The sequence below is a fragment of the Xenopus tropicalis genome, chromosome 3 (genome assembly GCF_000004195.4).
Source record: "Xenopus tropicalis strain Nigerian chromosome 3, UCB_Xtro_10.0, whole genome shotgun sequence".
NCBI classification, from domain to species: Eukaryota; Metazoa; Chordata; class Amphibia; order Anura; family Pipidae; genus Xenopus; species Xenopus tropicalis.
The window spans coordinates 18,077,535-18,365,892 of record NC_030679.2 but is presented as its reverse complement, the minus strand read 5'-3'; the positions used below and the strand labels follow the sequence as shown (position 1 = coordinate 18,365,892).

At 40.2% G+C, this 288,358-nt stretch overlaps 2 protein-coding genes across 7 annotated transcripts; both read left to right on the top strand.

Moving 5' to 3' along the window:
- Window positions 1–95,837: 95,837 nt before the first annotated feature.
- On the top strand, window positions 95,838–221,671 carry cald1 (caldesmon 1). Of its 3 annotated transcripts, XM_004912793.4 has the most exons (16): window positions 95,838–96,099; window positions 128,577–128,671; window positions 155,685–155,786; window positions 189,841–189,972; window positions 191,574–192,885; window positions 194,052–194,135; window positions 198,808–198,953; window positions 201,293–201,548; window positions 203,888–204,028; window positions 210,901–210,944; window positions 212,547–212,625; window positions 213,497–213,634; window positions 213,943–214,038; window positions 215,335–215,415; window positions 216,548–216,581; window positions 218,941–221,671. In XM_004912793.4, the coding sequence occupies exons 3-16, from the start codon at window positions 155,716–155,718 to the stop codon at window positions 218,967–218,969; spliced, it is 2,643 nt and encodes an 880-aa protein (XP_004912850.1). In that variant the 5' UTR covers window positions 95,838–96,099; window positions 128,577–128,671; window positions 155,685–155,715; the 3' UTR covers window positions 218,970–221,671. The 3 variants fall into 3 exon arrangements, with proteins under 3 accessions (XP_004912850.1, XP_004912851.1, XP_004912854.1); XM_004912794.3 differs by lacking the exons at window positions 95,838–96,099; window positions 128,577–128,671 and adding an exon at window positions 152,010–152,215; XM_004912797.4 differs by lacking the exons at window positions 95,838–96,099; window positions 128,577–128,671; window positions 155,685–155,786 and adding an exon at window positions 174,274–174,467.
- A 27,576-nt stretch (window positions 221,672–249,247) lies between these two features.
- Window positions 249,248–279,322, top strand: havcr1 (hepatitis A virus cellular receptor 1). 4 transcript variants are annotated; one of them, XR_004221921.1, is made up of 11 exons: window positions 249,248–249,353; window positions 263,541–263,885; window positions 266,044–266,190; window positions 266,840–266,980; window positions 269,780–269,953; window positions 271,365–271,517; window positions 274,701–274,744; window positions 275,012–275,105; window positions 277,356–277,421; window positions 277,993–278,032; window positions 278,115–278,154. XR_004221921.1 is itself a non-coding variant. In XM_012959731.3 (10 exons), exons 1-10 carry the CDS (start codon window positions 249,296–249,298, stop codon window positions 278,239–278,241), a joined length of 1,323 nt encoding a protein of 440 aa, XP_012815185.1. In that variant the 5' UTR covers window positions 249,248–249,295; the 3' UTR covers window positions 278,242–279,322. The 4 variants fall into 4 exon arrangements, 3 of the variants coding, with proteins under 3 accessions (XP_012815185.1, XP_004912849.1, XP_002932340.2); XM_012959731.3 differs by lacking the exon at window positions 277,356–277,421 and having other exon boundaries at window positions 278,115–279,322; XM_004912792.4 differs by lacking the exons at window positions 266,840–266,980; window positions 277,356–277,421 and having other exon boundaries at window positions 278,115–279,322.
- Window positions 279,323–288,358: the final 9,036 nt, after the last annotated feature.

Here is a 288,358-nt window from a genome sequence, read left to right as displayed (position 1 = left end):
CTAATTAATGCATTTACTACAAACCAGACCTGATATTAACTTGGTGCCTAAGGCAGGACAACTTGTAGGACAAGTTCCTGTCATCTGTTTGCATTGCCATATTTGTATATATTTCCAAAATATGAATGAAAACATGGAAAATTGTCTTTTTATATTACATTCGCTGCTATTTTTACCCTGCAATGGCAGAACCCTTTTTCACGCAATTTAAATTTGAGGTGGAGGAGACGGACTGGGGAGCAAAAGGAAAACAAAAACACATAAATCAGTCTGGCAGTAATTGTATTCATACAGGGTGCCAACATTCCATATAGATCAAGTCTGTGACACTTTTATTTATTTTGTATTAAACAATGGAGCTGAGCTTTTTAAAAAATAGTTGTGGAGAGGCTTTTATTTAATGTGAGCACTAGAGGGCACCATTGTGCTTTTGTTATAGCATTGGAAATATTCTGCAGAAATATACAGTTTGTTGTTCAGCAAACTGAACCAAAACTAGGAAGGGGAATTAGTATTAAAATATTCTTTATCCAGATCACTTCTCAAAAGCATTATTAATATAAAATCTATACCAGTAGTTTTCAGTTTTGGGGGTAAACTAATAAAAGGGGCACGGGTCTGATAAACTTGGGCAACTAGGTAGATGTCTACTTTTTAAGAACCACTTTGTAAACTTTATCTAGTGATTAGTTGTTATGGGTTAACTACAAAAGTACAGGCTGGAAAAGCACATGACTTTTGTAAGGTGAACTGCGACCAACTATTGGCTACAGAATTTCACAGTTCAGTTTACCTTGTTGCTTTTATTTCTGTCTCATGATGTTGGCCTTGCTAAGTAAAGGCAAAGTTCACCTTTAAAATATCAAACCTTTCCTGCTGCTGGTTGAGTAAATGTAAGTGGCATATTCTTAAGACCCAACTAAGAAGTAAACTGAATGTGAGGTGCACAATTTCTGTTTTGTTATTGTGTGTCTGTCTGTTCATACCATCTCCGGTTCATCCTCATACAGTAAATGCTTGGTTGCAATGGTCAGGAAGCTTAGCAACCACACAGCATAAACCATATAAGTTGCCTGCCTTAAGGTGGGCATACAGGCACCGATATTATCGTACGAAACCTTGTTTCGTACGATAATCGGTGCGTGTATGGTATGTCGGCGAGTCGACCGATATCGCAGGAAGCTGCTGATATCGGCCGACTCGCCTATCGGACCTGTTGGAAAATTTTGATCGGGCGCCATAGAAGGCGCCTGACCAAAATTCTCCCTTCAGATCTGAATCGGCAGAAGGAGGTAGAAATCCTATTGTTTCTACCTCCTTACCTGCCGATTCAGCCCTGAATGGTGTGTGGTGGATCTTACGATGTTTCGTGCCACCGATGGTCGTACGAAACATCGTCAGATCGCCACGTGTATGGCCACCTTTAGACTGTATAGTCTATGCATTGTCTATTGTGTGCTGCAGTAAAAGGGGCAAAGCCTACTACAGGTCTAGTAATGCATAGCAATCAGCAGATAGCATTTACTAGATTGCTGTTAAAAAGCAAACATCTGTTTGGTTGCTTTGAATTTCAGACCTTTTAGTGCACTTTTTATTACCGTATGTACTCGAGTATAAGCCGATCCGAATATAAGCCGAGGTACCTAATTTTACCTAAGAAAACTGGAAAAACTTATTGACTCGAGTATAAGCCTAGGGTGGGAAATGCAGCCGCTACTGCTAAGTTTCAATAATCAAATAACAGATAAATAAATAATAGATAACTTTAGAGAAAGAAATATGCTACAGCAGCAGACAAAAGCAAGTTTGGGAAGGCTAAGGAAGCTGCCATACTAATTATCAAGTACACAATGTGTGCCCATGTGCTATTGTCAGTGAATGCTTGATGCACTTCCCACTGGTTTGGAACTTAGCAGCATTAAAAGAGCGCATAGGTCCTATAATGGTACATGCAGAGCTGCCCAAAGCTGCCCCCCTTCCCCTCCCCTACCCTACACAGGAGCGCAACATGGCAGCACCATCAGGCACACAGGATCCCTGCTCAGGATACACAGAGCTGCCCAAGGAGCAGCGCAGGCACTCACGCCTGGGAGACACTGCGGATCTTCCTACCGTACAGCGGAGATAAGGGGCCATCACACACTCCCCGGGCATCTCCGGTTGCTAGGCAATGCGTGCCTAGAGACTCGCGCCGAAAAGAATGGCGCGATGACGTCACCGAGGCGCCTCTGCACCGCGGACACAGGTATTACAGGAGCGCTCGTACCCAGCAGCGCGTCTACACAGGAGCGCTTGTACCCAGCAGCGAGTCTACACAGAAAGGGCATTAGTTCTCTCCTCCCGGGCACGTCTCCACCAACGTAAGGTCCTCCAGGGGGGTATGCGCGCAACAGGTGCATTGCAGCTGCGAGAATCCATATCCGTATATACTCGAGTATAAGCCGAGGGTTACTTTTTCAGCACATTATTTGTGCTGAAAAACTCGGCTTATACTCGAGTATATACGGTACATTACCCACAAGTAGCATTGTGTCAATACTCAACGAAACAGTGTTGACCTGGGTCTCTTGAGGCCCACTTGGCATCAAGAGCCCGTACTTGTAATAATTAAATGATCAGTAGAAATAAAAAGGGGATAAAAGATATGGTCTTCTACTTCCTGGTATCCCAACCCTGTCTTAGCGTACAATACTCAACAGAGATCGCACCAATAACATGGTCTGATCATGCTCCAATACAACTTACACTTAACAAACTGCCCAAAACGAACACCACACTGGAGGTTAAACGAGACCCTCTTACATGAACAAGACTCTTATAAAACAATAGAGCAAGCTATAAGGGAGTACTTTACATTAAACGAAGGCACAGTATCATCCCTCCCCACCTTATGGGAAGCCCATAAGGCTACCATAAGGGGCTCTCTTATCGCCATAACCTCAGCAAAGAAAAAAGCACAGAAACAACAACTTTATACTCTATTAAACCAATTAAGGGCACTTGAAGCCCAATATAACCAAAACAATTCAGATACTTTGCTCAAAGAGGTATTATCTCACCGAGCGAAATTGAAAACCCTGCAACTAAAAGAGGTTGAGAAAGCACTTGTCTGGACTAGACAAAAATTTTATGAGAATGGCGATAAACACCACACGATACTCGCTAGAAAACTAAAAGACCAAAAACTAACATCTACAATAAAAACGATTAAAAACAACCTAGGTCAGTCAATCTACAACCCAAATCAGATTGCAGAACAATTCTATAACTACTACACAGAACTATACAACATCAGAAAAGATAATACCCAATCCCCAACCGATCTAGAGAACTTCTTCCAAAAAGCTAATCTACCTGTATTTCAAGATAGGGATTTAGAACTACTAAATCAAGAAATAACACTAGAAGAAATCACAGCCACCATCAAACATTTACCAAATGGCAAAACACCAGGCCCAGATGGATTCCCATACCAATATTATAAATTATATCAGCACATCCTCTCTCCACACCTGGTCAAACTTTATAACCAATACTTACAAGGGGAACCTATACCCTCCTCAAACCTTACATCATACTTATCCCTTATCCCAAAGAAGGGCAAAGATCACACACTCAAATTACAGGCCGAAAGCTCTTTTAAATTCAGACCTAACATTTTTTTCTAAAATATTAGCAAATCGACTTGCCCCACTACTCCCAAAACTGATCAATTCTGATCAAGTAGGCTTTATACAAGGATGCCAGGCAGGAGACAATACAAGACGCGTCTTAAACACTGTAGAAATAATACAACGCCAAGGGCACCCAGCTATCATATTAAGTTTAGATGCAGAAAAGGCTTTCGATCTCCTTGATTGGCCCTATATGTTCATGTTGTTAGGACACTTAAAACTACAAGGCCCATATTTGACAGCACTTAAAGCTCTCTACTCTACACCTAGCACTTACTTGAAACTACCTGGGAAAACTAATAACTCTATAAAAATATCCAACGGGACCAGGCAGGGGTGCCATCTCTCCCCGCTTCTATATGCGCTAAGTATAGAACCATTATCTGCTAACATAAGAAATGACCCCCAAATCAAAGGTGTCATGGTGGGAACAGAAGAATTTAAGATCGCACTGTACGCAGACGATGTAATTCTGACCATTACCTCTCCACATACCACCTTGCCGGCACTCCATAATTTGCTAGAACAATACGGCCTATTGTCAGGCTATAAGGTAAATATTACCAAGACAGAAGCATTGACTATACATATACCGGACCCAACGGTCCAAATCCTCAGAGCTAATTATAAATACAAATGGAGAACAGACTACATCTCATATCTGGGAACCAAAATCACCCCCAAATATGAAGATTTATTTACCCAAAACTTTACTCCATTAGCCAAAATGACTAAAGCGAATCTTCGCAAATGGGACACATTAAGTATATCCTGGTTTGGCAAAATAGCCTCAATTAAAATCAATATACTCCCCAAATTTTTATACTTTTTTGAAACTTTGCCTATAGAAATCCCATTAAGATTCTTTAAAGAAATGCAAACCGCTTTTAACGATTTTGTATGGGGTCACAAATACCATAGGATCAATAAAAAGGTACTTAATACCTCTAACACCCAAGGAGGCTTAGGGCTTCCAGCCCTCCAAAGGTATTATGAGGCAGAACATATCCGACAAATCTTAGCCTGGTCATCATGGTTTTCTGAAATGGCATGGGTAAAAATGGAAAATATACAATTTAACCCATACCATCCTAATATATGGTTCTGGTCACACCAAAATCATACATTACCTAATGTTAATATGCTAAAAGCAACCGCATTTACGCTCAAAATATGGAGAAAGGTTAAATCAAAGTATAAGCTCAGCTCCTTATACTCTCCTCTGACCGCAGTCTTGGCCAACCCGATGTTTCAACCCTTGGCCACAGCCCTACCTACCCAACCCAGAGAGAGAACCTCTTTATTTATGGTTAAAGACTTGCTTAACCTTAATTTAACATTCATTTTACCCCTTGAAACTCTACAGCAAAAGATTCCAAATTATGACTCCAATGGTATATATATTTCCAATTAAGACACTTCCTAGAACCGTTCATAAAGCATTTTAAAGGTAATCCGCTTACCCTATTTGAATCTTTGGCATACAGAGGTCTCCCCCAAAAGAGCTTGATATCTAGAATATATGCCTTGATTAATGACCCATTTCTTGAACAAGGATACAAACATTCATACATGCTGAAATGGAAAAGGTGATAGGAACAGAAATCACAATGGAGGACTGGAACCTCATTTGGGAGAATGCAAAAATAAGTGTAACATGCACCAAACAAAAAGAGAACTTGTATAAAATACTAATGTTCTGGTAGCTCACCCCAATGAGGTTGAACAAAATATACTCCGAATGCTCACGGACATGCTGGAGGTGCGGGGGGGCCATAGAAGATTTACCGTATATATTTTGGTGTTGCCCACCTCTGCAAACTCTATGGGATAAAGCCCGAGATCTTCTGACATCCCTTATGCATCAATCGATTCAAAAAAGCATAACTACTTTCCTACTAGGCAGACCTATAACTGGTCTCACCAGATCACAGCAAAAACTCGCCAACCACATTCTAACTGCAATCCGCATATCCATAGCATCCAAATGGAAAACAACAACTCTCCCAACCTGGGAAAGTATTGAAAAGTATTGAAAGCAACAGAAACTTTGAGTCCAGGATCACTCATCTCCCCAACAAGACCCCGACATATCTAAAAGTCTGGTCCACATGGGAGCCCCGATCATTCACACAAGGAGAATGAAGATACGCAGAGATAACAATAAGGAGAAAAACTGCCATCACCCCTGGACAACCACAGCAAGCAGAACTTAGCTTCATTATCATTAGTATACTTACCATGCCTTTCTCAGTCTTTTCTGTTTTTTTCCTTTTTTTTCTTTTTTTTACTACTTTGCAAAAAAATCAATAAAAATATAAGTAACAAAAAAAAAAAGATATGGTCTTTTATTGTATGGTATATTAGCATAGCAGGGAGCTTGTTTGGGGTAAATCAGATTTAGAGAGAATAATTCATAAAGTCATTATTTGTCTCTTCAGATTGGGTGAAATTTCTGTGTAATGATTATATTTTTTTTCAGTGTTGCCCCTTCTTCCTTTGTCACGCATTAACATTAGTGGCAGGATATATAACAAGAATTCCACAAAAATTATTTATAGCATTCCCAAAGGAGAGCGCCACATACAAGGGATCTGCTCTGTTTTGCATTAGAATGCAGGCCAAAATATTTCATACTAATTCAATTAGAGCCGTGAATCATGTTCTGTTCTACATATCATATTTATCCATGTGCAGTCCTTTGTTACTTGAGAGACTGGGGGAAACAGAATACAGAAGAAAACAAAAATGATGGCGGGTATAGTATTTGCATTATTATCAAAATCAGATTCATATACAGGTATTGGGCCACTTATCCGGAAACCCATTATCCAGAAAGTTCTGAATTACGGGAAGGCCATCTCCCATAGACTCCATTTTTATCAAATAATTCAAATTTTAAAAAACGATTTCCTTGTACTTGATCCCAAGTAAGACATAAATAATCCTTATTGGAGCCAAAACAATAATATTGAGTTCAATTACTGTTTAATTTTTTTAGTAGACTTAAGGTAGGAGATCCAAATTATGGAAAGACTCCTTATACGGAAAACCCCAGGCCCCGAGCACTCTGGATAATGGGTCCCATATCTGTACAGGTATAGGACCTGTTATCCAGAATTCTCTCGACCTGGGGTTTTCTGGATAAGGGATCTTTAATCTTATTTTGATCTCCGTACCTTAAGTATTCTAAAAAAATAAGAATCCTATAAGGATTAATCTACAGTATCTTAGTTGGGATCGAGTACTGTTTTATTATTACAGAGAGAAAGGAAATCATTTTTAAAAATGAGAATTATCTGCTTATGGGGAGTGGCAATTGCGTAATTGATGGGTCTGTGAAAGATGGCCTTCCTGTAATTGAAAGGGTTCCCAGATAACAGATACCATAACTGTATATATGGAGTGCCCTTTTATTTTTGTGCTTTATTTGTATTAAGATGCCATGGTAAAACACCTGCTAAGGCGGGCAATGTACTTGCTGGTAAATTTGTAAAGACCCAATCTGCCCTATTATTACCCCTCTCTCCACAGAGAATAGGCCCAGGCCCATCAATTACGCAATTGCCACTCCCCATTATGTAATGACACCATTTATGGCTTCACCTTTATGTCACCACCCACCCACCTATCACAGCCTGACTGGTTAAAAAAATATTTGAAAAGGCGGCAACTATTATCACAAATAAAGACTTGAGCCCAAAACCTCTTCACCTCTGGCCAGTATTTCACTAGCCTAGCCATAAAATACCAGCCAAGGCTAGAGGCTAGTATAAAAAATGTATTTTCAATGTACTTGGCAATTATGCTTCATCATTCTGCCCCTGGCCTGCCTCATTCCCTTATCTCTGCTTTTCTTCTATCCCCCTGGCACCCGTCACAACTGTCTGCCCCATTTGTGCCACACCCCGGCCTCTCATAGTCCAATTACATCATCATCACACAACATTTCCCTACCAGGTTCTATTGCCTTGGACAAAAGGTGGCACCCCATTTCCATAAATTTACCCACAATGTAGTGTTTTGCCCTTGAATCCAATGAAACTTGCAGGCAATGTGCCAATGATATTCCATGCAACATGGCGCATCATACATTTTCAGAGTGCAGATGGTAGCACTTGTGGCATGCCAATGCATGAAGTGTTAATAACAGCATTAGGATCAGTAGCTGCTATTGATGCAACCTGCTAGTGGAACCATGGAACTACTGGTAAGTGTAAACTGGTGGTACTTCCAGAGTTCCACTTGCATCAATGTGTGCAATTTGTATGTGTGCATAGATTGTAAGAGCAGGCTGGGTAGCTGCACCGGTGCTGGCCGCAGGTTGCTAGGAGCATGTATGGTGCAAGTAGATTTGCAAATTGTGCCAATGCAGGCTATTGTAAAGGAGGCTTCTGGTTTAGTTAAACTTTAAAGGAGAACTAAAGGATAAAATACTAAGGGGCTGGGCACCCCCAGAGAGGCAAACAGCTAACCTTGTAGCCCGGGGGACAGGGTGACACAGGGGATGGTTGGGAAAAGAATGCAATATGGCAGTGGCCTAGCTGAAAGTAATTATATCCCCCCCCCCCCCAGTGTTTTAGTGTTCTTTATACTTGCATAATTGGTAATCTGTAGCCCAAACCCCCCCAAAAGTTTCCTTTATCTAAATGGAAGGAATTGTGATGGATTTGTGCAGCTAAGAAAAAAAACACTTTGGGGATTAATTTTTGCAAATATGGAAGCCTTGGTTTCAAAATATTGATATGGGCATAGCACCATTGCCATAAATATTATTCTTTCTTAACTTGTTAAACAGTCAAATAGTTAAAATATAAGTAACCCCTTGGAAATGTAAGGTTTGTTATCTGGCACTTCTGGATAAGCTTAGCCTCCGTAAATGTGTTTTGTGATGGGAGACCGACGTAGCCTTCAGAATAATTGCACTTGTATAATATTTTACTATCTGACTGATTGATGATGGCCAAGTTTTATATACATGAAATGGATTAAGCTGAAAATATAATCTTTAAGGATAAAGAAGCAAAAAATGTGGGTTTTTCAGTTTTCTGCTCTTGCAGTCTTTAGAGATGTAGCGAACTGTTCGCCGGCGAACTAATTTTGTGCGAACATCGGGTGTTCGCAAACTTTTCACGCATGTTCGCAATTTGGGTTCGCGTGGCATTTTTCCGCTGCGTTTTTTGTCGGCCTAAAAACGCCGCACAAGCCACACATGGCGTTTTTCAGCAAATCCCGTTTCCATGGTGCTAATAGTGCGAAATAGCAAAAAACGCTGCGTATTTCCGCTAGGTCTGCCAGCTGCCTTTGCGTACAGTGGAGGAAATAATTATTTGACCCCTCACTGATTTTGTAAGTTTGTCCAATGACAAAGAAATGAAAAGACTCAGAACAGTATCATTTCAATGGTAGGTTTATTTTAACAGTGGCAGATAGCACATCAAAAGGAAAATCAAAAAAATAACTTTAAATAAAAGATAGCAACTGATTTGCATTTCATTGAGTGAAATAAGTTTTTGAACCCCTACCAACCATTAAGAGTTCTGGCTCCCACAGAGTGGTTAGACACTTCTACTCAATTAGTCAACCTCATTAAGGACACCTGTCTTAACTAGTCACCTGTATAAAAGACACCTGTCCACAGAATCAATCAATCAAGCAGACTCCAAACTCTCCAACATGGGAAAGACCAAAGAGCTGTCCAAGGATGTCAGAGACAAAATTGTAGACCTGCACAAGGCTGGAATGGGCTACAAAACCATTAGCAAGAAGCTGGGAGAGAAGGTGACAACTGTTGTTGCGATTGTTCGAAAATGGAAGGAGCACAAAATGACCATCAATTGACCTCGCTCTGGGGCTCCACGCAAGATCTCACCTCGTGGGGTGTCAATGATTCTGAGAAAGGTGAAAAAGCATCCTAGAACTACACGGGAGGAGTTAGTTAATGACCTCAAATTAGCAGGGACCACAGTCACCAAGAAAACCATTGGAAACACATTACACCGCAATGGATTAAAATCCTGCAGGGCTCGCAAGGTCCCCCTGCTCAAGAAGGCACATGTGCAGGCCCGTCTGAAGTTTGCCAATGAACACCTGAATGATTCTGTGAGTGACTGGGAGAAGGTGCTGTGGTCTGATGAGACCAAAATAGAGCTCTTTGGCATTAACTCAACTCGCTGTGTTTGGAGGAAGAAAAATGCTGCCTATGACCCCCAAAACACCGTCCCCACCGTCAATCATGGGGGTAGAAACATTTTGCTTTGGGGGTGTTTTTCTGCTAAGGGCACAGGACAACTTATTCGCATTAACGGGAAAATGGACGGAGCCATGTATCGTGAAATCCTGAACGACAACCTCCTTCCCTCTGCCAGGAAACTGAAAATGGGTCGTGGATGGGTGTTCCAGCACGACAATGACCCAAAACATACAGCAAAGGCAACAAAGGAGTGGCTCAAGAAGAAGCACATTAAGGTCATGGAGTGGCCTAGTCAGTCTCCGGACCTTAATCCAATAGAAAACCTATGGAGGGAGCTCAAGCTCAGAGTTGCACAGAGACAGCCTCGAAACCTTAGGGATTTAGAGATGATCTGCAAAGAGCAGTGGACCAACATTCCTCCTAAAATGTGCGCAAACTTGGTCATCAATTACAAGAAACGTTTGACCTCTGTGCTTGCAAACAAGGGTTTTTCCACTAAGTATTAAGTCTTTTTTTGTTAGAGGGTTCAAAAACTTATTTCACTCAATGAAATGCAAATCAGTTGCTATCTTTTATTTAAAGTTATTTTTTCGATTTTCCTTTTGATGTGCTATTTTTTTTTTTTTTTATGCAACGCTGTGTCAACAACGTATTTTTCAGAGAAATTTTTGCCCTTGATCCCCCTCCTGCATGCCACTGTCCAGGTCGTGGCACCCTTTAAACAACTTTAAAATCAGTTTTCTGGACAGAAATGGCTTTTCTAGGTTTTAAAGTTCGCCTTCCCATTGAAGTCTATGGGGTTCGCAAAGTTCGCAAACTTTCGCACTTTTTGGCGTAAGTTCGCGAACGCGTTCGCAAACTTTTTTTTTGAGGTTTGCTACATCCCTAGCAGACTTTGGCTATCTAGGTTGTGGGACCACATCTTCTTCTGTTCCAGTACACTTTTCAGGCTTGCGTTTGGCACATGAACCAGTCTTTATGCACATGCACATTGCTTCCCCTGTGTCATTGATGGCGGCTTGATTGATCAGCAAGAGACAAAACATTAATTGGTAGATTTATAAAGCCTTGATTACTTATCTTTATTACTTCAGAATTTTCTGTTCATCCAAAACTGAGTGACTGTTCTTTCTAAAAAATAGTATTAAGTAGGGGTAGCAATGGCTTTAGTTCTGTCTTTATTTATTAATGCTACCTGCTTAGCAAGCTTCCTGATGGATTACCAACCTTTACCTCTCTCTAGTTAGGGTTGAACAGAATTCTTCACTTTAATTCACAATCAAATCTTATTGGCTGTAGTCCATATGGGTAAAATTTAATGAGAACAAGTGTTTTATTCTACTAAATCCAGATCTTGGAACATGTTTGCATTCGGCAAAATTATAAGACAAATTCTGAATTTGGTGTATTTCATCCTGACATAGCTCACTTCTTGTTGTACCAACATGGATTTGGTTATCTCTAGTGTTCCTTTTATATTTTAGCCAGCCAGGACTTGAGTGTCAGCAGAGCTCCTTCCATGTTGAGCCCCCTTGGTTGTCTCAAATGCCCCCTTCATGTTATGCCCATCAGTGCTGGGGTGTCTCTAGAGCTACTATGTTGCCCAGACATAAAAAGCTGTATGGCACTGCAAAATGGCACCGGCCTGCTTGCTGTGATTGTGTAATTCCAAGACTAAAGGACCAAGATTTTTATTATTTATAAGTGAAGTTTATTTTGCTTGACAAACACAAAAGTAATACATTTGGAATTATTTCTTAGGGTGACAGGTCCCCTTCAAGCCCACAAGGGCTTCAGTTTCTTCAGAGCTCCTTTCATGTTGAGCTTACCAGGGTAAAGCTTGGATGTCCCCCGAGCTTGCCCCCTAAGGAATCCTGAAACACACAATAGAGCAACAGTAAGAACCAAATATGGACTAACTAATTAGTTCACATTTGGGAGAGTAATCCAACAAAGCTGCATATAGTCTCCTTATATATTCAACCAATGATTAGTCTGTGACTAAGAGAGTGAAGCCTAGGCACCTGGCTATCAGAGAGTGCTCCCTATCAGCATAATTTAATGAATTAGTTTGTCACACTGTGAACATGGAGATTCCCAATAAGCTAAAGTAATAAAGATGTGTATGACTAGTGATGTTACACAGAAGTCAGTTTTCCTATAAACAAAACAATGTGGCTTTTATTTTATCCTTGATAGGTGGTAAGTTCTTCTATTATTGGTGATTCTACTTATAGGGCCGGTCTGGGCCACCGGGGCCCACTAGGGTCGGTGCCCACCAGGATTTTTCGGTGTCCCGCCAGCCCAGTCCGACCCTGTAAACGCCTCAGGGGAGGAACGGTCGGGCAGGGGGAGTGCCGGCATGGGTTGGGTCTGGGCCACCGGGGCCCACCGGGATTTTTCTCAGTGTCCCTGCAGCCCAGTCTGATCCTGTCTGGACAGTTCTTCAATATTTGGTCTGTGACTTTGGAATGGGTGTTTGTACTAATTGGCTCTAATCAAAACTTATAGAACATGCTATGTAGCAGAACCAAGAAAATAGTTTTATTATACTTTTCTAGCTGCTACTTTTAACATTCTGTTTTGAAAGCAATTTATTTGAAAGCATTTACAAATCACTTTAAAACAACTGAAGTGAGTGATGAATGTATTCCAGGAAGCTGCTTCTAAAGTCTGCAACCAAATATGTCCTTACTTGTGTTATGATACATACGTTTATGCAAATAAAAACAAAGCTTCCACTATTTGACCTTGTAACACGGGGTATAAAAACCCACATTCATCTCAACACACCAGCGCTTTGGTATGTGATTCATATACTTTATGTTCAAACATCTCTTCTGTAACAGAAAATAAATGTCAATACATTGTTGAACCCTGTCCAGAAATCTGCCATGTTTCAACACAGCAAGAATGCTACATACTGCTGTAAGACACCCCGCAACCTCCAGGATTGTGCAATCGAATCCTCATGGAAGGTCGGCGCAGTTCTGTGGGCTCTGTTATCTATGTTCTGAGACGGAGGGCACCAGCGTGGGAAAATGGCAGAACAGACAGAGAATGCATTATGTTAACATATGTGATCCCCAACAGACATAAGGTCAGACAGACTCCCAAAGAACTCAGAAAGTGTCTCTCTGAGAATAGAATCTTCCACAGAAAATGCATGGGATAGACTTCTCTTTCTGTTATTTTCTTTATTATATAGAAATGGAAGTGTTTATTGCTTAAAACTATCTTTATTGATTTTTCAGGTAATGTAGCCATCAAACATCAAGGGGCCTGTTGATATCAAAGCCCCTACCCCAAAGGGTGAATCAGACTCCTTGGGTGTTGGTCCATGCTAAGTACTGTAAGTAGAATGGGAAACTGTGTTTAAAAATCATGACAAAGGTAATCTTAATACAGTAAATTACATATGTCCATGCTCCCTGTCTATCCTTTCTAAGCCAAGTCCAGTTTGGACCAAACATTCTGGCTGCCTAAACTCAGTCTCTCCTGCTCAATGCCCTGCCCCTTTTACAAACCTCGATAAGGGTCCCTCATCTTTTTACAACAAGCCCCCTGACTAGACTCTCACCTTACCCAATGATAGTGACCCTGATGCAGTTTAAAGGAAAAATGAAGCTAAAATCACTGGGGATTGCCAATTAAATAGAAATCCCCTTCCCAGTGTTGTAACTAGAGGCTTACATGAGCCCTGGGACAACATTTGCACCCCCCTCTTACCAGGCCTAGCGTGGCAATGTGGTTCCACAAAGAGGCCCGGGCCTAGAGGCACAGAGAAGCCACAAAGGCCCGGGCCTAGAGTGGCACAAATTTGGGGGTGGCATGCAGCCCCGACAAAATTTTGCTCCCAAACCTCTCCCCACTGCTTGTGGTATGCGAGTTTAAACTTCCACACATGCGATGGGTGCAATGAATGGAGGCGGCCTAGGGGCGCGCAGAAATCCGGCGCTGACCCCAGCAGTTAGTTATTTTATTATGGTTAATGTTCATATTTTTGTTTATATGCCTGTTGTTAGGTTGCCACCTAGTGACCAAAGTCATATTGCAAGTTGTTTTTTTCCAGTAAACCCTCCTAATGTAAGTATGGAAGGAACTTACATTACACGTAATGAAGGGGAATACCCCTTCATTACGTGTAATGTAAGTTCCTTTCATACTCCTTTTCCTGTTCCTGCTTTCCATGTGTGAGGAGATTCTCCAGGGGTTAGGAAAGGAACCTGCTGCGACATGCTATCAGCTTGCAGCCTTGAGCTTCCTCGGCACCTTGTACCAGACTTCCACTTTACCAATAAATGCAAACCGCAGCCACACACAGGATGCAAGTGCTTTATAAATGAGCATTAAGGGGTGCACTTTTGCACTTGTTCAGTGGCATAAATTACCCCTAGTGTATATATGTTGAATTTGTGTAAATGAAAACTCCACCTAATGCAGTAAGGGTTGCGACCTGTCCGGTTTTGACCTGTTTTTCTAAAGGGCTGTCAGAACCTCCTGCTCGGTTTTTCAAATAAGGAAAACTGGGCAGGACTCACTGAGATTGATGCGGCGATTGGGCAAGCGCCGATCGCCACGTCATAGCTCCGCCTGGTGATGTCATTTACCCTGCCTCTTCCCCACCCCACAACATCATGGCTCCGCACCCTTGGTGTCACTGCCCGCCCCATGCCAGGCGACAAATGCTGGCAGAGGTGGCAACCCTAAATACAGTGCTGACTAATGCACTCCAAAGCAGAGCAGCAATGGTTCATTTATAAAAATGCAGCTCTCCATGCAGAGAGCAGTGTCTGAAAATGCAGCTCAGTCCTTACTGCTTGCCTGAGGGTAGGCGGTAAGGACAGGGCCCCAATGCGAGCTGCGCCACCTTCCGCTGCTACCTTGTGCCTCAGAATAATATCCAAGGTAGGGGCGGGTAGCAGGGGGGACAGGAGGATGCGGCCTACAGACCTTTCCCACCTCTGACTAATACAGAACTAGGGCAGTCAGCGCAAAAGGAAGCTACAATGGAGCAACAAAAATTCATTCATAAAAATCCATTATTTTCTAATCCAAAACAGAGCCAGAGGCGTGTAAATATTTACAAACAGGCGCAGCATCAGTCGGACTGGGATGCCAGGGGCCCACCAGAAAACCTTAGACCATGGGCCCATTCTCCAAACTATTTTTCATCCACTTCTTACTCAATCTCTATATGATCCTAGTTGTTTTTATCGTTACATACTATAATCTATTCTATATATTTAGTTGCTTTGTTTCCATAGAAAAATAAGTAATGACCATGAATTAGCCCAAATGTCTTGAAACAGGAGGGCCCACTGACACCTGGGCCCACCGGGAATTTTCCTGGTAACCCTGTGGGCCAGTCCGACACTGCGCAGCATGCAAAGTGCAAAAAAAGCCCAACTATGGCCTTTTTTTTTGCACTTTGAACGTTGCACCTGGTTCACATATGAGCCTTTGCTTTTAATCTAATGACTGGATGCAAACAAGACAGTATTTGTGCCAAAATATAGCTCTTGTAACAGATATCGGTCTGACTTTGAACAACCAAAGAGAGTGGATCAATCGATTAGGAAACCTTGGTTCTGAATTAATGTACAAAAGGCAGCAGTATATAATAAAGCTGCTGAGTTGTCGGTATGCTGAAAGAATGCCATGGTATATCGGCAAAACAATTGTGGGCGACTTTGTACCAAAATAGCAATGCACATCTGGTTTCAAGAAGACGGCTTTTGGCAAGAGCCGGCTTTACATATCATTATGCGCTCGCATAAAAGGCTCTTCCAGGGGCAGCTCAGTGCAGCCCCGGCATGTTGTGAAACTCGCCACTTTCAGTCAGATATTTCCAAATAGGTTTTAATGATGTTATGAAACATGCCAAGGACAGTCGGGTTTTAAAGTCAGCACATCAGGTCAACATCAGGGGAAGAAGCAAGGAAAAATATTTTTTAAAGAATTAAATACGTTTTCTGGACGTGTGATACTTCAATGCTGAGGTTGTCAGGCTTATTTTGTTCAAACTCCCACCCTTTCCAAATGAATGGAAAGGTTGGATGTATTAGCACCAGTCATTAATGGGACTTTCATTTCTATAATTACATTAAACACCATTGCAAACTTTTGCCCCTTCTGCTTAAATCTTGAACAAGGGTGTCTATTAACTTCGGCAAACCCTGGGTCTGCCACCACATCAGGGGTTCCCATCAGTCCCTGTTTCAGCAGGGCTGTATTTAGGGCCAGTGCTGTCCTAGGCACCGGACCTCAGCCTGTCCCCTTCTACCAAAAAAGCAGATACCACCCCCTCTGCTCTGTCAGGATTTAGCTGCAAGTATATAGCAGAAGGCTAGGGAATTTTTTTTTTTTGCAATTTTTTTTTTACCATACAGGTAAAATAGGATAAATTTACCATACAGGTATCCATGCCCCCACCAAATATGCTACCCCTAGACACAGGCATATGGTAGATACAGCCCTGCATTTTAGGGCCTTGATTCCCTAAGCCAAGTGTCCTGTACAGTCCCTGCCTGCAGTACGGTAGGTCCCTTTGAAACAGTTGCAGTGACAGCAGTCAAAAAGTATAACATTCTAACATTTTTATTTCATGTTTTTTATTAAATAGAATTTTGTGGGCGCAACCTTGATTGGGTGTGGTATCAGGAGTGTAGGGGCAGGTGGTCTTTCTTTTTAACTCTAGGGTTCTTACAGTGGGTTGTGTCAATAGGCAGATTCAAAAGTATCCTACACTAATGCAGTTTTACTACCATTATTTAAAGCTCTTCACCACTGCAGGGCACACAATTCTTTATTTATATAGTCAATTTATTCTGCAGGTTATACATCATTCCCATGAGTCCGTGCCTCAGTGGAGCTTACAATTGATGGTCCCTATCACATTCACATACACTAGGGTCAGTTTTGTTAGGAGCTAATTAACCTGCCTGTATGTTTTTGGAGTTATCAGTTAATCTTTTCTAAACATATATATAAGTTATGTTTTTTATTTACTGCCAGTATAAATTCCTTACCAATATACAATTAGTGAAATCATTAGCAAAACATTTATGGTACCAAACCTATTCTACTGATTAGCAACTATAATTAGGGATCCCACCTATAAAAGCCTTTTTTTTTTAAATAATTTTTCACCAAATATTCAATTCTTAAAGAGAATAAAGAAAAAATATGCAAAAACCCAAAATACACCACCATCTAGTGGTTTAATGTGTACAATGCATTCACAAATCTGTGCATAACCTCTTAGTTGAACGAAATGCCCAAACAGAACACTCCTTAAGTTAAAAAAATACAATATATCTGATATATATTAGGGATGCACTGAATCTAGGATTCGGTTCGGTATTCGGCCTGTTTTCGCACGGTTCGGTTTCGGCCGAATCCACAGTCCTGGCCGGACCAAATCCGAATTAGCATAAATTAGCATATGCTAATTAGCATTCGGAAGGGTTAAATGTTAAGGAGGAAAAAAAACTTTGCTGCTTGCACAAATTTTTGACCCTTCCGGACCCTAATAAGCATATGCTAATTTTGGTTCGGTGCGGTAATCGGCCGAATCCATCAGGATGGATTCTGGGGTTTGGCCGAACCCAAAAAACTGGGTTTGTGCATCCCTAATATATATACAGTATATAAATATGAGATCATTCCCATTAGGCCCTTCTTGCACTTCTGCAGGGTGGTGCATTCAGCTACAGTCAGCTAAAAATGAATTTCCTTAGACAGGAACTTGTTATGTTGCTCTACTTAGAACTGAACCGAGAAACATCAGACTCTTCTCTGCTCACTAACATCACAAGACATTTCTTTTCTCTTGAAATTTATTTTCAGACAATTGTAGCCAAAATGAGCAGCAGGTGGTGCCAGGGTCGGACTGGGGGGTGCAGGGCCCATCGGGGCTACTGCCTCAGGGGCCCCTGCACCCCCCAATGGGCCCCCCCACGGCCTTCACACCCCTGCAAAAATTGCAAAACGCAATTAGAAAAGGGTTTAAAGGCCATTAAAGGAGACATCCATTTAAATTGTATCTCCCTACATATAAATGAATGGCAATACTTAGGATGCAGATCTGGTTTGATGGTGGAAAAATAATGGCTTTATTGTATCCCTAGAGTAACCACTGCACTAAGATCAGAAACCTTATATTTTCTTACTGTAACCAAAACAAGTATTGTAGACTGAGTTGCACTATACAGGTATGGGACCTTTTATCCAGAATGTTCGGGATCTGGGGCTTTCCAAATAAGGGATCTCTCCATCATTTGGATCTTAAGTCTACTAAAATAAATTAAAACATTAATTAAACTCAATAGGATCAGTTTGCCTCTAGTAAGGATTCATTATATCGTAGTTGGGATTGAGTACAAGGAACTGTTTTATTATTACAGAGAAAAAGGAAATCAATTTTGAAAATCACAATTATTTTCTTATAATGGAGTCTATGGGAGATAGCTTTCCTGTAATTCAGGGCTTTCTGCATAATGGGTTTCTGGATAATGACTCCTATACCTGTATTTGTGTAAAGATTTGAAATGCAGACTAATGTAGCTCCCCCATCCACCCTTTGTATTCCATTAGCCTGATGTAAAACAGAGCTTTGTTGTATTATCAGGCAAGTGTTTGTAAAACAGGCTTCACTTCCTTTTATCTCATTTTAGTCACCAATAGAGACATAAACTATTCCCGGCTTCACTTCTTCCATGCAGCTTATTATGGCCAAAAGCTGGCATAGTAAACACTGTAAGGGCCGTGACAGATGGGGAAATTAGTCATCACACGACAAATGTCCCTTGTCGCGGGCGACTAATCTCCCCAAAATGCCATACCACCGGCGAGAATGTAAATCGCCGGTGGGATGGCATACACGGCACCGTGTATTTTGGGGAGATTAGTCACCCGCAACAAGGAAGATTTGTCGTGCAGCGACTAATCTCCCTGTCTGTCACGGCTCTAAGGAACACCTAAAAAAGGGTTCCGTATAGATAAAAGGTTTTTTAGGCACATGGCTATTTTTGGTCCTGATTTCTGTGAAACTCAAGACCAACCTATTTCAGCGTTTAAAACATTATAGGACAAAGAGTGCCACCTAGAACACTATATTTATTCTGCAGAAAGCGGTACCGTACCTGGGTAAACCGCCCTAGAATTTCCTCTGTTTGTTTAAGATAGCAGCTGCAATTAAGCTTGGTCTCAGTAGCTTCCTGCTACAGCTCTATAGGCTGGTAGCTCAGATCACTCATTCTGACGGGAGGGGGAGTGAATTCTTATGGGAGGGGGAGAAGAAGAAGGGAGAGAGGAAGTCTGATACCAAAGTACATGTGTACAGAAAAGAAGACAAGAAATCCTGTGTTTCTTTTGCTTGAGTGCAGCATTTCTGTGAGTGCTTATGGCTGTATTTGGCTGACCTTTCTGATAAAGCTTACTTAGTTTTTACCTTTCCTTCTCCTTTAAAGGGGACATAAACCTTTCATATTGGTGTGCTCTATCCAAATGTTGCTGGAATGAAACACACAATATGCAGTTTTAATCACGCTAAAACATTGTAGGTTTGGCATTTAAACAGCACTACCCATTTTTCTGATGGCCTATTGCATGATAACATCAGCAAGTTTTCCACTGCAGAATCAGTTAATAAATTTAGACCTCCTTCTTTGGGGGGCTGAAGTGTACAACTGATCCAGGAGTGTTATGACCAATTCCTGTCCCTGGTTTATAGAAGCAGAGGGATAACATGGATCATCCTCTTTGGTCTCCATGCAGGTGAGAGTTTGGAGCATAAAGCCTCAGTATTAAGCTTTGTGCCCTAAGATGACCAGCCACTGGGGTGAAGGGATCCCATGAACAAGGTTAAGGTAATAGAAAATCACACTACTCTCTTAGGAGATTGTGAGATAGACAGGCCAGCTTAGAAGAAGCAGCTTCCTCTCCACCAAGGAGAAATAATGCGATGATAGAACTTCCTAGGTGCCACAATGTACTGACCATAATCTATTATCTTCCCTTAGAGGCTTCCACTGGAGGGGATCAGGGGCTGTAAGGATAGAATACTTATTTTCCAAGCATTGGTTAAAATATAGTAAATTCAATCTTTTTCACCTGTCTGTAAATATGAATCTAGGGAATAAGCAGGCATTTTTATCAAGTACACTCAATGTGGGAACTGCATGAGCTCCTATTTTTCCCCTTTAATCAATGTCTTCGGCAGTTCTCCCACTTAAGTTGTAAGTCATCCTTTAAAGATAACAAAGATAACTAGGATTATAAAAATAATTAATTATGGATTTACTTGAAGGAACATTATTATTTTAATAAATGATATAGTATCGAGAAAACCCGGACACCAGGATAGCAAAAGAGAAACAAGTGATTTTCCAAGTCTGCTATGTGGTTGGGTGATTAAACTTCTAGGCTAGCTCAGCTTTAAGAAAGGAACTTGGAGTTTTGATAAGGTAGGATTACAGAGGAGTCATCCAGAGGTCTACCCCGACTACAGAATTCAGGCACATACAGCACATAACTTAGACTATAAATTAAACTGGGCAGGGCTGGGATCAATGTGTATATATATATATATATATATGTGCGTGTGTATATTTCAGTTAGGTGAGTTGGTGGAGTGTTATCTGCTAGTTTCTTGTTGTTTCAGCTGTGTTTGTTTCAGAGAGTTGGGCTACAAACTGTATTTACATTTGGATTCCAGCTCCATGTTATACTGCTGGGTTCCTGTACATAATTAGCTCTATAAATTGTTAGTTTGCTGTGGTTTCTGAGTGCAGGACAGACAGATTGGTTGAAGTAACTATAATTTCTAATTGCTCACTGCAGCTGTGGCCAAGATTCTGAGGATTCTGGGAGTTGTACAGAAGCAAGGAGTTGCATGTTTGAGGTCCATAGGTAGAAGCTTGCATCAACAATATGTATATCAGTGCATTACTACATTATAGGGTATTACCTATAGGCCTATAGCAAGCTTTTCATAGGGAAAGCCTGTTTTAAAAGCCCAGGGGAAAGAACAGTCTTTTCTTATACAACTATAGATATTGCCCGTCATTTACAACCCCTACGAGGCTCTTTATATTCTTGGACCTACTGGAATCCATGGGATCTTATGTTTGTATTGTTTCAGCCCCCACATGTAACTGTGCTCTGGTTTTAGAAAATGTTTTATTATGTATTCTTGCACAATTCCTGTAGCCCCCAAATTGTCACAGGCAAGTGCATGCCCCACCTGATTCATGTATATTCATGTACTCACGTAGGGTTTGTTTTATTTACTCAATTTTCTGTGAATCTTGTCTAAGCTGCCATTGTCTCTCAGCCACCCACCACAAACTTCCTAGTTTGTACATTACAACAAACCAGAAGAGGGCATAAGCTTGCTGTACTGGGGAATGGAAGGATGTTATTTGGTCATAGGTAGCCCAGCCCAGCCTACCACCTGGGGAGCCATCACAAATCATGGGGCTCCATACTATTAATTATTATTATTATTATTAACATTTATTTATAAAGCGCCAAAATATTCCGCAGCGCTGTACAATAAGTGGGAGTAACATATTAAGCAATCAATAACTGATACAAGAGGTGAAGAGAGCCCTGCCCAAAAGAGCTTACAATCTACAAGGAGAAAGGGTGTGGGAATGGGCATGACCAGAGTTGTGAGAGGTGTGGCCCAGGCAGCCCTTGCAAAGTCTTGAATGCAAGAGTGTTAGGAGGGAATGAGAAAGGAGTTGAGGACTGGATAAGTTTTTGAACAATCAGAATATCCAAGGCTATTGTGATACTAATATCTACAGTTAGTATTAGTGGTTGTATATATAGTTTATGTATGCAAGTGTATAGATTGGTAAGTATAGGTTGTGTGTGCTGGGTTTACTTGGATGGGTTGAACTTGATGGACTTCAACCCTATGTAACTATGTAACTATGAGGAGCAGGTCAGTAGAGGAGCGTAAGTGGGTTGTATGGTATCTAGAGATAAGTTCAGAGATGTAGGGTGGGGCAGAGTTATGAACAGAATGTGAGAGTCATTAGTTTGAATTTTACCCTGGATGGTAGGGGAAGCCAGTGCAGGGATTGGCAGAGTGTCATGGCAGAGGAGGAGCGGTTGGAGAGGTGTATGAGCCTGGCAGCAGTATTCATTATGGACTGGGGACAGTCTTTGGAGGGGAAGGCCAATTAATAGGGAGTTACAGTAGTCCAGGTGAGATATTATAGAATTTTGGCAGCATCTTGAGTGATAAATGATCGTATTTTGGAAATATTTCTTAGGTGAAAGTGACATGATTTGATAAGTGACTGGATATAAGGAGTGAAGGACAGGGCAGAATCAAGGATAACCCCAAGGCCCCGGGCCTGGGAAGATGGGGTGATGGTAGAATTGTTAACCTTTATAGATACCTCAGGAACAATGTGGGCGTTGGATGGGGGAAAGAGAACCAATTCAGTCTTAGAGAGGTTTAATTTAAGGTAACGTTTGGACATCCAAGTGGAGATAGTGGACAGGCAGGAAGAGACATGAGTTAGAAGCTCTGGGTTGAGATTAGGAGAGGAAAGATAGATCTGAGTATTATAAGCATAGAGGTGGTACTGAAAGCCAAAGGAATTGATTAATTTGCCAAGTGAGGAGGTATAGAGAGAAAATAGTAAGGGGCCCAGGACAGAGCCTTGAGGAACCCTGACAGAAAGAGGCAAGGGAGAAGACAACGCACCATTGTAAGAGACACTGAAGGATCGATAGTACAGAGCACACAAAGATACGTAATGAAGCTTATAGCGCCATCTTTAGCCACACTTCACAGCAAGCAAACATGATTACTTATAAGCTGGTCAGTTCTCTCATCCTTGAAGGGCATTGTCACATCTGCTCTCCCTTGCAGCAAATTTCTTTTCTAGGCACAGTGTCCCTTTAAGGCTTAAGCTACTTAACTAACATTCCAGAATTTTCTACGAAAATATACTTACTCTTTTGCTAAAATTATCCTTCTGTGTAACTGATCACATCTCACGAAGGCCAAGAGAGCGGAGAGACCAAGAGAGCGGAGGAGAAGAGGGTGATCCACAGAGTCAAAAGGAGCAGGGAGATCGAGAAGTATTAGTAGCGAGTAGTGTTTTTTGGCTTTAGCCGATAGGAGGTCATTTGTTAGTCAGGTTGGAGCAGTTTCAGTAGAGTGATGATGTCTAAAACCAGATTGTAGGGGATCCAGGAGGTTATTGTCAGAGAGGAATAGCGTCAGTCGGTTGTAAACTAGGCGCTCGAGTAATTTGGAGATGAATGGGAGCAGAGAGATAGGTCGGAGGTTACTAGGATTGGAGGGATCAAGGGAGGGTTTTTTTAGAATAGGGGTTACAAATGCATGTTTCAGTTGGGAGTGAAAGATTCCAGTAGAGAGCAAGAGATTGAATAGATGAGTTAAGGCTTTGATAAGACAGGGGTTGGCATTGCGTAGAAGTTTGGTAGGAATGGGATCAAGCGGCCAGGTAGTAAGGTGAGAGGAAGCCAAAAGTTGTGAGACTTCCTCTTCAGTCACTGGGGAGAAGGAGCCAAGAAGAGACTGGGTATCATACTGGGAGGCAGGGGAATGGTTATGGGGATTAAGTTAGCTAGCTACCCACTGCCTGCCTGCATCCCTCAGCTGTGGGCCCGCCAAATTAGTGCAATGGGGCTCCATTTTAAAAAATGCTCATCAAAATAGAACTCCCTTGACCACACTTCTTATGGCCTAAAACACCCACTATTCTTCCAAACCCAACCACAAACCACTACACTTACACTTGTCCCTTCCAATGATATCCCTGTATACCACCATATATTGTTACTAATGATGTGCAGGTTGACCTGCAACTCACAGAACACGAAGGTTTACTCAGTACAGGCGAGTTCTGGTTGAAATTTGGGTGACCATTGCGGGTTTGGCTTGGGTATGGATCAGAATAGGGAAGTGCTTCCTTCTATTGCAACTAAAAAAAATACATTTGTTGGTTCAAGAATAAAATTTTAAATGGTAGAGTGAATTATTTACTATGTAAACAGTGTAATTTAGAAATAAAAAGTACACCAAAAAATCATGAGCTCAACTTGAACAGACTTTCTTTTAGCATATTATAGTACATCTGTCAGGCCTAAAGATGTGACTCTGTACTGTGCTTCTACAAGGTATTAGCAGTTCCAGGTCTATTCACTATAGACATAAGCATTATAACTGGATAAGGGCTAGTGCGGATATCCAAAGCAGGAAGAAGTTAAGCCATGGATGGTTGCTTTTAGGCACAGATTAGTTATTGTTATATAGTTCCATACCTACCACTGATACTGTGCATCACTGATATCTGTCCATGGCAAATAGTACAGAGCACACAGAGATACGTAATGAAACTCATAGCGCCATCTTTAGCCACACTTCACAGCAAGCAAACATGATTACGTATAAGCTGGTCAGTTCCCTCATCCTTGAAGGGCATTTTTAGGATCATAAATGCGGCTGCACATCAACCCCTTTTGGAAAATTTGTCACATCTGCTCTCCCTTTTCTAGGCACAGTGTCCCTTTAAAGGCTTAAGCTACTTAACTAACATTCCAGAATTTTCTACGGAAATATACTTACTCTGTTGCTAAAATTATCCTTCTGTGTAGCTGATCATTTCTCTTGATTTCTCTGAACAGGAACCTTGGGTCGCTAATACCAAAAGGAAATGGAAAATAGGAAAATATGAGACAGGAGCTTTGCTGAGAATTTCAATATCTGAAATCATTTTTGTAACAGAATAAATCTGATGGATCCCTCTACAGATAAGACTGTACTGATTAAGATGCTATACTATCTAGGTAGGCTTAACTCTATGCAAGTTAATATATTTTCTTATCATTTTTCAGTATTGCTTTTCCTGTTTTATTAATTCCATCATTTTGTTTAATCTGACAAAATAATCCCTATCGGGCCAGGATACCTATTTTCCCCTTTAGTATAGTCTGATAAATATATTAGGTGCTTCATCCCCCACCAGTGCCAGCCAAATGCCAAAGAAGGCACCAGGCCTAGACTTCCCCCTTGAAGTAATGAGTGGGATGCTACTACCCCCCCTCCTGCCACGCCTGCTTGTGACCATCGAGCGCAACAACTCCCCCTGCTCCCTTAGATGGCTGCTTCAGCTGGAATCACAGATAGGCAGGCAGCAGGAGAGGTATGTGCCTAGCTCCCCCTCCCACCAGGCCCTAGCTTTTTATGCCTACACCTAATTATGGACCTGAAATCCCCTCCAGCCTTTTAGAAATTGCCTAGCATAGTGATAGAAAGACAGTAACTCATCAGATGTTTGAAACTATGTTGCTATATTGGTTTACTAAACCCCTCGGTATTTGGTCAGGACCCCTTATAACAAGTGTTCTACCCTAGGCTGAACCTAACTCCTCTTCAAACTTGGCTTCCAGTACAATTGGAGCCGTGACACACGGGGTGATTAGTCACGCCGCAATGCCATCGCACCGGCTAGAATATAAATCGCCGGTGGGATGACATATGCTTCCTCTCAAGGCGACTTCGGCAATTTACGTTGCCGCGTATGCCATCCCACCGGCGATTTACAATCTAGCCAGGGGGATGGCATTGAGGGGAGATTAGTCGCCTGCGACAATGAAGATTTGTCACGCTGCGACTAATCTCCCCGTGTGTCACTGCCCTTAAGTTGAAAAAAAGGCATCATATTTTGGGAACCACATCATTTCAGGCTAACAGGAGTAAAGTACCTGACAGCAAAACAGGGAAATGGAAAATGTGAAATGTTCTAGTTGGTTATCACTGAAGATCTATACAGGGCCTAAGCAATACCACCTACAGGCTTGCTAAACCCTTTGCTCTAATCCTTTATTCTGGCTGATTGGTTCTTCTGCACAACTGTAGTTTCCTTGTGCTGTGTGCTGCCTTATGATATATAGTTTTGCTACTAAATTTTAAACCATTAGGGGGGTTGCAATGAGGTGGTGACCACAAAATACATGTAGACAACAACAAGAGATTCTCTGCACTCATCCATTATCAATATACTGTATATAGGACATTAAGACATTCTATGCAATAAGCTACCAAGAAATGGCCTCTCTTTTAAGCAAAACAGGGATTGTTTGTCTCTATATTGCAATATACTTCAAGATGCTTCAGGGTGCTCATCCTTTATCCTACCACCACCCCAGCTTTTCTTTTCCAAACACTAAACTTACTGTAGCTGTTTTCCCCACAATCAAGATGAACATTGCAAGCCAGTGTGAATAGCCTGCCACCTTGTGGTCACTTTTTTTGAGGAAGCCGCCCAGCCAGAAACCAGAAACCTGTACCTGAAGTAGTATATATCAGAGATAGAAGTAGTCTGAGGTTATGTGTGTATTTATTAGGCAACTAACTAGTGCTTATTGCTGGTTACAAATGATAAATCTTGTGCATATGCCCAGTATTTACAAGTAGGATTCTTTTATATCACTTAAATGCACAGTAAAGCATGGAATGGGCGATATTTTGATAATTCAGGATGTTTTGATTTTGCCATCTCCATCTCCATCTTGACAGTACTTTACATTTTATTATTTATCACAAAGTGCTAAGGTGTAGCCAAATAACACTAAAGAGGCAAGCAACATTAGCAGCTCCTGCTCTTACTGTATGTGTAAAGACAAATATGAAACAATGGAGACATCAGACCACGCCTCACCTTAGAATCCATCACCTAGCACATGAGATAAAATGTGGTATATTTCCCATTAAGTACACTAGAAGTCTGGCCACAATACATTATCCTATCAAGTTTATTCTTGAAAATGCATTGGGATAGCTAGACTTAATGCCGTGATAGCTCCATTCACTGTAAGTGTTGAAAGATAAATCCCTCCTCAGTGTCTGTTGTGTTTGCTGAATAAATGATTTGTTTCTCTAAGACATTTATATTAATCCAAACACAAGAGAAAGCAAAATTATTCAGCAGACAAGACCAAATGCAGCATGCGTTTAGTTATTAAAGAGATATCCTATCTTTATGTTTCCTAGCAGAGTTCCCTACAGGCTAATAGCTATGCTACTATTGATTCATTGTTTTTCTTGTTAAAGATTAGGAGAAAACCTAGAGGGTGTCCCTGCTATGAAGAGTGCTACACCCTATGATATCCTATGCCCCCCGGGTTGCTAAGCCACACCCCCTCTTTTCTGGCTTTTCATAATATCATTCAACATACAGTACCAAATAATGTGTTAGATTAAAGTGGGTGTTCATTCTTACCATTTTTAACTTACTATTTCTCCATTGATTCCAGTTCCCAGCTGCATTATTGGTCACATTCCATACAAGAATTTCCTGACCTTGCTCACTCTAACCTGTCCCAACCCAAGAGTAAGAAGCGGGTTTCGGAATGGGATCTAAAATAGACCTGGCATAGGGTTCCCAGAATTTCAATTACACAAAGGTCCAAACAGCCCCCACCAGCCTAAAAAATAGAGGCTGTCTGTGGCATCTTACAGCAGCCACTTTGGCATTTGCCAGAATCCACAGGTCTGGGCCTGATAAGAAGGGACTTAAGGCACTAAACATGTCCCCTCAGATCATCAGAGTTAATTTTAAAGAGGGATGGAATCCAGGCAACAATATCCCACCAAGGAATGCAGGGGGAGCCCAGCTGCAACACACATATGACAAGTACTGTGTAGTTCAGTGGTTGATGCTTACACGCGCACCCACACCTGATCTGTGGATGTCAGGTCTTCTGCCTGAATGCGTTTCAAGCCAGCCCACACATCACTAGGATCCTCTTGTGTTATTAATTATTTTTACCCTTCAAGAGAGCTAATTCTAGAGCCTTTCCCCTACAGGCCCACCTCACAGAAATTATATCTTTATGGCACATATTTTAAATAATGTTACTATTAACACCAATGTTGAGAGGTTTTGATCTCTGTACCTCTTGAAAGGGCAATGGGGAACTAAAATGCCCTCTGCCATTACACAAGAAAGGAACAACTAAGGGGTGCACATTTTTTCTTCTTAGAGCCCATGCTCTTATCATTCCTGTCCCTGGAGAGCAAGTTGAGGAAGTTCCTCATGCAGAGACCCATGGCCAGCTCAATGTAGTTGGTAAGTAGTGCTCTTTTACTCCTAGCATTCTCTTTTGCTCCTTCCTTGAGTTCCCTGACCTCAAGTAGTCTGTGTGACAGGGGGTGCCAAGATTCTACCTATCTCTTGCCCATTTCTACAGCAATAGAAATTATTGTTCAACTGCAACCAGAAATAGGCTTTTTGTTGTTTACGGAAAGTGGTGCCTATAAATGGAACCAGGGAATACTGTAGCAGCATAAACAAGGTGAAAGGTCTTTTTTTTTTAACACTGATGACTATCACTAAATACCTGTACATTATATTCAAGCCCTGCAATGGGATGCAGATGAGGGTCTCAGATAGAATAACACAGCTGTTTACAAGCTCTTCTGTCAATATTGAAGAATGCAAGAGATTCCTAATGAACTTTCCCACAGGAGTCTATGGGAGTTTATATTTAGAGGACAGAGCTACGGCTGATGCCAAGCGAGCTGCAAAGGATGAGAAAAGGATAGAAAGGGCTGGGATAAGAAAAAAAACAGTGAGAGAAATGGAATTTGACTTTGTGCTTTCAATGTATCCGTTGCAGGCCATTTTCTGCTCCTGGTAGGAGGCCAGCGAAACATTCCATGGCTAAATGATCGGCCGGCTCCTTCAGCGCAGTTAAAAGGCCGGCACGTTCCCTTGCAGTAATCACCCGGAATTTCTGTTGAAGTTCTGCAGCAAGGAAAATGTATGCAGGATTTTGGCTACAGTTCTGTTAAAGATATCCAGGATGGCAGCATGGAGTCGGCGCATCAGACTCTCCCCCATTACTTTTTTAAAGAGCTGATTCTGACTAAATAGATAGGGTTCATTTAACATTTTCTTTCAAAACAAATAAAATTTTGTCCTAAAACAAGTAAAGCTTGCATTTTTGCTCGACAACAATTTAAAATATTTAGTAAAATAGAGTTGTTTTGGGTTCTGGGCTCCTACAACAAAATCATTTAGGGCCCCCTTGGCCCCTTGGAAATCCAGAAATATGAAACAAGGAACTACTTATATATAAATGTAGACAATCAGAGAAGAAATGTCACACACAAAAGACCAAATAGGATCACCACCTTCCCAGTATTTTAGTCAACATTGAATAAACCCAATAGGATTGTTCACCTCCAGTAAGTTTACTAAATGAGGGAGACTAACTGGTAAATAATGATAAATACTGCTCATACTGTAGGTACAGCATATACAGGCACCCATTAATAGATCTTGCAGATCTGTATCCTTATTACAGCTATGATTTATCCAAAAACCAGAATAGACTTAATTTTCATCAATTATTCTAATTTTTGAAAATGATTTTATTTTTCTTTGTAAGTGTAATAACCTGTTATGATTTGCTTGTATGATTTGGAGTGTGGGAGGAAACCAAAGTACCATTGTGGACATGGGGAAGACATGCAAACTCTTTGCAGATATTTACCGCTGGTATTTAACCTAGGGCCCCAGGATGGCAAGGTAGCATTGCTATTCTCAGTGCCTTCATGCTGTGCCCTGTGTGTGTAGATGCAAATATGTTATTTTTGGCGCATAGTTTACAAATTATATGAAGCAATAAAACAAAATTTGCCATGCTAACTTGCCAGCAAAATAACTATATAGGGCCGATGAATTGTGGGAGCCGAGGAACTCTCCAGAGCTGAAGATAATGCAATGTAAACAGAAGCATATTCCTTCATCTCATTTCTAAGTGTTTATGTTCATGATAAAGGAAAGTAGGTGTCAAAGTGAGAGAGTTTCCCATAAAGGGTTTTATGAAGTAGGGAGTAAAGCTGTTTTCTCCCTAGCAAAATGAAAGGACGCTTTTTTGGCGGACTTATCCAACTCCACTGAATTATCAGCAGTTTTCCTTTCATGCAGAACAAGCTTTCAAGAAACATTATGAGATGAAAGGCAGTTTGGCCTAAAAATTATTGGCAGTTCTGGCTTTCTGGTAAGATGCATGAGCTGAATAAGCCGTAAAGAGATATTGCTTCTGTGATCATACATTCTTGGCACCAGGACTATATAGTTCAGTTTGGCTGATACTATTACTAATTAATTAGAAAGTGAATCTTTTGAATAGTATCAATTCAAATATCAAACACACACGCAAAAAAAAACAAAAAACAATATATATATACTGTATGTGCTGTATATGCACATTTAAATCCCAGTGTTGCTGGTCTTTTTGCAGGATATATGATATATATATACCACCAAAAGGTCCTCACTCCCTTAAGCAGTTCACTTTCACAAAATGCGCGGGTGCTGCATATGGTTGTGCCTCATATATACAGTATTTCCAGTAATCATGAGCACTCCAGCGTCGTTCAATAAACTTTATTGATAATTTACTTCATAGTTAAAACATCAACGTTTCGGTCCGGGTCTAGGACCTTGTTCACAATGTCAAACCCCAATAACAAATCACCTCAGTTTACCACCTCCAGAAATTTGTAACCACCCATCAGCCCCACCACCTCTGGCTAACACCAACTGTAACATATGATCAGTCTTTACACCTACGCATGGATGGCATAGGCGTAGGATTAACATAAGATCAGTCTTTACGCCTACGCATGGATGCACACAGATCAGCAATAAATACAGCTTACCGAGATAATAAAACTACTAAGCCGGTGGCTAAGCATTTTTTGGAGTGTGGCCATAGATTACCCACTTTTAGATATTGCTATTGACCATGTGCCCATGCCTAGACCCGGAGGAGATAGGTCTAGATTACTCCTCCAGTGTGAATCCTTTTGGATCAAGAAACTGGATACATTGTCTCCTAGGGGCCTTAATGAGTATTGCTCCTTCAACTGTTTTTGACCATCAGATAAATCAATTTATATAATGAATTTTAATAATGCCTTTTAACCTTGTATAGTTATGTATATACTATTATTTGAGTATGCAATGGTCCCATGTCCCTTGAGCAATACACAGTTGGTGTTGGCCAGGGGTGGTGGGGCTGATGGGTGGTTACGAATTTCTGGAGGTGGGGTTAAGTTTTTGTATATAGTGGTGAACTGAGGTGATTTGTTATTGGGGTTTGACATCGTGAACAAGGTCCTAGACCCGGACCGAAACGTTGATGTTTTACCTATGAAGTAAATTATCAATAAAGTTTATTGAACGACGCTGGAGTGCTCATGATTACTGGAAATATATATATATATATTGTGGAGGAGGAATAGTGGTTTGGGGAGTGTTTTGTGCTAAGGGCTCCTGTTTCCACTGAAAGGAAAACCTTGAGGCTACAGTATACATTGACATTATTGAGAATTCCATGGTTCCTATTAACATTTGGGCTCTCTGCTGACCAATCACAGATTTGTTTCATCATTTCACCTGCACTAGAGTGAGCAAAGCTACATGCTGATTGACAGTTATGAGTCACTACACTGGGGCACACTTGGCTAGTATTAGTCAACAAGCCCACCTAATTTGCACTTTTTTGTTGTTTGCTGCTTTCTTACTTTAATCTTTGGTACACCTCTCATTCCCTCCATGCCTACCTGTGCCCCTTCATCCTCTAGTGATGCCTGCTCTGAAAAATAGTAAAGGATGCCTACTGGTTGTCATAAGTTATTATAACTGCTGCTCTAATATCCCCCCTGCAGAATTACTGCTAAAATAGATTTATATTTAGTATTGCTCAATCTTCTGCAACCTGCATGAAAAGACATGAGTGTACTGAATTATTTAGAAACCATCTGTCAGCCTCTGGGGTTATGATGCCAGCAGTTCTGATGCTGTGTGCCAGGATGTGGCTTCTCTAGGAATGCAAGGATTATTCAGTGGAGCATTTCTCCCTTGCTGTTATGTCCTCACTTGAGCAATGGAACTAATAGAGAAGCGACAGAAGGCACATCCTGAACAGTGGAGTAACTATAGAGGAAGCAGACTTCCTCTGTAGCTGTAAGTTGTCCCTCCTCCCCAGCTGCTCTTTTTACCCAAAGTGGTAGCATTTTGTCCCAGAATTCCAGCATCACTGTAGGAAGTTGAATCCTGTGCTAGAGTCCTACTTAGTGTTGGGTACCTATGGAATACCTGACATACAGAAGGGTTGCAGTCAAAATTGGCCCCATTACCATTTTGTAGACCATTAATATTTAGTTTTCTCTGCTCTGTGCTGCACCCAGAGTGCACATAATGTATTGTAAGTCTAGCAGGGGATGTTGCAGGTATTGGGGCCAGTAGTTGAGTCCAGAATACGGAGGTTGGGTACAGGAAGCAGGTTCAGGAAGCAGGTTCATATAGGTCCACGTCGGGTAAGGGTATCAGAAAATGGACCCATGTGGAACTGATGCAGCAAAAGGAATGCAATAGCATGTGTGCATTTTTGCAAATCTGGTGGGCAGAGTGGGGATTGTGTAATTTCTGGTGTAGTCTTAAAACAGCATTAGTTAGGGTCCGGTCTGTGCAGTTTACTGACGCATCTCGTTGTCTAAACTGTGAAATTACTGGCTGTAGCTTCCCCAGTGTCAATAGGCACACTTTAAACTATTCTGGATGGGTGTAGTGCTACTAAGTGTAACATTTGGTTCCAAATGAGGCTTCAAGGGTTTACTACTGACATGATGTCATATATCATTCACGATGGAAGCCTTTATTAAGCAAAATATGACAGTTGTTGTAAGAAATGTTCTATTTGCAGCCCCTCGACAGTGATTATCTAAAATATATTTACATTTTGGCATCACTTGCCCTTTAAGTAATGTTGCTGCAGCTGATTATCTGACAGAATTGTTAATGAAAGCCACATTGCAATCCCAGTGGCCGTCTCTGTCACTTCCTAAACATATGTCTCTTCTAGCCTTGCCACTCCTTAATAAACTGTATTTCCCAGAAATGAGTTCCTGCTCATGTTGGAGCAAGGATTCTGAAGTTCATTGGAGAGGTGTCAGTAATAGGAGTATGTTTTATCTGAGCCTTTAAAGCTAATTTTTATGTTGCTTTACATATAGAGCTCCATATGTGTGTCTGCAGTCTGAGGTCCTAATCAGAGAAACAAGTTCCACAGTGTTTGGGTTCAGAGTGAGACACTTGAATAGAAATTTCTCAGCTATAAAAATGTGGGATTTTAAAAGTGGAAAATGAGTAATTGAAACATTTTATGCACCTTGGAATTGAACTGACTCATCTTGCTGTAAACCTGAGGTCATTCTGTTTCATTTTACTGGTAGCGGGGAAAGCTTACACAGTGATTATACTCTATACATATGGCACGATGGGGGTAATACAAGCATTTTAAATACAACCCATACATTAGATGAGATACAAGTTGGTTAGGAATTATTTGGACTGGCCTGCTAGGATACCAGGGAATATCCCAGAGGACCCTACTGTATGTAAAATTCAATACTGAGCTGGTAATAGTGTTACTATTTAGTATATTTAATATTAAAATGGACACTCAACGTTGGGTTCTCTGGTGAGCCCTAGCAGGTCCATTCCAGCCCCAGTTAATCTCATGATCTAGAAAGAATGCAGACTCCACCTGGGGTGCAAAAAACAAAATGCAAATAACATGGCACATTTCAGGTTCACTCTCTGAACTTATATAAATAGGGCCCTTGAAAGGTGGCACCCCAGCACTTGTGCCCCTGGTCTAAAAGGAGCAGCTTTACCCCCTTCAGCACTCCAGCACCTGTGCCCCTGCCTATAGTTAGAGCCAGTATAATACATTTTACCAGAAATGTATTTGCCCATCTTTTCCTTCCCTTCCGAAAGCATTGCACTGCTAAACCCACCATGCTCTGACTGCTCATATTTTCCCAATATGGCCATTTCCCCACCCCTGACATTATAGATCTACCCATTCTCGGCCCTCGTGACATCAACGCCCCACACCATTCCGCACCTCCGTGATGTCACCAAGCAGCACCTTCCCCTGCAGACCATCAAAAGTAAATTAAAAAGGTGGTGACCCTAAGCTAGGGTAACATAGTAATATAGTAAGTTGGGTTGAAAAAAGACATACGTCCATCACATTCAACCATAATGACTATATATAACCTGCCTAACTTCTAGTTGATCCAGAGGAAGGCAAAAAACCCCATCTGAAGTCTCTCTAATTTGCCGCAGAGGAAAAAAAATTCCTTCCTGACTCCAAGAGGGCAATCGGACCAGTCCCTGGATCAACTTGTGCTAAGAGCTATCTCCTATAACCCTGTATTCCCTCACTTGCTTTAAATCCATCCAGCCCCTTCTTAAAGTTATATAATGTATCAGCCAGCACGACTGATTCGGGGAGGGAATTCAACAACTTCACAACTCTCACAGTAAAAAAACCTTTTGGAATATCTAAATGGAATCTCCCTTCTTCTAAACGGAGTGGGTGCCCTTGTGTCCATTGGAAGGACATACTAAAACATTAGTAATAAACATTAGAAAGGTTATTATATGATCCCCTTATATATTTATACATAGTTATCATGTCACCTCTTAAACGCCTCTTCTTCAGTGTAAACAAACCCAACTTGGCCAGTCTTTCTTCATAACTGAGACTTACCATACCCTTTACCAGCTTAGTTGCCCTTTTCTGGACCCTCTTTAACTCAATAATGTCCCGTTTGAGCACTGGAGATCAAAACTGAACAGCATATTCTAGATGGGGCCTTACCAGCGCTCTGTAAAGGGGAAGAATAACCCCCTCCTCCCGTGAATCTATACCCCTTTTAATACAGCTTAAAACCTTGTTTGCCCTTGCAGCTGCTGCCTGGCATTGCTTGCTACAGCCAAGTTTATTACCTACAAGGACTCCAAGGTCCTTCTCCATTATGGATTTGCCTAGTGCAGTCCTATTAAGGGTATACGGGGCTTGCATATTTTTACATCCCAGGTGCATGACCTTACATTTATCCACATTAAATCTCATCTGCCACTTAGCCGCCCAGATTGTCAGTTGGTCAAGATCCTGCTGCAAGGATGCCACATCCTGGATAGAATTGACTGGTCTGCAGAGTTTTGTGTCATCTGCAAACACTGATACATTGCTTATAATACCCTCCCCTAAGTCATTTATGAAGTTAAACAAAAGTGGACCCAGTACAGAACCCTGAGGGACCCCACTGAGAACCTTATTCCAAGTAACTGCAAAAGTACTGTTACCCACATCAAACAATATGGTTGCTTTTCATTTTCCAACTTTTAGTAGACTTAATTCTCATTGGTTGCTTCTAGCAACTTTATTGTTGCAGTTTAGCTCCTATGTTAGTAAATGAGTTGTTACAACTAGTGGGGGTACTCACAACATTCCAGGATCTCCAGACAAAATCTGATATTGCCAATAACTTATTCTCTCAATATATTCAGGTCTGTCACTTCATCCAGCAATCAGAAAGAACCAAACTGCCACTGGAACACTCTCCATTTGATACTATTGTTGCCACCCGAACTTCCAGGCCTTATTTCTAGCATGCATAGCTTGCTCAGTACTTCCCCAGAGGAGCGCTGGATATATGCTTAAAGGAGAAGGAAAGGCAAAGTCACTTGGGGGTGCCAAAATGTTAGGCACCCCCAAGTGACTTAAATTGCCTACCTTGTACTGGTTCAAAGAGAACAGCACCAGCCCGGGGTAGCTGCAGCACTTCCTGCTTCGCTCGCACGCATGCGCAGTAGAGTGAAAAGCCGAACTTTAACAGAAAAGTTGGCTCTTCACTCTACTGCGCATGTGCCGACCGCTGGCATTTGCTGGAAAACGAAGCAGGAAGGAGGAGGCGCTCCGCTACAGGTACCCCGGGCTGGTGCTGTTTTCTCCTAACAGGGGCACCAACCCGGGGTACAAGGTAGGCGATTAAAGTCACTTGGGGATGCCTAACATTTTGCCACCCCCAAGTGACTTTGCCTTTCCTTCTCCTTTAAATGGGAACAAATTATAGAAAGAGAGTTACCACTCTCCACATGGACAATCTCAGAAAAGCTTCAGTTTGTGTCATACATAAGAAAACAAATGATAAAATCCTAATGCACTGGTACATGGCTCCCACAAGGCTCTATACCATATACGCATTCATACCATTTCATGTCTAGAAACTGGCTAACTTAATATTAACTGTGGCTTAAAGGCTATTTGCCCGAAACTGAAAGAAGATAACCCCACCAACAAAAACAGAACTAGAAATTTTCAGTTTCAGCTAACACCTAACTGAACAAGTTCAATGGAACCATTGTGATTGGATGTCTGTGACTCTACTACCATCAAGAGTTTAAATACCGGGGAATTCCCTACCAGTCATTTGAACTGAAGAAGCCACTCGGATGAGTGGTGAAACGTTTTCAAGAAAAACTCAGAAAAGTCCAGTTGTTTTAGACTTAATTCTACTAGATACTGTATATCATGACCTGGATGAATGAGAATCTTCATAGACAGAACTAGAAATTGCAATCAAGGATATCCACCATATTTGGTAGCCCTTCACCAATCTCAAATAACTAACTTCAGCAAAGTTTGGTTATCATGGGACTTGTTGGAGAAACACCCAACCAATCTCAAAACATATAGGATAGCCCTGAACTAAAGAATTGAGGGTCCCAAATTGCAAATAACAGCCAAAATTTCTGTTTCTTGGCTGCTTCTGCCATGTTTAACAATTATAAAATCATTAATAACATACAACATGAAAATATTTATTCCCACTTCTTGACCTTTCCACTCTCCTTATGAAATGCCAATGTCCAAAAATACATCTGTGACAAATTTAGAAAAGAAAATGTAAAGGATAAAATCTTCATTCCAGTATAAACGAGGGGGTTTGTTTTTGCAGCAATGGCCGTCTCCTGTTCATGGTTAAGGAACATTTTATTTGTTTAGGTCTGTGAGAAGGCTATGGTATGGAAAGTCCCAGGGATTTGCATTTTGCTTCATCTCTCCCACTGGTAGCGCTCAGCCGGTAAAGTTCAGCCCGACACAGCAGTATGAAACGTCTCGCTCTGGATGTGGTGCATGGAACCCAGCCAACTCCCCATCATTATTTCTGTTTGAATTTAAGTCAGATGGAACAGCATTTAAGACTTTGAATGTGCCAGACTGAGGTTCCTTTTATAACCCCTTTTAGAGAAAGGTCAGGCCAGTGGTGTCAAACATGCAGACCTCCAGCTCTGGTGAACTGCAAACCCCAGCAGCCTGGGCCAGCCAAATGTTTATATATAGAATATAAGTATAGGGATTTGATAATTTTTTTCATTACGTTTAAACCCACAAAAAATATCCAAATTTAATGGAGAACTGAAGCTCTGAAAAAAATTAGGATCTTATTAGGAGTGTCAGTGATACTAACTGATAAACAATTATTATTATATAATTAATAATACATACACAATATGTTTCTTTTTTATTCTACTTATTTTTCCAAAGACTCAGCTTGCAACTTTAGGCCTTAGAACACATGGTTTGGATTTCTATCATTTTGTCCTTGGTATTTTTTCAATTTTCATGTTTTTAATTTTTTTTAATTGTCATGTTTTTAAAATCGCCCTTGCTAACTCCCATAGGGTTAAATGACATTTGCCTGAAAGCACTAACACAAGAGCACTAGAGCATTTCCTGGAGACGGTTGGCTGACAACCATCGGTGCTAGTCCTCTCAGATCACTGTCATTTAACTCTATGGGAGGCACAGGGGAAATTTTCAGGCATTGTTCCACGTGCTGAGAAGTAAAATGGACATGTAAATGAAATATAGGTCTTGGCTGGTCAACCAAGGATCCTACAGCTGCTGGTAAATATTGTAATAGGCTTGGCTCCTGCACTTTGAAAATCATTGATTGTATTTTTAATCAACCTATCTAATTAATCAGTGAATGTTAAAACAATTTTGCATATTGATTATCTGTACTTAATGGATATGATATAACTTTACTTGCTCTCCAGTGTTATTTACATGGAGTTACCTTCGCTTGTATAATTCTATAGGAGTCTGTTTTATGTATTTTTGTGCGACATGTTCTCCTTTAATTTTAGATTGGTGGGGGTGTGGTTTTGTTTCCTCGTCACTTTTTGTTTCACTATTTAAACTTTGTTACGATCTTTTTTGTTTGCCTATGATTAAGTGCGCACGCGCACGAAACGCTTCGGGCACCTTGATTTTAATGGAAGAATAAAGTTCGCTTTTTAACAGACTCCTGTGTCCGGCTGTGCTTGGAGTTCCACTACAACGATTTGGTTTCATTCACTGGACATACAAAGTAACATATAAAGCAATCAATAACCTATACAAGAGGAGAAGAGAGCCCTGCCCAAAAGAGCTTTCAATCAACAAAAGATGTTTGTTGGATAGGCATAGTATTAGTAACACCCAGAGGTAGTGCTCACTTATAGGTGATCTAGTCCCCAGCGCTAGTGAAAAACTGACACCCCTGGCCAACTATAGATCTACCAGGGAAACAGCTCTCCCTCCCAACTGTGAAACAGGCCCAGCCAGTGGCTGGATAACTCTATGGCAACTGCCTGAAGTAAAAGTGAGCAAACCCTTTACCCTCCTACATACTGTATATCATTTATCTGTTGCTTCATGTAAAAGTATTGTGTGGAATTTGTCTTTCTAGCCTGTCAGAAATAAGAATTTAAGGTTGGTTACTAATTAACCAGTGATACATCCGGAAATCAGCTTCTCGGCTGCCAGATACCCATACCCATGAAGCAGATGAATTCTGAGGTCTATTACTAAGTAAACATAGACACACAAATGGTTCATCCAGCTATTTGCATGCCCAGCACGTTGTATTTTCACTGCATGTGTGGAATAATGTAATTGTTTTTATCTGATTTTGAGACCTCTTGTGTTTCTTTCCCAGCGTTATAAAGAGCACTTTATGGTGAATAGTTGTGGAATTTCCTAATTTATCTATTGTGATTCGTATCAAAGCGATTTCACTTACCTAACAATTCCCTATGATTAAAGACGAGTCCCAGGTGTAGTCATGAGGCAATGTTTGAAACAAAAGGACTAAAAACATATAGCTGTATCCATAGATACAATAAACACTATTGCTTAATCTTTGGTTATGAAAATAATGGCACACTTTCAATGTCCAGCTTACTACAATATAAAAAGAGTAAAAGGGACACTAAACCCTACTGTAACACACTGCTCAACCACACATTATTGCTGGAATACAAATCCAAGGATTCTTTAACATCAACATGCAGATTATACTAAATTCTGCAAATCTATAAGTTCCATGCAGGATGCTGCCACTTTGCAGAGGGATTTGACAAAATTGGAAATCTGGGCAGCGAAATGAAAAATGAGGTTCAATGTTGACAAGTTATGCACTTAGAAATAATAAATGTGTTACACACCTTAATTTAGAAGGATCTGGGGGTTTTGTAGATAACAAGTTGTCTAATTCCAGGCAGTGTCATTCAGTGGCTACTAAAGCAAATAGAGTGCTGTCTTGTATAAAAAACGGCATTGACTCAAGGGATGAAAACATAATTTTGCCTCTTTATAGGTCCCTGGTAAGGCCTCACCTTAAAACTGCACACTCAAAGTGAGGCCTTACTTAGGGACCTATAATGAGGCAAAATGATGTTTTCATACCTTGAATGAATTCCCTTTTTAATGCAAAACAGCACTTTATTTCTTTTGACTGACTTGGCCTAGAGTTACACAGTTATTATCCACAAAAATTCAGAATAAAAATACAGCCATTGCTTTTTCCCAAAATAAAGTTCTTATATAATATGTTCCCTTTATTTCTGAATGAGTTGGCATCTCTCCCCTCTCCATCTCTCCCTCTTTTAATAACCTTGGCAGCAAGTATCATTTTTACTGGATGTGTCGTAAAATATCATGGTTGCAACCTGAACTAAGAAAATTTGCCCTATTTGAAATAGATAAAGGGTTTGCACACAAGAAACACAAGCACAGTGGTGGTATTAAAAAATTTAATCCTTTATATAGTATGCAAAAAGGTTTAACAGCAATCAGTTTTAATTATAAGATTACAAAAAATAATACACAGATTTGTAAGATAATACATACCCCAGAATGTGCATAGGCAAAAGAAGACACACAGGTTAGCGGATACACTTGCCAAACATGTATAATGATAAAATATAATGAATAAAAACATTTTTGCATACTATATAAAGGATTATATTTTTTAATACTACCACCGTGCTTGTGTTTCTTGTGTGCAAACCCTTTTTCTATTTAAAATTACTGTTTTTGATGCCCTGTACGGGGGTACTGTTTTTGGGTTTTTTTGCACCAAACATTTATATTGCTGTTTTTTGTATGCAAAGTGGTGCCCTCCAATTATGTATATTTACTAAAAATTTGCCCTGTTTGCCTTAAAAAATTACCTGCAACAGAACATGTCATCACATGTCATTGGTAGTGAACATGTCATTATTAGTGTCAAGGACCTGGCTGCCACCCTCTGTAGATTCCTAATGTACTCATGATAAACTTTTTTGAAAAGAATTTATGTTTTCAGCACTAGGATAACCAATATTAAAGAAAATAAATTGGTAAATCATGAAGCATATACAAAATATCTACAAAGCAAGACTGTGTCTTGAATAGGAACTCAATAATGTTTTGAATTAAGCCCTTCATCTAAACATCCCATCGTCTATTTAATCTGCTGTTGAATTGTATTAAATTACATCTTTTTTTGTTGTTTGTTTATACTGTTGTTTCATTTCATTTGGGCGGCCGTCTAGACAAAAAAACTGATGGAATATCTTTTGTTCTTCCAATAATTAATTTGTTTCTTCTGGAGAAACCACAGAACATAGTGATCAAAGAACATTAGTGCCAACCTTGCTTATTTTCTTGGAGGTAGTACCTTCTAGGTTCAATCTACTAAAGGCTGGAAAAAGATCACCTGAGGAATTATTAAGGGAGGTCTATGATCTACTAATGTGTAAATATTGTTTTACCATATCAATGTTTGTATCTAACTAAATGCACTTAAATTAAAATACATTCTCAAGTTAGTATCTGTGTATATTTTTATTAATTCATGTTTTTTTTTACATTTGGGTGCCTGCATGACACCAGGAAATACCTAAACATTCCCAGAGATAAGCAGGTACTCTACCTTCAGCAGCACTTTTTCCACACTAGTTTTTTTATGCTTTTCTTAATTCATATATGTTTTTACTTCCAAAAACTTACAAACATTTATATATGTATTAATGATATTGTGTATTATGCTCCTAAAAATGCATAAATTAGATCAAGAGAAAATGGAGGCATTGGAACACAAGGCAGGCAGGATTGTCTAAGAGAAAAATATTGCTTTAAGGGTTTACCCAGCTCTCAGCATGAAGAAACCTTGATAATATTGGAGAATGCAGTACATTTGAGTTACCAGTGGAGGAGGGTAAATGTTTGTTTTGGAAGGCTGCTGATTGAAGTCTTTCTGAACTTATATGTAAGCAATAGTCCAGATTCCACCCTGATCTTTATGGTGACTGTTTGCTGGACTTTATTCTTGAGCCACTGGTGTTTTTTCAATCTTCTCTGTACAGACACTTTTGTTCCTACGTCCTTGTTAAGAACAGTTTTAGGTAGTTGCTTATATGTTTATATGCATCATGCCACTGTCAGCTGTTTGGCCATTAATTCTCCAGCTTTGATCCAGACTGCTGTCTTTGATACCATTGCCTTAGTCATGATACCCTGCCTTGGTTCCTGATACCATGCCTTTGTTTGTGAGTCATTGTCTCGTCCTTCAGAATCGGCCTGGTTCTTGAGTCCCTGCCTAATTCCTTGTTTCTGTTGAAGATTTCTTGGATCTGACACAGCCCTCTGAGTGTCACCTTCCCCAACCTCTGACCTGTATACTGGACTCCTCCTTTTGCTTTCTGAGACCTCCTTCTTTCTCCTCAAAGTGGTGCCTAATGGGCATGCTCATTCCCTCTTCTCCAATTAGGAGAAGGCACCTCTTTCAGGTCTTCATAGTAGTAGATAGAAGGAATGTTTAGAAAGCAAAAGGGGAAGGAGCTTCATGCTAGACAAGGAAGTTAGAGCTGTAGGTGTAATAGAGAAACAAAATAAATCTGGGTGCAGGTAAAAAAGGTATTTTATTTTGAGGGCTGTGCAGAGTAAATTTAGAGATTTAAAAAAAAAAAAAGGTTTACTTATTCTTTAACCTTTCTATAAACCGCCTATAGTCCCTGACATTATAATTCTGTGTAGCAGTTGGTCTCTTTTTGGCAGGGCTATTCCTCCTTAAATATTTATTATTTTCCATAACTGAACAAAAAAAATATGATAGTTAACTTGCTTCTTTTGCTTTGTTATTTTTGCTGCAGTAATTCCTTATTCCAAATAAATGGCAATGTTCTAAAGATAAGATAGACTAACAAAATATTGGAAATTCTCTAAATGAACTAAAAGCTGAGATTATGTTTTGTCTTGTTTCTAGGCACTGTTCTGTTAAACATCTCTCTATGCAGCTTACAGAAAGCCAAAAATATAACCCATAATTACTTAAGCCTATATTTATCAAAAAGCTAGGAAAATGCTTTAATGGTACCCTCTAAATCTCTCCAAGGGCCAAATTCTATAAAATGTATATTCATAATGTGGATAAAAGTTCCCCAATGCATTTAAACCGTATGTGGGATGGTATGTTGTCAACATATCCCAAGAAGGAGGCAAGAGAGCAAATTGTTTTAGAGTAACTTATCTACAAGGCTGTAACAAAGCTATGGGACCATCAAGTCAAACCTAAAAACTGATACTCTTCTGTCATGTTTAAATGGAATTGGCTAAAGGAACATTTAGTTTTGTAGCCATATTCAAATGGAAAAAGTGTAAGGGAGCAACACAAGCAAGTAAAAAGGTTCCTGGAAGTGCATATAAGAGTTATAATTGGCTATTTGGTAGCCCCTATGTGGACTGGTAGCCTATAGAAGGCTCTGTTTGGCTTTACACTGGGTTTTATGCAACCAACACTCGCCACCAAGCAAGAAAGTACTGTGAGGCCACTGGAAGCTACATCCAAGGGGTTGGCAAACCACATGTTGTTCACAAACCACTGGTTGGAGATCACTGGTTTAGACTGATGGTAGTGACACTCTCCTTGTCATTTGGACTTTACAAAGGCCCTATAAATATTACATCTAAAATGTATTGGGTCTCCTTTTTGCATGTATAATTTTTTCATAGATGACATGTAGCTGATACAGACTTCCCCTCTGCCTCCTTCCAAAATGAACTGCCTCACTTTCTGCAATGCATAGTCACCAGAAGTGAAGAAATGAGCCACAACATTAGGTTCTCCATAAAAATGTGCAACTTTATTGGATCATGTCAAAGTGGGCACTCTCGTGCCTTGAGGCCAGAGGATTGATATGGACTACAAATTAGAGCAGTTGCCACTGGCAACTGATTAGTCTTATACATCTGGCGTGTTTTTTGTGGGCAGATCATCATAGGATACACCATTTTTTTAGTCTTGCTTTGTTTTCCCAATCATCTTTCAAGATCAGGCCTGTATTTGTGGCATGCCACCCTGCCGCACCGAAATAATTTGCCTGCATACGGAGCAATGGGGAGAGGAAGCGCATAAACTTTAGCGCATCCTCTCCCCAATGATCTGCATGAGCTGTGACAGCTGTGACAGCTGTCATCTGGTATGGCCACGCACCGCCCCTACCTGTGCATGTGCGGTCAAGGTGGGTGGGCGGACGGCCATAGGGGGCAGCCTCGGCGAGTCAGCTTTTAGCATTAATTTGACTATTTTCCAATCATTTCTGGCCACAACCTTCCTTATCTTTCCTATCTAACCTTCAACACCGCTCCAGTAGAGTGAAAATCTCCTTAAGAGAAGAGGAGAACTGTATATTGCCACAGCAAATTAATTAAGGACAGCTACCTAGGATTCATAATTGACTGTACAGATAGATACCAGAGGACAGCTGTGAATGAGACTTTGTCCTTAAAGGAACAGTAACACCAAAACAGTAATTAAAATGTAATGTTTTCTTGCCCTGCCTGCACTGGTAAAACTGATGTGTTTGCTTCAGAAACTCTACTATAGTTTAGATAAACAAGATGTTATGTTGCAATGGAAGCAACTGATATAGTGCTTAATGACACAGGTTAAATAGCGGATGATGGATAAACTCAATCCCATTATTTTCTACATAGCTTATCTGCTGTCTGCTATGTAACCTGCGTGTTTTTTCCTTTGTCTGCCCCCATGGATACACAGCAGCTTATTTGTATAAACTATAGAAGTCTTTCTGAAGCAAACATACCAGTTTTGCTTTAAACACTTTCATTTTCTTAGTGTTACAGTTCCTTTAAAAAGAAATGCTTCCTTAATTTCATGTAGAAATGTTTTAAATAGATGTTAGCGGATGTGGAAATAGCATTATTATGACTTATGCCTGAAGTGATAGGAATGTGTATGCTTAAAAATGGAAAAATATCTCTACTCCCTGGTGCAAAGCAGCTTTTTTGAAGGAAAGAAAAAAGAACAGTTTAGAAGGTTCATTGCTAAAATGAATGAAGTTTTTGCAGGATTGTATTCCTAATAATGGGACTTGGCAGGCTAATGTATTATTTGCCTCTTAATATTCAGAAAGATGGCAAGCCAAGACAATGGAGCAATGTAAAGTCACCATGTTTAAGAGGCCAATAACAGTCAAGCAAAGGTTTGCCTGTAGAGAGGTGACTTCTACTAGATTACCTTCAATGCCCCTTCACCACCCTGTACCAGATGCTGACTACCATTATCAAGTGGCCAATTTGGGTTTTGAGCCTATAACTAGATAATTTGAGGTATAGGGAGATTTTGTCAAATTATATTGTCAAGTGATTTGTGGTGGAGACGGCCCTGCACTTACTGCAGGCTGTAGTTCCCCAAAACAGAACCTTAGCTGCAGCCTGGTCTGCTTATCCCTTACAGCATGGTGGTGTACCACTGTCCTCAAGTGTGGCTATCTCAGCAGAATAGATTAGGTGTTATGTAATAAAAGGCACAAAGTTTGCCCAAAAGGATTAACCCATAGCAACCAATCCGCAGGCATAATTTACAAATATCTTATTGGTTGTTATGGGTTACTGCCCCTGGGCAAACTTAGTGTATTTTATTACATAGGGGGGTTAGATTTTTCCCCACTGCTACTATAGGCACCATCCCTGCCTACTATTCCTGCTATCCCACAGCCACAGTCCCTTCCCAGAGGCTATTATCCCCCAATGCTACTATAAGCACCATCTCCCCCTACTATACCTGCTATCCCACAGCCACAGTTTCCTCCCAGAGGCTATTATCCCACTGCTACTATAGGCACCATCTCTCCCTACTATACCTGCTATCCCACAGCCACAGTTTCCTCCCAGAGGCTATTATCCCCCCACTGCTACCATAGGCACCATTTCTCCCTACTATACCTGCTATCCCACAGCCACAGTCCCTTCCCAGAGGATATTATTCCACTGCTACTATATGCACCATCTCTCCCTACTATACCTGCTATCCCACAGCCACAGTTCCTTCGCTGAGGCTATTAGCCCACTGCTACTATAGGCACCATCTCTCCCTTCTATACCTGCTATCCCACAGCCACAGTCCCTTCCCAGAGGCTATTATCCCACTGCTACTATAGGCACCATCTCTCCCTACTATACCTGCTATCCCACAGCCACAGTCCCTTCCCAGAGGCTATTATCCTCACTGCTACTATAGGCACCATCTCTCCCTACTATACCTGCTATCCCACAGCCACAGTCCCTTCCCAGAGGCTATTATCCCCCCACTGCTACTATAGGCATCATCTCCCCCTACTGTACCTGCTATCCCACAGCCACAGTCCCTTCCCAGAGTCTATTATCCCACTGCTACTATAGGCACCATCTCTCCCTGTTATACCACAGCCACAGTCCCTTCCCAGAGGCTATTATCCCCCCACTGCTACTATAGGTACCATATCTCCCTACTATACCTGCTATCCCATTTGTACTGCTAATTTGGTTCTATATCTACCTGTTATACCTTAACAAGAGCTGTGGATAGACACATAGTAAAATCCTGAAGATAAATTGGAGATGATAGTAAATCCTTGTAGGCGTGTGTGTGTTGACATTAATCATAAAATTACATTTGTTGCATCCATTTTAGAAATCATAAAATAAAGGTGTTAGACCTCTTTGAACAAGATCATGGTTATTTTAGGATTTGCTTTTCATGCATTTAACAGTCTTTTTAGTCAAAGCTATTCCATTTATAAAAAGCAGAGCTAAATGCCATTTCAATTCTAATGTATCTCATTTCTAACCAAAGTCCAGTGTGGTTTGTCAATCCCAAACCTCTAATATTTTCCAGATCTGCTCTGCCAGGCTTGTGGTATAGGCTTAATTTGGATGAAGAAAGACATGAATTCAGTATATTTTGAATATTCTTAGTGCTTGCAGTTTTACATGTTTTATCTATGGCAGGAATGCTTTGGACGTCTCATATAACACAATTGCCACATCAGCATTAATGTGACCATTTGGCACTGGAACACTTATCTGACATTTGGTCATGTTATTACCATATGCTACATTAGGCCAAGTAGAAGGTCCATCTTTGGCAAAAAATGTGGTTGCAGAAAATGAATATTAAATGTCTAATTATTATAATGATGTACAGTTAAAAGTATCTACTTCTAACAAAAGTCTCTCAGAACTGGTGGGTGGGTTTGACTGCTGAAGACAAGTAACTTTATCCATTTAGTTTTCTCTTTTTATCCCTACATTTTTCATATTCTCCTAATGCTCTAGTAAGAAAAAAAAAAAAGGAAAATTTGGTTCTAGCAAGTAGAAACATTTGACAAAAAAAGCCCCATGCCCAAAGAAAAAAACAAAAAAAGAATATTGCTTTGTTTGCAAAAGCTGAATTTAATAAATAGGATCGAGCGAGCCAAGAACAGGTCTGGTTAATAATCTCAGGAAAACAGATACAGTAGTTCCTTGGTGTACTCCTTTAAGCGTACAAACCCCATTTTTGGCCAGACATCACTAGTTTTACTTATTTTTCACATCTGTTTCGAAATTCGTCTTCTGACCAACAACGTTCTTTGATATCAAACCCCAGATTATGCTTCAGAATGTCTGATATTCTGCACTCTGGGGAAATGGTGCAGCTCTGTTAGATGTGGGATTTTGGTACATACCAGCTATTAGACATACTACCTTAGGTAACCAATATATAGACTAAAGGATAAGCCTGCTTTGTCTTCTTTCTCCTTGCATTTGACAGTAAAGGTTTGGGATTTTTAATTTATGCTGTTAAAAAGTAGGAAACAGCAATCTATAACATTCCTGAAGGGATTCCAACTCCTGGCCTCAATTTAAGTGATTTTTATCTCAAGTTGCATTATTTTATGAATAACTCATGGTAGGGAAACGTGTATATGTTCAGCAAGAGAAAATATTTCACAAGAGAAAATGAAAATATACAATTTGTTTAAAAAAAATCAGTTACCCTTAGCATTAGTGAATTGGTTTATGATGAAGCATTTTCAGGGAGAACAGTTTTATATTACCTTATTTATTGGGAGAAGTGACTAGGTGCCATTAGGAACACTTAGCAATGCTAAAATTTAGGAACTGTATGTATTTTGATTAGTCATTATAGGTGAACATATAGATAATCACTAGTGATGGGTGAAATAATTAGTCAGGCATAGATTTGCAGCGAATTTCTGCGTTTAGCCATTGGTTTTAAAACATTACAAAAAAAATTGTTGTCCGCTGCAAAAAAATGCCGCTCATCAAAAAGAAAGTCACACACATCTTATCTTGCTGCACGGGTCAAAAAAATGACGTGCATGCCAATTTTTTTTTACCTCCGGCATTTTTGCCATTTCGTGAATTTTTCGCCATTTCGGGACAGATTCGCTCATCACTAATAAGCACTATTAAAGGTCAACATCAATAAACTACATGCCCAAAGTATGTGGACACCCCTTCTCATTACTGGAATTGCATATTTGATCCATACCTTTGATTGCCAAAACAGGGGCCCCTACATCATACAGTTGCATTCTATAAAACTTCTACTGTACAGCAACAGCTTGAAGGAGGTCCTTTCCTGTTTAGCACTATAGTGATCCCATGTACAAGCTAGTGTTCATAAAGAATTGATTTGTAGAGATGCAAGTGGAAGAACTTGACTAGCCTGTCCTTAACCCAACAGAAAACTTTTGGGATGAACTGGAACACTGAGCCAGGCCTGATCCCCATAGCATAACTAGCCAACCTTTTATTTATGAATGAAAGCAAAGCCCACCAAAATGTTCCAGCATCCAATTCATATTGATTATATCCTTGGTTTTGAAATGAAAAACATGGTACCCACATCATTTTCAAATATACTGAGAGAATTTCACTTTCACAGAATGATTTTTTTAATTAGTTGCATAATGGTTAAGTTGAACTGCCATCTTCGATTTTAGGATGAACCCTCTCTTTTATGCTAATAAACATAACTTTGCCTAAACTTGGTATGTGTGGCCACTACACTGCCCAATCAACTGATGTAGTGAACAAGCTGACCTTAGTGATTTATGTACTGTATCTACTGTCTCTCTTCTAATGTTCCAGGCCGGCAAGGCTGGACCTTATGGCTACTTCATTAAGCACACATTGTTTTCTTTATTTCCTGTTTTCAATGCCCCCTGCTTGAAGTTAGTCCTATTGCACCTTGATTGGGGGAGCTGTGGGGAGCCCAGCAATGAGATCTTTACCCTGGATCCCCTGGTATGTTAAAGTTCCCTACATCCCAAAGGATTTAGAAGGCCTTTGATGCAGGAAGCCTGGTGCAGGCACGTTTGTTTTTGAAATCAGCTAAGACATCTATAGGTTCTTATTGAAAAGGAATATTTTTAAAACATTTTCTTACATGTATCATTAACTGGAGAAAAACTCTGTCGATAGTAATGTCAAAATGAGTAATGACTTAACAAAGAAATGACGAAATGAATGCAGGGAACAGAATTTGACTGAGGTCCGAAGTACTTGGGGGGGTCTGTAAAGCTACAATTCCATGCAGTAAAATTGCACCTTAATTATCTATAACAAAAAATGTCTACGTAGGAACAAGGGCATGATTGTTAAGGATAATTAAATCTGAGTGTGTTAGCTGTGCTTATCCTTTCCAGGCAGTAATTTTTTCATTCTGCAAGCCAGGTAATGTCATCAACACCTGTTACGGCTCCAGGTTATGGCATGTCACAATGATGTCATCACCAGGCGCAGTAAACAAGTAGGTGATGCTTCCTGTATGATGCAGTCAGTCTAGTCACAAGATTTAGAATGTGCAAAATGGGTAAATAAATGCTTTTGGAGCAGATTTCTATAATAAATTGTAGTTACTTAAATAATTAAGGAGCGTGATAAACAAAGCCTATAGTTCTATTATAAGCCATTTTTGGACCTCATTTGAGAGTTGCCATTAACTCGCCATCAGGGTGAGATAAATGGAGTTTCATTAAAACAGATATAAACATTCCATACCAGTGCAGCTCAACCATGCTGTGCAATAGCCCTGGCAAAATGTTGCCTTTGTAAGACCCACACCCAACCCGTATCTGTGTCTTTGGGTAAAGGAAGTAATGGGATATTCTTCTCCAATGGTTCTAAAACTTTTTTTTTTTACCAAGGCCTCACTTGTCATAGTCAAGACACCTAGCCTATCTGAAAGGTCCCTTTCAAAATGGCAGTCTTACATTGCCTTCACAAAAAAGGGCCAATCCATTAAGTCTACTAGAATGAAATGTGTTATTTTCTAAATACAAAAGAAAATGTATGAAGGTTACGAGCCATTTTTGTGCAGAAAAAAGACTGACATCCCAGATATACTTAGTAGTTGTACATATACATGACAACACAGGTAGATAGGCACCAAACACTTCAACATTGCTAAAGATGTGTGAGATGGCACCAAACAATTCAGCATTGTGCAGAAGATGTGTAAGATGGCACCAAACAATTCAGGATTGCAGAAGATGGGTGATATGGCACCAAACACTTCAACATTGCTAAAGATGGGTGATATGGCACCAAACAATTCAACATTGCAGAATATGTGTGAGATGGCATCAAACAATTCAGCATCACAGAAGATAGGTGTGAGATGATAGAAAGAGGACAGGTGTTAGTATGGGCGGATACTGCCAATTTAAGCAAAAATGTCATAGGATTTGGTTGCCCTTTAATCTTCTTTTGTCTCTTACAACATAGAAAGGTCTAACAAAGGTCTACAGAGCAGGAGTTGCTGTGTGTGCACAGGTTAAGTCAAAACCTTTTTGTCACATGCGCCACTGACCTCCCTATGAGTACACACATTGCATGTCCCCCAGACTCAAAGTCTGCACTGAAGGTTCTGATGCCCCAATTTGCTTATGATGCTGCAGGAGATTCTCAGCTCTGTGGTAGCTGTACATCTACTTGAAGCTATATTAGAATTGTTTGAGCCAAAAGCTGAACTTGCTAGACATGAGTTTCTCTCTCAATATCAACTTCTATGGATCTATACAAAAATATAATTATGTTCTCCCAACTAAATAAAACTTTCAATAGCCACATCTAATTCTGCCTCCATGTCTGATCAGTCCATAATGTAAAGCATTTTTATTCTCCTTCTCCGTGCGCATGGATAACTTACACCAGCATATACCCGACAATGTATCTCAACTCCAGCTCAATAAAATCTGACTGTTAAATCTTCCAGATCCCCTTTAAATATAAATAATGGCAGATGCTGGGTTTTGTCTGCTCACCATTTACCATGGCAGTTCACTGACATAAAATAAGTCTCATATAATGATAATTTCTACTTCTGCTACTTGGAGAAAAATTAATTAAACGCAAGTTTGCACTGCAGATAAATTAGCAAAGGAGACTGTCATTTATTATTGAGGACTTAAATTGGTTGTTATTTAGTGATAATTCTTTGGTGATAATAAAATGCTGCTTTGCAAATCACATAATGAGCTGAAAGGAATTACCATATGGCATTAGCATGAAACACAGGTGTTTAACCACATCCGTGGTACTACCCCTACACAGGGTCAGTTTGATGGTAAGAGGGAGCATCATCATGGGTAAAAATGAGATTTTAATACATAAGGAAGCTTATCTTCAAAGGTTCTATTGCTCCAATTTCATGGTTCTGTTGTCTGCCCTAATAGTCAGAGTTTACTTCCCCTAGTTTACTGATATCCATAATACAAAGATTTTGGTTGGAATTGGTGGGCAGCCATACACATTAATGAAACTTTGTTTTGTATTATTATCTTCTGCATTTATGGCCAGTTTAACAGTGGTCAGTCAGCAATAAATTGGACACTAGTCAACCTTGATACTGTGACAGAAAGAGCATAATGGTGGATATAAAAATTGGAATTGCCTTTTCCCACAGTGTCCTGTTTATTAAAATCTTAATTTTGTACTGATATGCTTTTTTCTGCAGTGAAAAGGTAGTAGGGTTCATTTACTAAACAAAGGTGCGAAAAAGATATTTGCCCATCACCATTTAATAACCAAAAATTTGCCTATCACCATTCAATAACCACAAATACAAAGATTTCCAAAAGTTACTTAACTGTGCACAAATGGGGCAAACTTTTTTAAGGAAAATTACAGAATGAAGATTAGCCATAGTGATGCCTTTACATTCCATTGAATTGTGTATAAAATCAAACATCTAGTGTATAGTAATAACAAGTAAAAAGGACCCTATACTTGTCCTGTTTAGACCTGTTTTGGCCTCATGAACAAAAGTAGGTGCAACTGACAAATTTATGCACAGCGCTAATCTGAGCACAAATATGTGAAAACTCAAGTTTTGATGAGTGCAGTTTGGTTTCCAGTCCATATACTCCTGTTTAGTGATCCTAGCCAGGGCCAGGAGATGCCTGTAGGCAGAGTAGGCCATACTGTACAGGGGCTTTATGATTACATGCATGAATCATGTCTCCTTTAAAGTCAAAACAATCCCCCTGTTTTTTAATTACAGCATTGTGCTCCTTCTATAAAAAAATCCCCTTATCCAAAACCCCAAAAGCCCCCAGCATTGTGGTTAATAGATCCCATACCTGTACAATCTACTTTCAGCAAAAGCTGGTGCTGTTCTAGCTTCCACTTATAGATATCCCTTGGCAAATATGCAGAAAAGGAGATTTCTGTGCACGCAGTAAGCCATGCCCTGGTACGTTTCATGTTGATGTAGGCTATGCATAAAAGGTAGATAAACATTGCTTAAGTAGAGGATATTTTCTCATCAAATAGGACTAGTAGCCCAATGAATGAACAAAACAAGTAATTGTGACATCCAATGTTCACCCAGAATTTCTTATTTCTCATGTGCATTAATTACCAGCCCCCTTATTAAATAAACACTACGCTGAGCCACGGGAGGAATTCTCAGAACCAGAGCTCGTATTAAAGTAGAGCATGATGAACGTCTCCAGTGGCAAAGCCTTAACTCTTACCAGCTGTGCTTCCTCTTTCATTGCTTTAGCAACACCGAGTAAATATTAAAAAATAGGCCGTGATCATGAAAAAGCCACAGTGGGGAATCGCTATCCCATGGCCGCCAACCACTGCAGGGAAGGACATGTATGACTAGGCCTCTGCTTTAGAAACACATACTCATGAAATGGGCAGCCTTGTTCTTTCTTCCTATTAGAAGAGAATTCTATTAGAATGTGGCTTGGAACCCTGGCAAATTAGGGAATTAAATGTAAATTTAGCTTTAGCTATGTCTCTCTGCAGGGTGGATCCTGCCTCTTTTCTTTATGTGGTTTGGATTTTGATTTCTGACATATAATAGCATTTTCTGTTTTTAAGTATGGACATTTTTCAATGTGTTTCTGAGGCATTTGGCCTGATGGTTAATGTTTCTGGAATTCCAGAGGAATTAGGTTGGGTTATAGATTTACATGATGTTAAAAGGTGTCCATTTTTTATTTGTGCCAAATTGTGTGGTTATTCTGACATGGAAAAAATAATTACAGATTGCAATGATACTATATATCATATTGAAGGTGCAATCATTAATGCTTACTTACACATGGGGTAAGCTGCATTCTACTCTTTCTGCCAGATTGAAACAATGTCACCTTCCAGTCCCAAAATGTCATCAAGACTTTGACCTCTGATTTTACCAACCTGATGTCATTGCCCCATCAATTTGTCTGGATTTTGATGCCGGCAAAGGTGGCAACCCTAAGCAGTGCAAAGCATCAGGATGCACAGCCTAGCCCCTAGGGCAAAAATGCAAGTTAGGGGATGCCTCAGCAATAGACTTTAATAGGTGCGACAACACTAATTTCAGAAGATGAAGGCAGCAGCACAGAAGTACAAGGAGCTGAGGTTGACACAAGCATATTTAATGAATGGGGTTTTTGCCCAACTAACCAACTGTGCTTGCATTTGTAAATTGCCTCTGAAGTCCAAACTGGTCCTATAAGCCAATGCACCCTCCCATTTTGTCAATATTAATTTCAGGTTTCCTACGGTGGGTTGCATGAATAAGTGCAATAGACGCGGTAAAATAATTACATGTTTTTTTTAAAGCTGCATGACAGTGATTCAGGTTATATACCTAATCTATTATGTGTGTATTGTGCTTCCCAAAATTATTCAGACCCTTGACTGTTTCCTAAGACCTTTTGCAGCACCAAGAGCTATTTTGAGGTAAGTATGTGATAGCTTTGTATACTATTTGGATGTGGATTATTTCAATTTACTTGATTTTTTTTTTCCTAGTTTGGCCTTTTTTGATAATGACCAATTGAAAATTAACTTGTAGAAGAATCATGTGACCAATCCCATAGTGAATAACTATGATGGTCACCAGGGCAGTCACTCAAGGCCCATAGTTTTTAGGTGCCCAGTGCAGTGGACAGGAGTGGAGCTGGGATGAGGCACACTATATGGCCAATGCCACAATTAACCCCCACTCTGGGACCAACCTGAACAACATGGAGTAAATCTGCCATGGAGTATGGGTTTAATTCAGGGTTGTGTGCAGGCCAAACAAGTTCATCCTCTCCCATCTCTGCCATCCATCCTTTGCAGGAAATTCCCCAAACTGTTGCTACAAAATAGAAAACATGTCTTGGTAATCCCAACAATTAGAAGGAGTGTTCATATACTTTTGGTAATGAAATCTTAACATTATAAAAATGGGTGACCATAAAATGACCCAACCTAACAACAACAATGTCTGTTATTTTTGTCAGATTATCTTATTTCCCTCTTATCTGACTGGCTTGGCTTCATCACATATTTTGTCTATTATTCCCTCATGTGAAGTCATATATATGCTTAACCACCCATTTGTTTTTTTCCAAATGTGGTCTTGAAAATGCATTGAAATTAATTGTATTAATTCTTATGAATAACATGCCTTCATCTATTGTGCTCTGTCCTCAAATGACACCAGCCGGCACAGTTGTAGAGTTGGTGAATCCATCTCTGACTCAGACTTTTGACCACTACAGCCCCTTCCAATTTGGAGGGAATCCTTAAGTGTTAAGAGTGTATTTTGGTTACATAGCAGGGTCAGTTATTCAAGTTCACTTACAAGTATCCTGAGGAAGAATTAAGTTATTTTGTAAAATTCTTTGCACATAGAAACCAGAGCGTTGCTGGAGTTGTCAAACATTTGCTACTAGAGATTTTGGCATGAGATGTTGGATAGGCAGGTGTCCCCATACTTTTGTGTATTAATGTATATTACCATAGGCTTGCACATGAGAGCTGGCATATTGATGATGCCATTGTGAGGCAATTGTATGGTGGTGTAATAGATGTGACACAGTTTCCAATACAAGCAGGGTATAACTGCTGGGAGAGATTAGCAACCAGGAGTAAGAGTGTCCATAGGCTATTAGGCATTAGACTGAGATCTATCCCCATGCTGGTAGCCTTTTTAAGGGCAGAAACATTCCTTGACAGGTTCCTTCACCCAAATGTCCCCTTAGAAAGAAAAATGGTAGAATAATATAGTTATTGCCTTGATTTATCTGTATAATTTCCCTTTAATTGACAGTGAATGTGGCTTTAAGCTCTGACTGTGCCAAAATAGCAACATTGATAACAGATACACCCTTAGCTCACTTTCTATAAATGGTGTATTAATATGAGTGCTGATGTATTTAACCACAATAAAGAATAAGAAATGTTGCAAGGGAAAAACTCCATCACAAAAAGCATATACACATACACACATAGACATTTACAAGCCAAGAACGGATCAGTCCAGTGACCTTATCTCAACTGGCTGTAAGCTCAAGCAAACTACAAAATATCTCAGCACAAAACTGTATATATGCTTGTATTATAAATCTGTGTTGTTCTTATGGTCCCTATCAGTTTATACTGTCAGCAAAAAGAAATATGTAAATGTATTTAAAGAACACCAAACAATGCTATACTGCACTTTACTCAGTTGTTGCTGGCTATACTATACTTTGTTGCTGTAGTCCAGCAACATCGGTATTCCTAAAGCATTGAAGACATATGCAGCGATAAGTATCCGCAACTTTTTAAAAAGTCGCAGCGACTAATGCGCGCAGTACAAATGGCGCATGATTAGTGCCAGTGACTTCTATAGAAACCTATGGTGGGTAAGTCGCCACCATTAGTCACAGTGACTGACTTTTTTAAAAGTCGTGTCAATTAATCGCCCCCTGTGTCTTCGCGCTTAGTGCTTAATAAAACTTTTCCCAGAGGCTGCATTAATATGCAAAATAATCTTCCAATGAGAATCCCAGCTGTGCAATACTCGCGCTGTGTTTTTTGTTCCTACATGTGAGGTTGGAAACATTAAGCACAGTTTTCTAGCACTGAGCAAGTCAGTCCTTCCTCCTCATGTTTGGTTCCAGTGTAATATTCTCTGTATGTAAGATGAGGACAAAATATCAGACAAGGTGCTGGGAATTATTATTCTCATTGTTCAATTCTCATGCACCTATAATTACATTTTAAGTAGAATTCTCATTTGTTTTCCACCTTCTCAATTGTTTTCCACTTTCTTCCTTGTGACTTGCAGCATTCACATTTGAATGCTGTCCAAACTAGGGGTATTCCAGGGGATGCCCATGTGGCACCTGTCCTCTTTAGGCTCCATTGTGTGTCAACAGCTGCACCTCAAGGTGCAACCAGCAGAGCAGCAGGCAAAGAACTTTGCACCCATTTTGCACTTTGCTCCATTTCAAGTAAATGAGGCCTGTAGTGTTTATTTCAGAGCCACTGTTACTGAATTAGAACTTCAGCAGCTGAATGTTCTATGCTTTTGTTTCCCTATTACTTCCTCTCTCTGTGCATAAAGGAAAAGCCACACAACAGAAATAATTAGGGGTCTCTTGTGAAAAAATTATGCAAGTTCAAGGCAATTTATGAAAACCACTGTGTAATCTAATCCATCCTTTCTACTGTCAGTTGGTAATAAATATGTATGTATACGTAAATATGTACTGTTTGCATGATCACAGCAAAATATGTATATCCCCCCAATTACAGTTTTGGGGTAGGGTTCAGCATCAGAGATTTAATGGTTGTTTGCACCTTTGTGAACTCTGTTATCCAGATATTTAAGACCCTTTGTGCAAATTTTCAAACACAAATGTCTTCACTACTCGCTGTACAGCAACTATTGGAGGTTGTTCTTTTGGTTAAAGGAACAGTAACACCAAAAAATGAAAGTGTTTTAAAGTAATTAAAATGTAATGTACAATTGCCCTGTGCTGGAAAACTGGTAAGTTTGCAACAGAAACGCTAATATAGTTTATATAAATGAGCTGCTATGTCAACACGGGGGCAGCCATTGAAGTTGGGAAAAAGGAGAAAAGGCACAAGCACATAGCAGATAACAGATAAGCTTTGTAGAATATAATGGGGTTTTATCTGTTATCTGCTAAGTAACCTGTGCCTTTTCTCCTGTAAATGGCTGCCCCCATGGCTACACAGAAGCTTTATTTATATAAACTATAGTAGTCTTTCTAAGGGCTCTGGCACACAGGGGAGATTAGTAGCCCGCGACAAATCTCCTCTGTCTCGGGCGACTAATCTCCCCCAAATGCCATCCCACTGGCGAAAATGTAAATCGCCGGTGGGATGGCATATGCGGCGGCGCGATTTCAGTCAAATCGCGCAAGTTTCCTCTCGAGGCAACTTGCGCAATTTCAGTGAAACTGCGCCGCCGCGTATGCCATCCCACCGGCTATTTACATTTTCGCCGGTGGGATGGCAATCTGGGGAGATTAGTCGCCTGTGAACAGGGAGTTTTGTCGGGGGCGACTAATCTCCCCGTGTGCCAGAGCCCTAAGGAAAACACACCAGTTGTAGCAATGCAGGGCAACAGTACATTATATTGTAATTACTTTTATACACTTTCATTTTTTGGTGTTACTGTCCCTTTAAGAGTGATCTCAGTTGACAGCCCCTTCATGATCTCATTTCCCTCTCTTGGTCATTAGGCCGCACCTCCTGATGTCTTCCTGTAACACAACAGTAAGGCTATGGTTGGTAATAAGTAAGGTTGCAACCATCCAGCCTGAGTCAGTGGCAACTTAAGGCAAGTCTAAAACTACCAGCCGAGCCAGTAACACCTTCACAGGAAAATTATTAAGCAATCCATTAGACAACTACAAATGGAAAATAAAAATTTAAGATATAGTGGCCCTTTTAAAACATGTAACATGTTAACTAAGCTTCACTAAGCTTTATTGTTTGTATATACAAAGAAACCAAGGTTGTTGATGGATGGCGCCACTCGCTACATACAGTATATGTATATATATATATATATTGAGATATATGGTGGGTGGTTATTTACAGAAGTCTTGGGTTCTTGATTTACACTGGTAGAACGGAAGCAGGGAAAGATGACAATGAACAGCCCCACAACATCACTAAGAATTCCTACCGCATCATCCATAATAATGTGACATTTTACATAAAGCATGAATATTATCTGAGGCAGTGTGTACATTATGGTGTAAGGCTTCCAACATAACAACAAGAAGAGACTTTTATTTAAACAGTAGGTATTTTTAAACCAAGTTGTTTATCCAAGGATCCATCTTCTGGTGTACACTGAGCCACCTTCACATTTGTCTGACCTTTATTGGTAAAGGAAAACCAAGAGTTATCATTTTCCCCTGTTATTCCATGGCCATTTACAGTCAAAGGTAATCATTCATACTAGTCCTTATACAAGTGACTCTTACAATCAACACTTCCTAACAATCATGATTAGAAGTTAAGGAGATTTAAGGCAATGCCCTTGATCACTCTGTAATGACAAGTGATTAATATAAATGTAGTCTACCTAGTCATCAAACCGTTTCTTTCTTTCCTTGCTTTCTTTGCTCCTTCTCTCTTTCCCTTCCTACATTATACTTTCCAACATTGTGTCATGTATCTGCCATCCTCCTTAAACAAAAGCTTGCACTGTAATATATTGGTTGGTTTGGGCACAGGTACAGTGCTGCCCCCAGAAGTTATGCCAATGAAAACACTGTTATTAATTCTGAATCTATGACTTGGATTCACAGAGACGTGTGTTTCACTATCTCTCTCTTCCAGTGGTGGATTAAGACTGACTATGGCCCCTAGCAGTAGTCAAGATATGGCTCCACCTCAACAACTTATCAGGAGTCCCCAACCTTTTTTTTACCTGTGAGCCACATTCAAATCTAAAAAGAGTTGACATGGCAAAATATTTGAAATTTCAGTGGTCCTTAGACTACATTGATGGAAATGCACATGAAATAACATTGGACAGGGTGGGGATGCCATAGACAGTCCCTTCAGCACTGCCAAAGGAAACACCTTTACAGCCAGTACTGTATGCACATTCTATTTTGTTTAATTTTATTTAACAATCAGAATGATCAGAACAGCAGAAAGTGAAGAGGAAGTGAAGCTCCTTTTCACTCCCTATTCTGCGGATGCACCATACACTGGCTAACATGGTGTATTTTTAAAAATGCCAAATTGCTGAACCATCCAATGTGCATAGTACATGAATATTGGTCAGGACTGACAGGCTACCACAAGGATATCAATTATGGTTAAGATGACTATATAGGGCATTTTTTTCTAATAAATTCATGCTTAATTAGGACTTTTGTCCAATATTTTGCTGTTAGTTTCAGTACATATATGCTCTATATGTTTATCGGACATTTCATGATTAATTGCTTAGTCTCTTTCGTTGCCTTTTATGTAAACAGGCTTCTTTATCGTATAACCAAAGATATATAGAAAGTAATTCATATTTTGTCCACTAATCCAGCGTTTTTCAACCGCTGTTCCGAGATGTTGCCTGGTGTGCCGTAGGTGAAGACAAGACTCCCCCGGTCCCCTCTGGGACACCTTCCACTTCCTGGCTCCCTGATGCCCGGAAATCGTCACTGCCTGTGACGTCATCCGGCATCGGATCCAGGAGGGTGGAGCAACCAGAGAGGAGAGGCAGCACTATCCTGCCCTGGCACAACCCGACCGGGGGGAGCAACTGCCCAGGCCCTGCCCCGACAGACCAGATCCACCAGGGGCCAGGCCCATGCACAGCCGCCCTACTCCCCACCGGAGGACAATCCCGGGACACCCCTGGATGCCGCAGCCTGACATGTAAGAAAACAATTAATAATAATATATATATAATATAAAATTTTTGTGTGTATAAAAAAAAAAAAAAAAATCAGTGGGGGGGTGGGTTTGTGGAGAAAATGTCCCGGAAAATACTTTCTTTGTGTTTATTTGATTCCTAATTCCTATTCAAGAGAATTACTTTATGTATAGTCAATATAGGCACAGAGTTAAATTTTTTAACATTTTCTAATGGTGGTGTGCCTTTGCCCAAAAAAGGTTGAAAAACACTGCACTAATCCATGCCATTTATTACGCACACTAAAATTGTTCTCAAAACTGCACCATAATTTTATTTCAGCAAATGTTTCCTCTAAGCTGTTCACTGGTTGTGCAGGCCGGTTAAAATGATATATACATGTGCATTATACAATACAAGACCTATCCCACCTATCTGAGATGGTGCTGGTTGATGGAATATTTTTACTATGGTAGCACCTTCTGATTCTGACCTACAAACATAGTTGCTAAATTGTACCAGTACAGTTAAGCTTGCAATACAGATTGCAGTTTGCCCAATTTGGCCACCCACAGAGTAGGCCAAATCGCTCATCTGATTGTTTGACCCCATAGTTACATAGTTTCATAGTTACATAGGGTTGAAAAAAGACCAGAGTCCATCAAGTTCAACCCATCCAAGTAAACCCAGCACACACAACCCACACCCACCAATCCATACACCCACATACACAAACCACACATACAACCACCAACACTAAGGGGCTGATTTACTTACCCACGAACGGGTCGAAATGAGTCCGATTGCGTTTTTTTCGTAATGATCGGTATTTTGCGATTTTTTCGGATTCTTTACGAATTTTTCGTTACCAATACGATTTTTGCGTAAAAACGCGAGTTTTTCGTATCCATTACGAAAGTTGCGTAAAAAGTTGCGCATTTTTCGTAGCGTTAAAACTTACGCGAAAAGTTGCGCATTTTTCGTAGCGTTAAAACTTAAAAGGTGCAAAGTTTCGCGTAAGTTTTAACGCTACGAAAAATGCGCAACTTTTCGCGTAAGTTTTAACGCTACGAAAAATGCGCAACTTTTTACGCAACTTTCGTAATGGATACGAAAAACTCGCGTTTTTACGCAAAAATCGTATTGGTAACGAAAAATTCGTAAAGAATCCGAAAAAATCGCAAAACATACGAAAAAGTCGCAAAATGTTCGTTTTCAAGTCGGAACTTTTCCAATTCGGGTCGGATTCGTGGGTTAGTAAATCAGCCCCAACCTGTAGATATTAGTATCACAATAGCCTTGGATATTCTGATTGTTCAAGAACTCATCCAGGCTCATCTTAAAGGCATTAACATGTCAACAATGGCATCATAAGTGATTGGTCTTGAGAGGATCATATCTGCTTAGATGTGGTCCTCGTCCAGGTGGATTTTCAAAACTGCCCAATCAATATTTGGCTGATTTTCAGCAAGTTTGGGCAGGTCAGTTGACAGGCACCATATATAGGGCCCCAGAAGCTTTCAACTTGGTCTACATGGGTTGTGTTGGCAGCCTTCATTTTCTAACTTGCTGTAGACTGTTTAAAGATAATTGCCAAATGGTTCATATTGGCATCTGCACTTGTGCAATTTACAACCTGTTTTAGTAAATGAGCTCTGCTAATTAAACTAACACCTTGCTGTTTCTAGTGCCAAGTCCCCACACCAGTAAGCTGGTGACAGAAGCAAGGGTGTCAATTAACCCCCTGTAATTATGAGATAATTATAATAATTAAGGAGTCATGGATTTTTTTCAAAACCTAATTCCTCTTCACAAGTAATAGTAACATTAAACAAGGTCTCAAAATACCCCAAGAGGATTATTATCCCCCTAATGAGTTGGAGTTAGTGGACATCTCTGCAGAAGGTTCCTTTCTAAACTTATTAACATATGTCCCAATCCTTTTTTGAGGCCTGATACAATATTTTGCATCCAGTAAAATTCAGTATTGTGCATACATCTACACTGTTACACAAGGGACCAAAATAAAACTGTGACCAATGGCTGGGTAGCAGCGTAGGATAAGGACAACAGGGCTAAACAGCTGTTCATTAAGCTCTTAAAAAGTCATGCAACTCAAAGGCTCAGGGGGGAATGTGCACCTGGATGGAATCTTATGTAACTATCCTCACATAATTCATTTAAGGATCACGGCCGGCCCGCACCTGTCTTCATAAATTCAAAAGCACGTGCTCTGGTTACATTAATTATACAAGAAAGTAATGTCATAACAGTCACTCAAGGGGCTGAAGGGTATCTCTGCTCTGTCATGGAAGGCTTCCTTTGCTTTGATTTTCCTTTGCCCTGGTAACATACATATTGGCTAAAAAAAGTTACAAAAAGTCAACAATCAGTCATAGCTGCATAGTAGTTGAGGTTGAAAAAGCATGTCTTGTAAAATGATTCCAGTCTCTAGTTTTGTCCCTGAATGGATAAGGATTCCTTTGTAACTCTGAAACAGCACTGTACTAACATTATAAGAAACAAATATATATCCCATGGAAGGATTGTTAATTCAACATTCTTGAATGTTGGCTTTGTTACTCATAGTTTCTAACCACTTTTTGCCTGCAAATCTGTTCTAGTTGCTGCAACAGAATAATGTGGAAGGAAATGCCAACAACTGATGAGGTCTATATTCTTGCACTTGGTCCCAGCTAATATATAGTAACATAGTAACATAGTAAGTTGGGTTGAAAAAAGACATACGTCCATCAAGTTCAACCATAATGCCTATATATAACCTGCCTAACTACTAGTTGATCCAGAGGAAGGCAAAAAACCCCATCTGAAGCCTCTATAATTTGCCGCAGAGGGGAAAAAATTCCTTCCTGACTCCAAGATGGCAATCGGACCAGTCCCTGGATCAACTAGTACTAAGAGCTATCTCCCATAACCCTGTATTCCCTCACTTGCTAAGAATCCATCCAGCCCCTTCTTAAAGTTATATAATGTATCAGCCAGCACGACTGATTCGGGGAGGGAATTCCAGAACCTCACAGCTCTCACTGTAAAAAATCCTTTCCGAATGTTTAAATGGAACCTCCCTTCTTCTAAACGGAGTGGGTGCCCTCGTGTCCGTTGGAAGGACCTACTGGTAAATAAAACATTAGAAAGGTTATTATATGATCCCTTTATATATTTATACATAGTTATCATGTCACCTCTTAAGCGCCCCTTCTCCAGTGTAAACAGACCCAACTTGGCCAGTCTTTCTTCATAACTGAAACTTTCCATACCCTTTACCAGCTTAGTTGCCCTTCTCTGGACTCAGTAATGTCCCGTTTGAGCACTGGAGACCAAAACTGAACAGCATATTCTAGATGGGGCCTTACCAGTGCTCTGTAAAGGGGAAGAATAACCCCCTCCTCCCGTGAATCTATACCCCTTTTAATACAGCTCAAAACCTTGTTTGCCCTTGCAGCTGCTGCCTGGCATTGCTTGCTACAGCCAAGTTTATTATCTACAAGGACTCCAAGGTCCTTCTCCATTATGGATTTGCCTAGTGCAGTCCCATTAAGGGTATACGGGGCTTGCATATTTTTACATCCCAGGTGCATGACCTTACATTTATCCACATTAAATCTCATCTGCCACTTAGCCGCCCAGATTGCCAGTTGGTCAAGATCCTGCTGCAGGGATGTCACATCCTGGATAGAATTGACTGGTCTGCAGAGTTTTGTGTCATCTGCAAACACTGATACATTACTCATAATACCCTCCCCTAAGTCATATATGAACAAATTAAACAAAAGTGGACCCAGTACAGAACCCTGAGGGACCCCACTGAGAACCTTATTCCAAATAGAGAATGTACCATTAACAACCACCCTCTGTACCCGATCCTGTAGCCAGTTTTCTATCCATGTGCAAACGACTTCACTAAGACCAATATGCCTAAGCTTAGAAAGCTAAGTCGTTTGTGGGGAACGGTATCAAATGCTTTGGCAAAATCCAAACAGATTATATCTACTGCATCCCCACTGTCCAGCTTCTTACTTACCTCATCATAAAAAGCAATTAAATTGGTCTGACATGACCTGTCCTTCATAAAGCCATGCTGATTACTGCTCATAATGGCATTCTTCACTACATGATTTTGAATGTGATCCCTTAACAAGCCTTCAAATAACTTGCCCACCACGGATGTCAGACTTACAGGCCTATAATTGCCAGGCTGAGATCTTACTCCCTTTTTAAATATGGGAATGACATTAGCCTTCTTCCAATCCCTAGGTACCATACCTGATGAAAGAGAGTCTGAGAATATCAGAAACAAGGGCCACTGCAATTCTGCCCCTAGCTCTCTCAGTACCCGAGGGTGTATTCCATCTGGCCCAGGTGCCTTGTTTACATTTATCGTGTGTAACCCTTTAAGCACCATATCCTGTGCCAACCACTGTGTAGTTGGAGCTGAGGCAACAGTGCAGCTATTGGGTGGGACTTGGCCCACTGGCTCCTCTACTGTATACAGAGAAGAAAAGAACTGGTTAAGCACATCTGCCTTTTCTGTATCCGCTGTAACCATATTGTTATTATAACTCAATGGGGCCACACCCTCAACCTGCATCTTTTTACTATTAATATACTTAAAAAACTTTTTTAATTAATCCTTATTGGAGGCAAAACAATTAAATAATTTTAGTAGACAAAGTATGGAGATCCATATTACGGAAACAGCCTTTATCTGGAAGACCCCAGGTCCCAAACATTCTGGATAATAGGTCCCATACCTGTAATGTATTGTTCTTCTGAGGGTGACATAATTGATAATCTGTAGACTAAAAATGCAAACATTTATAGCCATGTTTCAACCAACTGGGTCTGTGAGCTTTGTGCCTGTATAGGCATATATGCTAACTGCATTGCAAATGGGTCTGTGAGCTTTGTGCCTGTGTAGGCATATAGGCTAACTGCATTGCAAGTGGGTCTGTGAGCTCTGTGCCTGTGTAGGCATATAGGCTAACTGCATTGCAAGTGGGTCTGTGAGCTCTGTGCCTGTGTAGGCATATAGGCTAACTGCATTGCAAGTGGGTCTGTGAGCTCTGTGCCTGTGTAGGCATATAGGCTAACTGCATTGCAAGTGGGTCTGTGAGCTTTGTGCCTGTGTAGGCATATAGGCTAACTGCATTGCAAGTGGGTCTGTGAGCTTTGTGCCTGTGTAGGCATATAGGCTAACTGCATTGCAAGTGGGTCTGTGAGCTCTGTGCCTGTGTAGGCATATAGGCTAACTGCATTGCAAGTGGGTCTGTGAGCTTTGTGCCTGTGTAGGCATATAGGCTAACTGCATTGCAAGTGGGTCTGTGAGCTTTGTGCCCGTGTAGGCATATAGGCTAACTGCATTGCAAGTGGGTCTGTGAGCTTTGTGCCTGTGTAGGCATATAGGCTAACTGCATTGCAAGTGGGTCTGTGAGCTTTGTGCCTGTGTAGGCAAATAGGCTAACTGCATTGCAAGTGGGTCTGTGAGCTTTGTGCCTGTGTAGGCATATAGGCTAACTGCATTGCAAGTGGGTCTGTGAGCTTTGTGCCTGTGTAGGCATATAGGCTAACTGCATTGCAAGTGGGTCTGTGAGCTCTGTGCCTGTGTAGGCATATAAGCTAACTGCATTGCAAGGGGAAGGCGTCTACATAATTCTGCATCATGTCGATCTTAACTACAGTGTACAGTTATGTTAGGCAAGCACATACTTCTAACTTCGTATGAATAAACATTCCTGCAGCTAAGGGTCGGGCAGGTGTCAGTAAGAAGGTGGGCCCAAGGGCTACTGCACTTGTGATATTTATGGTAATGTGATGTTTGGGATACAGTAAATAATTTACGTTTTTTTAGGGAACCAGAATCAATGGTATAAAATAAGGGAAAATTTTAAATCTGGGCATTATACATTATATATTGGTGGGACCACAAAAAAAATTAAAATAAAGGGTAACTTAAAACCAGGTAGGGATCGAGCGAATCCAGGATTTGGTTCGGGATTCAGCTAAGATTTGGCCTTTTTGGTTGGATTCGGATTCAGCCGAATCCATGCTCCAGGCCGAACCGAATCTAACTCCTTAAAACCATGTGACTTTTTAAAAAAGTAAGGCTGATGCCACACGTGGCTTTTTTACGTTGCGTATTTTCTAATTCTCTCAGCAGCTGAAAAACGCCTGATATCATCCATAGAAATAACTTGAAAAGACTCAAAGCAAACCACACAATGCGGAAATACGCTAGAAAACGCCTTAGCACAGATTTTTCAAGCGTTGGCTGAAATACGCCAGTATTTGCACAGCAAGCTATTCCTATGTATACACAAGGGCAGCTGCCAGACCTAGCTGAAATACGTGGCGTTTTTTGCTATTTCGCACTATTAGCACCATGGAAACGGGATTTGCTAAGTCACCAGTACTAGGCTGAAAAACGCCATAGTCAGGGGCTGTGTGACTTGTGCGGTGTTTTTAGGCTGAGAAAAAACGCAGCGTAAAAACGCCACATGTGGCATCAGCCTAACCTTTCTGTAAACTAATTAGCATATGCTAATGAAGATTTAACCCCTCCGTAACCTAATCAGCATATTTCCTAATATCCTAGATTCAGATTCAGATTCGGTTCAGTATTTGTCCAAATCCTTTATGACGGATTCGGCGGTTCGGCCAAATCCAAAAAATTGGATTTGGTGCATCCCTAAAATCAGGGTATGTCAAATGTAGGTTTCACTGATGATATAAATTTGAATCCAGTATATATATAACCAGATCACAATATTCCTTTTAGTCCTTGCTTATGATAAAATGTCTTAGGGGGGCACTGCTGCTGGGACTGATGTATTTGGGGGGCACTGCTGCTAAGACCAATGTATTTGGTGGGCACTGCTGCTGGGCACCAATGTGTTAGGGGCACTGCTGCTGGGCACCAATGTATTAGGGGGGCACTGCTGCTGGGCACCAATGTTTTGGGAGGCACTGCTGCTGGGCACCAATGTATTTGGTGGGTACTGCTACTGGGCACCAATGTATTTGGTGGGTACTGCTACTGGGCACCAATGCTGGGCACCAATGTATTAGGGGGGCACTGATGATGGGCACCAATGTTTTGGGGGCACTACTGCTGGGCACCAATGTGTTAGGGGGCACTGCTGCTGGGCACCATTAGGTTGTTATGAACCGCAGGGGCCCTAGCCACCAATGTATTAGGTTGTTATAAACTGTAGGGGCTCTGGCCACCAATGTTTTATTATTTATGAACTGTAGGGGCCCTGGCCACCAATGTTTTATTATTTATGAACTGTAGGGGCCCTGGCCACCAATGTTTTATTATTTATGAGCTGTAGGGGCCTTGGCCACCAGTGTTTTATTAGTTATAAGCTGTAGGGGCCCTGGTCACCAGTCCCAACTTTTTGGCACAAATATATATATAAAAAAAAGGGAAAGTTGTGCTCAACCACTAAATTTTAAACCATTAGGCGGGGGTGCAATGAGGTTGTGACCACGAAATACATAGAAACAACAACAAGAGATCCTCTGCGCTCACCCATTATCAATATATAGAACATTAAGACATTCGGTGCATTTAAGCTACTAAGAAATGCCCTTCCCTTTAAGCAAAACAGGGATTGTTTGTCCATATATTGCAATATACTTCAAGCTGGCCAACTGCGTCAAAGTCATCCCTTTTGACCAGTTCCTACACTGACTTATGCGATTCATTAAGAATTCTACTGCTTCAATATACATTTAGCCAAGGGACTAAGTTTTACCTGCAACTTACTTGCTTTCAAGGTTAAAACCCCCATATGGTTGCCCTTTTATTGGCTCCACTGGGATCACCTGACTGCAGCTGGGAGGGGTGGGAGCTACAACAAGGAGCTGGCCACTGCTCCTGTATAAGCTATAGCAAAAAAAAGGGAAAGTTGTGCTCAACCACTAAATTTTAAACCATTAGGCGGGGGTGCAATGAGGTTGTGACCACGAAATACATAGAAACAACAACAAGAGATCCTCTGCACTCACCCATTATCAATATATAGAACATAAGGGACTTAGTCCCTTGGCTAAATGTATATTGAAGCAGTAGAATTCTTAATGAATCGCATAAGTCAGTGTAGGAACTGGTCAAAAGGGATGACTTTGACGCAGTTGGCCAGCTTGAAGTATATTGCAATATATGGACAAACAATCCCTGTTTTGCTTAAAGGGAAGGGCATTTCTTAGTAGCTTAAATGCACCGAATGTCTTAATGTTCTATATATTGATAATGGGTGAGTGCAGAGGATCTCTTGTTGTTGTTTCTATGTATTTCGTGGTCACAACCTCATTGCACCCCCGCCTAATTGTTTAAAATTTAGTGGTTGAGCACAACTTTCCCTTTTTTTTTGCTATAGCTTATACAGGAGCAGTGGCCAGCTCCTTGTTGTAGCTCCCACCCCTCCCAGCTGCAGTCAGGTGATCCCAGTGGAGCCAATAAAAGGGCAACCATATGGGGGTTTTAACCTTGAAAGCAAGTAAGTTGCAGGTAAAACTTAGTCCCTTGGCTAAATGTATATTGAAGCAGTAGAATTCTTAATGAATCGCATAAGTCAGTGTAGGAACTGGTCAAAAGGGATGACTTTGATGCAGTTGGCCAGCTTGAAGTATATTGCAATATATGGACAAACAATCACTGTTTTGCTTAAAGGGAAGGGCATTTCTTAGTAGCTTAAATGCACCGAATGTCTTAATGTTCTATATATTGATAATGGGTGAGTGCAGAGGATCTCTTGTTGTTGTTTCTATATATATATATATATATATATATATTTATTTATTTTTTCTAACAAATGTGCAATAAACTTCCAAAATATGTTTATCACGAGGCACTTGACACTGACTTTACACCCTTCCAGAACTTTCTTGTTGGTGGGGTTCCTGGATTCTTAAGTCACAAACCCCTAGGACATTTTGTTTCTATTTTGTTTCTATTTATACTAATAAAAAGCTTTTTTTTTTATACCAAAGTTCTTATCAAATTTTGTTTATTTATACTTAAAAAAAATAAAGTTGAATATATATGTTGTTGTGTTATTTATTATTATATAAGCAGGAGACAGGTTTCCATGTTCCATCACCCTTATTAGGACTGGTTATTTTTTGACCAAGGGGTTAAACCAAATGGCTATTATTTGTATATTAGAAATGCAGAAAAATTCTAACACTAAGTGCAACTTGGGTTAGAATAGGTATCTGCTTAAAGAATATACCTTGGTGTAGTGGCAGGCTTAAAGTGGACCTGTCATCCAGGCATAAAAAGCAGTATAATAAAAGTCCTTTTCAAATTAAACATGAAACCCAAACTCATTTTTTTATTAAGACATCCATACCCATTATAAAAGCATTTAAAAATTCCAGCTGTCAATCATATATTGCCTGCCCCGCCTCTATGTAGGCATAGAGGCGGGGCAGACACTTACTTTCACTTTGAATTCAGAACTTCTTAAATGTTGCTGCTCTCCTCACATTCCCCCTCCCTCCTCACCATCTAATTTTTTAACCAGTGCATAGGCATGAGTATCAGGTTCCCCCATACTGGCACAGAAACAAGATTTTGGCAAGATACAAAGCTTGCCTTAATAACAGTGTCCACAAAATGGCGACTGTCTTCTTGCTACAATTGTGAATTCCAAGGCTAAAGAAAATGAGATTAATATAATTAATATAATTTTTATAGTGTATGTAAAGTTTATTTTACTTGACTAACACAACAGAAAACAATTTGGAATTATTTCTTAGGGTGACAAGTCCTCTTTGGCCAAAAGTATTTCATTTAATGTTTTAGTGCTCATGTCTGTGTGTCATTTGTACTGATGGGAGGGGCCATTGGGGGAGTGACTCCAGGGGAGGGGGCATTGGAGGGGGGCCCAGAAAATTTTGCTGTGAGGGGCTCCGTGATTTCTGATGGCGGACCTGCTTAGCACAGAGCCAAAGCTTACTGACAGAGATTACCTCCTAATGCAGTCACATTCAGTTTTATTTTACTTAACACAGAGCACAGCCTTCTAACACACACACAGCCATAGAGATAGGCCTACTAAATCAATCAGTCACACCCCCCCCCATCCCGCTAGCATTTGGGGAGTTTTTTGTAATAAACCACACAGTTCCGAATCATAGTCACCCATCCTACAGTTACACTAGAGCCATGTTTACCATACGTTTACCAGAGCCATGCCTCTAACAAAACCCAATGATATGAAAGACCCATCTACTGACTGGAGAACCATTCCCTCACCCTGGATCTCCTGCCCTTTGTATTTGTACCTTGCCTACCCAGCACTCATGCCCAAAAGCTTTCTATTTTCTGCTCTTTTTTTTTATTGTCCCTTCTAGCACTTTCTACTTCTCCAGGTGTATATATAGTTTTAACAAATGGTGTTGAATTTATATGGTTTTATATACTGACTATATTATAAATTTAGATGTGAAGCATTTGTTCTAGTTGTTCTTGTTTTTACGCTAGAGACAATCATGACTGGTATGGGCATCATTGTGTTGTGTTATATATTTATATAGCACCACATATATGAACAGTGCTTTACACACAGTACACACAAACTGGGGTTTAGGTATTATACAAAAATTTCGGAACTTTTGGATCATAAGTACGAAATTTTTGGATTCAAACTTAAAGAATTTGTGACATTTGCGGTCATCAGAAATGATCGTTTTTCATGATTCTGATTCGTACCTTAGTGAATCGGGCCCTATGTGTGCAAAAACCTCAAAATCCTCATTTTTGCAAGAATTGTAATATAAAATCATGAAAACATCTCGAACCACAAATTCAATAAAGATTGTTACAATTTACCACTGACAGCTTTTACAAGTAATTTTGTATTAATGCTTTGATAAATTACAGTAATGTTGTGTAATTAGTAAAATACTCTATTTTTAGGGCTAAAAAGGTGCGATCCTTGAAAACGAACAAAATATAAACATTAGCAAATAGGCCCCTTAAAGTAAAAAAAAAAAAAAGGGAAGCTAATAGTAATAATGTATGGTACCAACTCCTTTCCTGCTTACTAGGCAGATATCAGTGGTCTCTGGAAGAGCCTGGGTAAGGGATACAAAAAGTGATTAATTCTATAAAACTTTTTTTTTCTATAAAGGCCTATCATCTGTCAAGATCTATATATGACAAGAAATTGCTAAAGATATGTTTAGTACTGGGAAAAAGTGCTTTTGAGAAGATATAAATTATTGCAGAGTCAGTACATTAATTTATTCTGATATCAATTCAAAGGTGAAGGGGCTATCTCTTGCCAGGGAAGAAACATATTTAAAAGGGTTTCAACAAAAAAAATATATATTATATATATTCATATGTTATAGAATGTGCCATATATGGTTTGTGGTAATGTAATGCGGTCCTTTGACAAAGTCACATATAAATCTATAGGTAAGTAAATAATAAGGTTTCAGTAACACAAAATAGTCAGGAAAATTGTGTTTTTTTAAATTCGCCCAAATTGATGCTTACCACAATGATGTTGTCAGTACATTCATCTTGGTGTTTCTAGATAGAATAAAAACGCAACATTTCATGTGTGCGTCATTTGTTAGACACGCCGCAAATTTTTGTGCCGTTTTGCGAAAAAATACACCATTGGCAAAATGCGGAAATTCGCCACGGATCCATGCCTGCCAAAAAATTTTGCTCATCACTAACAATAATGTGTTCCATGCCTATTCTGTGTATGTAAGAACACTTCTCCATAGGGGAAAGAATGTGCTGTGCTCCGGCTTTGTGTCATAGGGTGCAGTCCAACCCTGTCCTCAGTACCTGCCGTATTGCAGATGGTATAGAAAGGGCTCTGTTGTAGCCTCCAGTTTCTGCTTGTAAAGTTGGCACCTGAGCCTTTCATGTGGTCAACTGGATGCCAAAATCCACAACCAACATACTGCTGTGGACCACAGCAGGCTTTATATTGTAGATTCTCCCCAGGCAGTACAAGGGCTGGCCAGAACCAATCGATACAATTGCTCCTAAAGTGAGATCTTAACATTCAGCTCCCCTGTCTACCAATCATGACAAGGCCCTGCTTCCCCCTAGTCTGGCACAGTATATCTGCACTCACTGTAGATGGTAATAGGTCAAAGAGGAAGTGCTGTGCTGTACAACTCCTTAAATAGGCTCCTGAAGGGGCTCCCTCTACAGGCCAACCCGACAGGACAACCTGTAATGGTTGGTGCCATCTATTGGACAAACCCAATAAAGCTTTAACTATATACTTCATAAAATGATTAGTGATGGGAGAAAAGTTTCGCCAGGCATGGATTTGCGGCGAATTTCCGCGTTTCGCCATTGGCGGATTGTTTCGCGAAACGGATGAAAAATTTCGCTGCGGAAAAATTCGCCGCACGTCCAAAAATTGTCACCGGCGTCAAAAAAGAATAGTCGCGGGCGACAAAATAATAGCCGCGGGCGACGAAACAATAGTGCGCGACAAAATAATAGCCGCGGGCGACGAAACAAGAGCCGCGCGACGAAACAAGGGCCGCGAAATATTCGTTTCGGATCTTTTCAAAGATTCGCGAATTTTTCGGCGAAGCGAAACGGAACAGATTCGCTCATCACTAAAAATGATGTCTTATTTCACCATCTTACATGACAACTCTCTTCCACATCTAAATGGTATGCAAATTAAAGGGTGGACAAGGGGCATGGGGGGGCTCCTACATGCTTTACCTCTCTTGAATACAGAGCTACTAAATGCAGGAGTACACAAATCTGTAGCAAATCAGAACCCCATGAAGGCATTGTGCAAAGTGCAAAATAATGGATGATTGCACCAGTTTTTTGCACTTTACACACTGCCTTTCATATTGTAAATAAATCCTCATTACTGACATAACTATAGAGCAAGGAGAACCCTATCGTGGGTGGGCCCAAGGGACAGGGGGCTTGAACTATGGGGTCCGCTTCCTCCAAAGCTTCAGTGTGAAAAGGTGGGAATTTGATAGGGGGTGGCACCCAGGGGGCTGTGAATACCAGACCCTAAAAGATTTTTCTGAAAGGGGGCCCAGAGCCTTATAGCTACGCTACTGACTAGAATATTATTTGCTCTGATAAATCCTCCTTCTGAAGACTAAATCACATGTGGTCATATTTATGTAAGGGTGAAAATGAAAATCACCATGGAGAAAATTTGGAGCTCTCTATTCATTTGCATAATATTTTTGGGGCAGATTATTGCTCACCCTTCGATAAATATGCCCCTAGATATGGCTAGATATTCTTGGAACTGTTCTTTAATGTTTTCCTGTAGCTTAATGAGCTAAAGTATTGGACTTCAAAGAGGTGCTTGCACTGAACACAACTACGAAAACCTCAGTATTAAGGAGAACTGGAAAGGACAATGGGAGAGTTTTATGAATGGTTTACGTGCCCTTTTGATACCCAGTGACCAACATAAGAGCAAATAAATCACCCTCTCATTGTAACAAAAGCAAGAAAGGTCTCATCGCTTGACGTCTCTGTGTAAGCCAAGTATCGACCAGTCGCTCTTGTTCTGAGGGAACATTTGGCCTTTAGTGAAATGTCAGTAAATAAGCCCTGGCTGTGTCAATTCAGCTCCCAGGCCTATCGTAATATTCCAGCACAAGAACCTTTCAGAACAGAGTCAGAACAGAATGCTTGTAACTAGGGAATATCTGAACTTTTCATAAACAATTCAGCTGTGTGGGAAAATATAAACAGTTTATAATAAGCCTGAAAGATGCATATTGCGTAAAAATATTAGAAAACAGATTAGGCTTATTTTACTCAGTGGCTTTGGGGGTTCACAACATCATGTAACCCAGAATTTAGAAGGTTCAGTCCTGTGGATATTTTTATTGTTCCGTAAATGAATGTACATCAGAAAGTCACTTTCTTTTATTATGCAAAAAACTGTTTTTTTTGGTTGGTGGAGGGCCTCTTTTATAATAAATGTGACCGGATTATAGGCATGCTGATAATCTACAGAGATACAAGGTATAGGAGTAAGCACTACAAGGCTAATTATAGTTGTAGTATAGTGCTACTGATCTGGGAAATTACTACAAACATACAAAAAAGGGGACCAATCGATGCACATTCTCTGATCCCTTGTTTTATTAGTGCATATATGATCCACTGGGACACTAGGACTGGTCCTAGAGCTTGGCAGGTTAGAGGTGGCTGTGATGAGGAAAAGTGGAGCCTGGGGTGGGGGTTGGTGGTAGAAGGGTACTAGAGGTCAAGTTCTTCAGTGGGCCATTGGGTCTCCAGTCCAACACTGACTGTATACTTTCAAAAACAGGGGGTGGGTTTACTGTATATACTCGAGTATAAGCCTATTTTTTCAGCACCCAAAATGTGGCTTATACTCGAGTCGGGTGCCATAGGTCCCTCTAGACTAGCACCCTCTCTCCTTTGTGTGCAAATTAGGCCACCCGCAACCAGACCCTCCAGTGCCTGTTGTTTTTGTTGACCCTCTCCTCCACTTACAGAGCTAGTTTACTGTTTTCTTTGAAATAAATATTTATAAACCTATACCCCACTGATGCCTTAATTAATGTAATTTCATTGGTATTTTTTTGATTATTGAAACTTAGCAGTAGCGGCTGCATTTCCCACCCTAGGTTTATACTCGAATTAATAAGTTTTTCCAGTTTTCTTTGGTAAAATTAGGTACCTCGGCTTATATTCGGATCGGCTTATACTCGAGTATATACGGTAATTCACAAATGTATGATTATTTTTAAGTCACCAAACCCACCATCAAGGTAAGGTATGTTTATAGGTAGGCACGCCCCTAACTGGATGAATTGTCTTGGACCTCTTGTCCTAACCAAACATCCCAAACTGGCCCTTTGGTCTTATGATCAGAAAGTTAACTTTAGTATGTTATAGAATGTCCTATTCCTAGAAACTGGTCTCCATTGCTTACTTGTTTGAATGATTTGCCTTCCTCTGCTAAATCTTTCCAGCTTTCATATGGGGGCCAAAAACCCCACAGCCAAAAAAGGTATTGCTCTGTGATCCTACAATTTTGTTATTGTTACTTTATATTGCTTATGGATTATACTCAGTCCCCTTCCTATTCATATTCTAGCCCCCCATTCAACCTACTGTCTGGTTGGTAAGGTAAAGACCCTAGCAACCAGATAGCTGCTAAAATTCCAAACAGTAGAGCTGCTGAACTAAAAGCTAAATAATTGAAAAAGCACAAAAAATAAAAAATGAATTACAAATGGTCTCAGAATATGAATGATACTCAAAGTTAATACAAAGGTAAACAACAAGACTATTGTGTTTAGATATTTTTCCCATTGTGAAGGGGGGAAAAATCAGCTTGTAGGTAACCACTTTTCCCAATATATTATCATCCTTACCTTACATATACCACAGTGCTTAACATCAGCATCATATATTGTATATATAACTCCCTATCACACACACTATGGTAAATGTTATCAGGAGCTGTATGGTTTGGAATACTGGAGGTACCTGCCATACTCAGAAGAAACCCATGTATGCATTGGGACAACATACAAACTCCTTGCAGGTAATGGGTGGAATTATATTTAGGACCCCAGCGATTCAAAGCTGCTGACCACTGCACAAGCCGGCTATAGCAACAGGCATGGTGGTGGCAGCATATGATGAATAACATAGTAACATAATAAGTTAGGTTAAAAAAAAAAAAAAGACATGTCCATCAAGTTCACCGTTTTATGTCTATTGTAAGTGAGATCAGACATACAGACAGTCCTTCAGGTGAATACAGTCTATTTTATTATGTACAGTGACTGACTCTGGTATCCAGCAGGAGCATAAGCAAAACAAAAGTAAACAAAACCCTTGCCACACTTGGGCTCTAACTAATACATGGGGTGCTTCCTTCTCTATTACCGCTCCCCTACTGGGATTACCAGCTAAACCAAAAACACAACTCAATCCCAGCAGCACTTCAAGCTGTTCCACACAGGCACATACCCTCTCACACTGATTTCAGATCACAGTCTCAGCCCCACACTCTCTGACTGCAGGCATATCTAGCCTGCTAATTATTGCCCTTGGGGAATTAACCCACTCAGAACCGCTATACATGAGGGAGTAGGAGATGAACCTAGGGAAAATATATCTCCCTTCAACCTGTTTTCCTGTTACTGGTTCACACTATATATATCCTGCCTAACTGCTAGTTGATCCAAAGGAAGGCAAAACAACCCAACTGAAGCCTCTCTAATTTGCCGCAGAGGGGGAAACATATTTCCTGACTCCAAGATGGCAACTGGACCAGTCCCTGGATCAACTATATACTATAATGACCGAGGTAATTAGAGCTGTCATTGGGATAGACATTTATGTGGGTATGTTTTTTTTAAATCATATGGAAATAAATGCATTTACAGAGAATTAATTACTAATAAACTCAGGGACCAGTGAATATGCATAGATCAAGCCCTTCCTTTATACTGATAAAAAACCCCAGGGCAGGGATTTGTAGCAAAACTTAGCATAGCAATTCCTAACCCAGGAAAGCACCCAAACCATTCAGATTATTGACATTCAGGCATTGGCTGCCCTGGAGCCTGAGTTAATTGTTTCTTTTCCTTCTAGAGAAGGTGAATTTACAGTCAACTCTGACCTTTTGCAATGCACATTTGTTGCTGAGGCTTTATAATTAAAGGGTTTACTACAAGGTTTTGGAGGCCTCAGTTAAAAGAGGGAAAAAAAACTCTCACAGACATGTTCCTATAAAAGTTTTATAATATTTTCATGTCAAATAGTTAAATTACAGAATAGTAGTTAAATAGGATCAATTTGTTCTTTAAAGGGACTCTCCGCCCAGGTACTATTACTTGCATAGCGAAAGAAAGTAATTGTTATTAAAAGACTTTTCTGGTTCTTTATATTATTTACACTGCTGTGTCTGACTCCTGAAACAATGTAGCAAAAGCCAGCTGATTACTAGTTATATTGTTTCAAGAGTCAGAACAGAGAACAGAAAGGGATAAACAAAAACTGCTTTCAGTAACAAGTACTTTAAATGCAATGTAAGCAGGGCCGGATTTGTTTGCCGGGCGCCCCGAGGCCGCCCCCTCTCTGTCGCGCCCCCAACGTCGAACCTCCCCCCCCGCGCAGGCGTGAACTCGCGATTGCGCATGCACGGGCCTTTTCAATCACATACGGAGCAGTGGGGGAGAGGTCCCCATTGCTCCGTATGCGCAAAAAACTTTAATATATTGGTGCGGCAGGGCGGCATGCCGCCCCACAATTTTTGCCACCCTAGGCCCGGGCCTTTGTGGCCTTTCCACAAATCCGGGCCTGAATGTAAGTGTGTAATGAATTTATATAAGGAAAAGGGCTTAGAATTACATTTTTAATTACATTAGGCAAAAAAGCTGTTTTGGGGCAGAGAACCTTTTAATATTTTTAATTCACAACATTTTTGGGGAAAGGAATTCTTACAACCCTAACACACAATCAATGCAACACTGAAATACAAACATGGATACATAATAATACTGTGGGGCAAAGTAAGTAGTAGAGCTGTGCGATCTTAAAATTAAATTTAAGATGTATAGATTTCTTGGGTAGTGAACTGCAGGGCTGGTATAAATGTATTAAAGAAGTATGTACCCCTGTGTAGTATCTAAAAGGGTATACTATAGGGCAGGGATCCCCAACCTTTTATACCCGTGAGCCACATTCAAATGGAAAAAGTGTTGGGGAGCAACACAAGCATGGAAAAAGTTCCTAAGGGGGTGAAAATTAGAGCTATAAATGGCTATTTGGTAGCCACTATGTGGACTGGCAGCCTATAGATGGCTCTGTTTGGGTTTACACTGGGTTTTATGCAATCCCCACTTGCCTCCCAGCCAGAAATTTAAAAATAAGCACCTACTTTTGATGCTACCGGGAGCTTCCAAGGGGTTGGTGAGCAACATGTTGCTTACAAACCACTGGTTGGGGATCACTGCTATAGGGTAACTGGAGCACTGTGCTGTAAACTGCCTGGGAATGGACTATACCTGGGTCCTGTGTATTATAATGCATGCATCCTGTAGTTGTGCTGTGTAACTAAAGTAACAGGTTTGCAGATCATTTGCCATCATTTATTTAATAATGGCTACAGTTGGCTGAAAATAAATATCTTGAGAAAAGGAAAGTCTTGTGATGTTGCTTTGCTTAGAACTGGCTAGAGAAATGTCAGATGACTCTTCTTTGCTTACTTTCTAATTTTCTAAGCACAGCATCATCACAAAACTGCCAATATCTACAAAAGATGGTCCAATGGTTTTTTAATATGTTGGTAAGCCACGAAAAAGCACTTTTAAAATCCATTTTAAATATTTTGCACAGTTGTGGGTAAGAGACGCTCAAGCCCAATTTTTAAACTGAGGTCATTGGGTCTGTCTTTCCTACAGCAGTGCAAAGATGCTGGGAGTTGCAGTACAATATCTCCGGGACTATAAAATGGAGATCCCAACATCTTAATCACAATCCAACGTGGTATTCAAGCCAGCAGCCATCACTAAATCCTAAAGTGTGTTTTGACTAAAAGCTATAAAGAATCTATCATCAGTCAAAAGTTGGAGTTTGCAGACAAAACAAATGGTATCTGCGGGGAACCAGTTTAGCATCTGCCAATTAATTAATAAGCCAGATTGTACTTATCTGACCTCAGGCAAATTCTTCCCTGCGCTGAAGTTTCCCCCTGACAAAATCCTGTTTCATACAAGTTGTTACAAACTTTCCAACCCTGCGAAGCAAATGTTTTTGCCGTCCAATGAATTCCTTACATACAGACCCGGTGTATTCAACCGTGCTAAAATGACATGTCTGTTTCTCAAAAAATTCCTAAGATGGAGCTTCAAGAAAGCAGGAAAACTATTTTTTGGAAGTTTGGGCAAATCAGAAATACTCTCAGTAATAAATGATTGTGTTCTTACCAGTAACTTGGTTTGTACATATTGTTGGATGTAGTGGTGAGTTTAAATGAACATCACTGCCCAATGGGACAACAGCAATTTATCAATACTCTTTCACCCCCCCCCCCAACCCAATACCCATTTGATAGGCAAAGAAGTGTTTGTTTCTATCTCCCAAGCTTGTAAGGTTTCCCCACATCTTGCAGCCAGGAGTCAGACACTTGATTATCACACATTGTCAATAAATGTAAGTTGCAAAGAAATGACAGGACCCACAAAATCTTTTTATGTGACCAAGAGTCTAAGGTGGTCTCCATAATGGGAGTTGTTTTTAGATTTTAGGAGGCCACAAAATGGGGTATACTCTATCTTTTATGCTTTCTTTTGCCTTTAGCTCCGTTGTTCCCTTCAAAAACAGCAGTTTTTCCTTAGTCAGAATACCAGTTTACATAGAACACGCAGGCATGGGCATATAAGTGTTTTTAGAATAGGGGTGCTGTAATGTTCATGCTTATGGAAATAAATGGCTTTTGCCAGACTAGTGCTTTGGGTCCCACGGGAGAAAAGCACTTTACAAATGTTTTGTTGTTGTTGTTGTAGCGAGATATGGTAATTAGGGATGAGCGAAAAAATTCACCAGCGTCAGTTTCGCCGCCAGCGGCAAAAATTCGCCGTGCGGCTCGTTTCGCCGCGCGGCAGAATTTTGACGCACGTCCAAAATTTTTTGTCGCGCGGTTATTTTTGGCGCGCGCGAGCAATTTTTGCCGCGAGCGGACAATTTTAGACGTGCGCGGGCAATTTTTGACGTGTGCGCCGATTTTTCCGCCGTGCGACAAAAAAAAAACGCGCGACAAACGGAAACGTCATTTTAGCCTTGCCCATTTCTTCCACATCAGCCAATTAGATTGGAGCCCTCCCACTGTCCATATAAGGAGGTGCAGAGGCGGCCATTACTCAGTGCGTTTTTGGTAGTGGATAGAGTAGGAGCTGAGGTGTGAGAGGTGTTGTCTGTTAGGTAGGATTTGTTAGAGCTTTCTGTGAGTCAGTGCAAGTGGAAGTTGTGGATTTCAGTTCACTGCTTTCCCTCTTCTGCTTGCCTGCTCCCCTGTGAGACCCAAGAGCCCTTGTTAGGGCTACGTTTGTCTGTCTTTGTTTGTGTGTGTGTATCCCTTGTGGGTGCACACTTCTGGGGTTTAGTCTTTTATTTATTTATCCCTACCTTCCCCCAAATATCCAACCCCCCCCCCTATTTTTTTTTCTTTTTTAGTTGGTCCAGGATGACGGGCCGTGGGAGAGGGAGGAAGGGTGGGATGGGAGGCAAGGGTGGTGAGGGTGGGAGGAAGGGTGGTGTGGGAGGAAGGGAGGTGTGGGTGGTGAGGGTGGGGTGGGAGGCAAGGGTGGTTTAGGTGGGAGAAGCCATGGTGCTGGCCAGGGCTGCCATCAGAAATCACGGGGCCCCGTACAACAAAATTATCAGGGCCCCCCAGAGGCCTAATGGTTAAAAACCAGAACACATATTGGTGACCATGGGTACCGTGTAACCAACAAGAGGGAGACGTGACAACAGCAGTGCTAATAATTATGGCACGAGGGGAGACTGGGGGAACTGTTGGCTACGTGGGCGACAACACAAAAAACTCAAACTGCAGATAATAAAAAATGTACACTTATACTGCTGCGCCACTGCTGCCTTGCTATGTACCCCTATACTGCTGCGCCACTGCTGCCTTGCTATGTACCCCTATACTGCTGTGCCACTGCTGCCTTGCTATGTACCCCTATACTGCTGCGCCACTGCTGCCTTGCTATGTACACAAGCAACATAAGGCTTGGATATATAGAAAATGTGCAAGTGCAAAATTCTGCTTACTTTCTCTTTTTGATTTTGCTGTTCTCTGATTTATGCTTTGTTTTTCTCTCCTGTTTTCTTACATTTTCCTATGTTTTTTCTTCTTTCAGCATTTCAGCTCTTATACTACTTTTCATCTCTTTTAACTTTTTGTCCATATTTCACACTGTCATCTCTGCTAGTGGATCACCCACCTTTCTTAACTTCTTTGTTTTTCTCTACATACTCTCCCTTTCTGTTTCTCCCAATCTCTTCACTCTCCCATTCACCATATTTTTCTGCCAAACACTTTTTCTTACCCATTCCTTGTTTTTCCCATACTTTTCTCTATGGGGGAGGGCTGGCCCAATCCAGGCTGCAGAGTTCTGGGCAATCCAGGCTGGGGGTGAACTGGGCCAATCCGGGCTGCTGCTGGCTGGGCCAATCGGGTTGGGGGCGGACTGGGCCAATCGGGTTGGGGGGGGGGCTGGGCCAATCCGGGCTGGGGCTGTCTGGGCCAATCGGGTTGGGGGGGGGGCTGGGCCAATCCGGGCTGGGGCTGTCTGGGCCAATCGGGTTGGGGGCGAACTGGGCCAATCGGGTTGGGGGGGCTGGGCCAATCCGGGCTGGGGCTGTCTGGGCCAATTTGGGCTGCTGCTGGCTGGGCCAATCGGGTTGGGGGCGGGCCGGGCCAATCCGGGCTGGGGCGGGCCGGGCCAATCCGGGCTGGGGCGGGCCGGGCAAGCAGTTCTGGGGGCAGGCAGTGCAACGATCTTGGGTAAAGGAAGATCCTAGGTTTAGCTGCTGACAGCAGGGGGGCCCAGCTAATAAAGGTGAGTGCAGTAGAGCCGGGCCCCCCTTAAGAGCCAAAACTCACGGGGCCCGGGACGATTGTCCCCCCTGTACCCCCCTGATGGCGGCCCTGGTGCTGGCTGTGGGCAAGAGCCCAGCACACGTGCTATGCCCAGTCTGGGCAATATAGGGCAGCAGCCACAGCAGCAGTCACAGCAGCAGCTGCAACAGCAGCAGGTGGCAGGTCGCAGTGGGGCAACTGGCAGTCGCAAGACTTTGCCAGATTTCTTTGCCACCACTTCGCGACCTATTCAGTCGCAGCAGGCAGAGGCAGTTATGGACTGGCTCACCCAGGCTACCTCGTCTGCTGCAGACTCTAGTGAGCAGCAGGAGGTGGCATCACCTGCTAGCTCAGTGATAAGGGGCATGCTATCCCCCTTATTATTTGATCCTGAGGTGGACTTCAGTCCAGACACCCAGGACCTTTTTGATGATCAGACAGGTATGGGGGGTGGCATTCCTGTCTGATGAGGAGGAGGTGTATGTGGCACAGCACACCACATCAGCTGTAGGGGATGTTGGGCAGGGTCCCCTAATGGCAGGGCAGCAGGCTGATGAGCCAGATGTGGATGTGGATGCAGGGTCTGATCTGGGGGAGGATGTTGAGGATGATGGGGACAGATCCTGGGTGCCGGTTCAGGAGGATAACAGCAGCAGTTCAGAGGGGGAGCTGTGTGTTGTTGTTAGTGATGCTGATGAAGAGCCAGCCCCAAAGAAGCAGAAGACCCCACCAACCACTGCTGGGGGGGTAGGCAACAGGGCAGCACTGCACCTGGGTCCACAGGCTCTGGGCGTATGGGCAGGGACCTTCAGCCTTCAGGTCCCCAGCCCTCCACAGCAGGCAAGGTGGTGGCCCGCACTTCAGCAGTGTGGGCATTTTTTACGTGCCAGAGTCAGGACCCGTCAGTAGCAGTCTGTCACCTTTGCCGACAGAAAGTACGTAGGGGGCAGAGAGGGTCACATATGGGAACATCAGCATTAAGTTCCCATATGAAACATCATCACAGGATGACGTGGGAGCAGCACCAAAGTGGCAGGGCACCGGGTGGCAGCGGTGCTTCCTGTCCACCTCCTCCCATTCCCCAGGGAACAGGTGCTAGCTCCCCAATCCCTGTAGCAAGGGAAGAGGATTCTGAGGCTCACAGTAGGAGGCGGCCACTGTGCAGCTCTGCCTCTTCTGCAGCCCCCTCTGTCTCCTCCTCCTCCTTATTGCCATCTGCACAGCCCCTGTCCCGGCAGGTCTCCCTCCCCCAGTTCCTTGGCCGCAAGGCACCTCTTTCCTCCAGCCACCCCCAAGTGCAGAGGCTCAATGCCTGGCTGGCAAAACTTCTGGCAGTGCAGCTGCTGCCCTATCAGCTGGTTGATGCAGCCCCCTTCCGTCAGCTGATGGCTTGCACTGCCCCTAACTGGCGGATCCCCAGCCGCCATTATTTTGCCAGGAAGGCCGTCCCTGCCCTCCACCAGCAGGTGGTGGATAATGTGTCCCTGTCCCTCAACTATGCTGTTGGGGGCAGGGTGCACTGCACCACAGACACCTGGACCAGCAGGCATGGGCAGGGGCGATACATTTCCTATACGGCCCACTGGGTCACCCTCATGAGTGCTGGGGAGGGTGCAGGCAGCAGGACTCCCCTCAGGCTAGAGGTGCCTCCCCGTGGGGTAAAGGGCAAACCCCACATGACCACTTCCTCCTCCACTATGGATGAGCCACCCCTGAAGCGTCCCCGCAGTTACGCTTCAGTGCAGTACAAGCGCTGCCAGGCTGTGCTGCAACTCCTCTGCCTTGGAGAGAGGAGTCATACTGCACTTGAGCTCCATGCCGCCTTCCAGACTCAGGTGCAGCGGTGGTTCACTCCCCGCCAGCTCCAAGCAGGGAATGTTGTGTGCGACAATGGTCGCAACCTGCTGGCCGCCCTCCACCTAGGCCGTCTGACCCACGTGCCTTGCTTCGCACATGTTCTCAACCTTGTGGTTCAGCACTTCCTGAAGAGCTACACAGGGTTGGGAGTTGTGCTGGAGAAGGCACGTAGGGTATGCGGCCACTTCCGCAGGTCCCCCACCGCCAGCGCGTCTTTGTCACGGATGCAGCGGCAACATAGTTTGCCACCCCACCGGCTGATCTGTGACCTGCCGACGCGCTGGAATTCTACCCTGCACATGGTGGAGTGCCTTGTAGAGCAGCGCTGGGCGGTCAGCAACTACCTGCTGGAGCACAGTGCCAGGGGTACTCAGGGGGCAAATTTGGGCTATTTCAGTACAGAGCAGTGGCAGCAGATGAGGCAGCTCTGCCGAGTACTTGCCCCCTTTGAGCAAGCCACACGCTTTGTTAGCAGGGACAATGCGTGTGTGAGCGACATTATACCCCTGGTTTTCCTCCTCAACCGCACGTTGGATGGCCTGCTAGAGGAGGGTGACGTCCCTGAGGAGGAGGAGGAGGAGGAGTGCAGGCCCGTAGGCAGGTGGAAGGGGCTGCGAGGCATGATGAGGAGGACATGCCTAATGAGGAGGATGAAGGAGAGGAGGACTGGGTGCCTGCTGAGCAGGGGGAGCAGGGCCCACGCCACCCTACCACCCCAGCTGTTGTCCGCGGCTGGGAAGACACAGAGCAGGGGGAGGAGGCAGGAGATGACCTGCTGCATCTCCAGGGCAGTCAAGAAGAGGTTGGTCGGGGACACCTCTTCTACATGGCTGCCCATATGCAGACATGCCTCCGGAGTGATTCCCGGATCTGTGCCATTAAGGACCGGGAGGATTACTGGGTGGCTACAATGATTGACCCACGGTACAAGGAAAAGATGGCGCAGTTCCTTGTACCCAGCCAGAGAGAGAGGAGGGTGGGTCAATTGAAAAGGGCTCTGTGCGCCAAGCTGATGGAGGCCTTCCCCCAGCCTGACACTCAGGCCTCCACTACTCCACACATCCAGCAGAGACAGGAGTCTAGCAGCAGCAGCGCAGCTAGAGGTGGTGGGAATCTAATGGATGTGTGGAGAAGCTTCTTCGAGCCTCGCCAGGCAGCAGCAGGCCTGGTTAGCACCCAAAGTCACCACCAACAAAGGCTGGATAATATGGTGGCTGACTACATGGGGTCTATGAGTGTGCAGGACGCCATGCACACTGATGATGACCCCATGAATTTTTGGGTGTCGAGGCTCGACCAGTGGCCAGAACTGGCACAATACGCTCTGGAGGTGCTGGCTTGCCCCCCTGCCAGTGTCCTGTCAGAGCATGTCTTCAGTGCCGCAGGTGGGGTAGTCACGGAGAAGCGGACACGCCTATCCACTGGCAGCGTGGATAGGCTATCATTTATTAAAATGAATGAGGCATGGATAAGCGGGGATATCCATGTGCCCATTGCTGATATCAGGGACTAGCCTCCTCTCCTTCCTCCTCTCCTCCCAGATGTACCCTCCTCTCTCAATTGCTGCCTTATACTCCCCTAATAATCTAGCTGCTGCTGCTGCTGCCGCCACTATATCATCTCATATAATATTCTAATTTGTGGCCTATCAAGGGTCCTTACAATGTTGCTACTCTTTCTTAAATTCTAATTTCTTCTAATTTGGGGTCTGAAATGGCTCCTAATTATATTGTGGCTACTCCTGCAAAATATCATCTTCTTTGGGGCTGGAAATGGCTCCTAATTATATTGTGGCTACTCCTACAAAATATCATCTACTATGGGGCTGGAAATGGCTCCTAATTATATTGTTGCTACTTCTGATAAAATATGGACCAATGTCTTCTAATTTGTGGTCTGTTGTTTTCTAATAACCTGCTGCTGCTGCTGCTGCCACAGTATCATCTAATTTCTTCTAATTATGGCCTATCAAGGCTACTTGCAATGTTGCTATGCCTGCAAGTATCATCTACTATGGTGCTGGAAATGGCTCCTAATTATACCGTTGCGACTTCTGCTAAAATATGGACCAATGTCTTCTAATTTGTGGTCTGTTGTTTTCTAATAACCTGCTGCTGCCACCACAGTATCATCTAATTTCTTCTAATTATGGCCTATACTGGCTACTTGCAATGTTGCTACTTCGGCAAAATATCATCTACTATGGGGCTGGAAATGGCTCCTAATTATATTGTTGCTACTTCTGCTAAAATATGGACCAATGTCTTCTAATTTTTGGTCTGTTGTTTTCAAATAACCTGCTGATGCCACAGTATCGTCTAATTTCTTCTAATTATGGCCTATACTGGCTACTTGCAATGTTGCTACTTCGGCAAAATATCATCTACTATGGGGCTGGAAATGGCTCCTAATTATATTGTTGCTACTTCTGCTAAAATATGGACCAATGTCTTCTAATTTGTGGTCTGTTGTTTTCTAATAACCTGCTGCTGCTGCTGCTGCCACAGTATCATCTAATTTCTTCTAATTATGGCCTATCAAGGCTACTTGCAATGTTGCTACTTCGGCAAAATATCATCTACTATGGGGCTGGAAATGGCTCCTAATTATATTGTTGCTACTTCTGCTAAAATATGGACCAATGTCTTCTTATTTGTGGTCTGTTGTTTTCTAATAACCTGCTGCTGCTGCTGCTGCCACAGTATCATCTAATTTCTTCTAATTATGGCCTATCAAGGCTACTTGCAATGTTACTATCCCTGCAAGTATCATCTACTATGGGGCTGGAAATGGCTCCTAATTATACCGTTGCGACTTCTGCTAAAATATGGACCAATGTCTTCTAATTTGTGGTCTGTTGTTTTCAAATAACCTGCTGCTGCTGATGCCACAGTATCGTCTAATTTCTTCTAATTATGGCCTATACTGGCTACTTGCAATGTTGCTACTTCGGCAAAATATCATCTACTATGGGGCTGGAAATGGCTCCTAATTATATTGTTGCTACTTCTGCTAAAATATGGACCAATGTCTTCTAATTTGTGGTCTGTTGTTTTCTATTAACCTGCTGCTGCTGCTGCCACAGTATCGTCTAATTTCTTCTAATTATGGCCTATACTGGCTACTAGCAATGTTGCTACTTCGGCAAAATATCATCTACTATGGGGCTGGAAATGGCTCCTAATTATACCGTTGCTACTTCTGCTAAAATATGGACCAATGTCTTCTAATTTGTGGTCTGTTGTTTTCTAATAACCTGCTGCTGCTGCTGCCACAGTATCGTCTAATTTCTTCTAATTATGGCCTATCAAGGCTACTTGCAATGTTGCTATGCCTGCAAGTATCATCTGCTATGGGGCTCGAAATGGCTCCTAATTATACCGTTGCGACTTCTGCTAAAATATAGACCAATGTCTTCTAATTTGTGGTCTGTTGTTTTCTAATAACCTGCTGCTGCTGCTTGGTTGGTTTGAACCAAGATCAGCTGCTGGCGATAATTGCCATTTGAATTCTAAACTTGTGCTGAGGTAAACATCGTTGGTCTGTAGGCACAAGAATTTTCCGTGCTGCAATTTGCGCCGTCTGATCCCAAAAGCCTGTGCTGAGGTAAAACAGTGATGGTATATAGGCACAAGGTTTGAACCAAGATCAGCTGCTGGCGATAATTGCCATTTGAATTCTAAACTTGTGCTGAGGTAAACATCGTTGGTCTGTAGGCACAAGAATTTTCCGTGCTGCAATTTGCGCCGTCTGATCCCAAAAGCCTGTGCTGAGGTAAAACAGTGATGGTATATAGGCACAAGGTTTGAACCAAGATCAGCTGCTGGCGATAATTGCCATTTGATTTGAAAAGTGAGAGATCTATGCTGTTGTAATGGGAAGATCTTTTATTAGAGAAGCGCCGTGGAATTGAAAAACTTATGCCGAGGTAAAAATCAGTGGTATGTAGGCAAAAAGCTTCAATTCCTAATATTTAATTTTATGTAAGCTCTAATTGGTAATTTAGTTTGGTCATTGGATGCTTTTGATTTTTACGGAGGAGGTGGGGGAGTTTGATGCATTGGTAAACTCCCTTCCCCCTCCTCCCCTTTTCGAATGTAGAAGCATTGTATTGCCAACTGCCTGTGCTGAGGTAAAAACGTTGGTATGAAAGCACAAGGCATAAAGTGATGATATTGTCTCTGCCTTCTAGGTGTTTAGTGATAACTGCTGTCGATCATTTTATAGGTGCTCAGTAACAGGCTGAGATTGACCATTGCGGCAGGAGTAACTGTACATTAAAAGTTATTTAGTCCCTATGTAGTGGACAATTATATGTGGAACATTTTGAAGCTAAGTAATTGCAATATTGATTGATGATGGCAAATAAATAAATAAACAATTAAAAAAAGAAATCAAATAAATAAATAATGAAAATAATTTACTTCACACAAGTTTATTATAAATAAAGATATATTTGGTGACATCTATAGAAATACATTTATAATACAATAATAATACAATAATTTACAATCCTTATGTTTTCATTCAGGGTGACCCCATTACTTCTAGTTTGGGGGGTGTAAGATTGGCAGCAGTTTCAGTTTCCCCATAAAAGTCAATGGTGAAATGTGGCTGTTGTTGACTTTAAGTCATTTAACAAATGTTGCTGTGTAATTCGGGGTGACCCCATGATTATGTTATTCAAGTTTGGGGGGTGTAGCTTCAAAGCTGTAAGAGTGGCAGCAGTTTGAAAATCTTCCCTGTCAAAGTCAATGGGAAAATTGGGGGGTTCAGAGGGGCGCCACAAAAAAACGGGGGCGGGATCGCTTAGAAAAGCACAAGCAACCTGGTCCGCTATAGGGTGAGGAAGTGTGTGGAGTTTGGGTGTTGTATCCCTAAAACTGTAGGAGGAGTAGCGTTTAGAAAATGGGGGGCGCTAAGAATAAGAAGAAAAAGCGAAAGAATCAGCTGATGTCGAAGAACAACCCAACATAATAATAAAGTTCCTGCTGCTGCTGCCGCAATATCATCAAATTTCGTCTGGTTTGGGGTCTGTTAAGGCTCCTAATAATGTACTTGTATTGAAGGCTTGCATTTCATTATAATTAATTGAATTATTTAATGGAGGTGCAAGCCAAAAAAGCATAATGGTTCTGAGGCTCATTCAATACAATAGCAGAATAGTCAAAATTGTCACTTACGTGTCAAACTAGAGGCCTGTGCGTAAAAATTCACACGTGCACGTCAAAATATATGCTTGCGCGACCAAATGTACATTTTCGCGACAAAATATAACCTTGTGCGACCAAATGTACAATTTCGCGACCAAATATACGCTTGCGCGACCAAATGTACACCTACACGACTAAATATACGCTTGCGCGAACAAATGTACGTTTCGCGACGAAATATTCGTGCGCGCGACAAGCCCGGAGCGCGACGAATTCGTCGCTCGCACGGTAATTTGCGCGCATGCGCGTTACACGGCGCGCGCATACGCGTTACGCGGCGCGCGCGTCAATAGGGTGTGTCCCTAGTATAAATACCTGGTGCCCTGCCCTGTGACCAGTAGGACTGGAAAACTTTGCAAGGCGTGGACATGGCTGGACCTGGGAACATGAATGAGGCGCAGCTGCGGTACTTTATATCCTTCCTGCACCGGGAGGGATATGACAATATCCCAGCAGGGACTCCCGGGATCCAATCCCTCAGGAGACTGCGGCGGCGCCTCAGACGGGATCACCAGGTCAATCTTAGTGTCCGCGTCTTGCAGCGTTTGTGGAGTGACGTCAAAAGACGTCACACAGAGCTTGTGGAAGAGCTGAGGGGAGAAGTGGAAGGTAGATTTTATTAAAAATTAATATAAAGATTTTTCTTCTAAATTACCACTCACTTGTTTCCTATTTAATTTGCTATTTTTGAGCAAAAATGTGTTTGTGAAAATACTTTAACATTAGGATTGGAACAATAGCCATAATTGCAGATTATTTAAATAGAGATTATCTCTTAATGGTGTTTCCCATCCCATAACTGCCATACTTATAGAGGCCCTGCCCCATACCTGCCATGCTTATAGATACCCTGCCCCATACCTTCTGTAAGGTTTGGACCCACACATACACAGAGGCTTTTGCTATAGGCTTTATTTTACAAACTGTTAGGCTGCCAGCTCTGCTCACATGGCTATGACACCATAATGGCTCACATGACTGTCATACCATAGTGACTATGATACTATCTGGTTTGCTGGAAAGGGCGCCCTCTAATGTCAGCAGTGTTGCATAGCACTAAACATTAACAAAACATAACAAACATCTTATAACAGGGTTGCTGTTGAACACTACACCTGCCATGCTTATAGATGTCCTGCCCCATACCTGCCATGCTTATAGATGCCCTGCCCCATACCTGCCATGCTTATAGATGCCCTGCCCCATACCTGCCATGCTTATAGATGCCCTGCCCCATACCTGCCATGCTTATAGATGCCCTGCCCCATACCTGCCATGCTTATAGATGCCCTGCCCCATACCTGCCATGCTTATAGATGCCCTGCCCCATACCTGCCATGCTTATAGATGCCCTGCCCCATACCTGCCATGCTTATAGATGCCCTGCCCCATACCTGCCATGCTTATAGATGTCCCCGCCCCATACCTGCCATGCTTATAGATAATGGTTTTCCTGTAGTTACATGACACATCTCAGCCTGTATCATTTGTTCGGTACAAAAGCAAGTGCTGTATTTCTCAAACTGAAATTCTTTCATTGCCAGACGAATGGCTACAGGTGGATCAGGGTGCAAATGGGGCAGAGGCAGAGGCAGAGGCACCACCGGCTCCTGCACAGGATCCCCAGCTTGCCGATGATGAGGCAGAGGCAGCACCCCCAGCAGCACCACCAGCAGCGCCAGAAGCACCCCCAGGAGCACGTGAAGCTGCCTCCCAAACAGGGGGGACAAATTTATTTTTGGACCTCCTACAAGAGGTCCGCCAGGAGGTGGCCCTTATGAGGGAGGACATGGGCCTTATGAGGCAAGACATGGCTCTTATAGGGCAGGATGTGGCCCTTATGCGGCAGGACTTAAGGGACATTCAGGAGGCTATCCTGTCTGGTTCTCCTCCTTCTCCTCCTTCTCCTCCTTCTCCTCCTCCTCCTCCTGCTTTTGTGTAAGTGTTTATGTGCAGTGCACCGTTGTGCACTTTTGTTCCATTAAAATATTCATGGTTTTCAATCTTCAACATTTGAATTTTATTTCATTTAACTACTGATCAGATGATACTTGAAGTTGTGTAACATTACATAGTATTTTAGTAGATTCATTACATTTACACAAAAATATACAGTATATTCATGTTAATGTGGGATACAAAGCACCCAGATGGTATCTGTTCATATTTATTATTAGTTGTGGCTGTGTTTGTAAGCTAGTAGAAACATATAAAATATAGATTGTAATTTTAGGTACTTTTTTAGTGCAGTAGTAGATACCATTAACTGTCAACCAGAAGTAATGTAAAAAATCACAGACATGTTTTTAAGAAACTGGCAAAATGGGAGCCTTTTTTTCACTTGGGAGAAAACACTTGTAGCATAGCGGATAGGAGGTTCTCTAACAATGTAGGGCATGTGTGTAGCAGGCAGTATACTCAGCCAAACTGCATGGGAATTGGTCTTCCCATTGACTGCAATGCAATTCAGCGAATTTTGCAACCTGTTTGAGAATTTTGCCACAAAGCAAAACATGGCAGATTAACTTAAAGGGTGGTTCACATTTAAGTTAATTATTAGCATGTAGTAGAATGGCCAATTATAAGCATAGTAACATAGTAAGATAGGTTGAAAAAAGACATACGTCCATCACGTTCAACCTTAATACCTATATATAACCTGCCTAACTGGTTAATTAAGAGTAAGGCAAAAAACCCCATCTGAAGCCTCTCTAATTTGCCGCAGAGGGGAAACAATTCCTTCCTGACTCCAAGATGGCAATCGGACCAGTCCCTGGATCAACTTGTACTGAGAGCTATCTCCCATAACCCTGTATTCCCTCACTTGTACTGAGAGCTATCTCCCCTACCCCTGTATTCCCTCACTTGTACTGAGAGCTATCTCCCATAACCCTGTATTCCCTCACTTGTACTGAGAGCTATCTCCCCTACCCCTGTATTCCCTCACTTGTACTGAGAGCTATCTCCCATAACCCTGTAGTGATACTAAGCAACTTTACAATTGGTCTTCATTATTTATTTGTTCACAGTTTTTGAATTGTTTGCCATCTTCTTTTAACTGCCATTCCAACTCTATGTTAGCAAGCCCATGGTTGCTAAGGTAATTTGGAAACTAGCAACCAGATAACAGGAACCGCATGCGTTAATTTGCACATAGAAATAATACTAACGCATGATTCACACTTAGACGCGCTAAATATCGCATTAGGCTATGCGAAAATTAACCCCTACTTGGGGCAGGCGGTAATTATAGAAAAGTGCATTAAATGAGCTTTTGGCAACACAATATGGCCTTTGCAGTGAGATTTATTCAAGTCTGTGTTGGCCCCAGAGTGATGCAGCCGCCAGTTTGCAGGGAAATGGGCATTTTCAGAACAGTAGTTTTCCGAAAGTAATGCCGTGTATGGCTAATATGGCGTGCGTTTTTTTGCACACTGCGACTATTTGTGCGCGATGCGTTGATGTGATGCGTCCAATATAGCACGAAAATATTCTTTGCGACTTAAATAACACACACAGCATCGCAATAAAATTTTTAACGCATGCTAGAAATAGCGCTCGTTTTAACGCACTTAAGTGAATCGGCCCTCATAAATAAAAAAAATGAAGACCAATTGCAAATTGTCTCAGAATATCTCTCTCTACATCAGCTCGGGGGCAACATGCTGCTCACCAACCCCTTGGATGTTGCTCTCAGTGAAAAAGGTGCAACCCACAAACAAAACCACCTGTAGAATTTGTGCGCTCGCTGCGCGGCGAAGTAGCTATGTCACACGGTGAAATTTTCGCCGCGCGCTTACAGTTATTTTCGCGCGATGGAAAATTCCGCCGCGCGACGATAATGGTGGCGCCAAATTTATTTCGCCGCGCGCGACAAAAATTACGCCGCACAAAAATTACGCTGCGCGACACATTAGTTTCGCTAATTTTTCGCCGTTTCGCTAATTTTTTCGCCGTTTCGCGAATAATTCGGCGAAACGGGACAAATTCGCTCATCACTGATGGTAATGCAAAAAAAAAAGCCTCTGTAGACCTGAAGAAGTGAGGCTATAAAAGACCATAATGTCATGAAAATGCCCCGGCGGATGCACATGAGTGGTGCCCCTTACAGATAGACACCCCTTTGCAGGGCTTGTATTTTAAGGAGAAGGCAGCATTCAGGCAGTTCCTGATAACTAAAGAGCCATGTGTACCAAATTATCCCTTAGGCTGATGGCACCACAAGCTGAAAAGCACCCAAAACCATCCCATTTTCCCTTCAAGTCAACAGTCAGCTGAGAAGCACCCTGATTGGTGGTTACTGGTCAAAGGGCTATGGCCTATTGACCACCGAGCCAATAATTATAGTAAAGCTTTGAACATTAGAAAGGGCCCTTGGATGTGGAGTCAAAATTTATATTTAAATGTATATAAAAATGTATATTTAGCACTATTTATAAAAAAGAAATATTTTCCCTTGGGAAAATTGGTATTTTTTGCCAGCTGAATAAACGACGATTCAAAATGGAAGAGAAAGCAAACAAGGAATGAGCATTTATATTCTGAGCTAATCTAAACATTTTTAGATCTCTTGCCAATAATGGTAATTGTCTAAATCAGCACTTAATACTAATTTTACACTGTAAATCATAAAATATTATCCTACCACCCAACTGGGCAGTCACGATTTTCATAACACAGTCCTGGAGATCTCTTTTAATGAACCAAATTGTCATTTAAATGTCTCACTTTTTGGCTCCTTCTGACCCTGTTTCACAAGACGGGGAAGTCATAACTATAGAGGATATAAGCACAGTGACTCGCCAATCAGCCGCCTGGGGATTGGTTGAGCAATGTACATGCACACAGTGAGTGAGCCAGCACATTATCACGAAATGCTGGTGCCTCCAATGCAAGAATGCGAGGGGCAAAGGGGGAGGCAGCATCCCTTCAGGGTCAGACTGGGCCAACGGGGCCTCCACCAAATGCGGGAGCTGGCACATCTCTCCCCCATTGCAGCCACAAGGAGAAAGTATGATATGTGGTGGGGAAGAGGGGGGTTGACACTGCAACTTGGGTGGGGGCCCCAGGCAGTAGCTTTGGTCACCCCAGTCCAACCCTGCCTAGGCCACTTCAGGGTGGCACTATGAGCCAAAATGCTCCCGGGGCTCTTACTGTGTCTGCCATAAAATGCTGTTACCACAATGTGTAATGGAATTCTGGGCACTGATGCTGCCATTCCAACCATGTAAAAAAGGGGTGTGTTTCTGTTAAATGAGCATGGTAAGTGGGGGGTGCGAGGCTACAAAGTAGGCGTGACCAAAAAAATCTCACCACATTATGCTTGGAAGTGTGTGTGTCCTTCTTTCTGTTTTTCAAATGTTTGGAAGTATGTATTACTCTCCTTCAATAAAATGTTTTCCCAATCATTGCTCAAAATAGCCATTTCTTTAAATTTCACCAGCTGGGCAAACAGTAGATAAATAAATAGAAATGTGATTTTGCACATATAGGATTTTAATAAAGACAAGATTTACTGCATCATCCCCTTCTCTTGAGAAACCCAGAGCATGATGGGGAAAATACTGTGTATGGGTGTATAGTCAGGCAATGGTTATCTGCTACCTACTGTACATTCAGTAGCTCATGACTCAGGCCTTTTCCTTGAATCTGACCAACTTTTGTTCATAATTCGGCCTTATCTTTTGTGCTCATAGTTCCTCTCTGAGGCCTTTTGCAGAAATGATTATTTTTGTACGTCCTGTCTTCCTGTAGGATGGATATAATATAGGGCGCAGGCCAAATGACTTTATACAGATCATGGAACACAAAGGTGACATCTAAGGGTGTACATAATTACAACAGGGGGTACATAATTATTTTATATTAAACAAGTGAGTCATGTTACCCAAATGAAATCACTTAGTGCCCAAGTTTGGGCTTACTGTCTAGGAGAGCTCTGGTGTGTGCTGTGTGTGAGTTTTATGGAAAGCTCCTTTAAAAATGTACATCAGAGGAAGTGACCTCTCTTTTAAAGGGGAAGTAAAAGTTTGCTTTATCGGACTGTGTGTGCCCCACAGCTCTGAGGCAACTCAAGCTTCGCTACAGAGGCAAGGGGATTCTCCAGTCAGAATATATATCTCAGTAATCTTGTGGTTATCTAACAAACTGAGATTACTGTGCAATTCTTGCTGGAAAGTGAATATATAAAACCAAGTAGATGAAGTCCAGTGTAAATAGAACGCTCTCATTGGAGGATCCGCTTACATTAATTATGCCACTGGCCCTTGTATTTATCTGAGATGCTCAATATATGAATGTTTGCAATTCAAACTCCCTCTTGCTTCTCTGATGTGCCATCACTCCTGCCCATCTGAGTTAGAGAAGGGTCAGAACTAGGGGTAAGCAGGCAGGTACCATATCCCCTCTACTGTTGCACGCTGGGCAGGAGCCTGTCTGCCTACCCCTTGTTCCAGCCCTGCACGTTGTCTCAGATAGAGCACTCTCTATTTATTTAACTACTAGGTGCAAGGCAAGCAACATGGCAGCACCTTATGAAAAGTATTAATGCAAATGTGCAGACCAGTAGGAATCATCAGGAGTGCTAAGGGGTGTGCCTTAGTGCTTATTTACTTTGGTGCACAGCCTTGCACCATTTACCCATGCTCCCTAACTTTCGCAAATTAATGGTGTTCAAGTTAAGAGACAGGTAAGGGGTCCCAAATATCAATTTAAAGGCAAACTTCAGTCTTTTAATTAGTAGGCTTTATATTCACTTGACAAATTCTAAGTAATCAGTGCTAGACACTGACGAAGGAGCCTGGGATTTGTAGTCCCCAACAGCTATGGGATCACGCCCTTGATTTAAAAGGATCTTAAACTGGAAATGCAACTACTTTGCTTGCAGTAAACCAGGAAAACTCTATAGAAAACACAAGTAATGGGACTCAGTCCAAAGAAAGTTATTCAAACTGACACTACATCCCCCAGCATGCCCCAACAGCCCAAGGCTCGGAATTCTGTACCTACTGCAGGGCTGTGCGTTTGTGTAGTAGGGGGTATGAGCTGGCTGCAGTGAGCGACTACCCATTCTCACATGTTTTGTGCTTCAGTGGAACTGTTCATTATTCCTTCCAGCAGCGTAGTGGAGTATGTGGATCCCTTTACAGGGAACATTTGGTTTTGATTTAAAACAAATTAACAAGACCTTATCCCCCCCCCCCCCAAGAATATTTCTTCCTCTTTATTTTTGTGAATTCCACACTTGATATGTTTACGGGTTTCCTATTGTTTTATCTTCCTTATTTATATATTAAAAAGAAAATAGCAAAAAGTAAAATGTTCCCTTAAGTCTCTACCAAGACTCCTTTTTTTTCTCACTCCCCCCCCCCCCTTTCCTTAAGATTAACAATTCTTATGATCATTCCTGACAGAGGATTTGCTTACAGGGGCCCTGCAGAGGATAACCTAAAAAGGACATACAGCTAGATTTGGAAAGCAGCATGAATTTGGGGTTTTTTGATGAGAAGCCTTCTGAGCATGCCTGAGGAATGACAGGCATTTCTGCAGCCTGGATAAACCCACCACCTTGCTCGGAGCCCACTCATTGGCTGCCTAGGAAAATAACCAGGGGACAATGGTTGCCAATTGTAAACATAGGGGATAAGTATTCATTTAGCCTAGGCGGCTGGGGAGTGGCTAAGTACAGACTGGAGCTGGATTCAGTAGTGCTGGGCTTGTTACACAGTGCTTGTGTCTTCTCTTTGGTGTTGATCCTACTCAAGTGCCTAGTCCTTATTCATTGCACTTCCTCCATTCTGCAGAATCTTTCAGCTCAGAGGTAAGCGTTGCCATATAGGCAAGATATTTATGAAGATGCCATAGTCATTGCAGACTGTTTCAGCTCAGAATGGCAGCAATGCTCTTGGAATCATATGTGTCACTTCATACAACTTTTTGTTTTATATAAAATTAATAAGTTGTATCTTAACACTAAGATGCATTATTTATATATAAATAATCTGCTACAGAAACAGACTGCATATGTGTGTGTGTGTGTGTGTGTGTGTATATATATATATATATATATATATATATATATATATATATATATATATTTTTTTTTTTTTTTATGTTTGTTTTTTAATTCCTATATTGCTACTTGTATATACTGTTCATTTACATTTGTGCATATATATAATTACATTATAGAGTCACTTTTGGGCTAATCCTGCAATGACCTGTACCATTTCCAGGGATTTTCTATACCCCATTTAGACTGTAAACTTAAGGGTCAGAGTCCCTGTCACTCATTTACTGCACACTACTGTATGACAATGGGGGCCAGAAAGTTCATTATATTGTCATATGCCGGGCACTGATCTGATCTGAGGTCCTGTATCTGTACCTATTACATTGTATACTGCAAGTAGAGAAGTTCATTCTGAAAGCCTCCAATTCAAACAGTCCCGGTTATTATTTTTATTGCAGTCGCTCTTGTTATGTCGTTGTGGCTTTGTGTGATGTTTTGTTTGCATGGCTGTCTGAACTCCATTCAGGGCTGCAACAAAGCACGATAAAGAAAATAACTGGTTTGCATACTCTGGCATTCTTTTTTGCCAGAAAGCGGAATATTCGGGTGGGTCCGAGCTTGTGAAAATGACTATCCTTACAGTATGTCATGCAGACAAATATGCCTGAGACAGGAAGCGAGTTCGCAAGCCGTAGGGACATGCTAGGGCAGCCCATGCTGAGATGGTTGGGAGAGATAATATTTTTGGTTTGGAATTCCTAGGGGGGAAAAACACTTGGAATCTTGTTCAGAACAGATTTTAAGATCTCAAGCTGGTTTTTCTAACATGTACTTAAAGTTAAAAACATATTAAAGGGGAAGTTCACATGATGAGTTCACGTATGCCAACCTACATACGGATTACTTATGTCTAGGAGGTGCTGATGATAGTTTTTTTTTACAAATTTACCCTTTAACTTCTATTATCTAATAACCAACCCTAGCATCTTTATACTGACTGTGAGCAGTTTGCCTTAGTAAATGCCCAAGATTTATTTGCACCCAAAATTACACAGTTGTGATATTTTACATTGTAATTGACATCATTCATTGGGGCTGCAAATAAAGTATTTCAGTCCAGATATTTGTTTATTTTGCATGGGCCTCTGATTTAAAGGCAACATAAAACTTGCTTCTGGGCAGAATATATTCTCCTCTTTTCAATCAGCGAAGTATAAGGGTTTTGCTTATTGTGTGCAGACACTATTTCTTTCCTGCATACTTATATAAACAAAGAGAAGCTGCCATATTGCTAAGACTGGCCAAGAAATACTTCTCATCTTGCAATAGAAGAGCACCGCCTAGTGGTCATAAAACCATGGCAGCATTGCTGTGAATGATGAATTTCTAAGCCAAGGCAAGTTTCTAAACTTCAGTTTAGTTATTCAAATTTGATAAGGCAATGTCCTGGGCACACATCAATTCAAACACTATTTAAATGGTAAGTTAAGACCCAGATTTGTAACATTTTTTAAATCGTCAAGGCCTATGGCACTTAAATCACACACTGTGGCAACCCAACTTACCTTCTGTGTGTTTCTGGAGTTGCCATCCTCTACTAGCTTAGTTCAAAATTACAACTGGATGTAGTTGTTTAGGACCATTCTAGCATGGGTGAACGGTGTCTTTTGGAGAGGTTATCTTAGCACATGAGAGCTGGGACATTGCATGGATTACTTCTTACAATCCAGAGTCCAGCTTTAGTACAGCCATAGAAAGAGGATAATGAAATGCTTGGGGAGGTGTTGTTGTTGATAGCATTCAGGATAAGTAAAGCATCCTCCTCAGATATTTAAGGAATGGCTCCAGCCCAAGGCCATTCCAGATGCTTCAGCTGTCCAAGATAGGATGGAACATAAGACTCTAAAACCCACTATTAGCAACTTATTGTAAGAGGTCACATTCCTCTTGACAAGCACCCTCTTCAGTGATGCTTAAAAAAAGTTATGCTGCATAAGGGGATTTACGATGTGCAACACCCTTTGAGCTACAAGTCCCCCAAAGGTACCAATATTGATCTAGAGCTCCAAAGAACATGACCTGCAAAGTGAAGTGCAGATTGTCACCTTAAGGGCTCATACTCTCAAGTGTTTTTTCCTGCACTCGTGAATACAAGCCCTAAAGCTGCATAGACATGGCTTTATAGTAAAATGTAATCTATTTGCAGAGGTGTCAACCGTCTGTCCTGTATTTTGACTGCATTTTAGCTATTCCCCAACCACGCCCTGTTACGCCCTTGACCAAGCTCCTGATTACACACCCAGTTCTGCCTATGTTTAGACGTGGTTTAGGCCTTTTTTATTGGCAGAGGTTAAAGGGGTTGTTCACCTTTAAATTAACATTTACTATGATGTAGAGCAGTGATCCCCAACCAGTGGCTCGTGAGCAACATGTTGCTCCCCAACCCCTTGCTAAATAGAAAGATAAGGAATAAAAAGTAACAATAACCATAAGATTTTAGCCTCACAGAGAAATAGTTTTTTGGCTGCCAGGGTCAGTGACCCTCATTAGAAAGCAGGAAAGAGTCAGAAGATGAAGGCAAATAATTAAAAACTATAATAAATAAAAAATATAGACCAATTTAAAAGTTAAGAATTGGCCATTCTATAATATACTAAAAGTTAACCTGAAGGTGAACCACCCCTTTAACATTGAGATGGAAATTACAGGGGGGTTAAATACTGTAGGATGACTCCTGATAAAGTGTAGGAGTACCTTGTTCTTTATATGGAGGAGAGGGGTCAGGCACATGATAAACATTTAGTTTAGGAAGGTGTTGAGGATAGAGTAGAAGGCTGTGAATACAGGTATGGGATCCCTTATCCGGAAACCCGTTATCCAAAAAGTTCCAATTTATGGAAAGGCCATCTGCCACAGACTCCATTATAAGCAGATAATTCAAATTTTTTAAAATTATTTCCTTTTTCTCTGTAATAATAAAACAGTACCTTCTTCTTGATCCCAACTAAGGTATAATTAATCCTTATTGGAGGCAAAAAAAAGCCTATTGGGTTTATTTAATATTTAAGTGATTTTTTAGCAGACTGAAGTTATGGAGATCTAAATTACAGAAAGATCTCTTATCCAGAAAACCCCAGGTCCTGAGCATTATGGATAACAGGTCCCATACCTGTGCTATGAATGGCTTTAAATACTACAATCTCTTATAAGTGGTTATGTCACCTTAGTAGGATAGTTACCCTCATATATGTTCTATAGGGCTGATAGCAACACTGAGGAAATGATATACCTTCTAGCAAAACAGGTGAGCTGTGGTACTGCAAGTACCAGTGGTATTCTCCAGTTGTTGTAACTTCCAGATGTACCATCTGCAGGAATGACATGCCTGTTGTATAAAGGTAACCTGTAGCCCATAATGAACCTGAGCTTGGCACAAACACAAAGAATTGACATGTAAGTATTGCCAAGTTAATGACTGCACTGCTGAATCACCTGCTGAATCTTTCTTGTGGATTAACATGGTTCATTCAAACACATGAATTCTTACTGGCTACAGGTCAGCAGAGTTTAAAGGGGATCTAAACCCAAAAACAAATTCTTGCAAACCTGCTTGAGTATTTCTCTGAGTACTTTTGCAATTTACATTCATTCTGTATTTTTAGCAGTTTCTACCATATTTCCAGTTTAGACTTCTAATACCAGGCTTTTGGCATAAGTGAGAGACAGCATCCCTAAGTTTGAAAGCAGACTACTTCCTGCAGATGCTGGATGGTGCTTTTGTGGCTTTTAACATGCACACATTACATAAACTAAAACAAACTATTGCATTTGGCTTTGGCCTAGTCTTGTCATGTAGCAAGGAATTTTTTGAGCGTTGTTGGAATGTGTCCACACTGTTAACTGCACTTCTGTATCAATAGGGTTGCCATATGTCTGGTTTTGAAACTGATAGTCCAGTTCTTATAAGGGCTTTTCAGTTTAAAATTGCTGTTCAATATGAAACTGGCCAAAATGCTGCCTGCTTGAATTAAAATTCTGCCAAACTCTGTCTGCCATGTCATAGGCCACCCCCAAACATCATTGCTCCACCCCTGACATTATCAACTCCATCTTTGACATCATCAGTTCCGACCCTGATGTCATGTGGCCCGCCCACTAACCAGACCTTTTGCAACCCTAGAATCAAGTAGTGCTTATATGACTAATGATCTATAAAGATCTGCACATTTTGTTTTGGGCTTCTGCAACAGTCAAAGTGGTCCTGCCATTGACAACTTTAAACACACCAGATTATTACTGTTATACAGATGCTGAACCCCTGGGCTGATACAGTTAGATTATTATATAAAATACAACATTTCTAGCCGTACAGCATTCCTTATTGGGCAAATGCATAGGCAGAAATCAAAATGCTGTATGAAACAGCATTTCGCAATGTTTTCAGAAATTTCCATGCTTTCACAGAACATTAGGTATTTTAGGCAACGTGTCTTGCAGTTTTACATTGATCTGCTGAGAACGTCCTGTCCAGGGAGTTTAGTCCCAACTCCCTGAGCTGGCCTTCCCATTGGATTGGTCTTAAAAATACCCAGCAGGACATTATTCTAGAGAGTTTATGAAAAAAATTGTGCATAGGAGCTTGAGAGAGACATTACTAATGAAAATAAAAAGATTTTTTCATCAATTATAAATGGCAAGCTGCCTCTCCAGGGCCAGTGGCTCAATGAATGGAAGAGGATCCTCCAATACGATTTCTGCTTGCTGCAGGTAACTTTTCTTTGTTTGTCTAGTACACTAGGGGCACACATCAAAGTACGAATTTCGGACATTAAAAAGCACGATACAAAAAATTTGTATTAAATACAATATTTTCTGATGTGCACTTAAAGTACGAAAATTTCGTATCGTGCAAAAAACTTTCTGACTTTGAACCTTCTGTGCATGTTTTTTGGAAGCCTCCCATAGGACTCAATGGCACTCTGCAGCTCCAACCCGGCCCAAGGAAAGTCACGATACCGAAGCTTAAATGAATTCTGAAACTTTTGTACTGGTTGCGACAAATGCGATGTATGAAAAAGTTGCGCAAATTAACAAACAAAATTGCAGAAAATACGCACAGTATTTTTAGTATTAGGACTCAGTCGTACATTGATGAATGTGCCCCTAGACATGTACTAACACATAATAAGAACTCAACACCTCAACAACATTATGTCACCCCTTTTATGTTTAGTTACAGTGAAATGCTAAAGCTGTATAGTAATCTCCCTATGAAAGATACCACAATGGCTGATATGGTGCTGGTAGGCAGGATTCTCTACTTGGAGAACTCTGATATGAAAAAGGAATGCACTGGAAGACACCTTCAGCAGATTAAGGGGGGGATTGGGTAATGTTGTATTAAATTTTATATTTTTAGTGGTTTCCAAGATATTAGCAGTTATAGACTGCTAATACCAAGCTTTTGGCTGGCTCAAGAGCTCTCTCTCTCTCTCTCTCTTTGAAAACCAGAGAATCAATTTTAAGGTTAAGTGTCTATAAGGAAGTGTATGGAAAGTACATAGTTAGTAAAGGTTCTGACCTTGAGGCAAACACCTGGCATTAAAACTGCTAGTAACGCAAAAAAACACTAAAAACATAAAATAAATGTAAATGGCAAAAGTGATCTGAGGATCACTGTAAATATATTTTACAGTTGGGGCTTAGATCCCCTTTAAGAACGACTTCACAAGAAGGAAATACAGTCACGTGACCGCTAGGAATTCACACTCAAATTTTCTCTACTTTACACAGCATTTCTTTTTGTTTTCAGCCATTTTTTCCTTGCAATTCTCAAGTTGATGACAGTGCCCCCAAACATTATTCTAACCATTTCAACAGCTCTACAATTCCAGTTTCCAAATGCCCTTAGCTAAGTCCTGAAATAACTGTTGCCTCCCCCCCCCCCATCTGAGCTCATCGAGACAGCTGTGTATATGAGATCTGTCCAATCTAAAACAATAGCTGCGCTAAAAATTTACCGTAGAAAACCTTTCTGATTTCTTAACTTAAAACAAACTCCATATGTTTTTGGTTTTGCCGTGCAGCCAGATTACATCCTTAAATACACTGGTGATATTGTCTGCGCTTTATGGAAACTTACTTTAGGTATTTGTTTTCCTAAAGGGGAGTGAAGGCTTTTACAGTGCTGAAAAAAAGATGATAAAAAGGCATTGAAAGAATGTTCTGCTCCTGTTATTATGCCAGATTTCTCTCTAGTATTCCATCAATAAATCATTTAATGGATGAGAATAATTTACAGGGAATCAAAGGGAAGCAAAGAGTTCACAGAATCTGGCCACCTGAGAACAGACTTAATGCTTGGTTATAAAGCATATTAAGGATTTTACCATTTTTCCCTGTCACGGTGGAGCTTACAATCTATCACATTTACACACAGGGCTCTATCACATTTACACACAAGGGGGTCAGTTTTTTTACAGGAACCAATTAACCTTCCTGTATGATTTTGGAGTGTAAGAGGAGACTAGAGTATCTGTAGGAAACCCATACAAATACAGGAAGAACATGACATCTTACAAAGATAGCCCTTTGTGTAATCGAACCTTGGCCCCAAGCACTGCAAGAGAGCATTGGTAACCCATATCCTCATTCATATTAATAGACATGTAACACACAAAAGCTACAAATAAGTTATAATATAAATATCCTTATGAATGGAGCTCATTGGTTGCAACGGATGGTTACAGTGGATATGCATGCATTTTCTATCCTTATATTTTACAACATATGGAACATGTAGTGGAATAGGCTCCGCTACTGAATGTGAATGCCTTGTATTGGTGACCCATGGAGAATATAGGAGAAGAAGACTTTCGCGGCCCAAGTGACGTCTAAGCTTGAGTACATGGATTAGTTGTTATCAATCTTTATGATAAAGTGTATAAAGTTATAACCAGGGGCTTGAGACCCAAGTCATAACTAAGCCAGGGTGAGTGAATAAGTTGTTATCCACAGGAGAGATAATGGGGTTAGTATTCTGGTGATAACCACCAGCCTAGAGATCTAAAGCCAAAGACTTAAACAGCCTATACATAAGATAACATTGACCTTCAATTCAGCCATTGGCAGCTCATCGATCCATGTATGGGGAAAAAATGGGCACCTTCTTAACCAATATCAGTTAGCGAGGATGGAAAATTCCACTGGAGAAGGACTGCATGGGGATCCCACATCTTCTGAAAGTTCTGCACAAGGACCCTATGACATCTGATGTATCAGCATGATTTGGCCCACCAACTAAGTTTCCAAAGGAACTGACTGTAGCCTGTGTGGCCAGTTTTAAAGGAAATGCCTACATTGGTAGTACTTTTTTAAAAGTGGACATACCCTTCAAGGTAGAGGTGAGTCCCTGGTAGTCCACTTGAAGTGTGTATTTTAATGCTGACCATACATGGGGAAACGATTGATTGATGTCAATATGGCAGTGTATCCATTTATATTTTATCCTAGTGAAGCTATATATATAATATATATATATATATAATATATATACTGTATATTGAGTTGTAGCTCACAACTGAGGCTGCCACGGGCCTCCAGTCTGACATCCCTGACCCAGAGTTCTAGTCATTACCAACGTGATCTGAGGGAAGCTGTTCAGTAGGCTCCTTTATAAAGTAACCTATTCAGCATAACATACTGTTTCCTAACAAGACACTGGCTTAACATGTTTTGTGCTCAAGGCACTCATTATCTCCCATAACTTGTTTGAGGATTTGAGTTGGCCATCAGCCCGTGCTCGGTATCATCTGAATAGATACAGCCACAACATTCACATTCATAAATGAACTTTGTGTATATTAAGGTGTGTCAGCTGGTCCTGCATAAGCATTTATACTACTTGCTCTGTATTGTCTGCATTATTTTCTGTAGACACAGGGTAATGAAGATTATGCGTGATGGTACTCTTTCACACTTAAGGATCATCTTACCTTACTAGATAGGGCTTTCCTTCGTTGGGGCAGTTTAGTAACTTCAGTGAAACCATTAACATACAGTACCTTATGTTTAGGGGCAGACTTAATTAATTTAATTACACATGGCTAGGCTTCACCGTGTAAAAAGTGGCATACTTTTTAACGCATTTTTCTTAAAACTACTTCCTCTGGAACCTACTTGCACAAGGTATACAGAGGTAGGAAACAATGGTATCAAATCTAGCATTCCACTGCATAAAATAAAACACACCTTTGCTGTTTATTTTACACAGATTTTAACACAGTTTTTTTCAGTGAATTTTGTTTTCACAGCATAATATATAGGTCCCTTAGGGTTGCCACCTCGCTGGTATTTCACTGACCTAAACAAAAGTACCTCAAAAATGAGAAAACAAGGCTGGCACTGTAAGAAACATAAACAGCCTGGTGCATTTCGTGCCAAAAATGGGAACTTAATCACAGGCCTATTATTGAGTGCCCATTTTTGGCAAGAAATGCGTCAGGCTGTTTATGTTTGAGATGCTTTTTCTTTAAATAAAATGCAAATATATTTTAATTGCACCACTTTTTGATTAATTGGTCCAGTTTCTTATAGTGTCAGCCTTTATTTCTCGTTTTTATGGTATTTTGTTTTCCTGTGAGCTAAGGGTTTTTTGGGGGTTTGGGCACCTGGACCCCTTGTACTCAAGGGCGATTATACTCTTAAACTAGTCCATTTTGAAGTATTTTTTCTTTATTAATTTATTTCACTGACCTAGCCAGTGAAATACCAGCCAAGGCTGGGTCTGGAATTACAAATTTACCAGCAATGTAAATTTGTAATAACTAGTCAGAATGCCCCCAGACCTCCCCAGACCTGGGGCCCAAACCAGGAAGCAAGCTTCAAAGTAAAAAAATATGGTGGTTCCTGTCCTTTATAAATAAGATTTATGCTCTTTTTTTCTTATTTGTTCCATATAAATGAAACACAAACATTTCTTCCTAATATGGTATATGTTCAGCAGGATAACCGAAATGGAACCATGTAATAAATTTTAATCAGCGTATTTCACTGTCGAGGGTATAACGGACTACAGCACGTTTATTCTATGCTCGTTATGCTACAAACCATTTAAGCATCGGTAGCCCAAAAGCAAATGGAACTACTAATCCTGCTATGATTTAAAAATTATTTTACTGAACAATTACCCTTAAGAAAATGTGTCATGCAAAACTGGTTGTTGTATTTTTTTAAAGATAAAATATTATCCCCCACCTTTTTTAGGCTGCAGGATTTTTAATGATACATTTTTGCTAAATCTTCTTTAAATTCCGTCACACTGGGGCAGCCATTTCTAGGCAGCCTTAGGTGAATAATTGATTTCACCTCCAGACAGAATAGAACCCAAAGGGAGTTTATTGGAGACGGCTACGTTCTGCACACTAAATTGGTCTATCCTGTTACCCATGAAGAAGTATTTATAACGAACATAAAGGAATTTCTCCAGAGAAGCAGAAAGAACAGATTTATGAACCAGATGTTCCCTTGCATTTATACAGGTGTGGCTGACTCCACAAGAAGGAACGTTTTGTGTGAAGATGGAGTTCCTTATTTATGCAATTTTAAGTTACCTTACTTGGCTCTTTCTTTACATGTGTGGTGTAAAACATGTACAATTTGGATACTTTCTTATAGCGCTTATAAAAAGAAACAGTTTTTTTTAAAGTTGTGTAAAAGATGTGAATATAATGAGTCTATTCAGCCCTCATATAGACTTACAGCAGCTCTGCCACTTTGCTACAAATGAAGCTTCCTTTAAAGGGGAACTAAAGCCTAGTAATGTGGCTAGAAATGCTGTATTTTATATATTGAACTATAAAATAGTTAATCCTATCCAGGCCTTCAAAGGTGTCAACAGGAGCACTCTTGGATCTTGTTGGCACTGCTTGATACAGATATGCAGTTTACAGTAACCAAACCAAGCCAAATGCAGTATGTTGTTGGCTGCCATTTTTATGTACTTTGCACTATGCCTTCCACTTCCTATTCAAGAGGGGAGGACAGAGGGCAAGTAGGCATCCTCCCTTCCACCGCATAACTAGTGCATCATACAGATGACGAAGTTACGGAGAGGCAGCAGATGGAGGCTACAGTGTGACCCTGTATTTTTCTAGCTGCCCTATGGCTACCAATGCTGTGTTCTGCAACTCACACCAGTTTTTTGGTTTTTTTTATCTCATGTGAGGTGTAGAGCAGAGCCAGAACCTGGATATACAGTAAGTGGTACGCCTTTGGGGTCATTAGTGCTCTTGTACTTTTGTCCTGGGTTGTTGTTAACCACATGACATGTGGCATTACTGGTCTACTTCTGTGTTAAGCATTAGTTTGCCAGGTTTGATGGACAGTATGTTGTGCTGAATGATGGGTTACATGATACATATACTTTTTTTGGCTACTACCAACTAAATCATTATCAGCAGTCGGCACTCTTGCAAAAGAAAGAGTCAATAGGGAAACTAGAGCAACCTACTGGTGGCTGTACTGTCTTCCAGACATATTCCCCTCACAAGAGCTTTATGAATGCAAGTGCCCATGCATGGATGTCAAAAAGGGAGACAAAAGTTTGTGGGAGACATAAGGTGGTCCATGTGCACAACTGTACTCAGTTCAGTGGATATAGATGCAAGTAACTTGTGTATAGCATGAATGCAATTTTGCATCATTTTAGCACTTCTATTTGTAAATAGGCCCTTTTTGTTTCTATGGAACTTTTTTTCTGGCTGGGATGCAGGCCCTGCTCTGATTAAATCCAATAACCTAATTCACTCTCTTTTATTCAAGTGTGTGGCAGACAGAGGTAGAGCTTTTGTCAGCTAGGGAATTCTATGCCTGTCTGTCGGTCTGTTAAAGGAAACTGTAATCCTTGTAAAAAAAACTGCTAAATCTGCTCTACTGGAACAGACAGAAAGCGAAAGGTGGAAGATTCTTGTAAACCGATGTGACAGTGTAATGTGAGCAAGCTTCTGGTCCTGTAAAAATCCACTTTGTCCTGTGGGACTCATTTAGTTTTTCTATTTAAAGGGGATAAGCCATGTATTAATTGTGTCTATGTATTTTTAAAATTTTTGCACACTATATAATAATAATTGCATGTTTTTTACATGTGGAATCATGACATCTTTTATTTGGACTATTTGAAGGTGGCCATACAGGGGTCAATAAAAGCTTCCAACACTGCTCCTCCCGACTGAGTTAGGCTTGGGCTTCCTCAACCAATATCTAGATGAATTCTTACAGATATCAATCTGGCAGGTTAGAAAATCAAACTGGACAAGCTGTACATCAATTTGGTGATGCCAGTGGGCCATCCCAGGCCCAAGGTATGATCCAGTCATTGCTCTTGGGGTCAAATAGTGGGATGAGCCCAATTTAGGCCAAATAAACTTAGGGGCCCATTTACTTACTCACGAACGGGCCGAATGCGTCCGATTGCGTTTTTTTCGTAATGATCGGTATTTTGCGATTTTTTCGGAAAATTATCGCGACTTTTTAGTTACCAATACGATTTTTGCGGAAAAACGCGAGTTTTTCGTAGCCATTCCGAAAGTTGCGATTTTTTCGTAGCGTTAAAACTTGCGCAAAAAGTTGCGATTTTTTCGTAGGGTTAAAACTTGCGCAAAACGTTGCGCCTTTTAAGTTTTAACGCTACGAAAAAATCGCAACTTTCGGAATGGCTACGAAAAACTCGCGTTTTTTCGCGCAAATCGTATTGGTAACGAAAAAGTCGCGATAATTTCCGAAAAGTCGTAAAGGCGCCGAAAAAATCGCAAAAAAACCGAAAAAGTCGCAAAATGTTCGTTTTCCAATCGGAATTTTTCCAATTCGGTCGGAATTCGTGTCTTAGTAAATCAGCCCCTTAGTATCATGTAGACATCGATATATAAGGTTACTTTCCAATGGTTTCATTATTTTTATTTTGTATGTTCTTTTTGGTTATTTAGTATTTTGTTCAGCATCTCTCCAGTTTGGTATTTCAGCAGCAATCTGGTTGCTATTTACCCTAGAAAACAGGCAGTGGTTTGAATGAGAGATGGGAATATAAATATAGGAATAGAGGGCCTGAATAGAAAGATTGCTGCCACTTAACGGAGTTAAACTAACTGTACATCTGAAGGTCGACTGCTGTGAGTTGGTTCTGACTGCAAGCTTCTGGAGCTGTTCAGATGCACTGTGCTGTGCCCATATTGCACGGGAACAGCCATATTTAATAATCAGAACAGACACATTTAAAATGTATCACATGTAAGTAGAGTAAGGAAAATAGATACCTCTGGAGAATGTCTGCATTCGGGATGTAGGCCTCAGATGGCGGTAAGAAGGAAGTCGAGCCAGTATACGATTATGTTGCATATGTAAACTATATTACCATGAACCATGGCAGGCCCTTAGGAACGTTGCTGTAATGTAAAGCAGGGACCCGTCGTGAGTAAAAACATTAACTTTCCATTAACAAAGACGTTTTGGCCTCGCCACGCGTTTTTTAGGAATCTCTGACTGCCTAGGGACAGCTTAGTGGGGTATCCACTAGTGGCAATAATTAGGCATTTTAATAACTTGCAGGGCAGACATTTTCCAATCAGGCAGCAGAGCTGAAGTCACATTTAATTTATATTTATTTTGTCACTTTGTCCATTTCCTTCACGTCTGGCTATGCAGAATGCTTCTGGCACACAGTATATATAGTAGCGCTATTGTTGTTTTGGGGTCTGGCTGAATACTTTATTTTGGATCACTTTTTTTTTTTTTACTGCAATGCACAGTTATAAAAAAATTGTATACATTGTGACAGAACTAGAAGCTTGATTTGAAAGGGTACTGAGAGGCTGTTAATATGCATCTAGCTGCCAAATTCAAGAAAACACACTGACATTAGAGCCCTAACTCCCTGAAACTCAACCATCTTATACTAGGGATACCCTGTAAAAAAGGATACCACCTGCTCACATATTGGAGCTGTTTTTTTCCAGACCTTTGAGCTTAAGACCCCCTTTGGGATCCAACGATTGTTCAGGGACCCTAATACCTCATTGCAAGGTAACTGATATGTGAAAGCATCTATTTTTTAGTCACTGTGCCATAAGCTCAATAGTATCAGCCAATAAGTGCTCAACTCAAACTACAGCCTAATTGCTTTGGGAATCTCTGGTGAACCTAATATCTTTGGTTTTCTGGCTTCCTAAAGCCTTCAGTCCAGTAAGAATTCTCACATTTCCTTAATCCTGCAAGTGATCCCCAATGTGCATGCTTTCAGTCATCAATGTCCAAAGGGTAAAGTGATAACACATGCACAAGGGTGCAGGAAAAATTGGCCCTCCAAAAAATGAAAGGCATCAAACTCCCAGGAAATGTCTAGAAGTGGTTAGAGATATTTGGATTCTTCTTGGCCATGAGTCTAGGAAGGATCCCTACAGGGCAGAAGTTTTTCCCAGGACTCCAGGTGTGGGGGGATGGGGTGGAAGAGGAGCCTAATGGCCACACATTCCCCAGGATCTTCAGAGTATAAAAGTGGCCATACACGTTGCAATTCTGATCTTTCCAGCGAATACTGGTCGCAGGAAAGATAGTTTGTTTCCCCCACTGACGTTCAGGGCTGAATCGTCAGATGTGGAGGTAGAAACAATAGGAATTCTACCTCCACCTGCCGATTCAACCCTGAATGCAGATTTTGTTCAGGCACCTTCAATGCCACCCGATCAAAATCGATGAGATGACCGATATCCGCAGCCTTTGCAAATATTGGTAGTCTTGTCAAGCCGCCATACACGCACCGAATATCAGACGAAACAAAGTTTTGGACAAGATCATCGGTGCGTGTATGGCCAGCTTAACTCTAAAGGCCAGACTGGCAGTCTGTAGATTCTGGCAAAGGAGGGGCTGCTGTGCAATCTCACTCTCTGTACTAGCAATGCAGTGAGGGGGGCAGCATTGGGAAGGACTAGTGCCATACCTGTCATTCATCCCTAGAATACAACACTGACTGTAATAGTCGGCAGTGTATTGGTAATGGGTACGAGGGTACCCATTACCAATACACTGCCGACTATTACAGTCAGTGTTGTATTCTAGGGATGAATGACAGGTCTCTGCACTCTAAAACAAGGAGTAAAGGCCTGTGGCAATTTAATAATGCAGAATTCAGTGAGCAAAGAAATGGCCGATTGCTGCCTTTTGTTGCATCTTGCACACAATGCAGTGGCTGTTTGGGCCTCTCTATACCTGAAACATTAGGGCCTATTTTTAATCTCAACCGGGACTTGGCCAAATGGGTCAATCACACGCAAAAATAACAAGTATTCAAAACAAATAAAGAATATGAAAGCGACATACAAAAGTGTATAGTGAGTACTGGGATGCTGGCCCAAGAAGTTGATGCTACAGGAATAAAACATATGTCTTAGCAAAGAGCACCTAAATAGCACTATGGCTTCGCTTTTCATGTATTCTGTTTTACTTAGGTTGCTTGGATCACTTACCCTATTCTAGCAACTAGAAAAAAGCTTGAATGCAAGGATTTTACTAAAATATTTTTATTTATACACTCTTTTTTTATTTTAGTTGTTTGATCTTGCTCCAATATACATATCGGCGGCATAGAGAGAGACCAGGAACCATGTAATATAGATGTGTTGGCATGATGGTAGTTTTATGCCCCACTATGGGAATGCAAAGGATTAAACTACTATCAAACTGTTCAATTATGTACTGTATAATTAGAAATAAGAAATATACTGGGTTAATAAAGAGACATTCCATTTGCAGATGAAATTAACAGAGCTAACTCTTACATAAATTCCTCCTTAAAATATATAAATGTTTGGGAACACCTAATTACTTATAATATGGGGGGGGGGGGGGTATAACGCAGAGAGAGAAAAATACCTTCATTGCTCCACCTGCTCACTTCATTTGGTATGGCCAGTCAGTATGATTGACATCCAAGGCTTAGCACTACATTACAATGGGATTTATTTGGTGTGAGCAGCCTGTGGCACGGCAGAGAGCATTAATAAACTCCTAACTGGAGAGCAGCAGATTCTGCTTTGCACTGTAATGTTATACTGCTGTGATTAGATGGACTGCTTTTGTCTTCTCATTCCTCAATGCTGACTGTTATGGCAGATGGAATAGTGTCTTAATATTAAGAATTCATTCAAAGGAGAGTGAAAGTTAACATAACTGGGGAGCTGATAATAAAAGAGGGCACTTGCCCATGACCTGAGATGTTTTCTAAGGTTAGAATGAACTAATTTAAACTAATATTTAATACAAACATCTGTATAACATATTTACCTTATCTATTATGCTTCAGACAGGGGTAACACAGGGGCAGCTGTTTATACAGAGCTCATTGTTTCGTGTTACATAAAATCTGCTGATTTTAGGAGAGGTGCAAAAGCATAACCATCATCCCATAGTCTTCCAATTATATAATAATTTTATTTACAATAAGCTGGCAGTGGGCGTAGGGGCTTCACAGTCTCAAGTTTATGCTTAATTCTGCAGATAAAAAATGACACATGAAAGGGATGGAAACCTTTCCAGCACTTTAAAGTAGATTTTCCAAACTTAAGTTCAGTTACCGGTGTGCTTTTAATCCCCTAAAATAGTATTATGGCTCTGAATTGATACATAAACTGCTCCCCCAATTGCCCCCCCCCTAGAATTAAACTATTGTAATAGTACTGTACATTTCCTGCTAACTATGCGATTGGATGTACTGCTTTCGGGTCAGAAACCAACAGCCCCATGATAGCTTATGAATGAGATTCTAAATGTCTTTATAATAAAGCAGCACCGATTATATCAGGAAGTCTGTGATCAGTTCCTAAACAGAATTCATTCCTTTGCCAGGCAACTTATCTCCAAGTGCAGGGAAACAATGCAGGGAAACTGAATCCGATCTTGCGATCAGCCATTTAGTGCCATGTATTAGAATGGAGCCGCCACCAGGAGTAATATTTGCATTCTATTTTGCCCACATTAAGGAGAAGCTCTGATGTACCAGGGCAGCTTTATTATTCAGAATAAATGAAAACTTGTGATGTTAACAGCATAAGTTATTTTTGCTTGTACTTCCTTTTATTTAAATATGCCCAAAGGCAAACCTGGAAGGATTCAGTAGCCTTTCTATTAACTACAAGTGTGTAACCTTGATGCTTTGTTTGGGATATGTTGGCCACACTGACACATTTTACTTGGTTGCTTAACAAAGTCAGACCCACATCTACTCCAACTACAATGTACTCCAAGATATTATCAGAGATTTAAGCATGCTGGGAACTAAAGTCTGCAACTGAAGGTGCCTTAAAAAAGGTCCCAAGAGGGACTGAAAAGTTGGTTGTACATGCAATACACTTAAATTTGTTTGAACCACAAGAGTCTTGGTGCTGGAATTGTTTTATTATATATATATATATATATATATATATATGTAGCTTTACACTATGCTAATGGACAAGGCTTATTATTTTGGTGGGATGACTGGGAAAATGGCTGTTAACATGTCTAATCATTGCAACTAAGGCACTTGCGAAATGCATTATACGTGAGTGAAAAGTGACCAGTATTTTTCCAGACAGAGGATTAGAATGGAGAGAATCTCCCTCACATTATCACTTGGATCTTTATTGATATGGAAATTAAGGGATGCTGTCATCACATCATTGTGGTTTGTAATGATCTAATTTACATTTGTATTAGGGTGTACAAATGTTATTTCTTGTTTCATTAGAGGATTTGGGTTTGAGAGGGTACTGAGACACTTGCTCTGATCCTGGGTGTGCATAAAGAATAACTGCTAGCTTTCTCGCTCAAGCACAAGATACTATTTATCAACTATATATAATACATTAACTTTTTCAAGACAACTGAAACAGCTCAGAACATTTGATAGCTTTACTCATTGCTTTCAGCTGTATGTTAACTACTTTTCCAGGTATTTTGATAGGTACAACCCTTTCCCTGCCAACCACGTAAAATCTACATTGTTTGTATGAAAGTCTAAATATTGACTGAAATGCTATACTGTGGGCAGAGTTATCATTGGTCCAATTGTTTTTACCATTAAAATATTTTTATACCCTTTGCACTAGAAACTCCTTTTATACCAAAATATCTAGGTGAAAACCATTCTATCTAGTGGGCAAAACACATGCACATTTACTTTAAACTCTATGGGTCTCTTTTACAAAGACCCTGGAAATAAGCGCAAGAACAGTAAGGGGCACATAAGTGGGCCCTTGTCATATGCAGCTCCCTAACTTGAGCATCTGAAATTAGGGACAGGAATTGGGCAGGCCCCTTTGCTTCCAACCAAAGAGCAAAAACCTTCAGCAATTTAAAAAGAGAAGAAGGCAGTGTGTAAGGTCCAAAAAAGCACCCTGCCTTCCTTTAGGTATTTGACCCCTTATAATTCTACAGACCTCATTTACTATATGTGAGTCAGGGTACGAAGTGCAAAAAAGGGTGCTTGCAATCAAGGACCCAGGAAAGAACTGGGCCCTCCTGCTAGTATAGCAGTGCTAGCATTTGGCAGTGCTGTATTTATGTGTCCACATGGAGGCCCCTTATCTTGCACGACATCAGATGTTGGGCACATGGCCCAAGGAAATGTATTGCCTACCTATGGTAAGCATCAAACACAGGTCTCTCATGTCTGACAGTGCTGTTCTCTGCACATTGTGCTGTATTTTTAGTCCATTACAAGGTCCAGAAATCCCACTGGTGTAAGTGCTCCATGGATTGGACCTAACTTTGCACTTGGTTTTCAAGTTGCAGGAGAGTGAATCACAATGCAAGTCTATTCTAGGTCTTTATGAATGATGAATAAGGGAAAATTGAATTTTATTGCTGAAAAGAATCACATTTTTCCTCAGCCATTAATAAATCTGCCCCCATGTCAGAACTTTCACCAGCAGACACTCAAAGCTCCTATACCTAAAAATGCTCTAGAATATGTCATAATCCATATTGTTTTAGCCTGCCCAGGGGCATTATTGCATAACTGTAGACTCTTTTTTTCTAAACTGAGGAGGGGATCATTATGGTGAGTGAATGTTGCACGTGGGCTATTGAAGATCAAACAGTTTAACATGATGCTGGGTTTGCTACTTGTTAAAAAGATACAACTTCCTTTTCTTCAAACGAGCAGGTTGTGACAGCCGCTCATTGCAACATTCTCTGACAGCAGGGAAGGAAATAAATCAGCTCAGATAAGTCTATAATCCCTGAGTGACACAAAACAGCACTGTTCCCCTCTAGAGGCCAAACATCAGTCCTTACTTGTTACCGCGTAGGAACATTGATGTATATGGCAACTCTGTTGAGGAACTAGGAGAAGTTGATTCCTACTTGTCCTTTGGACATAAGTTACTGTCCTGGTGGAAACAGTAGAAAAGATTGGGAACTATGAGTAAACAATTAGTGTGCTGACATATTCTGCGGCACCCTAAAGAGATTATACATCATGCGCATCAGTCCCTGGCTCGATGGAACTTGCAATCTAAGGTCCCTATCCTATTCACACACCATGTGCAATTTTATCAGGAGTCAATTAACCTGCCTGTATGTTTGGCAAGTGTGGACAGAAAGCAGAGTACCCATGGCGAAAAAATACTCCTTGCATCTAGTGCCCTGGCTGAAATCTGACATAGGACCTTAATATTTTTGCTTAATTATAGTTATTAGTTTAAAATGTAGATAAAGCTGAGATGTTTAACGTGTGCCTATTTGAAAAAGTGCATAAACCTTAGTTTACCCTTCTGATTAACAGTGGCAGATGGCAGCACAATGCTGACTAAAAAAAAAACCTGGCGGACCCCAGCCCTTGTGGACCCACTGACCCAGACACACTCCTTGGCTCCCCCCCTAACCTCCCCCTGATTGTGACCTTAACAAAGTAATATAAGGTGCATGGGGGTGGTGGTGGCGGGTTGCGGCATCATCTCACAATTGAGGTGGAACCTTATCTGGATAGAATGTTTATTAGAATTTAATTTATTTTGGTACAAGTCCAAGGCTAAACAGTGGGCTCCAATGCAAAACAATAACCTGAACATACCCAATAGACAGCTGTATCAACAGTGCCCTTAGTGACCATAAATCACCACTGCACTTGCAGAATTCCACTGCCAAGGAAAGCAATAGGGAACTTCCTCTTTTATGTATAATACATGGAGAATATATATTGGGTGTTCACTGTAAACCTGGTTGCCTTCCAGTTATGTAATATCAAACTGTGCCAAAAGCATAGATTTATGCAGCTTAGTTCGCTTCAAGTCTTAATATTACAGAAAAAAATGGAAATCAAGCGTAAAAAACAATTGTTATGGAGAATATATATATGCTTGTTGCACAACCTCTGTTGCAAGGAAGGAGACTAATTGCAATTATCCAGAAGCAGACTCACATAATGTTCTAAACCATCGCAGGTGTCCAAGAATGCGTTACAAACCACCATGGAATGCTTACGCCACATCTAAGCTGTGTCTAAGAGCCACGGAATTGGATTCATTCACTCTCGATAAGGATTATTTTCAGCCTGTTACATTGGCAAAGAGTTGATACTTTGTCCTTGCCCTTTAATCTATGATTACTGCAGGAATGGAAGGAATGTTTGGATCAGTCTGATGTCAGGGCCAGACAGACAGGTTGACTTGGTCTCCAGTCTAAGGGGCAGATTTATCAAAATGTGAGAATTTACCACAGAAAAACGTGCCCACTTTCTATTCCTATGTGATTTTTAGAAGTGTATTTATACCATGGTAAACTCTAATTTTCATCCATTGATAAACATGCTTCTAAAATCCTATAGGAATGAGCAGAAAGTGGGTAAATCTATCTGTGTTGAGCTCTGATCTCATATTTTCATAAATCTGCCCATAGTGCACTTGAAAGCAGGTTGGATTCTCATTGCTGGATACCTATGCAGTCCTTGAGCATTTGGCCCTGGAAAGCTGGGGAGCAGTGTTAGTTAAGAGAACTCAGCAGCATTGTCCCCAGGGAGAAGTCACAGTTGGCTGCGTTCCACCAAAAACCACATGCATGTCACAACAATACACTATAATGGGAAGTGCCTTCCAAAATCTTCAGGTGATGCATCAGATGCAACCTGTGCAAGTGTTTGGTATTCTTTTTTGGGGACAAAATAGGTGGGCACATGACACAAAGGCGCCTTTTTTTGTTTCATTTTTACACCCCATACCAAGTGCTGACACCTCCATAACCATTGACTTCTGCTAAATCACCTAAACAGAAAGGTTTGGGAGCTTAAGCAATAATTATCCTGTATCAGATGGCTTTGGTGTATAGCATCTGGCTTCATTTGGTATCAACATGCCTTAATATCGAATGGAATTAATAAATAAATATCCAGAAAGCTCTGAATTACTGAAGGTTATCTCCCATAGACTCCATTTTAGTCAAATAATTGAAAATTTTAAAACATATTCCCTTTTTCTCTGTAATTAAATAACAGTACCTTGCATTTGATCCAAACTAAGATACAATTAATCCTTATTAGAAGTAAAAACAATTTTATTAAGTTTATTTCATGTTTAAATAATTTCTTAGTAGATTTAAAGTATGGAAATCCAAATTATAGAAAGACCTTATCCGGAAAACTCCAGGTCCTGAGCATTCATAATACAGGCCCAATACCTGTAATATGACCTAAGATATAGAAGAAAACAAATATATATAAATATATAGTAATATATATCCATAGGGTAGCACTCTGCTTCAAACAATCTCTACCCAGGTGCACGGTAAAAAACATAGAATCCACAAAAAGACCAGCAACACTGGGATTTTTTAGTGAAAAACCAAACGTGTATGTTTGTTCCTATTCAATACACATTACATCCCGGTGTTGCTGGTCTTTTTGTGGATTATATATACTGTACATATATATAAAAATAGAATCCAGGATTCGGTTCGGTATTTGGCAAGGATTCGGCCTTTTTTGGCAGGGTTCGGTTTTGGCCGAATTCATGTTCCTGGCTGAACCGAATCCGAATTAGCATAAATAAGCATATGCTAATTAGGATCCAGAAGGGTTAAATGTTAGGGGGGAAAATTTCGCTGGTTTTTAACCCTTCCCAATCCTAATTAGCATATGCTAATTAGGGTTCGGTTCGGTATTCGGGCAAATCTGTCGGGGAGGGTTCGGGGGTTTGGTGCATCTCTAATATAAAACCTTCTATGCTGAACAGCATAGGGTTCCGAAATCCCCAAAACCTTTAAGATGATGATCTGTTTTGCAAACAGTACGATGTGACCAGTAAATGCTACAGACTGATTGGAGTAATGAAATGAAGTGCAACTGCATTTGTGATTGTAAATGAGTCTTTCAGAGTGGTAATGCTATGAGCTGGGTAAATGCTAAATACCATTACTTGTTCCTGAGATGCCTCCCCACGCAGTATTAAAAGGAAATATTTTTAAAAGCTGGATATGAGGCTTAATATACAATGGGGGAAAGCTGTATTCATTTGTTCAAGTCCAGTATGAGCTTAATCTGATAGTTGCACACTTCCTGCGGAGAGCTAGCTTCCTCTGCTCCACAGTAAAAGGGAACCATTCACATTGAATACTCCTCAGCTCTCGAAAAAAGGCTGGCCAAATTCAACTGAGAGGATATTTGCCCACATAGACCTTCCTGCTGTGCATTACAGAATGGACACCAATTGACAGCAGCCCCCCAAGAGCGCTCCCACAGTCATGTCTCCATTTCTGTTGTAATTGCCTCAGCCATTGGTTATTCTAGACAAACATGCATGGGGGGTGTGGGTAGTCCTTCTACTAAACATGCGTGTTTGTATCTGTTTTCAATGCCAGTTAGGTCTTAGCATAGAGAAAAGTGTTAGCATTATGCTTTATAATATATGTAAGGTTCTCTGTAGAGTTTATCTGTTATCAAAGGGTTATTGTATGTCCTGTAACAGCAGAAGAAATGCTATGAAATTAGAAATTAGAACACATGACATTAGTTTATCTGTAACCTTAAATAATACCTTGTAGTGTAGAAGTAACAAGATGCTTTTAGAGATAATTAAGGTTTATGCAGTTACAGACAGCTGACATTGGTTTAGAAGCAGTGCGAGCCCCTTTCGTTTAGTTGAACATGTTGTAACGTTTTTTAAAGTTAATGCAAACTCTTAAATATTGGATAATGTGTTTTATTTGCACAAACAACTTCATCTTTTAAATATTTAAATATTCGGAAAGGATTTTTTACAGTGAGAGCTGTGAAGTTCTGGAATTCCCTCCCCGAATCAGTCGTGCTGGCTGATACATTATATAACTTTAAGAAGGGGCTGGATGGATTCTTAGCAAGTGAGGGAATACAGGGTTATGGGAGATAGCTCTTAGTACTAGTTGATCCAGGGACTGGTCCGATTGCCATCTTGGAGTCAGGAAGGAATTTTTTCCCCTCTGCGGCAAATTAGAGAGGCTTCAGATGGGGTTTTTTGCCTTCCTCTGGATCAACTAGTAGTTAGGCAGGTTATATATAGGCATTATGGTTGAACTTGATGGACGTATGTCTTTTTTCAACCCAACTTACTATGTTACTATGTTACTATCTACTAATCCTGTGGGTATAAATGCTGTAGCCCTTAAGGATGCAATTTGGCACCCCTTGGGACTCTAAGTACAGGGATTTTCTGCATCCCTGTTCCTAATAACACTTTAAAATGTTTGTGTCTAAATAACATTTAGGGTCCAAAATGCAATTACCCTGTGACCTGCTCTTGATGCAGGCAGGACAGGTTTTATGTGTTGAACATTAAGAGCATTTACCTAGGGACCCAGGTCATTTCTAAGCAGTTGAAGAGCCTGAGGCAAGCTATTGCGTGCAGAACCCCACACTAATGGAGGAGTCAAGATGCAGATGATGCTTCCTGGCAAGTATATATCATCATGGCTAATGCCAGAAGGGCTGCTGTGAGATGCCAGGCACGGTCACTATTTGTTGGGCCTATAGGAGGGCTATTAATGCCTCTGTGTACTTGAAATGCCAGGGTCTGTATTGAATCTTAATTTGGACTGGGCCAAGTACCATGGAAATGCACCACTTATAATAATATTTAGATACTGTTCCTACCTGCACAGAGAAGAAAGAAAATGTTGCCGTAGACTTGGCCCCCTTATTCTCAAGCACAAGGCTTCTGGCAGTCCTATTTGTCACTTTTTAAGGAGGACTCTGCAATGTTTCTGGAAGGTTTATTTATATATATATATATATATATATATAATACATATAATTTTTATGTATAAATTGCATTATTATTTCATCTTCACAACCTTCCCTTTGCTGTGGTATATGGTATAGAAAAATCTAATCCATGGGTTGGGGGTGTCAGGGGAATATTGCTTTATCTATACTTTATATATTATACAGTATGACTTTATCTACAACTCCTTTTGTTTCAATTGTGCATGCTTCTTCATTCAATTTAGCACCATTGGATCCCTACTTTAGCTCAGTAGCAGAGTTTATCTTTCTAATCCCAAATCTTTTTCAGCTACCGACTGGAATTTCATCCTGGCCCGTAACTTACTGTTACATTAAACCGTTGGAATTTTAAATATGCATTTAATTGGGTGTTTTAATGCAGCGGCACCATTCAACTCTATTTCCACTCTTTAAAGGTTCAGAAGAAAGGAGTCCTCCTTGTGTGAGTGACTGCTCTCAGGCTGATAATGCCGTGAAATGGGTTTTAGGCATTTTTCTCTATTGACCCCTGAGGAGCCAGAGAGGCATCTTTCAGAAAGGCAATTTTGGCCCCCTCTCATGCCCAAATAAACTGAACCTAAATCATGCTTTTGTTTGACTGGGTGAGGAATCTTGCGTGCCTTGACAGCATTTAAGATGTCTGAAATGCATGGATGTTTATCGTTGGCTGAGTGGGAGCAATTTTTCTTTTCACTGCTTGCTTGATGAGCTCCCACAATAATGTTTTGTTTTGTTTTACTGGAGCCTTGAAATAAGTGTTAAAGGGTGTATATAAGGGATAGTTAGTCTTTCTAAATATTTGTTTCATTTTTTTGATACAGCTGTAATTGCTGGCCAGTTTTTTGTATTGTTCAACTGCCACATAGTAGTTTTCCTTTTCTCGACTGAGCTTTCTTCCCAATTACTATAGTAAGTAATCCTGTTCCTGTTATAAAGGACTGTACCGTGACTTATGCTGGGGTTCAGCTAAAATAAATCCACACACACACTTCCATTCTTCATCTTCAACTATGCCTCTATGCAGCAGTCTTTCTCACTCTCAGTGCCTAACAGTCTATCAGTCCCACAACAATCACTTAGTTCCCAGCATTCCCTGCTTCCCTAATTCCCAGCACCTATCCCTCTGATAGTGTCTGGTCACTTGACATTACTCCAACCTCAGTCTGACACAGTTTTTACATGAGTCACCCTGGTACTACCCAGCTTTGAGAGAGAGCAAAACAGGGTCCACTGTACTCCCAAAACAGAACCTCCACTACTACAACCAAGCCCCCATGGGAACAAGGGTTGTCACCCTTTTAGAATAAATGTACCAGCAAGCAGGGAGAGAGGCAACAAAAGGGGTGGTCCATGATGTAGTGGGGGCGTGGTGATGATACTGTATAAGGGGTGGAACTACACCACCACGGAACATTAGGAGATGCTTGGGGAAGGGGAAAAAGAAAGAGAAAAGGGTAAGTTTCAGCTGGGTTCTGGTTTGATTGGGTGCCTAGTGTTGTGGATCAGGGGCTTTAGGGGCAGGCCAAGGGCTGAACTTCAGTGTATTAAAAATTAACAGCAACTACATTGCCAGTAATTTCATAATACAGACTCACCTTGGCAGGTGTTTTATCGACTAGGCCAGTAAAATATCGACCTGGTGGCAACCCTAGGCCCCTCTCCAGGTACACATTAAGATTTGATATAGGCCCTGACATTTCAAATACACAGAAGCTCAAACACCCCCACCACTCACCTAATAAAGCCTTAGTTGAGTAACAGTGGTTTTCAGCAGTGGTTTTACTATAGGGAGAGAAGACCCTGAAACAATAATGAAGCCTGAGGGAGAGTGGGGCAGGCACAAACTGGCAAGCGGTAGACTTTAGCAAAGTCACAGCTTAGCAGTCTGGGCCTACCCCACTTTTTCAGGCTTCCCATATCGTTGCAGGGTCTCCTCCCCCTATAGTAAAACTACTTCTGAGAAACACTGTTACTCAACCATGGCTTCCCCAAGTTTTGGTAAAGTATGACTCTCAACATAATCCAAGTTATTATCAAGAAATATAGCATGCTGGGAGCTGGTATTCAGGGCCATTGGACTAGTAAATGATATAGGATGCTCTAACGAGGATGCTGACTGCTCTATGCACAACCATACCATCTTTAATAATGACAAGTAGATAGTACTATAGTCTGTGCATGATGTCTCAAAAAATATGGCCTGCCCTAGTTCATATTAAAGAGGCTGTAAACCCTTCTGCACTATGCTGCTCAACCGAACTTTATTTGTTTGTGGCTGGACTACAAATCCCAGAGTAATGTAATATACAGTGATGATTGAGGCATGCTGGGAGCTGTAGTCCAGCAACATCAGGGTTGTATTCTTAAAGAACATTCTTACTGCACAATAAAACATATTGAAAACTTTTCCCCAAATCTCTACAGATCAGGACTATATTCTTAAAACTATATTGCATAATAACACTTCCCCCCACTCTCCAGGGCCCACAGCTGCATTAAAATGCAAATCATCCTCCAATGAAAATCCCAGCTGATCTGTGTAAATCTGGCTCCATGTTCCTTCTTCCTGCATTTGGAGTTGGAAGCATTAGGCACAGTTTTTTTTACACTAAACAAATCTGTCTTTTATTCTCATGTTTGATTCCAGTGGAATATATTAAAGAAAAAAATTATATATTTATCTCTATGTGTAAGATAAGAGCAAGATGACTGACATACTGACATAATGCTGGGAATCGGCATTCTCAATGGTGAATTCTTTTGCAATTATAATAAGGTTTTTGGTCAGTAGACTTCTCATTGGTGAATTTTATTGCCTCTGTAATACCTTCTTTTGGCCACTTCTGTAAATAACTAGGAGGGTGCAGTGGGACAGCGCTGCGGTTGGGTTAACAACCCCTTTAAAATGCAAGTAAAAGTCTAAAAACTTAGCTTAACAACTGGAAAAAATATAATTAATGTAAGAGAGGGTTTATGTTGCCTTTAATGGGTCCTCTCTAGGTACAAACAGTAACTATGCAGAATTTTGGCGTATAATGTGTCACCCAACACCAGAATTCAACACCAGCGATTTCAGACTATTGATGCTGCGCCAAATAGAATTAACAGGACCCTATATTAATACTGTTAAGACATAACGTTCAACTGAGTTACAAATAAAGACCTGAATAAAAACATACATTAATTATGTATATTAATATTAAACAAAATACTCTCTTCTCTGTGGCTAAACTTAAATTAACTTTCTTGCATTGCCAGCCATTGGCTTCCAGGTGTGTTTCCCCCTCTGTTTTGGGAACATTATTCACTGTGACACCATTAATTCAGAAGCACAACATGTTTCAACACCTGGTAGACTCTCCATCGAAAGAACTGTCTAATGTGCATTTAATGGGGGTCTCTCTGCAGATAAATAAACATGTTTAACCTCCTTGCTGTCAAAAGTACAAGCTCTAAAAATCATTACAGGCCCTTGGGGGACAAGTGAGAAAACGCTCTCTATTTGAGTATCATTTGTCTTAATCAAGCAGCTCTGTATATAAGAAATGTGTTAAGAGCCTGACAGAGACACAATGGATGTACTGTCAGTGGCCCCTTGCACTGCTGAACACTTTTGCTTAAGAGACACAAAGAAGGAATAATACTTTTCTTACCATTATTTTGCAATTACAGTCAATTTCAACGCTAAAGAAAAGTGTAGAACAACTTAGCAAGTCTTTAAAACAGCATTTACTATACAGTTTACCTTATGTGCAGTTTGCACCTTTTAATGTAATAATTGCTTGTGTGTTTACACAGAAAGGCTTGTTGATATTACACTGTAATCAGACATCAGAAGGGCAGACAGAGTGCTGTTTAGGTGTTCAGAGATACAAAAAAAGGAACTGATATAGCCCTTCAAGGCTGTATTTTCACTGGAAAAACATCTTTAAGCTATAATTAAAGGGACACTAAACCCCGCTGAACTGCACTGCTTAACTACACCTTACTCTATATTTGTTGGATTAGACTGTGGAAACTTATTCCCTCCCTTACTACCTTGACCCATTCGATACACTCGACTAACCAAGAACCACACGGACACTGTTAAGTGGGGTGGAGTTCGGCAACAGCTTTATTTTATGATACCTCATCGATAGTCCTTGCCATGTATTTCACCTTTACCAAACATTTAACAAAACTACATAGCGGTTTTATAACCCCAATGCCAGCCACTGCGAATGCAGTGGGCATGTGGAAGACATCAAATAACACCACTGATTAAATGGCCAAGGACTATCACCCGCCATTGGCTGTGACAAATAATTCCATTTTTTTTTTATGCAATAAGAAAAAACAGTACTTTATTTAACTTCAGATACGTACTTCACCTAACTTAAATGTTGTAAGACAAGAGTGCCTGAAACAGGGAGGGAGGGAGATGCAGCTCCAGATACGCCAGGCAAATGGAGGGTGATCGCAGAGCTGGGAATGTTGGGAAGAGGAGGGGTGAACGAGGCTGCTTTTCGCGGGAAAATGAGCCGGTTAAGTTAACCCTATAGTGTCCGGAAGGAATTAGGCATTTTATTGGCTCCACAGTCCCTCCGCACTTTAATTAAACATTTCAGGGCTTCTATAAATCCCAGTATAACAGTTTAAATATTTATTATAAAGTTTAAGGAATTCTGGGAGCTGTAGTCCAGCAGCATCAGGGTTGTATTCTCAAAGCGATATTGCTCAATAACACTTACCCCTGCTCTCCAGGGCCAGCAGTTACATTATAATGCAAAGTAATCCAACAATGAGATTCCCAGCTGATCTGTGTCAATCTGGCTCCATGTTCTTTGTTCCTACATTTGGAGTTGGAAGCATTAAGCACAGTTTCTTAGTGCTGGACAGGTCTGTCCTCCCTCCATTATAATATAACAACTCTGAAATGGAACAATAATCTCTGTATGTAAGACAAAAACAAGATGGTAATCAGTTTGGTCTCAATGGTGAATTCCCTTGCATCTGTAATTAATTTTTTGATCAGTAGAGTTTGCATTGTTTTTTTTGATGTGTCGTTAAGTTTTTTGTAAAAAAAAATATAGTGAGTCAAATTAAAGGAGAAGGAAAGTTAAAAACTAAGTAAGCTTTATCAGAAAGGTCTTTGTAAACACAGCCATAAGCACTTACAGTAATGCTGCACTGAGTCCTCTATCAAAAGAAACACAGGATTTCTTGTCTTTTTTTTTTGTAAACATGATGTTCCAGTGTCTGACTTCCTCTCTCGGAAAAATCCTTAATTTCTTTGGCCAGAGTCTGCGCAGTTCTCTCCTCTCTCATATCCTGCCCCCCCTTCCTACGAGAATGCTAAGAACTCCCACCTCCCTTAGGAATTTGTGATATGAGCTATAATGGCTAGACTGCAGACAGGAAGCTACTTAAAATGGCAGCTGCTATGTTAAACGGAGAAAGCTTCAAAAGCTGTTTGGCATCTTCTGATGTCACTCTGCTTTAGAGCAAAGAAGAGTCATCTGACTTTTCCCCAATCAGGAAACAAATTATGTAAAGACCATCTCTCATAGTTTATTTTCTGCAAATATTTCTGCTTTTTAAAAAGTATTCCCTTTTTCTCTCTAATAATAAATCCGTTCCCTCTACTCAGTGGTGTTATGTTCTGACACTCAAGGGAGAAAACAGTCAGATGGGAGTCTGTGTACCGGTATCTCAGGGCATACCTTTAAATGGCAGAGTTGAGCCATGAAGTCATGATAATATGAATGTAAGGTTTTAATGAAGACAAGGTTATAATGAAGACAAAATTACAGAGCAGCAACTGGTGCAAGGTGAAAATATGAACAAATATACAGGTCGACAGGAGTAACTGGCAAGCAGAAACTGAGTTCAGGAATTGGGCCAGTAGCCAGGACAGGCAGCTGGCAAGCAAGATGAAGAACAGGCCAAGGTCGAAACTGGGAGATCCAAAAGAACAGAGCTAGGAGGGGCACAGGAGTAGAGGAACAAGGCAGGGAACAAGGAACCAGGCAAGGACTCAGGAACTAGGAACCAGATGGGGTTCTCAGGAACAGGAAAACACAAATCGCAAGAGGGCAAGATCTAGGCTAGAAAGCTAATGACCAAGCAAAGAGCAATGGCCAAGAGCAGGTTTATAAAGGGTCTTAATTAAATGATGAGTTACACATGGGGCTAATGAAGTGGGTGATGGAAAGGGGCATGCTCTTATCAATGTTCCTGACTCAGATGGGCATTCTCTTATCAATGCCCCTGGATCAGATGGGCACACTCTTATCAATGTCCCTGGGTCAGATGGGCACACTCTTATCAATGTCCCTGGATCAGATGGTCATATGGGAGGCATACAGATTGTGTCTAAACAACAGCCCTAGAATTGGTGAGCAGGGTCGGACTGGGCCGCCAGAACACAGGGAAAATACCCGGTGGGCCCCAGCGGCCCAGACCCGACCCTGTTGGCAATTCTCTTGCCGCTGATGTCCTCCCCTGAGTTCACAAACGCGCATTCAGGGGAGGATGTTTGGGGGGGTAGTTAGGGGTGCGCGGCAGGGGCCCCTGCAGGGGACATGTACCTTTGGGGGTGCGGGACCCCGATGGTCCCCACACCCCCCAGTCCGGCCCTGTTGGTGAGACATGGGCACTCCCCTCTGGAGCAGAGTATCCTCACAAAAGTGTACTGCACCTACATTTCATGTACATGTTGTGTATGTGTCCATGTCCATGGTTACTAGGCTTACTAGACCCAGTGCACCTTTTATTAGATTAGCTTTTTAGGGTAATGCAAAATAAGACACCGCAGAGGCAGCAAATTACATATACAAGTGACTAAAATAAGAAAGTCAAATTTACGGTGGGGCTGTATTCTGTTAAGAGAAGAAAGGTTCCGTTATGTGCTGCTTAATGTAAGCTAGCTGACATTAAATTTATTCTAAACAGGATCCCATGGCACAGATCTCAATGAATGGATACACTGGACATCAATATACTTCACCATATTAGGCTACAGGGATAAGAGCCAAAACTCCAAGGATAGAGCTACTGGGCTAGCGGTGTTGCTTTCTAAGGAAACACTGCTCCCTTTTAGTTGCTAATGATACATTACTAAATAAGCAGAAGGCACATGTGCAGGTGGATCTTGTGTTCTCATGAAATGCTTGTCATGTTTGAATTTTTCCACCATAAATAAACATATTTTATATCTATAGATGGACGTCCAGTTAGTAAGTATGCCTGAAACTGTAATATTAGACACTGGGAATTGGATGTATGTAAGAGTGCAAGTAGATTTGTGCACTCAAACTCATAGCCCCACCCTGTGATGGCACAACCCCACCTTCTCTCCGCCCTGTGATGTCACTAGCCAACCCATGAAATATCACCTGTCCCAGCCTTGACGTCACCTGCCTCACCTGTGATGTCATCTGCCCACCCCTGATGTCACCCCCAAACAAAAAGGTGGCAACCCTATGCCCAGATTAAACATTTCAAACAATTCATTCGAGCAAGGAAAACAACTTGCTAAATCCAAGACTCTTGTTATCTGTTTTAAGCGCCGTAGGCATCTGTGATTCTTGTAAAAGGATAATAGGTACGAATAAATTGAACTCTAGCAACTTGGAGAATTAAGAATGCGTGAGCTGATACTTTTTTTTATAGAGACATGCTGCAAATGGCTGGAGGGCAACTTCTTTCATCATAGAAAAAAAACTCAAATTTCATATTTGTGTTTTGGTAAGATTTATGTACGCAAAAAATGAACTACTACTCGCTATATCATAGCACTGACAATTGATTTACTGTTACTGGCCTACTGCCTGCACTTGCACCAACTGTATGCTAAGGGATTGGGCTGCGGCCCCCTTTGTACTCTCTGCACTATGTGGCCCCTCCTTGGCATTGGAAAGCCCACCTCAGGGTAGCGTGGCAGGCTAAATTGCTCTAGTATAGATTAAATGGGGAAAGTAATGGGATGAGATGTATGTATATATGGATATTTGTAGTATCTTTACATGTATATACAGTAAACCCTATAGTACCTTGGCTTAAGCGCAATAGAGAAACTGTTGTCATGGTAAGCTGTTGGTCATGGGGAAGCAGAAATATAGGGATAGTAGGGATAGTACCATCATATTTCAGTTGGTTTAGTTGGTTTGCCAAGCCCAATAACTTCTGTCTGGTCCCCCCCAGAGAAAGGTTCTTTGTCTGTATGTCATTCCTTTAGCATTTCCAGGAATAATATTTATACACACACATTCAATATAGACATGTTTTTACGTCAGTCAAAGAAACACATGTTTTGAAATTGTTATAATTAAAAATGAAACATCTTGAGACGTCTAAAGAACGTCTTCTAGAGTCTCCAGTGGAAGGTTTACTTTCCCTTTTACACAGCCCTTTAAATAGTCTTAATCAGAGCAATTTCATGGCATTCCTAATATTACTTGCTGCATTTTAATGGCTTTATATACATCAAGGTCCCAAATATGTGCCTAATTTGTTGTCTTTGGCCCCAGTATACAATGTGATAATAGCTTCTCAGAAACAAAACAAGCGCTGGCACGCAGACAAGCCAAATACTCCATGTTTAGTCTTTTGATGTATGGCCTTGTTTATCTTTTTTTTTCCACCCTTTTTGAAGCCCGTGAAGGGCATGATACAACGCGTCTTATTCAAGAGCAAAAGTTCTAACTTTTTATACTACCAAAATAATTCCCTTTATTACTTAGAATCAATGGTTAATGTGCATTAGCATTGTGTCTCTAGCCTTGGAATCTGTAAGAATGTGTTTATCTTCACAACTTGGTGTCTCCTGGAAGATGCTGCTTGGTTTCACTGCCAAGCAGAAAGTCCAGTGTTGGCAGTATAAAACTGCTAATATCTATAAAATAACTAAAAATAGATAATTTAATTTGCATTCTGAACAGATTTACCCTAATTTTAACTATAGATCCCTTTTAATAAGACAATTACATTTTAATGGGAAATGGACCTAATTCTGACTTTGTTCTTACAGCATTCATATATTTGACTGGATCTTCATCTCTGATTCTTCACCAACTTGCTGAACAGCTGCTGACAAACTCAGGCCCTGTGTCTGATTGCTTATTGGTAAGTTGAACTGCTTTGTATGAATGTTTTGCCATTGAGGTCTTGCTCTTGAGATGGATTAATTTACTGTAAAACAAAGGAGGTGTAAAGTCCCCTATGGCTTATTACTTTTAGCCATTTTAAAGATATTAGAAGTTTTGTAATCCATATATCTGTCAGCTCAATAGCTCTGTGTTGGAATTGCAGGGTTCAATAAATATATATTTGGTGTCAACAGTGAGGTACATATACCTCTTTTTTTTTCTTCTGCTGGTAGTAGCATAGCCTGCTGCCCAGGTTTTATACTGGTTCCTATGGCAAAAGGGCAAACTATGACTTACTGCATCAATAGTGTTGCCCCATATCCAGGATTTGGCTGACTCACAGCACCTTTTGAAGGATTCAGCTATAGATAACTGAACATGACAATTTTGTGTTCACATGATGCATTCTTTAATTTTAATCAAATTTGAATGTGCAAATAAGGGGTTATTTTTGGTTTTGGATTTGGCCACATTTTTTTGGAGGATTAGGTATTTGGCCAAATGCATCCATTTTGGATTAAGTGCATCCCTAATTCTAGAGGAGAGCAAAGTGCATAAAATTGGCGCAACATGTTTTTACCTATATGTGCCATTTCTTCCAAGAATTCCAGCATATTTACAACCACCATTGTTAGTTTCTGGAAGGCTACTGGCTAGTAGGTTGCTGCAGGACATGGATGTATACAATTCTTTTGGTGCAACTGAGATAGCCCATAGGCACAATATGCAAAGGTAGCCATGGACATACTGGCCAGTCAAGCAAGGTGTTAAGTACAGAACACCCTTCCGCCAATATAGACTACATTTGGAGGCACAGCAGGCAAACTTCCAAGCGGCACTATTGTTTGGCAATCGTAAATTGATAGATTTGATTGGAGTTGTTTGGTCCCTAAGCTACAAAGAGAGCAGACTATCTTTTGCCATTTGGCTAGAGTTGCCACTAGGCGGGTATTTCACTGGTCTAGCTGTTAAAATACCAGCAGAGGCCAGTGCCAGCATTATACATTTAGGGGCAATGTATTTGCAGGTAAATTAGTAAATTATGCAAATCTGCCCCAGGCCACCCCCAATCCAGCTTCTATTTACTCCTTCTGTCCCCCTGCCCAACTCACTAAAATCTTTACTCAATTAACCCAGATCCGCCTTTATCACAGCACTGACACTTCTGTTTTATTTATCACCCCCTTTTACATCATCCCACTGCCCCTCACAGTCTCACCCCCCTTCCAGTATGTATATATATATATATATATATATGGCTTGAAGTTTTCATCAAAAGAGGTGGCAACCCTACATTTGGCTGACATGCAGCACACCATTAAAGTGTAAACTAGAAATCAAGCTCCATCCATGGCTACTTTTGTCGTTTATTTTCTATTCTCAGTCCTTTCCTCTTTGTACTGCTGTTTTGTGTTTGGGGACATTACAGATAGACTATAGCTATCAAACATCAAAACTTTATTAAAGAAAATAACCCATTCGGTTAGAATATCCGGTGTTGTTCTGCATAACCTGCTTGCCATCTGTATTTTATTTGCTAAAACTATGGAAAAGAAAGGAGATACTTCCCTTATTGTATATGTGTAACCAGTGAAATTTGCATTCATTGGGAAATGGCTTGGCATGTTTAGGCTCCTTTGATTAATATGCCTGGCAGAGATCTTTACATTTCAGAGAGGCTTTGGGAAGCTAATATATATCCTTAGCGTGGATCAGGCAGGATATATCTGCTATGGAAAATTAGAACTCCGGATGACATTTTGCCAAAGATCTCCAACAAATTACCAGCCACTTCATGATTCTTCCTTTTGTACAGAAAGGCTACAAAGGGCACATAGCTTGCATAGCTCATATTGCTAGGTTTCAGAAATATGAAGTATTGTAGTACAACATGTAGGCTGCTTATATTATATCTAATAATTGTATACTTAAAGGCAATGTATGGTCTACATTTATTTTTATTTTTATTTAAATGTTCAGCAAAACATACGGGTGTAGGTTTTTCTTACCAAGGAGCTATGCTTTCTCCCTTATTGTCATGTGGGAAATGCCATACTCATCTCATCCAAGCAATCATTTAAAGGAGACATACACCTTTCTTAAAGGAGAATGAAAGCCTGAAAATAAATATTGCTAGAAATGCTGGATTTTGTATATTGTACTTACTGTACCAGCTCAGAGCTTCAGCTACCCTAAACCAGTAATAATTTGTGCATTCAAATTTGTCCATAGAAGCTCTCCATCTTGGATTGTGTTAGGTCAGTGGCACTGCACATGCTCAGTGTGGTCTGAGCTGATATGGAAAAGCTTAAAAAGGTCATGGGAAATCACCTTAATCTGTCATAAAACATGATGGTACAGATAACTATTTTTGCTTAGCGAAATTCCATACAAACATTAGAAAGGGAGATATAAAGCTGTTTAGGTAGAAGAAATATGTGTAATGTCTTCAGTGAGGATCACATGAACAAAGAATAGGGGGCTGGCTGCTCACTGAAGGATCCTACTACTAAGGTAAATAGCAGAATGTTGCTTTAAAAAGTTAGCGCTGATGCCACTGGGTTGCAGATCACAAGGTTTTTTTAATTCCTGATAACATGTTGGCGTATGCTAGGAGTTGTAGTCCAGCAACATTTAAGAGAAGCCATACTACAGTAAAATGTTTATTTATCCTCCACATCTCATGAATGGCCTCCAGGTATATAGTGACCTCTTGTGGCCATATAATCATAGAATTTGCAGAATGCCCATATAGAATGATCCTATATAGGGGTAGCATTATTTTAGGGAAAGTGATCAGGAGTATTTGACTGGTTTATTGCTCACTGTCTAATGCTGCCTTGGGCTCAGATTTTTGGGTGGTGTAACCTACAGGGCTATAGGCACTGGTTATATTACACTGGAACCAAAAATGGGGGGGAAGGACAGACTTGTTCAGTGCGGGGAAACTGTGAATATTGCTTCCAACTCCAAATGCAGGAACAAAGAACACATATCAGCTGGGATTCTCATTGGAGGATTAGTTTGCATTTTTATGTAGCCACAGACCCTGTAGTCAGGCCTGGATTTGTGGCCAGGATATGTGGCCCAGAATTGTAGGTGTTCGCGCATGCGCACAAGGGGGGGGCGACCAATGGGGGCGGCCTAGGGGCGCCCGTAAGACAAATCCGACGCAACTTCCAGCATGTCTTAACCATGTTAATATGTTACAGTTTTTGTAGTTTGTTACAGAGATTTGTAGTCTAGCAACACCAAGTGTGGTTAAGCAGTGCAGTACAGCAGGGTTTAATGTTACTTTAAGGCATCACGGGAGCTGCAGTCCAATAAGATTCTCAAAAGATTCCAGTAAAATGGCCATAAACTTGTTGTTCTGCTGCTGCAGTCAATAGAAAACACCTCAGTTGAGGAAAGCATGATGGTACCACTACCTCCCCAATGCAAAAATGCATTTATACTGCTTTGTCTTCTGTGAAGCATTGCTTCACATTCAGTATAGCATATAAACAGCTCTGATATTCTCCTTAGCGTTGTTACACAGTCTGCGGCTCATTTACTGTGGACAGTGACTTGTAATTTATTCAACCTTTTTATAGAGCATTACATTTAATACTGGTTAAAAGACACATTTGCTTCATCGAAAGATACACATGGTCCCATTTACACTCTGTACTCTTACAGAGCAGAATGAAAGACCTGGCCATGACTGTACTTGCCCCCAGACTGCTTAGATATAACACATAAGGCAAACAGTACCCTGAAAAGATGGGCGATTTTATAGGTACATTTCGGCATGCGATTTAGCAAACTTTTTTTAGCATTACCTCCCCTTCAATCAAACAGTAACATCCACAATCTTTTACATCCATAAAACAGGAAATGCTCAGCTTGCGTCAGCCACAAATATGCAAAGCATGTTATGTCTGTGAGCCGCTCACATCTGATTGTGATTTCCTGAGCAAGCAATTATATGTACCCCCCCACAGCTCTACTCTCTGTATCTTTACCCCCAAGTGTTAAAATCACTGTTTCCTTAATCTCTGATAATGTCAAACAAATCTTAGTAAATCATTTGGGTGCAAAACTTTCTGAGGTTGTGGGACAATACAAACTGGGTGACCGTTCCTAAAGTACCAAAACCAATTGTAATGTGACTGCATAAAAACTGAGATCCTTGGACCAACAGCCTTGGTTTCACTTTACTTGGGTTAATGCACAAATGGTTCCCTCACTTCTGTTTCAGAGTGAAAGTTTTAAAATGCCACACCCCTACCCAGAGTTGGAACTAAGGCCCCATGGACCTGGGTGCAAAATTTGCAACTGGGCCCCCCCTCTGCAAAACACCACCCATCAATACACACCGTCTCTCATCCCCTTACTGATATCACGTGCCACCGACTATGCCCTGAGCTTCAAATGTACCTACCTGCCTAGAAAAAGAGGGGGCAAGGTGGCTTTTAGTTACAGAACAGTTAATAAAGGCAGATGTACCCTGCCCGGACAGAGGGCAAGGTGGCTAGTGTATGCAGGAGTAACTACAGGCAAAACTTGGTTGTGTTTACAGAAGAAGCAGTGGCATAACTACCATCCAGCAGACCCCCAAGGACCCAGGGGAGAAGGGAGTCTGAAATGTTGTGGGGTTTGCTGTATGGTGCCACTGCTTCTTGTGGTCCTTTCCATCTGCCCCTCTACAGCAATAAAAGGCAGGGGAAAAAAGTCTAAAGATTTTAACTATTGCCCCCCCCCCCTCCCACGGTGAGGGCCCATAATTTTTTTTGCAGGGGGGGGGGGTCACAGTTAATACAGATGTACCCTTTACAGAAGGCAAGGTGAATAGTGTGTATAGAAGGAGTAATTACAGATGTACCCTGCTTAGACAGAGCACAAGGTGGGTGGTACATTCAGACTACAGAACCCCAGATGTACTTGCACACACAGAAGGAAAGATGGCTGAGATATAAATAATTAGTTACAGGTTACAGAACAAGTAGACATAGTTTTGTATGTTGCCCAGACAGAGGGCACGGCAGGTGGCACATACAGCAAGTGTGACAACTGATACTTTTGGTTTCCTTATTTAGCAGTATTTGACGCCTTCCTTTGATAACCCCTTCCTTTAATAACCTCTACTTTATTTTACAATTAAGACAATTACTAGTAAAAGGTTCAATGGAATACCTGATTAATAAAGAATCCCATGCCTGGGTGGGGATTAGATCCATTCTACAGTACTGGCCCAGTATTTGCAGGGCTGGCAGCCGACAACTATGTAATATTTATGCCCTGACTGTTATCAAACATCTGCTCTTGTGTCACATAACAACATTTTGGAAATGACAATAGAACATCTTGTTATTGTATTTTACCAATCCCTACAGGGTGTGCAAAAGCCATAAAAAAAGCTATTTTTAATCACATGTGCTTTTCTTGGAAAACCGCACGCAGCACAATCGTCATTCATTGCCGTTGTGCTAATATAGCACATGTACCTAGTCTCAAAATGTTAGTCATCTGGATAGCGTTCATGTTATATTAACTCAACAAATGTAACACCATTCATCCTTCCAAGAAATCTAACAGGGTCAAACTGAGTTTCTGGTCTGTTTTTTTATTTCGGATAAAATTAAAATTTCCTTTTTTTGCTAAGGAACCAAACCTGAAAACAAGGTTAAAATTTGCCAAAAATAGACACATTTACTTGCCCTTTTTGTTATAGGATAATAAAATTTTTACAGTGACTACAAAAAGGGTAAGATGTGGCCTCCTAGAACCCAAAAGAGAATATTTCATCCAGAGCCCGCTCTGACATAAATAAGATTAAGTCTGTGCTAACTGTTTTAGTTGTTATATTCACCTATGGTAGAAAATAAAGTACACTGGGGCAAACGTCTACATTGGAGCTTATAAGTATAAATAGCATAAATTAAACACATTTCCACGTAAGAACAGCATATACATACTTGAGGTATTTCTATAACTGTAAGAATTAAGCAGTGGAAAAAATCTTGAAGCCTTTTACACCTTATTAAAAAGCTTTATGCAATAATATATACACTTAAAATAAAGTAGCATTTCTGTGTCACAATAATTTAAATAACATTAAAAGAACTCTGGTGTGACTCCACCCAACCAATGTTAGCTAAAGAGAGCACTTGATCTTGGACAGGTGAGATCAAAGCAGATCAAAGTGCATTTTAATATTTGGTCCAGTGCCTAGGGGAATATGATTAGTTAGAGTTATAAATGATAGGTACTTGTTAGCTGTTTGGAAGGCTTTCAGTTTCCAGGGCAATGATCAAAGTGGAGATGCAGGTCAGAAGGAAGACTGTGTAATGCGGAGGCCATGTGTTTACAAGAGCTTCTGGCCATAAAGAGCTGAATGAACAGGAATACTGCCATGATTCTCTACATATTGTGTTTACATTGCCATGTGTCATTGTGGTGTGCCACAAATGTTTAATTATCTAAGCATTTGCATTTCAAGTCTTTTGGGTCATTTTTGTGTATTGATAGGTCATTTTAACTTTGCATTCAGATTTTGAGCTCAACTCAACTGAACACCCATGGGAACATCAACTGCAAGCTAGACATGATCCCCATCATGAGTGCTCTGCCTCTTACAAATGACTGGAAATAAATCTTATCCAACCATATTATAACAATGCAATTCAGAACATTGTGGAACATAGTGGAAATCCTCTGTAGAAGAGTAGAGAACAAGGCATATTTAGATACAAAGAGAGGACACCCACCATATTAATACCCTTGGCTTTGAAATGAGATGTTGGACTGGAAGATGCCCATATACTTTTGACCATAAGGTATATATTGGGGGTGTGACAGGGAAAGATACAGACTGACCTGGCCCTGATACCTTGTGCTTTTATATAGTCAAGAAATGCAAATATACATCCCAGTAGTCCCCCTTTCTGTGGAACAGGTCTAGTAAACTGAACTGAAAAGTTGTGTGGCTTATGTTAATCTACTCAGAATCTCACACACAAAGCAGCCTATTGGTGCACAAGATATTGAGTGGATTCAGGATCATTTAGGTGTAATTGAATTTGACTGTTTATCAAGGGCATGATTTAAAATGTACTTTTAATTCTGGAAAGTTGAGTGGTATTGCTCCACTGGGCCTGCTTATATCTTTAAGAATATTATGTCCATTATCATTTGTGCATGGTACTTCTGAGCTGCATAATTCAGCCTTGTAACTTATAATATTATCATAATATGCACTAGAGAATACTTTATGCCTTATAATAAATGAATAATACTGAGAGTTCCCTGTTTAACTCAACCTGCAACCTTTCGCCTTTATATGGTCACAGAACTCCTCAGTCACTTCTAATATACTTATAATTTATAGCTGGGGATACATTATCCCTTATAATATACCAGTGATACACAGGGTTCCTGGTCTGTATTGTTTAGCCTATTGGTTTGTGCATTTGTATGGTCCCAAAATGTTTCAGTGACTTTTACTATCCATATAGTCTGCAGTAGAGAGTACATTAGCACTTATATTGTATATAATTCTCTAAATTGTATAATTCTGTTAGAAGCCTTGTGCTATGCTATAATCATGTAACTCCTTGAGGGCTTAAAATAACCTTGATTTTTACGATATGGGGTGCATTATAAAATGAACAGATACATTTATATTAAAGGGTCTTCCTGATAGGAAACCACTGATCAATTTTGATGGACTAATTACTATTGGCATTAGGATGTAGATATGTTATTACCAGTGATACCAATGATACATGAAAACAGGGTCTGCACCTTGTAGAAAGAAACCACTGGGACTTTTTCATAGTATCTAATGCCACGTCCAAAAACTGGGAAGAGCAATTAAACAGAGAAAATTCACTTCAGCCTTGAGTGATGAATGCCTTTCTATTGCTACAGAGAAGATACAGAATAAAAATAGACAACACAAGTCCATGGTTCAAGCATTGTGTACCATTTTGGTCAGTCAAAATTAGGGAATTATTAAGAAAAATACCTTATCCCATTACACAAGTTCTAAAACAGGTACGTGCAATATTCATTCTTCCAGCTGTCCTTGTATCCGGGAGTTGTAGATTTGCAACATTGGCCTGTCTCAGCTTTTAAGCCCATGTCTATGAATCTTACAACATTCTCTTAACCAGCAGCTTGACATTAATGGTTACTGCTCCCCGGCTGTTTGGACCATCATCTGTGGAATCTTCTGCCACCTGTCAGGTTTTCTCCCCAAACAACTGGGCCTCTGGGATATGGTTGGGATTTCTGATCTTGGTGGAGTTTTCGGATTCTCTGATTCTTGGAAAACCAGAAGCAGCCCAGATGCAGCATTTCCTGAATCTTGGGCCCGGCAATGCCCAAGTTATCAGTGCATTTAATTAGAGTTTTAAAGTTATTTGCCGATTTATCTTAGAGTCATGCATATTTTTCCTATACTGTGCCACTGTGATCTTGTTGTGCATTTTAGTTTGTTCCACCATGTTCATCGCACAGGATGGCATCTATTTATTGTGGGCCTGTACCCATGTAAAGATCAATATCAATTTTTTCTGATGATGATTACTCCAGGCTATGTCCTGAAGGTCCACCTTCTCTGACATCCATACCTTTCCTCCTCCTGTGAACCCTAGCTGGAAAGGGGCTGGATTTGTGCATATGTCTTAGTAATTGAACCAATAAATGTATTTTATCTTAATGCTCAAGGTTCATCATGGAGACAACAAAACTTTTCTAAAATTTACCAACAGATTCTATGCAGACCCTTCATATATCAGAATCAGACATTTAAATATTCCACTCGTGGAAACCTTTTGGTCCCGTGTCATGAAAATATGCAGAAATGCCCCATTGACCTAGCTCCTGGTGTACCAGTGTTGGTTTCTACTATGATATTTTTGGGTCTTAACCCAAGGCTTGTGAATAGAGGTAGATCCATGATTTTACAAATAAGAAGTTACAAATTCTTTAAAGGGGATATAAACCCTGCATGGATTTCTCTATATTATGCTCCTCTGCTTCTTAGTGGAACTAAGGACTGCCACATACATGCATGTAATATGTGTTCTTTTAATCATTTTTGCAATTTAATTTTTGTAGATGAGCTGATTTAAGAAAAAGAGACTTTATTAAATGCAAGAAAAACACATTTTACAGTTAAGAACACAGTATGGACATGGGGTGTCATAGAACTGCTCTGGTCTGCTTTTTCCTTCCACCATAAGCCCAGTGCAGTGTCATCAATAGGTATTAAACCAGATTCTGGTTCTCTGGACAGTGGTGTAACTTCAGGGAATGGGACCCCCAAATCATTGTTTTTTTGGTCCCAATCCCCCCAGGCAAAATCATGGGTCACCCACAGTGCAAAAAAAATTCCCTCACCCAAACCACAGGTGGCCTGAGATTTCAAGTGCATTGTGGGTCACCCATAGGGCCCCCTACAGAGGGAGCGCTGTTAGGTCTACTTCTCTGGTAGGAGAAGGATAGCTTGAGAATAAAGTTTTATTGAGTAGCCTTAAGAGTGAATCCTTGTTATGGTGCTGAACTTCAGCTTCCATTATGCTATAACTCTTGATAATATTGGGAATTGAAATCTGATAAAATTTGGGTAACCACTGGTATTTATGGTTAATGCCTCCATTCATAAGTTAAATGAAGGCAAAATAAGCAAGGTCACAGTTCTTTCACTTATGAAACATATAACTGCATGATACAACTGGATTAAAAGTGGAACATTGTTATAAAATAAAAAGACAATTGTGATACATTGTCCCTTTAAACAGTGAATAAAACTGTAAGCACAGGAAATAATTAGATGAGGGAAAGTTAATGCTCTCTGAAGTTGCGGATCCGGTTACAGTCCATGGTATTGGAGCAGCGACCTCCAGCCTGGGCATTTCCTGTTTGTTGTCTCCTTTTCTGTATTGGCTGCAGCTTTACTTTCAGATCTTTAGCTTTTCCAGATGCTCTGAAGTTCAATCATTTTCTTCTTCATCTTCTTTTCCCTTTCTCTGTTCACTACACAACACTCAGTGCAAAGCTAGAGGCAGATTTTATAGGTCACTTTGTGCTCTTAAATGCTTAATCCTTAAAGGAACAGTAACACTAAAAAATAAAAATGTTTTAAAATAATTAAAATATAATGTACTGTTGCCCTGCACTGGTAAAAGTTGTGTGTTTGCTTCAGAAAGACTACTGTAGTTAATAGAAATAGCTGCTGTGTAGCGACGGGGGCAGCCATTTAAATTGAAAAAAGGAGAAAAGGCACAAGTTACATAAGAAGATAACAGATAACTGTGTCGAATACAATGGGAATCTATGCTACTTATCTGTTATCTGCTTAGTAACCTGTGCCTTTTCTCCTTTTTTCAATTTAAATGGCTGCCCCCATGGCTACACAGCAGGGTATTTATATAAACTGTAGTAGTGTTTATGAAGCAAACACACAACTTTTACCAGTGCAGGGCAATAGTATATAATATATTAATTATTTTTATACACTTTCATTTTTTGGTGTTACTGTTCCTTTAATTTCAGATATATTATTAAAGTGCAAAAAAGCTTGCATATGTTCCCCTATTTTGTTTGACTTGGGAGAGAGAAACGAGAAAACATAGAGTCCTTTCTTTCTTGCAGTTTGGTCAATAAAGGGGTATGAAGCTGTGAAGTGTTGGCCCAAATCCCGTAGGACCTACAGGTTTGCCCAAAGGTTTGCCCAAAATACCCCCAGTTCGGTCAAATTTCTAGCTGGGCCCCACCCTGCTGTCACAGCCAGCACTGTTGATGTAGCTCCTCTACCCTGTTCACTTCTGATTGGGGTTGCTACCTTTTCTGGAAAAAAAAAACAACCTTCCTATATTTTTGAATTTTTTTGTATTAATAACATTGGCATCATCATCTTCACCAGCCAGATGAAAACCCTACCTCTTATGTCATTTATTTAAACAGACACCTTAAGTTCCCCATGTTTGTTGGGAATAAGTGATAAGTGAATCTGTCCAGTTTCGCTTTGCAGAAAAATTTGTGAATCTTGGAAAATTTGCTGCGAATCCATGCCTGCCGTATTATTTCGCCCATCACTATTGGGAATCTCCCTGATTGTAGTCCCTTTTCCTCAGTAACCACAGTGAGAGGACCGTCTCCTACTGTCAGTTATTTGCACCTGAAACCTTACTTACCCATTGCATTGAAATGTATATATAGTTACATAACTATGTAACTCTGGTCTTATGTAACTACATAAGGTTGAAAAAAGACCAGAGTCCGTCAAGTTCAAAACTTCCAAGTAAACCCAGCACACTATACTGACCTACTGTATATATACACTTACATACCTAAACTACAGGTACATCAATACTAACTGTAGATATTAGTATCACAATAGCCTTGGATACTATGCTTGTTGAAGAACTCATCCAGGCCCCTCTTAAAGGCATTAACAGAATCTGCTATTACAACATTACTATTCCCCAACCTCACTGCCTTCACCTTGAAAAACCACCTACGCTGCTTCAAATGCAAGCTCCGTTCCTCTAATATACAGGGGTGACCTTTGGTGCGCTGTTCGTGTTTATGGGAAAAAAGAACATCCCCTATCTGCCTATAATCCTCTCTAATGTACTTGTACAGAGTAATAATGTCCCCTCGCAAGTGCCTTTTTCCAGAAAAAACAACCCCAACCTTGACAGTCTAACAGTCTAACTCAAGGTGAGGCCTTGCCAGAGACCTATAAAGGGGCAAATGTTTTCATCCCTTGAGTGAATGCCCTTTTTTATACAGACATCATCAATACAAGAATCACCAGTCTTCTGATATCATTAAAAGCAGTGGAGCAGGGGGTGTGGCAGAGGTGGAAAAGAAACCCTGGATCACTTCAATTTGGAGCCTCTGAGCAGGTGTGACGTGTCCAGACATGGCAGCCACTAACCCTCTGTAGTGGTTGGGGAGGTTGGGCCCTAGTTTTATCTTACCAGATCCCAAAAATTCCTGATAATATATATCATGGCATGTACTTGTTGCCCTTTTATCACATGACTGCTTGCCTACAGGTTTTTAATGGGGATTAACCCAAAGCATGGCGGCACAAAGGTTAGAGTTGAGGCCTTGCCGCATTGTCGTTCTTAGATTCTATTACAGCCAGGGAACAAGGCTTTTCTTTTAGAAATTGACTCAAGTGTGTCTAAATGGGACAGGGACTTAGCGCTCTGGGGCAGGGACTGATGTGAATTGTGAATATTCTCTGTAAAGGGCTATCTAAATAAAGAATAATAATATAAGCTTATCTTTAGATAGTTAGTAGGTACAGGACAACAGGGAATAGGCACCTAGGAAGCAGAATCTGTATATAATAACTAAATTGATGATTTATCTGCATATATATATATATATATATATATATATATATATATATAATATACCATTATTACAGCTGGTATGTATCTGTCACAATTACATTTAAAGACATATGTGAATGTTAGTGTCATTGTCATAAAAATATGGAGTTCAGCAGAAAAATAATAAAAGCCTAGTGTATCAGGCATTTCCCAACCACCAGCAAAGAGCTAATATAAAGCATGATTTTATGTTCACATGACCTAATATGTTTATTTTATCCCAAGTCTCTTATTCTCCAGTGAGCCATTCTGCAGAACAGAGGAACAGAGCTGTTTGATAACATAAAATATCGGCTGTGTACAAGGGTGTTTTTTACACTGAAACACGGATACTTTGCCAAGTTCGCTAAAACAACGACAGATGTGGTTACATGAAAACAATCAGTAAAAAGCAATGCTTACAGTAAAGGGTAGATCTAATGATGAGAAAGGGATCCCCAGTCTCCATAAATCATACACTTAGGAACAGCATATTTATTTTTCATGCATGATACTGCCAAAATATACAAATCTACAGGTATGAAGCCTAGTCCTTACACTAGCTTGAGGCAACATTGAGTCTCAAGCAAATATTGCAACATATTAAAAAGCATCTAAAAGCATGCTGAACATTGTAGGCCATTCCATTTTTACCATATTCCCTTTAGCCATAATGACCCATACGTGCCAGTAAGATTACTGCAGAAAAAGTATTTTGAGCATTGCATAAACCCCAAACATGCCAGTAAGTCCACTGCATAAAATAAATTAAAATATAAATAAATAAAATAAGGGTATTGCATGGACCCTAGACACATAATAAGCCCCCCCCCCCCAAAAAAAAATGCACTTACACCTTAGCTCCTTTATGTCCCAAACATGCCTGTAAGATCACAGCAGAAAATGTATTCAAAGCACTGCATTAATCCCAGACATGCCAGTAAATTCACAGCAAAAAATGGATTTAGGCCACTGCATAGTAGAAAAGGCTGATTTTTCCATATAAAGGGTTTATTAGTCAAAATATTAGACTTAGTTGTTTGAAAGCCTTTTTTGTATAAGAAATCTGACTGTAATCAAACAATGAAATTATATAATATAACAAGCGGCGCATGAAGCTTTTTCCGATGCACAGTCTGTCTTTTCTAGTTATGGGTGTTAATTGTGCATAGTAATGATTTACGGGTGGGCCCAAAACCAGCTCCAGGTCGAGCGGGTTCAGATTGCTTGGGTGGTGCATACAAAGAAAAATATCTTACCTGATGCAAATCCTGACCATTCTGAGTTATGCTGCCCGCCCTTCATCAAAGGAGTTAAATTTGGGCCTTGTATGTTACGACGTAACTTTTGGAGCTTAATTATTCGGTAAAGTGTTCAAAACAGTCAAAATGATTCATTTGATCAAAGTGGAGATACTTGACAAGTTCTTAAACATCCTCTTGACTACGAAAAGTGATAATAGTTGTGATAAAAACTCAAACTATTGGGATTTCACAAGGGTTCATATTTAAATAAACCAACACCATATTTTCGAAAAGGGTCTCCTTCTATCCTAAATTTAATTGTCCTTCATTATTCTGGTGCATAATTATACATTTTTTTGGGAAATCATAAATACTGGGTTTTTTTTCAGATGTTCCTGGATTTTGTACAGGAAACAACTTTTGTAACACTTTGTAATAAATTATTTCCTACCCGTGAGGGGTGAGCCCATCTGCTATCCTGTGTGTGTGATTTGATTGTTGGAATAAGATGATACTGTGGCTTCAGAAGGGCAATGCCTTCCTATGGATCCACTAGCTGTTAGACTGGTTTATATAGATGTAGGGACCCATAGGGTTAAGCTCCCTATGGTGTTATCCCTTATTCTTATCTTATCTGTATTGTTATAGGGCAGAGCCCTCTGATCTCAGGTTACTGTTATTAGGCTGCCCTCTATAGGTTTAGCCCAGGTTGACCACTCCCCTTGGCAGACTATATAGTGTCTTGCACAAGGAAGTGGCTTCCTCTTTTGGCTGCATGCTGTGTTCTGGACAGATCCCAACTGAGCCTGGACCAGAACATAGGCCCAGAAGCCATTTGTACCCTAGGGGACCACCTACCCTAGTGCTAAGTCGGGGACAGGGCCCCGTGAACGAGGTAAAGCCAGCACAGACAGTTTTATTATAGCACCCTCTAGGAGAGGTGATTGTAGTCAGATTATCTAGTAAGGGCAGTCATAGCCCCAACCAGGAGTTGTAACTAAAGGGTTTAGTCTACCCAGGCTTTGTGTGCCATTTCTGCAGGACCGCGGTTAAGACATAGTATTCAGGCAGTTTCTCACCCTGATCAATAGTCGGCCGGAGGGATCCATTCCAGATAAAGGGCATCCATTCCTGAATTCAGCTAATCCTCTGTGCAATCTCCAAAGGGGTTATTCTGTGCCTAAAGTGTCACATCTGTTGTACTATCTGTGACATCATACACTGCTGTGTCTGTGAGTATACCCTGCTGCACTATTACGCTGTGCCTTTGTCCAATAAATTGTACTATAGTTCATGAGCAAGAACCTTTCTGGCGTCCATTATTCCATCTGCACCACACTAGCTCTACCTAGTTGTAGTTCAACTACACCCTCAGCTCCATCAATACCTCCCATATAGCGGAGGCCCACTCCTGTGCATTAAGGTCGCATGTAACACATGCTCTATACCTATCACTAGCCTGGGTTTTGCCATATCACAGCCAAACAAGTGTTACATTTTGGCGCCCAACGTGCTTTTATATTGATATATTCAATTTATTTAACTCGGAGCCATAGCCTTGAGGGACTGAGCTGCTGTGTGTGTGTCTTTAAAATTTTGCTGACAGGCACTGCTGATCGCTACAGACAAAGGCGCCTGCAGTCCTGATCGTAAACCCTGATATGTAATTGGCCGTGGGTTCGGGCTTGAAAGGTTCCCCGAGTATTCCCATTGGCCAGCGCCCTTGTCAATCATCTAATTGCTAGTTTTGGCGCTCTTTTGTACTGAAATCCCGCGTGAGTCAAGTTGTTGACGAGATTTCACCGGGGAGGGGGCAGGAGCTGACGTCACGGCGGCCATCTTGTGACTCGCACTTGACTGAGTGAGACGCATGCCTCAGAGCTCCTGTACCTATTGCTGTGAAACGGTTAGCGGCTGCTACCGATTATACTTTCTGCTTATATAAAACATATTGTCTCATCGCTTACCCTACCTGGGGACCCAGAGGGAACGACCGAGCGACTGAGAGTGAGGCTCTGCGCATAACCATCCACGCGGCTGCGGGACGGACCAGCCAGAACCCTCACACTACTACCACTGCCCTACCTTGCCTTCCGTGCGGCTGCAGGAAGGTCGAGCGGCAGACCGAAACAACTTCCCCGAGTGCAGTTAGGACCAGCGGCTGCGGCCTAATCAACACCGGAGGACTGTGAGTATAAACCGCGGCTGCGGACTACTCCATTCAGTGACCGCTTGCTATATAGCATAAGCGGATAAATATTTGCGGGACTTTAACTTACCAATTCCTCAGAGTCAGCGCATATTAGAGTAAAATGGCTGACGCCAGTACTACCCCCCGCCAGCTTACCCCGGAAGCCCCGGAGAGTAATCCTGAGCCACAGCCCCCACACCGCTATGCGTGGTTGGGCACATTTGGGGAGAGGTATGAGGAAGATGGGTCGAAGTGGATAGAGGCTTTCTGTGGCTGTTGCTACACTGAAATTTCCCAGGCCTGGAGAGACCTGGAGCCTAGATGCCCATTTTGCAAGACTAGATGCTGGGCTGAGCCACTAATCTGTCCACAGGGAGTGGCTGGGGAGCAGACAGGCAGCGCAACATCAAGCCAGTCTAGGCCCGCCACCCCCATGCCAGAGAAGGCAGAGCAGGAGCCTATCCAACAGGGCCCTGCGGAATCATCTAGAGATCTATTGCTGTCTCCTACAAAATCCTCCAGCAGTGAGGACCTGTGCGCAGCTGTTGTAGCTATGACCATCCAACCGGTAGTGGCAGGAAAGACTTCTGATGTGCCGTCTACTGATGATGAGAATGTAGAGTTGCTGTTAAAAATGGCAAGAGGCAGAGGAAGGATCAAATCAGAGAGTCAAGGAGAGAAAAGCTCCACTTCTTCCACAGGGAGTGGGATGCTATTAAAATCCGTTGCCCGGCGCAGGTACCCAAAACCTAACTGGGGCCTGATGGACATGGGCCCTCTACCAAAATGCACGCTGCCTGAAGGGGAGCACCGATTTGAGCCGGTGGTATCTGTCACTCCACCTACAGACCCCACTTTCTGTTTCCCGCCAGAGTGGCCCAGTACTCCACCGCCACCACACGCGGTGAACAAGGACACTTTTTGCTGGGTGGCACCGGGAAGAGCTGACCCAGAGCGGTACCGTGCTGTATCCAGAGTTCAAAGGCTCATTAACACCCGAGTGTTTGAGAAATGGGGATTCTATATGCCCTATGCCCCTGAGTGGGTATTTGACGAGATTGCCAAACATGTGGATGAGTGGATCTACGGTGAGCTTATCCGCAGGGAAAAGATCGGTTTGGGAGGAATCTTTAAGAAAGACCGGGAGAAGCGCCACAGAGATGTCGATTACTTGTATGACATTGCCCAAGAGTGGTGGTTCGGGAGGACCATCCTCAAGCACGGCGTGAAATCTTGTGGTAAGCACCAAGAGGAGCGGAATTTTTCCCTCAGTTCAGACCTCCCCAGTGGAGGCCGGATCGACAAGCCGCACCCTGCATACTACGTCTCTTACGAGGTAACAAAGGCCAAGTATGAGAGAAATATGCATTGAGAAAACCCCACGCCGGTTCCAGGTTAATTTCCCTTCACCAGATGGGATTTTCCCCCGGGTGGGAGGTGGGTAAGTTATTTCCCTAGAGTTAAGGGCAAAATACCCACCGTTCTCATTGGGCACACTCCTAAGGACTGCCGGTAATGCTGCATATAGGGTGTGACCCCATCTTCAGTTTATCCACAGTGGTGGATTTGTTATTTTAAGTTTGGAACTCTCCACATTCCTTCAGGAGAGACTGTAAAGTTTGTTAATAGTTGGGTGAACAAACAAAGACTGCTGCGCCCCATCCCACTACAACTTCTACTTCATTGCCTGATCCACACCACGAAGTGCATGTCGAGACATCCATGAACACTGGGTTTGGGTGGAAGGCCTGGACTTAATAAAGTTGATGGGTGGGGATGTATTACAGTTTAAATTGTGCCCAATAACAATTTCTTTACAGCCAAGCATGTGCCTGGGGACCCCTGAGTGAAGGCAGGATCGTCCTCATGTGTAAGTGTATCTATTATATCCCTGTTGCAGGTTACAGGTGGTATATCAAGGATACCTAAGTGTGTACCTGAGCACCACTGTTTAGGGGCAGGAAGGTGACTCAAGATTTATAAGTATTGTGCCTGTTATACCTCTGTTGCAGAGCCAGAAGGTATTTCATGGATCTTTATAAGTAAGTGCCTGAGTGATCTATTATGACACTCATGAATGTATATGGTTTACAGAAACGAAACTAGTAACGAAACAGTTAAAATTTTCTGTGCCTTAAATTTTTCATTTTCAGCTATCCAATGTACCGGATACTCCTCAGGAGAGGGTATCAGAAACGGATGTATGGGTACTGTATTTTTGCACTAAATCAATGCACTACTGTTATTGCTTGAAATGTGTAATTAATATTATTTGCCATTGCCGGGTCGGAATGGAATTTTCCCCCGGGTGAATGTAGGGACCCATAGGGTTAAGCTCCCTATGGTGTTATCCCTTATTCTTATCTTATCTGTATTGTTATAGGGCAGAGCCCTCTGATCTCAGGTTACTGTTATTAGGCTGCCCTCTATAGGTTTAGCCCAGGTTGACCACTCCCCTTGGCAGACTATATAGTGTCTTGCACAAGGAAGTGGCTTCCTCTTTTGGCTGCATGCTGTGTTCTGGACAGATCCCAACTGAGCCTGGACCAGAACATAGGCCCAGAAGCCATTTGTACCCTAGGGGACCACCTACCCTAGTGCTAAGTCGGGGACAGGGCCCCGTGAACGAGGTAAAGCCAGCACAGACAGTTTTATTATAGCACCCTCTAGGAGAGGTGATTGTAGTCAGATTATCTAGTAAGGGCAGTCATAGCCCCAACCAGGAGTTGTAACTAAAGGGTTTAGTCTACCCAGGCTTTGTGTGCCATTTCTGCAGGACCGCGGTTAAGACATAGTATTCAGGCAGTTTCTCACCCTGATCAATAGTCGGCCGGAGGGATCCATTCCAGATAAAGGGCATCCATTCCTGAATTCAGCTAATCCTCTGTGCAATCTCCAAAGGGGTTATTCTGTGCCTAAAGTGTCACATCTGTTGTACTATCTGTGACATCATACACTGCTGTGTCTGTGAGTATACCCTGCTGCACTATTACGCTGTGCCTTTGTCCAATAAATTGTACTATAGTTCATGAGCAAGAACCTTTCTGGCATCCATTATTCCATCTGCACCACACTAGCTCTACCTAGTTGTAGTTCAACTACACCCTCAGCTCCATCAATACCTCCCATATAGCGGAGGCCCACTCCTGTGCATTAAGGTCGCATGTAACACATGCTCTATACCTATCACTAGCCTGGGTTTTGCCATATCACAGCCAAACAAGTGTTACATAGACATAAAAGGTTGAACTCAATGGGCGTGTCTTTTTTTAACCAAAGTTACTATGTTACTCTGTAAATATATCACCCCACCACCCAAAAAAATGTAATAGGTCTGCTTTATTATTGCTTTTAGACATATGTGCACAAGAACTAAGGGGCTCAGATTTGCAACCCGTCACACTTGGGCACTTTGTGCCAGAATAAAAGGTGCATGATGCTGCATGAACTTAACTTTAGCCATGCACTTAACACCTATCTAGGTATTATGTAGTAATACAGGCTCTCCTATGCCTTGTACCTTTTAAAGATTTCCAAAGCCTTAAACACCCCACGGAGCACTGTTCAAGCGATCATTCAGAAATGGAAGGAGTATGGCACAACGGTAAACCTACCAAAACAAGGCCGTCCACCTAAACTCACAGGCCAAAGAAGGAGAGCGCTGATCAGAAATGCAGCCAAGATGCCCATGGTGACTCTGGACGAGCTGCAGAGATCTACAGCTCAGGTGGGGGAATCTGTCCATAGGACAACTATTAGTCGTGCACTGCACAAAGTTGGCCTTTATGGAAGAGTGGCAAGAAGAAAGCCATTGTTAACGAAAACCATAAGAAGTCCCGTTTGCAGTTTGCCACAAGCCATGTGGGGGACACAGCAAACATGTGGAAGAAGGTGCTCTGGTCAGATGAGACCAAAATGGAACTTTTTGGCCAAAATGCAAAACGCTATGTGTGGCGGAAAACTAACAATGCACATCACTCTGGACACACCATCCCCACTGTCAAATTTGGTGGTGGCAGCATCATGCTCTGGGGGTGCTTCTCTTCAGCAGGGACAGGGAAGCTGGTCAGAGTTGATGGGAAGATGGAAGGAGCCAAATACAGGGCAATCTTGGAAGAAAACCTCTTGGAGTCTGCAAAAGACTTGAGACTGGGGCGGAGGTTCACCTTCCAGCAGGACAACAACCCTAAATATAAAGCCAGGGCAACAATGGAATGCTTTAAATCAAAACATATCCATGTGTTAGAAAGTCCAGATCTAAATCCAATCGAGAATCTGTGGCAAAATCTGAAAACTGCTGTTCACAAACGCTATCCATCTAATCTGACTGAGCTGGAGCTGTTTTGCAAAGAAGAATGGGCAAGGATTTCAGTCTCTAGATGTGCAAAGCTGGTAGAGACATACCCTAAAAGACTGGCAGCTGTAATTGCAGCAAAAGGTGGTTCTACAAAGTATTGACTCAGGGGGCTGAATAATTACGCACACCCCACTTTGCAGTTATTTATTTGTAAAAAATGTTGGAATCATGTATGATTTTCGTTCCACTTCTCACGTGTACACCACTTTGTATTGGTCTTTCACGTGGAATTCCAATAAAATTGATTCATGTTTGTGGCTGTAATGTGACAAAATGTGGAAAAGGTCAAGGGGGCCGAATACTTTTGCAAGCCACTGTAGAATTATGCATGTGCGCGCAAAGTGTTCTGTGTATAAGCAAGTTTGTGTGTTGGTACCATAACTTGTGTGTGCATGCATGAGTGCGTAGCCTGGGGGCAACAGTGGTGACTCCACCTTACAATTTATATGCAGAGCTTCTACTGTTATAAAGATTACTACAACAAAATTATGTTTGTGTATAACTAGGTGCTTTACTTACCTATGTTGTGTCACAGGCTTTTCTGGTTCCAGGTTTGGAACAGTACAAAGCAAAGAACATCCATAATATGTTGGTAGTTTGGGCAACATAGTGAATTCTTATAAATGCAGAATCTTGCTACTATTGGCTAGATAAGATACCTCAAAACATTCCCATGTCCATATACACCTGGTACAATTTAAACCCTTCCTACTTGGAGGTAATTTGTGCTTACTGCTGGGTCTGCTTATAAGTAAGGAGAACTGGAAAAAAAACAGTGCCTAGATGTAAAAACAAGCACTCTGTAATACATAGCTTGATAAAACTTTAGTTCACAAACTGTAACTGAAAACATTCTTTCCCAGGAAGACCTGAGGATGTCACCTCTACTGTAAAAAGTAATTTATCCCTTTTTAAAGGAAATCTATACCCCCCAACCAACGTAAGTGTCTATAAAAATATATTGCATTAACAAGCTACTAGTAGTAGGCAGGTTATATATAGGCATTATGGGTGAACGTGATGGACGTATGTCTTTTTTCAACCCAACTTACTATGTTACTATGTTACTATGTAAGCTCATATGTAAATCCCTGTTTCATCTAAATAATCCATTTTCATAAAAATATTATTTTTTTAGTAGTATGTGCTATTGGGTAATCCTAAATAGAAAATTGCCATTTTAAGAATTAAGGGCCACTTCCTGGGATCATAGGATTCACAGTGCTCACAAACAAGCCAAGGCACACATACATGCTAGGCCCTATTAGCCAATTAAGTCTGCCTTTTGCTTCCACACTACTTCCTGTTATAGGTAGAGCTGCATTATTTCTTGTCATGTGATCTCTGAGGGAGCACACTGCCCATCCCTAAATGGTGGATCAAGGAATTTAAACTGCTGCCATTCTTTAAATATTAATACTAAGGTCTCCAAACTTTGCAGAGCTAGTCACCTGGTAACTGCAGTTCAGAATTAGAAAAAGTGGGTGGAGGCAACAACAGCCAATCAGATTTTACCTATTGATTTTCAATGGGAAATTCAACCTGCTGCCATTCTCACAGTATTAACACCAGGGTCACTAGGGAACTGCATTTTTAGGTTTTAAAAAGTGGGTGGAGCCACCAACAGCCAATCAGACTTCACCTATTGAATTTTTTTGGTTTATATTTAAAATGTTGCTTTGCTCACACTATTTATGTCAGGGTTCCCAAACAAGTGGGAGGAGCCACCAACAGCCAATCCATTTCCACCTATTAGATTTCATTGGTTTATATTTAAACTGATGCCATTATTTAAATATTAATTCCAGGGTTGTTAAAGTTTCCAGAGTTAGTCACTGGGTATTTGCCATTCAAAGTTAGAAAAAAGTGGGCGGAGCCACCAACAGCCAATAACATTTCACCTATTTACTTTCAATGGTGAAGTGTAAAATGCTGTCAGCCTCACAATGAATGCCTGAGTAACCAAAATTTTCAAAGTTGGTCACTGGGGGACTGCAGTTCAAAAATAGGGAAAGTAGGTTGGGCCACTAACAGCCAATCAAATTTCATCCATTGAATTTTATTGGTTTAAATTTAAAATGCTGTCATTCTCAAACTATTTATGCCAGGGTGCCCACTATTTGTCACTGGGTGACTTTGACTCAAGGTTAGAAAAAGTGGGCGGAACCACCAATCACAATTCACCTATTGACTTTTATTGGTTTAAATTTTAATTGCTGCCGTTCTTTAACTATTAATCCTAGGGTCCCTAAACTTAGCAGAGTTAGTCACTGGGTAACTGCAGTTCCAGGTTAGAAAAAGGGGGTGGAGCCACCAACCAGCCAATCAGATGTGGGGAAATTTAAGTTGCTGCCATGCAGACACTATTAAAACCAGGGTCCCCAAACTTTGCGCAGTGGTTTTTACTGTATAACTGTGGTCCAAGGTTAGAGAAAGTGTGCAGAGCCCATTCAGTGACTTCATGTTTTTCAACCCAACATGAAGTTTGTTCTCAAACTTCCCTTTCTAGTTCTTATTGCTCTTACTTGTGTCATTTGATTTGTGTATTACATGAAAGTATAATATACCCCTGAGCATGTTAGAAGTCTCCTAATGTATATTTGTTTATTACTATATTTAGCGCCATAATTATCCTATAAGTGATATTCTAATGAACTGTGCTTAGTGATGTAATCAATGCTTATGATATAGTAGGGAAACTACTGTATTATGACAAATAATGTCCTTCAGTGCCTTTGTATGGTCATGGAGCTGCTCAGTGGTTTCTAATATCCTTAGTTTTTACATTAGAAGAAATTTATTTTCTTCAATCTAAAATAATAAATGCTACATTTTCTTTTATTCCTATGGACGTGTGGTTTTTTTGTAACATTTTTCCATGTGTCTGTATGTGTTTCAGCAAAGTAATAATGGTACTTGATTATTTTATTGGACAGGGGGGAAAATGCTTTCTTGGGAGATCATCTTTCAGCCTTTTGTATGGCCTTTTTGTTATCATTATAACTCCAAGTATTCCTGGAATGCACTGCAGCCTTCGCTTACAGCAAAGGGTTAAGCCAGGCATTTTTGTGTGTGTGTGTCTCAGGCAAAGGAAGCAGAGGTTGGAGACTCAGCACAGGAAATAAAATCAATGCAGCCAATGCATTCAACATCCCAGCTTTAAACTAACCACTGACAGGACAGTTAAACTAAACACTGCCAGGACACAAGAGCTTTCCCTTTTGTGGTCGTGGCTTTCATTTAGATCTTGGAGAAGCTGTGTGACGCTCCTTTTTCTTTTTTTGGATGAAGAACAGATTTTAGTTTAATGACTTTGCAGAGTAAAGAAGGAATCGAGAGATAAACGTCCCAGGTAGGACTGGAGAAATATACCAGAATTTCAGAATATTCTTATTGAACATCATGTATATTATAGATTGATGGACAAGAAAAAGGGGTTTTAGATTATTTTTTTTTGTTTGTATTTGGATTGCCGCAGCCATGGTGTATGTGTTATAAAGCTGGGGGCCAGTTTGAATGGATGGTGGGAGCATAGCTTCAATTCTACATATGAATCTCCTCAGTGTGTCTTTGTTAGGGGGATGCAAATTGGTTTCATGTGTCAGAGGACTGTGGATTTATGATTTGTTTTTTTATGAAAGCTTCTATTTTTGTAGTCAAAGAGAGAGGCTGATAGCTTTCATTGCAAATTTTGTTTCTTTTATGAATTTATCAGATTATTTGCTTTGGGTTGATAAAGGGGTGGTTTAAGTTAACTTTTAGTTTGTTATAGAGAGACCAATTCTAAGCAACTTTTCAATAAGTCTTCATTATTTGTTTTTCATAGTTTTTGAATTATTTGCCTTCTTCTTCTAACTCTTTGCAGCTTTCAAATGGGGGACTTTTTTTTCTATTCAGGTCCTCTCCTATTCATATATCGGTCTTTCATTCAAACCACACCCTGGTTGCTAAGAGTTTGGATCCTAGCAATCCAATAGTTGCTGAAACTCCAAACAGGAGAGCTGCTAAACAAAAACTGAAATAATAAAAAAAAAACCAAAATTACAAATAATGAAAAATGAAGACCAGTTGCAAATTGTCTCAGAATATTACTCTCTACATCATACTAAAATTACAAATAACTTGAAAACCATATTTTAATGAATGTACGGTATATTGGAAAGTTGCTTAGATTTCTTTCATTATACAGAAGAATAATTTCTGGATAAAGATCTGCTTTAAGAATGTTCTGATTAACAGTCATAGGTCAAACATAGGGGCATATTTGCCAAACAGCAACGTTTTTGGAATCCTAACTGGAAGTAACTAAGTTCATCCATTGTAGGTTTAGTTATCTAGGAAAAGCTGAAGGTGAATTTCCAGATAAGGGGTCTTTCTGTAATTTGGATCACTATATCTTAAGTCTGCTTAAAACATTTAAACATTAAATAAAACGCAATAGAATTGTTCTTCCACAAATATGGATTTGTGAAGCTTAATTACATCAAGTACAAGGTACTTTTTCATTATTACAGTGAAAAATCATTTTTAAAAATTAGAATTATTGGCTTAAAATATGGCCTTCATATGTAATTCAGAGCTTTCTGGATAACAGGTTTCTGTATAAGGGATCTCATACCTACAATTAATATTACATCTATTATACAGCCCAACCTATTCCACACTTCCCACTTAGGGGTATTGCTTATAAATGCAAGTTGCTGAACTCCACTGATTGCAAATGTATTTTATTTAAATGAAATCAGTGCAGCCCTTCTAGATGGATTTTCCATTTTAAGATCATTTGCAATTCTGTTTTTTTTACCCCAATATCAAAATGTATAATAGTACCCATAAACCTAAAAGAAGATTAATTCATTCTGAGGCATTTATATTTTATTATGCATCTGTTCAGGCCCTTTTCTGTTTAACTTTGCCCTTCATTTAAACTGCTGTTGTTGCTAGGGGTGTGGGACCTGAAACAAATAGCAACAAAAAGACATTTTGAAAAAATGTTTAATAATTCAAAAACTATAAAGAAATGCATATTGTCTTTAAATAGTATTGTCCACATTACAGTATTTAGGTACTTACTAGTACTGACACACCAGATAACAATGAGGAAATGAACAGTATGTTGGCAGGAGCAGGGAAATCCACCTTTGTACCACCATTAACCCCATTCTGAGTCTACTCCCTGTCCATTGCAGCTACACTGAATATAACATTTGGCTGGAAAAAGCAGATATACAGGTATGGGACCCGTTATCCAGAATGCTCGGGACCTGGGGTTTTCCGGATAAGGGATCTTTCTGTAATTTGGATCTCCATAACTCAAGTCTGCTAAAAATAATAAAAATATTGAATAAACCCAATAGGATTGTTTTGCCTTCAATGAGGATTAATTATATCTTAGTTGGGATCAAGTACAAGGTACTGTTTTATTGTTAGAGGGAAAAAGGTAATCATTTTTTAAAATTAGAATTATTTGCTAATAATGGAGACTATGGGAGATGGCCTTTCAGTAATTCGGAACTTTCTGGATAATGGGTTTCTGGATAAGGGATCCCATACATGTATATATAGAGACACGCATCTGAAGCTGCATTGTACATACCAGAGCAGTTATATAGGGGACTAGCCACAGATGCACTGTGAATTCCGACCAACCAACCACCACAGTAATAGAGGTACAGAGTCACAGCTGCACTGTACATTCCAACTGACAAAGTGGTTGTAGAGACAATATACATTCCAGCTATAGAGATGCAAAGCCACAGCATTCTAATCTGGAAAGTCTGGGAAGCAAATGGAATAAAGTTCTGCACTGTGCATTCTATTGATATAGGCAAAGCCGTTACAAAGGCCTACAGGCAAAGTTGCACTGAACATAGAATATAGATTTCCATTTAGAAGAGTTAAAGCTTAAAAAAAGTTTGTGATCTCCCATTACAAAGTCACACATCCTCTAGAAACATATAATATCTAAGTTAATGCACCTTCCCCAAAGTGGCAATGTAAAAGGAAACTACTAAGACAATATTACTTTTTTATGTTAGTATTAATACTCGAGACTGCTATATTGCTAACTTTCTGTAGAAGGGGTAGTTGTCTATTTGGATTTCCTTTACTTAACTTTCTGTTTGATTGTTTGAGTTTTGATGAAGTGCAGCACATGGCTCCAGGTTGCAGGTACATTGTATATCAGTCGATTGGAGCATGAAAGAATGGGGGAAAACAACCCACTGAGTCTTCAGCTATAAGCTGAGTAAAGAGAAAGAGTGTTGATGGGCATTGCTCCTTCTATGTAGTCATGTTGTGTGGCAAGAAGGTCTTCCACTGAGCATCCTGCCTCCTTTGCGTACCTACTGGTCCTTGATATTTATTCACGTGATTGGCAAGGGTGCAATAAACATATTTAACTAGCAATAGACCCATAAACAACTGGTGGCATGAATAAAACCACATTCTGTTCACCATTTTGGAGTGCTACTGAAATATTCTTGTCTTGGATATCTACCCTGTGCAGAGGGAAATTCAACTTTGCACCCAAGGCTTCAAAAATCATTATTATGTGTAAGTGTAACACTGTCGCTTTATGTTGACATTCAATTTGCATTTTCAAATTTGAGCATATTCTTTAGGGTCACATGATTTTTAAGGTTTCTGGGATTCAAGCAAATCTCCAAACGAATCCCAAAATGAAACAATGGCATCCCCTTTGGTACCCATTTGGCATCCTGGATTTGGTACACTTGGCTGGCTTTAGCCAACAGCTGGTTATTGGCAATTGCTTATATTTAAAGTAAGTATAGATCTAATGATCTGTGTCTTCATTTCAGACCCAGTCGTTAAAACACTCTTTCGTTTAACATGGATGATTTTGAGCGTCGCCGGGAGCTCAGGAGACAGAAGCGGGAGGAAATGCGCCAGGAAACGGAGAGGTAAAATGATGGATGACCTGGGGAAGGGTTGCCATGACTGAATAATTCCTTGGCTGTTTAATTTGGAGGATTCCCATGTCTGGGAGCCAGGTCTTGCTATCTTCATTATCACACCATGATGTATTCGGCCATGTTGTATTTCCAAAAAAGGTTATAAATAATAGTTTGTGCTGGCTTCTGTATGTTGGTCCAAATAAGGCATGTAAAGAATGCAGCCAGGGAAAAAGAGAATACTATTTATAAACCAAATTTATGGCTGGTCCCAGCCAGGCCATTTTCCCTAATACTTTGCAAAAAGGGGAAAGTTTTTTTTAAAAAAATGCTTGGCATTTATATTTCTTTTTATATCATAGCAAATGCTGTGGGGTTAAATGCTAATGCCTATAATGTGTTTGGGATTTACATTTTTATTTATGAGGGTATAACAAGGGTGTAAATCCTGCAAGTACAATTATGAAAGGTGCAGAGATCACGTATTGGATGGTTAAAGGAACAGCATCACTGTGTGTGTGAGGTGTTTTCCTGTGTGTTGCAGTTACTTATGCGTTAAGGCCAATAAATCAGTTTCAGTTAACCTAGCAGGGAATCGTATCAAATTGGCATACAACTCAGGACCCTTTAACATCTTTTACATTGCGCCACCATTTTGTGATGATCTGTGTGCCCCCCTCACTGATCACCTGATAGGAAAATTATGGGGGGGGGTTGTTACCAAAAAAGCTTTATGGAGTGCTGTTAGGGTGCAGTGGGGGGGGGGGTTCTTGCTCAGTCATGGTCTTGGACAAGAATGTCTTGATTATTCATCTGGGAATATTGGATTTAGCTGAATCTTATACAAATAATCAAGTAAAATCTTGGAATCTTTTTTTGCGTACTTGATTGAATTACTGGCATTTCTGTTTTTTGGCAGCTTGGGATTGAATTATTTGTACTTTAAAGTGAAATCCATCTTGAAAAAAAGTATTTGGTATTTTTGTCATTTTAGAAAATATGCAAATGCCCATTAATGTTAATTTATTTAACAACAATGATGCTCATTTAATCATACTGGGCAACTTTGCCCTGGGACAGTAACACAGCAACCAATCATAGTTACAGTTGTATTATTAAACATACAGTAGACTGATCAAAACTATTGGTTGCTATTGGTTACTGTGCTGGTGCAAATTTTCCTGGTGAATAAAGTTTAGCAACCGATCAAGTCAATAATAATGCTAACATGAAATATTTAACCACATCAATCTGCTGTTTGTATTCAGCCCCTGTTAGAAAGTAGTTTTTTTTATTTCCATATGGGAAAGAGAGGTTCTGGTTTTGCTGTAATAAACTGGGACAATTTAGGTAATGCCTGACCTGCTAGCCCTGACAGGTACACCAAAAACACTGGCTACTTCCTGTGATCTCTTACTGCATTTAGGGTCACAGTCCACACTGCTGAGGCTGATCCTGGAGAGTTGCAACAACATATAACCACTTAGATTCAGGGCATATTTATATATATATATATATATATATATATATAAACTTTTCATAAAATATTATTAAAAGGAAAACGATTAAAAGATACAGCTGAATAATTTGATGGGGTTTGTTTTCATCCCTTGCACACACACTGTACGTTTGTTTTTTTTCAGTTCCTAAGTCCTAGGAAAATGACCCTCCAGTTTGATCTCTAAATCCACAAATCCCACTTAAAAAGGTTCCTGGCATGTGCTATGTGTCCTTCTGCATAGCGATCCAAATTCTTTTGCAGCTGCGGACAGAACTGCTTTTGTAAAAAAAATCATTCTCTCTTCGGGGACATATTAAATAGCTCTCTGTGAAACCATTTGCAACATATGGACTGGAAGCTGGCTGGCTGTTAGCTTGCGTGCACTCTGGGTTTATGCTGAAAAAGCATGTTCTTGGTTTTACAATGTTGGTCGCGTAAATAAGTTTTATTTGAAGGTGAATAAAGCAGAAAGCATGGGCAGAAGCCACAGCCATGTTGTAGCAATGGTGATCTCGGGCGTCCTTTCAAGAGAACAGAGACATGAGTGAGTGTTTCAGCCTCAGAGGAAACCTAATTGTTAAAAGGGAATTTTCACCTTTAAGAACTGATTTGGGGATCTGGCAACTGAATAATACTGTGCTTATATTATTCAAATCTGTTCTGCGTATAAGTGGACCTTGTTAATATTCTGCTCAAATCCACACATGTTACACACATATATAATTTCATTGACACTAAAGGAAAAGGCTTTGTAATAGCACCTGAAACAATAAATGCTTATAAAATATGCATTATACTGTATATAATTATGTATCGGTTCTGGGCACTCCAGCCTCACCAGTCCTCCTTCTTTATGCATAAAAAACTTTAGTGTGTAAGAATATTAGATATAAAGATGTTATTATTGTCCTGTAGCCCTTCTGCAACCCACACTTTAGTCAACTGAGGGCCTTGAATTGTTGGGGTCCTCCTTCTCTCCTATCCTGGTCTTGAGCAAGGTGAACAAGGTCCTAAAATAGGTGGGGCAGTGCTAATTTGCAGATCGAAAATAGGAGAAACTTACCTAAAAATGGGAAAGATATAGGGCAGATTAAGGGCAAGCATGCATTGTCCTTATAGGAGAAGAAAATGTAAAATCACTGCCAAATCTTCCAAAACTTCTTGTACTGTGCATGCAGCTAGAAGGAAGAAAGATAATGGCAGTGCACCAGCCCAGGGTAACAGGTAAGTTATTTTACCCTTCCTTCTCCTCTAAGACAGTTTTGAGAGCTAATTAAACAAATCTCATCATGCTTCGAATCATTAAAGGTGATATAAAACTTCCGTTAAATACCCTATTGCACTCAACCCTCTAAAATATGGCAAAATTTAGTTATAGATGGTAGAGAATCCTGCCAATGTCAGCCAGCTAGCTGTTATCTAGGGAGATATAGGGAGATTATTGTGCAGGCTTGATTCTATTGGAGGATCTTCTTGCATTAATTTATAATAATAATAATATAATAATGAAGCAGTAGAAATGTACCACTGATTTGGGTTTTGCATTTATACTTCTACTCTCTATTTCATTTCTTCATATCTTTTCTTCTGGAATTTGCACTCATTATTATTATTATTTATATTTATAGTAATGAAACACACACTCACATTCATAGCTGTGATAGTTGCAGAATATAGTTTTGCAAGGGATTTAAAGAAGAAGTATTTCTTACTGCTGTCCACACTCTAGCCTTACTTGGTCTCTATGGTGAACACACCCACACCCGCTAAATCCACTACAGGTGACTCATTTGAGTATGCAGGATTTATGCAAATACCAACAGCTTTTTAGAAATGACCAACTGCAGAACTGAAGTATTTTTAATAGGGAGTCAATGGTTTACCAATGATTTATGCAGAACCATACATTGAATTATAAAAAAAGAAAATAGTATCCTAAGCAACTTTCCGACATACAGTAATTCAAAATGTTCAGTTTTTTAAAAAGTTATTTGTATATGTCTGTACTTCATTCTACGGATGCACCAAATCCAGGATTTGCTTTGGCATTCGAGCCGAATCTGGCCTTTTTTGGTAGAATCGGTTTCAACCTAATTCACGGTCCCGGCCGAAACGAATCCTAATTAGCCTAAATTAGCATATGCTATTTCACATTCGGAAAAGGTTAAATGGTAGGGGGGAAAAAAAATTCACCGCGCGTTACACACCCGTCAACTTTTATCCCTTCCCGGTTCAGGATTCACCAGTATCCGTCAGGGTGGGTTTGGGGGTTCGGCCGAACCTAAAAAAGTGGGTTGGGTGCATCTTTAGTTCATTATGCTAATTATACATAAAACATAAAAAAAATTTTCTTGAATTGTTGTTGAAAATGTTTCTTGAATTACTAAATTCCAATTCCAGTCTGAATACAGTCGGGTCTATGTTATTTAGTTGATGTGATCATGATTGGAGCAGTAAAAGGGGTCTAAACACTGTTGCTCAGACTTACTTTACTTTGCAGGACTTTAACATATTATTAAGGGTTAAAATGTACCTAGAGCTGTAGTCTAGCAACACCAGGGTTGTATTCTTACAGGGACCTTACTGCACTGCACTGGTCACGCTCACTTTACTGATTGTTGCTGTACTACAAATCCCAGCATGCTTAAACAAATTATCTAGGGCACACTGGAAGCTTGTAGCCCAGCAGCATCAGAGTTGAACTCTTAAAGCAATTTTGTTAAAAAAATAATAATAATTAAAACTTTTCCCTAGATCTACAGGGCCCGTGGCTGCATTAAAATGCAGAATGATTCTCCAATGAGAATCCCAGCTGATCTGTGTCAGTCTGGCTCCATGTTCTTTGTTCCTACATTTGGAGTTGGAAGCATTAAGCACAGTTTCCCAGCACTGAACAAGTCTGTCCTTCCTCCCCATGTTTGATTCCAGTGTAATATAACGATGCCAAAATGGCACAATAATCTCTGTATATTATAACAGCAAGTTGGCTCACAGCATTCTCAGTGATAAATTTTCTTGTATCTATAATTATATTTTTGGTCAGTAGAATTCTTGTTGGTGAATTTTTCTCCATGTGTAATTCACTGTGTGTCACTGGTAGTCAAAAAACTATTGCTCTGTGAGCAGTGTCGGACTGGCCTACCTTGATACCAGGAAAACTCCCAGTGGGTCCTCTTGCTCCTGACCATTTGGCCTGCTTCATGGTCATTCCCTATTCCTGAGTGGGAACAAAGAGGAAAAATAGATGGAAGAATAGATGCTAGCATATAAATAAAAGGGACTAGGAGAATAAAGAGGTTGGGTCAGGAAAGGAGGAAAAATAGTTTGGAGAGTGGGTCTAGAGGCTAAGGTTTTCTGGTGGGCCCCTTGGGTCCTAGTCTGACACTGTCTGTGAGACTTTAGTTTTATTGTTACCTATCTTTCTGTTCAGGCTGTCTCTTCTGTCTGTTCATCTTTCAGTCTCTCAAACCCTTTCCTGGTTGCTATGGTAAATTAGACAACATTAATTGGTGACTTGAAGTGATATTTTGAAGCATTTGAATATCAGTTTTAGGAGACTGTGCCTTGGAACATCCCTTTGTAATCCTCACAAACTATTACTCATATGTCTTAATAAGGAACTCCAGCGTTTGGTATCTTCTGTAAACATTTAGTATACAAGTTTCCCTTATATGGTTAAGCATGCAAGCTTGGTTTTCCTTTGCAGGCCACTCGTGCAGACAACAGAATCTTTCCCCTCAGCCTTTAAAATAAATGTTTGCCCTTAAAGTTGATACGGGCTGTCTTTATTATACTACAAAATGGCTTTAATCGCTAGTCCGGATCTGTGTTACATAACAGGTAAAATAATAAATAGGGCCTGGATAGGATGACTTTAGTTGGATGGCTCATCGGGATCGAGCTTGTCACTAACACTCCCGACGGCACTTCATTCAGCCAGCATCCCTAAGCTCTGTATTTAAATGGCTGGGCTGGGAGAAAAAGGATTCACTTATATCATCTTGCACTGAACTACTCATCTTTCTGCTGATATACTTTTTAGTGAGCTAGAGGCACTAGAGCCCTACTTTGTATCATCACATAAAAGCAGCTATTGAAATCTCTTTTCTTTCATTATTGCTGAAGCATTTTATTCTTAGGGTTAAGCACTGTGGGCGCATAATTCTACAGGTTTCAGCAGGTACAATTGTGAGTCGAGGGCATTGGCTTTATTTTATATATAACAGGGCATTAAGCTAAAGGTCTTCTGCCTAGTTGACCCTATGCCACTGAAGTGAGACCCCATGGAGGGTCTCCTGGCTAAATGAGGCTGTGGGTTGAGATATAAGACATTATATCAATCAAAAAAAGACACACTCACCCTCATGGTCTTGAGGGTGAAATCCAAAAAATGCATATTTATTAACCATATGCAGAGAGCTGCTGTGTGCTTGCAGTAGTACTTCTGAGCCAACAAAGCCTGTCTCACAACAGTCTCTTGGGGTATGGGTGTGTAGAAGGTTAAAGGGATTGCACACCTCTAAGAGATCCATATAAGTGTTACTTTAACCCATGGCTAGGCCTAGTTCACAGTTGGGAGAGAAAGTTTTCCCTTCCAGGTTAGAATTCCTAGACAGTTCTAAAAAGAGGAGTCTCTATGTACTCTGTTTGGAATTCACTTCCTGGAGGGGGTGGTTGATGCTGGAGAGCCTGAGGTAGAGGTAGGACTCAAAAGGTGTAGATTGTATAAGGAAAGTTTATGTAATAGCTGTCTCTAGGAGTAAGGCTGAGGGTAGAGCCAGAGGCTCCAACAAGGAGATCAGAAGGGCAAGTACCCTGCAGTCACCTGCCAGCATAGGGATAGATTTCTGGAGTAAAATCCACAGTGAGCATCCTTCTACTGAGATGCCAAACTGGATCTGAAGGGATCCATGTGCATCTTGGAAAAGTCTGCTGTGGATGGATTGTTTGTGTTCTGTATCATTTCTGAAACCAAATCAAAGAGAATGTAAGATCCAGCAAGTAAAGTATATTTAGATCTGTTATATTTGTTTGATATCACTGTGTCCCCACCTAAAGGAGAAAGTCCTGTATAATGCACACTGTTTTGGAAGTTGCAACTGGCCAAGTCTAAGTTGGGTACAAACCGGCAAGGTCATAGGGACCCAGAATTTACAAATGCACACACTTTTGACACTCCTATACTACAATATCCTTTTTTTAATGTCTGTAAAGCCACAGAGCCCAGCTTATAAGGGAATACGAATGCAGGTTTCAGTAGTGATTAAAAACAAAACAAATATGATTAATATAGGGCAATGATCAGATTTACCCAGTCTGAATGGCCTGTTGCAATTTTTATGACATCATAGTACTCACTGATGTAATAAAGTGCAGACACAGCCCAGTTGGATTAACCTGAAATTTAGGTTCATTCAAGTTCAAAAGCCCCTAGCAAACAACCCATAATGTTATATACATAGTTGCCATGAACATTTGATTCTAAATATTCTTTTATTGAAATAGATTTTCTTATAAAGCACAGTCGCTGTATTTCTGGCACGATTTTCCTTAATACTGTTACAGTCAGCTTCTGTAAAATAAAAGCATCATCGGCTTGTCTCCGCACATATTTTAAAATCACAGGCTGGCTGCAAATCAAAGCTAGCCTTGGGCTTTTATAGACAGACAAAAGTACAGCATGTGCATTATCTCCTTTTCTGGCCAGCACAATATGTGATAATGAGCTTAACCCTTCCATTCTGGCCTGGAGGAGCGTGTTAATGAGTTACTCTCTTTTTTTTAACTTTGGTGTGTATTTAGCATTTGTAGAAGGGGGTATTGCTTCTGTAACATTAGCTATTCTCAAGTTATACCATCTCTTTTAACTTGCCAGTGTTAATTTTGATTTTTATTGAATGTGGCCCCCCAAACCTCTAAAACTGTTTTTACCTTTTAAGTGGGAATCTATTGGGCTAATGTCAGAAGGGCTGATTACTGACCTGTGGATAAACACAGGCTGAGAATCAGCCCCTATGCTGGCATAAGCCTTTCCATGTGTCTGCACCAGGGCCAACACAATAGCTCCAAAATCTTTCACCCAATGCAATGATGCCCCTCTAGGGGATGATTCTCGGCCTGCAGATAAACGCAGAGAATCAACCCCAACTGGCATTAACTTTAGGGTTGACACCTTAACTATACCGGCTGGGACTTACAGGGTGATGTAAAAGGGCAGATATTCACCTAGTGGATCTCTTAAACTGGTGTTCAAGAGAGAAAGTATTGGGAAAGTTTGAGGGAGTAACTAGCTGGGTTAGAGGTATAACTGGGAAGATTAAGGGCAGAACATTGGGAAAATGATAAAATGTAATACCACACCTGACCTGAGCTGTACTTAATTATAGGCACACATGGACCCAGGCCCATGACGCCCACTGGCCACATCTGAACTGGGGACTAGGTGGTAGATTTTGACAGCTGTTTGCGGGTGGGTGTGAGTGGCCTAGGGGCACACCATCTTTAAATGGACCTGCATAGACCCATACATAGGGCTTTAGGGGGGCAGTCTATATATTTAAGAAAACAAAAACAACCCCCCCCCCCCCTTCCGACTGCAGCTGGACACTTGTGGTTAAATCCGACAGCAGAGTTGAGGGGGCAAAGGTTGCCTGTTCTTTAGGACTGTGATTGCCAGTTGCCAAAGGTGGGGTGTCAAAATTACAGCTGTGCCTCTGGCTTTAGCCAGGGGGACAAACCTAAGGTATATGCTGTTGAACTACTGGTTCTATATCTGAACTACAAATGCAGTAAGTTAAAATATTAAATTAGCTCAATACAGATTTGTGTAGATCTCTTCTGAAAATTTCTACAATTTAGATAATTATATCTCTAAATTTCAATATATTATCTGTTTTACACTGTTAATATAATGAATTTGATATCACAGCGCCACCCGCTTTTCTTATGAGCTTTTTTTGTGTGTGTTTTTACACAACCCTTTAGTTTTGAAACAAGTAAATATTAGATAAGAAACAATATCCAGATAAACAGCAAAAACGTTATTCTTTTTAATACTCAGTCTATGATGTAAATAATGTGAGTTCAGATTAGATATCTGGCCACAATCAGGCAATGAATAGCTGCTTTATGCAAAGGTACTGTGCCCTTTAAAATAACAGCAGCCAAATTATGCTGCACTCCCAGAGGAAACCTAATCTCCATTTTCTAACTGTTTTTCTTGGGCAAAATCTTTCACAAAATGTGTTAACAATTTTCCTAGGAGTGATTAGCTGTCACAAAAGGTGAATTAATCGAAAGTATATGCAGCCTTGGAACCTGCTAAATTCCCAGCCTTGCATTTTCTCAGTAGAGACTTTGCGGCCTCTGATCACATGTCATGGTTATGTGACTGTAAACAGTGATCCTGTGTAACGTTGTTCAACCATTCCCTCTGCTCTGATTCTGCCGGCAATGAAAAATGAATCCACTGTGCACCAAATATAGCATATAATGCAGGCAGGATCCAAACAGGCACACCGCTACTTTATACTGTAGCAAACACACCTTGCGTACTAAGACAATATCACAACCTACAGGCAAGGCAGGATTAAAAAGAATATAAATGGCCCCACAGTGTCTCCTAATTCTCTAAAGAAACTGACAAAAAAAAAACAGTAATAGATGCTGATTCCCAGCGCTGTGTCAGCCATTTTGCTAATCTGTCTTACATACAGAGATTATTATGCCATTTTGGGGTCATTCTATTACACTGGAATCAAACATAGAGAGGAAGGACAGACTTGCTCAGCGCTAGGAAATATGGAGCCAGACCAGCTGGGAATCTGATTGGAGGATCTTTTCACAATATTGCTTGCTGTGATTGCGGGCAGGGATTTGTGGCAAATTTAGGCGGTCGCAAATAATTTGTCCGCACTGCTCCGTACGGGAGTTTAAATGCCGCTTATGCGCACTTGCGTCCGCACGGGTAGAGAGGTTTGTTTGTGCATGCAGGGGGATGGGGGGGCTGTGGGCGGCCTAGGGGCGCCCGGATTTGAAATCCGGCGCTGTGTGATTGTAACTTCAAAGACTGAAGGAAACAAAATTTAAATAATTTATATAGTGTTGGCAACATGACAGGATTTGCAATTATTTCCTAGGGTGACAGGTCCCCTTTAAGGTTACCAGATTTCCAAAGTGAAATCCAGGGCAAGAAGGGGTGGCAATGCCAGCAGCAGGCATAATTTTTATGTCACACTTTTTGGCCATACACCCATCCAACATCACAGCCACATATGTTAATCTTAATATATTTCCCTAGAAAAGCTCAGCAGAAAAGTTGGCACAGAAAGTTTTGAGGAAGTGGGTGGAGGTAAGGGGGTCAGGAGACTGAAGACTACCTCTTCCTTCCTCATATCCTGGAATAGCGACGACTGGCTGGGGGGCAGAACTCTTGCCATGGGGACAGTCAGGCACAGCTTTCAATGGCAGGGACGGTTTTGATGGAGACAATGAATCTGAAACATACAGTCTAATGGTAACTTTATTTTTGACCCAGCCGCCTGGATCCATTTGGTGTCAGGTGTGTCCATGGTGGGTGTGTGTCAGTGAGGCAGAGGAGGGGTGGTCTGGGCATGGGGGAAGGACTGGAGTTCAGGTCCTCCATCTGGTTTGTTAATTGCTTCTCCTCCCACATTTGCTTTAAAGAACCAAGGAGGTGGTACAAGGCTTATAATCAGAGTGCTTTCAATTTCACTCATCTTCAGACAGTGTTGCTTTAAGTATCCATCCCTCTTTAACCATGATAATATGTATGAAAAATCTGGTGCATGTATGGCACCCGTTATCCAAAAAGCTCTGACTTACGGGAACCCCATCTCCCATAATCTCTATTTTAATGAAACAATTCAGATTTTTAAAAACCTCGCCTGCTTCTTCATGAGTCTGTTATTGAAAAAAAAACAAAAAAGTAAAGGAAACCAGATTAGACTGATTTAGTATAAGTAAAACTTTGCTTGATTAACAGGATAGAAGAGGATTTGGAATTATTTCATAGGACGACAGGCTAGCTTTAATGTTCAATGGAGAGCTGCTTAAAATTACAGTTTTGAAATGTTTGCTTTTGGGTTTGCATGCCCTTTATGGAGCAGTGTTTATATCCCCTTTTAGGAACGTGACCTCAGCCCAAGAGTTATCCATTTTATTCATTGTTCCAATAATATTTTATTTCTCTTAGACAAGGATACGTGCAGCTGTTTTTCATTTGTCGCTTTTTTCTTTATTGCACCCCTGCAGGGATTTGATGAGAATTTTATTGCTCAGATTTATAAAAATTAAAAATTGGTCCCTTGTCATAAAAAAAGAGAATAATGGCAAAATATGTACAGCATGCTTCAAAGAACAGATTTTTTGCATATGTCAGTTTCTGGAAAGTTCAGTTAAAATGGCAAATTATGTTTTAAGGAATTTCTCTATGAGGTATGCCAGAAAGGTCAGACAACAGGCAGCTCAAACTGCAATAGACTATGGGATTCTGTTGTCTGAGGCAAGTTCTCAGGGTGCCTGGCCTTCACCTACTAGTAACCATAGTAGTGGGAAGCTAGAGGTGGAATCACAGAAACATCACCTTGCCCAGGACAGTCACTCACAGATTTTTCTGTACTTAGGACAAAAAACACCCCTGTACTGTGTCATCAATCACTCTCATCCATTTTCGTGTCTGAGGCAAAATAATAGGTACCATCCTAAGTTCTGCCAGCAACCACTTGCAGCAATTCTGATACCTGTGGTGGAACAATAGTGACCACCCCAAGTCCTGCAATCAACAATTCTAAATGATTTTAATGTCGGTGGCAGAATGACAGGAACCATCTTGAGACCTACCTCAGCTAATCACAATCATTCTGGTGCCTTATACAGAGTGATATGGGCCACCTCAACTCATGCTATTAGCCAATCACAGCCATTCTAATGCATGAGTTGGAATAATAGGGACCACCCCAAGTCCTGCCATCAACCACTCTCAAGCATTTTGATGTCTGAGGTAAAATAATAGGCACCACCCTAAATCCTGCCAATGGTCACGCATAGCAATTCTAATATCTGAAGTGGCAGAATGACAGTGACCATCGTGATACCTACCATCAGCCATTCTGATGCCTGAGGAAAAATGTCAGGAACTACCCATAACACCAGCACTTTATGATGCCTCACTTTGTCTTGAGACTAGAAAGTCTTGTTCCAGCCACTCACAAGCATGCCTGAGACGGAATGACCATGACCATCCCAACTCTTAACATTAGCCACTTTATGAGTGGCTAATGCCTCACTGTAATGACAGTGATCACAGAATGGCAGGGACCACAATGAGTCCTGCCGTCAACCAACTATTAATCATTCTAATCCTTGATAGAATGATAGGGCCCACCCCAATCATTGCATGAACTAAACCATGATCTAAACCATTCTGATGCCTGATATGGAATGACCAGGGCAACACCAAGTCTTAGGGCTCTGGCACACTGGGAGATTAGTGTCCCGCGACAAATCTCCCTTGTCACGGGCAACTAATCTCCCCGAACTACCATCCCACTGGCGAAAATGTAAGTCGCCGGTGGGATGGCACACGCTGAGCAGGCGATTTCGGCAAATCACCGAAGTTGCCTCACGAAGCATTTTCGGCGAATCAGCAGCTAGGCTGACCTGATAGGGAACTGAAGCCTGTCTTTGCTTGTGTGAAAGCAGGGCTGTGATTGGCTCTCCCCCTCCTACTGTGCTTCTGGCAGGGACCGTGAGGACACGCCCACTCTTCATTTCACACTGGATGGAGAAGTGATATGATCTATAGGGAGCTCCATTAAAGGGGCCATTTTTACAGAGAGAATTAATTTTTAGCACAAAGGGAAACCAGCACCGTATATTATTCATAATTAACCTCAGTCTCTTTATGGTGCATCACTCGAAATGACATTGATCACAGTAAGTCTTGTCACAACCACTTACAACCATTCTTATTTGGGAGGCGTCCAGCTTAAGTTGATAGAACCATAGCTGAGATAAAGACACTAAGCATTTCTTCAACAATCACTCCCAGTACTGAACTGAGCCAGCTCACCCTGGAGTCTGTACTGTCATTGTTAGGTATAAATAATTAATAAGTCTTGCCCATTAATCATGAGTACTATGAAGATGCATCCTTTAGGGAAGCAAGGATTAAATACATTCACAGATCTGACATGTTTCTTAACACTGAACATCATTTACATCAGTCCCTGCCCTAGAGAAGCTTATAATCTAAAGTCCTTATCACACTTATTCACACACGCACGCGTGCGTGTGCACGCACGCACATGCACACACACATTACAGTCAGTTTTATTGGGAACCAATTAACCTGCCTGATTATGCGGATGACTAAATGAAAGACATGCACGCATAGGAAGAACAGACCATGCAGATTGTGCCCTGGCTGGAAATAAATTTAGAACAAAAATTCACATTTGCCACTTGTGCTTAAACATCCATGACGGTTAGTATACAGTTTTTTAAAAGGTCACACATAAGATCATTTACATACCACCACATATTTGAAATCCAAAGTTGGGACAGTTTAGGCGACACTCTGATGTACTCTAGGCCTGCTAAATAAGAACCATACACACCCCATATCTACCAGAAACTCTGCCCACTTTCTGGTAAGCCCCACCCCTTATAATTCTTTCTGTATTAAATTATTTCTCTCATTCCCATATTATTCTGCAAACAGATAAATGTAGGAGTTGTTTTATTCTATTTTTGTTCCCTCTTCCAATCTTAGCGCTTGTCTTCCTCTTCTTTCTTCAGCTATTGTATAATCTCCTTGTTTCTTTACACTCGGCAGCAGAACCCACTCCCTACTATATAGTATTACATCTTCACATGAACGCTGTGTTCTTGGCCGGCACAAAGAAAGATGTTTAACCAGTCTGCGCCAAGAGGTGGAGTCATTCCTGCTGCTGCGAGAGAAGGAAAACACCACTTATCTCGATTATTCACACTGCTTATTATTTGGTCAGGGTTTCTATCAATTGGATTGTTTAATAGTTTTTCCATTTTGTAGATTAGAAGGGTACTGTGACATTTTTTAGCTCCAGTTACATAAAAACCAGTGGAGCCTCTGAGGTCTGGAGCTGAAAATTACAGTAAAAAAGGGCTGATTTAAATGCTTTAGCTTCCTTACAAATCCCACCCCCCTAAAAACCAAAGTTAGATTACCCTATAAGGGCATGTTTTAGTATTGTTATCAGGCAGGTTTGCAATCACTTTAAAATTAAACTTATTCTGACCCTACAAGATTGTGATCTGCACTGAATGAATATTTGATTAGTGGCAGAAAAGCAGAAGACATCTGCATTTACATATTTCTAACTTGGTATAGGCGCATAGTGGCTCTGATTTCAGTGCAAAAGCACAAAGGTAAATAAATGATATAATAATACAAATGGTTCAGTCCTTTCTTCCATTATACATGTGTGCCCATCCCCCAGGAGCACACTCCCAGCTACGCCAAGGCATACACATGGGTATAATGAACTAGTGCCCTGCAAGTAGACACTCCTGTACCCATGCCCCAGCATGGCTGTCTGCAGCAAGAGTGGGCTAAAGAGGGCAGGGCACAAAGTGGGGGCCTATTTCTGAAAATATTTACTGTTTACCCCAACCAGAGATATCTTAGCCTACTCATCCAGTGGGGTGGCAAAGTTTTCTGTGATAAGTGCCCTTTAACGCTTAGGCACTTAAAGGGTTGCCAACTTTCTTGAGGAAAATTTCCAACAGCATTGATGGGGGGATGAGAAGGGTGTGGAGCTGGGCATTGACATAAAAGGGACAAGGCCATAACATAAAGAATTGTTGCCAACTGGGCAGAAATTTGGTGAGTTGAGTGGGGAGATGGATGGTCAGGGTAGAAGGGGATGGATGCATGGATTGGGGGCAGGCTGGGGAAGGAATGACAGATACAGTAGATAAATCTGGTAAATCTGTAATACTGGCCTTGGCTTGTGTTAAAGGAACACTGTAAAAATGAACATGTATCAAAATAATTAAATATGTACAATTAACATATGTACTATTGCCCTGCACTGGTAAAAGTTGTGTGTTTGTTTCAGAAAGACCAACTATAGTTTATACAAATAAGCTGCTGTGTAGCCCTAGGGGCAGTCATTCAAGTTGGAAAAAGGGAGAAAGGCATGGGTTACACGGCAGATAACAGATAAGCTGCATAGATTCCTATTGTATTCTACAGTACATAACTTATCTGTTATCTGCTATATAACCTGTGCCTTTTCATCTTTTTTCCCAGCTTGAATGGCTGCCCCCATGGCTACAAGCAGCTTGTTAATATAAACTACAACATGGTTTCCGAAGCAAACATACATTTTTTACCATTGCAGGGCAACATTACATTATATTTTAATTACTTTATAACATTTTCATTTTTTGGTGTTACTGTTCCTTTAAACTGGCTAGGTCAGTGAAATACCAGCTAGGTACCCTAGGTGCACATTTGCAAAGTATCATGCAGGCCAGATTTGAATTCTGTAATTAGCACAAAAATCCCTCTCTGGAACTAAGTAGTATTTTTTAACTATGTTTGGTCAAGGCTACCGGTTAAAGGTAGGAAGGAGAACTTATAATTCTATATAATGTATAATACTAGTTGTTGGTCTCTATTTGGAGAAGCTAAGCCTCCCTAAATCTTTATTTGTCTTATTTTTTTCAATTGCTGTTTATGAATTGCCCGTACTAGTGCTCCTTTATTAAACAAGCACTAAGGGTGCAGAGTGGTGCAAGGGCCCTGTGACCTAACATGCAGAACCCATTTATTTATGTTTAGGCTTGTGCTCAAGAGCAATAGAGAGGGAGCTTTGTCATATTATTGGTTATCTTGTAGTTTCACAAGACTTAAATAGCTCTTTGTTCTTAATGTCCCCAAAGCCTGGCACAGTCTTTATTTTGTCGTACTCAGCCTAAGGGCATCTGCTGAAAAAAATTAATTTTAGAAGCTCTACCTTCAAACACAAGACTACTAAATGTTAACTGCTGATAGGATGCAATGTGTTGCCAGAACTGGAGCAAAGTTTGCACTAATATATTACATGTCCTGCTAAATTCAATGGGGCACGGCCAAGGCCTATGGCCACAGAGCTCCTCATACTGTAAGTAGATACTTCTTTCCTCTCCATTCTTTTTTTCTACACTGCCTTGTTTATATCACTGTCAATCCTGTTAAATGAATATTTGGAGCATTTGGCCTTAGCTTCACAATCTACCTAAAATCGAGCCCAGAAATGACCACCTACTGGAGAACCTCAAGGGTCCACCACACCAGCCACCCACACCCCATTACTGCCTGCATATATGCATCACAGAGGATCTGCCTCTGGCTCTGACTCTGGGAATGGAGACATAAGAAAGTGGGGGTCTGGGGGTGGTGCACATGACGCACTGTTCAGGTGCAGGGTGGCATAACTAGTAGCATATTAGGGGCTTGGTTTTAGTGACACACCTTTTCTAAAAGGGGAAAATGATCTATGTGGCCACTATAGAATTGGACAAATGAGCCTTGAGTCCATCAGGACCAGTGCCCACTATAGCTTTTCCTAGTACCTCTGTGGGCCAGTCTGACCCTAAACCAAGTTCAGTATTATTGGGGTTGGAAAGCAAACCATATCATTTAATATTCTTTACTGTCTTATATATCCAACATATACAATAAAATGTAATGGTTGATGGTTCTTAACAAGCAGTCCTGTATATTTTATTGGTATATTATAATTATTAATTTAAGACCTTATATTATTTTTGAGGTGGCTTACCCTACATTATCATGAAAGACTTATATAACTGTAATGATGGGATTTTGGAGAAGGAAAGACATCGGGAATGTAAAATGAACTTTTCCTGAACTTTTCCAAGTTGCACGGCATTCCCACCTGTTCTTCTTCAGTCAGCTGCCCAATCACCTGACATAATGCACATTCTATAAACCAGGCATGGTCAGTTGTTGTATGCAGAGATGTTTGATCTTACCACTAATAATTACCTTTAGTTCTGAAGGAATGTGAAATACCTTGATAATACAATGTTCTGACCCCCATACACCCACTGATACTGGAGGAATTCCTTTCGAGACCATTCATCAAAGAAGAAAATAAAACATAAAACTTTCAGAAGTTATATCATTAAGCTGTAATCATCTATCAACTTATCAACATTGGGCAAATAGATGTGCAACAGGGAAATTCTACCCTAATTATTGTATAGGATTTTGTTCTAGATATTGAAGGGAAACATGGGCAGTTTTCAAGAACACTAGCCAGTATCTGTAACAACTTTGTTTTTCCATCCAATTCCCTTTTGCTATATACTTCCTAGGGTTGTCAGTGGATCAATATTACCTAGAAGGATGCAGTTAGAGATGTGAGAATTAAAGGAAAACTCCTCCCAAACACAGTTCATTTTTACAAAATAAACAATATTTTTTGGGGATATGCTCATAATCAGCATAGGCTATGCTCTGTCGCACCAATAATCAACTCCCAGCCACACCCCTTTCAGAATATGGCAAAAAAACAGCATTTGCGTATAAAGATCCCACTTATCTGAAAAACATGTAGATAAATAAATATAGTCACTATACAAATATCTTTGACTACAATAAAAAAGTCAGTGTAAAGCTGCTTATAAACTGTATATTTACTCTTTAATATATTCAGCTCCTTTTTACTCTATGTCCTCTGTGATACCCATACATATTTTTTTTATATTTTACTTACTACATTTTCCTGAATGTGTTTTATAGGCTATTCAGCAGTTGCCCTGGACTCCCTGGAATAGTCTCAGGCTTTTATGACTGATCAGCTGCACAGTGGAATTTCAAGGGTCTTAAGGCAAGAAATTAGTTCTTACCCTGAAGCTTATAGTTATTGAGAATATCAAGATGGGGTGTTTATAACCCATATTCACTGCTGATATTTAATCATGTTATTTATTTAATCACGTCATTTATGTTACATGTTACATACAGGTATGGGGTCTGTTATCCGGAAACCTCTTATCCAGAAAGCTCCAAATTTTAGGAAGGCTATGTTCAGTCCACTTTTATCAAATAATTAAAAATTTTAAAAATGATTTCCTTTTTCTCTGTAATAATAAAACAGTACCTTGTACTTAATCCAAACTAACATATAACTAACCCTTATTAAAGATAAAATAATCCTATGAGCTTTATTTAACATATAATGATTTTTATTAAGACTTAAGATATGGAAAGACCCCTTATCCAGAAAAACCCAGGTCCTGTGCATTCGGGATAACAGGTCTCATACATGTACCTTCCTTTTAACAATTTTTATATGCGGTTAGCATCAAAGTACAGAGACATCAATCTTATATCATTCAGGGCCACACCCTGTTAAGCCCTGGCCACACCTCATTATGTCCCTGCCTACGCCCTTGACCATGATTCTGTATCAGAGGTATTTTCGGCTGGGTTAGTACTTTGGGTGACTGGGTCATGTAGGCTAAAATAGGGTGGCTCCCTATGCTATAAAAGCAATTATAAAGAGGAATTGGGTAAAAAGCCTGCCTGACTCTGTGGCAAGAGGACTCTGCCAGGGGCCACCACAGATACTTGTATAACTTTTATTTTTAGAAGTTTTAATGTCTGAATTCTCATATGCCATGATATTAATAGTCTTGAGAACTTGTGTTTTAAAGATAATAGAAACTTCACTATCTCGCCCAATATTTCTCAGCTGAAGTCAGCTTAGCGTACACACATTCCTGCAATATGAGGGAATTTCGTGGGGATTTTCTGAGACAAAGAACAAAGGGGCCTCTACTTCAGTGATTACGGTAAAGGGGGGAGAGTAAGAGAGAGAGAGAGAGAGAGAGAGAGAGAGAAAAAAGAGAAAGCACACATGAGATCATGTGATAAAAAAGTGGTGGGTCATTTTGGCAGGCAGTAATTTGGGGCTGTCTTCACGGGTGAAGGTCAGAGAACATTGCATGCATAGGTGTGCAGAGCATCTTGCCCCATTCTTAGGCTCCTACAAGGATTATGTCTCATTCCATGCAGCTCCGCTGAGCTGAACACTTGGCAAGGGAATCACATACACAGCAGCAGCAGACATGCTTAGCAGATCTCACTACCTCGTCAGCCTTTCCAAGTGAGTTTTTCATTTGCTGCTGGAAGCTGTAGGCTTGGCTCTATAGTTGTAAATTTATACTAATGGGGATTATAGAGGGCTAGTCTAGTGGGGTGGCTATTCAGCTGCTTGCGTAGTATGTATAACAGTGATTTTATGTGTATGTATACGTATACCACTGGCTACATTTAGGGGTCAAGCTTCTATTGGGTGTAAGATTGTCTAAAAATGTAGCACTCCATAGCTATACACAATCATAGGATTCACTAACTTCTACTTCTTAGTGGGGGGCATTTAGGGTCATTGAGGAGGTGTGGTGCAGAAGCAATATTTTGGTATATGCTACCACTTTCTCCTACTGTTTTCAAGATGCAAAGAGAGTGAAGCTGAGGGATGTTTTGGGCTGCTAATGAGGTTTTGGGGAAGAGCTATGGGTAAAATACATTCTGTGAGTGTGAATGGAGAATACCATGGCTTGACAGCACACATGTAATAGGCATTATTTTGAGAGCATCTCATAGGCTAGTGTTGGGAAACCTCATGGGCAGAGTTCAAGCTTGGGACATGTGGAAGTTTGTCTGAGGACAGTACTTTTGGGTTCAAGCCCCCTTTTGTATCCAACACTTATTCAGGGCCATGCTTTAGAAGTTTCACATATATAAAAGCCATACTGCTATAGTTCCAAGAACATTTACAATTGGTAAATCCCATAAATGACGATTATTCTTTGTTTCTAGGAGAGCAAATGACCTTTTAAAATCTCACCCTAACTATCCTTCAGGATGGGCCCTCCCAGACACCAGTTTGGGCCTCCCTTGGGTAGGTGGGGGACAGACGTGCTGTTTGGTTACCTCTGTCTTAGTCTGACTGGGAGATGGTGATCTACATTACATCTTGAGTGCATGTTCTGGCCCAGGTTGAGTGCTATCACGACGAACAAGTGAAATTTTGTGAGCTAAGTGAATGTGGGCATGCTTAAGAAGGAGTTTGAGCCTGGCTTTATGCCCTAAATTCCTTCTGTAGACTCTTTTGGTCATAACAAGAATAATAAAGTTGGGGTTGGCATTATGTGTTTAATAAATGCTCTGTTCTTGCTTGGGAGTTGCCATTGGCTTATAGTGCTTTTTTGCTAGCAAAAATGCCAGACCTGTGTAACATGAACTACATTTGTGATATTTATAAATCTAGCAAGTCATTGGGAACTGAACCTATATCTGTGTCTGACTGTTCAATTATTGGGATTATGACATCACTTTAATAATAATGACATCACTTTTTAGTTGTTATGACATCACTACAGCTATTAAGCAGTCGTAGTTGGTACAGATCTTCCATCCACAGCTCAGCTTCAATGCTGCAACAATTGCTACCCTTTCTGCGTACTTTCTGCTTGCCTCTGAATATGTTATTTACCTATCAGATACTGTTTAATTATTAGCCCGTGTGTAAGGGCCGAGAGCGGAGCGAGGTCAAAGCTGACATACATTTCATTTGCCTGCGTTGTTTAATCCTTTCTATTTCAAACTGATCATTCTGGTCTTCCCTGCTAAGGCAGAAAGGAAGCAGAATTCTAAAATGTGGAAAAACAAATGCTATTAATCTGTGTGAAAGCAGCTTAATTGAAATATTAAATGGCCTACTTTCTAGGATAAAGCTACAGTGAACTTAAAGGGGATGTAAACCCAAACATAAAAGTTTGCCTGTAAGCAACTTTCTTTTATAGATAGAGATTTGTTTTACTTCCTCATTGGCTGATGCACCATGCATTGGGTGCAGCATGAATTGTGTGTCATCAGTTAGATGACATTAATTAAATAGAACTGACTGATATCCTTAGTACAAATGTAATTTTCCCTCCCAAAACTTTTTGTATGTCTCTTTAGGAAAAGCCACTAACATTTTTATATTTGGTTCTCTGATGTAGAGGATTGGGGTCATGGCTGCAGGGCCCCCAAATAATTATGGCTTCCACTAAAGTTACTACCTGGCTGCTATTTTACTGGAATAGCAGACTAATAAACTGCTGTTTGGTAATCCCTACATAACAGCTCCATTCTAGGTCTCATGGTGCAAAGTGCACTTTGCACCCTGCCCCGCACAAGTCTCCTATGTATACAGTTACATCTGCATTTGACAGGGTTTGACTAGGGTTGCCACGTTTTGAATCCACATCCTGCATGGCTAATTAGCAATGTATTTAGATACATGCTGATGGCTGCACATAAACCAGTTCATGCATCATTCAGTAATTGCTAATTAGCCATGCAGGATGTGGATTCAATATGTGGCCAGTATTAAAGGGGCAAGGTAACAACCCTAGGGTGGACAGCAGGGGATGGCAAGTGGCCATCCCCTATCCCATTACATATAATTTAGATGTGCAAGTTAGGTAACACCAATAGGTTCATGATGCAGATTTGTCTTGCATCCTACATTGCTGGCATCAGTTTTCTAAAGTAAGTCATGTGTCGCTGATCACTAAGGGGCATGATTTTGTTCCCTAAGTGCTTTTGCATTTTTGCCTGAGACTGTTATAAATTACCCATACTGAGTGGTTAAAGGATATGGGTGGTTGGAAGGATACCAGAGAGGGCAGCTGGCAGCAAAAATAAACAGCTGGCACCCCAAACCTATGGAGGGCTGTCCCACTGAATAACTCACATCAGTCAGAAAAACTCCAGTTTTGCCCCTTGGCCCATGCTTAAGGCTCTGTGTGAAGTGCAAAGCATACTGTTAGCAGTAAAAGGCAGTCCTGTCCTTAACGTCTGGGATATTTATAAATCTAGCAAGTCATTGGGAACTGAACCTATATCTGTGCCTGACTGTTCAATTATTGGGATGATCACATCACTTTAATTATAATGACATCACTTTTTAGTTGTTATGACATCACTACAGCTATTAAGCAGTTGTAGTTGGTGCAGATCCCAGGATTGGGGTCACTGCTCTAACCATTTACCACTTTTTTCTTTTAGTTTCTCAGCAAACCAACTTTAAAATGGGCATTATGTATTTTACATCTCTATGACATAATGTGGACTCATCCAGATTGTTTCCATTTTACTACTTGGGATTTACAATAGTGTTAAACATAAATGTGTTATGTGAAAGCAAATTTATTTTTTGATGCTTTTAGGCAGAGTATGCCCTGGTTGTCTCTAACCCCCTGTATGTGCTCATCTATAAATCATTGCAATATGCCGAGCCTTTAGCCATGCAGCTGACTCAGGCTGATTTGCTTAGCAAATCCCACATTAATCCTATCCAAACTAGCTATTCTATATCTGTGCCAGCTAAGCAGAATTCTAATCAAAAAGTTAGCTGACATGTGGCCATAGGGTTCCCTTGTCATTCCTGGGACTGCAGAGAGGACAGGCGATCAGTTAATTACAGTAAATGATGATATTTCCTTTCTACAAGTCAGATTACTATTTATTGATTTATTTAGGAACACATGGCTTTAGTGAAATGTGACCTTCAGTATCCCTGGCTTCCCTGCTATGCCCCAAAGGTCAACTAATAAAAGCTGGTAATTTTAGTGAAATCATCCACCAGCACCAGGTATTGTTTCATATTGGATTGGAGGAATTATTCAGTTTCACTTAAGGGCAATGGCTCTCAGTATGGGATGTGGCCAAATGCCCAAAAGTAAATAACTAATTGGGGCATAGGGCAGAAATTGCATATTTTTTCCCTGCAATGATGCATTCCCACCTCAAAATTGTCTCTGCAGCAAAGTTTTACACCAGTTCATATAATGCAAACAATGAGGTACAGCTTACACTCCTGACAAATTTGGGCAAGGTTGAGGTACAGTATGTGCACATGTTTTCATTCCTCTCAATTGTATGCAGTTTTGCAGGGTAGGGTGCACAAACAGCGTGTAACTAGAGGAAATGGACCCCTGATCAGGGGTACAGGGCAGCCAGCAAGCAGGGTCTGCTTCCTCCATAGTTTTTAGAAATGCCCCCTCCCCAACAGCTCTCTTACCAACTCATCAAGGGTAGAGAAGGGGAGGAATGAAGGTGTCCCACACCTGTCCCTAATCTACACATCATTCAGATGCATTCAAATTATTGCCAGTGGGAAAGCATTTTGGAAAGATTTGCCCACGATTTAATCGCTGGCAACTTATCTCCCCATGGGTCATGCATCTTAACAGACGTTAACAGGACAGGACTGCCTTTTACTGCTAACAGTATCATGGGCGTCCACAGAAGGGGGCAAGAGGGGGCACTTGCCCCCCCCTGGAAAAGTAGCAAAAAAAATGGGGAGAAGGGGGAGAAGAATTTTTTTTTTTAATTTTTTTTTTTTAGTTGTAACATTATTTATATCCCCACCTTGGCCATTATAAAACCGCCGCCCAAACCCCCCTCTAAAGGTCCCAGGAACTGAGCGCAGGCACCACCTTCCCACCCTTCCCTATACTGGAGCGGCGCTTACCTCCGTGCACCCATGACACGCATGCGTATTGGGCACGCCCCCCCTACGCATGCGTGTCTTTGAAACACAAGGCGCCAGAAGGCGCAGAAGGCGCTTGGGTGCGGCGGCGGTCGGTTGTGGTGTGGGCTGGCTGAGTGAGCAGGACTGCTGGCCTTGGCTGACTGGCACCTGGGACTGGGATTTCGAGGCACTGCTGCTGCTGACAGGTACAGTTGCTGGGGGCACAATATGAGGGGGGCTTGGCTGCTGGCACAGTACAGATGGGGGGCTTGGCTGCTGACACAGGTACAGATGCTGGGGCCTTGCTGGGGGCGCAATATGAGGGGGGCTTGGCTGCTGGCACAGTACAGATGGGGGGGCAATATGAGGGGGGCTTGGCTGCTGGCACAGTACAGATGGGGGGGCAATATGAGGGGGGCTTGGCTGCTGGCACAGTACAGATGGGGGGGCAATATGAGGGGGGCTTGGCTGCTGGCACAGTACAGATGGGGGGGCAATATGAGGGGGGCTTGGCTGCTGGCACAGTACAGATGGGGGCAATATGAGGGGGGCTTGGCTGCTGGCACAGTACAGATGGGGGGGCAACATGAGGGGGGCTTGGCTGCTGGCACAGTACAGATGGGGGCAATATGAGGGGGGCTTGGCTGCTGGCACAGTACATATGGGGGCAATATGAGGGGGGCTTGGCTGCTGGCACAGTACAGATGGGGGCAATATGAGGGGGGCTTGGCTGCTGGCACAGTACAGATGGGGGCAATATGAGGGGGGCTTGGCTGTTGGTACAGTACATATGGGGGCAATATGAGGGGGACTTGGCTGCTGGCACAGTACAGATGGGGGGGCAATATGAGGGGGGCTTGGCTGCTGGCACAGTACAGATGGGGGGGCAATATGAGGGGGGCTTGGCTGCTGGCACAGTACATATGGGGGGCAATATGAGGGGGGCTTGGCTGCTGGCACAGTACAGATGGGGGGGCAATATGAGGGGGGCTTGGCTGCTGGCACAGTACAGATGGGGGGGCAATATGAGGGGGGCTTGGCTGCTGGCACAGTACAGATGGGGGGGCAATATGAGGGGGGCTTGGCTGCTGGCACAGTACAGATGGGGGGGCAATATGAGGGGGGCTTGGCTGCTGGCACAGTACATATGGGGGCAATATGAGGGGGGCTTGGCTGCTGGCACAGTACAGATGGGGGGGGCAATATGAAGGGGGCTTGGCTGCTGGCACAGTACAGATGGGGGGGCAATATGAGGGGGGCTTGGCTGCTGGTACAGTACAGATGGGGGGGCAATATGAGGGGGGCTTGGCTGCTGGCACAGTACAGATGGGGGGGCAATATGAGGGGGGCTTGGCTGCTGGCACAGTACAGATGGGGGGGCAATTTGAGGGGGGCTTGGCTGCTGGCACAGTACAGATGGGGGGGCAATATGAGGGGGGCTTGGCTGCTGGTACAGTACATATGGGGGCAATATGAGGGGGGCTTGGCTGCTGGTACAGTACATATGGGGGCAATATGAGGGGGGCTTGGCTGCTGGTACAATACAGATGGGGGGCAATATGAGGGGGGCTTGGCTGCTGGCACAGTACAGATGCTGGGGCCTGGGGGCGCAATATGAGGGGTGGCTTGGCTGCTGGCACAGTACATATGGGGGCAATATGAGGGGGGCTTGGCTGCTGGCACAGTACATATGGGGGCAATATGAGGGGGGCTTGGCTGCTGGCACAGTACAGATGGGGGCAATATGTTGGGTGCTGGCACAAATACATGGGGGCAATATGATGGCTGTTGGCACTGGTACATGGGGGGCAATTGGGGGCTTTTTTATGTGGCATGATAATTTTGATCCATCTAATGTGTGTTTCTGAGTACTGAATTATGTGAATAGTAGGTAGCTGAGTAGAGCAGAGTAGTTGTAAAAGGCACTAACAGTTGTAAATGTATTCATTAATTAAAATATATTTAATTACAATTGTATATTTTTACATACAGACACACGTAAACTAGTATCATCCTGCAAAAAAAAAAAATAAAAATATATATATATATATATATTTGTCTGTTGCAGGATGATGCTAGCTTACTTGACCCCCCTTGGAAAATTTTCTGTGGACGCCCATGAACAGTATGCTTTGCACTTCACACCGAATTTTCAATTTGGCCTAGTGATACAGAGTACAACTATATCTGTGCCCCATTCCAATGGCTGTGTTAACTTAGGGATGGGATATTGCACCCCTTATTGCTCCTGAACTTGTGGCAGGAGCAGAAGTAAATGAGCCCTTGTGCACACAGTGCACAAAGTAGACCTTGCATGTAGTCTATGCTATATGTAGCATACAAGGTCATTTGCGTTTATGAACTTGTTTAAATAAGGCTTAGCTAGCACATAAACTACACCACACATAGAGTAAGATGTTGTCCCAATAAAGCAGGTGGATTAAATCCCAAAAGCACTGGTTTAATTGGTATGTGGTCTTAACACTGTAACCATAAGGGCAACAGCTTATGCTATGGAACACCTTGCATCTAGCGGTAATTTGCCTCTTACCCTGGTGTCAAAGCACTTGAAATTACCTAGCCATTGCCCTGAATGTGAATCTCAGGGCATACATCCAGATGTCACTCAAATCAAATGATGCCTGATACATTTATATGTCATTACAGGATTTGAGAGACATACTCCCAGCAATTTAAATTCAGGGCAATGGCAAGGTGTTTTCTGGGAGTTACCCCGGGTCTGCTTCCTCTATAGTGATGAGCGAATCTTAGATTTAGCGAAATGGTGAAAATGTACCGAAATGCTGCTACCACACAGCTTTTTTTGACATGACCATGATTTATTTGACGTGACTGCAACTTTTTTGATGGGACCGTGGCTTTTTTTCCCCTCACTTGGTGAACTTTTGGCGTGACAAATTTTTGCTGCAGTTATGCAGAAAAATTGCAAATGGTGAAATGCAGAATTTCGGAGCAAATCAATACCCGGTGAAAAATGTTGTGCTTATTACTATTCCTCTATAGTTCTGCCAGTGCTTACAGGTTGCTGTTAGTCAGAGCTGACACACTGGCTGCCTTTGGAATTATGTACCTCCAGGTGTCATGGAGGCAGCCATACAGAATGTAATGAACATGCTAAAAATAAATACACCAGATAAACTGGCAAAGCATTCCATTAACATTTATTTAATAATATGAAAACATGAATGTTAAGAAATTAACACATGAATACATTGTTGTTTTTTTTTAAATACATGCAATACGTCTGGACTAATTTCTATAAATGATGTTTCTGGCAAAAGCAGAAAGCTGAGGGAATTAACAGAGGGATATGGAACAATGCTGTTTTGTTCTAGTGGTGTATTTACACAGCTTGTCACACCGCTAGCATTCTGGGATGGTGTACACTGGGCGGAGAGGTCACTGTACACAGGGAACATATATTATTCATTACAGACTATAATTTATAGGATGATGTCAAGGAAAAAATAAGAAAAATTCAAAGACCTGTGTCACTAGCCCTAAGGTACCATAGAATACTGTACTGTAAAATGGTTCAAAGTGACATATGGACAAGCTTCCAGAGGCCATTCTAGATCATACTTGCTATACTATAAAAGTTTTTTATAGATGATCATGAAGTTTAGGTTTGTTGCTGCAGATAGGGTAGGCCTGCACCCACTCTAAATTACCCCTTGTCAGCCCAGCTGGCTTCCCACTTTGACTTGAGGGCCTGTGACCTCTGCTGTAGATAGGATGTTAGCCCACGGCAAGATATGTACCACTTCTGAGCATTGTTTAGAATGTACAGACTTTATTTTTGTTTTCATTTTCAATGTTGGTCCATGCAGCCTACTTCTGCTCCATACGTGGTATGTCACTTACAGGCTTAAGCATTCTGCCTGCCAACTTTGGGAGATAAATCTAGGTGCCATGGTGGCGCCCTTAGGCAATACACTTACATAAAATAAATACACTCAGACTGAGAATTTCTTTTTATTTAAATGCATTTCTTTCCATATGGAAATTACCATTAGTTAGAACACAATACATCCCATGTTCAGAATCCCAAAGCCGTGCAAACAAATTTTTTTTTCAGATAGAATGTGCTGTTATTAAGATGGATAGAATCTCAGCCATAAAACAGAACTGTTATTTTGTAAGAGACTGTTTCAGGTACTGGCAGTATCTCTCTGATGGTTTTATATTCTCTGCACTGCTGGCTCTGACTCCTGATACAGTGTAGCAGAAACAGGTCCTGGAGTCAAAAACAGAGAACAAAAAGTGAAAACCAAATACTGTTTTAAAAAACAATTGAAAAATGTTTAATGTGTATTGTAAAGTTGTTTAGAATGATATTTTCTTTTATTTTGAAAAACACAGTTTTTGGGTGGTGGATCCCCTTTAATGTAGTCTATCATTTTGTGTTTCTGGACTACAGCATGCAGTAACCATTGATAATGTGATACAGATGTGTCAAGGAAGGTTTGCAACAAACACACTGGGCTGATATAAAGTAAGGGGTCTTGAGTATTTAGGTATATCAAGCTGTACAGATGATACCACTGTTTGTAAAAATGCCTTATGGTGCCTTACATCTAACCAGTAAAGGAAACCTGTTTAAGCCTGACATCATATTCTAGCCACCCCAATATCCATTGGGTGGCTAGAATATGATATGATGCTTATAAATACATGGAACATTTGGCCTGGAGGTCTCAAGGAAAAGCTAACATTCTCTCTGAGATCCCACTGTGACTGTCAGTTGTTGGGGGGGAAATGCTTGGGTGGTTGTCATAGCATGAAGGGGACCCTAAAACTTTCCCTAAAACTTATTTGCACTCCTTAACTTTTCAAAGAAGGATTAGAGGCGACACTGCTTATGTCAGATTTAATTGATCTTGAAGCCAAGCTCCCCTCTGTGTTCTGTTCCCACAGTTTGGCACACTCTTTGGCACACTGTTATGAGGGCTTGATTGGCTTCTTGTCTCATTGTAATCAACAAATCCTTTATGTAAACCTTTAGGAAGGATGGCTGTTTATAATGTGCTGAAAGATGTTTGTATGTGCTCCTCTATGGGCGCAGTGGAGGCTCCATTTATTAATATCACTTGCATGCCATATAATATAACCACCCTATCCTAACAAAAATATCAGTAGAAGTCACGTTCATAGCTGAAAGCCATCATGCTGTAGTACTCTCTGCCACATGGCTATCATCACTAGAATGATTATGATGGCAATTTTACTGCCATTCTCCTTATTCTCCTAAAAAGGAAACAAATTTGCTTTTCTGGTGATGTCAGACGAACTGAGTAGATACAGTTGTTGATTGAAGAGGATAAGGTGTGGTTTGGCAGGTAGTGTGCTGGTTTAGCTTCCTATTCCAATAACCGTGACTGCTTTATGAGAAAAAATAGTGATTTCAGAGGGTTGTTTGTACAGCCTTTTTACACAGCCAAGGGAGCTGAATGAAACATTTTCTTCCTACGGGGAAATTTTATGCAGTGCTGTCATTTTCACTGAAACAAGGAAACTTGCAGTGGTAGAACACTAGTTATCTTTGGAAATACAGCATATATATATATATAAGCAGCAACGTAAGCAGCACACCATAAGCCAGAGATGATATCTGATGACTTTCATCAGGGATACCTCCACCAGTGTACAAACAAATGCTTATAACCCTACAGTGGCACCAAAACATGGTTGCAAAGCAACTGTACACACAAAAAAATTCATACAAAACAAATCAAAAGAACACATAGACAGAAAAAGAACACACAAATAGAAAAAGAAGCTAGTAAAGAAGTAGTAAGGGTGTGGGTATGACAGAGACATGTTAGGGGCATCGCGCTCCAAACCCCGAGGAATGTTCGCCCATCCTCATTGATGTCACGGTTGGCAGCAGGTGTGCCTCCTAAGTTCCCCTTTTACCCAACTGGTTCACACACACTATGCCCATTGGTGGGTTTCCAGTACCGGGCTTGTGGCCTTTCTGCGAGATGGTCTGCATGTGGGTACCATTGTAGGCTCTCCCCCTCACAGATATGTTCCCTTGGGCAGATTGTATGTATATTGGTCCACTAGTGTATGTATCCGGACAGGGCTAACCTGGCTCGGGTGGTAACTGATGGGACCTATCCAGAACGGGAATCAGCTATATGAGCAATACAGCCTATAGATCCCATATGCCTGATCTTGGGTGCAATTGGTATCTCCTGTGAAAGTCATTGGGGATAGCTGACACGGATGGGCTTACATACGCCCGCTCACCTCTACAGACTTGGATCTCTCTACTGTAGGTACTGCTGCACTGAACTGTATCTATCTGAGTGAACCATCTGCCTGCGTGCCTTGCTACAGGGTGAACATTCCTCGGGGTTTGGAGCACGATGCCCCTAACATGTCTCTGTCATACCCACACCCTTACTACTTCTTTACTAGCTTCTTTTTATATTTGTGTGTTCTTTTTCTGTCTGTGTTCTTTTGATTCGTTTTATATGAATTTTTTTGTGTGTGTACAGTTGCTTAGCAACCATGTTTTGGCGCCACTTTAGGGTTATAAGCATATGTTTGTACACCGGTGGAGGTAGCCCTGAAGAAAGTCCCAGTATGGGACTGAAACGTTGGATCTAATAAACCTGGATCTAATAAATCTAAAGTCTTTTCTTTATTTTTGAAAATGTATGCAAAGTTTCTGTGAGCGCCGTCATTTAGATAAAGTGTATATATATATATATATATATATATACCATAGTATAAAGGGCACACATCAATATCTGTCATTACCTGGGTGCCTTGTTGTAATTCAGCACAATGATCATGGAGAACACAGCACTCACAGGATTTGTAAAAAGCAAAAAATTAATCTATTGTGGTGTAAACAACATTCATCAGAACATAGACCTTTATCAAGATACTGATGCATGCACTTCTGGTCTCTGGCCATTTCTCCTAAATGACCTTTCTTGCCTTATGAAACAAATATGTGCACATTAGCATTCCATGTACAGTACCAAAGGAGAAGCGGATTTTTCCACCTGATATTTGCTAACCCAGAGTTGTCAAACATGCTGATATATATGTGTTAGTAGCAAAAGTAATAGGAAACTGTATGAACACAGCGAAAACAGGACGCTGATTGGAGGATTTTCTTGAATTAAAGTGGTGGTTCACCTTTAAGTTAACTTTTAGTATGTTATAGAATGCCCTATTCCTAGCAACTTTGCAATGGGATTTGATAATTTTTTAAAAATAGTTTTAAAATTGTTTCCCTTTTCTTCTAGCTCTTTTCAGCTTTCCAATGGGGGTCACTGACCCTGGAAGCCAAAAACTATTGCTCTGTAAGGCTAAAATTTTATTATTAAGGTTACTTTTTATTACTTATCTTTCTATGCAGGCCTTCTACTTATTCATATTCCTATTTCTTGTGTAAACCACTGCCTAATTGTTAGGGTAAAGAAGACTCTAGCAAGCAAATAGCTGCAAAAATTCCAGTGCAGGTATGGGACCCATTATCCAGAATGCATGGGATCTGGGGTTTTCCGGATAAGGGGTCTTTCTGTAAATCTTCTACCTTAAGACTGCTAAAAAAAATTATTTAAATTGTAATTGACCCCTTTATGCTTGTTTTGCCTCCATTAAGGATTAATTATATCTGAGTTGGCATCAACTACGAGGTACTGTTTTATTATTACAGAAAAAAAGGACATTTTTAAAAACTGGAATTATTTGCTTAAAATGGGGTCTATGGGAGATGGCCTTTCCATAATTCAGAACTTTCTGGATAATGTGTTTCCGGATAAGTGGTCCGATAGCTGTATAGGTGATAAACTAAAAGCTAAATAACTGAAAAACCATCAAAAATAAATAAAAAAAACGAAGGCCAATTGCAAATTGTCTCATAATATCAATGTCTACATCATATTAAAAGTTAATTTAAGGTGAACTCTTCCTTTAAAGAGCTGCTGGAGCACTTAACACTCCTGTACTGCACAGATCAAGCAGGTATTGAACTACAAATCCCAGCATGCTTTAACATATTATTAACAGGCTGGCGGCTGCATTAAAATGCAAAATAATCCTCCAATGAGAATCCCAGCTGATCTGTGTAAATCTGGCTCCATGTTCCATTTGGAGTTGGAAGCATTAAGCACAGTTTCCCAGCACTGAACAAATCTAAAATCTAACCTTTGTCCCCATGTTTGAGAGCTAGATGGCACAGTGGGACCACTTTACAGTGAAGTTAAGTGTCCCTATAAGTACTATGACATTTTTTATTCTAAAACTGCTTCTCAGTCAGTGCCTCACTGGCCCTCCTATACCTCTTGGGCCCCACAACAATTTTAAAGTCTGCTTCCTTAGGGCCCTATATCCTCCTGGAAAACTTGGAATCTCCCAAGCACTGTAATATAAAAATTGTCACATTATTTGGATCCGCAATGCTCCTGGACTACCTGCTAAATAGAATGTGTAATTGGGCAAGCTGCTGCATGGTGCTGGGGCAGCCTGGAACTGCAAATCATCTAGATCAGATATCTGGAATTCTCAAACAAAAGGGTGTAATGCAATATATACAGTTATGTTTACTTGCCCTTATTGAATATGATATAACACCAGTCACATGTGCAGAGAAATCACGTCAAATATTTTCTGTTGTTTCTTGTATAACTGTTATAATGCCTTCAGTGTGTAAAGGCACTGCACTGAACAAGTCCATATGTTGGAACTTACTTACCAGAGGTATTGTCCTCTTTAACTCTGTATGCAAATCTGTTGGTTGAATGTATATACCCATTTATTGTACAGTGCTGCAGAATATCTTGCCTTAGTATAATAACAAATGGAAGAGGATCTTCTGAAATACACACAAGAAGGTATAAGCTGAAATCCCCTCTCAAATTTCTTAATCAAAAATATGAGCCTGATGCATGTTGTGCTTGCTTAGTAACAAACAAGTACAAAACACATCAATTACCAAATATGTGCAGTCAGCTCATTTAGAAGGGGATATAACATTTCTTCACATAACTGCACCTAAATATTGCTGACTACGATACCCAGCATTCTTGATTATATTATTATAGGTGAATGATTGTTACTTTAGTCCATTAATAGAGATGGATTCTTAAAGCAGCACTGCATGATCAAATTCACCAGGGTTAGTTGGCCAATTACCACTTTCCTTGTTTCAACTGTTACCAAAAGGCATTAAAGAATTTTAATTTGTAGTATGATAACTAATGAGATAGCACTAGTAGGGCTAGTTCTCACTGTAATTAAGTTTGAGATGTCTGCTTGGACAGCTGGAAGTGCAAAATATTTTTGGGAAGGTTTATGTCACCTTTAAAAAGGAAGGACACCCCCACCTATGTTTTTTTTCACTGCTTCCGTCTCCCCCAGCTGCATTTACAAGTCCCTGTATCAGTTCATGTAATCCAGACTTGCATAGTCAAGTTAGGGACTGCCATGTTTGGTCAACTCTGGCCTACTTTTTCAGTCTACATGCTCCTGGTCAGCGATCAGACCAACATTGGGAAATCTGGTGAAAAACTGAAAAGTGAGGCATGGAAAGGTTTGGGTAAATATTTTCTTACACACAGTATATAACACCCCCCTGCGGTAACTGTGTGGTGTTCATCAGTGGGATGTCGGAGACTTATAATGTTCACAAAAGCAATATATTTAGTTGAAGGCAATTTTAGTTTATATGAAAATGGTATCCTCTGGTAAATATTTAGTACAGCACCACTTAGGCACCAATAAAAAATTATTACTGTTGTTATATTTAGTTCATGATTTATTTAAAGAACAAAACAGGCTCCTGGCGTATTTTTAGAGTTTATACTGTGGAAAAGCCACCCAAGAAATGTCACTCCTATCCTTTTGCACCCGTATGTATATTTAATGCTACAGATTATATAGCAGTGCAAGACCTCTTACTAGGAAACATTATCCCTTTATTTGAGGAACAGCAGCAATGAGCAGGGAAAGTGGATTACAGGTTAGTTTGCTTATTATGGGGGTTTAGAATACTGTCTTGCAGGATGTTTTGGTCAAGGAAAAACAACTTGTATGGGAGCACAATGTGTTATTTCCTCTGTTTATAATAGAAAGAGATAATCTGCATTCCAGTGATAGTTCTGCTGCTCAAGAGTCTTAATTGGCACATTTGCCCTTTATTAAAGCAAAATGCTTATTTAAGTTAATTATATTGGTGAATTTGGAACCCCTTTTTTTGTTTAAGTAAAATACAATGTATAGTGCAATTGAATGTTCATTTGGCTATAATAAAACAACCCAGCCATCATTGCTCTTGTGTATTATTTAACCATTAGCAAGCATATTTAAATAGCTTAAATAACTCCTTATTACTTAATAACCCTTTATCCATCTCCAGTCTAGTGCAAACTAGTGATCATATGAAATGTTCCTGTTTTGTCTGTGCAGCCATCCTATTCTGTACCAAATTGTGGGGCTGTCCACTCTAGGGATGGGGGGACTAGAGGTGTGGTAGGGGCAGCTCAACCTGAAGGCTATGTAGGGTGACTTTTTTTTTTTTTTTGTTCTCCAAGATACTCCTGAAAGCCTTGCTTGAATGTCGGTTGAGGTCATATTTGGGTTGCAAATGTATGTGCTGCAATAGATACTCTCTGACCAAATAACTCATAAACCTATGATTTAGGATCTGCACCTTTTTTTATGAGTTAAGGGTGGCTACTGACCAAATGATGGACCTCCAAGGGGAGCTCGAACTAAAACTTTCTGAAAACCACTGATATTGGGTAGAACTACTACTACTTGCAAGACTTTTCTGCCTCACTCTATGCATATTAATGTGTTATATTAATAGTTTTATATAACAAAAGAAAAACCTTTTGTTTTGCACATGGATTGTTAGCTTCCTCTTTATCAGTATATTAAGTTCTTTTAATGTTGTCACTGATAGGTTAACCTATCAGAGAAATGATGATGATGATGAAGAAGCTGCGAGGGAACGCCGTCGTCGTGCCCGCCAAGAGAGACAACGCCTACAAAAGGATGATGCTGGAGATGGGACAGAAGTCAGCTCTCAAAATAGGTATCATCCCCTAGCCATATTCAATTACTTTACTGCAGAATATAGCCTACTTTGGCTATATTTCTATACAAAAATTGACCATGTTTCTATACAAAAATTTTCAGCAATTCTCATGTGATTGTTATAAACAATATTTTATAAAGCTTCCAGAACTCAATATCTACCCATCAGATGTTTGATTTACTGTGCAATACTGGAAAGCCAAGGATTTCTCTTTAAACGTCCTATGTTAGATAACAGCAATTTCTCTGATATATCCTCACTGAAGAATCATTTTGCCTTTTTAGTTACGTTTGGGTTGACTACCTAGCTAGGAAATCTAGGGTAGGTGACAGCAAATGTTAATACTAAAATTTGACATAATAAAGCAATATGGCTTATCCCACTTAACTTTTATCAGGAAAGATAATGGTATCCCTGCTTTTATAGGATATGTTATACTTTTAGGAGGGTGAATAGATCTTTAACATCCTTCTGCAGCCCTGTACTATAAAACAAAATACAGTTGTTTAATTCTTCTACAGGAAAGACATAGTGTTTGTTATTGCTGTTTCCAAGACAACAGATTTTTTTCAATCAAATGTTTGCCATGAATTAAAACAAACTACAACTATCGTGTTTGAGAAAGTATTTGCTTACTGGAGTAAAAAGCATAGGGTGCACTTATTCCAAACATACTTAGCTTTTTCCTGAAGAACTTCAATGTTGCAATGATGGCTGTTGGCCAATCTCACACCCAAGGAAAAGCTGTTTATAAGTACATAAATTAAAGAGAAAGTAAATTTAAAGGGATTGAATACTTGTGTAAAGACTGTCAGGACAAGAGCCAAAAGTTATGGCACCGTTTACCATCATTGGCTGACCAGACTGGATGCTGATATATAAATGTGGATAAGCTGTGCACAATTTTGGTTGCTTGACCCTCAGTTCAAATAAATGGAGGTTTGATTGTGTGGCCGACTTAAAGGAGAAGGAGCCTAAGTCACTTGGGGGTGCCAAAATGTTAGGCACCCCCAAGTGACTTTAATTGCTTACCTTGTACCCCGGGCTGGTGCCCCTGTTAAGAGAGAATAGCACCAGCCCGGGGTAGCAGCAAGCGATTCCTTCTTCCGCGTTGGCGCACTGCACATATGCAGTAGAGTGAAAAGCTGAACTTTAACAACAAAGTCGGCTTTTCACTCTAATGCGCATTTGCCGGCTCAGGGAATTCGCCGCAGAAGAAACACGGAAGAAGGAAGCACTCACTACAGCTGGTGCTGTTTTCTCCTAACAGGGGCACCAGCCCAGGGTACAAATTAATCGATTTATGTCACTTGGGGGTGCCTAACATTTTGGAACACCCAAGTGACTTAGCCTTTCCTTCTCCTTTTAAAGAATGCTGTAGACTGTCAGCACCATATCTCAGAGAAGCAAGCAGGGATCTGGGAATTTAGATATGCAATAAGTACTTAAAAAGAATGCCTTTAGACTTACTTTTAATTTATATTAACCTTTCATTGTCCTTTAATATTTTATTTAAAGTCATTATATGTAAAACATCATGAAGGCACTCATGCATCAACATTATCTGAAATGGGTGGTTTGGGTTCCTCTCTCAACAGTGTCACAACTGAGACAACAAGATCTTCAGCAAATACAAGTACTGATTTTTCAGCGGATGATGAATCTGCCCTCTTGGAAAGACTTGCAAAGAGAGAAGAGAGGCGTCAGAAGCGTTTAAAAGAAGCCATGGAACGGCAGAAAGAGTACGATCCAACAATAACAGATGAAACACCGTCCTTATCGAAGGACAACAGAAATGGACAAAATGAAGTGGAGCAAAACAACACCTCAGCAAAGGAGGATGACTCTGTAACCCATCGACCACGGTATGAAGTGGAGGAGACCGAAATATTGACAAAGTCCTACCAAAAGAATGACAGCATTGAGGAAGTACAAGAGGAAGTGCAAACGAATGAAGCAGAGATAAAGGAAGAAGTGCCAGTCGAAACACCACAAGAGTATCTCATTGAGAACAATCAGGTAGAAGTTAATTTTGAACTGAAAAATTCAGACCATGAAGTTAGAGTAATAAATTTAGAAATAAGTATGGACAAAGATGAGACTGAACTTAGAGAAGAAAAAGAGAGGAAAGCTGAAGAGAAAAGGATTGAGGAAGAAGCTAGAAGAGAAGCAATGGAAAGGGAAAAGGCTGAGGAAGAAAGAAATGCAGCAGAAGAAAGGGAAAGACTTGAGGCAGAGAGAATAGCCACTGAGGAAAGAGAAAGGCATGAGGCAGAGAGAATAGCCACAGTGGAAAGAGAAAGGCATGAGACAGAGAGAATAGCCATAGAGGAAAGAGAAAGGCATGAGGCAGAGGCAAAACAGGAAGCAGAACAAAGGGAAAAAGAACAAGCTGAAGCGGAAGAGAGGAAAAGGCAGAGGCAGCAGGAAGAGGAAGAGAAAAAATTAGCCGAGGAAAGGGCTGAAGCTGAGAGGAAAGCACAAGAAGAAAGAGAAAGGGTATTGGCAGAGCAGAAAAAGGCAGAGGAGGAAAAATTAAGGCTGGAGGCAGAGCAAAGAAAGGCAGCAGAGGAGGAAAAATTAAGGTTGGAGGCAGAGCAAAGGAAGGCAGCAGAGGAAAAGAAAAAGGCAGAGGAGGAAAAATTAAGGTTGGAGGCAGAGCAAAGGAAAGCAGCACAGGAGAAGAAAAAGGCAGAGGAAAAAAGGTTAGAGGAAGAGAGGGAAAGAAAAAAGGCAGATGAGAAAAAGGCAGCAGAAGAGAGGGAAAGAAAGAAGGCAGAGGAGAAAAAAGCTGCCGAGGACAGAGAAAGGAAAAAGGCAGAAGAAGAGAAGGCAAGGTTAGAGGCCAAAAAGAAAGAGGAAAAGAAAGACAAGAAGGAAAAGATCCAACCTGCCTTCTTAAGGAAACAGGTACATTTTACTGCACGAATAGCACCTGTGTTTTTGGGAAATGGAATGCAAGACAAAGTTTGCACATCACTTGTGTTTGTGTCTTGGTCTCACCACTTTCTGCTTCCTTCTTTTCTTCTACTATATACTGGCTTCTGCTTGCAGGGTAAATTCACTGCTAACACTATACTATGGTTTTTGCTAGAGCAACATCTTCTTTCTAGCCCTTTTAAAGAAAGAAAATATCAGCATAGTAGGAGTTTGAATAAACCAATACAAAGTGCCACTCTATACTCTGTAAAGAGCCTCCATGCAAACCAGTAGAAAAATGGAGGGATGATATCGTAGTCGAATATCTCCTCCGCAATTTTTATACGTATAAACTCCTTTAGACTCACTTATTTAGTAAAAGCTGTCACACTTCTGATAAGAAGCTTTATGTCATTGTCAACTGATAGAATAATACTCAAGGGGAGTAACATAGCAGCTGACACTCATATGAGTCAAGGAAGAGGAGGAATTGAGGAAGAATTAGAAGATAGCATCTAATTATAAAATGTTTTCCTGAAAAATGGTGAACCCTTCAGCTGACAGGAACTTATTGTTTTCTTAGTGTAGGACTGGGTCTTATTGACATTGTTGGCCCACACTCACAGCAATTATATATAAAAGTGACAATTTGTATAGGTTTTTTATAGGCCCACTAAAAATATATGGGTGGGGTGAACTGTACTAGACTGGATCCACCAGGGCCTTGACGCACCAGAAGATCCTTTGGTACTCTTGTATTCAAGTTCAACCCTGATTTGTCTTCTTAATGTTAGACCCATTAAGGGCAATGGCTCTCCATGTTCTTCTATGTTTTGCACCCGAGCATTTAGCATCCCTCTCTGCCAGCAAGGAGAACCACTTCCCATTTATTGCAACAGTACACATGCGATTGAAAAATGCTGACCACTGCAGGAAAAATGGCTACTGAAGGCTTGCTGCTATGGCCTGCAGTTTACATTGCCAAACCTTAGGCTTTGTTGTATTTGCTTGGTAGCATGGTGTGTAGCAAATGCCACCCGTGAATGTGCTCATGTACACTATAAGGTAAGCTCTGCTGTGTGGTTGATCACATAAGTGTTGCACGCTTCCCTGTAGCCCCTCTACTAGAATCACATTTCAGCTTTAAACATGGAAAGGGAGAAGACAAAGAAGCAAAAGTGGATTCTAGAAAGGACAAAATTTCAAATGAGAAACCACGAGCAGGCTTCCGAAAAGAGGAGGTAAATGTTCTGTAACAGAAGACAGAGAGCCTTGCAGCATATATTTGTATGATAGTGTGAAATTATACTGATTTGTTATCTCTGGTATGGGATTAATTTACCAGAATGCCTCAGCCTAGTGTTTTCTGGATAAAAGTTATTCAGTAATTTATAGCATCATGGCTTAAGGTCATACATCCCAATATTTGATTGCCTGGAATGGGACAAATTAGAACACATGCCAATCTGTCCAGGCCCGGGCGGCCATAACTTCCCACTTTTTCTGGTAATCCCCATACCTTTTGTTCCATGAATTGAGCTTTTGGTATGTACTGTATAGGATGGCTTTTCAATCATGTACAGTATTTATACTAGTTTAGTTACCATCACCTACATTTGTATTTTTTGTATACATTTGTATTTTTTGTATAGTAATGTTCTGCCTTCTCTGTGAGAATTTGTCTGTTGTGAAAAGGCATATATGTAGTGAACAGCACCATATAAGTTCAAGTTCATATCCATCATGGCTACATCCTGGATAATGCACGCAATGTTTCAGGCCGCAGCAGACATTTTTTTCAAGCTGGTTTGAAAAGGCATTCATAATCCTTCCCAACAGGCTTCTTATATGGGGAATGATGGAGGGGGATTGTAGGTCTACAGAAGCAGGAAGTAACATGGTGAAGAGCCCTAGTGAAGCTTATCTGCCAAAATGTTTATAGCCTTTTATTATGTATTATCAGATGATAGATCCCTGATTTACTAGTCCGTATCCTCTAAATTTCTAATCATTCAATCCCCCTTGCCATTGCTAACTTACATCTCACTACTTCCGATTCAATACTCTTTATTAACCAATCACCCAGTACCAGAGGTGTCCTGTGGAAACCACTTACCTTAAGATCAACTTAGAACTAATATTTTGCTCTTTTCATACCAATAAACCATAAAATTTTGAGAAACAAACTTTATCCATGTCTGCATTACATTTTATTAGAAACACAGAAAATGCTGCAACTGAGGTCTTGTTTTAAGGGTAAGTCTTTTTGACATTTGTCACATTCAGCTGACTGCAATCATTGACATTGTCTCTTGACATTGTCCACCTTTCCTTTATTGGGATTATAACACAATTCTGAGCCTAAGGGATATGAAAGGGGGGTTGTGGTCAACCAGGATTTCTACCTGACTGGTAAAAAGGCTGAGGCCAGTGCTTCCCTACTTTTTCCCCTGGCCAGGATTGCTGCAGTGTTTGTTATCTGTTAGTTACATGGGTAGATTACCTTAACATTAACAATTTGTAAAATGACACCAGTATCCCAAGATTAATTTTCCAATTCTAGATTTTATTTTTTGTAGATTTTTGAAATATTTAGATTTATTTTTGGCATATCTCAGGCTAGGAAGCTGAACTGGGGAGTTAGTAACTATGCAGCTTTCGAGTCACAAAGGAAGATAAGAAAAAAGTCTCAAATTAAAGATAAGCAATAAAATATAAGAATAGCAATAGCATTGAAGCCTCACAGTCAATTTTGGTCACCTGGGTCAGTGACCTTGTTTTCAGTTGCTGGTTGGAAATAGGCAGAATAAGAATTCTAATACAGGTATGTGACCTATTTACAGAATGCTCCATTTACCCAGAGTTTTCTGTATAAGGGGTGTTTAGGTAATTTGGCTCACAATTTACAGATCTACTAGAAAATCAATTACACATTAAATAACCCCCAACAGGATTGTTTTTCCTCTAATAATTAAATATAGCTAAGTACTAGGTGCTGATTTATTAAAGAGAGAGAAAAATCTTTTTTTTCCATAATTGAGGGCTTTCTGGGTAATGGGTTTCCAGATTATGGATTCCATACCAATAATTCAAAATAAATAATGAAGACCAACTGAAAAGTTACTTAGAATTGCACCTATTACATAGTAAAATATAGTCTAAAACTGAACTTCCCCTGTAAAACCTGTATGTACCATAATTTCTTCATACCTTTTATAAGTCAGTAATATTCAATTTACTTGCATCCCTGACCATGACTGAGCAAAGACTCTTAACTCCCCAGGGCTTAAATTAGTAGGGGAAAAAATGCAAAATAATAAAAAATAGTTACGGTTCATCTAAAAGTTCTTTTCCACAATTTTGAAGCAATCCGGAACAATCTGGAACTGGTACACAATGATTTTCTTCTGAAGATGATAATTACAAGGGAGACATTGACCATTATTCTAGCTGAAATGCAACATTGTAATATTTTTTGCAGGATACACTGGACATAGTTACATAGTTACATAGTTACATAGGGTTGAAAAAAGACCATTGTCCATCAAGTTCAACCCATCCGAGTAAACCCAGCACACAACCTATACTAACCAATCTATACACTCACATACATAAACTATATATATACAACCAGTAATACTAACTGTAGATATTAGTATCACAATAGCCTTGGATATTCTGCTTGTTCAAAAACTCATCCAGGCCCCTCTTAAAGGCATTAACAGAGTCTGCCATTACCACATCACTAGGAAGGGCATTCCACAGCCTCACTGCCCTCACCGTGAAAAACCACCTACGCTGCTTCAAATGGAAGCTCTGTTCCTCTAATCTATAGGGGTGACCTCTGGTGCGCTGATTGTTTTTATGGGAAAAAAGAACATCCCCCAACTGCCTATAATCCCCTCTAATGTACTTGTACAGAGTAATCATGTCCCCTCGCAAGCGCCTCTTTTCCAGAGAAAACAACCCCAACCTCGACAGTCTAACCTCATAGCTTAAATCTTCCATCCCCTTTACCAGTTTAGTTGCACGTCTCTGCACTCTCTCCAGCTCATTAATATCCTTCTTAAGGACTGGAGCCCAAAACTGCACTGCATACTCAAGGTGAGGCCTTACCAGGGACCTATAAAGCGGCAAAATTATGTTCTCATCCCTTGAGTCAATGCCCTTTTTTATACAAGACAGCACTTTATTTGCTGTAGTAGCCACAGAATGACACTGCCTGGAATTAGACAACTTGTGATCTACAAAAACCCCTAGATCCTTCTCCATTAAGGATGCCCCCAACACACTACCATTCAGTAGATAGTTTGCGTTTATATTATTCCTACCAAAGTGCATAACTTTGCACTTGTCAACATTGAACCTCATTTTCCAGTTTGCTGCCCAGTTTTCCAATTTTGTCAAATCGCTCTGCAAAGCGGCAGCATCCTGCATGGAACCTATAGTTTTGCACAATTTAGTGTCATCAGCAAAAATAGAAACAGTACTCTCTATGCCCACCTCCAGGTCATTAATAAACAAGTTAAAAAGCAAAGGACCAAGGACTGACCCCTGCGGTACTCCACTAACCACACTGGCCCAATTAGAAAATGTTCCATTTACCACCACTCTTTGTACTCTATCCTTCAGCCAGTTTTCTATCCAATTACAAATATTATGTTCTAGGCCAATATTCCTCAATTTGATCATTAACCTTCTGTGAGGTACTGTATCAAACGCTTTAGCAAAATCTAAGTAGATGACATCAACTGCCATTCCAGCATCAAGGTTCCTGCTCACCTCCTCATAAAAGGCAACTAAATTAGTCTGGCAAGATCTGTTACGCATAAAACCATGCTGGCACAAACTAATACTATTGTGAACTGCAATGTATTCAACTATCCTATCCCTTATTACCCCTTCCAGAAGCTTTCCTACTACTGATGTCAGACTAACAGGCCTATAGTTTTCAGGCTGAGAACGAGATCCCTTTTTAAATAACGGCACCACATTAGCAATCCGCCAGTCTCTCGGCACCATGCCAAACCTCAACGAATCCCAATGCCAAACCTCGACCTTTCAACATTAATGCTTAAACTTGGCCCAGCATTCCTGCCATATGGTTTCTGCTTCAGGAACAAAGAGAAGGAAATAAATAAATTAAACTAGTTATCACAAAAGCAGATCTATTGAAGAGTGGTACTTTGTATTAAACAGTACCTGAATCCGCCATAATAGTGTGGCTCCATTCAAATGTTATTGACTACAATTTCCTGCATTTTCCACCATATTATAATGGGGGAAAACATAATGGGAGCTGCAGTCCATCAACACAAGAAATACATTGTTAAAGCAACAGCACAAAATATATATATATATATTTTTACCAGAAATACAATGTTTGAAACATGGAACCAATGTATATATGACTGAAGTAGAAATGACTGATTTAGCATCAATATTTGTTGGACAATTTCCTTAAATGTGTCATTAAGCTTGGGATTTCATTTGGAAATCTAGGCAGCTCCTTGGCCAGTGGGCTGGATATGGCTCTCCAAATAATACTCTTTGATAAAACTTTTCCCCAACTCTCAAGGGAGAATGTTTCTTTAATTACAAGATAATGTTCCAATGAGAATTCTGTTTGCTCTGTGTACAATTCTATTCTATCTCCCTTACAAGATGGCTAGTGTAGTGGTAGCAGGTATTATTCAAAGTAGAGAATCTTTTTGCATCTCTAAGAAGTTTCAGATAACTAAATTGGAAAGCATGGTGGACACTTTTAGTTTACCTCGAACTTTAGGTTGGGGATTGTGATAGGACAATTTTATTACCTCCTCATAGATTAGGAAGCAGTGGTAGTTGGTTACAATCTTCATTTGCATTCTTTAAGTGACATAATTTCTTGTGTTTTCCTACAAACTCTTGTAGGTTAAGGAAGAGAAAGCCAAGGGTCAAAAGGAAGACCTGAAGGCAACCTGGGAACGTAAGAAAGAGATTCCAGATATCAAGGCACAAAATGGAGAAAGCGGACATGAACGTGCTCCCCAGAAGCTAAAACAGCTTGAGAAATTTGGGTAATGTACAATAATACTGCAAAAGAGATAAAAGGGAACAGACCAGAGAGCCAGTTGGGCAGAGGTTTTCAGATTTTTCTAGCTCAAGGATGTCCAACATACAAAAGTTACAGATATACAGTAAGAAAATTTCTGGATCATCATCCATAATCTTCAACCATAATCTACAAAATGGCCATAATTAGTTCACTAAAAAGCTCAGCCAATTTAGTTTTTAAGATGTTTTTAATGCATATGGCATTGTGAGATGCCCCTCATACCACAGTTTATCATAATACAGTGAAAGATCCATTAATTTTAGGTCATGATGGTTGCCATAGTTGCTAGTTGCTGTTTCCTATTTCAGTTGCTGCACCTTTGGGAATCACTGATGTCTAGTGGAACCACTAGCAAGGAAGCTGTCTCTTTAGTCATTACTAATGGCACTCAGTGTCCTACACTCACACAGCTCTCCTAAATATATGCTTCTTAGTCTCTGCTCCTGATCAGGGTTGACATATTTAATAATAACAAGTAGAGTAAAACATAGTGTAAACCTAAATGCAGCATGCAGCTTGAATGTTAAGAAAAGCAGCTGTTTGGTGATTATCCATCCTTAGAACTAAAATAGAGGCTGGAAGTGACTCTTTATCTTTGACCCGAGAAAAGCTTGGGAAAAATATTTTCTTCTGTAGTTGGTATGACATCCATTCTCTTGTCTTGTAGAGCTTTTCTGTTCCCATGTCATAAATATCCTAAATTTAATATTAGTTTAGTTAAATGTTGCCAGCATTCTCTGGTTTTTATGTAGAAATTTACTATTTCTCATGTATTGATTGAAGGTTGTATATAGCACACATCAAAATGATGAATGTACAGTAGGTGTAGGCAGCAGAGTAAGGAAAGCATGCATAGTTGCAAATGTTTAAAAACTGTTATAAGTTGAGTATGTTTGAAAACATTATACTGATATATCTAAATGAATGGCAGCACTGGAGTCTTACACTAATCTGAAGCCACAATAAGGTGGTGAAAGGTCCTACCAAATTTAATTTAGCTATAGCTAGGCACAAATGTTTTATCCCAACACTTGGTGGGACCTGCACTGTTACACGTTTTGAATTGCAGGTGCATCCTCCTATGTATTACAACTCACAGCATGAAGGTTGATTACTTTGAGGTTTGGAGTTCCACAATATTCTTGGAACGATGATTAAATTATATAAGATTATTTATATGTCATTTAGCCATACTGTACTGTTCAAAGAATAACTTAGCACCCCATATTTCAATACCACAACCATTAACATAATGTATCATTGTAATAAACACAAAAAAGGGATTTGTGTTACCCAGCACAGAACATTACAAACAGTTCACACAAGGTAATTATCAATGGACCTGGTTGTTAAAATAAAAAAAATAATAATAGGGTACAGGCGATGAGACAGTATTTAAAATTAACTTCTATCAAGTTCTATATGTACATTTTAATGCAACCATGATGGGCACTCAGTTAACTGACTCATTTAATACAAATATGCAGATAAATAATGCTCACTGTAAATAATAATCATGTCCATATGTTTTAGCCAACAGCTATAAAAAACTAATATTTTCATTTTCTCATGGAATCCCTTGTGAAACCTGGCTGTGGAGGGCTGGGAAGATCACTTATAAAATTTTATAGGAAACTTATATCCTTTTTACAAGGAATGTACTATTTTCTCTGAAAACAATGTTATACGGTTCTCTCTTTGTCAGTTAAAAAAAAGGGGTTGCTGTCTCTCTGAAATATTCCATTTTGTTTGTATTATACTATTATGTTGCTGTTTATGGAAAGTGATTATGGCAGTGATTATTTAACCCCATTAGCTTATGATCTTTGCACCTCTTAAGTTACAGCTCATTCATTATATTCAGCTTGATAGGCTCACACACAGTATAATGTTTTTTACCTTTACGGCAAAAGCAATGGAAGATAAGCCCTACTTAATAATAAGATATATTCAGCTGCAAATTGTACATTATGTCATAGTAACATAGTAAGTTAGGTTGAAAAAAAGACATGTCTATTAAATTCACCCTTTTATGTGTATATAAAACATGCCTAACAGCTAGATGATGCTGAGGAAGGCAATAAATCCCATTTAAAGCCTCTCCAATTTGCCTCACAGGGGGGGAAAATGCCTTCCTGACTCCAAAATGGTAATTGGACCAATCCCTGGACCAACTTGTTGTTTGAGCTAAATTTTCATAACCCTGTTTTTCCTCACTTGTTAAAAAGCCATCCAACCCCTTCTTATAGCTATCTAATGTATCTCAATTCATAAAAATTGTCTGTTTAAATATCTACTTAGTGGGACAAAATCTCTTCCAACTTCTGATGAAACTGATTCAGTATCTAAAGTCGAAGCTGATAAGAGACTGGAGGAACTGCGTCGGCGCCGTGGGGAAAATGAGAGTGGAGAGTTTGATAAATTAAAGCAGAAGCAGCAGGAAGCTGCAGTGGAATTAGAGGGGCTGAAAAAAAGGCGTGAGGAACGCCGGAAGATACTGGAGGAAGAGGAACAGAAGAAGAAGCAGGAAGAGGCAGAGAGAAAAGCCAAAGAAGAGGTAAGTTCTCAAGTGGGGTATAAAAACCAGCTTGGGGGGGGGGGGGATGTGTGGATGCTTATTGGTACTTAATAGGTATCCTAAACAACTGGCATTCTAAAGGGACTGTACTAATGATAAACTGCAGGGGAGGAAATTATTTTGGCTATGAAGCATTCATATGGCATTACTACCAGTGGTGCATGGGATTTTTCCCATCTTCTATACAACGTGTTGGTGTTTGGCATCAGTCATAAAGTGAAGTTTGGAAACAATCACAATCTGCCATTTGGCAGGGTTACTGCACTTCCAGAAACATGATGTTCTGCATTCTGAAATGCTTTGATCATTAGGGTTCATGTTGTACAACTTTCATAAAGGAATTACCTGGTAGCTGTACCCAATGTTTGGCTAACAGTGGGATGCTGGCAGTTATCACTCAAGATGTGTTACAGACAAAAATATAGTGATTAATATACAATTAAATTATATAGATGCTGTCCTATTACCAAGGACAATTATCTAAAAATATAATTTTAGAATATATTAGTAGTGATGTCCAGTTTCAGTTCGCCGAAAATTTTTCAAAAGATTCATGAAACAGCGAAAAAATGACGCAAATGTTGCACGGCAAAAAAAGTTGATGCACGCCAATTTTTTTGACGCAGGCAACAATTTCTTTATATAGGTGAATTTTACCGCAACAAATTTTGTCACCTGTTTTGCAAAACACTCAATGGCATCCATCACTATATATTAGAGCTCTTATTATGCAGTGCAATACATTATCATCTATCTATCATCTATATATCGCTATCTCATCTATGTATCTATCTCATCTATGTACAGTATCTATCTATCTATTGTATATATCTATCTATCATCTATTTATCGCTATCTCATCTATTTATCTATCTATCTATTGCAAATATCTATCATCTATCTATCATCTATATACATTTGTATTTATATCTAACATCTATCTAGCTATCTATCATCTATCTATCAAGCTATCTAGCTATCATCTATATATCACCCTCTGATTTCAGTGTGTGACAATTATAATAATATAATACACACCAACAGTAATATAAGTATATCCTTGTGTAATATAATAAATAATATCTCCTCTGTTGAAAAATATGAAGACATTAAATGTCACCTTGGAGTTCCATGACCTGTATTAAAGGAACAGTTCAGTGTAAAAATTAAACCGGGTAAATGTATAGCCTGCACAAAATAAACAATATTTGCAATACAGTTAGGTAAAAATATATTCTAGAAAGCCTGGAGTGAGCAGATGTCTAACATAATAGCCAGAAATTTACTTCCTGCTTTCAGCTCTCTAACCTCTTAGTCAGTCAGTGACTTTAGTGGAGCCACATGAGACATAACTGTTTAGTTAGTTTGTGAGCATGCAGGTCAGATTCAAATGCAAACTATCTGAATAGTTATGTCCCATGTGGCTCCCTCTCAAGTCACTGATTGGTTACTGACTGCTAACAGATTAGAGATCTGAAAGCAGGAAGTAGAGTTCTGGCTATTATGTTAGACATCTGCCTGCTCCAGCCTTTATAGATTAAATTTTTGCTAACTAACTATATTGAAATTTCTTTTTATTTTGCGCAGTCTACCTATTTTACCCAGTTTCATTTTTACACTGAACTGATCCTTTAAAGCATTTATTTATATGGTCATTGCACTCCTCTGTGACTTAAAATATCTTTAAATTTTACAAAAGGGGGTACTTTATTCACTATATATTTTACAATTAATTTGGTCAGATAATCTTTCTGCATGTATCCTACTGACTCATAGACTCAACATACAGGCCCCTGCAAATAATTGCTCTTTTGGACCCCAGGGACTTTTTTTCTCCCCATGAATACAACACTCTCTGCATTCAGAAGCACTGTATTCATTAAGGTTGCACGGGTCCCTTCCTGTTCCTTTCATGTCCCCTAGCTTTAGTATCATTTATCAATGTGCTTTACAGCTAGTGCCAGGGCAGCCAGACCCTGGACCCAAGTGCTTAAGTAAGAACTTTAGAGTGTTCATTTAAAGCACTTGGGTCCAGGGTCTGGCTGCCCTGGCACTAGCTGTAAAGCACATTGATAAATGATACTAAAGCTAGGGGCCTGTATTTGATAAATGATACTAAAGCTTGTATTGATAAATGATACTAAAGCTAGGGGCCTGTATTTCCTTTTCAACCACCCCCACCCCCCCAACCATATACACACTCTGTTATATAAGAACATTAGAGTTAGCTTGGAATCCCAAGATTTCTATAAAATTGTATGTGGCACAGGAACTCCCTGGAGGCTCGTATTATAAATAGCCTAAATCTCCTTTTTCAGGAGGAAAAGAAGAGATTGAAAGAAGATATTGAAAAGAGAAGAGCGGAGGCTGCAGAGAAGCGCCAAAAACTGCCAGAAGATGGTTTAACAGAGGAGAAGAAACCCTTTAAGTGTTTCACACCAAAGGGTTCATCTCTCAAGGTAACTGTTCTTTTCTCCTTAAAAGCTAAGGAAACTATAGCACAGGGGTGGCCAGACTTTTTGCGGTCGCGATCGGCTGGAAGTATGTGTAATTCGTAAGTAAACGATGCAGCGTATGTACGCATTAACGCAGCACTTCCGCATCCCCAGCTTGATCGCGGCCCACCAGAAATCCACAGGGGATCGACTGGTGGACCGCGATCAACGTATTGGCAACCCCTGCTATAGCACCTGTATAACCAGGGGGCACGTGTGAGGTTGCACTTGTTTCCATATAAAAAAAGACTAAAATACTAAATTTTTTCCATCTGATAGATTATTTGAGAGCTTTGGATAAAGTATATAAATCTTTCCATATCTTCTCCTGCAAAGCAACTTCCAGTTAGAGCACGTATGCAACATAAAATTAACTTCCTGTAAGTGCACATATGCAACATAGAATTAACTTCCTGTAAGTGCACATATGTAACATAGAATTAATATGCAACATAAAATTAGCAATAGTGTCCAGTTAAAGGGATTCTGTCATGATGCCTGAGTCTGAGCTTTCAGAAGGAGCCAGTGCTACACATTGAACTGCTTTCCGGTATTGTTTCTCCTACTCCCATGTAACTGGAGGAGTCCCAAGCTGGACTTGTATGTATGTATGTATCTTTATTTATAAAGTGCTACCTATGTACGCAGCGCTGTACAGTAGAATACATTAATACAATCAGAGGTTGATATCAGAGGGTGATATATAGATGATAGCTAGATAGCTTGATAGATAGATGATAGATAGCTAGATAGATAGATAGATAGATTGATAGATAGATGTTAGATAGAAATATATAGATGATAGATAGATGATAGATATTTGCAATAGATAATAATAGATAAATACAAAGTATTACAAAAGATACAAATAAATAAAATATATAGTTGCAATAAGATAAGAGTTAAAGACACAAGAGGACGGAGGTCCCTGCCCCGTAGAGCTTACAATCTAGATATAGATTTAGACTTGGATTTCTTACTATTGAGTGCTATTCTGATACCTACTGGGAGCTGCTATCTTGCTCCCTTCCCATTTTTCTGCTGATCGGCTGCTGGGGGTGAGGGAGGGGGATATCACTGCAACTTGCAGTGCAGCAGTAAAGACATGTAGTAAACATGTTTTTCTATTACAGTGTTCCTTTAAATAAACAAGACCAGAATGTACAGTAATTGATGATGTATTTTCTTCAGCTTGACGTTTTTCTTCCTTTTTTAATTTGAAGCTATACTTTGTAATCCTCTATAGTGTATGTATATAAGGTATATACTATGTTTGCAATATGCCTGGAACAATTAAGGGGTGAGATTTTCAATTATTTTTAACTGAATCTGGCCCAAAAAATGTAATGTTTGAAGGAGAACTCAGCCAAAGTCAGTGTGTGTGTGTGTGTGTGTGTGTTTGAAGGGGTTCGGTTTGTTAAGCACTTCCCAGTGAATCTAATTCCTCAGTCCAGGGGGTTCTGGAAACCAGTTGGCCAGGCTGGAATGCTAGAGGAATGCTAGTCTGGGGTAATAGGTTAGAAATCAGAGTCACTGGGTAGTTCCTAACAAATTGGCACCCCCAGTCTTTTTGGGTTTACTTCTCCTTTACAAGACCAAATTCCATGAATAATGGCATAAATCATTTCACAATGGTATTTTAAACCCCGAATTATATGAATGTATAAGTGATCTCTTCCTTAATGTTCATGTGAGCTGGGTGCTTTAGAGGAATGCATGACTCATGAATTTTGAGACTGCACTTTCGATGCTGTTTGTGCCAATAGGGATCAAAGGTGACAAGCTCTCAGCCAATCCCAGTTTTTTTAGCATCAAGTTTTAAATTCCTCCGTTTTAAAGGGAAAGTTTGTTGTCCAAAACCTTATTAATCTCTTCTATGTACTAAAGCTTATGCCTACATACACAATTTTTTCAGTATGGGCTAAATAAATAAAACTTATGCTGAAAATGTATTCTGCCTATTTGTTTAATAAAATACAACCTATATCTTTTTATAGTATATTCTTATTTATAAAGCAATTACATATTATGGCGGTGTTCTTACATTTACTACCTTCAGCACACAGAGCTCTGTATAAAAAGAACACTTTTTTGCCCCTTTGTTGTGGCTTTCAGAAGTCCATTATGCAGTTGGGTTATCTGTGCACTGGTAAACTTATAGAACTACCGTCTCTATCCCTCTTTTTCCTCTCAGAAGAGCCAGGATGTTGAAAACTGAAACTAGATTTGATTTCTTATTTTTTTTCTTAATTAAAGGATAAATGAAGACTAACATGGACATTGCTAGCAATGTTGTATTTTATAATCAACTTACTTGTTAGGCCATAGGGTTGCCACCTGCGGACACCCTGGTTTTCGGAAGGGCTGCCCAGTTTAAAACCTCCTGCCCGGTTTCCCTAGTTAGGAAAACTGAGCAGGACTCCGTAACATTGATGCAGTCATAGCCCCGCCCCCAGGATATCACAGCCCCACCCCCCATGACATCACGCCCGCCCCCTGCCTGGCTTTCTTAGCCGGCAGAGGTGGCAACCCTATTAGGCCACCTTTTGAATGTTGATGGAATTTTCATTGAAGGATCCTCTGATGCCACGTTCCTTTGAAAGCTGGGAGTTGTAGCCCAGCAATCATTTTTTTTAGGGAGGAATGTGATATTAAAATTTAGACAGCACTCACATCTTCAGAGAGCTCAGCTGCCTTGTGTGTATGTGTGTGTGTATTCTTTTTGTTAAACCAACTTTTTAAAATGTGTGTGTGTGTATGTGTGTGTATAGACTTGCAAGTATGTCGAAAATACACTTCTTCTTTAATCACACCTCCTTAAAATAACACATCCTTAAAATAATTTTCTAATAATACCCCAAAAGCACAAAGAGTACAAAATGTCATGGAACGTTGCAAATTTAGCATTTTTGTGAACATTTCCAAACTTTTTTTAAAATTGCTTGTACATATTAGCTTGAATACAAACCTAGTCCCTTATGAAATGTCAGGCCTGCAAGTGCCTTTCTCCACTACAGAGCCCTACTGCCCCCTGGTGCTTCTATTTCTCATTTGGAATTTATTCACAGATAAACAGGCATCAGTTATTAAGCTTTTTATTAATAAACACACTTAAAATTATAGATTATAACATTTTATAATGAAAAAGTCTCATTCTGCGCTGGTTCTACAATACAGCTAGAATATTCTAGGGTGAATATATTGCTTATATAATATAACTGGAGTTGAAAGAATGTTTATAAGAGGTGATCATTTAAACCAGAGGCTTCTGATGAGAGGAAAGGCTGGTGTGTAATAAATCTGGATTCCTGTATAGAGCTGCTACCTCACCCCTTTTATACCGGCCACATATTGAATCTATGTCCTGAATGGCTAATTAGCAATTAATTTAAAAGCATGCTGCAGACTGAAATGATTTAAGTGCAGCCATGCAGCATGCATATAAACTATATTGCTAATTAGCCATGCAAAATGTGGCCGTATTAAAGGGGTGAGGTGGCAACCCTATCCCTGTACTTGCAGCCGGTCTACAAAATTCATCTGCCTGTTTCTTGTCTTTTACATTTGCTCCATTAATACTAGCACCTATAACAATGGCACAGCTTAATTCATAAGATAAAATATTTGGAGATAGTTGAAGGAAACAGTAGGTTTAGTTGCTGGGTTGTCTTCTTTTTGTAGCAAGTTAAACCAACTTTTTAAAAATATAAGGCAACATAATAAAATAATGCCAGTTTCAACTAGGAGTGGTCAGGGTTACTGTAATGAACCATGGGGCCCCGCACTCCTGCTTAGCCATGCCCTTGTCCTTAATCAACCCAAACACCACCTCAGATCTGCCCAAACCCTGCCTATTTTATTCACCACACCTCTTGATTGGATCCCTGACAAGCAACCTCTTAATTAATTGCATATAAGCAATTGATATGTTGCCATTGGTAACTACACCTGGTGCAAACTTGTTATCTTGGTGTTAGTAACAAAGTTAATATTCAACTCCGCTCAGTAACTATTTCCTTCAGTATACAGGTACCGGTATGGGATCTGTGGAAGCTTGGGGCTTGAGGTTTTCTGAATAAAGGGTCATTCTGTCATTTAGATCACCAGTCTTTAAGGCTCATAAAACATTATATAAAACCAACGGGATTGTTTTGCCACCAACACAGATTTATGCAGCTTTGTTCCCATCACGTACAAGGGGCTTTTCACTTTTTAGTAGTATGTGCCATTGAGTAATCCTAAATAGAAAACTGCCATTTTAAGTACTAATGGCTGCCCCCTGGGACAGAAGTGAGAATTGTTTGCTTAAATTGGTCTTTGGATAGCAGGTTTCCAGAAAATAGGTCTTACATTACTGCTGAATTATTGTAGTTTAACCTCAGTTGTAAGGGCTTTATAAGAAGAACATGGAAGTGTATCAGACATGATACTGAGGTGAGTCTGGTTTGCAGACAATCCAGAAACCCTATACTAGTGCACTCGGTCGGATGCCTTTTAGAACACACATATATTGTTTGTATGAAGTCTGGCTCTACAGCAGTTCAAGCTCAAAACAAATATAACTGGCCGAGAATTCCGGAGAGGCTGGGAAACACTGCAGGAAGTTGATAATTGGGTGTTTGTTTCTGGGATGAAGACAGGGTTGGTTTGAGATTTTTCTGAAGGTCAAATTGCAAATGAGACCATCTAGCATATTTAGCCAAAAAAAAAAAAAAAGACTGCCATTCCTTCTCAAGAGCTGGAACTTGCATGCTTTAGACAGTCAGACAAACAAATGAAGCGGAAGGGAGTAGAAGGAAATAAGAAAGTGAGTGTTCTTTATGCTTGACATGATAGCTGCCTATGATAGGATCAAATTGTTGGCCCAGTTCAGTTGTTCTAGTGCAGTATAGTAATGAATACGCTCTGCACTGCTGTTTCCCCATTAGGACACTATGGCTAATGAGTGATTTAGTCACCCACGATAGATCTTCTACTGCAGGCAATTAACCATTCTGAAATGGCTACGCATCGCAAAGTTGCCTGTTGGAGGAAACTTTGCACAAGTTCGGGAAACTGAAGTGATGCGTAGGCCTTTCTATCGACGATTCCTATTGTTGCCGGTGAAAAGGCATTTCGGATTGATTAGTCTGCCCATGGTAGCAGAGATCTATTGCAGGCAACGAAATCGCTCCGTCAGACATTAGTCTAACAGTTCTAGGTGCACAGTGTGAGATTTACTGTTGTTAATAATAATAAAAAAAAATGGGGTAACACATGTGCTTATATTTATTATATCATAATTAAAGGCCAAATAGCCTAAACACAAGAGCGGTCATTTACAAATACAAATGCAGCTGTACCAGGGCAAACTTCCCTGCAGTATGTTGTACTTAACGTATATTGTATGTATTGTAACTACCCCATACATTAAAGGTACTTGTGTCAACATGTGCTCCTTACACTTGCATAATAGCTGCAGTCATTGCTGCTGCCTGCCTCCTGTACCAGGATGTAGCTCTAGGGTCCCCACAGCACCCTGTGTCCATAGGGTAAAGCGTAGATGCGCCAAAAGAATCGTTTGAAAACTAATTTTGTTGCATTTGACTGCAAATGCACCAGGTGCAAAGCACTTGGCAACTGTAATTGCAATGCTGAAATTCTGGAGAAAAATGCTGTATTGTGGGTATAAAACATGGTAACTGTGTTGGAAATTTTACCTTCGCTTGTGTGAAGGTAAATTACCCCTATAAAGTTAAAATATAGACATGTTCCAAAAATGTAGTCTTCAGCAATTACATCCCCTATGAATGAATTCAGCGCACTGTTAAACCAAAGCAGTGCTGTATTCATGGGGCCGACACAACAAATCCAGTGTTCAGTGGCAGATTTTTGCACTTTGCACCCTGCCGTACAATTTGTAAATGAGCCCTGTGGTGTTTTGATTGTCGCTGTGCACATTACAGAGGTCAAAATACCTTTATTTACCTGACAATGTTATCCTATAAAAAATATAGGGAAAACTCTGCCTATGGAGAGGATAGAAGCAAAGCACCACAGTAGTGATGAATGACAATGATTGCCCATGGTGGATCTTCTGGAGACTATGGGGGTTATGTAATTAAAGGCACTAACAACCAATCAGCAGGTAGAATTAACTGGTCACCTGTTTAAAAGCAAACATTATATTGGTTGCCATGGGTTACTGCTCCTGGGCAAAAAGGCATGAAAACTGCATTCTCTATTGCATTAATACTAATGTTTGCTAGCTAGAAATATCATTGATCCTTATCAGTCTTATTCAATTTTAGCACCTAATACTTATAGTTCCATTAATGTTAGGGCACATTATATTCAGCTATTCCAGATGATTAAGTTAGTATATCCAAGGGAGTATGGTTTTGCTTTTACCTGGCTATCCCACCCAACTGTGCCTACTAGCAGTCAACTCAGCACAGACAGATTCTAAATTCTTGATTTACTAGCTATCCCACCCAACTGTGCCCATGACCAAGTTCACACAGCACATTTCGAGTCTAGGCTTAGTAGCATTATAGGGTAAAACAATGCATTTTGCATGAGCATTAAATGATGTGTTTCCATGAGTATAAACATGCTGTAGGATGCTCACACAAGGTAAGTGTATACACTTACCTTGTGTGAGCATCCTACAGCATGTTTATACTCATGGAAACACATCATTTAACATCGGTTAAAAAGGATGAACTGCGGTGGAGCATGTTTTTCTGATTGAATTCTTTACATGTATTGGCAAGCTAGAGATTTCTTACATAAGTCCAATCCGTATCTGTTTCTCCTGTTTACTAAATCATGTTTCAATCATTCCTTTGTTCTAGATTGAAGAACGAGCAGAATTCCTCAACAAGTCTGCGCAAAAGGGGTAAGAATTTAAACCTTATCCAAGTCTCTCAGTTTGGTGATAGAAGAAGGACTTTGCACACTATATGCTGGTATTTATTATAGGACAGGATCGCAGCTTTCAAATGGGGGTCACTGACCCCAGGAGCCAAAAACCATTGCTCTATGAGGCTACAGTTTTATTGTTATTGTTATTTTTTATTACTTATTTTTCTATCGAGGTCTTCTCCTATTCATTTACCAGTCTTTAATTCAAACCACTCCCTGGTTGCTAAGGTACTTTGAACCCTAGCAACTAGATAACTGGAGAGTTGCTAAAAAAAAGTGAAATAATTAAAAATAAAAAATGAAGTCCAATTGAATATTCTCTCAAAATAACATACTAAATGTTAAGACAAAGGTAACCACCCCCTTTAAAGTAATCCAAATATAATGTGTTGTTGCCCTGCACTGGTATAAGTTGTGTGTTTGCCTCACTCACTCACTATAGACTTCTATAGTTTATATAAATAAGCTGTTGCGTAACCATGGGGGCAGCCATTCAAGCTGGAAAAATGAGAAAAAACAGTAAATTATGCAGAATTTTGATTGCTTCATAATTTTTATTTTTGGTGTTACTGTTCCTTAAGTAGGGACTCTGGCCCTGGGGACCAAACTGCTGTAAGAATAGATCTCTGTGGTTGTTGGACTACAGCTCTCAGCATTTAACCCTTGATACTATAGCGAGGAGTATGGTTGGAGTTGTTTTTCAGCAATATTTGTCTAAACAGTGGTTGAGCACTGGAACTGAAGGTTTATAGTCATAAATTATATTCATAAGTTATCTGTGTTACAGACTTGGGTGCAGAACTTGTTAATGGCTAACAGTTTACTCCATTAAAAACCGTTTGAAAAAAATAACCCCCTCCCATTGACGTCAGTAGAGTGTCTGGTTTCGGGGGCGATTGTCTGACATCTGCATGTTGATTGTTCTATAAAGATCATTTTACTTCCTCTGTTAATAGGTGTAAGACAATTTTTCTGTTCCCAAACAAACAGCACTGAAAATGTGACAGTTTTATTAAACTTACTGCTCATTCAGTGATTAAAGGGGTCTGGGCCCTTCCTGGCTCCATGGCAGCCATGTTCCATTCCTGATTTTATCTGCCATACTTAACACTCGTGTAATGTAACTGGGTTTTAGTCTGTACGATAATGAAGATATTCCTGTTACCTCCCTTTCATGTTAAACCTCCTCTATATGATTTCTTATGCCTAAGTACCCCCTACTGTAAATTATAAGGATATTAGAAGTCACTGACGGGTTCTTTGACCATATAAAGGCACAAGGCTGCAGGCTGAGTTACGCAGGAACTCTGAGTATCACTCGTCTATGAAAAGGGATGATGTACCCGCTACTGTAAATTATAAGGGTATTAGAAGTCACTGAGGGGTTCTGTGACCATATAAAGGCACAATGCTGCAGGCTGAGTTATACAGGGAAGTGTCAGTAAATACATACATTTTAAGCGACTTATATATACTTTATTTACTGTATAATATACAGGTATGTGTTACCTCTGTGTATAATAATGTACAATGGTGTATTAACAACTTAACTATTGTATTTTTTCTGTTTTTCCAGTAGTACCAAATCAACGCAGCCCGCAGCACCTGTATCTAAGATTGACAGCAGACTTGAGCAATATACTAGTGCAATTGGGGTATGTGTAATACTGCTTTATAGATTTAGCGGGTATCATTCATCATGGTGTCACTGCATGCATTGTTGTTGCTGCAGAGGTGCCTTGGTTATAAAATAACCCCAGTTGTCAGGGCGAACCAATTCCACATTGCCTGATCTGCTTGAGTATACCCGGTGCTAGCTTAGGGCAGTAGGGATGTAGCGAACATCGCCAAAAATGTTCGCAGACCCGTTCACGGACTTTCGGCAAAACTCGCGAATATTCGCGAACTTTGCGAACCCCATAGACTTCAATGGGAAGGCGAACTTTAAAACCTAGAAAAGCCATTTCTGGCCAGAAAACTGATTTTAAAGTTGTTTAAAGGGTGCCACGACCTGGACAGTGGCATGCAGGAGGGGGATCAAGCAAAAATTTCTCTGAAAAATACTTTGTAAAAAAAACGGCAAAAAAAAAAAACGGCAAAAAATAACGAAAGAGAAAAAAAAAAAAACGGCAAAAAAAAAAAAAACACCAAAAAATAACGCCAAAAAAACCCGAACGCGAACACCCGATGTTCGCGCGAATTAGTTCGCCGGCGAACAGTTCGCTACATCTCTATAGGGCAGCTAGCCAGTCTTGTACCAACCATCAGCCAATCACTAGTGCTACATACAGCACCACTATCACCTCCTTCATAAATGATCCCCCCCTTTGTATCAGCAAGTCTTTTAATTTAATATGGTATTAATTTATCATAATATTTATGACTGTATTTGCTTTTAAGAGGACTAGTTTATGGGTAACAAAGTGCAGTTTAGAGCATAGCTTATTGTATCAGTCCAAAGCAAATGAACAGAAGGAGAGGTATTTCAGACCAATGACTGAAATGATTGAATGATTTCTCTTACAGAGCAACAAAGGTGCCAAGCCTGCCAAAACAGCGCCCTCTGACTTGCCCTTGGCAGCTGATGGTGTTCGTAATATAAAGAGCATGTGGGAGAAAGGGAATGTTTTCTCATCGCCAGGTGGAGCTTTGTCACCAAACAAGGTACTTGTCCTCTTAAATGATATAAAGTAGTAAAAGGTGCATTTACTCCAGGTCCTGTAACTCATAGTAATAAGTTAAATGTTGCAACGCAGACCAGTAAACTGATTGGTTGTTATAGGTGGAGCAAATTGTGGACGTGACATATATTAATTGCTAAGGATCATTGATCTTTACAGACTCAAGGACTAAAGAAATCTTGAGCAATAAAACAAATTCCTTACAATTTCAGTGTAAGCTACACGTTGCACCAGATCAGATGAACCATAGTATATACAAATGTGCTAATATATGAATATTTTATGTTTCAGGAAACGGCAACCATAAAAGTTGGTGTTTCAAGTCGTATTAATGAGTGGCTCACAAAAACACCGGAGACCAACAAAACAACTCCCTCTAAACCTTCTGTAAGTTTTATATGGTGTCCAATATTTTACTATGTGTAAATTATATTTGATATGGGCATTGTGTTAATTGAAAGGTACTGTATGCTTATTAGGAGAGTGGTGCAACAATGTATAACATCCACTCCTTCCTGAAATAAGAATATTTAGTTTAAACTAGAACTTGGAACTGAAATACCACAGCAAATCTAGCACCACAAGGCTGCAGGCTGAGTTATACATGCAACTCTGAGTATCACTCATGTATTATAAGGGATAAGATATTAGAAGTTACTGAGGGGTTTTACAACCAGATTGAGGCACAAGACTCCAGGATGCATTATACAGACTACCAATAAACATCTTTGATTAAACGCCCTGCAAATTTATATCAGGCAGAACAGAAACTGTGACTGTAGCACCACCTAGTGTGTGTATTAAAAACAATCTGTCTAGGAAAGGGTATTGATTGCAGATTTTTCAGTCAACTGGTACCTGATGTAACTAAGCCAAGAAATATCTTTGTTTGAAAGTAATAGGAACCCTAGATTGTAAGCTCCACTGGGGCATGGGTTGATGTGAATGATGAATAATCTCTCTTAAGTGCCACGTCGGTGCTGTATCTTTTCTTTTTGCTGTTACAGCATGTACAGAGAGGATGGATAGTGCACGTATTTTGGAGACAAATTATTAATAATAATAAAACAGCGATAATAATGTTAAATTCATGCTTTTTATCATACAATTGTTACTATTTTTTTGGGGGCGCAGCTTGGATATTGCACAGAAACTATCCACACATATTAGCTTCCTTCTATTACCTTCCTTCCTTCTTCAGACCTGTCTCTATTTTCTTTTTCCTTATAAGCTTCTGCCTTCGCTGAATCTCGTTCTTCCCTCCTTTCTCTGAGCTTCTGTTCATCTGCTCATGAAGAGTCCTCCTCTTAGACGCTTGGCTCTCCTTTATACTCTCACCTTCTGGGGATAGGATTTTTTCATTAATCTAAGGTAATACATTAAATCACTGATTACAGGTGTCATGTAGGCCACCTATTTATTATTAAGGTATGTTTAAATACATCTACATACAAAGAAAAACAACATGGCACAAAAATCTTTACTCACAAGCAAGCTATTATTTCTAATAGAAGTGGCATATCCGTATACTTTATTGCATACATTTATAATAACACTGTAAGTCTAAGAAATATTTTATCTAGCCCAACAAATCAGACCTCCTGTAGCTGAAATACATCATTTTAAAGCCACAAAACAGAGCATGCACTTATCATGTCTATATTTTCTTTATCTCTTTTGTAGGACTTAAGACCTGGAGATGTATCTGGAAAGCGCAATTTATGGGAGAAACAGCAAGTGGAGAAACCTGGATCGCCAACCAAGGTGAGAGCATCTCTACTGTTTGTCTGTGTGGGAAATAAAAGAAAAGCAAGCCTTCCATAAGGTTGGCTTTCCCAGACAGGCTACCAAAGTAGCCAAGAGTACTGCAGACTAGCACCATATAAACTGGCTGATATTCAGATCACTTTTACCATGGGGTGATTGCCTTCTATCAGGCATCATTGTTGGAGAGGCCACTCAGAGACCAATTTACCTGTTTTGCGTTCCCATGTAGCCCAGCATACTAAAATAAAGGTTCAACTCTCCAAGCATAGGGTCTCTACATATGTGAAGACCCTAGCTCTGGATTGAAGGAGCTGAAGAGTTGCTGACTGGTTTTGGGTGGCTGGAATATGATGTCTTGGGTAGAAGGATGACCTAGGTTGTCCCAAATTACAGCGTATTCAGCAACAGAAAGGAGGGCATATCACTGCTTAGTGCTACCCAATGTTTGCTCCAGAACTGGGTTTTTCCGGATAAGGAGTCTTTCTGTAATTCGGATCTCTACCTTAAGTCTACTAATAAAATTATTTAAACAGTAATTAAACCCAATAGGATTACTTTGGCTCCAATAAGGATTAATTATATCTTAGTTGCGATCAAGTTCAAGCTACTGTTTAATTATTACAGAGAAAAGGGAAGTCATTTTTTAAAAATTATTTGATTAAAATGGAGTCTATGGGAGATGGCCTTTCCGTAATTCGGAACTTTCTGGATAATGGGTTTCCGGATAAGAGGTCCGATACCTGTAACAATGTCTGTCCTTCTGATGTTTGATTACAGTGTAATATCAGAAAGCTAAACCTGCCCAGTAATCTCCCTATGTGAGATAACAGCAAGATGGCTGACATAGCTCTGCGGGGGGGTATTTTCACTGGAGAATTCTCTAAGTTTAGGCTCCCTAATTTGGGAAGCTGGAAGTACAATGTCTTACAGAAGGTGTATAAATTTTATAGAAAATGTATAAATTTTCACATGAATATATAATACTTTTTGGTTTGCTGCTTTATGCAAAACAGCCTATTTAGATATGACTGACTGTCCCCTAAGAAAAAGGGCAACATTTTAATGCAAATATGTCCTGTATATATTATATGGAGTACAAAGAAATGTCTAATAAATGATATCCTTGCAGATGACAGCTGGAGGAAAGAAATCTGACACAAATGGTATGTAACATCTGTATTGGCCCTTTATTTAAATGTATTATGTTCAATAAAGAGATTCTTATTCCAAGAATAATCTGCCTTAAATATATGAGCAACATAAAAGGAACAGCTAAGGTGTACATCAGGTTAATGCCAAGGTAGGGTTAAAATAAAATCGATGTGCCTTCCTCTAATGGTACCCAGAGCTCTCCTTGTAGCAGCGCTGAGATCCAGAAATAAATCCCTTCTGGTTTAAGATTTCCACCTAATTTTGTCAGTATCTTTAAATACTTAATTCAGTTTGCCCTAACAATACGTTATGGGGTAGATTGAATATACAGGTATATATACAGGTATGGGTATATATGTATGGGACCTTTTTGCAGAATGTTCAGGATCTGGGGGTCTTCCGGATAAGCAAACTTTCATGTTTAGATCAATATGCAGTCTGCCAGAAATTAATTTAAACATACTATAAGGATTCATTATATCTTAGTTGGGATCAAGTACAAGGTACAGGTATGGGATCCCTTATTCGGAAACCCATTATCCAGAAAGTTCCGAATTACGGAAGGCCATCTCCCATAGACTCCATTATAAGTAAATATTTCTAATTTTTAAAAATGATTTCTATTTTCTCTATAATAATAAAACAGTACCTGTACTTGATCCCAACTGAGATATAATTAATCCTTATTGGAGGCAGAACAATCCTATTGGGTTTATTCAATATTTAAATTATTTTTAGCAGATTTAGGTTATGGAGATATAAATTACGGAAAGATCCCTTATCTGGAAAACCCCAGGTCCCGAGCATTGTGGATAACAGGTCCCATACCTGTACTGTTTTATTATTACAGAAAAAAAGGAAATTTTAAAAATTGGAATTATTTGATTAAAATGGAGTCTATGGAAGGTAACTTTTCCATAATCCAGGCTTTCTGGATAACAGTTAATGGATAATCGCATACCTGTACAACTGTAGGCAAGAAGAGAATAATAAAGAGTGCTATTACTGATAATGTATTTTGCTTATTATATTTATTATAAAATGATATTTACTTTTATTATAACATTTTCATTTGACTCTTCCACCCCTCCTTCCCTTGGATCAGCAGAGTTAGTTTAAAGAGAAAAAGGGTCATTATTACAAGTCCCTCCCACCCCTAATTGCGTCCTGATTGTGAGACTTATGGATACGGAGGAGTTCCTTATAGAGAAGCTGTTTAAGGACCTTTTTCCCTTTTCACAATTGCTCTGTAGTAGAAAAAAGAGGAGCAAGTGTTCCCCCAACATTCACAAACAATTTTTGGCTTGACACTTACTTGAGAGCTTTTGGCTCTGTGCATGTCCCTTGTCTCCAAGTCAAAGACAAAATGTAGGTGGGGAACCAGACCACCTGGATCTATTAGTGGAGCCGCTAATAGTTTTTGAATTATTTGCCTTCACTTTCTGCCTCTCTGCATCTTTCAAATGGGGGTCACTGACCCTGGCTGCCAAAAAACTATTGCTCTGCGAGGCTACTATTTTATTGTTATTGTTACTTTTTATTACTTATCTTTGTATTCAGCCCCTCTCCTATTCATATATCAATCACTCTCTCAAACCACTCCTTGGTTACTAAGGTAAATTGGACCCTAGCAACCAGATAACTGCTGAAATTTCAAAATGGAGAGCTGTGGAACAAAAAGTAAAATAATTGAAAAAAATAATTGAAAAATAAATAAAAAACAAAAACCAATTGCAAATTGTCTCATAATAGCGCTCTCTACATCATACTAAAAGTTAACTCAAAGGTGAACAGCCCCTTTAATAACAAATCATTGATAACAATGTTGCCCAACCATGGGTTACTTAAATATTGCTGAATACTTCAACATATTATGCATGGGAGTTGTAGTTCAGCTGCATCAGGAATGTATTCTTACTACAACAGTGATATAACTTGAATCCAACACTCCTGGGGCATTGATCCAAGGACATGTGAACCATCAAAACTACTTAATGGAAAATTGCATGCTGGGTAATTTTTAGTTTTCAAGGTGTTAGTAGTTTTTAACCATCTACTGTTCATGAATTTGGAAGAGTGCCATATGCTGGTCATTTTACCCAGCTACAGGTGTCTAAAAATGAAAAAATAAAATCTTGTGTGTCAAAAAATTAAGTTAGCAAGTCATTTCTAAGCAGAACAGCATCACAAAATGTTGCATTCCTCACTAAATAAACAAGAGGAATTCTGGGAACTAATCCCAAAGATCTTTAAGAAACTTGGTAATCAGTTGGCAAAAATCACCAGTTGGTGGCACTGTTTATTCAAATTAAACCCATTCCTTTCTAATAGTGACAGACCTATAATTACTATATCCTTCTTTTTTCCCAGCAGGTCTGAGATTTGAAAAGGAGCCATAGGAATACAAACCCGCTGGACCAACTCAGTTACAATGTGCTAATTCGTCTTTTTTTATATATTTATGTTTACTTACCAAAAATGTGTTTTTTTCATTATACCGAATGAAACCATGTATATTAGCACTGTATTTAATAGCCCCCTTCCCCCAATGAGACTATTTGAGACGATTACTGCATTTGCACAAGACCCTAATTTCTCCTGAGGATCAGGCTGTGAAACAAAAAGTATTTCTACTGATACATTAATGGTTTGTTATAGAGTCGCGAATGCTGCAAATTTAAGGCAGAGTTAGGGCAAGTTAGCATTGCGATACATGTCACTAGAAATATACTGCACTTTAGAGAGTCTATTGAATGATCCATTGTCCAACATTAATATTAACGCCATTAATTCATTTTTATCATTTTATTCAAGAAATTTGAACCACCTTATTTTATGAATGATTTGCCCAAATTGGCTTTTATTAGCTTACTGTGGTACTATGAAATAATCTTAAAAAAAAAGATATAAACCTGCTCCACTTATAGGTTCCTGTACTATAACTCCCAGCATTCCCCGGCATATTTTGGAAGATTAAAGCATGGTGGGAACTGTAGTCCATTAACATCCGGGGTAGATTCTTAAAGCAACACTGCACAAGTCCTCTAGGGCAAGCGGCCTAATTTATGCAAGAAGATCCTTCAATGAGAATTCTACCTGCTCTGTTTACACTTGACTCTCTGTTTTTTGGTTTAATAGGATTAAACTATTGTTTCCAGCTCCAAGCAGCCCCATATATGTGCATCTGAAGTTTGATAACTGTAATATTGGCAAGCAAAGAATTGTTTTTTACTCTCCATATGTTAGATGAGCAGATGTTTGATATAGCACTGGTAGAAACAATTCTCATTGGAGAATCTTCTTGCAAATGTAATTAAGTTTGAGAAGTCTACTTTGGAGCTCTAGGGGGGAGAAATGAATCAGTTTTAGGAAAGGTCTGCATCGTCTTAAATACTGTTCAACAACTGAGGTTTATACACAGCACAGTATATTTACAGGTCGCTTTACCGCATTTATTCCTAAAGCACTATTAAATGCAGAAGCTTTTTTATGTGCTAGAATGTATGTAGATTTTTTTTTCATAATAGCAAATATCACAGCTTCCTATTTCACCTTTTCATTTTTTTTAAAAACATTTTAACAGTTTTTCTTTACTTGATACATAATATAGTTATTCAAAATTAAAGCCCAAGGAAAAAATATATATATATAGTAAAAACAAATGAAAAATAGGTACATTATAATGAGGCTCGCTAAATTAGTCTAAAATTGGTAATTAATTTATAAACAGAAATGTATTTTCTCAGCACCAAATTATCACTAATTCAGAATCCAGCAATAGGGGTCACTGTCAAAATATTTTTTTAATAAGTTTTTTTTTATTTTAACGTGGTTTTTTTTACCCATCCCCAAGATGATGACAGGCAAGTTTCATTTTATATGTCTTTAAAGACATTTTTGTCTATATAGTTTTTTAATAGCCCTGCCCACACTTATTTGAAATAGGGAGGCACCACATCCACTTTTTTGCCAAACCGAATCCGAACCCTAATTAGCATATGCTAATTAGGTTTTGGAAGGGTAACATTTTGAAAATGTTTTAACGTAACAAAAAGTCACATGATTTTTAGGATTCAGATTCAGTATGGCCAGGAGTGTGGATCCTGCCGAAAAAGGCAGAATCTTGGCTGAATCCTGAACCGAATCCTGGATTCGGTGCATCACTAATTTGAAACATGACTGGCACACAGCATGGAAAACTTTGGTGTAGAATATGTTAATATTTTCACCTTAAGACATTACTTTGATGGGTCTTAAAATATGATAAACATTGGCTTAAAAATATATTATATGTCAACCCTTATATAGTTCATTGGAGGAATCTTTTCATCAAGTTTTTCAGTGTTTCTGTAAATAGAAGCATTGTATTTTACACTGGGGAAGTAACACAAAGGCAGCCATTTTGTTCTGGCATTTGTCCTCCTCTTGAAAAGTCTGTTCAAATGATACTGACTTTCTTAACTGTTACAATTTAATACATTTTTTGTGGAATACTATTTAAAGGTTAGATGTATTCTGTCCTCAGTAGCTTGGTTCTCTTTACAGGTATAGAATCTATTATGCAGGTACCCATTATCCGAATTATGGGAAGAGATGTCCTTGATGGCAAAACAATTTAACATGTTTCCAGAGATAGATTTGAGACCGGTATTGTAATACATAAGAGCAAGGTCATTGAATTCAAAGCTATGTGTAACTTTTATGGCAACTTTCTAATTGAACTTTAAATGAATTTCTGTTATGATGAAGACAGTGGTATTTTAAAGCAATTTGCAGTTAGTCTAACCTTTATTTTTTGTTGGTTTTGGAATAAATGTTTTTGTTCCTCAGCTCTCAGGCTTGGAAGCTATGCGGTTCCTAGGGTTCCATTTACCCTAGAAGCCAGGCAGCAGTTTGGTAGTCAGAATGATAAATAAACAGAAATAATGATATCAAATCAACAATGAAATTTAATCCGCACATTCAATTTGTTATTGGTTGCTGAGGTCAGTGACAAACATAAAACAGCATTTTCATGTACTGGCTGGAAATAGGCAGAATATGATGACTCAAATAATGATAAAACTATACAGAATCAATAAAGTAGACCAAAGTTGCTTAATATGGGTTTGTCTGTTACTAGAAAATTATATAAAGGTTAACTTCATTTTTAAAGGAGAAGGAAAGTCATTTTGGCATTTTACTGCCAATAGATTAGCCACATTAGTACCACCTAGAACACTATATTGATTCTGCAAAAAGCATTACCATACCTGAGTAAAGAGCCCTAGAAGCTCCCTCCCCTTGTTTAAGATAGCAGCTGCCATTCCAGCGTCTCGGTAGCTTCCTGCTGCAGCTCTAGCTGTTAGAAGCTCAGATTACACATTCTTAAGGAAGGGGGGAGTGAATTCTTATGGGAGGGGGAAGCAGGAGAGGGGAGGGGCAGAGAAGAGAGAACTGAGCAGACTCGTGCCCCAAACCTGAAGGAGCCCTAAGGGTGAAGACACAGTGAGCTACTAGTATCAGCTACTTTTTTACGGCTACTAAACTCCAGAAAATGCCTTGTCATAGACAATACTGAGAAAACACATGTAGAGACAATTATCAGTAAATGATCAGCATTGTCTATTTTACTAGCCACACGAAGTAGCTGTAGCTCAATGTGTCTTCACAATAAAAGAGAGGAAGTCTGATACTGAAGAACATGTTCACGAAAAAGGAGATACAAAATCCTGTGCTTCTTTTGATAGAGGACTCAGTGCAGCGTTTCTGTGCTTACAGAGTCTATTTACATAGACCTTTCTGATAAAGCTTACTTAGTTTTTGCATTTCCTTCTCCTTTAACTTTACATTAACTTTACATAAATTGTAAATGTTTAAAACAAATGAATGTAAAACTGCTCTTGTGAGCAAGTTTGCATTATTTTTTCCTTTCTAGTTTTCAAGATATTAGCAGTTTTTACATTTCCAATATAATAAATGTATAAATATATAAATAATAAAACAACAGCACCACCTGCTTTTCATTTTGGTCGACTGGAAGTCGGCAGAAAGTTAATTTTCTGCACAGAGCCATACCACAAGACTTGGCGTCGCTGTTATTTCAAATTCATTATTAGTGTAAAAACTGCTAATATCTTGAAAACATTAGTTATCAAGTGACAAGGCAAGGGCGACACTAACTGGTGACACCTTCTATCAGACCAACGGGGGGGCAAAATGCTCTTCAAGCATTATTTCTGCCAGCCACTGTCACATCCTGCTTTGTGTTCTAAATTGTATTTGCATTTGCAATAAAAGCATTGCACCCCTGCATGTGCTCCTGACACTGGCTTGTACCTTCCAACATGAGCTCCTCTGCTTTACTTACAAATATGAATGCACTCGGTGTGTAGGTTTCCACCTATGCAGATTTGCTTTGTTCTTACTGCGCAGCCAACAGGTTTGTGACCACTTTGAACGTTTTCGAAAAATTTGTTCAAAATGACGTATTATGAAACTGCAACCACAATAAATGTAAAAATTAAATCTCCCCTTGTTTGTCATTATTTTATAACATATAAAGATTTATAAGATAAGTTATTTGAAATATAACTGCAGCTCAAAGTTTCTGTGTGCCCATTGTCCATCCCTTCTCCATTTGCCTGCGTACACCTCTTTCACCAGTTCCCACAATCCTTTGCAATTTACTCTTCTTTTTCTTTTGCAAGGCATTGTATGACCTTGCATTTTAACTGCAGGAAACCTGACTGCTAATACAATGTTGCATAGATTCCAATGTTTCAAAAAAAGGAGAGGGGGGGGGAATTGTAGTAATAGATACTACTTTAAAGAGTAATTGCATTTTAAATAATAATATAATTAATCACTGAAAAATTTCAATTGATGTATACTGGGATTTTGTTTCAGTATATAAATCCCCTTTGAAGTACAGACTGCTTGAAAAGGATGCTAATTCCAGCAATGCCATGTAGTGACCAGCAGGTGGAGCTTCTCTACCACAGTTTTAGTCTGACTATATTAGCTATGCCTTATGGAAAATTCAGCCAATTGTCTGTCCTGGAGGGAAGCAGAGCTTGGATCTGAAATGATAGAAGGTTGAGTGGTATAGCCCCAGTGTGACAGTTTAAGGCATTATATACGAATCCTCTGCCACAAATAATAGGGTTAATAATAATAAATGGTTTCAAAATGCACAAAGTAAAAAATGGAACATAGTTAAAAAAAAAATAAATAAATCCCCATATAGTAACATAACAAGCAGCAATGGGTGAGTATAGGGAAGTGTAGACCACACCTTGACATACATGCCAAGAGGAAGTGGGTACTGTGGTCTCCACTTCCTCTAAATTTACTGGCTTCACACTTGAGCATAAAGAAGGGTTTGTGCAATATTTTTGTTATGGCTCTACAAGAATATAGAAGGTCACCCCCCTCCCCACCATTCCTTCTGCATAATAAATACAGGCTGTGGTGACCAGCAGGTGGAGCCACACCGGCCACACCTTGACATACATTCCAAGAGAAAGTGGAGACCACTGGCTTCACACTTGAGCCTAAAGAAGGGTTTGTGCAATATTTTTGTTATGGCCCTACAAGAATATAGCAGTTCACCCCCCTCTGCATAATAAATACAGTAGCATACTGCTGTAGCCAACCAGTCCATTTACTAAATTATCTCTCTCCCTAACTCCTCTTTAGAGTCAGTTGCCAAGCCAGAAAGTTTAGAGAAGCTGGTGACCACAGTAACCACTTAATTTTGGCTTGTATGTTTCAGTGTGGCTACATTTCCCTATACTCACAATTCCCATTTCCATCTCTTTATGTTACTGCATTTGGAGTCAAAGAATATCTGTGAGGAGCTACAGGGGTTTGAACTAGAGGCCTCCAGGTTTTGAGTTGTCTTTACCTAACCACCAGGCTAGGAAGGCTGAGAGGTTCTTAATGATAATGGGCTAATCTTTTTTCCCTGATGTATGAATAAATTACCAGCAGCCTTATTGGCCAGTTAGAGTTCTTCTACATAAATTCCTCCTCACTCACTTCCTGGCCAGAGTATTGAAGCTGAGTATTTATCTCTTGCTACTCTAGTGTAGCCTAGGTCCTGTGGTCTGTCTATTGCCTTGCCTATAAAGTTTTGTCTTGTATGAATATCCTAGTCTGCCCTGCCATTATATTCTTGTATCCTGCTGCAGTCCGTCCTGTTCTACATCTGTTCCATCTTGCTTTAGTCTGTCCTTTGCTATATCCATGCTAGGCTGATAATCCATGGATTCTGGCAAATGCCAGAGAGGGTTGGTATAAGATGCCTTGACCATGACTGTTAACAAGGCTTTTTAGGGGCTGTTTGGATCTTTGTGTACTTGGAATACCAGGGTCTATGTTAAATCTTAGTCCAGGCCTAGCTATGTCTGCTTTGCCCTGCTCCAGTTTGTCCTATTCCCTAAATTCCTCTTCAGAAATCTCTCAGAATAGGGAGTCGTAATCAAATATAATTAGCAGAAGAGCGCCTTAGTAGCACAACATCTCACACAATTGAAAACACAATTTAGAATTAATGAGAAGTGATCCAGGGACTTTCTCTTTATTTTCCTCTACTTAAGGCGAAGCAGTTTAAAGTATCCCTACCTCCTTCCATTCACTTAAATAGGAAGTGCCACCAGCAATAGGTCAAAAGATTGACTCCGTCCTTTCTACAGTCCTCCAGCAACCTTCGTTGTACTTATGTTCTCTACCTATCGCTTCAAACCACCATTGGGCTTTTCACTGGTGGGATCAGCAGCCACCCCCAAGAATTTGTGGCAGTACTAACCTTATGCAGGTGAACTTAAACATAATAAAGTGAATGGTCTGTGCTTTCTGTCCTGCACCAACAGCCATATTGTAGAGCTCTTCCATTCATGGTCGATGGAAACACTTGTCTTGGTAGGCCCTCATGAAATGGGCTTTTTATTAAAACTGCCCCCCAATTAAAATAATATTTAGTTCACAGAGAAGTGAACCAATATTTTTCCCATGATTAAGGAATCATGGGAAAAATATTGGTCACTTCTCGGTGACACATTTAACCAACTCTTTGTCTGGAATACACAGTTAATAGAGAGTGGTCTATAAAATAACGAGAGCACTAAAGAATGATGTAACTAATTGTTCCTTGGGGCTGTATGAAGATGGATCAGGCGCCAAATTAATGACGGGGGAGTTTAATTAAAAAAAAAGAAATAATAAAGACCAATTATTCTTGTACAGGGAAATGAATGCCCATTTCATCAGCTGAATGGGCATTCCCTATATAACTTTTCCTGTAACAGCACTCAACAGAAATATGGCACTTTATACACGTCCCTCAAGTGCGTCCTAAGAAGTCGAAAACATTTAAAGTCCTGCAAGCTTTGAAGACACAGAAAAAAAAATTGAATTGTGATGATGGGTTTTCTAATTATTTGTTCTGTTTACAAATGAATCCTTTGACTCCATGACTGACAACGATATAGAATCTATATTACTGACTCTCTAACTGTAGAGAGTCAGAGTCATTCATTCTCAAGTAATCAAGTTAAGAAGAAGTTTCTATTCAATCTAAGGTCTTGTTATTCTGACTATAATGTTTCTTAGCGTTTGCATAAAAGATGGGAGAAGTTTGTGGAAATTCTATAAAGTAGCAGTTTTCTGTTCCTCATTTAGAAACAAAAAGATAATATATATGCTAGAGCAAACCTCACTTATGTAAAGTGGTTAGAAGCACACCACAAAATCTAACATACTAACTATTATGGGAAATCTATTTGTAGCCTTTAGGGAGGAACCTGATATTTGGGGGATTTGAGGCAAGAGAGAAAATCTGAGAAAAGAAAAATGCCTTGGGGCCTTTAATTGTCAGTGCTTTATGGTGATTTTGATGAGGTAATAAAAGTGACAGACCCTTGCAATTGGTATACATAAAGACAGGAACTAAAAAGGATCAGCCTTGGTGTGGTGAGGTCAGTGGTTTCCCAGTTGTTAGGCTGGTTTCCCTTAAGGGGCCTGGAGTAGAACCAAGAGGGTCCAGCTTAAAAGGTAAGTTTAAGAAAGATACACCTGAAGGCCTAGCTTGAATGTCAGTTGGGGCAGTTAGGTGCTCTTCTATATATTTTGGAACCATAGTTGAATGGCTTGCACAGCCATGTGCTGGTCCTGAACTGCAAACTCTGGATTAGATTGACAAGAATTGGAAATTATAAATTAAACGGAATAACATAATCTGATGCAACTGAACATAATAAATTGGTGCTATACTCTAATATCTCCAAAGTTGACCTCCTATAAACGTATTGCTATCTACATTTTGTACCAATTGTATTCCCTAGTAAGTGACACATATTTAATATACATATATAATAGACTCCTGAAAGACATTGAGATATGCTATCTACTTTTCCACCACCCACAGTGGATTGTTAATGCGCTATAATGCTTGTAGTTCCTCTCATTAGTCCTCCTCATATTAACATGTTACAATGTTATATACTGAACCTGAGAATGTGCAGTAATATTTGTCCATCAGATGAACAATTTATTTATGACTTTTTTATAATGACAATTTAATAAGAGATGGACTTGCTTTGTACCAAATACATTATCAACCATTTGCCTTCCCTCTGTTACTTGGAAAAAATATTATTGTAAGCCCTTGCTCATTTTGTGCCAGAAGTACTCCCACAGAATGGGTCACCACACACATTCTCTTCCATGTTTACTTTGGATTTGATTTTGAGAAGAACATCTATTGAAGAACAAATATTTCTGTTTTCAGTAATGGCAGAGGTTAACAGGGACATATACTGTACCCCACATAAACCATTTGTGCTCTAAAACCATAAACAGGGAACGAGGTAGACACAGAGCCAACAGGATACTTATTAAGGAGACAGTATACCCTTTTGATTGCAATGAGTAGGGCTTGTCCTGAAGATATTTTAACCACAGTTTAAATTGTGAGAATTCAATGTTTTTTGTTACTTCTTGAGCCCATGCCCATGTCCATACATGAGAAACAGCAAAAAAAATCCAGTAGCACTCTGAAGTTGCAAGCCGTGTAAAAAAGTTTTTATTTGCCCAAACAAGAGCAACATTTCGGGCCCCTCCGGACCCTTTCTCAAACTTTCTCATATTTGGGTTTTCTGCAGTAGATAAGGGAAAATTTAAACTGATACTTACTGGAATTTTCCTTTCCTGGTTACTATGGGCAGCCTTCACACCTATGGGTTTCCCCGCCCTTTAGCCATCGATAGGACAGAAACTCTCAGACACCTATTACCTATCCCATATAACCTCCTCCTTCCCTCTAGGCCCCGTCTTTGCATGCGAGCCTAAACCTTGGGAGGGAGACGGTGTGAAGGCTGCCCATAGTAACCAGGAAAGGAAAATTTCGGTAAGTATCGGTTTAAATTTTCCCTTTTCCCTGGTCACTATGGCAGCCTACACACCTATGGGTTAATACCCAAGCAGTCAGAAACGGTGGGTAAAATGACACAAACAATATATTCATGCAAGAACAAAAATAGTATTTAATCAGTTATTGCTTGCTGCAGCATACTGCTTCCAGCACTCTGCTTCCAAACTCTTCTTGAGTTTTGGTTCGCACATTAGAAACGTTCTGGCTGAATTCCATGATGCCGCCTTACAGATATGGTCGGTCGGCACCTCCGCTTGGAATGCCCATGACGTACTTAGAGCTCTTGTAGAGTGTGCCCTTACCCCCTTAGGAAATTGCTTTTCTCTCTTCTGGTATGCCAACTTTATGCAGTTGACTATCCATCTGCTGATGGTGGGAACCGAGGCCACCTGACCTCTTCTATTACCATTCGGTATAAAAAAGCTTATTTGACCTTCTCCAAGTCTCTGTTCTTTTTACTGTAGATAGATTTTTACACACCTCACCATGTCCAACATATGCCATGTTTTTTCTTGTTCTGAGGTGTGGTCTGAGAAAAAGGATGGCAAAATTGTCTCTTGCTTAAGGTAAAATGTCTTTACCACTTTAGGTAAGTACTCGGGCAGCGCCCTCAAAATCACTTTATCTCGTGAATGGCGGCTCAGCCGATAAAGCCTGTAAGTCACTCACTCTCCTAGCAGAAACTACTGCTGTTAGGAAGACAGTTTTTAATGTGAGAAGCATATCAGATATTTCTTCCAGAGGCTCAAATGGTTCTGAAGTTAGAACTTCTAATACCAACTGTAGGTCCCAAACTGCTGACCACACTCTGTTTGGAGGTCTCAAGTGCATGACTCCTGTCACAAATTTGATTATTTTTGCATCTTTTGCCCACTGCACCTCTGTTAAAGCTGATATGGCTGAAATTTGCAATTTCAAAGTTCTCAAGCTTAAACCCTTTTCAAATCCCGCTTGCAGGAAATCTAGAACTTGAACCACCGAAAGTTTCTCCAGAACTATATTTCTCTGTTGTAGCCAAGCCAAAAACACTTTCCACACTCTATCATAAGTCTTGTTCATAGATGTCTTTCTGGCTGCAAGCATGGTATCTATCACTGCCATGGAGAATCCTTCTGTGGCTAGTCTCTGCCTCACAATCTCCAGGCCTTCATCGCTAACGACTGCGGGGCTGGGTGCAACATCGGGCCTTGAATCAATAAATCCCTCCTGTGCTGTAACCTCAGAGGTTTGTCTGCTAACATGGACCTGAGTGGGTCCACTGCCTTCTTGGCCAATCCGGGAGGATTGCAATTACTTCCTTTCTGCTCTTATCTTTCTCAAAACTCTCGAGATCAGAGGTACTGGCGGAAAAATGTACAAGAGCTCTGTGCTCCAGTCTTGTATCAAAGCGTCCCTGTCCCTTGAAAAGAACGTCTTCACTTTGTGGTTGGTTCGAGATGCCATCAAGTCTTTCTCCGGCCAACCCCATTTCCTCACTACTTGAAGAAATACTTTGTGATTCAGTTCCCACTCATGACTGTTTCATGTTAATCTGCTCAGGAAATCTGCCGTTACATTCTGAATTCCTGGAACATGCACCGCTGACATATCTTGTAGATAGGCTTCTGCCCAGCGCATAATCATTTGCAGCTCCTGCATTAGGTTCCAGCTGCGCGTGCCCCCCTGTTTCTTCAAATAGGCCACCGCTGCCAAGTTGTCTAGCTTTATCATCAACGATGTTCCTTCTAGATGCTCGGCTAATACTTGAATCACTTTCCAGACTGCTCTCAGCTCTAAAATGTTTGCTGGAAGAAACTGCTCTTCTTCCAACTACCTTCCCTGGATGCCTTTGTCTTCCACATGAGCCAACCAACCTCTGAGGCTGGAGTCGGTCGTCAACACTTTCCAGTGAACATCCATCAATGTCTGGCCTCGTGCTAGATTGGATTCCTCCAGCCACCATCTCATCTCCGTCTTCACTTGTCGACTCACGTGGATAATCTGATTCCAGTTCTGTTTCTCTCTCTTCCATTGCGTCAAAAAGGCCCACTGTAGTGGCCTGGCATGCCACCTTGCCCACTTCAACATTGAAGCTGTTGAGTTTAGTAGCCCTATGACACTGCTTATCTCCTTTGCCGACATTGAATCTCTTTTCAATAATCTGGATATTGCCTCTCTTATTTTCTCCTTCTTTTCTTCTTAGAAGGCCCTCCACATCTCTTGCTTTGAGTAAGATATTGTCCAGATAATAGTAGAATAAGATATCTTGCCTTCTCAACTCGGCTATCAAAGGTTGCAAGATCTTCGTGAACACTCACCAACCCAAATGGAAGACATGGGAAATGGTAGTGCAGATCTTGGGCTATGACAAACCTTAGGAATCTCTGATGAGTAGCGGCTATAGGCACGTGCAGATAGGCATCTTTCAGATCCACTGATAATAGGCAATCTTTCGGGCGAATCTCCTTTACTATTGAAAAAATGGATTCCATCTTGAAAGTCTTTATGCATAAAAATGAATTTATTGTCCTTAAGTCCAATACTGATCAAAAATCCCCCGTTTTCTTTCTTAGCATGAACAAGACTGAGTATATGTCCTTTCCCCAAAACTTTTGGGGTACGGGACTTATCGCCTCATCTTTCAGAAGCTGCTGCACATAGGTAACCATTATCTTCTTCCTCTCTATCTGATGAGGAATCTGAGACAAAAAAATTTCTTTTGGAGTCTTTTTGAATTCCAAGTAATAACCTTCTGAAATTGTTTGCAGAACCCAGTTATCTGAAATGGACTTTGCCCAAACTTCTACAAACTCTTGAAGCCTTCTGGGTATCCCTGAAGTTTGGGCTGCCACTTCCTCAGACTGTCTTCTTTGGTCTTTGCATCTTAAATAGTGCAGCTTGACCCACTCTCCACTGTGGACGCTTGTCCAGTCCTGCAGACCTGGACTTCTGATCTGCTCTAAAAGGGGCTTTACTCCGATAGGGCCGCAGATCCTCCGACGAATTTGAAAATCTTCCAGTTCTTTTCTCTTGGGGTAAAAAAACACTTTTACCGCCCTTCGAAAGGAAGCTTTATCCGCATTCCACGCTCTTAGCCACAATGCCCTCCTTGCAGCCACTGATAGTGCCATAGCCCTTGATGATGACCTGACTAAATCTACTGAGGCCTCAGTTAGAAAATCCGTTGCCAACTTCATTTCTGCCATAGCGTCTATTATGTCTCTCCTGTCAACTCTGTCTCTTAAAGCTGATTCAATGTTTTGCAACCACCTCTGCATTGCTCTTGATACAGAAGTAAGCACTAGTGCCGCAAGTTGCTCCCAATGCCAAGTAGGATTTTTTTAGAGATGCCTCCATCTTCCTATCCATTGAGTTTAAAAAGGACACTACATCCTCAGCCGGTAGTAAAGTCCTTCTTGATAGTCTCAAAACAGCCGCGTTGACTCTGGGTGCCTTGTCCCAAACTTGTACTTCCTCTGATGGGAATGGATACAGTCTCTGCACCTTAGATGGTATAGGAAATTTTGCATCAGTCTTTTCCCATTCATTGACTATGACTTCCTTGATCACCTTGTGCAGCTGAAAGGTAGATTTATCTTTCTTCAGAAACTTAAAGGGATTGGAGGATGACTGATGTGCTTGCTCCTTCTCCGGCAAATTTAACTGCGACCTGATTGCCTTTATTAATGGCTCTACTAAAGACACATCAAAGGAAGAATAAGCTTCCTCTTCCAGTCTTTCTTCCTCTTCAGATTCTCTGTTTTCTTCTGCCGGGGAGTCAAAATCTTTCTCATGCACCAGACTCTGTCTCATCCTCTCTGGAGCATTTGGCTGACTTTAACCCTTCCGCCACTGCTTTGTTTATCCATTTCATGACTTTGGAAGTATCTGCTGCTGCTTCCCCAGACAGTCTCCTAGTACACCTCTGGCACAATTTTGAATGCTTCATAGCCGGATTGTCACAGGCCACACATACTTTGTGCTTCTCCTTACTAGATCTCTTCCTGGGGGGGGGGGGGGGGCACTGTAACAACAACAACCATATAAATATGTAAGCAACCTGCACCTCCTATCATCATTGCCAACATTATCTGGTCTACTAGGCACCTGGTCTTCCATCCCTGTCTAACAGAATACACCCATTAGCTCTGTGATCTGAAGCCAGTATCACAGCCACAACAAAAGAGAGATCACTCACCAGCTGTAGATACACCAGCTCACTCAGGCTGGATTCCACGCTGCTAGGAGCCCTGCCGCATCCGGAAGGGCTTGAAAAACTCTTCCCTGCACGACACTTCCTCCCCCCTTCGCGCCGAAGATGACGCGCACTGAAAGGGAGAGGATGCTCAGAGCGCATGCGCCACTTCCAGATCGCGTTCGCCTATGTGTTCCAGCCTGGAACGCAACCGGAACTAGCTAAGGTGCCGCCCTCTGCTATGGTCTAAGACGCATAGCGCCACCTAAACGCCCCAAAACTGAATGGATCAGAATGCAGGGGAAGGTGATTCAAGAAGAGAGAGCCCCCGGGCTGCCTAATAACGGGGGCTGATCTGCTGATCTCCTCTAAGAGGAAATGCTCTGCACAATCCTTCCAGGGAGAGAGGCTGGTATGGGATCCCAAAGTATCCAGGTAGGACAAGGTGATTTTTTTGGAGTTTTATCTCTATAAGTTTTTCTTTTGTGGCTACAAAAGAAAAACTTATAGAGATAAAACTCCAAAAAAATCACCTTGTCCTATCTTCTTTAGCGAGGACAGAAAAAAGACGGGGCCTAGAGGGAAGGGGGAGGTTATATGGGATAGGTAATAGGTTTCTGTCCTATGAATGGCTAGAGGGCGGGGAAACCCATAGGTGTGTAGGCTGCCATAGTGACCAGGGAAAATGTGATTACAGTGCACAGATAATTCCCCTGCATAATGGACCTCTGCTTGAGTTGACTGAAGGAGGTTGTTTACACAGAGCTCAACAACTTTAGCATATAACAGTGAAAGTGCAGGGTTGGAAGGAAGTGTGAATGCAAAACATCAGTCTGTTCATAAAACACACTATGGAATTATGAATTTCTTAAATTATAAGGCAGAATGTATTTTCTGCATAGGTTCTATATATGCTCATGTTAAAAAAACAAGATGTTTATATGTTTATAGACTTGGACTTTTGGCCCTGGGGAACCTTGGTAAATATATGGAATGTCGGTAGCAATATTGTTTCAACCACATTTTGTTGGGCTGTAACTCCCTGTATAAAAAATGAATGGAAGCTGAGAGGAAGAGAGGTACAGTTATAATAATATCCCCCCCCCCAAAAAAAAATCACCACAAATTTCAACGTGTCTTCTTTGGGTGGGGAAGGGGAGTGACTGATTTAAGGTTGAATAAACATATAAAGAAAAATATCCAGTTTGAGGGATATTATAAATATTGTAATATTGTAAGGATCCCTCAGTGAGTTCATGCATTATGGTACTAAAGTGTCACCAATAGAAAAATGAATACAGTTTATAAACAAAAGAATCAACTAACAAATAAATAAACCTTCTGTAGCCTCATTGTCATTAGCAGATTGACCTGCCAAGGTACCAAAAAAACTGCCTGTGTTTTCAGGAGTCAGTGGTCCTGCTCATGTAGCTATATGGTCTTAAATGCTTGTACCATGGCCAGTGGATTTTGGAAAAATGGAGGGAAGGACAGAGAAGCAGTGTTCTGGTGGGCCCCTGGCATCTCGGTCCCAAACTACCCCCTTGTTCAAAATGAGTTTGATGAATAGGGCTAGTGCTGAGCATACTTTTTCCCTATTAAAATCTTTGGTTTTTGTTATTTTTAAAGGAGAAAGGTAAAATCTAAGTAAGCTGTATCAGAAAGGTCTATGTAAATACAGCCATAAGCACTCACAGAAACGCTGCACTGACTTCTCTGTAATAAGATTAGTTGTGTCTGTTTTCCTCTGCCAGAGACACGCAGCTCTCTCCTCTCTGCTGCTCCCCCCTCCCTCAAGAATGCTAAGAACTCCCCCCCCCCTTAGGAATGTGGATTTGAGCCAATCAGCAGGAAGCTGACTCATAGTCTTACTAACTGAGCATGTTCATTTGGTCTGGGTGTCTGTGCAGGAGCAAGGCATTATGGGAACTTTCTTTACACAGCTCAGCATTTTTTCTTCCTGTCTGATCATCTGAACTGGAGAAATATGGGGAGACTGAGACAACTGAAGGTATGCCTGCAGCTTGGGATTAACTCTTTATTAGCCTTTCCTTCTCCTTTAAGCTGAACTGGGAAACTGCAACAAATCCATGTTTGCTCCTTGCAAGGCAGGAGCAGTGCTGTATATTACCAGAATACAAACCCCTTCATTTCACCTTTTGTTATGACTGTTTTGTAAGCAGGAGTCCATTATGCAGAGGTATTATCTGTGCACTGGTAATCTAATTATCTACCTTGTAAGGATAAAACACGGAGGAGCTTCCGTCATGCTGTTTGCCCTGTTTTGCTCAAGAAGTACAAATTTCATGATTAAAACACAGGCAAAATTAATTCATTGCATTCACATTGAACTGTGGGGAGGCTGGCCCTTTAATACACAGGGGAGGAGGATAAAATGACCGCACTGGGAATTTTACAAAGTCTGCACTGTTACATAGTTACATAGTTACATAGTTACATAGGGTTGAAAAAAGACCAGTGTCCATCAAGTTCAACCCATCCAAGTAAACCCAGCACACTTAACCCACACCTACCAATCTATACACTCACATACATAAACTATATATACAACCACTAGTACTAACTGTAGATATTAGTATCACAATAGCCTTGGATATTCTGATTGATCAAGAACTCATCCAGGCCCCTCTTAAAGGCATTAACAGAATCTGCCATTACCACATCACTAGGAAGGGCATTCCATAACCTCACTGCCCTCACCGTGAAAAACCACCTACGCTGCTTCAAATGGAAGCTCCTTTCCTCTAATCTAAAGGGGTGACCTCTGGTGCGCTGATTGTTTTTATGGGAAAAAAGAACATCCCCCAACTGCCTATAATCCCCTCTAATGTACTTGTACAGAGTAATCATGTCCCCTCGCAAGCGCCTCTTTTCCAGAGAAAACAACCCCAACCTTGACAGTCTCACCTCATAGTTTAAATCTTCCAACCCCTTAACCAGTTTAGTTGCACGTCTCTGCACTCTCTCCAGCTCATTAATATCCTTCTTAAGGACTGGAGCCCAAAACTGCACTGCATACTCAAGGTGAGGCCTTACCAGGGACCTATAAAGGGGCAAAATTATGTTCTCATCCCTTGAGTCAATGCCCTTTTTTATACAAGACAGCACTTTATTTGCTTTAGTAGCCACAGAATGACACTGCCTGGCATTAGACAACTTGTTATCAACAAAAACCCCTAGATCCTTCTCCATTAAGGAAACCCCCAACACACTACCATTCAGTAGATAGTTTGCGTTTATATTATTTCTACCAAAGTGCATAACTTTGCACTTATCAACATTGAACCTCATTTTCCAGTTTGCTGCCCAGTTATCTAATTTTGTCAAATCGCTCTGCAAAGCGGCAGCATCCTGCATGGAACTTATAGTTTTGCACAATTTAGTGTCATCAGCAAAAATAGAAACAGTACTGTCTATGCCCACCTCCAGGTCATTAATAAACAAGTTAAAAAGCAAAGGCCCAAGGACTGACCCCTGCGGTACTCCACTAACCACACTGGTCCAATTAGAAAATGTTCCATTTACAACCACTCTTTGTAATCTATCCTTCAGCCAGTTCTCTATCCAATTACAAATATTATGTTCTAGGCCAATATTCCTTAATTTGATCATTAACCTTCTGTGAGGTACTGTATCAAACGCTTTAGCAAAGTCCAAGTAGATGACATCAACTGCCATTCCAGCATCGAGGTTCCTGCTCACCTCCTCATAAAAGGCGACTAAATTAGTCTGGCAAGATCTGTTACGCATAAAACCATGCTGGCACAAACTAATAGTATTGTGAACTGCAATGTATTCAAGTACCCTATCCCTTATTACCCCTTCCAAAAGTTTTCCTACTACTGATGTCAGACTAACAGGCCTATAGTTTTCAGGCTGAGAACGGGATCCCTTTTTAAATAACGGCACCACATTAGCAATCCGCCAGTCTCTTGGCACCATGCCAAACCTCAATGAATCCTGAAAAATTAAGTGAAGAGGTTTGGCAATCACAGCGCTCAGCTCATTTAATACCCTGGGATGAATCCCATCCGGCCCTGGACCTTTGTTTACCTTTACATGTTCAAGTCTCTTTTGAATTTCCTCCAGAGTGACCCATGCGCCAGTAGCTAAATTACTAGAACTGGGCATATTACAAGGGAAGCCTTCATTATCTGGCTCCTCAGATGTATAGACAGATGAAAAATAAGAGTTCAAAATTTCAGCTTTTTCCCCATTCTCATCAACCAACTTACCCCCCCGTGATAATAAAGTTCCCACCCCTTCTTGCTTCATTTTTTTACTATTCACATAATTAAAAAATAATTTAGGATTCTTTTTCTCCTAGCAGCAATATCCCTTTCCATTTCTATTTTAGCTTGCTTGAGCAGCAAGGTCACTCTGTTTTCATATAAATTAAGTCATTCTGAAATCATTTCTGCTTTGAGTTATTTAAAGAATTTCAGTGCGACTGATTTGCTGTATTTGGTTACACGAATCTGCAAGGAGCAAATTGTGGATAAAAAAACATGTCGGTTGGAGAGCTCGGAGAGAGAGTGCACTTGAATTCCATTAACAGCTACATTCCTGCTGTAGTTAAACATGTATTGAAGGAGGGTAATGGTGGTAAATTGTTTTGCTCATTCCACTCTAAATAAAATAACCCCTTTTATCTACTGATACATGGCGGGCATGCTGCAGAACTTGGAAGTATTTTTTAAAAGAAAACAGAATTGCAATGAAAAGTTTTTATGTGCATACAATTTAAAATAATTGTAAAATTGATTGACACATACATTACTGCAAAAGCTACATTATTGTGCTTGCAGTTAGGAAGGCAAAGCAGAGCCAGGCCAAGATGGAAGTGTGCCCAAAGCAAGCCTCGGTTGCAACCCCCCAATGAACAATAACAAGTTGTGGTTCATCACTAAGCCCTCCTTCCCTTCTATGAAAAATGCTTGGGGGGTACCAGGTGCAGCCACTTCCCTTACTCTGGGCCAGAACTACAGCATAGGCAGAAAGAAGAACCTAGGACTCCCTCCAATCCCCACTGTTGCGCCCTAAGCACGTGCCACTTCTGCCTATCCACAGTTCTGGCACTGGGGAAAACTAACTGGTTATCTCTGATGATAGCCATTTATTGTATACTCAGTTGTTGCTGAACTAAAAATCTCAGCATACTTTTACATGTTATCTAGGCAAGCTGGGAACTGTAGTTCAGCAATATCAGGGTTGTATTCTTAAAGCAATTTTGCTTCATACAAATTTCCTCCAGCTACCCAGGGTCTGGGGCTGCATCAAAATGCAAAATAATCCTCGAGAATCCCAGCTGATCTGTGTAAATCTGGCTCCATGTTCTTTGTTCCTGCATTTGGATTTGGTAGCAATAAAGGGGAAGTTCACTTTTAATATGTTATAGAATGGGCAATTCTAATCCACTTTTCGACTCGTCTTCATTATTTATTGTTTTTAGTTCTTGAATTATTTGCATTCTTTTTCTAACTTTTTGCAGCTTTCAAATGGTGGTCACTGACCCCGGCAACCAAAAATCCTCTGTGAGGCTACAGTTTTATTATTATTATTATTATTATTACTTTTTATAGCTTATTTTTCTAATCAGGTCCTCTCCTATTCCTATACCAGTATCACTAATCACTCTCTAGTTGCTAAGCTAATTTACACCCTAGCAACCAGATTGCTGCTGATAAATAACTAACAAACTACAAATAATAAAAAATGAAGATCAATTTCAAATTGTCTCAGAATATTACCTTTTATGGAGTAATATTGCTTTAAGAATACCACCTTGATATATTGCTGGACAACAGCTCCCAGCATGCCATAACTCTTGAAAATAACATCTGGTTGAGCAGTGCAGAGTTGCAGGGTTGCAGTGTCCCTTTAATTATACCTACATACCTACACAAGCCTTGGAGTGCTCTCACAACCCACCTTTCAGGCAGATGGTAGCATTAGTACAATACAGTTTTCACTGTATTGCAATATTAGACTTAAAACAATGGTTTGAGTCATCAGTTCCCCTTTAAATTCCTTATACTTATTTGGTTCTTATCATTCTTGACTGAGGGACGCTTATCTGATTGCTGTAACTGATTTGCACTTATAGATGGGACTGTAGATAGCAATGTCTGCACAACCTGATTTTACTTATCTGAGACCAAAAGGTAAACATTTCATTTTATTATTAAAGGGAAAATATACCCGATTTATGTGCAGACTTTATTTTCAGTAGTTTGTAAAATTTGTGTGTCGTCTCAACACTGATGGAAATAGTATTGCCCAGTGATGTCACCCAGTGCTACTCTCAGCATGCTCCCAAATGTCATAACTTAAAGTATGCTGGGAGTTGTAGTCCAACTATTAAAAGAGCCATTGGTTCACATAAAACAAGAACATCTCCCAGTAAGCTGCTGTAGAAATGTCACACGCAGATCACGTGAAGACGGTAATGTAGATAAAGCCACATTGCATGTGTTTTGATATGCAGCTTGCAATGTACATATGTAGCAATTCCAGTGAGATGCCTGACTTATCAACTGTTCATTATTGCATTGCCACAAGGGGTGGAGCTTGCCAAAGTGTGGGCAGACTGGGGAGTGTAATGGGGTATAGTGGAGTATATTGGGGGCCTGACTTGTTTAGACAATCATCGGGTCCCCAATTTAATTAGCTGGTTGGACCTACCACCTCTAATTCCTTTTGCCATTTACTGTATGAACAAGGAACAGAAAGCCAAGATAGGGCAGACAGGATTCTCATTGGAAGATTCTCTTGCAAAAATTGGGCCACTGGCTCTAGGATGCTTAGAAACACTTTTTCAGCCATATTGCTTTAAGAGTCCTTCTGTCATTTATTTAGAGTAATACTGACTAATGCAACACAGATGAACAGACTTTCAATTATTTTGCTTTTTTTAGCAGGTCAGTTGTTTGAATGAGAGACAGAAGATGAATAGGAGAGGGACAGAATACATAGTTTATGAATTACTACTATAGTAGCCTCACAGGGCAATGTTTTTTTTTTTGGCTGTTGGGGTCAGTGACTTCCCCTTGGAAAGCTGGAGAGAGAGGCAGATGAGAAGGCCAAATAATTTAAATAACTTTTAAGGCACTCTTTTACACTTTTAAGGAGCAGAAATAAAGTAGGGAGAAACTAGAAATCCATTTAATAGAAAGCAATATATCATAATATGAGAATTATGCCAAGAATTTGGAGCTTACAGTCAGGCTATAGAACATTCCCTGAAGTGTTTTCTTGGCTAACCTGAATTCATGATAACAGCTGATCATTGAGTAGTGGGCAGTCCTGGGATTTGTGGTTTCATTGTAGTAGTGGTTAATATAATTGTTTAATGTACATGAGAAAGTTAGAATTACATCTTATTTCATAATGCAAATATTTTGGGTGGAATTCCCCTTTAACCTCACTTCTCTCTTTCAAGAAAAGGGTTGTTATTACTCTCTTTAAATGATTTGCCTACAAGAGGTCTCATGTAAACAATGCCATTGCTGTATGTTTCACAGAGGGCAAAGCATCATATTTTCATATAAGGGGCTATTTTCTTAAGAAAAACCTTTAAAACAGAGCAATGTTGCCCCCCCCCCCCAATATGAGTGTAACAGGCAAAAGGGGGGTCAAATGAATTCCCCCCTTTACCACATTGAAAAAAGTAAAAGTGTCTGAAGGAAAGATGTTGCTGAAATAGGCACCAGTGGTTCTTAGCTATGACCTGACGGTTACTGAACAGTTAATGGTTAAGCCAATAGATTCAGTAAGACCATATCAGGCGGTATAAAGTACTCACACACCCAACCAAATTGGACACAATGCTTTAGGATCCCCTTCAGTGGAAGCCTCTCAGGGATAAGTGGTTCCTACACTAAAGTGGGTATCGCCTGGGGAGTACTAATCCTACTACTTTCTCGTGGCGAAGCACAGGACTGCTCTTACTACCCCTCAGTCTTACAACCCTAAGGTGTATTTGGACTGGATGATAGTCTGTTACTTGCTAACCTCACTCACAGGGTCTCTGTACCTATACATCTCTAAGGAATGGTTACCTTAGGGTCTGGCCACTTCTAATTGGATCCTGAAACCAACCTCCACTTCAGGTCATCTGGCTGATCCACTCTCTGCTATGGTGGTGTCCACAAAGGGACTAACTACATGTTCTCTCCCCTTTTATACAACAAATGTGCCAACGGGGAATACTTTCTTGCAGGATATATGATACTGACCAGGGACTTTTTCAGTAGTAGGTGGATTATGTAGGTCCCCTATGTGGAATTGGGCATATTGTTCTGTTGAACAAACCAGTTAGAAAATAATATCATTACCAAAGGAGATGTAAACATTGCCAACTCATGGCCATTTGATATGACTGAACTACAAGGTGAAGGATGGTGGTGGGAAAAATATTGATGTGTCTAGTGAAATCAAGTTACAACCTCAGAAGGTACAGACCCTTGCTGCCCTATTAGCTACTCTTGACCGATTCAGCAACATATTGGGGCCTATTTATTAAAGTACGATCGCTCTGAATACAACTAATTCGTATTTTTTCGTACTGTGCATATTTTCTGCAACTTTTTCGTACTTTGCGACAAAATTTGTGCAACAAAATCATATTGTTGCGCCGAGTACGAAAGTTTCTGATTCATTCAAGCTTCGGTATTGTGACTTTCCTTGGGCCAGGTTGGAGCTGCAGAGTGCCATTGAGTCCTATGGGAGGCTTCCAAAATCATGCACAGAAGGATCACAGTCAGAAAGGTTTTACGATCGTTCGGATACAAAAATTTTGTGACTTTCGAATCGTCAATACGATATTATCGTAACTAATACGATTTTTTTGTAAGCATTTTCTTGATATTTGCGATCATCAGAAATTATCGTATCTGATCCGAATTTTACCAATTTCGGGATTCGAATTCGTACTTTGATGAATCAGCCCCATTGTATACAGTGATATGACTAGTTTATGATAAGAACTCCTTTGTTTATACACAGCTCTTATAGGAATGAAGCTGTCTCATGATTCCAGGCTGGGGAATTAACTGAGAAATATCTCCTTCTATTTCCCAGTGGATCTAATGGATTCCACTCTAAACTAAACCAAACTGTTCCTGATTTGGGGCAGGACATATCTAAGCTGGATGCCTCATACCACCTCTCCAATAGTTTACTGGGATTTTGATATATTATTATGCAACTCAATAGAACAGGACCGTTACATGCATGCTGCTTGTAGCAGTGCAACTGTCATCATCCAACGATTGTGTCATCACTCTTTCCAACAATTATATCACTCTTTCCAGCCCTCTGCAACATTCTCATTTGATGCTGATGTATGGTGCCTGACATATAAAAATGATGTCAGATAGAAAAGAATCCACAGCTCACACAGAGTCGAATGTTCTCTTGTTTGAATATTGCATCATCATCATCAGGTCTGCCACATGTGTTTTCAATTAAACAAACCTCCAAAAGGTAAATATTTATTTAAATTCCCAAAGCCTCTTTCACACTGAAAACAGGGTCGGAATATATTCTAAGGTTGTATCAAGAGACTGATTTGTAAATTTGTTTAAGAATATATCTATATATAAACTTAAACTGAAGCAGAGCAGTTTCCTAAACTCCCTTGATTCTTCCATGGCACAACAGCAGTTTCCAGGAGAGGCCTTTTCATTCCCTGAATGAACTGTATAATGTGCCTGATCTGAGATGCAATCCTGGCAAGTGATGGTCATTTCAATCCATTTATATGTAGTACCCTACTACTATATGTAGTACCCTCTTTATAGGGACACTAAATCCTGCTGCACTGCTCAACCACACTTAAGTTGCTGGACTACAAATCCCAGCATGCTTTAAAAACATTATCAACGTTAAGGAATTGTCATCCTGGGAGCTTCAAAAGAAAACTTTTCCTTAGCTCTTCAAGGCACATGGCTGCATTAAAATGCAAAATAATCCTCCAATGAGAACCCCAATCCCAATGAGAATGGAAGCATTAAGCACAGTTTCTCAGCACTGAACAAGTTTGTCCTTCCTCCCCATGTTTGGTTCCAGTGTCATATAATGATGCTAAAATGTCTCAATAATCTCTGTATGTAAGATAAGAGCAAGATGGCTGACATAGTACTGGGAATCAGCATTCTCATTGGTCAATTCTCTTGAATGTATAATGATAATGTTAATGGACCACAGGACTGGAAGTTGTAGTTCTGAATTACAATGGAGTGTTTATGTCCCTTTTCACAAGATCAATCAACATGTGACAAGACACTTAAAGGTGCCAAACATGCAGTTTTTGTCATCTGACTTCTCTTTCCTTATAGTCACAAGGCTTGTGGCTTGGGAAATAAAACTGATCTCTTTCACTTCACGTGGGTTTCATTTTTAGAGTAATTGGCATAGGTTATTGGACAATGCTGACACTTATGGGTTATTGCCCCAACCATTCTGAATGGCAGCACTTTTTATCCTGCTACTTGTGCCTTTACGTTAAACACATAAAATCTAAGCTCTATGGGACAAGGATTTAAAACATTTATAAAACTTTCCCACTACGCTCCCTAGTTTTCTACATAACTTGAAAAAAATTTAATTATATGAAATTAAACGTGAGAATGGTGCTTACCAGCATTATGTCGGCCATCTTGCTGTTACCTTTATTATTAACGTATTTATAAAGCACCAACATATTGCTCAGCTCCATACAATAAATGGCTATATACACTGAATATAAAAATATATATAAATAATAATATTATTCTATATATATTTTTACTATAATATATTTTTTTAAATAATATATATAAAAATAATAATATTGGAAGTCACCTCACAGTTTAATGACCTCTATAAAAACAAATGTGCCATGGAACTAAATCAATCTTTGGAGGGAAGTCAAATCCAGTGTCATTGAAGGAGACCAGTTCTAACTAAGTTATAATTATACCTAGGGAACTGTGCTTCCAGAAAGTTCTTTATACCCTCTTCTGGGGAGCTGAAGAATATCATTATATGACTTTTTTTTTATTACCAGTACTGTATTTTTTAATTTCTGTGCCACTTTGGTTGAAATGACCAGCAGGCGGTGCTATTGTTTCAAATTCTAGATGTGTAAAAAACTACTAATATCTTGATAACTAGTAAAAAAAATCTAATATAAGTTGCAAAAGTCCAACTGTAAGATAACCAACACGGTGCTGGCAGGCTGTATTTTATTGGGGTTGGGGGGTGCAAGAGGGGAGACTTTTTGAAGATTTTCATTCCTTTTTTATAATTAAAAAAATTAAAAAAATAAAGACCAACAGTAAAAAGCCCTAGAATGTTTTTAAGGTCACTTTTGATCAATCACTAGAGATGGCCATTGCAAGGGGAGAAAAGTTAAAGGCACTGAATGGTGAATTATCTGAATTATCTGGGGATATAGCTATCAGATAAACATAGCCATTTCTAAACATTCAGATGTAAGAGAGATAATTGGTAGATAGAAATACCACCTTTTCCTCAGTGATGTTACCCAGAAGCACCCACTTGTTTGGTATACAGCAGTGTACATATACTCACATATACTGACCTAGACTCTGGATCTGGCACTGCTACTATACATCACTGAGATCTGCACATCAGCAAATGTCCTCCTAATTCCTGAGTAAACACTCGACCCTCACTGACTTGTCTAGACGTCTCAGGGCACAATATATTGTCTGAATTGCCAATCAATCATTCTCTCTTTTCAAGAGCCTCAGTTTATATTAATAAGTGTCCTAATAGCAAGGCACAGCGATCCTAGGAACTAGAGGAAAGTGAATCTGTGTATTCAAAACTAGTGTAAGGTTTGTGCATCAAATGCAGCGTTTTTTTTTTTTGCATGTGTCAAAATCCAGTCTATTTTGTTTTGCAAAATTTTGCTGAAATTTTGACAAATTCATTGGAGTCAATGAGAAAAGGAGTTATTTTTCCCCTGACAAAAAGCATAAATAAAAGGCAAATATTCTAATAATGTTAGAATGTATTTTTTGTTTTTTTCCAGTGCAAAAAAGATAAACTTTATTTATCACAAAATGCATGGAAAAATTCCCATAATTGTGTTGCTGTTTTTTGGGGTATTTTTGGTACAAAAAAAAATTTTTTGGAAATAGAGAGCTCAATTCTAAGGGAGATTCACAAAGCAAATTTTCCTGTGAAACTGTACTGAGCGAGAAAGTTTGCACATTCCTTGTCTATAGCGTTATGTAACTATGTGCTTGTGCAAGAGACGCCTATGGCCTGTAGACAGACACCAGCCAGCCTAAATTAGTTGCTAGGTTGTGGTGGTCTCTTTAGTCTCTGGTCTCCCAGCATTGCTTTCGTTTTTTTCCCTGTTATGACCTAACTTGTTTGACCGTTGCTGCCTGCTTTGACTCTTGTTCCTGATCCTCTTCTGCCCTCAACCTTGGCTCCAATTTGACTATGTTTTGTTTCCTCCCTTTGGTATCTTGTTCTCGTTGGCATTACTGACTAATCCTCTTTTGGGTAAGGCCCTCTTAACCTCTTGTATTGGTTATTTGTTGTATTCGAGTATTGTCTTATAGAAAATAGATGGATGCACATCCACCAGGATCCATTCACTGGAACAACTTATAATTGAACGGTCATTGGCAGCACTCTGTTATAAATTTAAAATGCCTTTATTGTCGGGTCAGCGGCAGCAGCATCGTTTTGAGCCAGCAATTGACTTTTTATCAAGCTTTTTTTTTTATTTAAGTATGTTTGATGTATACACCCATTTGCTGTACAATGCTGCAGAACATGTTGGGGTTTTATAAATACATGTCAATAATAATAATGATTATGATAACAATCATAATCATAATAATAATAATATTTTCCACTGCACCTCTCCCTGTGCACAGCCTATTGTTATAAGTCCTATTTTTATTGATCCTCTGCAAGCATAACATAATTAGGCCCTCATCAAGCATTTGCCCCTTTATGCTGGGGCACGCACATACAAATAATGAACAAGTGTCTTGGCATCTATAATAGTGTGAGCCAAGACAGTAGTAACAACATGAACATGAATATAGCTGGTATCCTGACATACAGGCCCGGATTTGTGGGGAGGCCACAAAGGCCGGGCCTAGGGCAGCACAAACACAGGGGTGGCATGCCACCCCGCCGCAGGCAAATTTTTCTCCCATACAGAGCAATGAGGATATCTCCCTACTGCTCCGTATGGGAGTTTTATGATTGGCGTATGCGCGTTCGCGCGGAGGGTGGGGGCTTGTTCGCGTGGTGGGGGGGGGCGATAGGGGCATATGGCGAATGGGGGCAGCCTTGAGGGGCCCCCAGTAGAAATTGGTGCTGCTGACATACACTGTAAAGGCAGGATTTTCATTGGACTATTGAGCTGCTGGCCCTGGATTTTATTCAGGCAGTATTGCTACAAGGGGAATGCCACCCAAAAGCTGTATTTGAAATTAAAAAAAAAAAAGAAAATTTATTTTCAAGGAAGACTATACCACCAGAATAAATACTTAACCAAAAGGTAGTTTATATCATATTTATAGGTCTATTAAACAATCTTAATAACAAACTGGAATATATATATATATATCAGTAAATATTGCCATTTTATATCCTTTCCTTTGATCCACCATTAAGTGATGGGCTGTGTGCTCCCTCAGAGATCACCTGACAGGAAATAATGCAGCTCTAATGGTAACAGGAAGACATACGGGAGTAAAAAACAGAACTTTGTTCATTAATTGGCTCATGTGACCTAACATGTATGTATGCCTTGGTTTGTTTGTGTGCACTGTGAATCCTATGATCCCAGGAGGTGGCCTTTAGTACTTATACTATTTAGGATTACCTAAGGGCACATAATAATGTAAAATATATTCTTATGAAAATGGCTTATTTAGATAAAGCAGGGTTTTACATATGAGCTGTTTTATGTGATATCATTTTATAGAGACCTATATTCTTTGGGGGTATAGTTTTTCTTTAAGCAACTTTTCAATACGCAGGAATTAAACATTCGTGGCAGTAAAAGGGCTTAAATGCCAACGACGTGTCCCATACGTCGTTGGCATTTAAAGGCGTCTCTCTGCAGCAGCGGCATGTGCCGCCGCTGTGGTGAGTTTCTATCGATGACAGCCCCCCTGGGCAACGAGCCAGGGGGGCTGTCATGAGGGTCCTGCGACTCGATTGGCGCAGGACCCTCCTGGAAGCAGCAGACGCGATCGCATCGCATCTGCTGCTTCCTGTCTCTCCCCCAGCGCCAGCCCACTGCAGCATGGAGGATCGGGTGTTCAGGACAGGTAAGGTTTGTTTTTTGTTTTTTTGCATTTTTACACTTTCACACACACTTACATACATTTATACACACTTACATACATTTACACACACAGCACACAATTTAGCAGGTTTTTTTTGTTGTTTTGTTTTTTCACACTTTTATACACTTATTTACACTCATATACACACTTACACACTATCACACAACTTTTACACATGTACACACATGTATACACAAACACTTTGTTTTTGTTTTTTTTCATTTTACCACTTTGTTTTTAGTTTCTTTTACCTAAAAACTGTTTATTTTGACAGCGTGACTATTGGATCAGATATTCTGACCACTAATTACACTGTCATGTGACTTAATTTGTTGTTTCACTGATTTGCACAATTTTTGTGGTTTTATCGCATTTTATCCCTGTATAAGTGTTCCTAATCTGTTTTTAGCGTAGCTTTGCCAGGTGTAACTTTGGTGTACAAAAATAACTTTGCCTATTTTGAATTAATCAGAATGTTTACTTTCCAAAAATATATGGTTTTGTCGGGGTCTCTGTATAGTTAGGGGAAGTTTCGGCACATAATACACTGACAGGGGGCTCTGTATGCAAAAACTGAGTTGGCAGGCGAGAAATCCATATGCGCTATTTTCATTTTGGGTTCAGTACATACCGCAGACTTTGGTATATCTATGCATATTGGGCATCAAACTGTTCAGTAGACCTTAGGTGTTCCTATTTGGGGTGATTTGCCTTTATCTGATCTTTATCAAGAAATTGTGAGAGATAAATGCTGCAATTTGCAACATTTATATGCGATTTTCTAATTGTCATATAAATCTGCAAACTTAGGAAAGCTTTACAGCTTGGTACTTTGGAGCAAAAAGAAATGTTTACCCATTATAGATTCGGGGGGATGTGTACTTTCCAAACATATATGGCTTTCTGGGTGAGTGTACTTTTTTTGTAGCATTATCCCACATAAAGGATGTAAATGTGTTGATTTCGCAGGAGCTGAAATGATAGATCATATTGGGGTATGTTCCCATTGGGGCCCCTACATGCCACATACTTGGGTAAACCTATACATATTGGGCATCAAACTGTTCAGTGGACCCCTGGCGTTCAAATTTAGGGTGTTTTATCTTGGTACCTAACACTATGTGGGAGATAAGATGCTGCAAAGTGGAATCTTTGAGGGGATTTTTGGAAATGTCATCAAAATTGCTAACTTTAGAAAAGCTGCGTGGCTTGGCACTTTGGAGTAGAAAGACATGGGTACCTATTTTAGATTCGGGGGAATGTGTACTTTCCAAAAATATATGGCTTTCTGGGGTGAGCGTAATTTTTACTAGCTTTATCCCACATAAATGATGTAAATGTGTTGATTTTGCTGGAGCTGAAATAACAGAAATGATTAATCATATGGGGGTATGTTCACATTGGGGCCCTTACATGCCACATACTTAGGTAAACCTATACATATTTGGGCATCAAACTGTTCAGTGGACTCCTGGCGTTCATATTTAGGGTGTTTTATTTGGTTACTTTATGACCTGTAGGAGATAAGATACTATAGACTGGAAGCTTTGAAGCGATTTTTAAAAAAAACTCACAAATTTTGATAAAAACCAATAACTTTAGGAAAGCATTGCGACTTGATAGTTTGGAGTAGACAGAAAAAAAAATGTACAATTTTCTGGGATAAACCTTCTGTTAGTGGAATTTTTGTCCTTGAAATCTAAAGTATGCAGCTTTCTGGAGCAGTGCTTTGGAAATTTGGTAGTGTACTGCTGGGAGTTTTTGACCTATACAAGTGAGGTGAGAAATCTCCATAAAACTATACATATTTGGAATTGGCACGTTCAGGAGACATGGGACTTTCCAAATCAGTTGTATATTCGTGCATAAAATAATTTTTGTTTCTAGTATGTGTGTTTATATTATGGAAAATTTTATTTTTTTTGCATTTGTAGACATTTAGAAGCCTATTTCTTGTTACAGAATTGGAATTACACAAAAATTCTACCATATTTTGAAAGCTTGGGTTGTTCTGAAAAAAATGATATATTGTTTTCCTGGGTAAACTAAAAGTCCCCCCGAGGAAAGGCCCCTAAAGTGAAACAGTGCAAAATGTTAAAAAACTGTCTGGCAATACAAGTTCCGCTTTGACCAAAATGGCTGGCAGTAAAAGGGTTAAACAACGTAGCAGAAGTCAATCATTATACAGGTCTTTGAATCAGCTGACTCCAGCCATATTGATATAATTGTCAGTAGCGATGAGCGTAATTATTCCGCATTTCGCCATTAACAATTTTTTTTCGCATAACGGGTGCAAAAATCTGCACGGTAACAATTTGCAGAGTGAGGAACAAAAATCGTGGCCATGTCAAAAAAACAATTGTAGTTGTTTCAAGAAAGTTCTGGTTGCGGCACAAAAAGTTGTGCAGTAGTCACATTTTGCTAATTTTATGGCAAATCGAAATGCGTCAGATTTGCTCATCATTAGTTGTCAGCAGTGCAGAGCCAAATACTGCTTTTGATAGCAATTATATAGAAAAAACCCTTTGCACGATTAAAAATGTATGTTGCAAAGTTAGTTTTTTAGAATTACACTTTCTTTTATTGTGTTTTTGGATTGACCCTTTGAGTGATAACCTCACTGTGCAATTAAATCCTATAGAAACTGTGCTAGTAATGCATGCAACGTTTCACACTGTGTGTGTCCTCTGAGTGTGTGTGTGGGAGTGACCAACTAAGTCATGCTTATAGAAACAATGAGCCTCTCCTGGTGTTGTACTCACTCTGCCTCTATCCAGCACAATGCTGCACAGCACAGCCACCCAGCATCTCCTCACTGCTGTCCTGCTGCTCTGCTCAGGTGAGATAACCCTTCAATGATCTTTCCTCCTTCCCTTTCTCATTCTGCATCTCATTCTGTTACAGAAATTCTTGTTTGGTTGCAGCATTCTCGAACCAGAACCAGATTCTGTTCAGCAGCTGTGATCTGAGAATGATCCCCGTGCCTGTACTTTTTTTTCTCTATAATGTCATATTCTTTTATTACCTTATGTGGCTTATTTTGAATTTAATCAAAAATCATTTTTAATTATTTATTAATAGAAAAGAAAATGTATTCACTTTGCTAAAAACATTGTTTCAAATGTTGTTGTATGCATTTTTTAATCTCTGAGAATATTAGACATGTATTTTTGGGTAAATGGTATTAAAGGAGGTAAAACAAACAGAACGTATAGAGCACTATAAGGACAGAGCATTAATTATAGAATAGATTTATTATAGCAGTCTTTATGGAGCAGTGTCAGTAATTGGAGAGATATTTCTGTTAGCTCAGGAAATAGATGGAGACTAGACTTTTGAATACATGGTGTGTTCTTGTCATAGGGGGCTTTAACCTTGTCTCTGCCAGATGTGCTTAATCTCACTTGCAGGGGGGCAAGGAAAAGAATTTCATTTTTGGCATTTTATCCCAAGAGAGAAGTGGGGCCCGGAAAGGGATTTTAAGGAATTTTAATAACAGTTTTTTTTCTGCACTGTAGAAAGGAATCTGGTAAAGTTTAGCCCATGTAATAACAAATAGGGTTTATGGACGGAATGTCATAGAGTGTTAATAAGTTCACTCTGTCTGAATGCCTTCACTAGCTTGCAGCTTCCTTAAGCGTATACAACATTGCATCTATCTATCTATCTATCTATCTATCTATCTATCTATCTATCATCTATCTAACTATCTATTTCTCTTTCTAATCTCTACCTATTTATCTATCTGTCTATGTATCTTTCATTTATATATCTATCTTTATTATCCATCATCATCATCATCATCATCTATTAATCTATCTATCATCTATCTATCTATCTATCTATCTATCTATCTATCATCTATCTATTGCTCATGGCTGTCTACTACATACTGCCCTGGTTGCAGGCTAAGAATAGAGTCTGTAGTTTCCTGTGATAATGATTTGAGCTGCCATTTGACTTGCCCCTTAGAAAACAATAAAACCTATTTCAAATAGTTACAATTAGTCACATATGAGTTACTGATATGGGTGACTCTAATCCAGGGATCCCCAATCTTTCTTACTAGCCACAGTCAAATGTAAAAAGAGTTGGAGAGCAACACAAGCATCATAAAAGTTCATGGAGATGCCAAATAAGGGCTAAGATAGGCTATTAGGCAGCCTCTATGCACACTGTCAGCTTCCAGGTAGTAAATTTTGTTTTTATTCAACCAAAACTTGCCACCAAGTCAGGAATTCAAAAATAGCTAACTGGTTTGGGGGCACTGAGAGCAAGTTCCAAGGGTTTGGTAAGCAACATGTTGCCCCCAAGCCACTGGTTGGGGATCACTGCTCTAATCTAAAGTAGAAGTAGCAAGGAATATTGTTCTTTGTCTCACCATACATACATTCATATACTGCATGTGGAACCTTCTAGAAAGTTTAATCTTTACCATAATCATGCTTCAAACCCAATCCAAACTGGCAGTGGTAACCAAATCATGAAAGTAGAACCAGTCCTATAATAAAGCTTAGCATTAGTTTTTAGTCAATCACATAAATTATTCCAGATCCTTTTTCTTCTCCCCCACAATTTTCATACTGGCGGCTGAAACTTTTCATGGATTTTGGGACATTTTAGCATGATGGATAACTTCCTAAGCTCCTTTTCTGCCCAGTGCTTAGACGTATCCCTGTAACCCTGTGCTATGATTTATCTTATCCAGATGCAGGCTGCTGTTGCCTGTCCTGGTGCTCTGCAACATGTTGCTCTTGTTTAGCTCAGCCATGGAGCCCCTGAATCTGACACTGCAGCTGCCTATGGGAGTTTCCTGGCTCCCATAGGCTATAGTCATGTTAGGGGGCTGTTTGGGGAAACTTAATTACAACATTCATATAATATGCATACACAATGCATGGAAGGGTGCCAGTTTTAATATAGGGAGAAGGGTTTAAACCAAAGCAAACAATTCCTTATTTAGCTGTGTAAACAAGCAAGATCCACTCTTGGGCCTTCCAGCTCTTGCTCAACATTGCCTCCCAGCATCCAATCCTTGATTAGAGTATATAGCACAAAAAAGTCATAGGTCCTAGCTAAAAAAACTGGGCATTAAGGTTCAACAGTAGTATGAGTTTGGTCCATGATTCCATGCTTTCTAAAGACAACACTAAATTTAGGACTGCAAGTTGAGCATTTTTGGTAGCCCAAAGTATTTGGTGTTCAAGGTTGAAAAATACCAGGTGCACAATCCCTTAAAAATGTTGACTGGTTGCAGATGGCAACATGAAGGAAGGTAGATTATGAAACTAGATTATGGGCCTGATTTATTAAAGCTCGGAAAAAGAATGTGTTTCACTGATCACTTTGACAGACCTTTGCCAGTCTCTCGAGAACTATACTGTTCAGTATAAGAAGCTGGGAAGCCTATTCCCAGGAGAATATAGAACTACAGGGGCTATTACGAAAGGCTGAATATTCAGCATAAGGGGGGCTCCCATACTTCCAGAAAAAAGGCTTCTTTATTTTTCTCTGCTGCCAATCTCTACCCGTAGTTTTATTTGGGAAGTCAATCTCTACCCATAGTGCTCTTTGGGGAGCACAAAAGGTATCAGGTATTAACACCTAACGTCTGCATTTTTGGGTGATATTTGCTACCATATGCCATAAGCATTCTGCTTCTGGTCTATGGACCATTATGACTTTTAACCAGGTAATCAACTATACCACTAATCATTGCATGTGTTTGTGTGCTTTGTCAAGTCTGTCTATATGTGAAGTAAATGTGCTACACTGGGTAATGCTGACTGTATATTTGAGCTCTTTGGAACAAAGTATATTGGCTGTGTATTGTGGACTGTGTATTGCTGTTTGAAGTGGACTGTGTATTTTTGGGTTACATGGACTGTGGAATGTATATTGTTGGGATACGGGGGGGTTGTATATTGCTGGGCTGTGTATTGCTTGGTTTCAGGGGATGTATATTGCTGAGCTATGTGGGTTATGGATTGCTGGGTTAGGAGGGCTATATATTGTTGAGTAATGGGGACTGTATATTGCTGGATTATATGGAATGAATAGTATAATGCTGGGTTATGGGGGCTGTATGTTGTTTGGTTTTGTGGGTTTATAATGTATTTGTGGAATAAGGATTGCTGGATTATAGTGACCGTGTCTCCCCATGTACAGCAGGACCCCCATTTTATGTTTTTCAGGGGACCAGGAAAAGTAGTGTAAAATCTGGGAAAATGTAAAATCAGGCAAATGTGGTAAAGCAACTTATTATTCAAGTACTCTAACGATATTTGTGCATGACTGTGTGAGGTGCAGACTAATTGGAATTGACTATTTACAGAGACAAACTTTTGGTTTCCCCCAAAAGTTTGGGGAAAGGGAAAATCAGGATATGTAATATTAAGGTTGCATTGTATATCTCTTTGGAGTGCTTTCTAGTTTTCTGGTTTTCATTCATTTTCTCAACATATCTATCAACATAAGAGACCAAAACACAAAATCTAAATGGAAGAAAATGTGCTGATCTTCCTTATTCATAGAAAGTCAAGGGGAAGTAGCAGTGAGGTAAGGAAAGTAAAAGGCACCAGCTTTCTGCAGTCATTGTCAGTTTTTATTTTCGTTTCCTGTTTATTGCTTAATGGTATTGAGTCGCAGAGGTCACAGATACAGCAATAACTATCTATTATTTCTGCTGTGACAGTAAATGTATTGTCTCTCATAATATATTACACTAGGGTTTTTTTTACCAATGTTACAGCCAGACCGGACCAATCTGTACTCTGCTCAGTTTAAAAATGTGAAATGCTTGTATTACTAAATGTGCAAGCGTGGGGGGGGGGGGGTTACAGAGGGTGTGCATGTGACACCCCCCCCCTGCAAAGAGTTGCGCGTCAGGGTGCAAGCATAGGCTCAAAGGTAAAAAGTACAAAAAAAATGGTGCTTTGTACATGCAAAATGTTCAAAAGGACGTTAAAGAGAATGTATACCCAAAAATGTGAGATTGCTTAATGAAAGAATTTAAAATTGCAATTGCTGATGAAAGCAGTGTCTGTCTATTCCTTTCAGTGTTGTACCCTAGACAGCAGCCTCTGCTGCCTACCAGTGGAGTTAACAGGGGGAGACAGAGAACAGGGGGGCCTTGATGTGGGGTCTGCTTTCTCTATTACTCTACTGCCAAAAAATTTTTGTGTCCGCTGCAATCTCTATGCCCTAATTCCAGACCAGCTCTCAGTACATTCTGGCATTTATATTGATGCTGATCTCTGCTTTCGGCGTGCTACATTCATTCCAAATATTCAAGAATAGAAAGAACTATTGTAGCCTAGGGAGAATGCTTCTTTAGATACAACTCTATGGCTATTCCAATCCTGCACGTAAATAAAAATATATGGAGGGTATTCTAAGGTGCACTGTAAAATATTATAGACGTATACACAAAGGTGCCTCCTTGAGTGAAAATAATAAAAACAACTCTTTTTAACACTTTATAACTGTTTTGCACTTCTAATATATTAGTGTCAGTTCATTTTTAGGAACTTTATTGTTTCAGACTTTATTGTTTTCACTTAGCCCAGGGAGAGCAGGCTGTGCCAGCGATGTGACCAGGAGGCAGTAGAGGATGAGACCCACTTTCTGCTACACTGCCCCAAATACTCAGCACTGAGAGACACCTACTGCCAGAGACTCTCCCATCACATCCCAGGCTTCCCCTCTATAGAAGAAGAGAGAAAACTCTGCATCCTACTGGGAGGCAGTAACAGTAACAATGGCAGCACAATACATAACAGACTGTCATTGACTGCGAGAGACAGGACTTTCCCCTGTCCCCATATACTGACCCCATAACACCACCCCTTAAACCCCCGCAATTTCCATATACTGACCCCCTAACCCCACCCATTACACCCTCTACCTGCTTTGGCAATGCTAAATGTATTTGGTCCTGCCAATAAAGCTGATTTGATTTGAAAGAGAGAGAGAGAGAGAACAATGGGTCCTGTGGAACCTGATATTGAGAGAGAGAAAATCAAAAGAAACCTGTGGAGCCTGAAACTGAGAGAGAAAGAACCCAGGGAAGCCTGTGGAGCCTGATATTGAGAGAGAGAGAACCAAAGGAAGCCTGATATTGAGAGAGAGAGAGAGAATCAAGGGAAGCCTGTGGAGCCTGAGATTGAGACAGAGAAAACTAAGGGGCCTGTGGAGTCTGATATTGAGAGAGAGAAAGAGAGAGAGAACTAAGGGTCCTGTGCAGCCTAAAATTCATACAGATGAGAAATACAGAGAGAACCAAGGGACTTGTGGAGACTGATAGAGAGATAGAGAGAGAAAATCAAAAGAAGCCTGTGGAGCCTAATATTGAGAGAGAGAGAACTAAGGGAAGCCTGTGGAGCCTGATATTGAGAGAGAGAACCAATGGAAGCCTGATATTGAGAGAGAGAGAATCAAGGGAAACCTGTGGAGCCTAATACTGAGAGAGAGAGAGAACCAAGAGTCCCATAGAGCCTGAGATTGAGACAGAGAAAACTAAGGGGCCTGTGGAGTCTGATGTTGAGAGAGCGAGAGAGAGAGAGAGAGAGAACCAAGGGAAGCCTGTGGAGCCTGATATTGAGAGAGAACCAAGAGAAGCCTGTGGAGCCTATATTGAGAGAGAGAGAACCCACGGAAGCCTGTGGAGCCTGATATTGACAGAGAGAGAGAACCAAGAGTCCCATGGAGCCTGAGATTGAGACGGAGAAAACTAAGGGGCCTGTGGAGTCTGATATTGAGAGAGAGAGAGAACCAAGAGAAGCCTGTGGAGCCTGATCTTGAGAGAGAGAGAGAGAGAGAGAACCAAGGGAAGACTGTGGAGCCTGATATTGAGAGAGAGAGAGAACCAAGAGAAGCCTGTGGAGCCTGATATTGAGAGAGAGAGAACCAAGGGAAGCCTGTGGAGCCTGATATTGAGAGAGAGAGAACCAAGGGAAGCCTGTGGAGCCTGATATTGAGAGAGAGAGAGAGAGAACTAAGGGAAGCCTGTGGAGCCTGATATTGAGAGAGAGAGAACCAAGGGAAGCCTGTGGAGCCTGATATTGAGAGAACCAAGAGAAGTCTGTGGGGCCTGATATTGAGAGAGGGAGAACCAAGGGAAGCCTGTGGAGCCTGATATTGAGAGAGAGAGAGAGAACCAAGAGAAGCCTGTGGAGCCTGATATGGAGAGAGAGAGAGAACCAAGGGAAGCCTGTGGAGCCTGATATTGGAGAGAGAGAACCAAGGGAAGCCTGTGGAGCCTGATATTGATAGAGAGAGAGAACCAAGGGAAGGCTGTGGAATCTGATATTGACAGAGAAAGAACCAAGGGAAATCTGTGGAGCCTGAGAGTGAGAGAGAGAGAGAACCAAAGGAAGGCTGTGAAGCCTGATATTGACAGAGAGAGAGAACCAAGGGAAGCCTGTGGAGCCTGAGAGTGAGAGACTGCCAGGGCAACTTGAGAAAGGCAGAGTTCTGAAAAAGTGCTGTCAGCGTAGCTGACTTGGAATTAGGCTGTATGAGCTGGCTAACAGAGAGACGTTGGTCTCTGGTGAACTGTGAGTAATAGGGCGTTAACCTTCTCATGGTCCAGAGTCTGGGAGAGGCCCTGGTGTTGTCAGGAGCATTACATTCTCATGTAGGAGAGATTCTGATTCTGTGTAAAGAAAAGTACCCTGTCCATGTGATTTCTCTTTTCAGCATAAGAAACCCACTTGCCTACCTTTACAAAAAGCTAATCTTCCCCTTATATATATATATATATTTGATTTATTATGTAGATATAAGGACATTGTAATGGGTTAATATATATTACATTTTCTTAAATATTTTAAAAAATAGCTTTAAATTTACCTTTTTTTAATTATGTTAAAAGTTTAAATAAATACATTAATCTAAACATTAATCTATGTAATATTTAATATTTTAGATATTTTGTAATGCAAAAGTCAGACTTGGAATTTTAACTGCTCTCTTTTTGCCAGAACCGAATGCCTGAAAAAACAATTAAGATAACAATGCCCTCCTTAGATTCCATGTATTTTTGATTGTCAGTTGGGTGACCCCAGCAACTAAATAATATCTTTGGTGTCAGCCTGGAAATAGCCAGCCAAGGGATGCTAATTATTTAAAAAGCATGCAAAATAAATGAAAAAACAACATTGCTCATTTAAAGGTTTATTTAAAGGTGAACTTCCCTTTTAACATTTTTATTGTTGCTGTTGTAATGTGCTGTTGTAATGTGTAGTTCACAATTCAGTTAATTTGTTTTCAGATGTTCACAATGTGCTATTTATAGTTTCACAGAAACATGCTGAACGTGGGCTTTATATTCTGTATCAAACCAACAGTCCTATTACTGTGGAAGTAATTCCCCCCTTTCTTTGATGATAATGAGAGTTGATTGTACTTATACAGAGCTACCTATTTCCTGCCTTATCAGGTTTAAGTCTAATTATCAGTATTTACCATCTTAATGCAATCATTCTTATCAATTCTCTCCCCTTGCTCCTACATTGCATTGCAGCATGGCTTGCTCTTTGATCGAAGAATCTGTTCATGTTTCACTAATGGGTTTAATTCATTATCAACGCTCCATACTACTCTGTACTAAAAGCAATTATTATCAACAGTGTTTTACTTAGAAATGATCATGCTTATTATAACATTCATATCTATCTAATCTATCTATCTATCTATTTATCTATCTCATCTATCTATCTATCTATCTATCTATCATCTATTATGCCGCCCCTCTCGCTTATCAAGTGCTGGAGGGGGTCTAGGGGGCTGCATTGCTAGTGCAAAGAGCAATATTGTGCTCCCTGCACTAGATGAGTTGAATTTCCTGTTTAAAAACAGGAAAAGCAGCGCTTAAAGTTACCATTAATGACATTTTGACCCCCCCCCCCCCAGTAACTTATAGGGTGCTATATGCTATACATGGACCCCTGGCCTTATAAGAAACTAGTAGGTGGTTATTACAAATGACCAGGTTTCACACTGGTCTATCTATCTAACTATCTATCTATCTTTCATGTATCTATCTGTCTGTCTGTCTAGGTATCTATCTCTCCATTCATCTATCTATCTATCTATCTATCTATCTATCTATCTATCTATCTATCATCTATCTATCTATCTATCTATCTATCATCTATCCATTATTGTGGTCATTTAGGGGGCCAGTGCCTTCTGCTCTGTTTTAACAATGAACCCCCCATAAATCTCAGCTCTGTGTCAAAATACATTTCTTCAAACTTCTTTTGACATTCACCTGTCTTCTTCTTTATCCCATTCTAACTCTAAACATTTTCTTGAGCCTCTACCAATGTCTGGAATTCCCTACAACAATATATTACTCTCCTCTTCATTCCAACCCTTCAAACCCTACCTAAATACCCACCTGTTGAAGAAAGTCTGTTTAATGAACCCTGAATTATCACAAGTCAACATATCATACAAACATATAACCAATTCTTTTCAACAACCTTGCATCAAGTGTCCCCGCTCCCTCTAGACTCTAAACTTTTGATTTCAATCTTCTTTGTGCTGTAACCCTTTAAATCCTAATATAGTATAAGACACCTGCTTGCTTGCTATACTATTATTTTAAAGGAGAAGGAAAGGCTAATAAAGAGTTAATCTCAAGCTGCAGGCATACCTTTAGTTGTCTCAATAGTGCCCTTAAGTCTCCCCATATTTCTCCCGTTCAGATTATCAGAAGCCAGACAGGAAGAAAAACCGCTGAGCTGTGTAAAGAAAGTTCCCATAATGCCTCACTCCTTCACCGAGACCAAGTGAACATGCTCAATTAGTTAGACTATGGGACACATTTACTAATCCACGAATCCGAATCACGAATGGGAAAAAATCGTATTGGAAACGAAAATTTCGGAAGATCGCAAATATCACGAAAATGCTTACAAAAAAATCATATTAGTCACGATAATATCGTATTGGCGATCTGAAAGTCACGAAATTTTCCTACTGAACAATTGTAAACAGCGGTAAAACCTTTCCGATTTTTTCGTGCAAACGTCCGAAAAAGTCGTGCGGCGTATGAAAAAGTCGTGCGGACGCCCGAAAAAATCAGCGAAAATACACTCGGATCGTTCGCATGAACGCTCGAGCGTAAATGTAAATGTGCCCCTATGAGTCAGCTTCCTGCTGATTGGCTCAGATCCACATTCCTAAGGGGTGGGAGTGAGTTCTTAGCATTTTTGAGGGAGGGGGAGCAGGAGAGGGGAGAAAGAAGAGAGTTGTGTGTCTGTGGCAGAGGAAAACAGACACAACAAATCCTTTGACAGAAAACTCAGTGCAGCGTTTCTGTGAGTGCTTATGGCTGTATTTAAAAAGACCTTTCTGATGAAGTTTACTTAGTTTTTACCTTTCTTTCTTCTTTAAAGGTTGAGTTTATACACTCAACTTCGGTCTAAAGTTTCAGCACCTCAATAGAAGCAATGATCCAGGACTTCAAACTTGTCACAGGGGGTCACTATCTTGGAAAGTGTCAGTGACACTCACATGCTCAGTGCGCTCTTGCAAATTATCAAGCAGAAAACAAGATTCGCCTGTTATATAAGATGATGCTACAGGGCTGATTATTAAATTCTGATGCTAATTACACTGGTTTCTGAGCTTCCATTTAGTAATTATCTGAATTAATTACTAATCAGCCTTTAGACATTTATAATTTGTATATACAGTATATTGTGCGTTGGTCCCTATGCTCAGTAAGTGACAGCATCACAGAGCATGTGCAGTGAATCAGAATGGGAACTACTGGGGCATCTTTGGGGGCACAGATCCTGCTAAAGGACTGTGGTTGCCTCGGGCTGGTACAGAAGCCCAAAATAATAATGTACAACATTTCTAGCCTACCTCTTTAGTTAGGTTTAAGTTCTCTTTTAAAGTGCAGTATAACCCGTTGGCACTGTGTACATAAATAAGCAATTGTAACGTCTGATGTGAATTTGGCTGAGGTCCAGACACATGATGCAATGACCAGTTGCTCAGTATGGTTTCCCCTAATTAGATTGTAAAATGAATGCCAAACTACCAGGCATGAGGAAGAACAGGCAGGTAAGCTAGCCAAAAGCAGGCACACTCATACTGTAGATAAAGACCAATTGTAAAGTTACTGGAAATAACTATTTCCTTCTCTTCGGCTGATGTGTAAATTGGTCTTCAATTTTTAATTAATTCAAACAAGCAACTATTGATGAAAAAATGTTTATATCTATTTTAATACATACACAAGAAGCATTGTGTAAACCCTTCCAAACAAAGGAAGACTTAGATCCAAAAAAAAATTGCCCAGGGCAATGGAATGATTATTACTGGCCAGCCATCCACTGTGTTTATAAAAATGTCCTGCTTTTTATATTTAATTGCCAGTAAAAGTAAATAGATACTAGTAGCTATTACTGATACATAAGTATGTGGCATTTATTCAGCCTGAACTCGCCCTTCTTCTCTGTAAGGATACGTAACGTGTTTCCAGTTGCACCGGTGCCTTATACAGCACCGTTTATATACCTAATGCCGCCTGAGGCAGCTTTCATGATACCGCCTCTCTTGCTTACCTTTACAGTGCTGGAGGGGGTCTAGGGGGGCCGCATCGCTAGAGCAGAGAGCAACATTGTGCTCCTTGTACTAGAAGAGCCAAATTTCCAGTTTAAAAACCTGAAAAATCTATCTGTCTATCTGTCTATCTATCTATCTTTACAGCATTGGAAGACAAAATCTGTTTTGACTTCACAAGTTAATTTATCCCCACTCCTGGATAAGAACTGTACCAATTTCATGGACCATTCCGATTTATCTCTCCATTCGTCTATCTATCATCTATCTATCTGTCTATCTATCTCTCCACTCTTCTATTATCTATCTATCTATCTATCTCTCCATTTGTCTATCTATCTATCTATCTATCTAAATCTCCATTCATCTATCTATCTATATATCTATATTCAGACATCAAAAAGAACAATGTGTAACGCATAAATCTGACACAAGATGGAGCTGTGGAAGATAAAATAATTGTTGTTACGTACTTTAATTGGTTATCCCCCCATCTGTCCTTCCCAGAGGTAAAGACAAGAATAGATACAGTTTTAATCATGGAAAAGCTAACTAGCACACTACTGGACAGACAGAAACAATTTGTAAAGGTATGGGATCCATGGATCAAGTATAGATATCCAAATGGATTTGGTAATTCCGCGTTAACCTATTAAAATATGTTTAATTAAATAAGTTCCGTTAAGTATATTAGATGGACAAAGTATATATAACATAAGCTAGAGCAGTGGCAAGGCAGCAAATTTAAATCTGTTTTTTTCTTTTACCCCTTTCCTTCCCCAGTTATAAATTTTCCTACTTTAAACCCTCTACCTCTTACTCCTGTTTCCTCCTGTCCCTCCCTTCTTCCCCCCTTTCTATAATTTTACCTACTTTAGATTACATATACTAGCGGATAGCTGAAAGGATTATACAAAATAAATATAAAATAAGAGAAACAAAAATATATGGTAAATGTGACTTTGTAATACACTGTTACTAATGTTGCATAGGTGGAAATGTATATGTAACTGACGTTTTTCTTTCCCTTCTGTATATGTTTAAAAAATGAAAACCTTTAATAAAAAACTATTGAAAGTAAAAAATTGTTGTTTTACAGCATTGGAAGACAGAATCTGTTTTGACTTTGTAAGATAATTCATCAACACTCCTAGATAAGAACATTACCAATTTGATGGACCATTCCGATTTTGTAGACATTACTTTTGCTGTATGAGCGAAAAACAAAGGGAATCAAAATTGTCGAGTCCCTTAAATGGGCAATTAACCTTGACAAAATGAAGCAATTTATAAATAGTATATTATTATTATTATTAACATTAATTTATAAACCGCCAACATATTCCGCAGCGCTAGTATACTACAAATACTTTTTTTCTATTCTCTATATTTTACAATTTTTAGAAATGTAACTAATTTATAAGTTTTAAATTTAGCTAATTTCGTTTCCGCCCCTTTAAGGTCCCCAATAGAGGAAAGCAAGATGGCTGACGGCCTGAACTGTTAACAATGTGATTATTTGGTTAATACATTGCTGGGTTTTGTCCGATAATCCTGACTTTTTTTAATTGTTGCTGCGACAATTTGATAAAATCAGGATTTTTGCAGGGACAATTAGAAAAAGTCAAGGTTTTTACAACTTTTGTAGCAGCGACTTATCCATGCAACTTATTTTTAGTAAATGTTAGGCATTCGAGTTTAGTCAAATTTGAAAATAAATAAAAATGAGAAATTGTGGAGTTTTAGTAAATCAGCCCCTTAGTGTAGAAGAGTAAAATTCTGTAACTATGCCCCTTCCAGGTGCTCCAAATTCTTCCAGCTGTAGAAAGAAACAAATTGTTTATGAGGCTTGCTAAGCCTAATACCAGTGCTTCCTGCCTATCCAACATCTCCTTACCTCAGAAATTCTATCTCCATATTCCTCTCTAGGGAACACTCATGCAAGTCGGATTGCTCCTTTTGGAGCACTAGAACAAATCTTGTCTGGTCCAGTCCTGGCACTTAAATGCCAATGCTTAAACATCTTTACGCTTTACCCCTCAGTATGTGCCTGTATGTTATCCACCCACTTATATTGTAAGCTCTATGGGGCAGGGACCTACTTCTTACTACATTGTACTCTACATGTTCTCTACTGCATGTATGTATGCATGTATGTAGGAGATGTATATGCCATGTACTTAAAGACACATCTTTAAGTACATGGCATATACATCTCATACATACATACATACATACATACATTTATACATATATGTATTTGTACTTGTTTATTAATATGCTGGATACTTATTCATTATATATACTAGTCCTCCTTGTGTGTACTTTTCTACACTGTAAAATTGTACAGTGCTGTGTATTCATGTAGTGCTTTATAGATAAAGTTATACATACATACATACATACATACATATATACATGCATACATTTATACATATCTATTAATAGCCACATTATTAATACGAAGTTGGTCCTCTGCCCTTCTTGAAAGGCTTTCTCCTAGATATTGGAACATTGTCGGTGGGATTAGTTAAGAGCTTGGGCTCTATTATTGGGCAATGGGTTATTATCCTCAAATAAAGATTAAAAGTCCTGCCGTAGCTTCCAGTGTTCACAGTAGGTACTCATCAACAGGTAACAGACCCGTGCTGGCTGTACACATTTCTAAATTCAAGTATAAATAACCCAGAGAGTACACATGTTCTCAGTGAAACCGTAATTTTATTGAGACATTATAGCACATTACTTGTACTTCATAGTTCCTATTTTATCCACAGGTGTGTAGCTGGGGTGCAGTCATCAAACCAATTCTGTATGTTGCTAGTGATGATCAAATTTTTTTGCAAGGCATGGATTTGCAGCGAATTTCCGCATTTCGCCTTTTGACTTCAGCGAAAATCCGCCTGAAAAAAATTTGTTACACGTCACGTCAAAATGGGTTGCGGAAAAATAGGTGCAGTTGCGTCAATATAGACATGGTTGTGGCAAAAAAATATGCACACAACAAAAAAAAGACACGCGCAACAAAAAATTTGCGCGACAAATGCGCTTCAATGATTTTTTGCCGTTTCGCAAAAAGCTAGTAAAATCTGCAAAGCAAAACAGGACACATTCGCTCATCCCAAACTTTTATCACAAAGTAGGAATTATTGTCAAAAATGTCTTTGGATGATGTAGTGACACTGGTCTTGGCAATAATGGGTTTGGCCTAAATAATAATTATATGGGGTGGCCGTATACTTTTAGTATCTTTATGCCTTATAAATCTGTGAAACGAATAAGTGTATTTTTGCATTTCACAATTATAACAAGTAGCAAAGGTGTTTTTGTACAACACACAACCTTGGGCCTGAATGTGAAAGTTGTCTGCCCAATAGGATATCTCATGATTAGCTGTCATTTTTTTTATTGATGTATTAATGACATATTTTTTTCATTGCAGTTACTCTCACGTGTGGATATGACATATATGGAATGGAAGGGCAATCAGTTATATTACCTTGCACCTACAAAGTAAGCGGCACAAGTGATATTACTACCATGTGCTGGGGTAAAGATGTCTGCCCTAGCTCAAAGTGTAATCAACCTCTCATTTGGACTGATGGATATAAAGTTACTTTTAGATCTTCTAATCGATATGAGCTAGATGGCCCCATCACACAAGGAACAGTGTCTCTAACCATTAAGAGCTTGACCTTACAAGATCAAGGAACTTACTGCTGTCGTGTGGAGCACCATGGCTGGTTTAATGACATGAAACTCAACATCAGGCTGGTGGTGAGAAAAGGTAAAAAATGTTAGATCCAATTCTCTTAGCAAGTTTACCACTTAGTTTAATGATCTCGTTCCTCACCTATAAGCCTGAAATGCTTTAGCATTGAAGGCAAATAATTCCCCATTAATGCATCAGTTAATACAGCTTCTCCAGCAGAATCCTGCATTAAAATCCATTTTTCAAGAACAGTTTTTTTTTATATTTAATTGTGAAAATTCACATGGGGCTAGCCATATTCTTAATTTCCAAGGGTGCCACAGCCATGTGACCTGTGCTATGTGTTAAATAATGGGTAAAAGAAAGAATATCTGATAAACACCTGAAAGCAGTTCTGATGTGTAGCGTTGGCTCCTTCTGAAAGCTCAGACTAAGGCTCAATGCACTGAGATCGCTCCTACACACCAATATTACAACTAAAAAAAATACATTAGTTAGTTCAAGAATAACATTTTAAATAGTAAAGTGAATTTTTTGCTATGTAAACAGTGTAATTTAGAAATAAAAAGTACATTATAAAAATCATGAGAGAATCCCTTTAAGATGTTGAGGGCATTGTATAGGTCTTGTTATTCTTAGGACATGGGAAGGACATTAGATAATAGGTTTGCTCTTAATAAATTAGACCAGTGCTGTCCAACTGGCGGCCCTCTGTGTGGCCCCCCACCTATCTGGCTGCTTTGATGGCTTACTCTTGTATAAGCTTTAAATGGTATCAGTACTGTGATTAACTGCCCCCCCCCTACATGGTTCACATCTCAGATTCAGGCTGCAAACCCTCTGTATTGTTTAAAAATGTAATCCCCTGTGTTGTTCACACCTTTTAAACTCTGCATTGTTCACCCCCTGCAGTGTTCACACCTCAGGCTCAGACTGTAATCACCCACATTGTTCCCCTGTTCACACCTTAGAAAGACTGTAGGAGCAGTAGAAACCCACAAATAATCTCTGCACACTACAAAAAGAACATATACTGAGGTGGTACTGCAATTAAAAAGTTTTTTAATATATAGCTATTGTGCAGACTGTAGAAGTGGCAGCATTGTGTCACTGTAGGCTGCCTGTGTGTGCCATACACACAGGCAGCATAGGGCAAGCAGAGTATGGCACACACAGGCAGGGTAGGGCAAGCAGAGTATGGCATACACAGGCAGGGTAGGGCAGGCATAGTATGGTACACACAGGCAGCATAGGGCAGGCAGAGTATGGCACACACATGCAGGGTAGGGCAGGCAGAGTATGGCACACACAGGCAGGGTAGGGAAGGCAGAGTATGGCACACACAGGCAGGGTAGGGCAGGCAGAGTATGACACACACAGGCAGCATAGGGCAGGCAGAGTATGGTACACACAGGCAGGGTAGGGCAGGCAGAGTATGGCACACACAGGCCAAGTATGGCACAAACCAGCCAAGAATGGCACACACAGTCAAAGTATGGCACACGCAGGCAGGGTAGGGAAGGCAGAGTATGGCACACGCAGGCAGGGTAGGGAAGGCAGAGTATGGCACACAGGCAGGGTAGGGAAGGCAGAGTATGACACACACATGCAGGGTAAGAAAGGCAGAGTATGGCACACACAGGCAGGGTAGGGCAGGCAGAGTATGGCACACACAGGCCAAGTATGGCACAAACCAGCCAAGAATGGCACACGCAGGCAGAGTAGGGAAGGCAGAGTATGGCACACACAGGCAGGGTAGGGAAGGCAGAGTATGACACACACAGGCAGGGTAGGGAAGGCAGAGTATGACACACACATGCAGGGTAGGGAAGGCAGAGTATGGCAGGTTTTTGCTGTACTACAACCATTAATAAGGGAATGGGCATGTGATAACACGGGTGTGGTTTCAAGTCGGTGCGGTTTCAAAAAGGGGAGTGGTCAAAACTGGCTTCCATTATCGGCCCTCCACCACGTAGGTTGGAAAAATTCCGGCCCTCGGTACCACAGAAGTTGGACAGCACTGAATTAGACCCATTATTTTTGAAGGCAAAATTCATAGATCCTTCCCTTACCTGGCAACACAGCTCTTGCAGGACCTTGTTTACTTCCATTCATCCAAGTCGTAGGATATAAGGTATCTACAACAATCATTGTGTATTGTGTTTAATATGTTTAAAACAAAGGGTCTCTTGGCTTAATTTCTAAGAATGATAACTTTCCTTTTCAACCTTAGCTCCTGTGACGACTAAAGCAACAGCAACTACATTAAGAACTACTAGTACCGCAACCACAACAGTAAAGCCAACAAAGATACCTACTACCACGCTTGTTCCAACCAATGGTACTTTCATAACTCATCATGCAAACCATCACACCACAGGTAAAATTTATTCTTCACTCTTAAATGGTAACTAAGTATAAAAGGAACTTTCTGGAATCAGATGCACAATTAAAGTCGTATACAAATCTGAAGCAGAAGTTTCTACCCAACTAGAAAAATTGCATTTAGCTGCCTGTTTTTGGCAATGTTAAACTGGCCACAGAAATGTTTACATTGGCTACTGACTTGGACACCCAGCCAAAGAGGATCCAATGTTTCCAGCCATGCCGTAGTCATGTTTGTTGCAGTAAGACTTGTTACAGTAAGCCCTTATAGCTGCCAGGTGTTTAAACTTCTAGTTGTTTCTTAAACTCCCAGGCCTAGATAGGCAGTAGGTAGAAGGAGGTGTTGAAGAGGACCAGTGGGTAGGAATGGAAAGAAGAAATATATTTGTGTGGCCTTGTTGCTTTCAGATTATAGATATTTCCCATCAAGACCTGGAGCTGCTAATTTCTAATCATACCAATACTTGCTTTTTCCTGCTTTGCTTTTTGAGGGCTACACTAGCAAATCAATCATAATACATTTAAATTAACCAAATTTTATTAATAAAGAGATGCTTTGCTATAAACTTGCTTTTATATTTTCCTTGGAGGATCTTTTAATATTCTTTTTTGTATTTGTGTTGAACCTATTATATAATCACAAGGTGTTGAGCAGAGAAAAGATACCATCACTTACACTTCCCCTGACATTGCTGCGCTTACCACCTTATCTACTCTTGCTAACCCAACCACTCGGACAGATGTTGTGAGTACAGAGTTTGAGCCAACTACCTCATTGAGTTCAGGTAATATATTGGCCATTTATCCCACCTCCTGCAAAAGATGTAGTTTAGTTTATTGGGTTTTTATGATAGTAAAGTATTTTGTATTACTGTGGTTGCTTGCCACTAGACTGCTATCAAATGATGCTATGTACTTTATAGATACGGGGAATAAGATATGAGAAAGCTTGGCAGCTGTCATTTATTAGAAGACATACGGTTGACTGGTGTCCTATATAAGAGTAATAATAAGCTTTCAAACAGATAGGAGTGGGTATGGACAACTTTCTGGCAGCACAGGAGTGTTCCCTAGGGATGATCCTAATCTAGTTAGCACTGAGCTCCTTCACTGACCATGGATTTATCTTCCTTCCAAAGATTCCACAGCACAATTTCCCCTAAAAAGCTTTAATTTTAGCTTTAGCTGATTGGCTGTTTAGTAGAAGCCATTAAATTATTCCAATTAAAAACAATGATGAGATAACAAGTCATTATATCAAATTTTGGTAATAGATAAAGGATAAAATATAGAAACAGATTTAAGGGAAAGAAATGTATGTAAAATTGCTCTTCTGAGTACTTTTTTGCAATGTACATACATTTTTTCCTAGTTTTCAATGTAATGAATTTTAAACACCACCTGCTGTTCCTTTTAGCCAAATGGACACAGTCAGTAGAAAATTATAAAAGTCTTGTTATGCTCAGAAAATGAAATTAGAGGGCAGAGGAGAGCCGTCAGATGTTTCTCTGGTCAGAAGTTTAAAAAGTGCTAATACCTAGAACTAGAAAAAAAACAATTAATGTAGATTGCAAACTGGTTCAGAAGAGCTCTGACAGATTCTACATTAATCAAGGGTTTATATTTTCTTTAACTACTTATTAGGGTGTTCTGCTGACGTCCCCGTGGCTGTGCTCTGAAAGGATTAGTGACTAAAAGTGCCCATAATGGAGTCATTTAGAAACAAGCAAAAAATAATAACGGATTGTAGTGCAATGTTACAGTGCAAACATTACAACGTGTATCAAGTACTTGGATTAAAAAACAAGCATTGCGACACTGAAACAAGGAGTTTTATTAAACCTCAAACATCACCCCATTGTAACAACAGCTAAAAGGTTCCAAGTAGATCCAGTGCAAACATTGCAACAGAGAGCAAACAGTTAAACGAATAATTAAGAACACGTAACAACATAACTCCCAATGTATGGGGATGGATGGTAAATTGGGAACTAGGGCCTCTTCTTCATCAAGGGTCCTCATCAAGGGAAGACATTTATACTAAATGGCATTTAGTTCAAATATTGAGATAATTGCTTTACACAATCTAATTCATATTAGAATCTTATTAGCATGATGTACACCAGAAGTCCCCCAACCTTTGTTACTCGTGAGCTGCAGTCAAATGTAAAAAGACATGGAGAGCAACACAAGCATCATAAAAGTTCATGGAGGTACTAAATAAGGGCTCAGATTGGGTACTAGGTAGCCTCTATGCACACTATCAGATTACAGGGGGCTTTATTTGGTAGTAAATCTTGTTTTTATTCAACCAAACCTTGCCATCAAGTCAGGAAATCAATAAATAACTACCTGAGTATTATATCAATAGAATATACACATTTGGAAAGATGTTTTTCTGAGATCTAACATGCCAGTTCATGAATGCCTTTGACACTTCTGTAGCTGATCCAGTCTCTGGTATAACTAGAAGTAATAAGGCCCTACAGCAAAATCTAAATCTTTGAGGGCTCTTCTCCTGGCCATTAAAATTTACTGGTTTCTTGTGCAATGTAAATCTTTTGAAAATGAGCATCAGTCAGAATCCATGCTGGGCCCTCAATTTTCCTGGGTCCATCAGTAGCCACAGGGCCTGCTGCTAATCTACTGTCATGCCCAGGAATGCTTTACAGAAGGTTATACACTTTTTAAGTCAGTCAAATGTTAATAAGAGCCCTACTCTCTGTCTTACACAGCATAACACACAAGATAATGTCCATGTCACCTGTTTTGTTCTTACTAACCATCTATAGTATTTGTGTCGCTGTAACCTAGTGATTTTTAGCTGCATTGTGCCTAATATATAACTGTATCTCCTAAAAGTTACGTTACAAAATAAAGCCCAGTCAATGCCTCTAACAGTCTCTAGCAGACAATATTTTATCCATCGCTTCCAAAATGAAAAAAACTTGATGAATGGACCTAAACTTCAAAGCTTTCAATGTAACGTGGCTGCTAGTTTCTCTGGTAAGGTAAAAGTAGAATGCTCAAGAATACTCAAGCTGATAAATGCCATCCCAAAACATTAATCATTATCAGGCATGGATTTAAAAAAATTGCACTCCTAGCCAAGATGTGGATCCTAGAGATTCAAATGACTGTCAAGATCTTCCACCCAATCCCCAGTGAAGATGTGCCCAGTGGGCGGCCTGTCGTCCCCAGATTTTTGCTACCCTAAACACGGGTCTTTGTGGCTAGCCCACAAATCTGAACCTGTTTACCATACCCCATTGTGGCATTAACCACAAATGAACAATCTTCTTAAGGTGGTGGTTTTTCAATACTAGATTGCCAGAGGCTTTCTTCTGGGGTAAGGCATGAGAAATTGGATATGAAATTTTTTTCAAGAAATGCGTTATATTGTCAAGTATGAACATAACATTTGGATCTAAAAATGACAGATATCCCTACCAGAAATCCTAGATATACCTGGGCTGAATGTAGCAGAGAGAAATGCTAGGTTATGATAGATCCATTCAGGCTGGACTAAGAAGATCGGCACATTTCTTTTCTTGTTATTTATACTTAATATTTTTTTTTTTAAGAATCTTCTACAAAGCCCCCCACCTGGGTTCCACACTGTAATGAGACCACTCCTGCAGATTCCGCAGATTCCCCAGAGCCAACAACTACCTATGAGATAAGCACCAAGATGTATGAAGAGTTTAGCACAGAGCCTCTGACTTCCACTCCAAAGGAGAGTCACCTGCCAACTATAGGTACAAATATAAACTATAAAGTTAAAAGGGAAGATTTATATTTTATAGACTGGCTTATTCTTAGCAACTTTTGAACTGGTCTTTATTTTCATTTTAGTTAGTTGCTGGGGGTCACCCAAGAAACAAAAGAAAAAGAATGCTCTGTGAGGATAATTATTTCTGTTACTTATTGCTTATCCTTCTGTAAAGCTCTCTCCTATTGATCTTTCATTCTGAAATATAAACCAGGGTCTGGTGAGACCCTAGCAACCAGATACCCATTATATTGGACATTAGACAGTGACAGAACAAGAAGTTAGAAAAAAACCACAAAAAATTAAATAAATTGAGACCAACTGTTAAGTGTCTAAGAATAAAAGTTATATGGCAAACTAAAAATTAAGGTAAACACCATCTTCAAAAAAGCTTTGCAATGTTCATTATTTGTTTGCAACAGATAAAATTTTGATGGCTTCAAATCAGCAGGGCTTATTTGGATTTCATACTCCAAAGGTTTAACCAATAGCCACCATGCTACTGCATAACTACTATTATACTCTAACTACTACAGTAATATATTATAATTATACAATAGTTAGAAAAGTTGAACAAAGACTCACATATATCAAGGTCAAATCTCATCTCTCATTCTTCTAATTCTTCTAAATTCTACCTAACAACTGATCTAGAGGAAGCTATCTGTAGCAGTTAAGGGCCCTTTTTTTCTTATTGGAAATGATGCAGATGGGAAGATCATTTATATACCATTGGAATGATTATATACCAGTTAATGAAACCTCATACACAAATTTCCAGTACCAGCAATACCTTCAGCTGCCCACCTGTGCTAAAGCCCTGTAAGTATATCTATATCCCTACAGCAGCAGAGATATAAAGAAACTCTTACTGGTCAGTGTTTGCAACCTAACAGCCACTAGAAGGCAGTATGTATTCATATAAGAAATTGGCACACAGTGTGACAACCACCTGTTTTTTGTTATCCTTTATTTATATAGTGCTGACATATTCTGTAGGGCTTTACAGAGATTATGTATCATTCACTGTCCCAGAGGAACTTACACTCTATAATCTCTATCACATACACTAGGGTTAGTTTTTTCTAATTGGGAATTGGGAGTTTCTGGAGTGTGGGAGGAAACACACACAAGCACAGGGAGAACTTGCAGACTCCTTGCAGGTCGTGCCCTGGAATAAAATACAAAACCCAACACTGCAAGGCAGAAATTTGAAACTGAGATCGATCACCCTGCCAAATGCCTGATATAAAATCTAGTGCCTACATTTTGCAAGCCTAAAAGGATTGCAGTGAGCAGGTATTCTAAATGAAAACATTAATGCTGCAGGGGAATGAAAACCAAGCTATATGCAATCCACTGTGATATATCTTTGTTTATTGTTTTGCGTTGTATAGAAATTACCACCTCAACAGTAGATGAGAACAGAAGTTTAAGAGAAAGTACACAAGTCATTACCATCAGTACAACAGAATCTCCATCTTCTCCCTCTGCAACACAGATAGACAAGATACACCCAGCGCAGGGACCCCAGAACAATTTAGAACCAGGTACTATCTATCTATCTATCTATCTATCTATCTATCATCATCTATCATTTATAAGTATACATGTTTATACAATTTAAAGGAGAAGGAAAGGCTATAAAGAGTTAATCTCAAGCTGCAGGCATACCTTCAGTTGTCTCAATAGTGCCCTTAAGTCTCCCCATAATTCTCCCGTTCAGATGATCAGAAGCCAAACAGGAAGAAAAAACGCTGAGCTGTGTAAAGAGAGTTCCCATAATGCCTCGCTCCTGCACAGACACCCAGACCAAGTGAACATGCCCAGTTAGTAAGACTATGAGTCAGCTTCCTGCTGATTGGCTCAGATCCATATTCCTAAGGGGGGAGTGAGTTCTTAGCATTCTTCAGCGAGGGGGGAGCAGGAGAGGGGAGACAGCAGAGAGCTGTGTGTCTCTGGTACATGAATTACGGACACAAGAAATCTTTTCACAGAGAAGTCAGTGCAGCATTTCTGTGAGTGCTTATGGCTGTATTTACATAGACCTTTCTGATAAAGCTTACTTAGTTTTTACCTTTCTTTCTCCTTTAATAAAAGAAGGAACCAGCAAAAAGTTGTTACTTGTTAGGAGTGCTGGAAGTGGAAGCTCATTTCTATCTAGAGAGATGCAAGGGGGCCAGTCCAGCCTTATAATGCACTTATGCATTGTATCTGAATGAGGAGTACTTACATATACATTAGGGTGTGGTGCATTCACCATTATAACACAGAGAGTCAGTCAGACATATGAATGATATTCTGACTCAAGCCAAGTGTTACTGTGAGTATTGAAGAGCAACTTGTGGTACAACTACTCTTCATTCCCTTACTTAACTAACACTTTGGTATACACTCAGTACAGTAGCAGTGTCAGAATCCCTCCTTTGGTCAAAAAATGGCCTATATGGAAAGTTCCTGCACTTGATAAGGACATATTTCTATAGACTGCCAGCCCTAGTTGACAAAGTATCCCGGGACTATCTTCCATGGACGCTATCTGTATTCATTCTACTAAAATTGCTTTTGTTCAGCTATTTACTCTCCATACCCCAAGTGCAAGCTTTATATGGGATGTCATGTAGTGAAACACATAACAAAAAATGCTTTCAAACAATGGGCAGGTCATTGGTGGGAATGATGTTACAAGAATTGGACTATTACATTAGAGGGACACAAATTTTAGCCATGAAAAATGTTGCAGCTGTTTTGTGGTCTGCATGTATAGAGAATCTGTTGGGGTACTTGCAGAGCCAATATGTTTGTTAAACAGACCACCTTCTAAGGATGAGGCTGCTACAAAGGTTTTGCTGTGGGGTACCATACCCCATACCATGTTCTAACAACTATCCCTCTAGGTTAAAGATATGATAAGTGTCTTCTTCTGGCAGATCTTTAGACTTGGATTTGGCTCAGGCTTCCCTTTGAGAAGCAAAATTAACAAAAAAAAACCCTTAACTTAAAGTTATCAAATAAAAACATTGTCATTTAGCAATAATTCCAAGGCTTTCTAAACAGTAAGCACTCACCCCAAATCTCATTCTACCTTTCCCTAAGGCGAGGCTGGGCTCCCAAAAGTATCTACAAGAAGCATTTCCCAAAACTTTACACACAGCCACTAATCTGGATACCCCAAGAGGAATAGCCCTACAGCTTGGAAAAGTTATAACCTAATACTTTATAGTGATTTACAAAGTGCAGGGCTAAAACTTGCTCAAACTGCCATATTTTCGCACATTTTTACCCTGCCCTGCACAGGCACTTCAGTATTGACCGGCTTACCTTGTGCCTGCTGACGCTGTGCTCACAGCAAGGCCTTGAGGCTTGATATATCAATAACGACTTAAAAATGCTATATTAACACAGATTAGTGGTGTATATAATAACAGCTATAAAGAAAATGGGGACATAATGATGTGTTTACTACATGTGACAAATCCAAATCAATATGCAATCTGAAATTGATTAATCTAACTTAAAACTGAGAGATGAGATGAGAGTCCAAGACTCACACCATAATAACACAGGGCTGGATGAATGATCTGCCTAATACTGTAATTAGATGCTGCCGTGCATCAGTATGGAAAATAGTTGTTGTTGTTGTTTGTTGTTTGTTCCATGAGTCACGTATATTTTTCCTTTTAATCTGATAATTGTTCAAGCAATTGGGTGGTATTTACTCTACCCATTTCTAATAATATAACATTTGCACTTGCATACATGCATATATACACAAGTGTATGCTTAGTAAATCATCAAAACACTAGTCCACAGGGAAATATATGCGTTGACTGAGATGCTTCTTCGACCTGCTACTGAGAGAGCCATATAAAGGCTTGTTGAGCTAACCACACCCCCTTATGGTTTTTCTAATTGGGTTATAACACAGAAGAAGGCCTACTGGCAGTGATACAGAAGCATGTGAGAGACAATGCCAGATGAAGCAAGATCATAAAAGATTGTTTAAGGAAAGCAAATTAAGGTTTACCCAGGAGCAGTAACCCATAACAACCAACAAGATGCTTGCTTTTAAACAGATGACCAGTAGATGCTACCTGCTAATTTGTTGCTATGGGTTATTGCTCCTGGGCAAACTTAGTGCCTTTTATACACCACCGCACTGAACAAGAATTTGAGTGTATATTTTACTTTTACTGAATTTCAGAGCACTAGCATATGTCTGCATGTTGAGTGCAATGAATATGAGGGCAATGAATACCCATCGGTGGCCGACCGGGTTGCCTAAGGTGCCCAGTTGGCTTGGCCGTCCCTGCTTTCACCCCCAAATGCAAACCAGTAAATTGTTTCAGTAACCTGAAAATCCCAAAAACATGATTAGAATGTGTCAGATATAGACCCTTTTGACTGAAGTATGGTTCTTTAAGCCACAAGAAGCTTGTCCTGTAGTCCTTCAATGTACAGGGATTTATAAATATAGAAAGGGTTTGTTTTTGTGGTTTTTTTAATGCATTCCAAACCATATTTGCTTTCTGCCTTTGATACATACGCTTTTCAAAATTGTTTATTTAATTATAGTATATAACCAAATCAGAGGCATTTGTCTTGCATCAGACCTTCATTTTTAGGTAGAGCTTCCAGTCAAGCTGTGCAAATTAGCAAGGAATGTTCAATTTTGAAAAATAATGTTAGCTTACCTACCATTCTTTCATTCTTTTGGTTTCTTTAATTTAAAGGTACCTCGACATTATCTGGAAATGTCACCATAGTAGAGACACAGGTAAGATGTCCTGCTTTCTGTATTCTGTTTATATTCTGTATTGCTTTTTCATATAATCTCCAACCTATATAAACATGGTCATACACACACAGAGGACATTTTTGGGGTTATCCAGTTGATTGTATGACACTGAAGGTCTCCCTTTAGGAAACCTAACTGACTGCATCTATGTAAATGTGGGATGAGCCTATGTTGGACCTGCCTAATCTGCTTCAATCCTAGTGGTGTTATGTACTTTTATCATCATTTTCCTTCTCTCTGTTCCAGAAAACTGGAGTTCCTCTATATGTTCTCATCACTGTCATCAGCGTATCAGTCATACTCATAGTAATGGTTACACTCCTGATGTTGAAATTAAGAGGTGAGTGGCTGAAGTCAGTATAGAAACTGCCTAGTAGAAGATGATTATCCTACAAAATAAAACTATACATAAAACATAAGGTGAACATGAATAGAGTTATATAAATATATTTTCTGAAGACTTAAAAGGTTTATGGATAGACATGTCATGACTCACATGGAAAAAGTTTTAATAAAGGCTGATTAAGATCTAAATAGATACACAGACACTGCACATATAACAAACAGATAAACAGATGGATAGATAAATGATAAATACATGTGTTTCTTAGCCTCACTGTTGGGGCTCACTTGATCCTCACACCTCTTCATAAACACAAAAACATGGAGCACCAGTCTCTTCTTTGTACGGAAACCCAAGATTTGGTCTACGACAAAGCAACAATAGATATACCTGTAATATTTGCAATGGTGCTTCAAGCTGAGTGTTAACTATATGAGGCAGTGATGAGCAAATGTTTTCAGCAGCTATGGATTTGTGGTAATATTCCGCATTTCACTACTGATTTTTTTTTTTGTGAAACTGCGGAAAACAATTTGCTGCAAGAAAAAGAAAATTAGCCCCAAAAAAACACCCATTGACTTTAATGCATTTCGAGACTTTTCAGAAGTTTCACTAATGGTTTGTCAAAGTGAAATGGAACAGATTCGCTCATCACTAATATGGGGCCTTCAAAAAACATAATTTAAAAACCCTATTATAATAGGACAGCACTCCTAGGATTTAAAGAATTGTGAGCAAAATGTAAATTGAAAAAAAGAAAGGTTTATTACCTAATGTTTCGGTCTCACACAGAAACCTTCATCTGGAGTGAAAATGTAGATAAATGTAGATAGATATATAGATAGATAGAGATCAGATAGAGGACAGATAGATTAGAAAACTAAATTGGACAAACAGACGGACAGACTGACAGACAGATTTGATAGATGATCAGAGAGAGAGTGCAGATAGAATATCTTTATATTGTATATTAAAGATAAGAAGACAGTAACAACAAAAGTGGCACTATATAATAAATAGCCTTACTCTACAATTATATAACATCATTTCACAGATCCATGTGAAAATATTTATAGCCTATGTAGAAATGTGACAGAGCTCATGAGGGTCAAATGAACATGAAATAAATGTGAACAATGTATTTTAATGCTTTCATCCAAACACAATTATTTTAAAATCTATTTTTCTTTCCTTTCATTACTCCCGGGATAAATTAACTGAGTGAAATTATAGGGAACTATCCAGGAAAATGGAAGCAACAAGATTAATGTTTGTGATAATGGAAAGCAATTGGATTAAACTGGTCTCTCCAATTTAATCTAGTAAAGCACTGATAGTCAGAATAGTTCAGTGTTGAACTGGGCCTCCAAGGGCTCATCAGAGAACCTGATATTTGGAGGCTCACTTTCACAATAATTTTGCAAATTCCAATGTTTCGGTCCCACTGGGGGACATTTATTCCCCAGTGGGACCGAAATGGTGGAATTTGCAATACAATGGGGAAATAAAAATATAATTACTATTTATGGAATATGGAGTGCTGGCCCTTTCTCTTTATAATTAATAATTGACAAAGCACCAAAATTTGCAGAATGGTTTGAGTGACTTTACCTTGAACATATATATATATATATTCATATATACAGTATATATATATATATATATATATATATATATATATTAATATGCATTGATAAACAATAAAAGACATGTCATTTTCAAGACTGCATAGCACATAATGGACTTGAGGTTCTGATGTTGCAAATGAACGGCAATGATATTGAATCTTACTCATTATGTAATTTTACTTACTAACTCTATTCTGTACCAAAACAAAAGACTAATTGCAATTAAAATGTGTAATTAATTTGAATTACAAGTAAATAGGATGCAAATGAAACCCCAGAAAGGTCAGGCATTGTGCTGTTTATTTGCCTACAGCAAAGGCACAGCTGTAAATATTTGGCCCCATACCGACCAGATTGGAAGGGCTGTATCATGAAGACTATAATTAGAACAGTGCAGTAATGAAGTTTTATGAGATATACATAAGGGACTCTTTAACATCTTCACATATCCAGCAATTTATTTTAATACATAGTACCCAAGAGGTTCTTATATTAGGGCAGCCAATTTTTCTGGTTTAGTGTTGAACTATTAAGCCATGCAGTAAGGAAACAGTATAGTAGAAGCTGTGAGCTACAAACTCTGGGAAATGCATTTTATGCTGTAATGTTTTTCTTAAAGGACCTCTGCACCATTAACCTTTCCTTCAAGAGAGGAATTTCTATGCTGGCATACATATATGAGAGTGTAGGTACATTTGTTTTATTTACTTTAAAACACATTCATTTTTTTTGTGTTTCTGTTCCATTAAAAATGGCGCTCCAGACTAAGGCATTTTGGGCCAGATTTAATTTGATAAGAAAAAACATATTCCTTGGTTTATCACATGAAAACTCTACTGATGTCTACTGGAAAATCTGGAATATAATTTCTAATCTAATGAAATCTGGCCCTTTATTACTAACATTAGACAGTGCAGAATCCTATCTCTTTATGACTAATACTGACAAATAATATTGCATCAATTAGGAGAAGGTAAGAACATTAGACAAGCACTAAAACAACAGAGGTGCTTTAGAAATAGATAATATAATAGCCAGCATTTTTAATTAAAGCTATCCAACCTGTAGGGATAAAAAAAAGAAATAGTCATATAAAATGGTCAATAATCATCTTTAGCAAAGATTGACTTGATTTGTCTGCCCTAAAGCTAAAGGAAGCTGGGCAGGCCTGTGTAGCAGGACACTAATGCTAATTAAATTCTTAATCTTACTTCTAAATCTTACTTGTATTATTTTCTCCCCTCCTACACGGTTAGGCAAGGGAAGCGGAGCTTATTTTTTCCATCAGAATCCCAGGTAAGTCTATAAGCTACATTTTCCGTCACTATAAGTTTACTTCCTTTTTGCTTAGTTCTTAACCCTGCTCTTGTTACCCCAGTTTAGAGCTTGTTACGCACGCTGATGACCTGGCTGAGGACACACAAGCAGAAGTACCAGAAGTGAGCAAAGCAGGCTGGGAAGTCACAGCTGAAACAAATACAGATAAAGAAAATCATGTGCCATAACTTGTTGCATTTAATGTATGAAATGTAATTTCACATTTAGAATGGTACCTTTTTTGTTAAAAATGGTTTTTGAAAGTTTGGTACCATTTTGCTGTAAATAATATGTTTTTGACTACTATTTCCAGATCAAAATCATGTATTATATGCACTTTTTTATTCTCTCTGGTCTGCAGCAGTGGGACAGTAGTGGTCTATAACATTTTTATATTCATATGGTATGTTCATTGTCAGAGCCACCAGCTTATGGCTTCAATGACCACCAGGTGGCATACACCAAGCAAGCTTCTATCAGTGTTAGATCAAATATTCTGCTATGTTATCATAAACAAAAATGAGCCCACTTACTTACAAAACAAAAGGAACAAAGGCACACTCCCCTCCAACGCTTCTCTGATTATCATAAACAAAGGTATATGCATAGGCCATTTTCACTTTTAGTTGGAGGGACACAGCCTCTATGTCATCCTATAGGTCAGAAGGTTAGTATGATCTTATTATAAAAAAGGACTGAACAATTGAACTGCATATGGTTCCCTAATAACAAGGATTTTTGCTTTTTCTAAGGCGTGGCGGAAATTTCATGAAAATAGGATGAAGAATCACATTTTAGGGCTATAAAGTCAATTTGAACTCATGTCGTGGATTTATATGCCAAGAGCCAAATGAAAAAAAAATATTTTTTGTAAATGCATTTTGTAATAGCATAAAACTGTAACTTTTGAAACCTCTCAGACCTTATTCTGCAGCCCATAGTGACCGCTGGTGAATTAAAAAGAAGTTGCTTGGAAAATCTAAACACAAAGGAATTTGCCACTTTAGATTTAGGTCTGGAATTTGAAGAGTAAGGGCAAATGGGGAAACTAAGTGCCTGGCCATTCATGTTAATAGTGCAAATATGCAGGCTAAATAACCTCCATTTGCTATGTCGCCAGAAACGCAAGTATCATCAACCATCGATAAAGACTAGGTGATTTCCAGTCAATTCCAGGAACTGCGGCAAAGCAACTCTTAGGGGCCCATTAATCAAAGTACGATTGTTTCCGAATACAAAAAAAATTTGTGTTTTTTCTAAGTTTTTCATACTGTGCGTATTTTTTGCAACTTTTTCGTACTTTGCGACAATTTGCGCAACAATATGTGCGACAAAATCGTATTTAATTGTCACTTCGTTATCGTTACTTTCCTTGGGCCAGGTTGGAGCTGCAGAGTGCCATTGAGTCTTATGGGAGGCTTCCAAAATCATGCACAGAAGGATCAAAGTTCAGATACGAAAATTTAGTAACTTTTGGGACGCCATTACGATATTATCGTGACTATTGAGGTTTTTTCATAAGCATTTTCATGAAAATTCCAAACATCAGAAATTATTGTATTTAATCTGAATTTTTCCCATTTTGGGATTCAAACTCGTACTTTGATAAATCTGCCCCCAGGTCTGACATTACCTAATTGTGTTAGATCTGTAGACTTGAGTATCACAAGCTATACAAGTCATTGTATGGTTTCATGGATTGTAGATGTATTTTCTCTCTGGGATTCAATTGATTTATGTGAAGACATGAATTTTGAATGAATAAAGCTCTGAAAATATTTTCTCCTAACTGTTTATTGTCACAGTTATTAGTAAGTAAAGGTAAACAAGAAATAGCCCAAATGTTTAGGGTTAAGCTCCACTGGTTAATTCTGCTAACCTGGGAGAGTTTCTTTGGGAATCAGTGATCCAAGGTTGTTCAAAGGAAATATGATTGGTTTTACTGTGATGTGGTTTACCTGAATCTCTCAAAACCCAAGGCAGTGTAGGCAACATCCCTGTAATGTTCAACAGTCATGGGAAAATATCAGTTGATTTCACCAGAAATATTTTTATTTTTATGGATTTCTCCATTCAACTAAGTTGACTAACGGGCATCAGTTTGCATTATCAAATATCTATACAGTTATAGAGGACCCAGAGGTCTGATGGTGGTGGTCCTGTGTGAAGTTAACCGGCATCATCTCCAAAAAGCGTGCATAAATGAGAAGTCTTACAGAAAGGTTGATTAAACAGGCTGGTGCCTAACAGAAGGACTGTGAAATTTTCAATGAAACTTAAAGTTATGGGATCAGCAATATCTTCTTAATTATAGTCAGGCTCTTAAAGGGTTTGTATGTATGTATGTATATCTTTATTTATAAAGCGTTACTTACGTACGCGACGCTGTACAGTAGAATACATTAATACAAATGGGGTTATTAAGATAATTGGCCAATAAGAATGCTGATTCCCAGCACTGTGTCAGGCATCTTGCGGTTATCTTACATATAGAAATACTTATGTAATTTTTTCCATTCATTATAGGACACTGGAATGAGACATGGGAATAAAGGAGAGACTTGTTCAGTGCTGGGAAATTGTGCTTAATGCTCCCAACTCCAATTGCAGGACCAAATAACATGGAGCCAAAATAACATGGAGCTGGAATTCTCATTGGAGGATTTCTTTCATTTTAATGCAGCTGCCAGTACTGATGTTCCTGGACTACAGCTCACAGCATATCTTAACCTTCATTACATGTTAAATTGCTCTGGTATTTGTAGTCCAGCAACAGCTGAGTAAAGTTTGGTTGAGCAAGTGCAGCACGGCAGGGTTTAGTACCTCTTTATTAGCATTTAAATATAAATTCACTCTCCTAGAGAAGTTGCTACCAGATTTACAGAGGAGAAGTCATTTGGACATTGTCTGCCATAAGGGTTTGTTTTTACAGGTGTATGACCTTTTGTACAGAATGCTCAGGGCCTGGGGTTTACTTGATAAAGTCTTTCCATAATTTCAATCCGAATACCATGAGTCTACTAAAAAATTATTTAAACATTAAATAAACCAAATAAGATTGTTTTGCCTTCAATAAAGATTGTAAAGAGATTAAGTACAATGTACTGTTTTATTATTACAAAGAAAAGGGAAATAATATTTAAACATTTGAATTATTTAATTTAAACAGGGTCTATGGGAGTTGGCCACCAAGTATTTTAGAGCTTTCTGGATAACAGGTTTCTGGATAACAGATCCCTTACTTGTCTTTTTAATCTTCATGTTTTTTTTTGCTGTTTCAAAAAAATGGGGAGATATGATTTGGGGCTCTATATAGACTTCACTGGCGATAACCACAGAATGCTTCTCTTGTTGATTTGCTGGCATTTTTAAAAATTATCCCATTTGCCTACTGCAGTCAAATTATTTTTCTCCCCCAATGGTGTCATTTTATTACTATAATAAATAACAGGCTTAGAAATATAGATATTGGGATTAAGAAATACAGTAATTTCCTTGCTTTTATCGGACTGTTCTTTGGTTATTTACTCATGTTCTCAGGTGAGGCGATGATCAGAAAACTCCTGTGGAACCCATTTTAAAGAGTCTGCATAGGTACAGTGTGTATGAGATCTACAAAGGTATATATCTGCACAATTTCTTTTTTTTTGTAAGGTATAGTCTAATTAATCATAATAAGTGTGCACACTTCCATTTTTGTTATCAGAGATATCCTTAAATGGAATATATTCCCATGGCACACCCCAGCTTAATTAGAAATGCAAGAGTATTCTTCTTCAGAAATACTGGGAGAAATACTGGGAGATTACTGTAAGGTTTTGGCATACTGGTTTTACCCTGTAATCAAACATCAGAAGGGAGGTTGCAGAAACAAGGAGCCAGATGAACAAGGATCTCTTGCCTTAAGAATCAATCCCTAAAACACTCTCATAATGTTTATCACTTGATAGTCGGTAGATATTTTGCCTTTAAGAGGGGCCTGGATGAGTTCTTGAACAAGCATAATATCCAAGGCTATTGTGATACTAATATCTACAATTAGTATTAATGTTTGTATACATAGTTTATGTTGGTATAGATTGGTAAGTATAGGTTGTGTGTGCTGGGTTTACTTGGAAGGGTTGAACTTGATGGACTTTGGTCTTTTTCAACCCTATGTAAATATGTAACTGGATTTGAGCATAGAGATGTAGCGAACCTCACAAAAAAAGTTCGCGAACCCGTTCGCGAACTTCCGCCAAAAAGTGCGAACTTTGCGAACCCCATAGACTTCAATGGGAAGGCGAACTTTAAAACCTAGAAAAGCCATTTCTGGCCAGAAAACTGATTTTAAATTTGTTTAAAGGGTGCCACAACCTGGACAGTGGCATGCAGGAGGGGGATCAAGGGCAAAAATTTCTCTGAAAAATACGTTGTTGACACAGCGTTGCGTTTTGTGCTGTAAAGGGCACAAATCATACTACATCTCTAAACTTGTGTAATAAACTGCTTTAAAACGTCCGGCATCTACATGCCAATAAAAAAAAATTATTTGAATGTGTGGTTGGTGCTGGTGCACTACTATGTCTGTCTCCAACACACACAGACGGAGCTGCAGTACACAATGAAGAGTAACAGTAATCAGAAAATAAAAGCAGTCCTTACAAGGACTATTGGGTTACAGCAGATGAGATCAGCAGGACAGCTGCCCACAGCAGCTACATACAGAGCAGTAGAAAGTAGATTACTAGTCAGCAAAGCTACCTAAACTGTCCCTTAAACCCCTGCACAGCTATCTCCCTATGCTAACTCATCAAGCACACACAGGCAGAATGTAAAATGGCTGCTGGGCTTCGGTTTATATATGGAAGGGAGTGGTCCGGGGGTGGTCCAGGAGGGATAGCTGCCTGATTGGCTGCCATGTATCTGCTGGCTCTGGGGTGAGTGGTCAAAATTTGGCTCCAGCTAAGGCGAACACAAAATTGCGAACATCGCTAAAAGTTCGCGAACTTGCGAACTTGCGAACACCCGATTTTCGTGCGAATTAGTTCTCCGGCGAACAGTTCGCTACATCTCTATTTGAGCATCAGTGTTTTAGATGCATAGAAACTGTACTATTATTGATATATAAAAATATTTGGCACACAGGGCACCTAATATGTTTTGCGCTGCAGCAAGTACAGGATCTCCCTGTGCTGTGGTGCCTTAATTACAATTAAAGAGACACTAAACCTAACTGTAAAACTATTGCACAGATTCAGGTCCCCAACAAAAAAATTCTTTTGGTGGCCTAGCTCTCAGACTGAAACTCATTGCCCCAATCCCTTTAACTCCCTTAGTATGCTCAGTATCTCATTTATTTTTGACTGGGGTAGAGGGGCAGAGAAGGGCAGCGGTTGTGGGGTCTGCTAGTAATTACACGATTGGTCTCACCACTACTAGTTCCATTACCTCTTCTGCCCCTATTTTAGGCCCATCTGAATATCTGGGTTCCGATGTGCAAGTAGCATGCACATGCATGGGTGTGGGGATGAGTTGGTGTGTGCATGTTGAGTGGGGCCCTGTTGGGCTGGTGCATGCTTTGGGTGCCCGGAACCTTAGGTCCAGCATTGCTGTCCTTCTTACCCATATTTGAATGCAGTGTAATATAACAAAGCTAAAATGGCACAATAATCTCTGTATGTAAGATAAGAGCAAGATGGCTGAAATAGTACTGGGCATTCGAATAGTCAACATTCTTATTGATGAAGTATCTTTCATTGGTAATGGCAGTCATAATTCTCATTGGAGAATTGTTTTACTGTGTAATCATGTTTTTAGCAACATCTATCGCGTCTGGCCCCTACAACTTGTACCAGGGTAATGAGCGTGGTGCTGCGGGTTTGCCCAGGGCTATGTTGCAGTTTGAAGTTGTGGTAAAACAAATAGTGGACCTTATTCTGCTTTACAAGTCCTTCCCCCCCAGCATGTGTGTATGGGTGATGGTGGAGGCTGCAATGTTGGATGGTGAAAATAAAATGACAATAAGAACTATAATTGTCCTTTATGTATTTAATCCCAACATATTACCCTACCCCTTACACAAATTATACAGCATTCACATCAGTCCCTGCTCCATCGAGGTCCCTATTTAAACAAAGGGTAACAGATGCCTGGACAATAAAACAGTACGAATCCTCTATGGAGAAACCTGGCCAAATCTAAAAGTGTAATAAAGTCGGGAAATAGGACTCTCTACGTTAGCGATTTCCACACTCAGATCCAAAGTGGTTGAGGGTGGAGGTTTTGCGTAATGGGACACCTGTGTTTCCACTTTCTGCAAAATCAGAACAAACTTTCTCAAGTTCCTACCAATCAGTTACCTGACAGGTAATTGGTTATAAAGTAACCTGTCCAATCAAGGTGGCTGTACCAGGATGTAGAATCTGCAAAACTAACTTCTCTTCCATGCCCCCTGCAGTTCAAATTGGAGCTAGTGAGAGGGGGGTGTTGAATTAAGCAAGGTCCTAAACAACCCTGGACAGAGATTCAAAATAGGCTCTGGCAATTAAAGCACACAGAGGCCCAAACACACACCCCGAGGCCCACTAAATAGTGACTTTCTTTGGAATCTTACAGCAGTCCCTCTGGCATTTGCCACAATCCACAACCAGTCTGGGCCTGGTGCTAAATTTGTCCCAATATTACAAATGAGAATAATTCACTTTTTGTGCCTCTCTTTAAATAATAAACAATCCTCCACCCAAAATCTATCTTTGCCTGGTGAAAGCAGCTTTCCAATATACATTCATTACAAATGTTCAATTATTTTAACGCTATGGGTAGGTGTACTCGCCATTAAAAGCTTTATTTCATTGGCTGTTTATATTCTCTGCACTTCTGTTACTGACTCCTTGAACAATGTAGCTGTGGCCAGATGCTGACTTTTGCTGCATTGTTTCAGTCACAACTAGCAGTGTAGAATGGACGATGATATTTAAAAAACAGTTATACGACGCCCTTTATTATTAATTTTCCCAAACTCCAAGAAGTGACCTTCCAGAACGGCCAGATAATACATTTCAACATTAATTAGCACAAGACTCTGGCCAGGTTGTTGTGTGGCTAGCAATGTTAATTATTTATCACACGGGTAAATGAGGATTTGTGTTTGACACACTCAGCACCCATGGGAATCCCTAACACAATCCAGCTATTACTTTTAAGAGTTTCAGGTCTATCAGGTTCTTTATTATGGGAATTCTGCTAACAGTATGTAAAAATAAGTAATTAAGAGACTAAAGAAATAAGTGAACAAAGAAGGGGAGAGTGGGCCTAAGGCCTGTTTTCTGGTGGGCCCTTGGCACCCCAGTCCAACACTGGTGACAGGAGCGCCAAAACTGAGGAGAGAATCAGAGGACTCTCTTGCATTAGCATCTTAAACTTCTGGTATTCTGTCCAGCAGGGGTGCTCTTGTTACAAATGTATGTTAGCAGCAGTGCAAAACTGCTAATACCAGCGATACAAAATGATATGCAAATTTAAAAAGTGCTTAGAACAGCCTGTGTAATCTCACATTAAAGTAAACATTCGAAACAGATCAATGTACAATTACAATGCACTTTTGCAATACTGATTTTTTCTAGTTTTAAAAATATTAGCAATTTGTAAACTGCTAATATAATGAATTTGGTAAAACAGCACCACCTGCTGGTCTTGTGATCTTATTCTGCTTAGAACTGACCAGAGAAACATTAGATGACTCTTCTTTGCTTCCTAACTTCATTTTCCAAGCAGAGCAAGATCACAAAACCATTTTTCCCATCTGTAGCCAGTTGGTGTCACTGTTGTACCATATTCATTATAATATTACTAAAAGTAAATATTGGGAAATCTATAACAAAACATTAACGTAAAAAGGCATTATGCAGAAGCGCTTAGAAGAGCTCTCTGAGCAATTGTACATTCATTTGTTTCGAGGGTTTATATTTGAGTGGTTTGAGTGGGTATAGCTCTCCTTTTGTGAAATAGAAGCTATTAGAAAATAACTTATGTTTCCTGTTATAGTTTGTTGTTCCCTATGCCTCCTACCCCCTCCTTTCTTTGCTGTATAATAGTTTTAGACTAGGAAGCTGCCTTAATTATTATTCACACTTTCCACCAACCAGAAGCCTGTATTATTTGCCTGTACTAAAGTCTAACCTACAAGTGTTTATTTACTTCACTCTGCAGTGAAGAGATTAATCTTTGTTTTGCTACGAGCAAGAAATAAATCAGTTTACAATCCCGACACTAAAGGCCAGTGTTATTCTTCCCATGATTAAGTTTCTCTCCCTGTAAAAGATTTAACAGAAATTAATGTTAATATACGTTTTGCAAAAGCCAAGAGCAGGTCATCCAATTCCTGCAGGACATTTATGCCAATAATAACTGGAGCGCTCCTGCTCTGGGCTTGTCTTACCACCACAACTCCCTTGCAGGGCACACATTGCCCAAGCAGTTTAATATCCATCCAGGTGATGCCCACTACCTCAATAGGTGTTTCATTCACAGCTTTCAAAGAGAAGCCTGACAACTCTCTCCAGGTGCTGGAACCCTCCCTGCTCGAAAAAAGCCAGAGTCATGGTTGTCACCTCTAAGCAAGTGTCCAAGAGACAACAAACTTTCCTTCCCCCGAGCTCTGCTACCACGTAAGGCCTAGTGTCAATGAGCCCTCGCTCTTGCTCCATGGGGCACATATCAGCTGTGCCTGTGGTTGGCCCCTCGACCACAGGCTCCATTAGTGTAACTGTGGGTCTTCTGAGGCAGGGCCCCTCTCATTCATGGGGCAAGATTGAGCAAAGTGTCCAGGTGCCCCACAGTGCCAACATTGTGGAGGCCTTTTCCCACTCAGGTGCCGCCGGCCCCTTGTTGGCATGGATCGATCGGGATTCACCCGGCATAGGCTAGCCACCTCCTGCCGTATCGCTACCAGGGACTCCTGCAGATCCTTCACCACTCCCTCCAAGCCATGGGCAGCTCCACCAGCTACCTCAGGTCTGGGAGTAGCCATTGTCGAGACTGGGACGGCCTCTGGGGTGTTCATTTCCCCCTCGTGGTTCCTCTCTATGGCCTCTCGCAGAATGACTCGGAACAGGATACGGACAACGGTTCGCTCCTTCTCCTTTAACGCGGTTCTCACCCTTGCCTCTTGCAGGCCTGCCACGTATTGATCTCGAAGGAGGCTATCTGGTTCAGTCACCACAGCCAGTCCACCGGGGACATCCACCTTGATAAGCTTGCTCCAAAGGTCCCAGAGTGGTACCGCAAACTGGGGAAGCGTCTCTCCTTCTCTTGCAAATGTGTAAAGACCCAGGTCTCCAGAGCCTTCCATCCAGCCAACTACGCCAAATGTTACCTTGAGACACAAGTGATGGGAGACTCTCCAGTAAACCAGTTCAACTTTATTTGTGTGACTTCACTACAGTTTTGGCACTATTCTCCTTCCTAAGCTTTCCCTGACAAGAACTTCTTTTCCTTACCTTCTCACTGCCAAAATGGCGACTGAATTTCCTGTTCCTCTTTCCTTTATTTACTTTTCTTTCACACACAACTTTTTTACTTAACATTAGAACACACTGCCACCTAAGTGGCTAAACTAATTTGTATTAACTATTAACATTTCACATCCTTACACGCTACTATCATGAAATCTGGAAAAAAATATAATAATGTAAATTCAAGTTCATAAAGTGTGCTTTGTAGAAATTGACATTGTCTTACTTATGCTATCTGTCCTCTTTGATCTTGAATTGTAAATGTTCCTAGAGTATTATTCTAACACAGCAGATGCTACTGGAAAGAATGAAAGAAAAATCAATGTGCCCATTGAGTGTGACAGGTTATGACAACCAAGAATCTTTGCAGATATAAAAAATGATGATAACCATCTTACCAGCTTTTAGTGCCACAAGTGTCTCCTTGTCCTTCTGTGATGTCCAGCTCTCTGTTCTGTAATTAATCCTTAGCCCAAACCCTGGGCATTATCAGCAGTTTTCATTTTTAGTTTTAATGTTACTTAACTAGTGCCAGCTTCTTTTACACTGCTTTACGGCATCCCATTGTCATTAGTTACCAGTTAGTTTTATATCATTGGACTTGTTTTGTATTCCATTGCCCCATAATGTTAGTTTAAGTCCAGTTTAACCAGGTATTGCAAAGAAATCTTGCTTCTACTCTTCTGCTTCCAGAACAAATACAAAAAAATCCTTTGGCAACGTCCTTCAGCAGACAGCACAAAATTTGAAATCTTGTGTATTATAATCTTAGGATCAGTTTTGCAATATGGATTAATAATTGAACCCCTAA

Coding starts and splice junctions, on each gene's coding strand:
- cald1 (XM_004912793.4), top strand. CDS start 155,716: ATGGATGATTTTGAGCGTCGCCGGGAGCTCAGGAGACAGAAGCGGGAG. Junction 201,549..203,887: donor AGAGAAAAGCCAAAGAAGAG/GTAAGTTCTCAA, acceptor CTCCTTTTTCAG/GAGGAAAAGAAGAGATTGAA. Junction 215,416..216,547: donor AACCTGGATCGCCAACCAAG/GTGAGAGCATCT, acceptor ATATCCTTGCAG/ATGACAGCTGGAGGAAAGAA.
- havcr1 (XM_012959731.3), top strand. CDS start 249,296: ATGCTGCACAGCACAGCCACCCAGCATCTCCTCACTGCTGTCCTGCTG. Junction 249,354..263,540: donor TGTCCTGCTGCTCTGCTCAG/GTGAGATAACCC, acceptor TTTTCATTGCAG/TTACTCTCACGTGTGGATAT. Junction 278,033..278,114: donor TTTTTCCATCAGAATCCCAG/GTAAGTCTATAA, acceptor TTGTTACCCCAG/TTTAGAGCTTGTTACGCACG.